The 267,381-nt window shown below is 62.5% G+C and overlaps 1 protein-coding gene and 1 non-coding gene across 5 annotated transcripts; both read right to left on the bottom strand.

Annotated features, from left to right (window-relative positions):
• Positions 1-73,686: 73,686 nt before the first annotated feature.
• On the bottom strand, positions 73,687-203,717 carry ARHGEF10L (Rho guanine nucleotide exchange factor 10 like). Of its 4 annotated transcripts, none has more exons than XM_062190519.1 (27): positions 203,656-203,717; positions 169,552-169,628; positions 163,741-163,929; positions 163,084-163,117; positions 150,631-150,722; positions 149,549-149,632; positions 142,567-142,736; positions 135,068-135,176; positions 133,466-133,572; positions 131,702-131,779; positions 129,837-130,016; positions 128,883-128,999; positions 128,063-128,155; positions 126,907-127,080; positions 122,667-122,812; positions 120,539-120,720; positions 114,897-115,012; positions 114,562-114,689; positions 113,491-113,591; positions 108,965-109,086; positions 103,561-103,647; positions 102,525-102,748; positions 101,044-101,198; positions 94,331-94,479; positions 81,496-81,670; positions 75,713-75,835; positions 73,687-74,660 (listed from the first exon to the last, which is right to left on the bottom strand). In XM_062190519.1, the coding sequence occupies exons 2-27, from the start codon at positions 169,586-169,588 to the stop codon at positions 74,140-74,142; spliced, it is 3,693 nt and encodes a 1,230-aa protein (XP_062046503.1). In that variant the 5' UTR covers positions 169,589-169,628; positions 203,656-203,717; the 3' UTR covers positions 73,687-74,139. The 4 variants fall into 4 exon arrangements, with proteins under 4 accessions (XP_062046503.1, XP_062046502.1, XP_062046504.1 ...); XM_062190518.1 differs by lacking the exon at positions 203,656-203,717 and adding an exon at positions 169,711-169,765; XM_062190520.1 differs by lacking the exons at positions 75,713-75,835; positions 203,656-203,717 and adding an exon at positions 169,711-169,765.
• A 54,859-nt stretch (positions 203,718-258,576) lies between these two features.
• LOC133761360 (small nucleolar RNA U13) lies at positions 258,577-258,678 on the bottom strand. Its single transcript, XR_009866158.1, has one exon. It is a non-coding gene; the product is annotated as a small nucleolar RNA U13 (small nucleolar RNA).
• Positions 258,679-267,381: the final 8,703 nt, after the last annotated feature.

Raw genomic sequence — 267,381 nt, 5'->3', positions numbered from 1 at the left:
GCTCGTGGCTTCAGCCTGGCCCAGCCCCAGCCGTCGCAGGCTGCTTTTCAAATATAAAATATACTTAAAAAAAAATGGGGAGAAGCCACAAGCGAGACAGATGGGGGCCGCGCCCCCCCATGGAGAAGCCTCCCCAGAGACGGCAGAGACCACAAACAAGGAAGGGAACCGGTGCCCCCCAACCCGCACAGCCTGGGTTAATCACAATTGAGAAGCCCAGACACGTGTAAGATACCAGCGTCCATAGGAGAAGCAAAGTCGGAGCCGACGGCACGTGGAAGACACCAAAGCAGCAGCAGTCAGAGGCACTCGGCCACGGCCTCGCCTCCACGTCTGCCCGGCGAGCGCTGCCCAGGGACCGACCGGCCGAGCCTGAGCGACGCCCAGGGACCGCCCGGCCGAGCCTGAGCGCAGCCCAGGGACCGCCCGGCCGAACCTGAGCGCGGCCCAGGGACCGCCCGGCCGAACCTGAGTGCTCCAGACTCGCGTGGGAGGCTGCTGTGACCTCAGCTGCAAAGCTGAACGGGGAGCACACACACACATTCACATACACACATTCACACACATACGCACACATACCCACACACACTCACACACATATACACACACACATGCTCACACATTCACACTCACACACACATGCTCACACATACACACATTCACACACCCATACACGTACACACACATATACTGACACACATTCACACTCACATTCACATACACACACACACACATTCACATACACTCACACACATACACACATTCACACACACACATACCCACACACACTCACACACATATACACACACATGCTCACACATTCACATACACTCACACACACATGCTCACACATACACACATTCACACACCCATACACGTGCACACACATACACTCACACATACACACACCCATACACACATGTGCACACACATACACTCTCACACACATGCACACACATTCACATACACTCACACACACACACACAGAACCCGGGCCCACTGCACTCAGGAACCTGGCGGCAACAATGCAGCAGGTGTCCGCTGAGCAGCCTGCAAACCCACAGAAACCACGTGGTAGAGAGGTGGCCCCCGGGGGGTGGGGCGGGGACCAAGGCAGCAGAGGCGGCCGGCTGCGCTAAGACCCCGGCTCCCATCCTCACTAAGCGTGGTCACTCCTTTAGGCCCAGGTAAGGGGGGGGCCCTGCCCTGAGGCCTAAGCCCCACCTACTCTGAAGTATAAACACACATACACACTCACACACAGGCACACAGACACTCACACACACATACACACATTTATACACACATACACATATATATACACACACTCACACACACTCATACACACATACACTCACACACACACTGACATACATACCTTCACACACGCTCACACACACTCATACACACATACACTCACACACACACTGACATACATACCTTCACACACACTCACACACACTCATACACACATACACTCACACACACACTGACATACATACCTTCACACACGCTCACACACGCTCATACACACATACACTCACACACACACTGACATACATACCTTCACACACGCTCACACACGCTCATACACACATACACTCACACACACACTGACATACATACCTTCACACACGCTCACACACACTCATACACACATACACTCACACACACACTGACATACATACCTTCACACACGCTCACACACGCTCACACACACATACACTCACACACACACTGACATACATACCTTCACACACGCTCACACACACATACACTCACACACACACTGACATACATACCTTCACACACGCTCACACACACATACACTCACACACACACTGACATACATACCTTCACACACACTCATACACACATACACATATATACACACGCTCACACACACATACACATATATACACACAAATACACTCACTCACACACATGCACACTCATACACAGACACACTCATACCCACACATACCCACACTCACACAGACACACACACATTCACACACTCACACAGTGGTCGGGACGGTGTGCTCAGGGCCAGCTCACTGTACCCCTAACCAGACGCCCCTCCCACCGGCGCCCGCTCAGGCCCTAGGAAAAGACTCTATGTCCTGGGGTGAGGATTCGAGCCTCAGGCTCCCACTGGGGACACAGGACGGCGTGACCAGCGTGTCACGTCCCCGCAGCCTGCAATTTAGAGCTGTGTGTGACTTCATGATTCATCGAACATCGCAGACTTCTCAGTAGAATAGCAAAAGGTGCGGGCATCAGCTCGGCCGTCTTCGTGTCGTTCAGACTTCTCCTTCTCGAGCTGTTTCTCAGGACAGAGCAGGCTCTACTCGACAGCGGCTCACGTGTTTATAACGTCAAATATTTCAAACCGGAGGCTGGCATTGGGACATAGCAGGTTAACCCCTCACTGTGACATCAGCCTCCCGCGTGGGAGCCAGCGGCTGGAGTCCCGGCTGCTCTGTTCTGACCAGCAGCGGTATGGAAGATTCTCTCTCTCCCTCTCTCGGTCACTCCTTTGGTCACTCTGCTTTTCCAATAAATAGATCTCCAGAGATATTTCAAATTGATGTGTGCGTCCATTATACTCTCCCCTGACCCTAAAATGCCGGAGCAGGGCCTGCCCAGCTGTGTGACCCTGGACAAGTGGATCTGCCTCTCTGTGGTGACCGCTAGTAAGCAGTGCCTCACCCCACGAGGCTGCTTAAAGGACTGAGGGTGTGACCGTGTACGACGCGGCCTGGCACCTAAGGCAGAGCAGGATTGAGCCCAAAGTGCAAAAATGATGTCATAGATTGACAAGCATTTCATCAAATGTAACATCTATTGATTCTTAAGAACTCCAGCAAGCACGTGAAGGCCACGCGGTAACACCCGCGGCAGGCGCCTGCTCAGCTGAGACTCTCAGATCTTTTTGTTCTTTTTTTCTGTTTAAAGATTTATTTATTTGAAAGGCGGAGTCGGGGAGGGGGAGACGAAGAGAGACAGAGATCCTCCATCCACCTGTTCATACCCCAAATGGCTGCAACAGCCGGGCCTGGGCCAGGCCGAAGCCAGGAGCTCTATCTGGGTCTCCCACACGGGTGCAGAGGCCCGGGGACGTGGCCATCTTCCACTGCTTGTTAGGTGCCTTTGTAGGGAGCTGGACCAGCAGCGGGGTAGCCAGGACTCAAACCAGTGCAGCAACATGGGTGCCCGCGTCCCCAGCACCGCCACGCCGGCCCCAGCCCTGTTCCTTTTATCGCCGCCACGTTCAACATCGCACGGGCAAGCACAGGAGAACCAGAAGAAATATGATATAACATAATTGGAAGGAGAGAGGGGAAAATGCACCATTGTTCACATTTAAGAAAATAATGTCATCGTTGATAGAAAAAAAAAATCCAACAGAATCTAGACACGCTCAGAAAGACCCACTTAAAAATTAATAGCATTTTCCACACTGGCAGCGAGCAACCGGAAAACATAATAGACAATGAGACACCATTCGGGTTATCAATTAAAATCATATCAACGGGTTAGAATTGGCCCAGAGGCCCAAGGTTTGTATGGAGAAAGTTTTACATCAGTCAAATGCCAAAAAAAAAAGGAAACGAAATACGTTAACACCATCCCGCAGTTAAATCCCCAGAGTTACAGCGATCTATAAAGCCAAGGGGGAGGTGGCGGGGGGCTTTTTGGCCTTGGACTAGGGTCCAAGGACTGAACATGAGCCAGGAACCACACCTACACCTACACACCGGATTCCTAAGGCACAGACGAGCGAGAGACGCAGTGGCGTCGAAGTGGTGGATCGCGGTGAGTGACCGCGGAGAAGGTACTGGCGATGCCACGCGTGCTAAGGGACTTAGAGACCACGCAGGAGAAAAGCCGGCCTGGGGGGGGGGGGGGTGGACCTGGGCTGGGCCCTGTCCGTTCGGAGACCTGCTATGCAGTGAGGGACGGAGGTGCACCCAGACTCTGATCACCCACTGGGGGCCTGAAGGAGCTCGTGGCGAGGCCGCCCCAGAGCAGTTAAGACACTGGGGAGGGCAAAATAACAAGACAAGGGAAAGAAGGAGGAGGGGGGAAGACGCTGGGGAAGGTGCCTCTCCCACATCGGAGCACCTGGGTCAGTACCCACCCCCCGGCTGCCTGCTAATGCGCCCTGGGACACAGCGGTGTTGGGTGTTGGGTCCCTGCCACCCACGGGGGAGGCCTGGAGTGAACTCCCCGCTCCTAGCTTCGGCCAGACCCAGCCCACTGTGGGCAGCTGCAGAACGAACCAGCACACGGCAGATCCCCCCCCCGCCCTGAAATGGTTTTTAAAAGTGTGCGGAAACCTGGGGTTGTGCTTGTGCCGATGCAGCCCATCCGAAGTCCACGCGTGGTTTTTCTCGTAACACATTTGCCGGGAGCTTCCCGGTCTGCCTCAGACACGTGGATTTCCAACCCGTTCTGCCCCAGACACACGCACCCTTTAGTTCCGTGTCCATGGGTGTTGTAAGCAATGAGACATCTGGAAAGTACAGGCAAGTGTGGGCGGGGGAGGACGCTCGCGGCCCTGGCAGTGGGGAGGATGGGGGGCGGGGGAGGGTGCTCCTGGCCCTGGCAGTGGGGGGGATGGGGGGCGGGGGAGGGCGCTCCTGGCCCTGGCAGTGGGGAGGATGGGGGGTGGGGAGGGTGCTCCCAGCCCTGGCAGGGGGGGATGGGGGGCAGGGGAGGACGCTCCCGGCCCTGGCAGTGGTGGGGATGGGGGTAAGGGTGCTCCCGGCCCTCGCAGTGGGGGGGATGGGGGCGGGGGAGGGTGCTCCCGGCCCTCGCAGTGGGGGGGATGGGGGCGGGGGAGGGCGCTCCCAGCCCTGGCAGGGGGGAATGGGGGGGTGAGGGCGCTCCCAGCCCTGGCAGGGGGGAATGGGGGGGTGAGGGCGCTCCCAGCCCTGGCAGGGGGAATGGGGGGTAAGGGTGCTCCCGGCCCTGGCAGTGGTGGGGATAGGGGGGTAAGGGTGCTCCCGGCCCTGGCAGTGGGGAGGATGGGGGTAAGGGTGCTCCCGGCCCTCGCAGTGGGGGGGATGGGGGGCGGGGGAGGGTGCTCCAGGCCCTGGCAGTGGGGAGAATGGGAGGGGTGAGGGTGCTCCCAGCCCTGGCAGGGGGGAATGGGGGGTAAGGGTGCTCCCGGCCCTGGCAGTGGTGGGGATAGGGGGGTAAGGGTGCTCCCGGCCCTGGCAGTGGGGAGGATGGGGGTTGAGGGTGCTCCCGGCCCTCGCAGTGGGGGGGATGGGGGGCGGGGGAGGGTGCTCCAGGCCCTGGCAGTGAGGAGGATGGGGGGGTAAGGGCGCTCCCAGCCCTGGCAGGGGGGAATGGGGGGTGAGGGTGCTCCAGGCCCTGGAAGTGGGGAGAATGGGAGGGGTAAGGGTGCTCCCGGCCCTGGCAGTGGTGGGGATAGGGGGGTAAGGGTGCTCCAGGCCCTGGCAGTGGGGAGAATGGGAGGGGTGAGGGTGCTCCCAGCCCTGGCAGGGGGGATGGGGGGTGAGGGTGCTCCCGGCCCTGGCAGTGGGGAGAATGGGAGGGGTGAGGGCGCTCCCAGCCCTGGCAGGGGGGAATGGGGGGTAAGGGTGCTCCCGGCCCTGGCAGTGGGGAGAATGGGAGGGGTGAGGGCGCTCCCAGCCCTGGCAGGGGGGAATGGGAGGTGAGGGTGCTCCCGGCCCTGGCAGTGGGGAGAATGGGAGGGGTGAGGGTGCTCCCGGCCCTGGCAGGGGGGATGGGGGGTGAGGGTGCTCCAGGCCCTGGCAGTGGGGAGAATGGGAGGTGAGGGTGCTCCCAGCCCTGGCAGGGGGGATGGGGGGTGAGGGTGCTCCCGGCCCTGGCAGTGGGGAGAATGGGAGGGGTGAGGGTGCTCCCGGCCCTGGCAGGGGGGATGGGGGGTGAGGGTGCTCCAGGCCCTGGCAGTGGGGAGAATGGGAGGTGAGGGTGCTCCCAGCCCTGGCAGGGGGGGATGGGGGGTGAGGGTGCTCCAGGCCCTGGCAGTGGGGAGAATGGGAGGGGTGAGGGTGCTCCCAGCCCTGGCAGGGGGGATGGGGGGTGAGGGTGCTCCCGGCCCTGGCAGTGGGGGGGAGGCGGGCGGGTGGGGGCGGGGAGGTGAGCCCAGCGCACCTGGCAGGCAGGTACCTGGTGAGACGCGGTAGATTCCAGGCATGTGTCCCAGTGACTTAGCAGACACCTCCGGAGAAAGCCCGGCTCCGGGCATCCGCTGTGGGGTGGGAAGCCAGGGGAGTGACCACGGTGGACATGGCTCAGGGAGAAACCGAGGCAGGCAGGCGTCCAGGGAGGGCTTGCCTGTGGGCACCCACGCGGACGTGGAGTGGAAATGGTGAGGGAGTGACAGGACACGCCCCCTGGCACGGTGCCGCAGACCGGGCTGCAACACCTCCCGGCCGTGCCAGGCACCTGTGCTCCAGGGGACCCCAGAGAGGGCCTGGACCAGCCAAGCCGTGGAATGAGGGGAACTTGCGTCACCTGGGGGACAAAGTAGATGTGAAGGGACAGCTCTGCATTTGGAAAGCGCCTTTGCTACAAACAGGAAGCAATCTCATCTCCCCGGGGGAAACAGGGCGGGGCCCAGAGGTGCTAGCTCCGGCGCCCTCCGGGGAAGTTCTAGGGCATTCCATGCCATGGCTACTGTGTCCCTCCTTGGTCACCCGCTTCCACCAGCGACGACAGAATCCTCCCCTGGGCGTGCGTCCAGACGGGTGGTCACACGTCCCTCCAAAGCCGCACCTCTGTCGCCACCACCTCCCAGGCGCTGGGCAGTGGGGTCCCTGCCCTCCCAGTCTGACCCCGGCTGCCGGATCTAATTACACATGCGCTGGCCAGGGGCTTCCCGGGTCGTCGGGGAGCCCCTGGGACACCCCAGCTCTGGGCTCGGGCACCTCGTGGGCGGGGTGAAGACACCGTGTGCGCCCCATCCCCCGCACAGTTCACGGAACCCCAGAGCCCAAGACCTCTGCCTTCCAGTGTTCGTTAGCTGGTTCTTGGAGATCCGGGCGCCCCTGCAGCCTGGAGGGGGTGGGATGGAGGAGTCAGCCAAGGTCACAACCCCGCCCCCATTCAGTCAAGAGCATTTCGGTGGCTAGTGATCCCCACCGCACCCCATCCCCCCACTTCTGCCACCCACTGCGTCCTCTGAGCCCGAGCCACCCGAGAGCCCCACGTGCATCATGTCAGTTAAGCCTACGGCCGCCCTCAAAGCTGGGGCCTCCACTCCCCTAGGACAGAGGTAGAAAGTGAGGCCTGGAGAGGCAGCACGCAGGCTTCTGGAATGTTCTCTCGAGCACACACTACCCTGCGTCCTGAAGGGAGAGGGGCGGGGAGCCCTGTGCGGGGCCGGTCTGAGACCCGCAGCGTGTGTTCCCATCACCAGGCTGGGGAGCCCAACCCCCACACGTGGTTACAGAACCCTCCTTCCAGGAGGGGTCCGGGTGCTTCAGGTACTGGAGGGGGGGGGGGCTTTAGCTCCAAGGTGATCCCAGTCTCCTGGGTGACACGGGGGGGGGGGGGGGGCCTAAAGCCACAACTGCCAGCTGCCACCTCCCCATGTGATCAGCATTGCCTCCTGGCAGGTGGCAGCTGCCCCTGCCCACAGTGGTACACACACTGAGGCTCTGAGCCGCTGGAGACCCTGCCCAGGGCCAGCAGACAGCCAGGAGAGCCCTGGGCTGGTGGGAGCCCGAGTTCCTTCTGATCTCTGATGCCGCTGATCTCAGCTATGGCCCGGGCCAGGAGCCCAACGCATGGGTGCTGGAGCAGCACGCCCCTGGGGCAGCCCAGAGCCCCGAGGTGCCCCGTGAGTGCCAAGAGTGGACTCTGCCACCCTGGGGGCCCTGGGGGCCGGGCCAGTGGCAGCCGGAGTGCCAGTCCCCCGCAGACCCTCTCATTCCGAGACTCTGGGCGTGGACGTGAGTGAGTTAACACTTTAGGCACCAGCCAGGGTTCTGACCGCTCGTCCCTGGACACACTCTGCTCATCACAGTCCAATCTGTAGCAGCAGCTAGGGAAGACTCCCGCTCGGCCAGGCTCACAGACGAGATGAAATGGCACAGGGTCGCCTCGCAAGCCAGCAGGACGCACTTGGAAGCAGGGCTCCCTGCTAACTCAGCCTCGGCTGCCCCCCGGCAGCACTAGGAATGTTCTAGACAGCGGGCGCCTTCCCCACCACGCAGTCATCCTGCCCCTTCCATCAAGTGGGGCACCCCTAGCCCCCTCCTGCTCCTCGTCTTCTCCCTGATGCTCTAGGGAACCAAACCCTACCCAGCAGGGTCGGCTCGGGAGCCAGGGCAGCTGGGGCTCCTGGGACTCAGCAGCGCTACCCCGGGGAGGCGTCACTTTCCAGGAGCTGCCAGGAGCAGGATGAGCCGCCTGCTGGGCTCCCCGACTCCTGAGGCCCCCGAGGGATGGCTGGGGGCTGAGCCCAGGCAGGAGGGGACGTCAAGGCGAGGACTCACTGCTCACTGTGCGCCCCCCGAGTCCTGGCATTGCCCAAGCTCCTCTCGCCGGCAAAAACAGCCGCACGCCCAACCCCCATCCACCTTGCCTGTGCAGCCAACGTTTGGGACTCCAAGGGCAGGGAAGGCAGCCGGCACTGTGGCAGAGCAATTAAAGCTGCACCTGCAGTGCCGGCATCCCATATGGGCGCTGGTTCGATTCCCGGCTGCTCCACTTCTGATCCAGCTCTCTGCTATGGCCTGGGAAAGCAGTGCAAGATGGCCCAAGTCCTTGGGCCCCTGTGCCCGTGTGGGAGACCCAGAGGAAGCTCCTGGCCCCTAGCTCACCTGGGGAGTGAACCAGTAGATGGAAGACCTCTGTCTCTCCTCCTCTCTCTGCAACTTTCAAATAGCTAAATAAATCATAAAAGAGGGGGGCAGGGAGGGTCCTTCTGAGGCCCCACCCCGTTTCTACACACCCCTACCCTCTGCTGGCAGACACGGAGCGCCCATCAGTGCCTCTCGAGCGGGGTCCCAGCTCCCGGGGGTGTGCGGCCCCATTCCCCCCAACAGTTCCTCTTTCTTACTGCTCCCGAGTCCTTCCCGGAGCAGCTAAAGCTTCCCTCTCCCCAGTAGTGGAGAGAAGACAAACCTAAAAATAGAAGGAAAATTGCATTTGCCAAACACCTGGTGCATTTTGCAACATTTGTATTTACTGCTCCTCGCCAGACCCCTGCGAGGCAGGCAGCGCCTCACAGCGGAGGAACCAGGCTCCCAGAAGCCACCGGGGCTCCCAGAAGCTCCCCTGGGGGCGTGGCCCTGACGCTGGTCAGGGAGGACCAAAGGGGAGGAGACCGCCGGATCTGCGCCCAGGAGGCGTCCTCCTTGGCGTCCTGCTCCGGCCGGAACGCCAACCTGATGGCATGTTCCGGCAGCCATCACGGGCCACGCGTGACTCAGGCTGGAAGCTGTTTCCCAGCGGCACTAAGGAGAAGGTGGCGAGGCTGGCCCAGGCTGCGGCGTCTCCCGCTCCGCCAGGACCGACGCACCGGGCAGCGGTGGGAACGTGAGCGTGAAATCACCAGCCTCTTATTTCCGGTTTCCAGCGTTAACCTTGACCTGGTACGGGGACCAGCTAGTACCCTCCCGCGGTGGCAGCATCGGCAGGCTGCCCGGCCACCTCTGCGTGCACAGGGTTCGGGGTTCACCCGCGCTTCCATCCTACCCCTACAAGGGGAGCGTAGAGACCTACTGATTTATTTGAAAGTCAGAGTGACAGACAGAGCTTCCGCCCGCTAGTTCACTCCCCAGATGGCCAAAGCCAGAAGCTTCTTCAGGTCTCCCACATGGCTGGCAGGGGTGTTAACACTGGGCCATCCTCTGTTGCTTTTCCCAGGCCATTAAGAGGGAGCTGGATTGGAAGTGGAGCAGCCAGGACACTGCCTGGGTGGAGCAGCCCCCGGGAGAACCCGCCCCCAACGCCAGAGGCGGCCTGTCTCGCAGGGAACAGGGCGCTGGCTGTGACGGGCAGCACAGGCAGACATGGAGGCTGCCGGGAGCAGGAGCAGGGGCAGCCAAAACCACCAGCATGGGTGGAACCAACCCAAACCCAGACGGGTGGGCCCCGCCCTCTGCACCTGCTGGGACCAACAGACAGCGAGCGGCACCTTCCCCCCTTCCCTGCCCCCAGGAGCCTGGGGAGAGGCCAAGGCCCCAGACAGACCAGGTTACATTTGATAACCAGAAATGGGCAGCGAATCGTGAACTCTGCCTGAGGTCACCGAGGCCGGCAAAACAGGGCTTGAAGGAACTGGGTCGCACGCAGCAGCAGAAGAATCCAAACCTGCCCCACTCTCCCCACAAAGCCTCGCGGTGCCTTAGCGTACCCGCTGCACGGACAAAGCCCTTTGCATGGGGCCTGTGCACACAGCAGGTGCTCCCGATGCGTCAGCTCTACATCCCCGAAGCTGTGATGGCCCTATTGGCCACTCCTAGCCCCTCCCCACAATGGGGGACCCCAAGGGGGCAGCGTCCCTCCCAGGGGAGCCACAGAATTTGACCATTTCAGGCCCCAGGCCTGGAGACACGGGCGAGGTGTGGAGCACAAGGCAGAGGAGTCCGGCCCTGTATAGGAACGGCTACCTGCACCCCTCGGCTGGCCTCCGATGCCTCTGCCGGGGCCAAAGTCCCAAGATGCCCCCAGGACACAGGGCGGGGCGGACAGAGCAGGAGGCAGTGAGTGATCAACAGCCCGGCCCCACTTCTCCCTGGGGCAAGACGCCACACAGCCCTGAGGACGCAGGCTGGGGACGCACAGGGGGAGGAGAGCCTGCCCTGGGAAGCAGGAACCCAGGCCCGACGCAGGGAGGCATCCACCCCCTGCCCCACACCACTGCCCTCCAGCGGGGTCTCCGGGACCTGCAGCCTGTGCCTGCCCTGTCTTCTCCAAGTCTCTGAAGAGAGGCCACGCTCTGGGCCGGGCAGACACTGCCCAAGCAGGAGCCCCCAGGGACTGGGCTGTCCCCAATGCCCACGTCAAGGAGGGGGCAGTGGAGACGGACAGACGGACATCCAGCGGCCTTCAGCGTTGCGGGAGCAGAGATGAACGTAGGGACAAGTCCCCGCTCCCTAGAGGCACCCGGAGGCCCCTTCCAGGTGATGGGAGGCAGAAGCACAGGCCCACAAAGTCCCAGCTGCCTTGTATTGGGTGGGGAGAGCACGCACATCTGACCAAAGCAGCCACAGGCCTGGGAACCCCCCCGAGCCTCAGTTTCCCCATTGTAGAAGAAGGGGTAAACACCCGTGGCCAGGGGCCGGTGCTGTGGCATAGAGGGTAAAGCCGCCACCTGCAGTGCCAGCATCCCAGATGGGCGCCAGTTTGAGTCCCGGCTGCTCCACTTTCAATCCAGCTCTCTGCTGTGGCCTGGGAAAGCAGTGGAGGATGGCCCAAGTGCTTGCGCCTCTGCACCCTTGTGGGGGACCCGGAAGAAGCTCCTGGCTCCTGGCTTCAGATTGGTGCAGCTCTGGCCATTGCAGCCATTTGGGGAGTGAACCAGTGGATAGGAGACCTCTCTCTCTCTCCTTCTGTAACTCTACCTCTCAAATAAATAAATAAAATATTAAAATTAAAAAAACACGCAGTCAGTGCTGTGGCTTAGCAGGACAAACAGCTGCTTGCAAGGCCGGAATCCCACGTGTGCCACTTCTGATCCAGCTCCCTGCCAGTGTGCGCCCTGGGAAGGCGGTGGATGGTGGCCCACATGCTTGGATCCCTGACACTCTCATGGGAGACCCGGATGACGCTCCTGGCTCCTGGCTTCAGCCTGGCCCAGCCTTGGCTATTGCAGCCATTTGGGGAAGAACCTGTGGATGGAAGACCTCCCCCTCCCCTCCCCCCCTCCCTCCTACTCTCTCTGCTGCTGCTCTGCCTTTCCAATAAGTACATCTTAAAAACTGTATCAATAGGGGCCAGCGCCGCGGCTCACTAGGCTAATCCTCCGCCTTGCGGCGCCGGCACACCAGGTTCTAGTCCCGGTCGGGGCACCGATCCTGTCCCGGTTGCCCCTCTTCCAGGCCAGCTCTCTGCTGTGGCCAGGGAGTGCAGTGGAGGATGGCCCAAGTGCTTGGGCCCTGCACCCCATGGGAGACCAGGAGAAGCACCTGGCTCCTGCCATCGGATCGGCGCGGTGCGCCGGCCGCAGCGGCCACGGTGGCCATTGGAGGGTGAACCAACGGCAAAAGGAAGACCTTTCTCTCTGTCTCTCTCTCACTGTCCACTCTGCCTGTCAAAAAATAAAAATAAAAAAAAAAAACCTGTATCAATAGAAACGCATCCTCTAGGAAGCTGGAGTCCAGTGACTGGGATTACATGGGTAAGACACTCGCAGGGACATCTGCCTACAGTGGCGCCTAATAAGTGCCTGCTCACCCTGCTGGGGTTTTGACAGTGGCGCCGGTCCTCACTCTGCTGAGCCACACAGCACTCTGATGCAAGGGCGGGGGTGCAGAGGCTCCAAGGGGGCAGCGGGGGACAGGCCCTGGCCCCGGCCCACCCGAGAGGCGCTGGAGAGGCTGATGAGGGCCGGGGGTCACAGCCCCGCAGAGGGCAGAGGCAGGTGCCGGAAAGGCAGGTCCGGCGCCCCTGGGAGAGATCAGGCGGGGGGCGCGCTCGGCCCTCCCCCCTCTTCCGTGTGTGATGTGTCGCTGACACTAATCAGGGATGCGTCCCCTGGGAGACAACAATAATGATTAATGGTGTTAAATATAGCCAGAGGCTGCCGGGGCAAAATTAGGCGCCATGCATAAAACATCACCCTCCTCCCCAGGCCGGCAAATCAGCCTGGCTCGGGGCCAGCGCCCACCACCAGGGGGCCCGACTCAGCCCGCTCCGCGCCGCTGCGCCTGCCCACGGGGAGGCGCCTGCTGGGGGCACTTGCCGTTCACTGTGCACCCACACGGGCCCCTGACCGACCTCAAGGCCACCCCGTGCCCTTGAACTGACCCAAGATAGAGGAGTCACGGCTGAGGGGGTGGGGAGAGACCCCAAAGACCTGGGTTCAAATCCCAGCTCCTCTGCCCCCCAGCTGGGCTGCCTTGGGCAAGCCACTTCCCATCTGTTCTATGAACTGGGTTTGGTCTTGTAGCCTAAGAGGTGGGGGCAGGGTCTAGTAAGAGCTGGGCGCTTAGTAGGTATTCAGAAAATGTTAGCTCCCTTCCTCCTACGGTCCTACCCAAAGAGCTGTGTGGCCTAGAGAAAGTCACTCAACCTCCCTGAACACGTTTGCTGCAAACAAAATGAAGATGGCGTGGGGCAGGGAGAAGACCTACTGTGTGCTCCACAGTCCCACTGTCTACACACCATGGACAGGCACCGAGGGCCAGCTCCGGGCCGCGACATTCGGTCCCCACGCTGCCTTGCAGTCCAGCAACAGGCCAAAGGCAAACAGCTAAGCCACTGCAGACTACAAGGTGCCCACGGAGGAAGGAATGGGGCTGGGAGGGGCTCATTCCCGGAGGTGACGGGCAGGAGGAGCCGGGAGGGGCTCATTCCCCGGAGGTGACAGGCAGGAGGAGCCGGCCCTCTGGGCGCGTGGAAGAAGCGGCTTCCCTCCCAGCAACCAGCTCCGCGGGCCGCCTCCACCCACAGGGCCCCTCCATTCTGCGTCAGTGGGGTTCCCCCTCTCTCATGGCCAGGGGCAGAGGGGCGGAGGGGCCCGGGGAGCGACAGCAGCCCACTCCTCTAGGAGCCACGGTCTCCAGACCCTGGTTGTGGCCGGGCCTGGCGTCTGTCTACCACTGCGAGCATGCACTGGCGTCCTGGTATTATGTGCATCACTCAGCAGACGCAAAGACACCTCTGCGCGGGAGACGAGAGCAGGAATAGAAACGCAGCTCTAACTCCGGCTCCGGGCCTCTTCTCCCACGGCCCTGGGGATGCACGGAGCCCGCTTTGGCCACCACGGACCAGGACCGGCCAGCAGCCCGGGAGACATCCCCAGGGAGGCCAGGAGGTCGCCGGCACACATGGCCATGCCCTCCCCAACCTGCACCAGCGAGGCCCAGCTCTCTCCCCTGCTGCCAACCTCTCCCAGGGTCCTGTCTGTCCTGCACTTGGAACAGGGACACTGGCCCTCACCCCTGCCCCCGTCTGTGTCGTGCTTCACTGGGCCCAGGTGGAGACGCCTCAGGTAGGACAAGCCCTCCTGCCAGCCCTCCTGCTGTGGCTTCCCCCAGGAACTTCCTGCCTCCACCCGCCTGCCTCACCTGGCCCACTCTGCCCTTGACCTTGACGCATCAGCCTAGGGCCCCCCTGCCCCTGCACAGGGAAGACAGGAAATGACACTCACGTGGCCCAGCATGTGAGGCTGCCATGGCCAGCGCTGAGCTTCCTGGTGGCTTTGGCCACGCGCCCGCCCCCCCCCCCCCCAGCCGCTCCAAGGCCCAGCAGCTCCGAGCCCATGGAGTAGCACACACACTCTGACCCCCAGGGCCCCAGCAGCCCACGCCCTGTCGTGCTGCGTGTCCAGGGGACACCAAGCTTCTTACTCTGTATCTGGGGCAGTTAGCCCCGGGCCTGGCACAGACGGTGCATTTGGCAAATGCTTGTCGGACAGAACTGGGAAGGTGAGAGTCCTTACTGACCAACACCAGAGACCCAGAAGTCACGGAAACCACACAGCAACCCAGGGCGTTTGCACGGCAAAAGGTACCAGCAACAAAGCCAGCAGCCAGCTCGGCCTCTCTGGCTGCACGACTGCTCTGGGAAGAAGGGTTAGCACCTGCGCGGTAGCCAGAGCCGGCAGGTGGGCCAGAAGCAGACGAAGGGCCCGCCACAAGAGGGCGCTAAGGAGCCCCCGGGGCAGCTCAGGCGCACGAGGGGAAGCTCCCAGGGAAAGAGCAGCTGAGCCATTCTCCAGAGCACACTGCTTTCCCTCACCCTGGGAGGACGGCGGGCCCTGCCGTCTCCCAGTCCCCCGAGGCTCAGAACGGGCGGCTGGCTTCCCCGCCAGGGCCTGGACACCCGGCCCCTCTGCACGATGAGTGGCAGGACAGGAGACCTCTCTACGGACCTGGGGGACACCGGCCGGCCCCCGACACCCCAGCTCCAGGGATTAACAGCCCCCCACACCCACTGGCCAAGACGTCCCCCTGCACCAGCCCAGGCCGACAGCTACCTCTCATTCCAAACTCCAGGCCGGTGCGGCCAAGGCAGCGGCGCCTGCTCTCAAGTGGACGAAGACCGGGGCAGCTTGTCTGCCGACGAGGCCTGGACACGTATGTGTGACGCCGCTGGGAGCTCAAGTCACGTCAGCACGGCGATGTCCGGCCCATCCTGCCTAAGGCATCCAGCCACAAGACAAAGGGCCCCGCCTGCGGTCCGGGCCCAGGTGGGGCAGGGTGGTCTTGGGTTGGCTCTGACTCGGGCCCACGCAAGTTCAAGGCAAAGTCAGAGAAGGCAAGGGAGGTCCAGGTGCAAGCAGACAGAAACGCTCAGAGCCCATCTATGTCGATCAGACGTAGAGCTGGGAGGCTGGACTCTCGCGTGGGCGTGGGCAGCTGGGGCCCAGACCTGTCGGGGAGTGTGCCTGCTCTCCTTCAAGCAAAGCAGCCTGGGGAGAGGCGGCTGCAGCAGGCACGTGGACCCCTGGCCGGGCCATCTCCGCAGCGGCCTCGCCTCGCACGGGGACTCCGGCAGCGCCCGGGAGAGCAGGCAGTAGGGCTGGGGCCGCAGCACTGTGCCCTGGACGGCCATTCCCACAGTCAGAGCACGGACTCTGAGAACTCAGGAACCCCCTCCCCCACCTTCCGTGCATAGCCAAGCAAGATGGGCCCAGAGGGGGCAGAACTTGCCCAGAGCCACACAGCAAATCCCAGGTACAGCCGTGGCCCCCGGGACGCTGGTCTTTCTCTTACTGCTCTGTTTCTGGGGGTCCCAGGACCTTTGGGGTTTTGGTATGACCAGATATTGGCCTGTTCCATCCAGATCAGCAGCCACGCCCACAATGCACCTGCAGCCCGCTGGGCCCTAGGGCCACCGTTTTCAGGCAGGGAGGGAAAGATGACCAGGGGTCTCAGGGAAGCCGCTTTGCTCGGGCCCCTTCCTGGGCTGTGGTGGAGACCCCAGGCCTGGGCTTCCACCCCACCCCACCCCCGGGGACCAGGAAGACGTCCTGGGGCCTGGCTTAGGAATCTCTTCGGCGGTGAGATGCTACCGAGGAAAGAGCAAGCCCTCTCCCCTAGCCAAGTCTCCCGCCTCATCCCAGCCCACCCAACGTGGGGGCAACAGATGCTCATCACTGGCAAGCGCATGCTCCCGAACAGACACAAGTCTCAGCAGAAAGCAGCTCCCACTGTCCCCAAAGCCAGCGGGAACGGATTCAGAGCAGCCAGCAGCCACGACGACTCAGCAACTCCGCCTTCCAGAGCCCACAGCAGGACAAAGGACACAGACAGAAAAAGCTCCGGCCCCAGATGGCCCTTTCTAGCGTTTGTGCCACATTCTCCTCCCTCGCGGCCATGGCAGACATCACTAATCAATCACCAGCCCAGCACAGCCTGGCGTCTCTGTGCACGGTGCTGGGATCCACAGTGGTCCACTTATCAGAGTCGGCACGCAAGACGAAGGCCACGTGGGAGCTGGGAAACCAGGGCTGCCTTTCCACAGCCGGGCACGCAGGGGCCTGGTGGAGGGAGGCACGGAGTCAGGACAGGCACAGAACTGGAGCTGACACGGCCCGGGGCTGACGGAGAAAGGATCTCCCACGGCACCGAGCTGAGCACAGGTCGCTGGTGGAGGGAGGTGGTGCTCCCAGGGCGTGGACGGCCAGGCAGCCCTCAGGAAAGACTAGCACGAACTTGACCTTTCAGAAAGTTCTGGAACTCCAGGCAGAGCCTGCAAGGGCTTCCTTCTACACGGCCCTAGGAATCCTATCTTAGCCCTAAGCACCCCATCTAGGGCTTCACTAGTGCTGAGCTGTGTACCCCAGCAGGCAGGGGGTGCACTGGGCACGTGCGTGTCAGGGGCGGGGAGCGAGACACCTCTAGCAGGTGCACAGGGCGAGAGAAGCAACAGGTGGAGGATGCTTGGGGAACCAGCGTCTCTAACCCCCTGATTTTAGTCTCGGGGGTCCCAGGTGACCTTGGCAGGGAACTGTAGGCCTCTGGTGCTTGCACCCCTGGCCCGGGCCTGCAATGATGTCCTTTCAGATGTCCACCTGAGCCCTCAGTGCCGACGGCACTGCCCTGGCTGCCGGGGCCTCTGTTTGCTTCCCTCCAGATCCTCTCGCTCCCCAGCCCAGGGTCTGGTTCATGAGCTTCGGGGCCCCTCCCATGCCAAGAAAAAACTCGCTCCATCTCCAGGCAGGGGTGGCCTCGGCCCCAGGAGCCGAGCCGAGCAGGGGCGGGAGGCGGCAGCAGCCTCTGCGGGCTCCTCCCAGGACCCTCGCTCCTGTCCTGCCCAGCTGGGGCCCTCCGGCTCCAGTCTTCCTGCCCGATGTCAGCCCTGGTCTCTCATTTGCTGGGGGAACTGGGCCAATCCTTGCCCTCTCTGGGCTCGGTTCCTGCCTGCACCCCCGACTCCTTGAGTCAGCCTTAGCTCTGAGGGTCTGATCAGACAAGTACCTGCCAAGGCTCGGATGGCAGTGGGCAGCAGGGTGCCCGCCCCTCCCCCAGCCCCCCGGAACTTTCACAGAGCCTCCAGACTCCTCACCTGGGGGGCAGGGCCCTGGCCTCCCGCGTGCAACTCAGGAGCCCACGTTGAGAGGGAGGTGGGGCCTGCCATGGAAGACGCGTCCATCACGCCCATCTAGGCAGGAGGGGACACCTGTCGCCAGAGACGGGACACAGATGCGGGATGCAAACCCTCGCACGGTGTGCTCCTCGGTCCCTTCCAGCCACTCCGGGACTCCAGCTGCCCGGCAGCACCGATGCCATGGCCCAGGGCGAGGCACCCAAAGCAGAGCGTGCTAGGCAGATCCCCGTCCCCTTGCCCACTGGACCCCGGCCTCCTCACTCGCCTCTGCTCCTCAGACACCCCCGCAAGCGCCCACCTCAGGACCTTTGCACCTGCTGCTCCTTCTGCCTGAACCCCTCCCCTCAGACAGCCGCACCACTTGCTCCTTTCTCTCCTGGGGTCTCTACCAGGGGACCCTTTCCAGCAGGTCTCCCCTGGCCCCTGGGGAGTCGGAATCGCAAGCCTCCCCCGACGCCTACCAACAGCACCTGCCACTTCTTTTGTCTTCCTGTTCCCCTCCTGACCGCCTGGCGCAGGTAGAGGCAGGAGTGTGTGCTGCTTACTGAGACCTGCTAGGGGCCAGGACATGAGGCTGGCCCCTGACAGAGCAGGGGACAAGACAGTGCCACCCTTGGCACTGACACCAAAGCCAGTGAAGAACCGAGGGGCCCAGCCTGGCTGGGGCACCAGAGCTGCTCGGCTGGCTGCAGACTCCCGCGGTAACCGGGGGTGGGAGGGACGGGCAGGGCTCAGATCAAAGGCGAGGAAGCGATCCGTCATCGGCACGCTAGACCCTGGTCACAGCAGCACGGCCCCCTCTGCCCCCTCGGAGCCTCAGGGACACTGGGCTTCTGGTCGCCATCTGTCACCGGCAGCGTGCACTCCACAGCGCCCCCATCTGTCAAAGCGCTGAGGAGCCGCGTGCCCACCGCCCGCTGTCCCCAGCCAAGCCCCGGTGCCAGGCACCGCAGAAGCACCGCCCACTGCACCCTCACCGCGAGCCTGCCTGGGCAGCTCCTCGCCCCGTTCACAGAGTGCGACCAGAGCACAGAGGCCCCGGCTCTCCCAGCACCCGCTCAGCTCAGGCCGGCGCCGTTCAGAGCACACCACGGGCAGTGCTCACGCAGAAGCCCCGTGAGAGGCCCTCTGATCACCCCACTTTCCAGGGAGGGAAGAGACGGGGGCCCCGAGCCACACGGCGCACGGGCGAGCAGACGTCTGAGCCCTGGCAAGGCCACCGGCACCTGCTGTGGCCAGAACGGAGCCCCTGCTTCGGGAAAACTCATTCCAGAAGCAAACGCTACCGGCACAGCACGTGTGTGCGTGTGTGTGCATGTGTGTGCGTGTATGTGCGTGTGTGCCTGTGTGCGCGTGTGTGTGCATGTGCGTATATGCGTGTGTGTCTGTGCATGTGTGTACAGGTGTGTGTGCATGTGTGTGCGTGTGTGTATGTGTGTGCCTGTGTGCGCGTGTGTGTCCAGGTGTGCGTGTGTGTGCGTGTGTGTGCATGTGTGTGCATATATGCATGTGTGTGAGCATGTGTGTGCGTGTGTGCATGTGCATGTGCATGTGTGTGCATATGTGTGAGTGTGTGCAGGTGTGCAGGTGTGCGTGTGTGTAGGTGTGTGCAGGTGTGCATGTGTGTGTGTAGGTGCGTGCACGTGTGTGCAGGTGTGCGTGTGTGTGCATATGTGCAGATGTGTGCAGGTTTGTGCGTGTGTGCAGGTGTGTGCACGTGTGTGCAGGTGCGTGTGCATGTGTATGTGCAGGTGTGTGCATGTGTACGTGTGCATGTGTGTGCGTGTGTATGTGCAGGTGCGTGCGTGTGTGCACGTGTGTGCAGGTGCGTGTGCATGTGTATGTGCAGGTGTGTGCATGTGTACGTGTGCATGTGTGTGCGTGTGTATGTGCAGGTGTGTGCGTGTGTGCAGGTGTGTGCGCGTGCGTGTGCGTGTGTGTGAAGGCTCAGCTGGCACCTACCCCTGGTTGGTTATTTGCGGAGTAGCCAGCACTTATTCACACCTGTTATAAGCCAAGAAAGTGCTTCCCCTGCCTTCTCATTTACAACCTTATTTATCTGAAAGAGAGAGAGCGAGCGAGGTTTTCTTCCACTAGTCATTCCTCCAATGCCCACCGCAGCCAGGGCGAACCAGGCTGAAGCTGGGCGCTGGGCCCCCACTCTCCCATGAGGCCACCACGGGCCTGTGGGCCCCCACCTGCTGCCTCCCACAGTGCACACGCACAGGACGCTGGAGGAGGAGGCAGACCTGAGCCCGGGACCCAGGCACGCGGACACGGGACCCCGGCATCCCACACGGCTCTGCACTCAACACCCGCCCTGCGTTCTCGCTTAGTGGACGCTACCTGTGTCCTCCCAGAGAGGTGAGGCAGCTCGCCTGGGCCCACACAGCAAGGCGTGGGGGTCGGGAGCCAGGAGCTGGGGCTGGAAGCCCAAGGCCTCACCTCCCAGCCCGGCTTCTGCTGACCGCGGAGAGGCAGGGCCGGCACTCGGCAGGAAGCTGGGAGCTTCCAGAACAAAGCAAACCTCGCTCTCCGAAACACATCAAACAAGCCTCTAATCCTCGTTATTAATGTAAATAATATTCCTGCACAGAAACAAGCCCCGAGCCTTCCCAGGCGGCTTCCGGGATTACGCGCGCAGTGTCCGGCGCAGCGAGGACAATAACCAATTGACTCTCATTAAAACTCCAATAACGCTGGCGCGATCGCGGCTTTGATAAGCTGGCTGCTGTGCGCGGGGGTCAAGCGCATTAGGAAAATGTAATTAGACTAATAAATTCTGGCGATCCTCTCTTCCCCCTCTCATCCCAAGGAGAAGCCACGCACAAGCCCTCATTTCCCACACGGAGGCCCCACTGCGGGCTCAATGCAGAAGAGAGGGGATTCTTGAGAGCGCCGGGGTCTCACCCAAGAAGGACCCTGGGTCCCAGCTGCCCCAGACCACACGGGTCTGAGCGGCAAAAGGCAGAGGCTCCGGGAGCTGGGGGCGCGGGGCCCCCACTCCCACCCAGCGCCCCACCACCACCTCCCACCACGACTCAGCCCCCTCCCTGCTCCAACAGGATTCCAAGGTCAGGAACTGCTTTGCTGAGCTGTGCGCTCAGAGCCGCGGACTCCCCTGGGTCACCGGGATACCATCATGTAGCAGGGGGCAGACTGCAGGGTCTTCAGAGCCCCCCAAGACTAGGAGCCAGGCTTGGAGGGGGCAGCCTTGAACCCCAGAGGCCATCAAGGCCCTGCCTGAGAAGCCCACCTGCCCAGGGTGGGGTGAGCCACAGGGGGAAATCCATGTTGCAAAGGCCCCTCCCACCCCCTTTTTATTTATTTATTTATTTGAGAGGTAGAGTTACAGACAGAGAGAGGGAGAGATGGAGATAGAGAGAGAGGGGGGTCTTCCATCCACTGGTTCACTCCCCAAATGGCTGCACCAGCCAGAGCTGTGCCGATCCAAAGCCAGGAGCCAGGAGCTTCCTCTCTGTCTCCCATGTGGGTGCAGGGACCCAAGGACTTGGGCCATCTTCCACTGCTTTCCCAGGCCAGAGCAGAGAGCTGGTTCGGAAGAGGAGCAGCCGGGACATGAACCAGTGCCCATATGAGATACTGGTGCCGCCTGCAGAGGCTTAGCCCACTCTGCCACAGCGCCAACCCCCTTCGCACGCCTCTTAACGCCTGATTCAAGCCACAAGGGGGTTTCCAACAGTTCATGGAGGGTTGGGATTTAAAATCTAAGTTTATTTCGGTGCAGGCTTTTTTCATAGTGCGCCTCTTCCACGAGCTTTTGGAAGCCGGCGTACAACCCCTTCTGCCACACGCCAATTTTGAAAATGCAAATCCGTTCCAATGCCATCCAGAGATTAGGACCTAATTGCAGCATTATGCAAATTCACGTTGGCTCTTGCAAGGTTTCACCCCAGGAAACCCTGGGTGACCACGGAGAGCTGAGCCTGCTCAGGAGGCACCGCCCCACAGCCAGCCAGCCACGCCCAGCCACGCCCCCCACTGCCCTGAACTCGCCCACCTCACCCCACCCCTCTGCCCTCAGTCTGTTTTGCAGCTCTTATCTCTGTTCTTGATCTCTCCCTCTTGCTCCCTCTCTGCTGGGCAGCAGGTGGAAGGAGCACACTGCTACGGCTTCCGGCCTCTTTCCAGAGAGCGCCCGGCGACTTATCTGCATAGTTTTGCACTTCTTAACCGGTTAACATGGACAGAAGCCTGCTACTGCTTTACTAGATTTCTATCATTTGTTTTAATTTTATTTATGTACGTGAAGAGGCAAAAAGACAAGAGAAAGAGAAAGGCAGGGGCACGCGCTTGCCAGCATCCCATATGGGCGCTGGTTCGAGACCCGGCTGCTCCACTTCCGATCCATCTCTCTGCTATGGCCTGGGAAAGCAGTAGAAGATGGCCCAAGTCCTTAGGCCCCTGCACCCACGTGGGAGACCCGGAAGAAGCTCCTGGCTCCTGGCTTCGGATCGGTGCAGCTCTGGCCACTGCGGCCATCTGGGGAGTGAACCAACGGATGGAAGACCTACCTCTCTCTGTGTTACTCTGACTTTCAAATAAATAAATAAATCTGAGAGAGAGAGAAAGAGAGAGAGAGAGGCAGAGACAGAAAACAGACACCACTCGCATTTGCTGATTCACTCCCCCCACCAGTGCCCGCCATGGCCAGGCTCCAGCTGGGAGCTGGGAACTCACCCCAGGTCCCACACGTGGACGGTGGGGACCCAGCCCTGAGCCATCCCCTGCTGCCTTCCAGGGTCAGCCTCAGCAGGAAGCTGGTATCAGGAGCTGGGACTTGAACCCCGGGGCTCTGATGTGGGGTTGAGCGCCCCCAGCGGTAACTTACCCACCGGACCAAACGCCCCCACCGGGTTCTGTGCGGCTCATGGCCAAGTGTTGTGATGCCGTCCCCATAAACATGCAGCTTTCACGGAGCAGTGCACACAGCACCGTGCCGACGAGGGAGGCGCGTGGCCTGTGACACGGGAGCACACAGCCCGAGAGGCCAGCGCAGCGGGACGGAGAACCAGCAAACCCCGACACGGAAGAGGGATACGGAGTCCCGAGTGAGTCAAGGCTCCCCAAAAGCCCGAGGTGCTCCTGCTGGCCCCTGGGCCTTGGAATTGTGCTTACGGCTCCCCCATTCCGCATCCAAGTCCACTCCCAGCACTTCATAGCCAAGTTCAAGGCAGGAGCGCCACACCACAGCCTCCACTGCCTGCTGTCCACTATCTCGACAGAGCAGGTCGCCCCCTACTGGCTGGGCCTGGGTGCAGCTGGACAGGGCCTCACCTCCCTGCACCCCAGCCGGGCATGATGGGGAGGGCTGGGGGTCCCGCCTCCTGACGCTCACCCCTCCCCAGATGGTGCTCACACCACCGCAGGCTCAGGAAAGAGCTCCCTAGTGGACAGGCCACGCCCCCAAAGGACTGCCCCGCCCCGCCCCTGCCAGCACAGGGGAGCAGCCCCTGGGGCGGAGGCCAGGGCAGGTGTGGACAGCGCTCCGCGTGGACACCGGCCGCCTGCCAGGCACCCAGATAGGCTTTTCACAGGCGACGGCGCATGTCATCCCCAAAATCGCTCTGCCAAGAAGGGACCCTGCCCCCACTCTACAGACGGGAAATCGGGCTCCACGGAAAATCACAAAAGCAGGAAGCAGCAGAGCTGGACCACAGCTGTGTCTCCACCCCCTGCCCAAGCCCGCAGGTCCGGCCAGGGGTCCAGTGCACCCCCACCTCCCTGCCCAAGCCCGCAGGTCCGGCCAGGGGTCCAGTGCACCCCCACCTCCCTGCCCAAGCCCGCAGGTCCGGCCAGGGGTCCAGTGCACCCCCACCTCCCTGCCCAAGCCCGCAGGTCCAGCCAGGGGTCCAGTGCACCCCCACCTCCCTGCCCAAGCCCGCAGGTCCGGCCAGGGGTCCAGTGCACCCTCCATCTCTAGGCCTCGGCTCTCCCACCTGTTAATGGGGGACACATGGCCAGTACATGTCTGAGTTATTTGAGAAGCCAGGAGGAGGGCAAGCACTTGGAGAATTAAGAAAAGCTCGCATGAGTCATAGGTGCTTAGCCCAATGGCTACGACACCCATGTCCCACATCACGGCGCCGGTTCAATCCCCACCTCGGGCTCCTGACTCCAGCTTCCTGTCATTGCTGAAGCCGATGGCTCATGTGCCTGGGTTCCCGCCAGCCACCTGGGAGCCCCAGACTGAGGTCCTGGCTCCCAGCTTGGGCCCAGCCCAGCCATTGTGAACCTTTGGGGAGTAAACCAGCAGATGGGATATTTCTCTTTCTCTAACTTATTTGTAATTTTAAAAAATGAAAGTCACAATGGAAGACAGGAATTGGCCCCTCCTGGCGCCCAAGCCCATGAGAACCAGCGTGGCCCCCTCTGCACGTCCGTGTGCCCAGCCTGCGAGCCACCCGGGGCTGCACGCCAGGGGCACTGGGGGGGGGGGGGCCTGGCCCTGACACTTCCTGTGACGGCTCACTACACCAAGGCCGCCAGCTCCAACAGCAGGCGTTCCCAGCTGCTGGAGGCCTCGGCCCACTGCCCTGTCGATTCAGGCCACAGAACCGAGGCCCCCTCTCAGGGGCGGGGTGCAGGGCGGATGCAAGACAAACCCGGCTTCCCTCCCTGGAGCCAGCATCCGGCCTCCCGCAGCCCGAGCCGTCTCCTTCTGGGCCAACTACTTGATTGTCTTCAATCTACCCTCCTCGGATGAAATGAACAGAGAGAGAGAGAGAGAGCAGATCCATGAGTAACGTTCGTTTGTTTTTCTTGTAAAGATTTGTTTATTTATGTGAACGGCAGAGAGAGAGAGAGATCCTCCATCTACTGGTTCTCTCCCCCCATGGCCACAACTGGGCCAGGCCGAAGCCAGGAGCCTAGAACTCCATCCAGGTCTCCACATGGGTGCAGGGGCCCAAGGACTTGGGCCATCCTCCACTGCCTTCCCAGGCCATAGCAGAGAGCTGGATCAGCCGGGACTCGAACCTGTGCTCATACGGGATGCTGAGGTCACAGGCAGCCGCTTAACCACAACACTGACCCCTGTGACGAACATTTAATGAGCACATGTCAGGCACGAGTCTGTATCGGGAGTCACCGAACAACGGCCCCCGGGCCAAACCCAGCTCACTGCCGGCTGCTACACAGTCCGGAGCCCAGATGGTCTTTGCATTTTTAAATAGTTTGGGGGGGCGGAGAAAAAGAGAAAAAAAGACAACTATTTTATGACACACGCAAAGTCTATGAAATTCAAATTCCAGTGCCTATAAATAAAGTTTTATTGGCACACAGCACGCCCATTCATTTACATATTGTCCACGGCTGCTTTCAAGTTACAACAGCGGAGCGGAAGAGACGCGCAGGGACCATCTGGCCCGCGAAGCCCGAGGGGGTTGTGAGCGCCCTTGACAGTGTCGGCCGCCCCCTCCTGCAGAGGGCACGGCTCCGGGCTCACCCGACAGACAAGGGGGTCCTGAGAAGCCCACAGACGCGGCCCACGGCCCACAGTGGTGGAGGCAGGATCCAGACCCAGGCACCTGACAGCGTCTACATCCAACCCACTTCCCTGTTCTTTCCGGGCGGGGCCCAAGCCTGACAGCTGTCACACACCCTCCCCAGCCACATCCACCCGGGCCTCCTGGTGCCCAGGGCCGGTGATCAGCATGGCCACTGGGCCCCCTGGATCCTCTTCCAGTCCTACTGACTTTGTAGATCTTTCCCAGTCCACGTTCTAAAGGGCCTATAAACCCACTGGACACTAAAGAAACTGAGCCGCGGGGCCGGCGCTGTGACACAGTGGGTTCAGCCTCCTCCTGCGGCGTTGGCATCCCGTCTGGGTGCTGGTTCGAGTCCTGGCTGCTCCACTTCCGATTCAGCTCCCTGCTATGGCCTGGGAAAGCAGTGGAAGATGGCCCAAGTCCTGGGGCCCCAGCATCCACATGGGAGACCTGGAAGAAGCTCCTGGCTCCTGGCTTCAGATTGGCTCAGCTCCGGCCACTGCAGCCATTTGGGGAGTGAACCAGTGGATGGAAGACCCCTCTCTCTCTGTGTGTGTGTCTTTCCCTCTCTCTTTAACTCTGCCTTTCAAATACATAAATAAAATCTTTTGAAAAAAGAAAGAAATTGACCCACATTGGCCACTGCTCTCGCTGGAGGTCCCTCAAGACCTCCGAGCGCCAGCGAACCTCACTCTCGGGCCGCCCACTGGTGTCAGATAACCCTGCCCTGCCTTGGTGTCACAGAGGTGCAGGGTGCAGGTCCCTGGGACAGCTGTCCAGGCCATGGACGACTCAGGGCCACTCTCCCTGCGATCCTGCCTCGGAATCTAGGACAGGGGGGAGGGGCAGCAGGCTCTGTCGCCATAGGAGCCAGGCTAGGTTAAGTCCGCAGCAGGACAGGTTGCAGCCGGACCGCAGACGGGACATGACCGGCGGGAGAGGCACAGGTGCACACGGAGTCCTAACCTGATGACCGCTTCTCACAGACGCCCCCGCCCCATTGTTAGCTCCGAGCTTAGACGCACGGTGTTAAGCACAGACCTCATCAATGAGTACAAATCAATAGATCCAGAAGGCAAATATTTGGATTTTCTTTGTATGCGTAGAGGAAACCCAGATAATCGAGCCCAGCCATGGCAAGCGGACGGGCCCAGTGCCTGCTGCTGAGTCTAGGGGCCGTTCTGTGGTTCCCAGCGTTTCGGATCCAGTGGCTAATAGTTCAGATTTAGAAGTGGTTTTTGTTAAAGATTTGTTTATTTGAAAGTCAGAGTTACACAAAGAGAGGAGAGGCAGAGAGAGAGAGAGAGAGAGAGAGAGAGAGAGAGAGAGAGGTCTTTCATCCGATGGTTCACACCCCAGTTGGCCACAACGGCCATAGCTGCACCGATCAAAAGCCAGGAGCCAGGAGCTTCTTCTGGGTCTCCCACGTGGGTGCTGGGGCCCAAAGTCTTAGGCCATCTTCTACTGCTTTCCCAGGCCACGGCAGAGAGCTGGATCAGAAGTGGAGCAACCAGGTCTCAAACCAGCGCCCATATGGGATGCTGGCACTTCAGGCAGGGGCGTTAACCCACTGCGCCACAGCGCCAGCCCAGATTTGGAAGGTTTTAGGGCATAATTCAGATTTCTGGCTTTCCTTGGAAATAACCCAAAGACCTGGCCGTAGCAGCCCCGCACAGCAACAACTGGCTGGCCCTGAGCAGGGCTGACCCTCTAACCAGGGCTGGACCCATGAGCGGGGCACTGCCCACCCTCCCCTCTCCAGCTCCTGGCCCGGCTCACACCTCTGCCTTTCCCAGAGGTCCCGCAAGCAAGCGAGGGCCTCCACGCCCATTTTACTGGTGGGAAAACTGAGGCCTGCACAGGAGACTCATCCTGCCTACAACACGACAGTGACTTCCTGTCAACGTCCAGGGTGGGACTGGGCTCGGAGCTCTCTCGCTGGGTTGATATCTGACAGCTACACACGTGTCTAAGGTGAAAATGAGATTTTTCTGCTGACTCCAATTTTGCCACCTTTTCTTCCAGCTCTTTGTGGGGAGGGGAGCATACCTTCAGAGCCAAGAAGATCTCCCCAGACCCTGCGCCAGCCCCGCCAGAATCTGCCCCCCCCCAACATGTGCAATGCTGTCTAAGAAATCTGCAGGAGAGCAAGGCTAAGGAGAAAGAACTGGGCCACAGCCCAGGACACATCGGCAGGCGCCCCCAGACTTCACCACCCGAGATCCAGGAAGAGCCGAGCAAAGAATGCTGGCCGGGCCAGGCCAGGGTTCCGGGCCCCCGCTCTGCTATTCGCTTGCTGCGTGACCACGGCCAAGGCGCTGGGCCTCTCTGAGCCCAAGTCTCCATCTGTGTCGACAGGGGTCCCAGCAGCGCTAACCAGACGGGGCTGTTGTGCGGAATACCCATGCCACAGCAGAGCGAGCACACAGCAGGTGCCTCCCCAGGGCGGCATGTCCTACCAGCCCTGCCCTGGGCCTCCTCTCCTCCCCAAGCCCCCAATTCAGCTGTGTCTCCTGCCTGCGGCTCCACCACCAGCCTGTCTCCACGGACCCCAGCCTCAGGACCCTGGCCCTGAGCCCCACCCCATGCTCCCATTCAAGACCACCCAGGGGGCCAGCGCCTTTTTTTTTTGTGTGTGTGTGTGTGGCATAGCGGATAAAGCCGCCGCCTGCAGTGCCAGCATCCCATATGGATGCAGGTTCAAATCCCAGCTGCTCCTCTTCCGATCCAGCTCTCTGCTGTAGCCTGGGAAAGCAGTAGAAGGTGGCCCCCAAGTGCTGGGCCCCTGCACCCACATGGGAAACCCGGAAGAAGCTCCTAGCTCCTGGCTTCAGATCAGCACAGCTATGGCTGTTGCGGCCGGTTGGGGAGTAAACCAGTGGATGGAAGACCTTTCTCTCTCTCTCTGTCTCTCCCTCTCAGTCTATAACTGTACCTCTCAAATAAATACATAAAATCTTAGAAAAAAAAAAAGCAGCCTACCCAGCCCTCAAGGCCCAACCAGACCCAGCACTTCCACAACCTTCCCCCTGTACACACAGACACACACTCACACACACACGGGAGCCCCTCTGCCCCTGCCACCAGCTCCTCCATTGGCTCCGAGAAACTTGGGGCTGTCCCTGACACTCTGGGGGACGGCCTCTGCCCCCGACACTCTGGGAGTGACGTCCTCCATCCCTGACACTCGGGGGTGACAGCCTCCATCCCCACCACTCCGGGGGTGACAGCCTCCATCCCCCACACTCTGGGGGATGCCCTCCGTCCCCGACACTCCGGGGGTGACAGCCTCCATCCCCCACACTCTGGGGGTGATGGCCTCCATCCCCCACACTCTGGGGGTGACGGTCCCCGTCCTCGGCCTGCTGCAAAGCCCAGGGGGACGTCAGCACTGGTAGCAGCCGAGCACCCCCTCTTTCTTCTTCTGGCACCCGCACACCCCACATTCCTGGGCAGGAGCGACCCTGACCCCACGACACCGGCGTGGAAGGGCCGGAGCCCACCAGCCAGCTCGCCTCTCTCCTGGGCACAGACTCCCAGTCCCAGCTGGGGCCGCCTTCCTGGTGGGACCCCCACCGGGTCCCTGCCCCTTCCAGGTTTGTCCCCAGCCACACTTCCTGCTGTGCACTCCTCTGTGCAGGTGCCCAGAGCCCCCTTCGGCTGCTTCTGAAACAACAGCCCTGACTGTCTGGACCCCACCTCACCCACTCACTCACTCACGCCTGCCCCCCAGAAGCCCACGCGTCTGGTCCCGTCGTGAGCACCACACGGGCAGGGCGGGAGGGACCCGTATGGCGCTGCTGCCTGTGGCCGCCCTAAGGCAGCTTCGCTCCTCCCACATGGGCGGGAACAGAACCCAGGCCAGCTGGGGCCCCACCAGGGGAGGGGTGCCACCAGGGGGAGGGACCCCACTGAGGGAGGGGCGCCACCAGGGGGAGGGGGCCCACCAGGGGGAGGGGGCCCACCAGGGGGAGGGACCCCACTGGGGGAGGGGGCCCACCAGGGGGAGGGGGCCCACCAGGGGGAGGGACCCCACTGGGGGAGGGGGCCCACCAGGGGGAGGGGGCCCACCAGGGGGAGGGACCCCACTGAGGGAGGGGCGCCACCAGGGGGAGGGGGCCCACCAGGGGGAGGGGGCCCACCAGGGGGAGGGGGCCCACCAGGGGAGCGGCCACGTGTTTGAAATCAATCAGTGGAGCGGTGAGAGGTGCTGAGCCCGTGACACACGACGCAGCTGTTTCTACAGATGTCACAAATTGAAATCACGGCACACGCGGGTCTCCGTCCAGTGCCCAAGAGGCCAAGCGCTCCCCGTGCACCCTGAGGGTGAGGGACACGACAGCCACCACAGAGCAGCACCCGGGAGCCGTGGACGTCAAAGGCACCAAACGCGGCCCCACGCGGGTGTGGGAAGATCTCGGCCACGATGCACCGACCCCCCACAGTCGGGGTCCTGCTACGAACTCACGGGAGCCCAGACTCAGGCCCCAGAGCCTGCACAGGACGGTGCGGGCGCCTGGGAGGGGGCAGCAGACCCCGAGGGCCTGCGGACTCGGTTCTGTTGGACTCAAGCTGGTCCATTCCTGCAAACACCGGACGGCCCTCTCCAGTCCCCGGGAGCCCCCGAGGGCCTCCAGGTCAGGGGTGTTAGTGCCACCTTGGAGGGCGAAGGTTAGGGGCTGGGCGGCCGAAGCCGCGTCCCTCCAAGACAGGAGGATCAGGGACCAGGACCCCAGGTGAGCCGCTCGGGCCCCCACAGCTTCCTGCCCCCCGCAGAGAGGAGTCCACAATGTCTACACCTGCGGCATAAGCGCCTGGTGGCGGGGGAGGGGTCCGCTGGTTCAGCATCAGAGCAAAGCAGTGTGTTGAGAACAGAGCGAGGCTGGGCCCCTGAACTCAGAAATCCTCCCCGCCCACGCTGGAGCTGTCCCATTGTACAGATGACACTCCAGAGGCCCGGTCACGTGGCGTCTGTACCAACAGCTCGGCCAGCAGTCCAGCTCAGCCCCAGGAGAAGCAGAAATGGGCATTTGGGAAGCACCTGCCGCGTGCCAGGCTTGCGCTGGGCCCTGTCCTCTCGGCTCTCGCTAAACCCCACAGTGACCCCCACCCCCGGGTTCCCGTACAGCAGCCCCCTCTCTTCCTCTCTGCAGCGAAGCCCCACCCCCACCAGCCCCGCCAGGGCCTGGCTGCCTCCAGGGAGGACGTGGACCAGTGCAACCACATTTAAATGTCACCGCTGCACCGTCACTGACCCCGCCGAGCCACCCCTCTCCTGGGCTGTACGGGCACTAACGAGGCTCGTCAATCCCTCAACAGACGGGCACTTGACCAGTCCCTGCAGGCCTGGACGGGCAGGGGCCAGGTAGAGCCCAGAACCACGGCCACCGAGGGCCCAGGCCCTGGAAAGCAGCACCAGGCCCCTCCTCACCCCGCTGGGCTCTTGGTCGGTGGACCCGAGCTGGCCGACACCAGGGAGGCCTGGGACGGGTCGCCGGGCTGCCGCCCACGGTGCGCCTGCTCCTTGCCAAGGGCTGTTCCCAGGAGCAGGCGCAGCCCTGCCACCATCCGGCAGCCGCCCAGGCGAAGGCCCATCTCACAGATCAGGAACCAGGAGACAGCCCGGTGACACGGCCGGAGGCCCTAGACGGAGCTGCCACGTTCACCCGGCTCACACCAGGCTGAGCCAGCCCCCCAAATCTGCATGGAAACCCCCCCCCCCCACGGCTGTAAGAAAACAGACCCAGGAAACACCCAGAGGAGTGCGGCACCCTCCCGACACGGCGGGAGGCAGCCCTGCAGTCTCCATCCGAGAGCTCTGAGACGGAGGCCAGAGGAGCCGTGTCCACTGTGAGGACGAGGGGCAGAGTGTTCTCACAGCCCCCGGCCGGAAGCACCCGTGCACCAGCAACCCGGGCCCACGCGCACCAGGCCGAGCAGGGACCGCACGGTCGCCCGAACAGGGCAGGTTACAGAAAGGACAATGGCTACGATGGGAGGTTGGCTATGACGCAATAAAGAGAACTTAGCCTACTGGTAAGACGCCCACATCCCACATGGGAGGGCCTGGGTTCGAGTTCTCCATCCACGTGGGAGGCCTTGATTGCCTTCCTGGCTCCCAGCTCCCAGCGTCCGCCAGGCCCAGCTGCAGGCACTTGGGGAATGAACCAGAGAACCCGAGCTCCTCTCTCTGCGACTCAAACGAATTTTTTAAAAAAACCATAAAAGGAGCAGCTGCTACCCCCAGGGCTGAGAGAGACCCCCCCCAAGGAAGGCCCCCCAGCCCCAGTGCTGAGACAGCATATCAAAGACCCCGCCCCCAGGGCTGAAGCAGGAGAAGACCCCCACTCCCGCGCTCCCAGGGGAGTCTGCCCACCTGGGCTGCCCCCAGGGCCGAGGTAGGGCACCCCCCTACCTTGGGGGCCCAAGTGCCGACCCTGGGAAGGGGGCAGGGCAGTGACCCCCCCAATTGGCCAAGAAGTTAGCTTGGGAAAAGAAATGTGGAACCAGCCCAACTTGCCGGAAGCCCGGCCTGGGGCACTCACCCCAAATCCCAGCTGCCCTGAGGCTTCTTGTCTCGTGGGGCTCCCCCTGCAGAGGGGCCAGAAAGGGGAGCTGGGGGCTGCGCCTGGCCGCTGCCGGAGCCCCTGGCCCGCACACTCTGGGAGGCGGCTCTGCGCTCCCCAGCGCCCCCTGCTGCCCCAGCCTGGTCCGCTGCCGGCGGGGGAGGGGGGAATTTAAAGGGCCCAGCTCCCTTCCCACGCAGCAGCCCAGAAGGGTGCGTGGAGGAGCGGTGGCTGGAACCAGCGCACGCCTGCCCTGTACGGCCTCAGCTGCCGTGGGAAGCCGTCCACCCGCCGCTCCTGCACAGCAACACAGCTCCAGCTCTGCCCAGGAGACGAGGACGCTCGGGGCCCACGGGCCGGCAGACCACGCTGCCCGCTGCTCGGACTGGGACTCAGCTCCACGGATGCTCTGCAACGCTGACTCAACTGCGCAGTGGCCTTGCCAACGCTTGTCTACAAAAGGCAACGGCGGCCGGTGCTGTAGCGTAGCAGGTAAAGCCACCGCCTGTGACACCAGCAGCCCACAGGGCGCCAGTTCAAGCCCCCGGTGCTCCACTTCCGATCCAGCTCCCCGCTAACGTGTCTGGGAAAGCAGCAGAAGATGGCCCAAGTACTTGGGCCCCTGCACCCACAGGGGAGACCCAGAAAAAGCTGCTGGCTTCAGCCTGGCCCAGCCCTGGCTGTTGTGGCCATCTGAGGAGTGAACCAGCGGATGGAAGATCTCTCTCTCTCTGTAACTCTGCCTTTCAAATAAATAAAAATAAATGTTTTTAAAGGCACCTGGGGAGAAGCTGGCTGGGCGCTAAGCGCAGTTGTGAGTGTGGAAGACGGTCTCGGCATGGGCGTGGACAGTCGGGTCCACGGGCACCGGCTGGGAGCAGACTCCCGCCACCAGACTGTGAGAAGTCCCCACGCTGACCCAGCGCTACAGGGCCCCCCGGGACCAGGTCAGGGCCAGCGCCTGGTCACCCCAGGACCATCTGGCCACCTCCACCACCCCCATTAAACGGGGCCCTGGGGGGCAGGAGTGGAAGGAGGTTTACTGAGATGTGGGCTCCTCCCTCCGGGGTCCCCCGCTTTCCAAGGCCTTCAGGGTCTGGGAGTGACTGTGGCATTGGAAAACAAGACGAGTGCTCACCACTCCTACCGGATGCCTGGAGCCGGGGAGGGCTGGCCCACCCAGGGCTGTCTGTGTCGCTCAGGCCCCACCCAGGGCTCACCCAGCCGTGGGTCAAATATGTTTGAGAAAGAACTGCATCTACTGAACACAGGAGGCGTCTTTCCTTGTTACTCCCGAGAGAATACAGGACGCCAGCCGTCCCCAGGGCATTCATATTGCATTGCCGACTTTTTTTCAATACCTATTTTCATTTATTTGAAAGGAAAAGCGACAGAGAAGAGAGCTTCCATCCGTGCCTTGCTTCTCAGATGTTCACAACAGCCAGGGCTGGGCCAGGCCAGAGCCTGGAGCTTCTTCCGGGTCTCCATGTAGGTTCAGGGGCCCAAGCATTTGGGCCATCTTCCACTGCTTTCCCAGGTCACAGCAGAGAGCTGGATCGGAAGTGGAGCAGCCGGGACTCAAACCGGCACCCATATGGGATGCCGGTGTCACAGGCAGCAGTTTAACCTGCTATGCCATAATGCCAGCCCCCTGAGACATAAGATTTATGTATTTGTTTATTTGAAAGGCAGTTACAGAGAGAGAGAGAGAGAGAAAGGAATCTTCTATCCACTGATTCACTCCCCAGTTGGCTGCAATGGTCCGGGCTGGGCCAGGCTAAAGCTAGAAGCCAGACTCCATCCAGGTCTCCACATGGGTGGCAGGGACCTAAGCACTTGGGCCATCCTCTGCGGCCTTCCCGGAAGCATTAGCAGGGAGCTGGCTCGGAAGTGGGGCAGCCGGGACTCGAACCGGTGCTCCTATGGGATACCCACACTGTAGGCTGCAGCTTAACCCACTGAGCCACAGCACCGTCACCCTCTACCCTCCCCCCACACACATCTACTTCTTTGTGTCCCCGTCTCTGGTCCCTCTTACAGAAGAGCTGGGTGCACACAGGCCCCCACCCCATCTCCCTCTTTCGCAACATGGTACCCCAGCACTAACTGTAGGCTAACGGCAACCCGCCAACTCAGCCACTAGAGCAAGTACGGTCAGGTGCCACGGGAGGGCGCCCCCAGCGAACCGCAGCACAACCGTGGCTGCGCGAGGTCATATCCACTGGAGCAGGACACTGAAGAGGCCCGTGTCCAGCCCGGAGTGCCTGCGTCCAGTTCCAGCTTCCCCGTGCAGACCCTGAGAGATCTGGACGGAGCTCCCAGCTCCTGGCTCTGGTCTCAGACCAGCCCCGGCCACTGCAGGCAGCCGGGCAATGAACCAGCCGCTGAGAGCGCGCGCTCTCTCTCTTCCACCTGCTCACACACTCTCACTCTCTCACCTGCTCACTTGCTCTCTCCCACCTGCTGTCTCTCTCTCTCACTCTCTCTGCCTCTCAAATACATTTTTCAAAGAGTATATTGCCTGGTGACATCACAGCATCTTAATTCGTGCAAGTATGCCCCATGGCATTCACACCAGGGTCAAGGTCACCTGAGAGCCAGTTTCCGGGAGCACAGCCCCGCCCTTACACGGCGCGTGGGTCGATGAGATGCAGCATCCCTGGCGTTAGCCCCGCCTAGCGGGTCAGTGCCCTCCCAAGGTCCAGTCCCACACATGTCCTCGGCTTCCTGCTGCCACACAGGAGCAAAGTCTCATGGTTCCTCCCGTGTTCCTCTTAGGGGCTGGCGTGCACCTGGCACCATGGAGCAGGCTGGGCTGTGAGCCTCGCTGGCAGGTGCCCACAGGGCGGGGGGGGGGGGGGGCGCAGGGCTTTATTTTTTAACATTTATTTTATTTGAAAGAAAAGAGTTAGAGAGAGGTAGAGAGAGAGAGGAGGTCCTCCATCCGCTCCCCAAATGGCCGCAACAGCAGGAGATGGGTTGATCCAAAGCCAGGAACCAGGAGCTTCTTCCAGGTCTCCCATGTGGGTGCAGGGACCCAAGCACCTGGGTCATCTTCTACTGCTTCCCAGGCCATAGCAGAGAGCTGGATTAGAAATGGAGCAACTGGGACTTGAACCCGCGTCCACAAGGGATGCGGGTGCTACAGGCCGGGGCTTTAACCCACTACGCCACAGCGCCAGCCCCACAGTGCTTTCTTACACACAGGAACTGAGTGTCCCCCAATAGCGGTGGGCTCGGGTCCCCCTGAGCTGCCTGGGCATTCCGACTCCTCCCATTCCACGTGGGCCCTGCGGACCCCACGGGGCAGGACCCCCTTTGTTCCCAACCAACGCCCCAACTTTCACATGCGAAACTCGAGATGCCACCCCGCCGACAGCAGTGCCCAGAGTGTGGTCTTCCCGGGGATCAGGCCCCGGCCTGCGGGCAGTGACAGCTCCCGGGAGGCCTCGGCTCTCACAGCCCAGGCCTGGGGTCAGAGCTAAAGGGCTGAGCTTGCTCCTTTCTCTCTCCGAGCTCCAGCGCCCGCCCCAGCCACACAGTCAAGAGCAGCGTCCCTCCAGCCCCAAGGGACGTGTCCCGGCGACAGCTCCACGCACTGGGACGCCACCATGTGCCTCCGCCACACATCCCACTGCCCACCGGCAAGGAACTCGACCCCACCTTCAGCCACAGCACCGAGCCCAAGCCCCAGACGCCACCGGCTGCAGGTGCCTCTCCAGGGGTCACTGCTGCCACCCGGCGAGAGAAGGAATCCATGCGGTGACCCTAACAGCAGTGGCACACAGAGGGCCAGCGACTGCCCGGGAGCTGACCAGGAAGGGGCAGGGAACTGGAGCTAGCAGAAACAACAGCTACTGCCCACCCGGCCCCACCCCCACCCCACCCCCCGGAGCTGACGGCTGCACTGAGGGGGAGGACCCCCCAGGGCTGGCACGGACCCCTCACTGAGGGCGCTGAGAGGCCCCAGCGCTGAGGCAGGGCCCCCCAGGGCAGCTCCAAAGAGCTCCAAGATGGAGGCAAAGTCCCCCCAGGAAGACTGCCCCCAGGACGGGGCCCCAGCCCCCCAGGAGAGCCTGAGAGGTCCCAAGAGACGCCCACCCAGGGCAGAGACCCGGTCCTCAAAACTGCCCCTCCCCCAGCTCAGGGAAACCCCAGGGCAGAGCTCCCCCACCAGGGCTGAGAGACCCCCAGACCAAACGGAGCCCACCCCCAGACCTGGGACACAGCCCCCAGGTGGGTCCTGACCCGGAGGAGGAGCCCCTCCACCCCAGAGCCCAAACACGGCCCCCAAGGGAGAGACCACCCCCAGGCTGAGCCAGCCCCCATGGAGGCACCCCCACCCCCAGGGCTGCGGCAGAGCCCTAAGGAACGGTCAGTAGGAAGGCAGGAAAAGAGGTAGCCCCCCTGAGAAGCAACCCCTCCTTGGGGCCCCAAGTCCAACCTTGGGACGGGGGCAGGGCAGTGACCCCCCCCACACACACACACACGCATGGCCAAGTTAAGTCTGGGAAAAGATTCCACACCAGCCGAACTTGCTAGAAGTCCGACCTGGGCACTTACCCCAAACCACAGCTGCTCAGGAGGGGAGGCGGCTCACGGACTGGCAGAGCTGCCCAAGGTGGAGCTGGGGGCCGGGGGCTGCTGAGCCAGCGGCTGGCGCCCTCGTGCTGGGAGGCAGGACCCCACGTGCTGGGAGGCAGGACTCCACGTGCTGGGAGGCAGGACCCCTCGTGCTGGGAGGCAGGACCCCACGTGCTGGGAGGCAGGACCCTGGTCCCCAGTGCCCCCTGCTGCCGGAGCCCGCCTGCTGCCAAGGGGGGAACTTAAAGGGCCCAGCTCCCTTTCCAGACAGCGGCTCAGAAGGGTGCGGGAGGCAGTGAACGCATAACCTGCGCTCCTGGGACAACAGCAACAAAGCGATACAGGGAGCCAGGCCCAGACCAGCACAGCCTGTACGTTTCAGAGCGGGAACAGCAGGGTAACCTGCAAGGAGGGAATTCCCACGGCAGGTGCCGGGGCGGGGGTGGGGCATTCCACTGAAAGGAGGCAGGGTGAGAACTCCTGGGGTGATGGACACGCCCTCCTAAGTCATTTTATAGTAATTTTTACTTATTTACACTTAGGGTGGTGATGGGTGCAGGTATATAAATTGGTGAAAATCCTTGTAACTGATCTCATTGTACAGAAACTACATCTCAATGCTTAGAATTTTTATTTATTAAAGAGGTTGGGGGAGGAGAGAGAGAGAGAGAGGTAGAGAGCGCGCGCTCCACCCGCTGGTCCACTCCGCAGAGGCCCACGACGAGCCCTGGCTGGGGCTGAAGGTGGCAGCTGGAGCCAGAACAGGAGGCTGGAAGCCAGGCAGCTGAGCCGTCGCCGGTGCTGCCGCGGTCTGCACCAGCAAGGAGCTGTGTGGAGCCGGAGCCCAGGCTGCCCCGGGTGGAGCCAAGAACTGGCACTGGACGGTGAGGCTGCCTGCCCACCCCCAGCCCTGTCTCCCGAATCGTTGGTTTCGAGTCCGGTACCACCGGGTACCACCTGCCCGCAGTAGGCAAACATTTTTGATTAAATGAAGGCAGACGACCTGCATACGCGTTTTGCTTCCCTCACAACAAATTTCTGAGACACCAGCAATTCAGCCAGCTGCTGGCGGGGTCTCTGGGGCGTCACAGCTTCAGGGGGGCGGAAGTCTTCTGGGACTCCCGGAGGGAGCCGTGGGCACCGAGTGCTCTGTGCTCGGCACTGTCTTTCCAAGTGCAGTTGCTTCTGTCATCCCCACTTCAGAGATGAGGAGACCGAGGTACATTTGTCTCCATGCCCGCGCTCTGCTCACGTAGCGTCTGGAGTCAGATGGTCGGAACTCCAAATCCCAGCGGTTCCACATACTGACTGTGGGTCCTGAGCACAACTGGTCGCTCTGAGCCTCGCTCTACCCATCTTCAAAATGGGCACAATAATATTCTCTACTTGTGCCGTCTTGAGATACAAATGAGCTTATCACGTACGCCTTTGAGCAGCGTCCAACAGAGCCAGCATGACGTCATCAATGCCAAGACACACCTACGTTCCTGTTTCAGCATCTCGGAAGCCCGTCTCCCTGGACACGACGGTTCTGACACACCTGTCATACCGATGCAGAGACACACCTGGCCAAACCTCTTCCTGTTGGGCCGGCCGGTGTTGTGGCAGAGCAGGTTCAGCTGCTGCCTGCGAGGCCAACTCCAGCATCGGATACGAGCGCAGGTTCAAGTCCCGGCTGCTCCACTTCTGATCCAGCTCCCTGCTAAGGGGCCTGGGGAAGCAGCGGAGGGTGGTCTAAGCACTGCGGCCCCTGCCACCCGCGTGGGAGAATGGGATGGCGTTCCAGGCGTCCGGCTGCGGCCTGGCCCAGCCCCAGCTGCTGTGGCCATTTGGGGAATGAACCAGCAGATGAAAGATCGCCCTCCATCCCTGCTCCCACTCCTCCCCCTCTCCCTCTGCAACTCTGCCTTTCAAATAAATAAATAAACCTGTTTTTTCCATTGCTGTCACTTCTATGCTTAAGTAAGTATCAGATAGCTCTTTCAATTAGAATAAAATAAAATAAAAATGGGGGGGGGTGAGGCTAAGAAGGCACGGCGCCTGCCTGTAGGTGGAAGCCGCTTGCTCTGGTAGGATGACGTAACCCTGGTGCATCTTGGAGCCGAGAGCCCACCGCAGGGTGTGAGGAGCCCCGGGCAGCCTGGTTCCTGCCCCTGCCTCCCCCGGGGGACGATCTTCCTGCCTCCCTGGGAGAGAGTGAGGCGAGGGAGCTTTACTCGGTGACTTTGCCGTGCCTTGCACCAAGGAGACAGCAATTTTCCCACCCCTGGCCCAGGAGGGCTTGGGCTGGCCAGGGAACTCGCCTGGGAGGGCGAGCACAGGACAGGGGCACCGGATCCAAGATGAAGCCGTGGGAGACAGAGCAGGTTTCTCCCACCTGAGTAAGCGCAGAGCAAGCCTGCCCGGCCCAGCCTGCAGCCCCCAGCGGAGGTGGTGAGTGAGTGGGCGCTGTGAGCACGGAGCGGGGTGGGGGGGGGTAATCACTGAGTTGTGAGGAGCTTGAGGCGGGGGGCTGTGTTAGGCAGCAGTAACAGCACAGCCACCCCCAACCCGACATCCGGGCGGGGCAGGCGGAGAGGTGCGAGGGATAAGGCGTGGCCTGGGTTCAAACCCCAGCCCCACACAGCAGAGCTGGGCCACCCTGGACAGGTCATCCCGAGTCCCTAAATCTATTCCCTGAGCTACACACGTGTGCGGGGACCTCCCAGAGTTCCTTGCAGCGGCAGGCGCTCCAGACACACACCAGTCCCCTTCCTTAGGCGACGCTAGTGATGGAATCCATGACTGAAGCCCCTGAACCCTGGAACCTTCCAGAAACACTCTTCCCATGCTCCTGGCACTTGGCAGAATGTTCTAGAAGGGAAGGGATCTCCTGGGGATAGAAGAGGTGGGACAGGGACAGGCAGGGGCCACGCTGTTCCTAGCGGCCTGCGCTCCCTTTATCACTTCTTTTATTTATTTTTTATTTTTTTATTTTTGACAGGCAGAGTGGACAGAGAGAGAGAGAGAGAGAAAGGTCTTCCTTTTGCCGTTGGTTCACCCTTCAATGGCCGCCGTGGCCGGTGCACCACGCTGATCCGAAGCCAGGAGCCAGGTGCTTCTCCTGGTCTCCCATGCAGGTGCAGGGCCCAAGCACTTGGGCCATCCTCCACTGCACTCCCGGGCCATAGCAGAGAGCTGGCCTGGAAGAGGGGCAACCGGGACAGGATCCGGCGCCCCAACCGGGACTAGAACCCGGTGTGCCAGCGCCGCAAGGTGGAGGATTAGCCTGTTGAGCCACGGCGCCGGCCCCTTTACCACTTCTAATTCCTGCCTGCCTGGCACCCAGGTGTCTGCCATGGCCCCAGACACAAAGGTGGCTGACTTTGGGCACCTCCAGAATTTTCCACCCCACTTACTCCCCATGAAAAGGCAGGGGGAGGGGTTGGCACTGTGGTGCAGTAGGTGAAGCCACCGCCTGCAATGCCAGCACCCTATATGGGCACCTTCCAATGTTGGCCGCTCCGCTTCCCATCCAGCTCTCCGCTGTGGCCTGGGGAAGCAGTAGAAGATGGCCCAAGTGCTTGGGCCCTGCACCTGCATGGGAGACCAGGAAGAAGCTCCTGGCTCCTGGCTTCAGCCTGGCCCAGCTTGGACACGTGGGGCTGCCATTGCAGCCACGTGGGGGAGTGAATCACTGGACAGAAGACTTCTCTCTCTCTCTCTCTCTCTCTTTCTCTCTCTCTCACTCTCTCTGTCTCTCCCTCTGTTACTCTGACTTTCAAATAAATAAATAAATCTTTAAAAAAGAAAAGAAGAGCAGGCAGAGGTGGGGAAACAGTGGAGGAAAGAGCTGTCCTAGGTCCCGGCTCGGGGCTGAGTGACCCCACTGCCCTGGCAGAGGACCTGCCCCCAGGGGCCCTCTGCCTAGCCCCTCCAGCCTACCCGCAGTGGCCCTGCCCCTAGAGCAGTGTGTGGAGCGAGGACCCCGATGCCAGCCCTGACTGGCGCAGCCTGCCAGCAGGTCTCCTACCCCCGCCGGGCTTCCCTTCCCTTGGCCTGCGATGCATCGTGTCCAGGAAGCCACAGACCCATCTGAGAGCCTGGAGGAAGCCGTGCGCCACCTCCCCGAGCAGGGAACTCATTTCAGCAGCCAGCTGGAGGCCCGCAGAGCCCAGTGTTTCCTGGAATGACCGGGCTGGAGGCCTGGCCACACCTCCCTCCAGAGCGCCTCTCCAAGGGGCCTCAGTGGCACCAGGCTCCTGGCCTCCTCCATGCCTGCTCTTGGACCATCCCTTGGCCGCCATGGTTTTCCCAGCCTTCTGCAGTGAACGGGCCCAGAGAGAAGCAGCGAGTTGGGCGCTGTGGCTTAGTGGGCTAAGCCTCCACCTGCAGCGCCAGCACCCCTAATGAGCACCGGTTCAAGTCCTGGCCGCTCCACTTCCAACTCCCTGTCAATGGCCTGAGAAAACGGTAGAACTGGCCTGAGTGATGGGCCCCTGCACTCATGTGGGGGAAGCTCCTGGCTCCCAGCTCTGGATCAAGAATCAGCCCAGCTCCGGCTGTCGCAGCCATTTGGGGAGTGAACCAGCAGATGGAAGACCTCTCTCTCTGTCTCTCCTTGTCTCTCCTTGTCTCTCTCTGCAACTCAGCCTCTCAAATAGATAAATACATCTTAAATAAATAAATAAAAGCAGCAGCAAGTTGGATAAACAGCCAGTCTTGGGCGGGGAGGGTCTTCAGGCCGATATCCCTGGGTGTTATTTATCTGTTGCACATTACCCCAAAATTTAGCAGGTTCAAATGACCCATATCGGTCACGGCATGCAGCTCCCAGGGGTCAGGAATCGACAGTAGCTTAGCTGGGTGGCTCTGCGTCTCCCGTGAGATTGGAGTGGCCCGCTCAGCAGGGCTGTGGGCTCACCTTAAGGCTGAAAGATGCATTGCCAAGATCATCCACGTGGTTGTTGGCAGCTCCCAGCCTCCCTTGCGTTGGCCGCCATTCCTTGCCCTGTGGGGCTCCCACGGGCTGCTGGGCAGTGGTAGGAACAGAGCCCCCGAGCGACGGATCCAAGAGGAAGAAGCCCGGCCCGAGCGGTGCTGCCTGCAGGGAGGTGGGACCGTCCCCCAGGGCCTTTCCATCGAGAGAGTTCCAAGGGAGGCCAGCGCAGCAGTGCGCGCGCGCTGTGGTTTGTGTAGCGCGTGCCCCCCGTGTCTGACGTGTCCAAGCCTCGTCCAAGCCAGCGCTCACGGCGCTCAGAGGGTGGAAGCTCCATCCAACGGCCGTGTTTCCAGGTGAGGCCGCCGGGACGTGGGCAGATGGCACTTGGCGGTTGGGGAGGCGTCACAGTGGTTGAATCCTGGTGGCTTCGTGAGAGACGGGGGACACGAGGTCCCCTCTGGCCAGGTGACTCTTCCAGCAGCTGGAGGCCAAACCAGGGGGGCTGCCCAGTCCTGAGCTGGGAACCCCCAGACCCGAGAGCCCGAATCAACCGCTTCCCATCGTAGGCAGTGTGAGTGCCGCGTGGTAGCGACCAAGAGCCGATGATGTGCATCTGAGTCTCGGGCCCCTGCCTCGCGGCTGCCCGGCCCTGGTCTGCTTCAGCCCAGCATCCCTCAAACGTGCAGGCGCGGGGAGCCTGGCTCCTGTGTGAAACCGGCCCGAACAAGTCCCGGCCTGTGCCACGGTCTCAGTTATCTCTTCTGGGGAATGGGACGAAGGGAGGACGCAGACAAGACCTGATGGCGATGGTGGTGAAAATGAAATGTGATGATGTGGTGACGGGAATATCTCCTTTAAATACTTCCGATGATGCTGCGAGCTAACATCGGACTTCAGCTTCACGGCCTCTGCCTGTCGACCTGTGGCCCCTGGGCCAGCAGTGCAGGCAACCCCTGAGCACCTGCTCGGAGGGCACTGGGCCCCTCCCCACTCCGTGCCCAGGTGTGCCCCCAAGGCCACTCACAGCCACACGGAAGGGAAGCAGGAAACGAGACTCAGAGAATTGTCCCCGTCAACCAGGGAAGAGGCCCGTCGCCGTCTGCGTGCTCACTCCAGAGCCCTCCCACCCCGCCTCCTGGGTGAGGAGAGCGTGCAGCCGGCGGGGACCCAGGACCGGGGCCTCCTCCACCAGGCGGCCTCCCGTGGTGGCTCCCTGGGCTCTCGGCGGGCAGAGGAGAGGCCAGGAGGCCCGTCTCGGGGAATGGTGACCTTGCTCCAAATTACTCCAAGGGAAGGACCCTCAGAATCAAGAGACAGCTCTCAGCACAGCGCACGCAAACACTGCTGAACGAGGCCGGAAGATTAAGTCCTTGAACTTGCATTAATCATGGCAATGCCTCCCTGGTGCTGGCCGGTGCTCCGCCAGCCGCTCTCTCCAGGTCGCTTTAACCCTCGAAGCCCTCCCTCTCGCTGGCCCCCCGTGCTGCAGGGTCTCTGCCCCAGCCAAGAGGCTCACTGGTGGTCTGAAGCACCAAGGGCACATCTTCAAAAAAAAAAAAAAAAGGAACAAGATTGATTGATTGATTGATTGATTGATTTGAAAGGCAGAGTTACAGAGCGGGGAGAGGCAGGAATCCTCCATCGGCTGGTTCACGCCCCAGATGGGCACAACAGCCCAGTTGGCACGTGCTGCCCCGACTCCTACCAGCCTTCCGTGGCCAGTGTCACTCCAAGGTGTGGGCAAACCTCGGGGCCAGCAGGGGGAGTCAGAGAGGGGGGCTGGGCTCCCGTGCAGACGAAGGCGACCGACTTGCGGTGCTTTGCCGCTGTCAAAGCTGAAAGTTTCGCGCCCAGGAGCCCCCTGACCTCCAAGCAGACCACGAAGGTTGGTTATCCTGGTCTGGGACTTTAGTGAATGGGAGAAATAATACATCCTGCCCCAGGGGGCGGCCGCCACTCAGCCTTGGACTGACGGCCAGCACACGGTGTCACAGGTGAACCGGGTCCCCCGAACTCTTCTGCCAAAGCCCTAAGTCCCAGCGGGACTGTATCTGGGGACATGGAAGTGACAAGGCCGTGGCAGGGAGAGGGCTGACACAACGTGGTGGGGTCCTCACAAGAAGGGGGCAGCACCCGGGATGGCCATGCACAGGAAAAGGCCACAGGGGGACCCAGCAGGGAGGCGGCTGCCTGCAAGCCCGGGAGAGAGGCCCGGGAGGAAGCGGCCCCGCAGCACCCTGGGCCCGGGCCTCCGGCCTGCAGATGGGTGAGGACGCCCGGGCCGTCTCATTCACACGGGAGAGGAACAACCGCAGCCAAAGCCGACACGTGGGGCGGCGCTGCGGGCTGGGCTCCACACCTGGGAAGGTCCGTGCTTGGGGCCCTCCCCCCCAAGAGCAGGATGGGGTTCCAGGGGCCTGGTTGCAGTCTGGCCCAGATCTGCCTGTCACAACCCGGTGGGGAGTGGACCAGCGGACAGAAGATCTCTCTCTCTCTCTCTCTCTCTCTCTCTCTCTCTCTCTCTCATGCTCTGCCTTTCAAATAAATAAATCTTAAAAACAAAACAAAACAAAGCCCCAGCGCTGGCACAGCCGTCACTGTGTCCCCGGCTCCAGCCCAGGGAGTGCACCTGGGTGAGCTGACTCGATGCTCACCGCGACCCCCGAGGCAGCCCCTGCTGCAGTCCCCATTTCACATACCAGGAAACTGAGGCCCGAACGCGCAGAGCTGGCGAGGGGCAGCCCGGGAGCTGAAGCCGCCAGGCAGGACCAGGGAGGCTGGGGCTCCTGGCCGCGATGCGGGGAGTGGGCCCACGCGGCCCAACCTTTCAGTGTCCCAAGGGAAGCTGGTTGGCAAGTCCTGGCTGCTGGTTAGGGAACTAGTAACGTTTCTGGGCACCCACATGCGAGCCCTGCATTGCGTCTTGGGCTCAGCTCCAGCGCATCATTCGTGCTCTTGGGCTAAGCCTCTGCCTGCAGTGCCGGCATCTCGCATGGCGCAGGTTCGAGTCCCGGCTGCTCCATTTCCAATCCAGCTCCTTGCTATGTCCTGGGAAAGCAGTGGAGGATGGCCCAAGTCCTTGGGCCCCTGCACCCACATGGGAGACCCGGAAGAAGTTCCTGGCTCCTGGCTTCGGATCGGCCATCTAGGGAGTGAACCAGCAGATGGAAGACCTCTCTCTCTCTCTCTCTCTCTCTCGCTCTCGCTCTCGCTCTCTTTGTCTATAACTCTACCTCTCAAATAAATAAAATCTTAAAAGAAAATTCCATCCACCACCACCATTCACATGAACTCGGCGAAGGTTTTCTCCTGGAGACAGCATCGGGCAGAGAGGTCGAGCCGAGACCCCGCCCCAGCCCCCCTCTCCTCCGGCCCGAGCCTGGCTCCCTGCCAGTCCCCGACCAGCAGCCTAAGGAGGCCCACTTCCCTCGCCCCACGCTCATGTCGGGATGGCTGAAGCCCATTTGGCTCCTGGGTTTAAAGAACAGGAGGTGGAATTAAAAAAACAGTAACAGCCATGAAACAGAAGTTCTGACGACCCGGAGGCCAGCACAGCCTCGCGGGATCCGGGAAGCTGCACCAGGCAGGGAGCAGGCTGTGGCCCCGCCCCCAGAGGGGACATCGAGGCTGGGAGCCACCCTCCACCCTCCACGCAGCCGGCCCTGGGACAGATCTCACTCCCTCGGTCCGTGTGATGCTGAATGTTCCATCGGATTCTGCCAGAGCGTCTTTGGTCCCCAGCGCAGTCCCTGTCCCCAGCCCTGTCCCCAGCCCCACGTCCTGCACAGACACCTCCTGCCTGCCCTGTCACCTGCCTGGGGTGGCACTGGGAGGAGTCTCAGGAAAGCTGGGCTCTCGGATCGAAGCCGGCCATTCACGTCACCGACACTGTGCCTGCGATGACTCCGCGTGCCTGTGAACTGGGTGCCCTAGGGTCCCCTTTCACAGATGGGGACACTGAGGCTGGCAGTGACGAAGCCCCTTGGCCAAAGGTAGCAGCAGGAGTGGGGTAAGCTGCGTCCGACGGTGCTGGACCCCACACTGTGCACGTCGGGGATCCGAGCGTGGATGGGCTAAAGCCCCAGACTTCATGGCGCCCACGGTCACCGCAAACCTTGAACTCCGCTGCAGGACCCAGACAGGAAGCGGCATGAGGCGGCGCGGAGGAAGACAGGCGAGGAAGAGCAGGCTGCCCTCGGCTCCATGGTGGCCCTGACCGCCACTTGCTGTGTAGCCCTGGTGACTGCTGAGCCTCTCTGAGCTCACTCTGGTTCCAATGGCATCGCTGTAAGCGTCACATTCGTCCTGCATATGGACACGCCTGGCTGCCAGGCCCCGAGCAGGCGTTAGGGTTCGACAGATCACTGGCCTTCAGTTGAGACTCTTAAGACTCAAGAGAGAGACAGAGGGAGAGAAGTTTTCTCCAAAGGCTCCAATTCAGCTGGAAATTTAGTGCATGGGGGCCGGCGCTGTGGCTTAGCGGGTAGAGCTTCCGCCTGCAGTGCCGGCATCCCATATGGGCGCCAGCTCAAGTCCCGGCTGCTCCACTTCCAATCCAGCTCTCTGCTGTGGCCTGGGAAAGCAGTGGAAGATGGTCCAAGTCCTTGGGCCCCTGCACCCGCATGGGAGACCCAGAAGAAGCTCCTGGCTCCTGGCTTCGGATCAGCGCAGCTCTGGCCGTTGCAGCCACTTGGGGAGTGAAGCAGCGGATGGAAGCCCTCTCTCTCTCTCTCTCTCTCTCTCTAACAACTCTGCTTGGGCCGGTGTACCTAATTACATCTTATCAGAGGATCACAGGAAGGAGTAAGAGCTGAGCCTTGTAGCTCTCCCTGGGGCAGGCACTCCACACAAGTCACCTCGAAGGACACCTAATAGCGTACCCATTTTACAGGTGGGGAGACTGGGGCTTTAAAACAGGGGAGAAGTTGCCTGTGGCGAGGAAGTGACAAAACTGGAGCTTGAACTCATTCCTGAATGTTCCCCAAGCCTGTTATAACCCCAAGGTGTGCCCTCCTCTCACAGGAAGTCACCGCCCACGGAGGGCCCTGCAGGGGCTGGGGGGAGGGGCTGGCTTCGGTGGGAGGCGATGCTCCCCAGGGCAGCGCACCCCTCTCTCCTCTCTTCCTGCTGCCTGGACTCGTGTTTGGCTCAAGGTGGGAGAGGAGTGGGCGGGGACAAGCAGCTCCTTCCCACCCACAGAGCACTCTTCCGGAAACGGCCTCCCCTCTCTAACGTGGACAGGAGGCCGTGTCCCAGGGCCCCAAGCCAGGACAGCTCCATCCATGCTGCCGCATCGTTTTCATGGCTGCATAGTATTCCCAGCAGGTTCCGGCATCCTGGTGGCCTGGAGGAGCCGCCCTGGCTCCTCCCCTCCCTGGGCTCCTGCGTGCACCTGCTCCCCCACCGTCAGCTCTGCACGGAGCTCTGCCCCTGCACAGGCGCCCCCCCGCCCCGGGAGACACACCCAGGACAGAAATGTCCGCTGTGTCCATTTCCTGACACCCGGGGCCTGGTTTCCCAGCAGCTGTGGGCAGATCTTCCTTTACATCAGACTCGACTTTGGGCTCAAAACACCGCAGCAGCCGCGGACAGACAGACGTGCTGTCCCAGACGGACTGGAGGAACCCTGCAGGCACTCCCCTGTGCACGGCGGGGGAGGGGAGCTTGCACCATTCGCGGCTGTGCTACTGCAGCTTTGCAACAAGCACCCCTCGCCTTGCGGAGCTGTTTCGAAGCCTGGCACGGGGCCTCCTCTGAGACACCCCCCAGGGTGGTCTCCAACGGGGTTTGCAAGCTGGGCGCCTGCAGCTCTCCCGCCCCTCCCACGTCCTCCACAGCTCCCTGGGTGTCTCTGAGGTCCGCTGGCCCCGGACCGGACCCAACCAGAACCTCTGCTGAGCCCCGGGCTGGAGAAGCAGAGTTGGTAAAGGAGATGAGCCCATGCCGGGGCCAGTGCGTGCCCAGGCCGGCGGTCAGCAACACAGGGGCTGCCTGGGCTCAGTCTCTGCTCTGACCACCACCTAGGGGGAGCAAAACCTCAACCACCTTCAGACGGGAAGTCCTTCCTTCAGTCTAACTGAAATCCAGCACTCCCTCGTCCTCCTGCCTCACGGCTCGGGCCCTGGGCCCAGGCTTGGGGCTTGCTCAATAGCCCTCCCCCGGCAAGACCTCGACCCTCAGGAGAGACGATGGCTCCGTGGGCGACTACGGGCAGCCAGCCGGCTCCATGTGCTCCCGCACTCCGGCTCTGGGCCCCAGGCCTGTGCACGGGCAGGGCCTGGCCGACGGAGTCCACCAGGCTTCCCGGGTGGCTCACGAAGCCGCTGTCACCAATTCTGCAAGAACGATGCCTTTAGCAGTGCCTAAGCACAGCGCCAGCCCTGTTGCGTGGAGGAAAATGAAGAACCAGGAGGACTGGGCTGGTTTATCTCGGCCAGAGGAGGCCAGGGAAATTCATTTCCCCTCTAAACGATCGCTCCGGCTCCTAATATTCAATAATTTCCTAGCTGCGAAGTGGATTTCCTTCCCTCTCCCGCGCGCTGTGCAAGGCAGCATTGAGGCCTTAGGGGTGCACGTCCGAGCAGGATCTGGGCACGGCCCCTAGCCCTCGCCCTGCCCAGGGATGCCCAGTAGCAAGCCAGCACCACACACCCCTTCCAAGCCGGCCCCGGGCAGCCCCACCCCGTGGCTGAGCCAGGCCTGGGCCAGGGGCCGCTGTGGCTGCCCTAGCCCAGCCCACAGCCGCGTGAGCTCCGAGTCTGTTTGCGTCTCCGTCTTGTTTTCTCCACTAGGGGGCGACTCTGAGGGCAGGCACTGTCCGGTGTAGTCCTGTGTCCCCAGGGCCTGGCTGTGAGTGTGACATACTAGACGCTCACTATGTATGGAATAAGGGACTAGGTAGATGAATGACTGAATGACAAATGGGCGGATGGCACCTTCAACATTATTCACTGGACTCCTTCGGGGATGAACTTGATTTATTCTCTCTCCCTCCGTGCCCGAAACACCACAGCCAATAATGTCCGGTGAATTAATGTTGCAGAGAATGAACCGGAGCCACCCCCAGCCAGGCTTCAACACAAGGCTCCCTGACCCAACCAAGATCAGCCCCTGCCTAGCGGGGGCCCCGACCCTGGAGTCCCAGCTGCCCCCTCCAGGCTGGGGGGTGGGGAAAGGGAGCCCCACCCCCACCCCTAGCTCCCTCACCAGAGAGAGGGCTCCGCATCCCTAGGCAGAGGGCGAGAAATGCGTCCCCAGGTTGCCCAGGGCGTCCTGGGGCCCTGGACTTGGAATAAGTTCATGGAGAGAGGGGCTGAGGCTGTGGCCAGAGCAGAGAAACCCAGCCCGAAAGAGGCTTCCCGGGAGGGGCCAGAAGACATCAGAGCGTCCTAGGGGCCCTGGGGCTCTGACGGCACAGGGGGAACACAGAGAAACGGAGTGGGGGAGGCAGGAGGACGGAGCCCAAGCTGCGACACTGAGACACCGAGAATTAACAAGACAGACACCGGGGCCGGTGCTGTGGCACAGTGGGTTAACGCGCTTGTCTGAAGCTCCAGCATTCCATATGGGTGCCGGTTCGAGACCCGGCTGCTCCACTTCCTATCCAGCTCTCTGCTATGGCCTGGGAAAGCAGTGGAAGATGGCCCAAGTCCTTGGGCCCCTGCACCCATGTGGGAGAACTGGAAGAAGCTCCTGGCTCCTGGCTTTGGATCCACGCAGTTCCGGCCGTTGCGGCCAATTGGGGAGTGAACCAGCGGATGGAAGACCTCTCTCTCTCTGTCTCTCTTTCTGTGTAACTCTGACTTTCAAATAAATAAATCTTAAAAAAAAAAAAAAAAGACACCAAACAAAACTGCAAAAGTGGAACAGCGTGAGGCACAGACCCACCGCCAAGGGACCGGCCCTGCTGTCCTTGTTGGAGACAGGGGGCTGGACTGAGTGACCCTGGGGTGTTTGTGACCTGGAAGCTGAGCGAGGCCTAGAACCTACCCAGAGGGTGGGCTCCCCATGCCCGAGCCCACCGCCTGCTCCATTATCCATGTCCCCTCTCTCCGACTGCCGTGAGCGGCCTGAAGCCAGGGCTCTGTGTGTCTCGTCCAACAGTGGCCACGGGCGGTGCCAAGGGCGTGTCTGCCGAGCACAGGGGTGGGAGAGGGAGCGGTGCCAGGCTCAGGAGAAGCGGCCTCCGGAGCCCCGAGGGACGGGGCCTGAGCCTGGGCATGGCCTTAGCTGGGAGCCGGGCCCCAGGGTCTCCCCACAAACCCCAGGGTGGGTGCCTGCCTCTGCCTCTCAGAGCCTCCTGGTGCATACAGCTGCTCCCGTCCCCCGCCCCACCAAGTGGCCGTCGCTGCTGGTGCCCGACCTCGGCACACACGGAAATCACCAGGAACATTTCAGTAACCAGCCCGAGAGTGGGCCCTGGCCTCCAGGGAGTCTTACACGCCCCACGGATGGTTCTCGGGGTATCCAGGGCTGGGGACCTATCATCTCTCTAGAGTCCAGAGCAGTGGTGTGCAGGTGGCCCCAGGACCTTGGGACCTACTACAAGTTAACCCTGTGGACCCTGCTGAATCTGATCGTCGGGGTGGGCCCAGCTGCCCTCCCCGTGGACACGGAACAGCTCAAATATGGGCGCCAAGCTCCGGCAGATCTTCCCCAAAGTCCCTCCCGGAGACACTTGCCCGCCAGGTCCTGAAATGACCTCCGAGAGGCAGACGGCTGAGGCGGGCTCGTGGGGGAGGAGGATTGGGCTGGGTCTCGGGTTGTCCTCGGCGTGCCGAGGTATGGACCAATCATCCTAAAATACCGGGGTCCCGGGTGCCTCTCACTGGGGTTTCAATCCCACACTCCCATGGGGGCGACCGGCAGGAACTGGACACAAACCTCCCAGAAGGGAGTCCCAGCGCCCCCTGCAGCATCAGGAGGGAAGGGCACCCGGCTCCCAGGAGAACTCTGCCCACTTGTCCAAGGGAGCCAGTGTCCAGGGGACTTGAGGGGACAATGAGGGTTCCATGGCCCCCCAGGGTGCTTCCTCTGTTGCCCCCTACAGTGGCTGACAGGTGATGGGCTGGAGAGACCAACGTTGGTGCAACCTTTTAAGCCTGCTCCCTCCAGGCTGTTGGGGGAGGGGTGCGAGGGGAGGGGCCAGGGAACCCCAGTTCCCCGCAGTGACTCACCGAAGCAGGGAGGGCAGAGGCAAGGGCGGGGGGACCTTCCGCCCACAGGTGCAGAGTGCGGCCACCAGGTCCCCGCAGAGGGAGGCACCTGACGTCGCCTCCTGGGAGCCGGCCCTGGCCGCGGGGACGTCTGGTGTGCTCTCCGTCCCTGGTGCTGTGTGAGTCCTGGGTGGGCTTTAGCAGGACGGGACGGGGCTGGACGGTTTCTGAGCCACTTCCAGTCTGATCCGGGGACCTGACGCAGCCCCCTGCCTGCATCCAGCGCAGCTCGCATGGGCCGAGCAGCCCCAACCCCGAAATCCAGGCTCCAAAGGCCCAGACTCTTGGAGGGTGAAGTGACACCGCGAGTGGACAATTCCACACCTGCCCTTCTGGGAAGGGTCACAGGCCAAACACAGGCGCACTAAAAGCAGTGTGCAAATCCACCTTCCGGGTGGGCGTGGTGGAACAGCGGGTTAAGCCACCACTTGGGGCATCCTGTACCAGGTTCCTGGTTCGAGACCCAGCTGCTCCACTTCCGATCCAGCTCCCTGCTATGGCCTGGGAAAGCCGTGGAAGATGGACCAAGTCCTTAGGCCACCGTGCCCATGTGGGAGACCCAGAAGAAGCTCCTGGCTCCTGGCTTCGGATCCGCACAGTTCTGACCATTGTGGCCTATCGGGGAGTGAACCAGCAGATGGAAGACCTCTCTCTCTCTCTCTCTCTCTCTCTCTCCCTCTGCCTCTCTGTAACTCAGACTTTCAAGTAAACAAATAAATCTTTTAAAAGAATAAAAAGATAAAATTATCATCAGACATGTGTATCAGGTGTGTACAAAACATCAGTAAATTCTGTGTGTAGACTTGTGGCCCATCCGCTAGATGTCCCGTTACGTAAACACAAATAGACCAAAACTGAACATTCTCCAAAATCCAAACGACCCGGTCCCGAGCCGTTCAGGCACTCAACCTGCACAACCGTCTGGAAGTGAAAATCAGAGGCTGATGACCCGGCCAGGGCCCAGGACCACGTGAGGAGTCAGGATGGGGATACCCCGAGCCATGCACCCCCAAAACAAAGCAGTGCTGCACAGGATGGTGGGGTTCAGGGATGGAGTCACAGCTCCTCCTTTACTGCTGTGTGGCCCTGGACAAGTAGCTTCCCCTCTCTGATCCTCGCTGACCTCACAGAGGTCACAGAGTTCTCGTGCAAAGATCAAATCAGACAGGGACCCGAACCCTTATCCTCACGCTCTCCGTGCTCCGTCAAGGCCCACAAGAGAGCGTTTGGGACAGGGTTCAGCTGCTTTCTGTCCCGGCAACACCAAGCCACGGCTGCTGCCCTCCATCCACAAGGAGGCGCCCGGCTGAGTGCATGACCCGGCCCGAGCCGGCACAGGGGCAGACGCTCCAGGAGCAGTGTCTCCGGCCCATCCTCTCCAGCCTGCAAGACAAGAGCCCCGGGGCCGCTTGGCAGAGAGGCCCTCTCTCTACCCCACCCCAGGAGGAGGAGGGACCACCCCGGGGGGCCAGGGCCGTTCCGTTCCCTCGTCTGAGGCCCTGCTCTGGGCCAGGCCCAAGGCGCCTGGCACAGCACATGACCCAGACAGCCCCGGCCCTTGCAGGCGGAGCTCACGGCCTGGTCATGGCCCTGGCCAGGGCTTGCACCCCACGCTAGACCAGCGCCACGGCTTTCAGTGACAGAAGAGCAGCGCCCACGTGCGACACGGAGCCAGGGCAGCACTGAGACCTTGGCCAAGCCCCGGGGGGACGGCGGTGGGGACGTCCCAGGCAGGGGGTGGGCCCTGGAAGCAGCGGCAGCAGCGCAGGGGAGACGCTGGCTGCCTCCTGTCCAGGAAGGGACACATCCGGGCTCCGGCCGCAGCCCTGATGTGAGATCTGAGCTGTGCACAGGTGCCCAGCTGGGCCGGGGCGAGGGGAACTCATTCAGCCCTCGAGCCCGTACCGTGGTCCTCATCCTTCATCGCAATCAAGCAGGCAAGAGTCGGGGTGGGGGGACACTGTTCCCAGGACGGGACCTGGGGCGAGGTGGCCACGGTGCCACAAGCAGCAAGGGTGCCGGGGGCTTCTGAGGAGTTCCGGTCCCTTAGTGGGGGCGGGGAGGGGCCGCCGGGCAGGACTCGGTCCCCCCCAAGCTAGGCGAGACCCTCCTCACGTGCACTTGGACTCCAGGGCTTCCAGTGCCAGCGCTGCCTTTCAGGGCCCGTGCGGCCCCGGGGGTTACCAGCCTCAGGTCAGCATCTGAAGGGGACTCTCAACCCCCCACTCCGCACGCCGGCCGAGGGATTGTACCGGACGCTCCTCCGAGCACCACGCGCCTGCCTGCAGCCTCCCCCGCCGCCCGGGGCCAGTGAGCCAGGATCTCATAGTTCTGACCCAAGAACCCATTGAAAGGTGCCTTTGGAAACAGCCACCTCGGCAAAACGCCCAGGGGTGGCACTGAAGGGAGGCCTGTGCCTTTAAGATAGGAATCGATCCAGCCCCGGGCAGCCGGCCTAGGAGGAGCATCCATCCCGGGCATGTTAGCGGCGATGAATGGAGGCCTGGGACCTGGAGACCGGGCCCTGACCCTCACGGGGCTGCACTCCGCAGGGGGCCTGGAGCCTGGAGACCTGTGGGACCCTTGGGGGTAGAAGCGCAGCCGGGGTCCTACTCCTCGGCTCCCAAGGAGAGCTGGGCTGGAGGCCCCCCCGGACACACGCACACTGAGCCCCGCCCGCGGACCATGGACAGGACAGCCGTCTGCAGAGCACCTGCCACGTGCCGGGCCCGGGAGCACGGACAGGAGACGTCACAGCGCTCCTGTCCCCTCTGGGAAGCAGACCAGGCGGGTGGGATTGCTGCTTGCAGTCGAGTGCCCCGAGAGGAGCAAGCCCGGGGCCTGCAGGAGCCCAGGCTAAAGGCCCGGGGGGCTTCCTGGAGGAGGTGACCACAGTGCTGCGCTCTAAGGGGAGGTGGGGCAGTGGAGGGAGAGGGAAAGACACTGGAGTCAGGGGGAAAAGCATGAGAAAGTACCAGAGGCAGGGAGGAAGAGGGCCAAGGCGAGCGGACAACCAGACGAGACTGGAGAGGAGGGCGTTGTCTGGGCTCCTGGGAGCCAGTGGGCAGCCCATCCAGGGGGCCTGGCCCTCGGCCCACAAAGCCACCCCCACAGCTGACCCTCTGGCCGTTGGCCTTGCGGTCAGAGCTGAAGGGGACTGTGGGTATGCTGCCAGCCCGGGGTTTCCTGCAGACCTCGCTCAGTTCTCTGAAGTCACTCCAGTTCCCCTCCTGGGGGAGGGGGCCGAGACGGAAGGGCACAGGCTGAGACCCCGGAAAGAGCCGCACAGGCCCCGCGCTGCTCTCTGGAACATTCCTGTGTACCAGAGCCGCCGTGTGGCCTTGGGCAGGTCCCCTGGCCCCCGGGCCTGAGTTCCCCTGCCATGAAACGCCAGGGTTCTTACTGCGAGCCTTCGCGGGCACGGTCAGGCCAACATCTGGCACGCACGTGCTGAGAGCCGCCTAGGAGTCCAGCTCCTGGCTCCTGCTTCCGGGCTGTGCGACCTCAGGCAAGACCTCAGAGAGCCCTCGGGACCCCACAGGGCCCTGCGAGCAGAAGCGGTAACTCCCCGGGGTGGGGCGGGGGGAAGGACAGTGTGCCGGGGACAGCACAGTGGGGGACACGCACCGGCCCGGGTTCCCCGCCAGGAGCTGAGCCCCTCGGGCTCCGCACCAGCCCTGGTGCCGCAGAGGCCGGGGGAGGCCCGCGGGGGGCGCCGGCTGTTGGCTCAGGCACCGAGCGAGCGGGGTCCCCCGCGCCGTGCCGGGCCACTCCGTGCGCACGGCCATTTATCACGCGGCGCTGGGTGGAATATTCCTCCTGGAGGAATTGCGCTCACAGACCCTCCTCGTGCCAGGCGGGCGGCTTTGAAACTTAGCAGCGGGGTCTTTAAAGGCCCAGAAGAGGGGCGCCGCATCCCAATGTGCACTCGGGGCGCATCCACGTTAATAGAGGTCACCGAGCCGGGGAGGGGAGCGCGGGGCCCTTCCCGGAAATAAATCAGCGGCCGCCTCTGCCGGCCAAGCCATTCGTTTCACGTAAGTTTCTTCCTCTCCATCATCTGCTGGTGCTGGGGTGGGGCGGGGGAGGGGGAGGCAGACACAGTTGCACCTGCTTTGCTGGGCCCTGGCAGGGTGCTGGTGGAGGATCCTGTCTGAAAGAGGCCCAGACGGGTCGTCTGCTATCCGATCCCTTCCGCTGCTGGCCCCGGGGCAGGCAGTGTTTACCAAGCACCAAGCACCCATCCTTACGGCTCTCTGGGAAACGGAGGCTCAGAGACGTTAGGGTCTTTGCCCAAAGCCACACAGCCACAAAGGGACTTAATCCTAGCTGCAAGCTCCCGTTTACTGTGTGCAAAGTCAGACCTAACCACCCACCAGGCTGCCTGTCCCTTGGCTTCGGGGTCAACAATGCAAGGCAATGGGGTCTCCAGCCCCACTCTGGACCCCTGCCCTGGCCACCAGCTCTCAGCCCCAACCCAGCCTGCTGGACCAGAGGCAGTGCGTCCTCAAAATTACACGCTGGGGGTTGCACCCAGACAGGCCTGGCTAAAATCTCAGCTCTGCCCCGGCCCAGCTGTGTGGGCTCCGGCAAGTGACTTGATCTCTCTGAGCCTCATGTCTACGCAGACGCTCGCTCTTGGGATGGATCCACGGCCCCTGGAGCAGCAGGAAGGGTGCTGGGGTCTGCGTGCCCGTCACCCCCACCACCCCGGCCTGCTCACACGCTGCCTGCGGGAACACACGCCCGGGGCAGCCTGCCCACCCGCCCCGCGCGGGCCCCATTTAATCCCCTGACCCAGTGCTCAGTCATGGAACATTGCCTGTGTCTGTCGTTTCTGGGTTACTGATTGTTTTATCGATAGCGCGGCTTGCGTGGGCTCCGTGATTGATCGGGTTCCGCCCTCACCGCCCCGCGTGGCCCTGGGCCAGTCATTCATCCTCCTGAATCAGAATCCTGGAGCTGCAGGCAGGAAATTCATCGATCCCGCCTTTCCTTGTATCGACAGCGACCACCCGGGAGCCTGGGCAAGCCGGCGCCCCCCACTCCCTGCGCCTCCCGTAGCCCCGCCCACACGGACCAGGCTTCAGCTCGGCCTATTGGACCTGAGCCAGCAGGGACACGCGCAAACTGCGCAGGGGCTCGCTCCTCGGGACGTTTGCACTCTGCGGAATGCTGCCAGAGACCCCTAGCTGTCGGGAAGCCTAAGGTAGGGAGACCATTGTGGAAGCCCCAGGGGAGAGCCCCACGGAGTTCACACGTACAGCCGGCACCTGCTGCCCACCGTGGGCATCGCCTTGCCCTTCCCGGGCCCGTCAGACCGACAGGGCCTGCAGCTGCACTGAGGGGTCCCCAGAACAAGGGTGCCCCAATTACCTCATTGGCCCATGACCCACAGTCTCAGGTCCCAGGAAGACCAGCCCCACCCCCACCCCGTCACCCTGCTGCCCACTGACAGAGCAGAAAACCCACCCTTAACTGACAGGATTAAGAGGAGCAAAGCCTCTAAGTGTTGGGTGCTTTGTCAAGCAGCAGGAGATGACCACAAAGGAGACCCGGAGGCCCAGGCAGCCCCGGCCCCAGCCCTTGCGGCGAGGCTATCCGCACACAGCCCCGGGAGGCTGCTTTACTCCCCAGCCAGGGCACAAGGTAAGGCTCACGCAGGCCGAGCCATCGTCCGTAGGGAACGTGGCAGAGGGGCGCTTCAAACCCCAGCTGCCTCCAGCGCTGAGCGCCCTCCCCAACCTTGTCCCCACGAAAGCCCCGGGACACAGACGGACACATCCCCAGGTGTGGTTTCTCAGTCCCCTGGTTCCGTGAGAACGCTGTGCAACCAGGCTCATGGCTTCACTCAGCGAGCGAACGCGTAGTCCCTGCGGGAGCTGGACGTGAGCTGCGCGGCTCTGGTCCCGGCTGTGTTGACCCGTGAGTGTCTGGGTTTGCATGGCTGGAGTCCCGGCTGGCTTTAGTCAGGGCAGTGGGGTGACAGCTGCCCTGGTCATCTCCTGTCCGTCAGCAGCCTGCCCAGGCGGGTCCTTGTGACAAGTGCAGCGGGGCCACAGAAAACGCACAGAAATGTGGCGGCTGCAGAACCGGCACGTCACTGCTTCCAGCACATCCTGTCGGCCAAAACACATCCCAAGGCCAGCCCTGGTGCTAGGATAGGTACCAAGATGGCTCCTGGCTGTGAGCGAGAGCGCCTGCCAGCTCCCATGGCGAGGTGTCTAGGCCCTGAAAAGACAGAACGAAGGAACTACATATGCCACCAGCTCACCACAATAGAGTCCTCACTGGGCGTCGGGCAGGTGCTGGCTCCTTCATATCGGTCACTGCGGATTTCTTGGACCGTCCTATGATGTAGGGATGGGGATGATGAGTCGCCACATCTCAGTCCGGGACGCTGAGTCATAGATGATTAAGGGGCCAGCCCAAGGTCACAGAGCAGTAAGTGGCAGAGCCAGGGCTCCACACAAGGGCCTGTTTTCCTTCAGAGTCTCTGCCCCAACCACTGAGCCCCCCGCCCCCAGACCCACCCTGACCCTGACCCTTGGGCCCTCTCAAGGCTCACAGCAGCGTCAGGATCCTGTTTCTGCCTCGGGGCCAGCGTCTCTGCTGATCTTATACAACAAAAACAAAGCCAGAGGCATCACAGTACCAGGTTTCAGGACGTACTACAGGGCGGTTATAATCAAAGCAGCCTGGTACCAGGACAAAAACAGATGGACAGACCCATGGAACAGAACAGAAACGCCAGAAGTCAGCCCATGCACCTACAACCAACTTATCTTTGATGAAGGAGCTAAAATCAATCCCCGGAGCAAGGACTGTCTCTTCAACAAATGGTGCTGGGAAAACTGGGTCTCCACATGCAGAAGTGTGAATCAGGATCCCTACCTCACACCTTACACAAAAACTCACTCCAACTCGATCAGAGACCTAAGTCTATGACTCAACACCATCAAATTATCAGAGAACATTGAGGAAACCCTGCAAGACACTGGCACAGGCAATCAGAGCCAAAATTAACAAATGGGGATGACATCAAATCGAGAAGCTTCTACACTGCAGAAGAAACACTCAGCAAAGAGAAGAGGCAGCCGACAGAATGGGAGAAAATATTCACAAACTATGCAACTGATAAAGGATTAATAACCAGAATATATAAAGAGATCAAGAAACTCCACAACAACAAAACAACCCAGTTAAGAAATGAGCTAAGGACTTAAACAGGCGTTTTTATTTATTTAAAAGGTTTTTTTTATTTATTTAAAAGTAAGAGTTAAACAGAGAGAGAAGGAGAGGCGGGGGTTGGGAGAGGTCTTCCATCCACTGGTTCACTCCCCAAACAGCCACAACAGCCAGAGCTAAGCTAATCTGAAGCCAGGAGCCAGGAACTTCTGAGTCTCCCATGTGGGTGCAGGGGCCCAAGAACTTGGACCATCTTCCACTGCTTTCTCAGACCATAGCAGAGAGCAGGATCGTAAGAGGAGCAGCCGGGACTCGAACCAGCGCCCACATGGGATGCTAGCACTGCAGGCAGCGGCTTTACCCACTACACCACAGTGTCAGCTCCAGCATTTTTCAAAAGAGGAAACCCAAATATTTGGCCAACAGATACGTGAAAAAGTGCTCAGGACCACCAGCCCTAAATCAAAACCTCATGAGGGTTCACCTCACCCCAGTTAGCACGGCTTTCATACAGAAATCTACAAATGCTGGCGAGAATGCGGGGAGAAGGGTACCCTAACCCGTCGTTGGTGGAAGTGTAAACTGTACAGCCATTGTGGAAGACAGTAAGGAGATACTTCAGAAATCTGAACACAGACCGACCACGCCTGGGAATTTACCTGAGGGAAATGAACTCAGCATATGAGAAAGTGATCTGCACCCCCATGTTTATTGCAGTTCAATTCAAATAGCTAAGACATGGAATCAACCCAAATGCCCATCAACCAAAGACTGGATAAAGAAATCATGGGATATGTACTCTATGCAATACTACACAGCGGTAAAAAAAAAAAAAAAATGAAAATGAAATCCTGTCATTTGCAGCAAAATGGATGCCACCATCCTTAGTGAGAGAAGCCAGTCCCTAGAGGACGAGCGCCGTGTGCTCTCCCTGACCTGCGACAACTCAGAGCCCCTGGGAGTCTCTACAGAACTGAAACTGACACTTTGGGACCCGATGACTTCGAACAGCCCTGGTCTCCGCTGTTGAGCAACAGTTTTTTTCCCCCATACAATTTGTTGAACTCTTAACTTAGTATAGCGTCACTCATATGTGTATAAAGCTAACTGAAAATACACGTGGGGCCAGCGCTGTGGCGCAGTAGGTTAACCCTCTGCCTGTGGCGCCGGCATCCCATATGGGCGCTGGTTCGAGTCCCCGGTGCTCCTCTTCCAATCCCCTCTGCTATGGCCTGGGAAAGCAGCAGAAGATGGCCCAAGTCCTTGGCCCCTGCACCCACGTGGGAGACCCAGATGAAGCTCCCGGCTTCGGATCGGCTCAGCTCCTTGCGGCCACTTGGGGAATGAATCAGCAGATGGAAGACCTTTCTCTCTGTCTCTCCCTCTCACTGTCTGTAACTCTACCTGTTAAATAAATAAATAAAAATCTTAAAAAAGAAAGAAAGAAAATACATCTTAGTGAAGAATGAGACTGGGAATAGGAGAGGGAGGAGGGAGGGGTGAGAGTGGGAGTGGGAGGCGGGTACGGTGGGGAGAATCACTGTATTCTGAAAGTCGTATTTATGAAAAGCATGAAGTTTGTATTCCTTAAATAAATGTTTTCTGGGGAAAAAGACAAAGAAGTCCCTGCTGACCCGATGGGAAGCCCCGCGTGCTCGGGCAGATGAAAGCCCCTCTGCCGGGGCCGAGGCAGCTCTCCGTGCAGGCGGTCCCCTGGGAGCCGAGCAGGTGGGAGCCAGGGCGGTGGCGGGGAGGAGCGGGTCCCTGGGCGCACAGGAGAGGGGCACAGGGGAGCTCACGAGCCTCGCGGGGTCAGCAGGGCCGGAGGCAGCGTGGAGCGCACAGGGCGGAAGCTGCCTGGACTGCAGGGCCCTGGGCATAACCCAGGCCAATGGCGCAGGTGGGGAAACTGAGGCCTGACGAGGCAAAGACCTGAGCGAGTCACGCAGACATCGGGGGCATCCTGGCCACAGGGTGGCCTGTGTGATCTGGCGGGGGCTGCCTCAGGGCTCCACTGAGAAATGGGGAGGTGCAGGGGTGCGGTGGGGCGGGGCTGGGGGCACTGCCACAGTCTTGCCTCTGCTGGGGAAGCCAGGCCTTGGGGCCTGGGACGGGAGAGGTGGGGGGAGCCACTGAGCTCTCTCTGTGTCTTTTCTTCAAGGAGAATCAGGAACACAGCGCTGATGGCAAACACCATTTATTACAGCGGCTCTGGGAGCTGCGTTCCCTGAGACAGATAAAGACCCTTATCTCTGCCTGGGGAGCAGGGGGGAGTGGGGCTGACAGTCCCGAGCCCCTGGCGCAGGCTCCGCATTTGCTTAGAGAGTCCCCCCACCCCGCAGCCCCCACTCCACCCCGGTGATGGAAAGGAAGCCAGGGCCACGCGCGTGGACGCTGCCCAGCCCAGGCCTTGCCTCTCCCCTGCCCTTGACTGTGAGCCCGGTGACCTTGCTGGGGCCCCTTCCAGCCTGCTCAGGGTCAGGCAGGACCAGGAGTCTTAAAAGTGCGTTCCTCGTGCCCTTGGGGTCCGCACCTCTGGAGGGAGAGGGAGAGAAAGGGACGTCTGGCCCCGACCCCAGCCGTCAGCCGCCCAGCCCGCTTTGATCTGTGTGATGTGCCCGGAGTCCACGTAAGATGTGATTTCAACAAAGGATTTCGCAACTTTAAAGGAATCCTGGACCAGACGAGCCACGCGGCCCTTCTGGGAGCTTAAGCGGGGGGAGCGAGGTGAGGCAGGAGGGCTGCGGGGGGTGGACATCAGGACCAAGGCAGGCCCCGCCCCCCGGCACAGCTTCCCACAGCCATTGGGGGTTTCTCCAGCTCCCTCCCCCTCTGTGCTTCCCTCCCAGAGCCTGCTTCCAGCTGGTGGCCCCGCGGGGAGCACAGCTGGCCCAGAGGCAGGGAGCAGCAGTGGGGCTCCTGGGGCGGCCGGACCCGACCGAGGGAAGGTGGAGGGAGCACGGGTTGGAGTCAAAGGCTCTTGGTGCAGGAGGAAAGAGGCCCCCTGCATCCACCGCCCCCTGCCCTGCTGTGTGACCTGAGACTTGTGTCTTCACCTCTCTGAGTCTCCGGAGCAGGTGCCCATCAGGAAGACAGAATCAGCCAGGCCCAGCTGGGGTCCCAGCTCAGACGATGAGAGACACTGGTTCCTGCCGCATTTTCTTTATTTATTTTTATTTTTACTTATATTTTTTGAGATTTATTTATTTATTTGAGAGGCAAAATTACAGAGAGAGGAAGAGACAGACAGAAAAGTCTTTCATCCGCTGGTTCACTCCCCAAATGGCTGCAACGGCTGGAGCTGGACTGATCTGAAGCCAGGAGCCAGGAGCTTCTTCTGGGTCTCCCTCACGGGGCCAGGGCCCAAGCACTTGGGCCATCTTCTACTGCTTTCCCAGGGCATAGCAGAGAGCTGGATCGGAAGAGGAGCAGCCGGGACTCGATCAGGTGCCCATATGGGATCCCAGTGCTGCAGGCTGTGGTTAACCTGCTGTGCCACAGCGCCAGCCCCACTGGAACACTTCACTCATTCCTTTTCTCATTAATTCAGCACCTGCCGTGTGCCAAGCCGGATGGACACGGTGGCAACCATCAGCAGAGCAGGGTACGCCCATGTGACAGGTGGGACAGGGATTGGTCACCCCATGTTCTGCAAAGCCTCTCCACCCACTGCCACCCCTCCCGGGTGACTGCAAGGGCCACGCTTCCAGCGGCTTCACACAGGGCACCTGGGACACTGAGCCTGGTCCCCTGGCCCTTCTCTGAAGCCGCAGCAGGACACACACCCACCCAGCGGGACGAGGGGGTGACACTCATGGGCGCCACCTTGGCTGGGTGGGGGCGGGGAGCCGCAGGGTGACTGCTTCTTCCTGGGTCTCCTGTGGGAGTTCAGAGATGCGTTTCCCAGGACTTCCTGGAAGGTTCCGGTGAGTTGGGTACCAGGCTCTGAGCCAAAGGCTAAGCTGGCATCAGCCATCTCCTCCCCTGTCCTATTGTCCCTGGTTCCTGGGATCCTGTCCCAGATGAACTCCCTGTCCCAAGCCTCTTGCAGGGTCTGCTTTCAGGGTGGGACATCCAACAGGGCCAGAGTACCCAGGACATCCAACAGGGCCAGAGTACCCCGGGGAAATCAGTTTCTGCAATGCTGAGCCTGTCCGGCTGCCAGGCACCAGGTGACGGCGATGGGGTGGGGCCGCAGAAAAGCTGCGCACTCAGCAAAGCCGAATGCCACTCAAACGCCTGGGCTCCGTCCTCCGAGGGCGAATTCCTGAAAGCGAAACTGCCCTGAGCCAGAGGCCCCGGAGCTGTTAACACCGTCCAGGATGGCTCTTCCGGAAAGCTCTCGCCACGCCCACTCCACCAGCCAGGAATCAGCACCCTGCCTGCTCCGCACTTCCCAGCACAGAGCGCAACATCGCCTCCTCCACCTTAGTCCATTTGATTGGCGTCTCGGGACCATTTGCGCTTGTCAGTGACGAGCGTGCGGGGCCACGTGGTGCTTGGGGGAGTCGGACGGCTCGAGGCTGTGGGAGCCTTGCTGGGCACAGTGGTCAGGTGTGAAACACCCACAGCAGCCAGCTGGGTCCTCTCTCCTGCGAGCGCTCCCTCCCCCAGCAGAGAGCACCATCCCATTGCTTGGCCACTCTGATCCTCAGTTTCGTCATCCAGTAAATGGGGGTGCAGCAACTCTCTCGTAGGAAGGAAGAAGGATTTGCTGTGTACCCTCTTGACCACTTCTTCCCATCGCCCTAAATTTCCTGGCCATGTGACAGCCTTGGGAGATGTCAGCTGGCTTGGGGCAATCCTCCTCATTGGCCCTGCACACAGGGGTTGATCCAGGAATGGACACGTGTCCCGAGGCTGCCCAACGACAACACTAGAACTTGGCTTTGAGCTATCGGGTGGCTTGGACGGTCTGGTGTAGACACAGCTGCTGTCAAGTGCCAAGCAGGGGGCGGGGCCAGCCGGGCGTGACGTCAGCACGGAGGAAGTGAGCCAAGCAGCGCAGAAGGGAAAACGCATTTGCCACGGTTCGCGTGGGCTGCAGACGGGCGGCTCCCGAGCCGTGCAGACGGTCAAGTCCCAAAGTCACAAGTTCACGTACTAAGAGGGCGGGGCGGGGAGCCCACGTGGTGTTCAAGGGGTGGGGGCCACCGGGGTCCTGCCCTTGGAAGGTGATTCTGGTGAGAGGCGTGGTTACAAAAGCCGAGGTGGGCCCAGCCGCCGAGTCCGCTACTTGGCGTGCCAGAGGCTCCTTCCTCGCCAGCACGCCATGCTTGCTCTCTCTCTCTCTCTCTCCCTGCCTCTGCCTCTCTCTAACTCTGCCTTTCCAATAAATAAATACTTTTTTAAAAAAAGACTTATTCATTTGAAAGGCAGAGTGACAGGAGAGAGAGGAGGAGGAGAAAAGACAGAGAGAGATCTTCCACCTGCTGGCTCACTCCTCAAATGGCCACAACACCCGAGACTGGGCCAGGCCAAAGCCAGGAGCCAGGAGCTTCTTCTAGGCCTCCCGTGTGGGTTCAGGGGCCCAAGCACCTGAGCCATTGTCTGCAGCTTTCATGGGCGCATTAGCAGGGAGCTGGATTGGAAGTGGAGCGACCGGCACTGCAGAGAGCCGCCTGAGCCACTGGCTGTGGCGATGGGCCCCTCCCCACCCCAGGAGTCTATAAATCGCCTGCAGAGGATGCCTGTCCCAGGCTACGCCGCAGGCTGTGTACGTAGCGGTTAGACTGTGTTGCTCTGCGAGCGATGACAAGGGAAGGCTGTGTGTGCTCAGGACTGGCTCGGTGACCTGGGCCTGGCCTGCGCCACGTGGCTGCCTCGGCTCATCCCGGAGCTCAGGTCTGGCCGCTGCAGCTGGAGAGGAAAGAGACGCACCGGGGAAGAACAGCTGGCCGGGGGTTAGTGGGAGGGGTTCGGGCAGCGGGCAGAGTGCAGATGGGAGCCAAGGCCTCTGGGGGCGGAGCACTGGGTCTCGGGCCCCTGGGAGGCCGCACATGGCAGAACTCGTGGCTCCCCGGAAGGAAGCCGTGAAGAGCCGGTAAGTGCCTCCCCCTGCCACACAGGCCGTGAACACACAGGGGGCAGTGGCTTGGGGCCTGAAAAGGCTTAGAAGGACAGAGAAGATTCCAGAAAGGATTAGAACTGAGATAGGGGGTGCCTGGCGCTATGGCACAGTGGGTTAAGACGCTACCTGTGATGCTGGCATCCCATGTGAGTCCCAGTTCGTGTCCCAGCTGCTCCACCTCCAATCCAGCTCCCTGCTAATGCACCTGGGAAAGCAGCAGAGGACAGCCAAGTGCCTGGGCCCCTGCACCCACGTGGGAGAGCCCAGTGAAGCTCCAGGCTCCTGGGCTGGGCCAGGCCGTGGATAGCATAACTGTTATAGAAGTGAACCAGGGGATGGAAGGTGTTTCTCTCTCTCTCCCTCTGCATTTCTTTTTTTTTATTATTTTATTTTTATTTATTTATTTATTTTGACAGGCAGAGTGGATAGTGAGAGAGAGAGAGAGACAGAGAGAAAGGTCTTCCTTTTTGCCGCTGGTTCACCCTCCAATGACCGCCGCGGTAGGCGCACCGCGCTGATCCAATGGCAGGAGCCAGGTGCTTCTCCTGGTCTCCCATGGGGTGCAGGGCCCAAGCACTTGGGCCATCCTCCACTGCACTCCCGGGCCACAGCAGAGAGCAGGCCTGGAAGAGGGGCAACCGGGACAGAATCCGGCGCCCCGACCGGGACTAGAACCCGGTGTGCCGGCGCTGCTAGGCGGAGGATTAGCCTGTTGAGCCACAGCGCCGGCCTCTCCCTCTGCATTTCAAATAAATAAATACATCTTTCCTGAAAAAAGGATTGGGGAGGTCCCCTCTCCCCGGGCACCAGGTCGCAGGCATGGCCACAACTTCTGGGGGCCAGACACAGAGGAAACTGGGCCCAGTGGAGGGAACAGCTGGAACCCGCAGCCTCCCTCGCAGGGTCCCCGCAGAGCCGGCAGGCTGGGACAGCTCCGCCTGCCCCCTCCTTCCCCGGCCCTACCCCACGGCCCCCGAATCGGACAGCCTTTGGCTCCCCTAACGGTCCTCACCGCCCGAGTTAGGAAATCCTGCTCTTCTCCACCCCCACAGGGCCTGGGCAGGCCTGAGAGGCTTGGGATACCCATTGAACAGAGGAGCAAACCAAGGCTGAGAGGCCCACGACACAGCCCTGTCCCCCAGGCAGCAGGTGGCATCTCGTCCCACACCGCTGGGGCAGGGGCTGGGGCTCCTCTCACGGGGTGATTTTAGGGTTTCTCTCCCCAGGAAAGGCAGCCAGACACCCAGGCACCTGAGAGCACAGCCTGTACACCCCCTCCTCACGGCGCAGTGCTGGGAGGACCCTCCCTGTACTCCTGCTGCTGGCCTCCTCCCCGCCCCTCCCAGTGCCAGAGTCAGGATGGGGGCTGCCCCCGAGCCTTGGCCCGATGCGCACCGGGGCCCAGGGCAGGGCCCACCCTGCTCTCAGAGCCCAGTGAACAATCGTTGAGTGACTGACTAACCAACAGGAAAAGTCTAGGTCCAGTGCGTCACTGCCAGGGACCCCTCCTCCAGGAAGCCTTCCCTGAGCCTCCGCTGGGCTAGGGGGTCCTCACTGGAGATGTGCTGATCCCCAGAGCCCTTATATAGCTACAAAGTAGAGTTGTGTGTGTGTGTGTTTTAAAGATTTGTTTATTTTAAAGGCAGAGTTAGAGAGCGAGGGAGAGAGAGATCTTCCATCTGCTGGTTCACTCCCCAAGGGCCGGGCTGGGCCAGGCTGAAGCCAGGAGCTTGGAACTCTGTCTGGTCTCCCACGTGGGTGCAGGGGCCCAGATACTTGGGCCACCTTCCTCTGCTTTCCCAGGCACATCAGCAGGGAGCTGGCTCGGATGTGGAGCAGCCGGGACTTGAACTGGCGTTCACAGGGAATGCTGGCATCGAAGACGGCGGCTTAACTCTCTGTGCCACGACTCCAGCTCCACAAAGTCTGTGGCCTGGGTCTCAGCTGCACCGCTCAGCTGTGTGCCTTTGGGCAAGTAGCCTGACCTCTCTGTGCCTCCATGGCCTCACTTAGAAACTGAGGGTGGCAGTAGGAGGGTCTGCCAGGTAGCGCTGCCGAGAGCTGGGCACAGGGCCACGCTCGGAGCGCTCCCAACGTGGCGTCTGTGTGAGCCATCGGGAGCCACACGGAACTGTCTGGTTGGCTGTGGGTCCTGGGCCACCTGCCGTGAAGCCATCAGGTCCTGGAGCGAGCACGCCCGGTGCTTAGCCCAGCGCCCTCTGCCTCCCTGTACAAGGCTATGGCTCTCCGGGGACTGCGGCCTCCCCTCCGGGCTGCACCTGCGACCTCCTCGGGGGCCCACCCATGAGCTGCTGCAGCGTCTGGGAGTTCACATCCGGAGGGCGGGTCATCGGCCCATGACTGACAGGTCCCCAAGTCGGGACCAACTCAGAGGTCCAGCGTCCCCAGCAGGGCCAGGCTGAGGTCACTCTCCTGGGGACTTTGGACTCACAGTCTGGCTCGGGGGCCCCAACCCCTCTCCCGAGCTGTCTCCTAGGAGAGCGGCGCGTGGCTGCTCCACGGCCAGCAGCACTCAGACGAGGGGATGCTCAGTCAGTGCTGGACTCGAATCAGATGACGTCATCGAGAACAAGGCTGGGAGCGCCAGCCCGGGGGAGAAGTCTAAGAGGGCAGAGTGGAGGCTGAGTGCCGGCAGGCGTCCCTGGCCCCGCCGCCGCAGCCCATCCATGCACGGGCCCCGTGCACCCACACACCGAGGAGCTACCTGCAGCCGGCTGGGATCCCCAGGGCAGCCACGCTGGCATCGTGGAAGGAGAGGCAGGACGCGGCCCACGACGGTAAGCCCGGGACAGAGGGGAGGGGCGGGTGGCACCAAGGGACGGTTGCCTATGTCGATTTGTTTGGTGGCTGCGTGATGGGCAATGACAGAACAGAAACAGGCACAGCTGTTGGCCCCAGCACAGCACAAGGCAGAGGTTTGCCTCTTCCAGGGAGTCCACCCTGATCTCCACAGGGCCCAACAAGGGACCATGCAAGCCCAAGTCCCTGCCCTCCGGGAACTTCTACTCCGGAAGGGATGAAAAGGAGCACACGAATCATGACCATCTGGAAGCTGCTCCGAACGATAAAAACGCGATGAGGGCTCGGCGACTTTCCGGGGGGGATCACCCATACCCAGGCCCAGGGCTCGGCAGACCCCGCAGTAGGCCTGGGCACACTCGGACACCTCCACTCCCCGCCTCGCCCAGGACCCCCGGAACCCGACCCCGGCTGCCCCGCCTCATTAAGCAGCCAGCCCAGGGCCCTGGGAAAGAGCGTAATCTGATAAAGACAATGAAGCAGAGCCGAGCTGACCGGGCTCGGAGCCACCGCCCTGGGGTTGAGTCCTGGGCACGGGGGCCAGGATGGGGTGAAGGGGCCGGGGCACAGCCCTCCCCCACCCACGTGGGCTTCTCGCTTTGCAGGCCGAGGGACCAGGGACCTGCCTCACCCTAAAGGTCTCTGAAAACACGCTGGGAGTCAACCAACCACAGTTTCGCCTCGGATCCAGACTTGGTCACCGATAGCCCAGTGGCCAGGGAGAGCCGGTGGAACTCGAGTTCACTCTGGCCGAACACGGGGGGCGGGAAGCCTCAGACTGGGGCCAGCACACCGGGGGCTCGGCGCAGCCCCGCTGTCCGCGGCACCCCCCGCCCAGCTCTACTTTTAACCCCCTTCTGTAGACTCTCATCTGAGCCACGTGGTCTTTGGTTTGGGGGGACCTGAAATGCCCCACACATGCTGCCGCCCAGCGGAGGAGCCGAGCGCGCTGGAAGTCCCGGGAGCAGCAAGCAGAGCCAGGGTCCGAGGCTCTGCAGCAGGTGCGGTGTGCAGGGGTGGGGGGAGGGGGGCAGGATCCTGGGGGGGGGGGTCCTCTGTGCACGCGCCTGGCTGACGACCGCCGCTCGGCCAGCTAAGATCACAATGGTGGTGCCAAGCATTGATTTCTCCGGCTGCACGCAGAGGGGCACCGGGTGTCCAATTAGCAAAAATATTAGATAATTGGTGTAATCTGGTACAATTCCCATCCTGCCAGCCTCCACCGGGGAGCCCCATGTCGAGCCTGAGCTGCCAGTCACGTCAGGCTGGTAATTGTAGTCCTGAAAATGAGAAATCAAATCAGAGACATCGGAGGCTTCCGTTGATTCAGGACTGAACAGTGAATGGGATTCCCTCACCTCCCCGCTCCCCGCCTGCCCCGCCTGGCTCCAAGGGCGGCGTGGCTTTTGGGAGCCACCGAGCCTCCTGCCTGCACCCTCCCTGCACAACAGGTGTGGGAGGCCGGAGGTGAGAGGTCACCAAAGGCAAAAGAGTCGCCCCAGCATCGGGGCCTTGTCCAGAGTGGGCCTCCGCCGCCTCCCTTCCCGGGGAGAACCCAGCCGCCGAGACGCAGACGGCACAGCCCACGCCGTCTCTGAGTCTGACAGGCAGAGACATGGGGCTGGCATGCAGTGGCCAAGTGACAGAAGTCAGCTCCAGCTGAGCTCTGAGCTCGTGGCGCAGGGAGCCCAGAGGGAGAGCTGGCCTGGGGACGCAGGAGACGTCGCCGCCACCTCTTCGTTCCTGTCCCGGCCATGTGGCTGGCACTGTGCCAGTGGTGCTGGGAGCAGAACGAAGGTGGCAGACAGGGCGGTGCAAACCATCCTGACCCCAGAGCACCACAGCGTGTCGAAACACCAGGGAAGGGCTCTGATTGGTCCATCTCCGGTCAAATGCCCATCTCTGGACCAAGCCTATTGCCAAGGATGAGACATTCGACCCACTCCTGTGATTGAAGGCACTGGGTTTTTTGTTGTTGGCAATTGCACCACGTGGCAAGTGGGGGAGGAACCTAAAGGACCCCTTAACTACACAGAGAGGAAGCAGCAGGTGTTTCCCAAAGCCAAGCTCCTGGACGCTTAGCATCACAGAACAGCTGCCTTCGCTGTGACCTCCATGAGTGCGCAGGCTGACTGGGCTCAGCAAGGTGGTTCTTCTGCTCAATATGACATCATCGGGCACCGACCAGGCAGCAACGCCCAAGACGGCTCACCTTAGGCAAGACGCCTGGGTGGGGCCCGTTGGGGTGGCTGGCCCTCTCTCTCCATCCTCTCCGCCTGCATAGGGCTTGCTTATATGGTCTCCCCGTCAGGGAACCTGGACGAGGCCACCCAGGGCTCCTAGGAGGGCAGAAGCTGCCGGGCCCGGAGCTGTCACGGCGTCAGCTCCTCCCTCCACTCAGGTAGCAGCGCCCAGATGCAAGGGGAAGGGAAATGAGCTCCACTTCTCAGTGACGGAAGTAACAAAGAAGCTCTGACCACTCCAGAAAGGCTGGACAAACCACGTGGCAGGTGTTCCCCATTGTCCATTCACCAGCCAGCATCCGGAGGCCCTGCCCAGAGCCAGACCTTGAGCCCGAGGCTGGGCTTCAGTCTCTTCCCTGAGCTCAGCCACCACTCCCTGCCTGGGGCAGCTTGTGACCGTGCCTGGGCTGTGTCTGTTGTCATGGAAACCTGCAGGCACCTGGAAGCACAGGCCTGACCCTGGCACAGGGATGCGGCTCAGGGGCACCCGGGGGGACACGGAGGCCTCGTCACCCGTGGCTCCCGGGGCTGTGAAAGGTCCAGGTCCTCACTGCCATTCGTCTGGAACCAAACCGGCCTGTGTGTGCATCCAAGACCCAAAGAAGAGCCGCTGTGTGGCCTCTGATGGGTCGGGGGTTGTGCTCACTCCCCGCCTCCCCTGCTCACCTCTAAATCAGCGTGGACACCAACCCAGCTTCCAAGGCTCCGAGGAGACAGCGCCAGGCACACAGTAGGCACTCGGTACCCAGGGCCTGTTAGAGCAGCTGCCACCACTGCCCGCCGTCTACACCTGTCCCACTCTGCCCTGCGCAGTCGGCCTAGTCCCTGGGGGAGCTGGCCCCACTCTCTCCCCCGCTCCAGCCAAGCCCCTGAGCGCTCACGTGCCCGCCCGCGGGATTCAGGCCGCTCAGGGGTGTGGACTCCACACGCGCCTCTCATTTTACAAACATCGAGTTTGGGCCTCTTGAACCTCACAGCTGAAGAAACATGCAGATATATGCAAATGAGCCCTGATTTATGCAAAACAGCATATAAATGCATGTCCCTGGATTTGCCCAAGAACAAGGCCTCGCCACCTAATTTAGCAGAAATAACAGGGGAAGGAGCTCGTGTGTGTCCCTCAGGGTTTAGGTTCAGGCCACAAGGAGCTCAACACCTGCTGGAACACAGCCGAGGGAGCCCTGGTGACTCTGGGCCACGGCTCCCAAATCCCCGAGACCTAGAGCCCCACAGCCCCGGGCCTGACAACCGAACCCAGCCTCACCAGGGCACTAATTCCCTGCAGCTGAGCACCTAGGTCTCCGTGCTCCAGACGGGGACCTGGAAGAGGGCGGCGCCCAGGCCCAGGCTCAGGCCACCGTGCTGAGCCCACCCTGGCACAGTCTCCCGGGTCAGTCTGTGGACTCGTCTCCCCTGCGTGGCCAAAAGCCGCCGTTTGCAAACATACGACAGGCGACGTCCCTCTCCCGCCCACGGCACCAGACGAGACCGAAGCCCGGAGCCCCTACTCCCTTGCCCTGGCCACAATCCTGCGCCAGCGTGGCGTTTGTTGTTCCCGTTGCCTAGAATGTTCTAGCCCCGATGTCTGCCCTCCCTTCGGGTTTTCTGCCCAAATGCCGGTTCCTCGGCGAGGCCCCGGACCACCCTATTCAACAGCCCCCGCCCCCTCCCCCGCACTCGCTGTCCTAGATACCCAACAGAGTCCAAGGTCACTCCTGGCGCCAGCTTCCCGCTTACCGTACTGGGGAGCAGGTGACGGCTCAAGTACTCGGGCCCCTGCCACCCACCTCGGCTGAGTTCCCCACGCTCCAGCCGCTGCAGGAAGTTGGGGTGAACCAAGCAGACAGAAGCCCTGTCTGTCTCTCTGTCCCCAGTAAAGAGGATTGTTAGGGTGACCAGATTTGAATCCCTGAGTGTGTGGCACAGCTGAGTATGCCAGTACCAACCCCACACTTTCTTGTTTTAGATTTTATTTATTTGAGAGACACAGTGAGAGAGAGGGAGAGAGAGATAATATGATAGATAAAAATATTCCATCTGCTCGTTCACTCCCCAAACGGCCACAACGGCCTGGGTTGGTTCGGGTCGAAGCCAGGAGCCAGGAGCTCCATCCGGGTATCCCCTGTGGGTGGCAGGGGCCCAAGGACTGGAGCCCTCACCCGCTGCCTCCCAGGTGCATTAGCGGGAAGTTGGACAGGACGCAAACTGGCGCTCCAACATGGGACGTCGGCACCGCAAGCCGCAGCTCGCCTGGCTGCACCACAACGCCGGCCCCACCCCAAGCTCTAAGCAAACTGGATGCTAATTCTCCCGACCCTGCACTGCCTGGGTCAACTGACTCCAGAGCACGAGCAGCGTGGCACAGGTCTGATGCGCGTAGGGCCTGCCCCCTCCTGCCCATCCACAGGGACCAGGGCAGGGGGAGGGCGCTACGCCCCTCCTGTTCTCCCCAGTCTGTTGGCGCCTACCTGAAACCAGGGCGGGCCCACGACAGCCGTCCAGTAAACACCGAACGAACGCTGCGGCTTCCGTCTCGAGGACTGTGTCACCCCTCCCCTGCTGCAGACACAGAGAGGTTAGGGTGCTTGCCTGACGTCACACAGCCCGAGAGAGGGGAAGCAGCCCCAGAGCTCTGGTTCCGAGTCTTGCTGCTGGCTCCGAGGCTGTCTCTGGCTGCGGATGGACCTGGGCTAACGTCAGGGATTCGGAGCGGCAGAGCTCTCACCGGCAGGAAGCAAACGAGGCAGCTCCCCAGACGGCGCCCGTGGGCAGGAACCCTCTCCCCAGCGCCTTCAGCCGGGCCTCCTCTGTAACGCGAGGCATCCTTGGCGGGTCCCTGCGCCGCCCAATCCCCCAGCACTGGTGCTGCCGTCAGAGGCCCGGGACAGGAGCCGCTAACCGATGCAGTAATTGCACGGAGCGGCAGTCAGTTCGGCTCTCCCGGGTCCCCTCCAGGCAAGCGATCTGCAGGCCTGGGGTCCGTGGGCCCGCGGAGCTCTCCGGTGCCAGCTCCCGCTCAGAGGGCTTCACTCACAAGGAGGGAGGCCGGGTCGGGCCGGGCCGGGCCGGGGCGCTGCGCAGACTCGGCACCGCCAGCCCTCGGCACTTCTCCGGGGCACCGTCTGCAGAGACAGAGGGACGCGTGGGGGCCATGGGGCTTCACAGAGCTGCACTCGGGTCCAGGCTTGCTCCATGTCCCAGGCAAAGTCTCGGCAGGCATCTAAGGGCTCCCAGCACCCACTGGGAGTCCCCTCGAGACAGGGCGCTCAGCTGTTAGCCCAGGCACTGTGCTCCACCTGTCCCAGAGTCTCCCCGCCCACGAGGGGGCCAGGGCAACGGCGGCCCGCTTCCTCCTCTGATGCAAAACGGGAGACTGAGGCCCAGAGAAGTCGGGCACCCCAAGCCATGCTCCTCTGGACACAGCTGCCCGTCCCCTTCCCGGGGACCCCCTTCGCGAGGACCCCCTCTCGGACGCCCTGGACCGGCTCTGGGAGCAAGGCCGCCTCTGCCACTCCGGCTGCCTCCTCCTTCCCCTTGCTCTGCAGCTCCCTCCGTCTCCCCGAGTCCTCACTCCCTGGGACGGACGGCCCCCACCCTGCCCGAGACCCCGCACTTCCGGTGGGCAGGGGCCACCATTGTCTCCTTCACCCCCACGGCCCTGGGAGGAGCTCTGCACCTGCAGGGAGCAGCAAGCACAGGGTTTGCCATGTGAGCGCGCGAGTGACCCCTGGGGGTGGGGTGGGGTGAGGGCAGCACCTGGCTGGGCGGCTTGGCCGAGGGATGCCCAGGGCACCAGGTGGAAGCCCTCGTGGGGCCCTGTGTCCTCCTTATTTCTGCCTCCCGTGGGTGTGGGGAGAGATGGGCAGACTGGACAGAGGCTGACGGGCAGGCAGGGAAACACCCCTCTGGGTGGCAGCTTTGCCTTTGGCTGTCTGCCCTATAGGCGGCGCTGGTGATCTGGGGGGGGGGGCTGTCAGAAGAGGGCCGGCCAGGGTCGCAGGCCACCCTGCCCATCAGTCCCAGCCTGCAACCGGGGCTCTGCTCCAACCACCGCCAGACCCCCACAGACCTGGGGACAGCCCCTCCACAACGCTGCCCGCCCCTCACTGGCCAGCGCCATCAGTAGCCAAGGCCATCTGCCTCCACATGAGGGCTGGCTTGGCCTTGTCTCCAAAGAACATTCCAGAGAGAAGCTCCCAAGAGCACGGTCCCGAGCAGAAGGGCACTCTCTGTGATGGTGACAGCCGCCCCTCATTCCGAGGGGTTATCTGAGCCACGCCTGACGTGAGGCTAAGGTGACGGCGGGGCTGCATCTTTGACCTGATTTAATTACAATAAACCAGCAAATGCCCTGGCTCTCTGTGGCTCTCGGCAGCCTAGGTGGGCCTGGCCCCGCAGCAGGCTCCAGCCTGGCGTCCGGCCCCAACCCTGCTGGCCGAGAGCCCTGAGCAGCCCCTGGGTGGCAGCGGCCGTTCTCCGCCTCTTCCCCCATCACCTCGCAAAAGAAAACCTGGGGCCGGCGCTGTGGCACCACAGGTTAGGCTGCTGCCAGCAACACGAGCACCCCGAATGGGTGCCGGTTCGAGTCCCGGCTGCTCCACTTCCAATGCAGCTCCCTGCGCCAGGGAAAGGAGAGGAAGTGGCCCCTGCTCCCACGTGGGAGACCCGGATGGAACTCCCGGCTTCGGCCTGGATCACCGTGGCCATCGTGGCCATTTGGGGAATGAATCAGCAGAAGGAAGATCTCCCTCCCTCCCTCTCTGCTGTTCTGCTTTTCAAATAAATACGTAGATCTAAAAAAGAAAAAAAAAAAAAAAGACGAAGACAGCCTTGACCCAGGCACTGACGCACCTTTATTCCAGCACCTCCCAGAGCTCCGATATGTACAGACAGTATTTACACACATGTAATATACACCATATGTACGTATTTATATGTATTCACACACCAGCCCACACGCTCACGCACTCACACGCACGCACCCTTCCAGGAGGGGCGCGTGGCTGCCTGGGGCCCCCGGGGCCCGACACGCGGCGCTGGGCCTGCCAGGCAGTGGTGAGGTTTTGTGTTTTTTGCTTTTTAAAAAGAAGGCCATTCTCTCCAGATCCGTCCTCCCTCTCCCCAGACGCTGGAACCCCTCCCCACAACACGCTGCGGGAAAACCTGCTTTAAAAAGGGGGGGGGGGGGGGAGGCTTCCCTGCGCTCTGCCGATGCGGCCAGTCACTGGAGACTCCAGGTGTCCCCGGAGGGCAACTCCCCAGGCGCTCCCCGTGCCCCCCGGGCAAAGCGGCTATAGCGTCAAGGGCACCTGCCAGATGAGGAGGGTGCTGTCCGTGTCCCCGCACGGGGCCGGCCGCCCGCCGCCTGGAGCGCTGCCGAAGTGGCGGTAGCCCTGGCCGCCGGAGATGATGGCCACGGAGCAGATCTCCTTGCGGTGGGCGTCGCGGGCGCAGGGCCGGCTGCGCACCCAGACGTCGGGGTCGTCGGCCATCTCGTAGATGGAACCGTCCTCCTCGCCGTGCTCCGGGGCAGCGCCGTCGGCGGGCGCTGGCTCCCGCACGGACAGCAGCGGGCCGGGCAGGTGCGCCGTGGAGCGCAGGCGGTACTGCAGCAGGATGCCCTTCTTGCGGCTCAGCTCGCGGCCCACGTGGCTGTCGGGCGCGGGCGCCGGCTCCTGGGCGGGCCCGTCGGCCTTGTCCTCCTCCGCCTCCTCCTGGTCGCTCCGCAGGATGTCGGGGGCCAAGATGCTGGTAGCCACGGCCAGGAAGGCCACAGGCCCGCAGTGACCGTTGAGCGAGACCATGCCTTTCCCTGTGGGAAACGGGTGACGGAGAGGGGGCGTGGGGCCTTAAGGGACGAGCCCCCACGGCTCCCTGGCAGAACTCCCTGGGCGGATGGTGGGGGGTGTTAACTGCCCCAGCGGAAGGCCCTGAGCGGGAGGAGCGGCCTCACCGCCCACCACGGCCCCGCCACGTGAAATGCCGAGAACTTCCCCTTAGCTCGCGGCCTTTGCCCGAGCTGTGGCCTCTGCCCCAGCTGAGCCTCTAGCTCCTCCTCAAGGCAGCTCCAGCTCTCCCCTCCCCCTCCCCGGAGCTGCTCACCCCGACTCTGCCCTGTCTCCCGTGGAGCACCTGCCCCACGGGACCCGCAGCTGTTGGAGGGAAGGGCTCTGCCCTATCTGTCCCTGTGTCCCCAGGCCCTCTGCACAGGCCCCCTGGACAAACAAGATGCCCTATGTGATAAACTGTGCAAGCAGGGTCCCTGGGGACTCGGAAGAGCAATGGGGCCCACAGTCTGGCCGCGGCCGGTGCACCCCACTCTCTGGCGGCAGCCGCAGGAGGCCCTCTGTGGTCGCCGTCAGGTGGAAGTGGAACGGAGCCAAGGCTCCAGATGCCTGGGGCCCTCCTGAGCCTGCCCTGCTCCCCCGGTCCCATGGGGCAGGTGGAGCAGACCCCCTCTCACTCAGGCACCCCATTTGCCCGGGAACCCAGAGAGGCCCAGCTCCGTCCCCAGGAGCCCTCAGTGGTTCCTATCCCTGGGGCCTGGACATTTTGAAACTGTTGGCGGGGGAAGAAGGTGGCAGCCGAGCCTCTGCCGCCGGTCAGGCATAGGCATCTGAGCCAGGTTCAGATCACCTGGACGGTGGGCACCCATTGGCCAGATGGGGAAAATGAGGCTCGGGGCAGGAGACTGTGGGGCTGGGACAATTGCACTACACTGTGCCACCATGCCGGGGTGTCACTGAGACGGGAGGAAGATGGAGAGGGGACCCCGGGACCCTCCCACCCCACCCTAAAGCAGAAGGGATCCTGACTACCCAGGCACAAGCCCCCCGGCCCAGCCCTGCTCTGCCAGGACCTCACCTGTGATCTTGGGGATGCCCTCCAGCCGAGGCACGGGCAGCAGGACGAGGACGCCCTGGTCAGTGCCCACCCAGAGCAGACCCTGGCAGATCAGGAGGCTGGTGACACACAGGTGCTTCTGGCCTGCAGGGAGAGAGGCCCGCGTGAGCAGTGCCCTCTCTGGGGGACCGCAGCGGGCGGCGTGGCAGGGGCTGGGCTGGACACTGGACGGTGCTGAGGTCAGGAGCTGGGACGTGGGAGCTGGCCTGGCTGGGAACTGGCCCCGGGACCCCCCAACTGCGTGCTCCCCCACTTAGCCTCAGTTTCCCCTTGTGTGAGGTGGGAGAGGATACAGTGAGGTGACACCGCAGGGCACAGGCCGCCTGGCCTGTGACAGTCAGCCATGGCAGCTCCCTCTGGCTTCCCTGGCTCCCGCCTTTCCCAGCCTCTCTCCTCCTGGCCCAAATCCTTCTGTGCTTCCGAGAGGGGCCCATTCTCCCCACAAAGGAAATTCGGATTGAAGCCACGATATCCACGACGCGAGGCGCAGGGCAGGGTCCTCCCTCCTGGGCTTGCATCAGCCTTAGTAAAAAGCGCTGACCTGGCCGGCGCCGCGGCTCACTAGGCTAATCCTCCGCCTTGCGGCGCCGGCACACCGGGTTCTAGTCCCGGTCGGGGCACCGATCCTGTCCCGGTTGCCCCTCTTCCAGGCCAGCTCTCTGCTGTGGCCAGGGAGTGCAGTGGAGGATGGCCCAAGTGCTTGGGCCCTGCACCCCATGGGAGACCAGGAGAAGCACCAGGCTCCTGCCATCGGATCAGCGCGGTGCGCCAGCCGCAGCGCGCTACCGCGGCGGCCATTGGAGGGTGAACCAACGGCAAAAGGAAGACCTTTCTCTCTGTCTCTCTCTCACTGTCCACTCTGCCTGTCAAAAAAAAAAAAAAAAAAAAAGCGCTGACCACGCAGACCCCACGCAGGGCACGGGCTGCGTGCTGGAAGCTCCTGGGTCACACTGAGGCTGCCTGTCTGGGGCCTGCACTCGGAGAAACGCCACCTCCGTTTCCAAAGCCTCGTTCACCTGCTCTGACCGGACACGCGCCTGGCCACAGCGGGGACGGACCCAGGACGCCAGGCTCCTCCCATTCTGCAGAGGAGAGTATGAAGGTCGTAGAGGTGGGGCAGCCATGGTCTGGGGCTTAGGGGTGCCTGACTGCAAGCCCCTCCCCCATCACTCGGCTCCCAGGAACACCCCGGGCACCTGCTGTGAACCTGGCTCCTGAGGAGCAAACACTCTAGAACCTTCCAGAACTTTCTGTGATGATGGCAGCGTTCACAGCCACGCTGCCCCCAGGTCAGTAGCCATGACCTGCCCGTGGCTGCCGAGTACCACAAGTGTGGCCGCTGAGTCTAAGGGGCTGAATCGCTCACTACTTCACAGCAGTAATGGCTATCGAACAAGACGACTCGGACCTGCAGAAGGCAAACGGGCTACAAAGGCCAAACTGGAACACAAATCCTAGGCAAAGGACGAGGGGACGGAGAGTGGGCATTAGGATCTCCCCGGGTTCCCATGCCTCACGCTGCTCCCCAGAAAGATGGGGAGGCCTCAGAGCCAGCATGTGCAAAGGCCCTGTGACAGGCACAGCCAGTCAGGGGACAGAAGCCAGCAGGCTCATGAGGACAGGAGGGCGGGGGAAGATGGACGGTCAGGGTAAGGGCAGAAGAGGGAGGCCGCCCCAGAGTAGTGGAGCGTTCTAGCCAGAGGGGGCGCTGGGGCGGGGAGAGGCTCCCGCAGCTGCCGGGCACAGATGGTGGCAGGGACTGGGCGGTGGCAGTGGATGATGGGAGCCGACAGAATGAAGGATGACACCGAGTGACAGACCTACTGAGGGACCCAGGACGAGGCCAAGGCTCCTCGCTGCTTGGGCAGCCGCTGGGCACACAGTGCTGGCCTCGACTGACATGGGGAGGGTGCAGGTTCGAGAGCTGTGGTCCAGAGCTCCCGACTGGACGTGTGGCTTGAGAGGCAGATCAGACAGCCACGGACAGCGGGACAGACACAAAAACTCAGAAAGTCACGGGCACGGCGTGGATTCCGTGCGCCGCGCAACCCATCCCGGAAGAAAGCCTGGGAAGGCTTAGGACTTGGTGGCAGGGGCTACTGCACCAACGGGGGTGGGGTCGGTGGAGCGGGGCCTGATTGGCCGCCCCGGCATCAACGCCACAGCAGCCTCGGGGCCAGAGTGGGCTTCCTGGCCTCCAACGAGCTGGCTGGCGTGTGAGGTCCAGGCCGCGAGCCGCCACCCTCACCACCTGGCTTCTCTCCTTGGCGCAGGTCAAGGTCTGTGCTCGCCTAACTGCGCCGTACTCACTGTCCGCCTTCCCAGATGCAAGCGACGGCTCACTGTGTGTCAGGATCGCGTGCACAGCTCCCAGCCAAGATGGGCGAGTGCACAGATGGACGGATGGGTGGATGGATGGATGGACGGAAGGAGGGGGGGTGGATGGGTGAGTGGACGGATGGACGGAAGGAGGGGGGGTGGATGGGTGAGTGGACGGATGGACAGAAGGAGGGGGGGTGGATGGGTGGATGAATGGATGCACAGGTGGACAGGTGGGTGGATGGATGGATGGGTGAGTGGACGGATGGATGCATGGACACAGGGGAGGGGACGGGAGCCTGGCTGCTGCCATCCCTTACTGGCCGTGTGAACTTGGCAATGTCACTTCCCCTCGTCAATCAGTGAGTATCACAAGTCTACCTTACTCGGTTTTGTGATTATTGGAATTCTCTACGGCGGGTACTTCACGGAAAACGGAATGAAAAGACAACTTGGTGCAAACCATTCCTGAAACCCACGCCCGGCTTTTCATAACGCACATTCCCCACGCGCTCCCTGCAGCGCCCACGCAGGCGCAGGAGAGCACGCCCATCCTAACACCTGCACACGGCCCGGAGCCGGAGGCCGTGGGGGAGAGGTCTACGAGGACCACGAGGACCTAGCCGACAGCTCTGCCAGGCCGCAAGCCCACGGAGACAGCAACGCCCGAGAAGCAGCGGCCCCCTCCCCACCCCCGCACCGCCCCTGGGGCCTTGAGACCGGCAGGCGACCGCCTCCCCACGGCCCTGGGTCTCCACAGCCCCAGGAACCCGACCCACGCAGGGAGGCGAGCGAGGAATCCACAGAGGCCCGGGCTCGGCGCGGGGGCCTTCCTCCCGCCCTGCCGCCTCCGGGAAGAGTGAGATACTTCACACACAGAGACCAGAGGAGAAGAAAAATCTAATGGTGGATAAATATTTTATCACAGACTTAGTGCAGCAGCGCGCGCCGCGGCGCGCCCGTCTATCTGGAGATATACAACTTTAAAAAGCTCAGGCTCTCGGAGAACATTTTATTAATGACCTGTCTAGTTAAAAGGAGGAGGGAGTTTAGGTTAAAAAATACATTAATACCAGCTGGGGACTCCAGTGGACGAGAGGGGTCGGGGGAAGGCAGCGTGATAAATTTTTAACGCGCCCTAAAAAAACCCCCACGCTTAGCAGAGGAACAAATTTATTACTAATTATACAATTATTTCATTTTGCAGCGTGGGGGGGAAATGCTTAGACGCCTTTTAAAAATATCTCCAATAAAGGATGTGAGAATCCTGCTTTGCTGTGATCCCGTGAGGGTAGGGCGAGCAGCAGGGTCTGAAGCCGCCTCCTGCCCTCGGCTCCGGCTCGGCTCGGGGCTCGGGGCACCCCCCCCCCCGGTGTGCGAGGCCCTGGGCTTCCCAGCTTCCCCGATGAGGAAAGGCCAGGCATGGCACGGGGGAGACAAGGGGCCTGCAGGAAGGGCCACACCCAGGAACCTGCTGTGTACTCCGATGTGGCTGATGCCGACCTGCAGGGCCCGCGGAGGGGGCAAGGAGCCCCCGTGGCGCCACCAAGCTGGCGCAGCTGGCGTGATGGGGCGTAGCCTGGGGCATGACGAAGATGAAGGTGAGGACGGTAACCGCCCTCTCGGGGGGTCACAGTGAGACGCCCGCCCTGCCAGGCACTGGACGGCAGGCAGCACGGCCGGGATTGCAGCGAGAGCCGGACTCAGGTGTGCTCACGCTCGGACAGCGTCCCTGGCTACTGATTGGACAGATGGGGACGAGAGGCGCGGGACGGGGCAGCAGCGCAGGCTGATCAGAGCCCACGTCCGGCCTGACCGGCCACGGAGGCCGCCCCATGGCCTCCCGGCCTCAGTTTACCCGGCTCTGAGATAATTGCCGCTGCCACCGTGACCAAGGCGCTCCCTGGCCCAAGAGCAGCCGCAGAGAAGGGAAAAGCCACAGCGAGGGGGCGGCGCCGGGGGCCGAGCTGCCCGCAGATCCGGCCCCAATCACTGCAGACGCTCAGCCCTTTCTCTCTCTCCTCTGCCCTCCCGAGATGAGACTGCGAAGCTTCAAAAGGCCCACGAGATTATCCATTTTCCTGTTGTTCCATTATCGTGAGATAATTTAGCTGTCAGCATAAAGGTGGAAATATTTTTGTGAGACAGGGAAATTTTGATTGTAGTGGAAATGGATGGAACTTGTAAAACGCCTCAAGATTGTGAAATATAAAAACCAAAGGGGCCCAAGAAAGAAAGGAGGAGGCAAGACCCCCGGCACGGGCCCCAGGGAGGACAGGGAAGGGCTGGCTCCCACCCAGCACCTGCACGCTCCGTCTCACAGCGGGACCAAGGCTCCAGCGAAGAGACCTCCCAGAGACCACACGGGGCCGGCGGGACCCAGGGACACTCTGCAGCACCTGGCACTCAGGGCGGCAGGAGGTGAGTCCAACTCGGTGGGACTCAGGGGCCTGCCTGGGGCTGACCTGCCGGGCACAGCTGTTTCTGCACCTGTAACACGGTGACAGCCCCCTCCTCACGGGGCTATGGTGAATGAGACCTTGTGCGTGGAACACGTGGCCCCTTGCTGTCACCTGGGTGACACCCACTGGCATGGGCCTGATTGTTTGGAACCACCAGAGGCACGCACACCAGGGCAGTCAGACCAGCCAGGAGGACTTGGGAGCCTGGGAGTTTCTGGGTACCCTAGTGAGAGGCAGGGACCAGGCCCTGGGGGAGGACGCGGGCCCCCATGCCTGCCCTTGGCCGGGGAAGCTCGGTCCAGCTCCACGGGTGCCCTGGGCAGGCTCCCCGCAGCTGGCACACAAATAGCTCCAGGCCGCGCCCACCACACAGGCCCTGGCGGCTGAACCCAGCCCTGCCAGGAGTGCTGGGCCAGGACCCAGCGGCTGCGTCCTCCACACCGGCAGGGGGGCCAGTCCACTGCCGGACACCAGCTGCAGCAGGGGAGCGAGGGGAGCTGGTAGCAGCCAGCTCCGGAGGTGAGAACTGACCAGAGGCAGGTGTCTGCCCTGGATCCCCACCCCCCACGCAGCTGCTGAGATTCGGGCAGCAGACGGTGAGTGGGGCAGGGGGCAGGGACTCCTGTCTGAGGCCTTCACCATAGCCCCACATGGCCCACGAGAACGGGGCTGGGAGGAAGCAGCAGCCGTAGGTGGTGCCCTCTGCCTCCAAACCAGCGACCAGCACCCCGGCGGGACGGCGCCTCTGTTGGAAAAGCCAAAGGAGGGGCCCCTCCCGGCGTCCCCACCTGCCCTGCACTGCCCTCTGCAGGGCATCGGAGGCGCAGCTGGGTTTTGGTGGAGCCACAGGACCTGGCTTGGTCTCTTTTTCTGGCAGCTCCCGACCTGGGGAGTCCCCTGGGCGCAGAGCCCACTCCCCGAGGGCCCAGCTGCCAGGCCGCAGGGCAGGCAGCGCCCCCTCACCTGGCAGCAGGAAGGTGGTCCTGGTGGCGATGTTGATTTCCTGCAGGTGCTCCAGCGTCTCGGTGTGGAAGAGGCGGATGGAGGAGCCGGAGGAGAAGGCCATCCAGACGCCGCTGCCCGCTCTCACCATGTGTGTCACGCTCACCGCCTCGTCCTGGTGCGCCTCGAAGCTTTGCTGCGGCACAGACAGGGCCGTCGGGGCTGGGCCGGGGCCTCCAGCGCAGCCCCCGCTCCCTGGTGCCAGCCGCGCTCACGCCAAGATCCCACAACGCGCGCTAACCCGGCCTCTGCCCGAACCTGAGCCGGATCTGGGCTGGCCCGGGGCGGTGCTGAGCGAGGAGCCCGGAAGGACACGCCCAGCCCCTGCGCTCATCACAGGCGGCAGGGCCAGGTGCAGGTGCCCACTGCAGGGGAGTGGACCGACCAGAGAGAGGACCGGACAGGAAGTAGCAAAGAAGACAGGCAAGGCCCCGGGGGAGGGAGGCAGGGGCGGGGCCAAAGCATCACTTTCCACGTCAGGGAGGCCACAGACGACAAACGTGGCGCCGCAGGAAGCAGTGGTGTCGATGAATCAGAGGCACGAGGAGAGTGCCGGGCGGCCCAAGACGGGGCCCTTCCCGGGCGCAGGCCAGGGCCAGGGACCGAGACAGGGCCGGGGACTGAGATGAGGAAAGGCCTTTGCGGACGAGCCACTCCGCATCGTGTTCTTCCCTCACGGGACAGGGGTGACTTCGATTTCAGCCAAACAGAAAGACTGGTTGAGGTTCGTGGGGTCAGGTTCCCCAGGTTCTGCTGCCACCCCTGCCACTCCTGCTCTCCACCCTCCAGGTCAGCCAAAGCCTGGGCCTGACCCGAGCTCGGGAGGCACCACGGAGCCACCCCCTCGCCCCGCGCCCTCGAGGTGACCTGACACAGCACGTGTCACCCACTGCTGCCCCCAACAGCTGAGGGCTCCAGGTCCACGAAGTCTCCCCAAGTACCCACGACCCAGCCACACTCTTCCCAACAGCATCGGCTGCTGTCCAGCCTGTGGACACCCACCCTGCTCTGTGGACACCCACCCTGCTCTGCGGACACCCACCCTGCTCCGTGGACACCCACCCCACTCCACAGACACCCACCCCACTCTGAGACACCCACCCTGCTCCGTGGACACCCACCCCACTCCACAGACACCCACCCCACTCTGAGACACCCACCCTGCTCCGTGGACACCCACCCCACTCTACGGACACCCACCCCACTCTGAGACACCCACCCTGCTCCGTGGACACCCACCCCACTCCACGGACACCCACCCCACTCTGAGACACCCACCCTGCTCCGTGGACACCCACCCCACTCTGAGACACCCACCCTGCTCCGTGGACACCCACCCCGCTCTGAGACACCCACCCTGCTCCGTGGACACCCACCCTGCTCTGCGGACACCCACCCTGCTCTGCGGACACCCACCCCACTCTGAGACACCCACCCTGCTCCGTGGACACCCACCCTGCTCCGTGGACACCCACCCCACTCCACGGACACCCACCCCGCTCCACGGACACCCACCCCACTCTGAGACACCCACCCCGCTCCGTGGACACCCACCCCACTCTGAGACACCCACCCTGCTCCGTGGACACCCACCGCACTCCGTGGACACCCACCCCACTCTACGGACACCCACCCCACTCTGAGACACCCACCCTGCTCCACGGACACCCACCACACTCCATGGCTCTTCTCGGCCATCTACCCCAGACTCTGAGCTTCAGGTCGTCTGGGAGCCCCCAGCATGGGCCAAAGAAGGATGGAAGGGCCACGAACTCCACCTGACACCCGTCTGTGACTCAGACAAACTCCAGCTCAGTGCACTACAGGTGGCCCCAGTGCCTGACCGTGGGGACAGGCAGGGAACTCCGCAGCATCCCGCACCCCCTCAAGGTTACGGCTGCAGACGCCGCTGGGTGAACACAGAACACGCGAGTGAAGTGCCGCAGCAGCAGGTGCAACACCCGCCCACCACCTCCAAAGCCACATCCCATATGGGAGACGCTGGGCAGGGGAGCCGAGCCCCGCGGGCCAAGGACTGCGCAGGGACGGGACCTGGCCTCGGTCCTGCCCAGGGATCTAGGATTTCTGTTTTTGCTATAAAGAATGTGTCTCAGGCGAAAGCCCAAGACTGCAGGAAGACGTGATGGACACTTCTGAAATGAGACCTGCTGCCAAGCCGCACGTACTCGGTGGCTTCACAGGCTGGGCCTCAGTTTCCCCACTGTAAGTGGAGGTTGTCATGAAGGTCATAGAGACCTGTGCTATGGTGAGGTTTTGTTTGCTTGCTTTAAGGTTTATTGCATTGAAAGGTAAAGTGTCCCAGATGGACAGAAAGGGGGAGAGAAAGGTGGAGAGAGAGGAGGGGAGAAAGGAGGGGAGAAAGAGGGGTCTTCTAGCCACTGGTTCACTCCCCAGATGGCCACAATGGCCAGGGCTGTGCCAGGCTGGGTCTCCCACATGGGTGCAGGGCCCAGGGACTGGGGCCTCCCCCACTGCTTTCCCAGGCACATTAGCAGGGAGCTGGGTCAGACACGGAGCAGCTGGGACTTGAATGGGCACTCTGGTCTGGGACTGGCAACACGGGCAGCAGCCAGACGCTGGCCTCAGGTGCGAGGTCTGAATGGGATTTGTCTCCGAGCTCACCCAGGAGCTCAGCGCCCGGGATCATGGGTTAACGAGGCTAAGATGGTGGAAACCTCAGTTAGAGACGGGACCTCTGGAGAGTGATAGGATGGGATGAGGTCATGGGGGCGGAGCCTGACAAGGAAGCAGGGAGAGACCCCAGAGACACAAACACGTGCACTCAGTCTCCCACCACGCGCCGCTCTGTGCCGCCTCGGGACTCTGCCATGAGACCGCCACCGCCACATGAGGCTCCGGGAACCGTGGGCCCGAATCAGCCTCTGGTCTGTCACTCCGGCTGCCTCGGCTGCTCCATCAGGGGACACCACCCGGGGACAGCAGGATCTCACTTGTTCAGCAGACAAACTGAGTCCCTGCCGTGTGCCTGGCAAGGGTCCACGTGACGTGGGCATACGACAGCTGCACTGGGGAGCCCGGGCGGGCCCCACCTCGACAAGGGGGAGGGGCAGCTGGCCAGACGCAGCCTCCTCGGGAGGGGACATGGAGATTCTTCCAGACAGAAAGGAGAGGAGACAGGAAACAAGGGCCATGCAGGGACCGGATCCTGAGTGTGGCTGGGGGAGGGGCCACGGAAGACACTTTGGGGAGGGTCCGGGGAGGTACCAGGGGGTCATGGCCAAGGCCAGTGCATGGGGAGGGGCCTGTGTAAGGGGGCGGCGACTACAGGACGGTTAGCAGCTGGCTAGCCTGGCGAGGCACGTGTGTGTTCCTGGTATTTTCCTTTCAGCTTTCCTGCAGTTTGGAATTTGTCAGAATAAGCAGCCGTGGGGTAAAGGGCAAAGTTACAGGAATTTTTAAAAGGTTGGTGGTGCAGGGAAGAGCCCGGGTGCGACTCGGCTCCAGCGCCTCTCTGTCAAGTGACCCTGTCTCCTGCTCCCCTGCCACGGGGTGGGGGTGGGGCTAGGAGGACTGAGCTCCCCAGGTGAGCTGGCTGCAGCCGGGCTGCTGGGAGCTGGGGGCCCCGTCCTGCCCCCACCCGGGGCACCCACCCAGCTGGAGGCTCCACGCCAGGCTTCAGGTGAGCGAGCCTGCTCCAAACAGTGCTGACACAGCCCAGCCTCCACTCGTACAATATTTATGTGCCCCCGGGTGGCGCTTCTGTGCACGGCTTCCGTAAATTCCCAGGGCAAGCAGCTCAGCACACAAAGTCACTAGAGCCGAGAGGAGGCCAAGGAGCCGGCAGCAGCGCTGGGCCAGGGTGCTGGGGGCGCTCGCAGGGCTCCGGGAGTTCCTCCCGGCACCTGCCCTGTGCCAGGCTTTCCCACGCCCCGCCGGGCACCTCACCTGCACAGAGCCTCTGGGAAAGGCGGGAACAGGCCGGGAAGGGGGACTCGAGGAGTGCAGGTGGCCCGGCTGAGCAGGGGCAGAGCGGGCGGAGCCTCAGCCGTGTGACCCGGGCTCATGTGCTCTCCTGCGGGGGTCTGGGGCCCAGCAGCCTGAGAGCGGGACGGGGCTCTTGCCCCCCACACACAGGCCCGGGGTCACCCCCGAGCTCCACCTGGCTCCTCACCAACTCCACCACCCTGCTGCCACCGAGGAAGCAGCTGGAGAGGCAGACCCCCGTCCGCAGGGCAGCACGTGGCTCAGGACTTGTCCCAGTGTGCCCGGTCCTGACCACGCGTGGCGCTGGGTCCCAAACCCCAGGACATCCCTCGGTCCTCGGTGACCGTGGCCCACTGGTCACTCCACCTGGACACCAACGCCCACACTGCCTCCGAGCCACAGACGGACAGACACCTCTCTGTGGCTCTGTGCGATGCCCCCACACGCCTGCCTTCAGAGTCTGGCCAGGTCAAGGCCAAGGGGATCGTGGCTGCGGGTCTCCCAGGCTCAGTCTGCTCCTCTGTGAAGCGGGAGTGAGGCTGCTCCTGTCTAACAGGACGCCAGGGGCTCCGAGCTCCAGGCCTCCCACATGGTGGCTGGGGCCCGAGCCAGCGCCTGCCGCCTCCCAGGGCACACGGTAGCAGGAAGCTGGGCTGGAACCAGGCCCTCCCCTAAGGGACGCGGACGACCCAAGGGGCGACTTAGTGACCACGCGCAATGCCCTTAAATGAACGCCACCAGAGCAGCTGCCGCAGGGGGAGCGGAACCCGCAAAGCCTGGAGGTGCAGCCCCTAAATTCTCCCCGCTGGTCGTCTTTAATTTCCTTTTGTTTTCTAAAGTTAGGAGAGCCGGCTAGCGTTTCCCCTCCAGCACGGACGCCCGAGCAGGGAGGGCCGGGCTGCCGGCCACCTGGGGCCACCCAGCGCCGTGACCCTGAGCCTCACTCTCGGCGGCTGCTCCAGGCTTGCGCTGCTTGAGAGCCAGGACTGAGCCAGGCTGCCTGGTGCCTGCTAACACCTGGCCGCCACGGGGGCCCAGTGAAGACCTGGAGGTTACAGAGGGGGACAGGTGTCCTCTCGCCCCGTGCCTGTCCAGCCGGTCCAGTCACCTCTCCTCTCCCTGCAGGCAGGAGGCAGGACGGAGCCCACAGCCTCTGGTCAGCCAAGCAGGCGAGGACGCGAGGCCCAGCAGGGCAGGGACCCTGCCCAGGTCCCTGGGACTCTGCTGAGTGGCGCTCCCGTGGCCCGAGATGATCACGTTTCTGTTCATTACTTGAGAGAAGCAACAAGGCCCCAGCCTGGCAGCCAGCTGTGGGTTCAGGTCCCGACCCCAGCACTTCCTGCCTCTGTTTCTTCCACCCTAAAATGGGAGAGTGACAAGGTTGTGGCAAAAATGACAGGAGTTGCTCCTTGCAAGGAAGAGCCTCCGGGGCCAGCCTCTGCCCGGCCTGTGAGGGGGGCAGGCCTGCGAGGGTGGAGGCCACTCCTGGGGCCCAGCTCTGGCCCCTGGGCTGGAGGGGCTTGGAAGGCAGAAGGGGCACAGGGCAGGCACCTGCTGAGGCAGGGACCAATTCAAGATGGACAGGGAGACAGGAGGTGAGACCCACAGGGAGAACACACACAACCCAGGCACTGGAGAGACAGACGCTCGCGACTGCTGGGAGAGATCTCCCCAAAACAGGAGAGACTGGAAGACAGTGGGCAGCCAGACTGAGGCCAAGAAAAGACCACGTGTGCAGTGTGTGAGGCAGCACACGTGTGGGGGTGTGGGGGCGCGGGGGTCACTTCTCTGAACACAGTCAGCATCCAGAAAGCAAAGCCCCCAAGCAGGGCTTCGGCTGGGCCCCAGCACCCAGCAGGAGTTTAATAAATACAGCCCAGGGGAGTGACTTCCCGTTCCCCGCCGACTGCTGGCCCGTGCTCGCCCCTCCCCTTCATCAGGTCTCAATGGCTCACAGAGCAAACCTCGCGGGGCACGGTCCACGCCACGTGGCTGCACGAAAGCTGCTCAGAGCCCGGCCCAGGAGACAGCGAGGGCTCTGGGGACCACAGGAGACACACGCAGGGATCTGGGGACCACAGGAGACACACGCAGGGCTCTGGGGACCACAGGAGACACACGCAGGGATCTGGGGGCCACAGGAGACACACGCAGGGCTCTGGGGACCACAGGAGACACACGCAGGGATCTGGGGGCCACAGGAGACACACGCAGGGAACTGGTGGGAGGTGGGGAGTCCAAGCGACCAGTAAGAGTTCACCAAATGGGAAGAGGGGCGGGGCTTCCTGCTGAGTGGGCGCTGGGGGGCGCGGCGGGTTAGGCTGACACCTGGGACTCCGGCACCCGTCCGGGCCTAGCGGTTCCTGTCTGGCTCCTCTGTTTCCAATCCAGCTCCCTGCCAATGCGCCTGGGAACGTGGTAGAGGATGGCCAAAGTCCTTGGGTCCCTGCCGCCCACATGGGAGACCCGGATGGAGTTCCAGGCTCCTGGCTTCAGCGAGCACTTACTGCCCTCACGCCAATTTGCATACCATTACCCAAGAAGCCCTGCGCCCGGATTCCGCTTTTGCAAATTCCCACCCGTTTCATGTCATAAATAAGACAGGAGACAGAAAACTAATACAGCCCTGGGATGCATTATTCATGCCGTGTCACACTGCCGTGATAGATTTACAACAGCTAATACATGCAAACTGAGTTTGTGCACTAAATGTGAAAATTAAGGGTGTGGAGGGTGGGTACGCAAGGGGGAGGGCAGGGGAAAATCGAGGGGCTGCTGGTGTCCAGAAGTTTCTTCCCTGTCACACTTAGTGACAGTCCTGTATCAGAGGCCCATGTTAGGCGCCGGCCGGAGGCGCTGGAGTCGGCCACAGGGCAGGCCCCTTGGCGCTCCATGGTTACAATCAAGCCCTCCGCTAACTGCTCTGCACGGCCCCTGCCCACCTCCCTCCTCCCACCGAGGGAAACAGCACAGCCGAGGCCCTGGCCCTGCTGCCTCAGGGGCTGCCCCGCTGGCCTGAACAACTCATTTCTGAGCACCTGCTGGGTTCACAGCCACAGACGCCATGGCACAAGGGAAGCCATCCAGCTTCAGTCTGGTTAATCCTGGTCCGTCCCATACCTGGCCCCAGGACACCAGCTCAGGGCTGTGGCGTCAACTACAGCCACACTCACAGAGGGAGACCCCATGCACGGGGAGGAGTCAAGGTGCCCCCACGCTGTCAGGCTTCTCTGAGGATGGCGGAGCCAGGGTCTAATGGAAGAGGAGCTGCCCAGGTTAGCCCCCCCCCAACAACCAGTGGCAGCCGGGGCTGCACCTTTGCCCCCAGTTCCACGGACTCCAGACAGGGCCGAGAGCCTCATCCTCGGGGCCTGTGCTTCCGCAACCTCACCAGGGCTGAGCCCTGGGGGGAAGGGTTGCCATGGAAACACAGCAAGGCCTCTTTGGGCCATCAAGAGGTAAGACTGGGCCCTCCAGTGACACAGCTATCCCTCTGTTCCCCATCCCTGCCTGATCAGACAAGAGCCATGCCTAAGCCCTTCCCACCTTCTCCTGGTGTGGCCTCCCCTCTCCGCCTCCTGGAAGGCACAGTCCTCCTAGGACGCGGCCCCAGGCGGCCCCAGAGCACCCAAGCCTCCCTCCCTCAACCCAGAGAGCACTCGCTCCCGTGCCCCATGTGCGCCCTCCAGAGGCGGCTCCTCAGGGAAGGTGGAGGGTGCCCGGCCTGGGACGAGGCGGCAGGAGGTGACGGCAGGCCAGGGCCCGCTCACACGTGTGGCCCACCAGTGGTGAGAGCGACAGCCGTCTCAGAGCACCCGGTGCTGTGATGACAACAGACAGGCTGACGCAGTGAGGGCGGGGTGATGCGGCTGAAGGGGTTAAGTGGAGGCCTTAGAGACGGACAAGGAGCCGCACGCAACGGGAACAGCATTGCTGGCACAAGCCACGGGCAGAGGCCCGGGTCTGGTGGTGGATGGAGCACGTGCCTTCCGAGATCAGCTGGGGGCCAGAACGGCTGTGGCCTGCACGTCCACCTGCTCACCCATAAAATGGGCCCAGTTGATGGCTCCTGGCTCGTGAGCATCCCGTGGCACAGCCCAGCCGGGACTCTACCGCCCCTCCCCCCCATCCTCCCAGGGACCAGGGTGCCCCCCACACCCTGAGCACCGCCGCCGGGGAGCTCGCACCCTGAGTGCAGCGGGCCTCCTGCCAGCCTGCCCCCGCCAAGTTTCTCTAAATTAAGATGCAGCCATCTCCCGCGGCGGCTTCCCCCTCGAGCGATCGGTGCAAATGAACTCCAGACGACTGGATTAGGCTTTGAAGGTGGCGATGGGGATAATGAACACGGACGATGCGGTGTTGACACAGGCCCTGGTGAGCGACATTATTATTTAACAGCCTCGCTCTGCCTCCGCAGGGATCAAGGAGCCCAACAAGCAGTTGGTGAGCGTAAAAACGCACGACAGACCAGGCGCCAGCTCCGCGGGCAATGGGACGAGCAAGGTCAGGGCGCCCGACTGGGCGGGGCCGGCTGGACAGGGGCAGCGGGGGCCAAGCGGGCCTGGGGGGGCCAAGCAGGCCTGGGGGGGGGGCCAGTGCCAGGCCGGAGCCCCTCCTCCCAGGAGGACGTGGCACGCGCACAGACTGGACTCGGCTCCTCATGCCACTTCCCCCTCCTGCCACACCCAGGCTCTTCCTCCTCCACCCCTGCCTCCAGCCGGGGCTGGCACCCCCTTCTCCTCCCCTGAGTCCCCACCACACCTGTGCCTGTCCCCTCCCGGGCCTCACCATGCTGGGCCCAGGCTGACAGCCCTGGGTGTCTCTCCAGACAGGACCCTGACCCCCCACCACAGCACCTTACACTGGGGGCCCTGGGAACAGGAACCGCCCAGCAGCCCGTCCTCCTCCCACGGCACCACGACACGTGCCCTGTGCCCGCAGTGACCAAGACACAAAGGCTGTGCAGGTGAGAAAACCAGGCTGGTAAACAAACGGGGGCTCCCCAGAACAGAAGACGGAGCCTGGGCCTCCTGCACTCAAATCCCAGCTCTGCCTCTCCCTGGCTGTGTGATCTCGGTGGGGACTTACCCTCTCTGTGCCTGTTTCCTCCCCCTCTCCTCCTCTTGCAGGGTGCCTTGGGCGAAAAACGCGTTCACCCAGGCCTCCCTCCGTGAAGCACTGGGTACAGGCAGGCTATTATGACCTCCCAGGGAGGGAGGGGTTGGAAGAGGCCCCTTGGAACGGGCACAACGCCTGGATCAACCCGGAGGTCTTCACTGTGGGACCTGGGCACACTGGCCACAGCCTCAGCCGACGGCACGCGCGCGGGCCTCCAGGCCCAGAGCAGGGACCAGCTCTAGGTCTCCCAAAGCCCCCCAGGGCGCTGTCCAAGCTAGGGGAGGCCCTGTTCCACGTGGCTGTTCACAGTGGGCATCACAGCCAAGGCCCAGCCCTCCCTGCAGGTGCAGAGCCCAGGCGCGCACACGGCTCGGTGACCTGGAGCGAGTGAGCGACGGCAGCCCCGTGGCCGGCCGGCTCCTCCAGACCCCGCAGTGAGTGGCGGGCCCGGAGCGGGCTGGGCGGTCATTGGCGGCCAGACGGAGCCACTTCCAGCGCGGCTCCATTAAACACGCACGGCGCTCAGCTCCTTAGGAAGGGGAGCCTGCTGCTCACAGAAACTTCTCAACCTCTCTGGCTGCGGCCTGGGGCGCGGGGTCCCTGGCCACCGCCTCCCCCTCCCCGCACGTCCGCAGAGCAGGTGAAAGGCCATACTGACCCTCCCTCAAGAGCTGGTCCGGAACTAATCTTCAATCCTAGGAGCTGGAGCCCGGTGGCCGCTGGGGCTGCATGGGCGTGGCTGGTGAGGGGCAACCGCGAGGGAGGGCCAGGCAGGGGCACCAGGGCCCTGTGCGTCCCTCTGCCCGCCTGTGTGCCCCGCACCCCGGAGCCTTTCTTCCAGGGAACCGGGCAGGGGCTGCGAGGCGGGAGTGATGCCCCCCGCCCCCCACCTGAGTTTCCGGAGGTGGGCTCCCGGGAGGCAGTCCTTTTCCGGAACATCCCTCTCGCGCCCCACCCCCGGGGACTCTCCAGGTACTCATAGCATCCGATCCCTCAGGTGAAGGGACAGAGGCCCAGCAGGGCTCAGTGACCTGTCCCAGGTTGCACCGAGGGGCGGGGGCAGAGCTTCGGTCACCGGAGGTGGGCGTGGCCAGGGTAAGGGTGGGGGCGCGGCTGCCTTTGCCTCCCCTTCTCCCCACCTCAGACATCTCCAGGACGCCTGCTGGGAGCTGGGTGGGCCCTACTGCTCACACTCTCCCCAAGCGTCGGCAGCCTCTGCCGGCGGGTTCCCGGCCTGCGGACCCCTCCCCTGAAGCCCCTTCCCTGGAGTCCGCCCTCCAGGGCACCCCTGCCTCCCTTGTCTCCCAGCTGCCCCCCCCCACGCGCAGCCTGAGGACATCCGGACTCCCCTTCCCATCTGCTCTGTTCCCCTTCCGCCTGTCCACCTCCCCCACGGGCGCAGAGGCTGGGGGCTCCCAAGGGCAGGGCAGGGCCGGGTCTCCCGTCCCCGCCCCACGGACGCCCTGTCCTATGACTGCGGACTGAACGCCTCTGCTCCCCCACGCTGAGACGCCCTTGGGGAGGGGACCGCGGGGGTCGACCGAGCATCACCCTTCTGGTCAAATGACCTGAGACCCAGGCAGGTTGTGTCCCTGAGGCACCTGGGAAAGTGGCTCAGCCTCCCCCGCCCCACAACCTCGGAGGCTGAGGTGAGGCCCTGGGAGGCAAATGACAGGGCAGGGCTGGGGGTTTCCAGGAAGCCCCCCAAAGTGAACCAGGGCTACCCCTCCCAGGAGAAACGGGACTCAAACATTGAGACCCTGGGGTGACTCCCTGGCCCCTCCCCACAGCCCACCCCAACCAGCCTGGCCCAGCGGCACGAAGAGGTCACAGGTCTCCGGGAAGGCTCAGTCAGCCCCTGGAGGGGCAGCTCCAAGGGACCAGCCTGCAGGACACCATGGGGCCCGGCCCTCTTCTCCCCAGAGGACAATCCTAGCTCAAACCGCAGTGCTGCCTCCCACCCCTGCTGGGAGGGGCTTCGGCAACCCCCTCCCCACTGAGCAGACACCTCGTCTCGCTCCGGGGCAGCCACGTCCCGGGCCTACCCGACTGGTCCACGACACCCAGATGTGGGTGAAGGGGACGCTGGGTGTGTCTGGACGAGACTGGCGGACTGGGGACAGCAGAGGGCCCTCGCCGTGTGCGTGGCCTCATGCAAGCCGCTGAGGGCCTTCACAGAGCAGAGCGGCGGGAAGGGTGCACCTGTTCTCTCGCCTGCCTTCCTTGGGGCTGGGACGTGAGCGCTCTCCCCCGCCCAGGAACTGGACTGGGTCACGGGCTCTCGGGCTCTCGGGCTCTCGGGCTGCCTGCTTTCCCACTGGGCGCCTGCGGTTCTCGAGCTCCGTCCTCAGAAGGGATCACACTGTCAGGTCCCCTCCCTAACCCCAACAGTGGATTCTTCAGCTGGTGTGGGGGCTCAGCCTGGGGCAGTTCCACTCGGGGGGAGTCCTCACCTGAGCCGGGAGGTATGGGAGGCCGGTGGACTCAAGCACTTGCAACTTAGGATGGCTCCCATCGCAAGCCAAGAGCGCCTGCGCACCCCTCGGCAAGCGTGCGTGCGCACACACTGGGTCCCGTCTCTGCAGAACCGACTGACATGGCGGCGGGGTCCCTTCTTCCCTCGCGGGCAGCCTGGCAGCCGGGGAGCTGAACCGCACACAGGGCAGGGCACGGCTCCAAAGACGGAGCCTCCGTGCTCCGGCCAAACCAGGACAGCAAGCTGGCAGATGGACGGCCATAGCCCCCGGCCCGCTGCAGCTGCCTGTGCCTCGGTTTCCCCACTTGTCAGGGGAAGACCGTGTCCTGGGGACCCAGCCCTGAGCAGCTGTGCCCCGACGATCGCAGGACTGCCCCGGTGCTCCCGCCGGGCTCGTGTGCAGCTGCTTCATAGCCGCGTGGGCCAGGACCAACAGGAAGCACTCCTGGGGAGCCAGCCGGTGCCGACCCACGGCTACGCGCCGACCCATGGCCACGCACCAACCCACGGCCACATGCCAGGCTGCGCTCTGCACCTCCAAATGCATGACCCAGACACAGTGGTGACGGCAAAGGCCAGCGCACTGAGGCCCAGAGCCATGCCCAAGTCTCCCGAGAGGCGGCACCAGGGGAGGGGCTGTGGGCGGGCGGGGCACAGAGAGGCGGGTGAGTGGTGCCGTCAGCCAGGGGCACTCAGGCCCAGGCAGGGAGCAGCCTGCAGCGCCAGGCCCTCGTCCCAGGGCCGAGGCACGGGCAGTGCTCGCGAGGGGCAACGCAGGGCCCCGGCGGCCTCCACCTCCGTGCATCTGAAAGAACCCAGCCTCCAAGACGCCGCGTCCACACGGGCCGCTCCCGCAGAGCAGCGGAACCGCGTGCCTCCAAGTCTAGGGTGCCAGTCCCGGGACAGAGACCCCAGCCCGCGTGGTCAGGACCCGCCCCCTCCCAGCAGTACGGTAGGTCAGAGGTCAGAGCCCGGCAGGGAGCTGGGCCCCCTCGGCTTCCCCGCTGTCTGGCTCCAAGGTCCCCTCAGAACCCCCGATGGGAGGAGGAGGCGATGCGGTCCCGGCGCAGGCCCGCGGGCCAGCAGGCTGGGCTCCTGATAAAACCACGTCCCGGTGTGGCCCCCAGCACTGAGTCATGGCAACGCAGACAGCCCATAAGCACCCGGCGTGGGGCGCACGGGCCCCCGAGACACAGCCGGGAGCCCAGGCTGAGGGCCCGCGGATGGGGTCAGTACCTGGGTCTGCAGGCTGCTAGCGTCCAGGACGGTGACCCGGGCCCCACAGCTGGCCCACACAGCGTCCCCCAGGCTCAGCAAGGTGCGGATGGGCCCAGGGCCCACGGTCAGGCACGTGGGAGGGCTCTCCAGGTCCCACAGGGCGCCTCCTGCAGGCAGAGGATGGAGGCAGGTTAGCAGGGGTCCTGCTGGGCTCCACACACCCCTTCCACGTGGTGGCCGCTCCCCTCCGCCCCCAGCACCCGGCCACACTCGCCAACTCCTCCCTCCCCTCCCCTCCCCTCCCGTTCGCTCAGCTCTGTCCACACCTACTGCGGCCCAGGGAAACAGAGACAAAGCAGACACAGGCCCGCCTTCAAGGAAATTCCACTGGCAAAACAACCCACGGGCTCATCGAGCGACCGCACAAGGCGGCCGGCACAAGCGGGCATGCGCACAGGGGATCTTGCGATCTGCTGACACGGGAGGAGCCAATGCTGCACGGGGGGAAGTCCAGGGGGGCTTCTCAGGAGAGGCGACACCCACACTGGGCCCTGCCAAGGAGGCAGCGTGACATGGCAGGGAGTGCCCTGGAGGCAGAGTCGAGAAACGTGGGCTCTGGCCCTGGTTCTGCCGCCAACCCACCAAGGACCCTGAGAGCGTCCGTCCCCTTCTCAAGGCCTCAGTTTCCCCAGCTGCAAAGTGGGAGGCGCAAAGCCAACAAGACTGCCTGGGGGGGGGGGCGGCGACACTGCCGCTCTCCAGACTGAATCTTGACCTTGAACGACCTTCCTGCGGCTCCAGGCACTTCTGTCTGTGCTAAGCTCTCACCCCCCTGAGGCTGTGACATCACACAGAAGGACCAGGCCCACCTGACACCCACCCTCCAGGCACCCAGTGTGTGTTCAGTCGTGGGGTGGGGGCTGGGGAGGAAGCTGGGGCCTGGGCTGGGGCAGCCCACGGAGGGCCAGGCCACAGGGCCTGGGGTGTGGCGGCAGAGCCCCAGAGGGAGTGGTGGAGCCAGGGCGGGGGGACAGCTGTCACCAAAGCTGGAGAGGCCACCAGGGCAGATGGCGGAAGCTGCTGCTGCCTGACCTGGGTGTGGTGGGGAGCTGGGCCAGACGTGAGCCCCCCGCCTTGTCGCCGAGAGGCCGGGGCCCAGTTTTCCTCTCCTTGTGCCCTGCCCCCCCTGTACACACCAGGTCCCCTGGTGCCCTGTTTTGTTTTTGTTTTTGTTTTTTTGACAGGCAGAGTGGACAGTGAGAGAGAGAGAGACAGAAAGGTCTTCCTTTGCCGTTGGTTCACCCTCCAATGGCCACTGCGGCCAACGCACTATGCTGATCTGAAGCCAGGAGCCAGGTGCTTCTCCTGGTCTCCCATGCGGGTGTGGGGCCCAAAGGCCTGGGCCATCCTCCACTGCCCTCCTGGGCCACAACAGAGAGCTGGCCTGGAAGAGGGGCAACCGGGACAGAATCTGGCGCCCCAACCGGGACTAGAACCCAGGGTGCCAGCGCCGCAAGGCAGAGGATTAGCCTATTGAGCTGCGGCGCCAGCGATGCCCTGTTTAAAGTAGGCAGGCTCCCAGCTCAGCCAAGACCGGACAGCTGAGGGTCCACGCCCACCACGGGGACCCCTGGCCGTGGGAAGCAGGCTGGCCCAGGGCAGCCCTGCAGTCCTTGGTTGCATGACCATGGCCAGGGGACTCTCACCTCGCTGAACCTCAGCTTGCTGGTCTGTAAAATGGGCGTGATAAGCCACCTCCAGCTCTGGGAGGCCGCAGGGCGTCCATTAAGTCCCGCAGAATGTCCAGCCTGGGGCTGAGCCCGCAGGCGGGAGCCGCGACAGCTGCGGCCACGTGCCGCCCACGCCCTGCACCAGGGACCGGCTTTTGAGAATTTTTTCCTTAAGGTGCTGTCAGCGACACTGTTTTTGCTGCTTTATGTTTTTAAAAGATCTATTTATTTGAAAGGCAGAGTTACAGAGAGAAGGTGGGGAGAGAGAGAGAGAGAGAGAGAGAGAGAGAGAGAGAGAGAGTCTTCCATCTGCTGGTTCACTCCCCAAATGGTGAGCTGGGCCAGGACAAAGCCAGGATCCTGGAACTCCATCCCTGCCCTCCTACGTGGGTGCAGGGCCCCAGCACCTGGGCCATCTTCTGCCAGGCGCATTGGCAGGGAGCTGGATTGGAGGTGGAGCAGCCGGGACTCGAACCGGTGCCCATATGGGGTGCCAGCGCCACAGGCAGTGGCTTTACTGGCTACGCCACAGCACCGGCCCCGCTCCTGTTTTATGACCCAGGTCGCGGAGACCCGGGGAGTTTCCGAGACCATCCTGAGTCACTGAGCTCTCGAGGGGTCCGTGAGCGCTGGGTCCTCACCGGCTGCTGTCACTGGTGTCCAACCGCACAGAGGCGGCAGCTGGGAGCTCAGAACCTGCATGGGGCCACGCGAAGGGCGCCAGGCCGGGCAGGACTGGAACGCCTCCCTGGAGACTGGTGCTCGCCTCCTCGCCCCTGCTGCCTCGGCAGGTTCCTGAGGGCCCTGTAGCCAGGACTGGCTTCCAGGAGCACAGGGACCCTACCAGGACCCTACCAGGACCCAACAGCCGCAGAAACGCTGGCCTCCGAGTGCCCCCCAGTGGCCGGAGGTGAGCAGTGTTCGTGGCCAGAAGCTGGAGCTGGGTCTGGGAGTCTTCCCAGGGAAGAGGCAGACAGGGAGGTGGGGAGATGGGGTCACAGAGGATCCCACGGACGGCAACCCCTCCACTGCCGCGAGCTGGGAGTCTCCGGAATCCCCCACCAAGGCCTGAGGCCGGGACAGAAGATGAACCAGGAGAAACCTGAACGACGCCGGTGCCGTGAGAGCCGCGGGACTCGGGGCAGGTGGCCTTGATGAGGTCGGGGCCCTGGCCGAGAGGCTTCCCCTGCGGCCGGTGTCACGGCGCAGTGGGCTAAGCAGCCACCTGCAGCGCCGGCATCCCACGTGGAGCACCAGCGGCAGCCCAGCGACTCCACTTCTGAGCCAGCTCTCTGCTGTGGCCTGGGAGAGCAGTGGACAATGGCCCAAGTACTTGGCCCCTGCCACCAGTGTGCGAGACCCGAATGGAGCTCCTGGCTCCTGGCTTTGGCCTGCTACAGCCCTGATGGTGGCGGCCATTTGGGAAGTGAACCAGCAGCTGGAAGATTTCTGTCCGTGTCTGTCCGTGTCTGTCTCTCTCTCTGTTGCTCTTTCAAATACATAAATCAGTATTTAAGGGGGGAGTGAGGAAGAGGCTGCCTCTTGCTGGCCCTGGGTTTCCCCATGAGCACCGTGCAGGAGCAGACGTCTGTCCATGGTTCCTGCAGGCCCTCCGCGCTGCGCCGTGGCTCCGAGACCAGAAACGCAGCCACTGTGCGTCCTGCTGGGGGCTGGGGCCTCCCTGCCCAAGTCCACCCCCCTCCTCCAGGGGCTATGGTGGGCATGAACGTGCCAGGACACAGCTCACACACACAGCCCCGCCCCCATGTGACAGCCTGCTCAGGAGGCCACCACGGGTCCCCCTCCCGGGAGGCCAGCGGCCTGCTCCCCCCCGGGTACTCCACATAGGCCAGTGGCCCACTCCTCCTGGTCCCCCTGGAGGCCGACACAGAGGGAAAGTCGTCACCGAGGCAGGTAATGAGAGGAAGCAGTCACGGTGGCACCCCAGGATCAGCACACACAACCTCCACAAAACTCTAGACATGCCCATTTCCCAGGTGAGCAAATGGAGGCTCAGAGGCCCATGGAGCCGTCCCACGACAGGGCCTCGATCCCAGCCCATCCCCTCGTCCCTGATGCCGTCTGCCTCCTCAACAGGGTGACCCTGACCCACATCCTGCCCCCACCCAGGCCCTGGCAACGCAGCAGAGGGGGCAGGGGCAGGGGCAGGGGCGGGGACAGGACAGCACCCAGGTGGGGCCGCCTGGCTCAGGCGTATTTGCTGAGTGAGTGAATGAATGGATGCAAATAAGCAGAGACTCCCGCAGGCAGCAGACAGACGCCCTCGGCCGCGTGGCCCTGGCCGCAGCTTCCCTGTGTCGGCTGCAGGCTGGACTCGACCCCTCGGGCTCTGCAGTCCCAGGCTCCCCGGGGCCGATCAATGTGGGGACCACAGGCCGACCGTCGGGCGTTCCGCACGCAGGTTCTCAGGGCAGAGCCAGCTCCCCAAGTCGGCTCCAGTTCTGCTCGCCATGGCAGGCCAGGAGCCCAGCACAGGCCAGGAAGGCGGGTCTTACCTGGGCATGGCCCCCGCCAAACCCTGCAAACCCTTGCAGCCCCCGCACTCAGGCCAGCAGGGGGCACCAGAGCCTGGAGGCGGACCAGGGTCTGTGCGGAGCAGTGGGGTGGGGCGCGGACCCAGGAGGTGTCTGAAACCTCGGCAAATCCGGGACGGCAACACTGATGCCAGCCCCCGGCGGAAGCAGCCACACAGGGCCAGGGTGAAGGGTGACCAGGAGAACCCTCCCCCTCCCCCGCCCCGATCCTGTGTGATCCTGTGTGGCCTCTGAAGGACACCATGGGGAGAGGGGAAGGGGCCCCCGGTGGGAGGCCACAGCCAATGGGACAGCCAGGGAGTGGCTCCGGCCCCAGACCTGGTCGGGGTGCTCCGTGCCCCTCTCTGGGGTCCTCACTGCCTCAACCACTCTCCTGCCCCCCCACCTGCACCTGCTGTCCCTTCTCCCAAGCAGCTCCTCGCGTGTCTGGGCCCTGCTCCCTCCAGTCTGAGCTCCACGATCTCCCTGCTGGGGAGGCCTTCGCCAGCCCCCCCAGGCTCCCACGGGCACCCAGGCCTCTGCCCAGGCCCCCCCATGCGGCAGAGAACCTGAGGCTCCTTCTATCGTCCCCCGGGGGCAGGAGCCATGTTTTGTGCACCACCGTATGCACGGCGCATAGTAGTTTTGCACACCACTGTATGGACAGCGCACAGTGGGTGCTCAGTGCATGCTAGGGGACAGGTGTTTGAAGGCCTCCCTAGGCCGGGGGGACGTCTCGCCCTCCCCTCCAAGCCTGATCGCTCCAGCTCTGCTGGGATAAGACGAGGCCCCTCCCAGCCAGATGACGAGGGTGGGGGGCTCAGGGGTCCCCAGGGGCTCTCGGGTCCTGACACCCCTTGCTGGGTGGAACTGTGTCCCCAGACCCACACGCTGGGTCCGAACCCCCCGCCTCAGACTTGGCTGCCCTGGAAACCGGCCACTGTGGGTGTCATTAGTGAGGATGACGTCACCCTGGCGACCCCAGGCCCGAGTGACCGATGCCCTTCAGGTCGGGAAGTGGGGCCCCAAACAGCACAGAGGACAGCTGGGGACGATGGGAGACACTATCAGGAGCCCAGCGGTCACTTCCCAACCCAGAGCCCAAGCCGATGAGCGGGAACCAGGAGCAAGGGCCACAGGCAACCTGGCCGGGGCTGCGGGGGCCTGGGGTGTTGGGGGCGGGGGGCCTGGGGTGCTGGGGGCAGAGGCCTGGGGTGCTGGGGGTGGGGGCCTGGGGTACTGGGGGGCGGGGGCCTGGGGTGCTGGGGGGTGGGGGGCCTGTGGTGCTGGGGGGCGGGGGGCCTGGGGTGCTGGGGGCGGGGGCCTGGGGTACTGGGGGGCGGGGGCCTGGGGTGCTGGGGGGTGGGGGGCCTGCGGTGCTGGGGGGCGGGGGGCCTGGGGTGCTGGGGGCAGGGGCCTGGGGTGCTGGGGGCGGGGGCCTGGGGTGCTGGGGGGCGGGGGGCCTGGGGTGCTGGGGGCGGGGGCCTGGGGTGCTGGGGGGTGGGGGGCCTGCGGTGCTGGGCTGGGGGCCTGGGGTGCTGGGGGGCGGGGGCCTGGCGTGCTGGGGGGCGGGAGCCTGGGGTACTGGGGGCGGGGGCCTGGGGTGCTGGGCTGGGGGCCTGGGGTACTGGGGGCGGGGGCCTGAAGCAGCCCCCGCCTCCGGCTCCCCACACCTGAGCCCGGGTTACATCCACTCGCACGTTCCGTCTGACGGAGAGAGCGGTTTTTTCCCTCCTTCTTCCCCCTTTAATTAAAAACTATAAATGCCTTATCAAGAGCTAATTAAAAATACCAACACAGTGCCGAGTGGCAAAAAAAAAAAAAAAAAGGCTCAGCACAAACATCTGTTTAAACCCCGCAACGCGCTTGCCGGGCAGGCAGGAGCCGCGCCCACCAGCTTGACCGACAGGCCCCGCTGTCCCCTGGTGGCCACACGGGCAGCTCAGGCCTCCTCCCCTGCTGGAGGCTGCGCGCACCACGAGGGCACCAGGACCACGGCACTCACGTGGCTGTGCGCGCGCCACGCCCCACCCCGGGTCTCAGCCTCAGGCCCACAAAGCGGCCTCAAAGGCCACGGCGAGAGTGAAGACGACGCGGGCTCCTTCGGCTCAGGAAAGGGACAGGGCGTGGCTGCAGGTGTCCACTGGGGACACACGATGCCAGCCTGTGCTCGCCTCCAGGAGGCTGCTGAGGCCCTGGGGCCCCGAGGGGCGGGTGCTGCTATCACGCCCATTTTACAGAAGGGAAGCCCGAGGCTCACAGACAAGAAGCTCTCGCTAAGGGACACTAAGAGGTTCCGGACAGGTCCTGCCCCCGGGGCAGGATGGGAAGGGACAGCCCCCCCCAGCCCCCCCCCCGCAGTCTCCTGGCCAGCGGCTTCAGTGCCCAAGACTCAGCTGGGACTGCTGTGCGGGTTTGCACAGAGACACCCTCCCCCGCACCTGTGCCCGCCCCCGCCCCGCCTCACCGCTGCTCCGAGGGTAGGCGGCCAGGGTCCCGTCCTGCAGGCCAGCGAGCAGGTGGCAGGGGCTGTGGCGCAGGCAGAGCACGGGCTGCAGGCCGGGGCTCTTGCAGGTCGCCAGGCACTGGGTGCCGGTGTCCACGCTGCCGTAGAGCAGGATGCTGTGGGCAGAGGCCAAGGCCACGGTGACTCCCGGAGCGCCCCCGCCGCCCCGCGCCCCTGCCGCCCAGCTGGGTGGCCCGGCCACGGCGCCACCTCACAAGAGCTCACTTTTCCGTAGACGGCACCCACCCTGGGCTCCTGTCGCGAGGACGACTCGGGCACCCCAGGAGCAGCACCAAAAGGTGCCCAGGTTGCTGTTTGCCGAGCCGCACAGACTCGAGTTCAAATCTCGCTGCTGATTGGCCCCAGGCTGCTGGGCCTCAGCTCTCGCCACGCAGTGGGGCTGCGGTGCCCGCCCAGGGCCACCAAAGGAACACAAGGACAGGGCCCAGCACACAGACGCCCACGGACCACGTGCTGCCACGCCCACGGGCCACGTGCTGCCACGCCCACGGGCCACTCCAGAGGCAGAAGGCAGGGCCGTGGCGGGAGGGGAAGGCAGTGACCACGCAATGGCTATGCGGCTTTTCTGGGGGGTAACGAGAATGTTCTGGAACCAGACAGTGGGCACTGGAAGCTACGGGATTGCACACTTTAAATGGCTGACATGGTGACTTTCATGTTACAAGAATTTTATCTGGGCGTCAAAATAAACGGTGCTCACCAGGCCCCCAAGGGCCCGGGCCGCGGCTGGGCACCCGGCTACAGGCCCGGCCCACAGGTCACAGCGCTCAGGGCGGCTCCTGCTGGTTCTGCGTGCAACGGGGCCTTCGCTCCTCCCTGGTCTCTTAGAAGGGGACAGCGGAGCGGGGCAGAAGCTGCCACCCAGGCACAGGACGCAGCGCCCAGTAGGTGCTCAGGAACCCGTTGTCTCCCTGCCCCACCTTCCCTGCCCAGGACAGGGCACAGAGCGCACCGGACCCGGCAGTGCCAGGCTGCGGACTCGCCGGGGCGGGGACTGGCGCAGGGTCTTCACGAGGTCTCCGCGGGCCCGGGAGCTGCGGCCCTGGCGCATCCTACATGAGAGGACCCCTCTGCCGGCAGGAACCTCCTGGGCGGGGAAGGCCCTGGGACCCTGCCCCCAGCCAGCAGGGATCTGGGGCCGATGGCAGCTCAGTGGACTGGACTCTCACAACAGGTGAGACACTGAGGCTCGAGAGCTAAATGGTGGCCCGAGGACATGCAGCGAGGATGTGGGGGAGCTAAGATTGAACCCAGATTAGGCTGACACCAAGGCCAGCACCTCACTCACAGAGCTGCCACCGGGCGGGGCCCGAGGCTATGGCTCCCACACTGGGGGTCTCTGGTCCCCACCTTCCCGGAGGGATGGCCCCACCCCCCAGCTCTGCCCCGCACAGAGCCCCTTCCCCTCCCCAGGCCCGCACCTGCCGTCCTGCAGCCCGAGGCAGATGGTGGGACGCACTGCAGCCGAGGGGTCGGCCGCCGGCGCCCCCTCATCCCCGCTCTCCTCCTCCTCCTCCGGCTCGGGAATGTACTCCATGCAGAGCACGGGCGCCGCCAGCGGGAAGGACTTCACGGTGCGCGGCGAGGGCCGGTTCAGGGAGAAGATCTCCACCTGCCCGCCGGCGCCCTCCTGCCCTCCTCCGACCTGGGGACAGGGACAGAGGCGGTCAGGGGGAGCCCAGCCCGCCCTCCCACTGGCCAGTGGGGCTGGACACGAGGGGCCTCCCTTCTCCTGCCCGCCCCAGCTGATGTACAGGGAGCGCCCCGTCCCTGTAAACACCCTGCTCCGTCTCCACCACTCCTCCCCATCCCTAGCACGTGGGGCCACTCCACACGTGACGGAGGGAGGGACAGACGGGAGGAAGGCGGGTGATGAAGGAGCAGGCGCAGCACGGGCCAGGTCGGGGGGACGAGTCACTCGCAGAGGGACGGTGGGGCCGAGCTCTGAGGGGAAGGTTAGAGTTCCCCTGCCCACTGGAGACGGCAATGAGCAGGACAGTCCGGGGACAGCCGAGGGGCGGACGGTGAGGCTGGAACCCCAGGGCCAGGAGGGGCCGGGGGCAGGGCAGAGGCGGGGCAGGGGCATCTCATTTGAATAAAGCCAGCCCAGTAGGATCTTGGGGAGAGGGGGCTGGTTAAAAAGTGGGGGAATCTCTGCAGGAGGTGGGCATTAGCAACCCGAACCCTGTGACCCCTGTGACCCCTGTGACCCGGGACTCCGCACTACCCACTCATGCCCCTCCCAGCACCCCGGCCACGTGCAGGAGGCACACCCTCCCACCCCCTCCCTGGCTATGCTGCCCCCATGAGGCAGTGACTTCCCACCCTGAGCCTCCCAGGGAGACCCTGCAGGATGAAACTGCCCGGGACAGGTGCCCCCCGCCCTGCTCCCGCGAGGAGGCCAGAATCCCCGGCTGGGCGTGGGCGTGGCACGGCGTGGGCGTGGGGGTCACTCACCCAGAGGTAGCCCTGTGGAAGGGAGGTGCTGACCGCGGAGAAGCCGAGCAGGGGACAGCTGACGGGACTGTGGACCAGGGCCCCGAGCTGCAGACAGAGACAGACCCGCCTGTGCGGTTAATCGTCCAGATGCCGAGACGCGAATGTTCGGCGGCTGCCCGGGCCCCATCCAGCTCCCAGGGTGAGAAGCCCTGAGGGCGGGGGCCCGGGAATCCAGCCAGCTCCCACACTCCTGTTTGATCGTCGCTCTCCGAGAACTTCCTGGCTAGAAGGAGCCTGAGCGAGGCTCTCTATCAGCCCAGCGTGTCCAAAACCAGGCTCCTCCAGGGTTGCTGCGAACACGAATGCCCACCCCCTTCCTAGACGGAGCAAACAGGGTCCACAGAGGGGGCTGCCCCGGGCCACGGAGGGGCGAGGGACAGGACCCGCCCTGCACCTGCCTCCCCCCTGCGATCCTCCGCAGCCCCGCCCCACTCAGCACAGACCCTCTCTGCACCTGAGCCCTGCAGGCCAGGGGCTGGGCAGCTGGTGAGGCCTGCACGCGGGGACCAGGGGCTCCGTCTTGTCTCTGGATGTCACCAAGAGTCAGTAGCCGCTGGCTCCTCCTCCTGCGCCTGCCGCCCCGAACCCCACACAGGGTGGCTTCTCAGAGGCCCATTTCCTCACTCCACCTGGCCTGCCTGTCCCTCTGGCCAGGGGACAGAGGGTGACAGGGCAGGAGGGTGCACGGAGCCGGCTCAAGGCCCGTTCCCAGGCATGTGCTGCCCTCTGCTGGTGCTGATGGCCTCAGCAGGCCAGGCCCTGCAGGAACGGACTAACAAAATCCCCACCACCGTGCGGGTGGGGAGGGGGCGCACGGAGATTCCCTCAGCCTCTCCTGTAGCAGTGGCCACCCCTGGGACTGGCCCAGGGCCACACAGCAAGTTAGTGGCAGAGTTGGGGCTGGAATTCGGGCTTCCTGTGCTCTGAGCAGGAGGTCTCCCCAACCCTGGTGCCTCCTGGCGGCCACCATGCCGCTCCGAGCCCGTCCCTCGGAGGAGGGAGGGGGCCGCCACGGGCAGCCCTGGCTTGGGCATTTCCATGGCAACCCCAGTGAGCCCGGATGTCAGCTGAATCAACAGAGCAGGCCAAGAGGACGCCAAGAACCCACAGGGCTCCTCGGCGGGCTCCTTCCCTGGCCCTCGAAGTCTCGCCCACGCCAGGCAGCCAGGCGGGCCGCGCAGAGCAGGGATGGGGGCAGGAGGCCGGGGGAAAGGCACAGGCCCCGGATGCAGCCCAGCTCGGCGACCGTCGGAGCGCACTAGCGCCCTGTCGACACAGCCGGGGCCCGGAACCTCCTCAGTGGGTCATGGGTACTGCAGCAGGCAGGCGGAAGCCCTTAGCATGGGGCGGGGCACCTGGTGGGGGGCAGCCCTGGAGGCAGGGGCTTCTGGGGACACCCTGTCCCTCAGAGAGGCCGCGGCCACGCTGCCGGGCGAAGGCTACACAGGCGGGACCGGCAGCAGCTCCTGCTCAGAGGCCAAGGTCAGGCCGAGGCCACCCTGGGAGCCTGGCCGCTCCCTCCCCCTGCGGAGCTGGTGCTTACCAGAGCCTCAGAGCCAGCAGCGCCCCCACCTGGTCCCCAGGCGGGCCGGGAGACCGACCTTGTCCCCGGGGTTCGGTGTGTGCCGAGCCCGCCCCTTGCCCGCCGGTGGCCCCTCCAGGACCGGCCTCCCCACCATGGGGCCGCGCATCGCAATGTCAGGCCACCAAGGAAGGCCCGCACGGACCCCTGGCCCCTTCCTGAGCTCCAATACGCTTGCTCCCAGCTCTTGAACCCGGCACGCACCCAGCGCAGCGGGCTCGGCACTGGCTCAACAGACGGCTTCATCCTCACGGTGACCCCCCTCAGAGAGGCCCTGGAGTCACCCCCCCGGAGACACAGCTGGGACACCGCCAGGCCGGAGAAGCGTTCCTGACGTCACACAGCGGGACCTGCGGGGCTGGGGTCCAGCCAAGGCAGGTGGCTCCTACTTGATGCCTCCCCCTGTGAGTCACAGGCCTGGGGTGGCCCAGAGCGGGCAGGGGCCACCATCAGCACGCAGAGAGACCTGCTCCCGCCTCCCACCCATGGCCCTCATGTTCCTTTGTTCCCTGGAGGGGCACAGCCACACACACCCTCACCCAGCGGCAAACGCACAGTTCCCACCGGGTGGGGGTGGGAGCCATCCATTCCCCAGCGAGCCCCAGCCCTCCCCAGAGAAGCAGCTGGGTTCTGGCTGCCCGGGGAGACAGCGGGGGGCTGGGGGAGGCGAGACAGCGGCCCACGCGCTCACATCTGTTCCCACAGTGATTGCACAAGGCCTTGGCTCTCCAAGACTCTCGTCATCTGACAGCTGGCACAGCGCTGATGGGGCACACCTGTCGGCTGGGGTGGGAGACAGGCGTGGGCACAGCGGGAAGGGCGACTCGGACCCCGCAAACGCAGCTGCCCAGGCTGGGGTCTGCCCCCGGGGGCTCTGCAGGCCCATTACCCACAGGGGGGCTCTCACGGTCCCCTCGCCGGCACACGGAGCTGCTCAGGAGACTGCGCGCTCCCGGACCAGACAGCTCCAAATGGGCGATGTGCGGGCCCTCATCTCCCAGGGGCGAGGGGGCCAACGGCACCACCCTGGGGGAGGGGCTCTCTCAGGGAGGCCCTGGAGGCAGCAGGCAGTCAGTGATGTCACCACCGGGGCCACCTGCCTGTGACGTCACCACTGGGGCCACCTACCTGTGACACCAGTACCCAGGGCCCACCAGCCTATGACATCACCACCTGGGGCCCACCTGCCTGTGACACCAGCACCCGGGGCCCACCTGTCTGTGATGTCATCACCTAGACCCACTTACCTGTGACATCACCACCAGGGCCACCTGTTTGTGACACTAGCACCCAGGGCCACCTGCCTATGACATCACCACCTGGGGCCACCTGTCTGTAACGCCAGCACCCAGGGCCCACCTATCAAGGCTAGGCCTAGGTCCTGTGTGCCCAGGAGACCCAAGGCTCTGGGAACACAGGGACCCCCATTCCCCACCAGAATCAGCCCGGGGTCAGCCTCCCCCCTGGGTTCCGTGAAGGCCGGGTGGACCCTAACAATCCTCTCTCCACAGACTCCGGCCTCCAGCCCAAGGCCCACGGTGACCCCATCTTGGGCACCCCGCTGTCAGCAGCTCAGCCAGCGCTGCCCCGACTCACACATCCCCCGTGTGTCCCCATCTCCCCTCCCCCACCTCCACAGGGCTGGGGCCCAGGCGAGGGGACAGGGCACTGGGCTCGCGCGGAAACATGGGTGGGCACCGGGGACCACTTGCAGGCGATTCCCCAAATCAGAGCTGATGTAGAAGCACCCATGTGAGCAGCGCCTGCCGTTTAAACAGACAGAGCCCAGCCTGCGCGCTGGCCCACGGGCCTCTCGCGCGTCCGGCCTTCTGTCCACCGGACCGAGCAGCCAAACCACGCGTTTGCCGGCTGGGCGAGGGTGTGTGTGGCTGTGCCCCTCCTGCACTCCTGCACTCTTTATTGTGATCATCAGGACCTCAGGGCTCTCATTCTGCACCAGGTGAGGCCTGGTCCTTCCCCCGGTCCCAGCCCGGGGCCTTCCCCTCACCAGGGCCCCCGTGTCCCAGCAGGACCCCCGCGTTGAGCTCTGAGCTCCAAACAGTCCCTCGGAAGCCATCCCTGCCCTGTCTGTCCAACACTCCCTCCCACGGAACAGCCAGAAGCCAAAACAAATCAGACTAGGGCTTCGCTCCACCCAGTGTGAAATCTGACCTTGACCCAGCCTGGCGCGGCGGGCCCGTCGTGGAAATTTTCCGGCCACTGCCGCAGCAGGAGGCGGTGATGGTGAGGTCACGAGGGCCCTGGCCTCCCAAACGGATGGCCACGGCTGCTGCGGGAGCGGGTCAGTTATCGCAAGAGCGGGTTCCTGGGCTCGCACACCCGCTTGCCCTTCCGCCATCTGCCACAGGAGGACGCAAGAGAGCCAGTCCAGGGTCCCCTGTCCCAGGGCAGAAGATGAGCCCCACCCACCCTTCAGCCTGTGAGCAGCAACCCCACAGGGCTTCCTGGCTGCGGCTTGGCCAGTGCTCCCCCCCCCCCACCCTCACAGGGCTGGATGCTGCCTGCCAATCAGGCTTGGGTTTCAATGTCACCTCCTCCAAGAGGCCCTCCCAGAACTCCCCAGCCTGGGGCCCTCTCCTTAGGACGCGCTGCATCACTGAGCCACTGTCTCCCTCACAGCCGCTCTCTTCTGATCCAGTCGCTACAGGAGGCTGGGGCCTCGTGTCCGGGTCGCCGCTGAATGCATGGTGAACGGAGGACGGGGCCGGCCAGGGTCACCTTTCAGCCATCAGAGCCCCCATCTCCAGCCCGAGCAGCGTGTGTCTCGGGATCTACTTACTGGGCCTGGGTCCCAAGCTGGCTCTCCCATCCCCCCAGGCTCATCCAGGATGGGAGGGACAGGTGAGCAGTGGGGGCTGGGCAGCCTGGTGGTTAAGACCCTGGGAGCTGGGCTGGCGCTGTGGCGTAGCAGGTAAAGCTGCCGCCTGCAGTGCCGGCATCCCATATGGGCACCGGTTCGAGTCCCGGCTGATCCACTTCCAATCCAGCTCTCTGCTATGACCTAGAAAAGCAGTGGAGGATGGCCCAAGTGCTTGGGCCCCTGCACCCACATGGGAGACTGGGAAGAGGCTGCTGGCTCCTGGCTTTGGTTCAGTGCAGCTCCAGCCGTTGTGGCCAACTGGGGAGTGAACCAGCGGATGCAAGACCTCTCTCTCTCGCTCACTCGCTCTCTCTCTGTCTCTCCTTCTCTTTCTGTGTAATTCTGACTTTCAAATCAATCAATCAATCTTTAAAAAAGTAAAAATAAAAGACCCCGGGAGCTGTGACCAAGCAGGGCAAGCTCCTAAGTCCGGGGCCGCCCCCTCCCGGCTGCGCTGTTGTTGGAAACCACACCTCCCGGCCAGGCCTCGGCTTCCTGATCTGAGACGGACAGGGTGCACACAAATATTCACAAAGGGCGGGGCAGGCACCGGGGCGCAGCCAGCACCCCCAGTGAGGGCGGCCCCGCGCTCAGCCGGCTCCCGCCTGGGCACCAGCAAGAATCCAGCCCACGACGCCTGGCACAGCCGCCACGCCGGCACAGGCTGGAGCCGGGCCATCAGCCGAGATCACCGCTGTTACCGCAAACTGAAGGAATTTTCCAGTCACTTGCCCCCGGGGGCCACGCACCCGTCCTGCCGGGAAACCCGACTCCTGGAGCCGCAGAGGCTCTTGAGCAACCGTGGCTGACGCCGCGCAGCTGGAGCCGGAGTGGAGGCCGGTCCTGCCGCGAGCGCCCCCCACACCCTGCTCCTCCCTCGAGCAGCGGTGCCCCCTCACCTGCAGGCTCAGGGCCCGGGAGGAGAAGGCGGGGACGCAGCAGGCCAGGATCGGGCACCAGAACGGGGCTTTGCTCTTCTTGTCCTCGTCCGGACACAGCCAGCCCGGCTGGTTCTCCTCCCCTGCGGGAGAGAGGGGGCGGAGGGAAGCTGCTCAGAGTCCCGGGCCAGCAGGGCAGCGAGCAGCCCCCCGGGCCCAGGGAGCCAGCACGGGCCAGGCCTGGCTCACCCAGCTGCTCCCACAGTCCGAGATGAAGCCCAGCTTCGTTCTGTGGACGTGGACGGGGACGAAGCGGTGGGCCCCAGCGGGAGTCGGGAGCCCCAAGGTTGGAGTTCCTGCTCACCCTGCCCCGCCCCCTGCTGGCCACCCTGTGCACAGCACCCCAACGCAGAGCCTGTTTATGACCCCCTGCGGTGGGTGTGAGAAGGGAACGTGATGATGGGCGTGAAGGGGCCTGGAGACTCAGACGCTAACGAGCCCCAGCTCCCCGTGGCCCTGAGTGAACGTTTGGAGCGGGAGGCGGACGGGGGCCCCGGGAGGCGCCGATGTGCCCGTGCTGCCTGTGATGGTGACGATGTGGGGGAGGAGGAAGAGTCGCCCCTGCCTCCTACCTGGAGCTAAAGAAGTCGCCTGCCTCCGGGACCTGTCGCGCGCGACCCAGGAGGCCACCGGCTGCAGAGCCCCTGCTAAACCTCGCTCTCCACTCCACAGCAGCTCCTGAGGTCCCAGCTCTGCTCGCAAGTCCTCCTCCGAGAAGCCCTCCCTGACCAGCCGGCTCTAAGGGGACCCCCTTTCACTTCCCCAACAGCCTTCAGCATACTTGTTTGGGGTCTGATTCCGTGTCCCTAGGTTCTAAGGTATGGTCAGCAGGGGCCTTTGTCCCCGTGAGCCTCGGCACCGGGCCTGGCGCACAGGCTGGGGGGAGGCGAGACTCGGCCTCACCCATCCCAGAGGCCCCTCCCCCCGAGGTGCCCTCCCTTGGTCACACGGGCAGCTCCAAGAGGGAAAGCCCTGGGGGGGAGTGACGCACACACCCGCAGCGGCCGCAAAGCCGGGGTCCTGACTGCTGCTAACTGGGGGCTTATTTAGCACCCGACTGGGTTTGCCAGCAGCACCCACCGGCCTTGAGGCACCCTCTGGGGTGTGGGGGACAGATCCAGGGTGGGCAGTCCCCTCCCCAGCACTCGGAACAATCCCCCCAAGCCACCCGAAGGGTCGCAGGCAAACCCCAGCTCAGCCTCCAGCTCGCTGTGCGACCCAGGGCCGGGTGCCTCACCTGAGTCCGCCTCGCCTAGAAATAGGACAGAGATGCACGAGCAGAACGCCTAGCACACGCCAGGCACTCGGCAAACAGCGCGGGCTGTGCTCACCGAGGGTGCCGGCCCACCCCGCCCGCCGCGCTGTGCTCAGCCCCAGCACCCATCTCAGCTGTCACCGCGGTCCCCGTGCTCGGTCCTGTTCTTCTCCGGCCTCCCAAACCCCAGGCCACCTCAAGCCCTGCTCCCAGCTCCCCAGCGCCATGGAGGCACTGCTGGCCACAGCCATCATGGAGGCCATGGAGGCCAGGCCCCGGGCCCCGCTCCTGGAGAGCAGAGCCGCCCACGTTCCGGCACGGGCTTGGGCAGGAAGACGCCGGCACCGACCGCGGGCCCGGCTGTGCAGGCTACAGGCGGGAGGCTGAGGATGCGCTCGGCACAGACCCTGGGCGGTCAGGAGCCGGGAGCTGGCACCGCCACCCGGGGGACACTGGGGTTACAATGGCGACCGAGGGGGGAACTTAAACCACATGGGACGCGGCAGGGGGTCCAGGTCTGGGCTGTGTGGATGCACCCCTCCCAGGAGGAAGGGAGGGGCTGGGGGTGCTGGGCTCTGAGAGCAGGAGGTGGGGGTCAGGAGGGGAGGCCAGCGAGCCCCAGCCCCACCTCCTCCTCCCTGGGCTCCGGTCTGCAGGCCTTCTCTGGAGCTCTGAAGGCCGGGACTGGAGGGGTGGGGGAGTCCTGGCCCCTGCGCACCAGCCTGTGTGTGACCTGGGGCTGCTAATCTCACACTCACACACACACACGCACACACACACACTCACACATACACACACTCACACTCAGACACACGTTCACACACACTCACACATACACACTCACAAATACACACACTCACACTCAGACACACGTTCACACACACACATACACATTCACACACACTCACACATACACTCACACACATACACACGCACTCACACCCATACTCATACACACACTCATTCACACATATACACACTCAGACACACACACACCCCTTCACACACACACATACATTCTCGCTCATACACACACGTTTACACACTCACACATGCACATTCATATACACACATACACACACCCATACACACACTCACACATACACACACACATACCCACACTCACACACACACCCTGGCCCACCACGAGGTCTGTTTTCTGATGCAAAACCCCAAGGTGCCGAGGTTAGACACTTTGCAGAGCGCTGGCCACTGAAGCTGGCAGCCCGGCCCCGCGGCGGGCGGTGCTGGAGTCGGCCCCTCACCTCCTCTCAGACCCGAGAGCCCAAACGCCACGAGATCTTGTCCAGCTGAGCTCGGGGGACGCCCAGCCCACCCCAGGACCACACGGCTTGGCAGGGGCCCTGCTCTCCCCCAGGTTTCCAGGACGCCCGGCCCTTCCGAGGGGCAGACAGACCCCCAGATACACAGCCCAGGCTCCGCACCCCACCACCCTCCTGTTCGGTCTGTAGTGAATTGTGATCCTGGCACAGTGGCCAAGGAGGGAGGAAGGCCCAGGAGAAAAAGGCGTAAGACCCTCTGTGAATGTGTCTAGCATATTCCATGTCTAACAGGTTCATAGTGTAGGGACAGGCACCGCAGATAGGGAAAAAACCCCGACAAAATAAAAGTGACAAAGTACTCGAGCCCCAGGGGACCGGGCCTTCAAACATTCAGACGACTCTGCTCCCATTAGAACTCTGGCTGCACAAACCGTGCTGAAATAAGGCGGCGGCACCCACTCCGGCCAGCTGCTCCCCTCCAGCACCAGGCCCCACCCAGCAAAGTGCCTGCGGGTCCAACAGTGCACAAACGTGGCTCCGGCCCTCGCCGGGAACAGAACCAGGCTGGCCACTGGGGAAGCTGCCTGGGCCCTTCTGAGGGTTCCAGGAACCCCCAACTTTCCAAGGGACCTCCCCTTACCCCCTAAAGGCCTCCTGGTCCCTGGGAAACCCGCAGCAGAGGCCGGGGCGACACCAGATCCCAGACGGGACACGCTGGGTAGAAACTTCTGGTCCCCGCGCCTGCTGCACACCTGCCCTCCCCCACGCCCTCCCCAACAACAGGCAGAAGGACCGACTGTGACTCTGGACTCCCGGGCTCCCCCTCGTGGCCTCCCCCAGCCCTCGAGACCCTGCACCCCAACCTCCCCCCCCCCGCCCCTGCGTTCCGCAGCTCCGGCCACGCTGGGCGTCCTCTCCCCCACCTCAGGTCCTTTGCACCTGCTGCTGCTGGGGCCTGCACGTCTGCACGGCTCCACCCGGCCCCGTCGCAGAGGCCACTCGGGCAGCCCGTGCTCGGAGACGGCCACGCCACCCGGCACGGCTCCCGTGGAGCTGCCCCCTAACAAGCAGAACTTCCTTAAGAACAGGGGTCCCCGGCTGCTGGCATTGCCCCTCTCCCGCCTAAAATCAGAGGCGCAGTAAACAGGGTTTTGGGGTGCTTTAAAAAAATAAAAAGCCAGAGCCAGAGTCCTGACTTCTTTCCAGAAATGGTTTTAAAATCTCTGTGATGCCATCACACCGGAAACCAGAGCAGAAAAGCAAACAAAACCGACAAAGGGCCTCTGTCCCGGCTCTGGCTGGCAAGGACACAGAAGTCTCCTGGGAAAAGCAAGGACAAGGGAGGCCGCCGCGAGTGTGGCCGGCGGAGTGGCTCTTGCCGCCCCCGGGAGCAGGACGCTCAGGGGCCACCCGGCACAGAAGTCCCGCGGCGGCGCCTTCCTGCTGTGTGGCCTCGGGCAGTCACTGCACCTCTCTGGGCGTTCACAGCCGGCCTCCCCCTGAGGGCTATGGGTGCCAGCTGCTCAGAGGAGGGTCTGCCACACACGAAGCGCTCGGGGAGGCTTCTGGTATTATGGGGTGCCCGGGAGGAGAAACAACCGAGGGGTCTTTGGCTGAGGGTCAGCTCGGTCAGCTCCCCAGAGGAACGATCGGGTGAGCCCCCACTCCACCCTTTAAAAGCGGCACAGCACTCCCAGGTGTGCGCCCGTCGCACCCTTGGATTTTACATCGTCATCACGTCATCACCGCCTTCGCCCACCCCAGGAACTCCAGAGCCGTGGCCCCCCGCCGCCCTCCCGCCCCCAGGGCCCCGGCAGTCGCTGCCTTCACAGATGGGGAAACCGAGGCTGAGAGAGGAAGTGACTTAGACCAGGTGGCCAAGCACTAGGCGGTCAGGACCCGGAACGCCGCGCCCCAGCCCCAGGCGCCCTCCCCGGGGCTGTACTCACGGAGCCCGATCTTGGCCAGGTGCAGCCTGTTAACCCAGGAGATCTTGCTCAGGGGGTTGGGGGTGATGAAGACCACCATGAAGCTGATGGGGCGGCCGGACCTGCAGCGAGAAAGCCCAGGGTGGCCTGAGCCCCCGGCAGCCCCCCAGCTCCTGCTCTGACCCACGTGCCTGGGAGGCACGGCCAGGCACAGCTCAGGCCCCCGCGGGGGCTGCCTCCCCCCACGCCCCAGCCAGGCCCCAGCACGCAGAGCCTCCGCAGGTTGCAGGTTGTGACCCCGGGCCGGGGCGGTTCCCACACCCGGCTCAGGCCAGCTGCTCTGTGCGCGCTTGCTGAGCCGACGTGCAGGGAAACCAAGAGACAGAGCAGCCGGCTTTAGCACGGGCACAGGGCAGCGCGAGGTGGCTGCTGTCACCACGCTGTCCCCACACCTCACTCCTCTGGGGCCGCTTCTCCCCCGTGGGCCAGCCCAGGCCCCTGGGAGACAGGCAGGGTGGCGTCCCTGACCCCCCAAGGTGCACAAGGAGAATGGGGTGCGCCAGAGGGGCCGGGGAGTGCAAGCCCGAGGCTACTGACACCCGCACCTGGACCCACGTCCTGCCTCTGACGCAGCCATCACCTGGGAACGCTTGGTCCCCACCTGCTCCATCCTAGAGGCCAGCACCTGGGCTGTGACCCCCCCCCCATGACACCCCCAGCCTCCGGGTCCGACCCCGCCAGAACCCAGCTCCTGTGGCCCCGGGGCCCGTCACGGAACCCAGAGCCTCGCCGCCCACATCTGTAAAACGCGACAACGGGACCCACCCTACGGGTACCCTCCCCTGCCCCTCCCCAGCCAAGCAGCTGGGGGCGTTGGGGGAGGGGCGCGGCTGACCCTACAGAGAGGAGACCAGGGCAGTGTGGGAGAATCCGAACCCAGCACCGGCCCACCCAGGCTCTGACTCAGGCCTTCGTCCACTGGTTCACTCGGCAAGCGCTTCCCCAACACCCACGATGCGCCAGGTGTGTCCCGGGCACGACCCGCAGGGCCCTCCCCGCCCCCCACCCTCACCCCCACCCCGCGCCTCTCACTTGTCCGGCTTCCCCGGGAGCAGCAGCCGGAGGCGGCACTTGTTGGCCGAGTGGATCTCCTCCTCCTTCACCCGCAGCAGCCTCTGCAGGGCCAGGCACCAGTCTTGAGCCACGGTCATGTTCAGGTTCTAGGATCGGGGAGGCCGGGAAGGAGGTCACCACGCCCACGCCGGCTCCCCGGAGCCCGGGCAGTCAGGGCGGCCAGGGAGAGAGGGACCGGCAGGAAATCCCGCACCCGCGAGGCGATGATCTCGCTGCACACACGGGGCCGGCTCCTCCTCCAGGGCTCCCTCTGCCCGGCAGCTCAGCGCCGCGGCGCCGCAGGGAGCGCGTACCTGGTAGGTGCCGTGCAGCGTGCTGACGAGCAGGGTGATTTGCTCCACCACGGCCAGGTCCTTCTGCAGGTCCTGCAGCTCCTGGAAGAGGCGTGGGGGGCCGAGGTACACCTTGTCTGGCGGAGAAGAGACCCAGCTCAGCCTGGGCGGCAGGGAAGGCACGCACAAGAAGCCAGCACCTCTCCCAGCAAAGACTAAGAGCCGCCGCCCTGGCGCCTACGGCTCCGGGGTCCAGAAGAGAGGTTACCAGGCTCTCGCCCTGCCAGAGCTGCCAGTGTAGCCAGGGAGACAGCTCTGTCCACAGGTAAAGTCTGACACCTGGGATCCGGCCACGGTCAGTCTGTATAAGGGTTGGAGGAGGCCGGCTGTGCCCGGCGGTGGGCACTGCCAGGAAGAGCACGTGCAAAGGCACTGTGGCTCGAGGCAGCCCACGACCAGCAAGCTGTTCCGGCACGCTGAGCACCGGCTCCGTGCCAGGTTCTACACTAGGTGTTAGAGAGGCAGCGGCAAACAAGACAGGCAGGGCCCCCAGGAGGAGAGCGAGGAAGGAATTGACCTCCGGCAGATGGCAAAGGTGCTGGGAGAAAGGTGTCAGGGCGGGGAGACAGCAGTGGCCGCGAGGAGGTCTCTGATGAAGACAGAAGCCAGGACCTGGGGACCTTGCCTGCCACACGGGAGTCTGGGCTGCGGTCCCTCCAGCAGGGGTCTTAGGGGCACAGAGTGCTGGGGCTTTCTTGAGGTGAGCACCTCAAACACACGCGCACGCCTGTCACCGGCTGCCCAGCCGGTAAAGCCGCCTTCCGCAGCGCGGTGCGACCAGGCAGGGAACAGCGCAGTGCGGGATTGGGGATGCGACGCGGCCCTTAGCCGTCTGCGGAGACCCGGATGGGGGGGCGACTGGGAGAGGCAGCCCGCTGCAGGGCATCCCGCGGCCCAGGCACGGGGGCCCCCACCCCGCTGTGAGCTGAATAGCATCGCCTGCCATGCTGCGCTAACACTGCTCCTTTGAATGTTATCCTTTGATGGCCTGAGGTTTATTCCACTTGGGATCCTGCGTTGCTTTTGTGGTTGTTCGAAGGCTGCAGGCAGAAGGCGCCGCAGATCTGCAGGTGTGGCGCGGCACAGTGTAGCCGTGTGCCAAGAACACACCCCAGCCCGCTGGGCGGCATCTCTCCCCTCCCCCAGAGTGGGCGTGCAGGGGCGGCCACTGCGAGGCCAAGGCCGGTGAGTGCCATCTGCTCCCCTCCCGCTGAGGCTCCTGGGAAAGCAGTGGAGCACGGCCCGGGGAAGTGGGGGCCTGCACCCACGCGGGAGACAGGGAGGGGGTTCGGGGCTCCTGGCTTCAGCCCGACGGCTGCAGCCATTTCCAACACTTGGGGAGGGAACTCGAGATGGGAGCAGGCTCCGCGTTTTCTCTCTCTCTCTCTGACTCCGCCTTTCAAATAAATAAATAATTTTTTTAAAATAATGTTTTTAAATTAAGGGGGCCTGGTAGCAGGGACTCCACTTCTGGGGAAGCAACAGAGACAAATCAGTGCACAGGAGGAGGTCTCGGGGCGAGGGTCTCAAGGCGAGGGTCTCAGGGCGAGGGTCCCGGGGCGAGGGTCCCAGGGTGAGCGCCCATGCGTGGGGAGGGAGAGATGGAGTCAGGTGAGGGCTGAAGGGGCCGCCCGCGGGAGCCAAGGGGCAGAGGGGCCTCCCGGCTCTGCCCGCCTCTCTGGCCTGGGGACAGAGCTGGCACCTGCAACTGGCCCAGCCCCCATGGGCGAGAGGAGCTGGTGCAATGGCTCCCTTGGGATTCCCAGCCCGTGTGGCAATCCGGGGTCCAGCAGTGGAGAGGGCAGCGGGGGGAGGGGAAGTGAAACCCCAGGGCCTTCCGCGGGCACAGCCGTGCGTTCTGCCAGCGCTGCGATTCTAGGCTTCCTGCTTGGAGGGCGCTTTCAGGGACCCCCCCCACCCCCATCCCGGCTGTGGGCGGTGCCGCGGGAAGTCCTCAGAGAGGGCTGCCCTGAGGAAGTGCCCAGGGAGCCGAGACAACCACACAGCAACGGGCACAGGCGGGCAGAGGGGCAGGGCCCCGGCAGCACCAGGGAGGCGGGAGGCAGGCAGGGTGCCCCCAGGACACGCCCGCGGCCCACATCCTGAGAGCCCTGGAGGCAAATGACACAGCTCCGGGACTGGTGGACCGCCAGGCGGCGACGGCCCGGCAGTGACAGACGGCAGGCAAGGCCACCCTGACTCGGAGGCAGCTCATTGTCCACACCCTGACACAGGGACGCTGTCCCCTCACTGTCCACCCTGACACAGGGACGCTGTCCCCTCACTGTCCACACTGACACAGGGATGCTGTCCCCTCACTGTCCACCCTGACACAGGGACGCTGTCCCCTCACTGTCCACACCCGGACACAGGGACGCTGTCCCCTCACTGTCCACACCCGGACACAGGGACGCTGTCCACTCACTGTCCACACCCTGACACAGGGGCGCTGTCCCCTCACTGTCCACACCCGGACACAGGGACGCTGTCCCCTCTCTGTCCACCCTGACACAGGGCGCTGTCCCCTCACTGTCCACACTGACACAGGGGCGCTGTCCCCTCACTGTCCACACCCTGACACAGGGACGCTGTCCACTCACTGTCCACACCCTGACACAGGGATGCTGTCCCCTCACTGTCCACACTGACGCAGGGACGCTGTCCCCTCACTGTCCACCCTGACACAGGGACGCTGTCCCCTCACTGTCCACCCTGACACAGGGGCGCTGTCCCCTCACTGTCCACACTGACGCAGGGACGCTGTCCCCTCACTGTCCACCCTGACACAGGGACGCTGTCCCCTCACTGTCCACCCTGACACAGGGGCGCTGTCCCCTCACTGTCCACCCTGACACAGGGACGCTGTCCCCTCACTGTCCACCCTGACACAGGGGCGCTGTCCCCTCACTGTCCACCCTGACACAGGGACGCTGTCCACTCACTGTCCACCCTGACACAGGGACGCTGTCCCCTCACTGTCCACACCCAGACACAGGGGCGCTGTCCCCTCACTGTCCACCCTGACACAGGGACGCTGTCCCCTCACTGTCCACCCTGACACAGGGACGCTGTCCCCTCACTGTCCACACTGACACAGGGGCGCTGTCCCCTCACTGTCCACCCTGACACAGGGGCGCTGTCCCCTCACTGTCCACACTGACACAGGGGCGCTGTCCCCTCACTGTCCACACTGACACAGGGACGCTGTCCCCTCACTGTCCACACCCTGACACAGGGGCGCTGTCCCCTCACTGTCCACCCTGACACAGGGGCGCTGTCCCCTCACTGTCCACCCTGACACAGGGGCGCTGTCCCCTCACTGTCCACCCTGATGCAGGGGCGCTGTCCCCTCACTGTCCACCCGGACACAGGGGCGCTGTCCCCTCACTGTCCACCCTGACACAGGGGCGCTGTCCCCTCACTGTCCACCCTGACACAGGGGCGCTGTCCCCTCACTGTCCACCCTGATGCAGGGGCGCTGTCCCCTCACTGTCCACCCTGACACAGGGACGCTGTCCCCTCACTGTCCACCCTGACACAGGGACGCTGTCCCCTCACTGTCCACACTGACACAGGGGCGCTGTCCCCTCACTGTCCACCCTGACACAGGGGCGCTGTCCCCTCACTGTCTACCCTGACACAGGGGCGCTGTCCACTCACTGTCCACCCTGACACAGGGACGCTGTCCCTCACTGTCCACCCTGACACAGGGGCACTGTCCCCTCACTGTCCACCCTGACACAGGGACGCTGTCCCCTCACTGTCCACACTGACACAGGGGCGCTGTCCCCTCACTGTCCACCCTGACACAGGGACGCTGTCCCCTCACTGTCCACACTGACACAGGGGCGCTGTCCCCTCACTGTCCACACTGACACAGGGGCGCTGTCCCCTCACTGTCCACCCTGACACAGGGGCGCTGTCCCCTCACTGTCTACCCTGACACAGGGGCGCTGTCCACTCACTGTCCACCCTGACACAGGGACGCTGTCCCTCACTGTCCACCCTGACACAGGGGCACTGTCCCCTCACTGTCCACCCTGACACAGGGACGCTGTCCCCTCACTGTCCACCCTGACACAGGGACGCTGTCCCCTCACTGTCCACACTGACACAGGGGCGCTGTCCCCTCACTGTCCACCCTGACACAGGGGCGCTGTCCCCTCACTGTCTACCCTGACACAGGGGCGCTGTCCCCTCTCCCTTACTGTCCACGGAGTCACAGGGACGCTGTCCCCTCACTTTCCACCCTGACACAGGGGTGCTGTCCTCTCACTGTCCACCCTGACACAGGGACGCTGTCCCTCACTGTCCACCCTGACACAGGGGCGCTGTCCCCTCACTGTCCACCCTGACACAGGGGTGCTGTCCCCTCACTGTCCACCCTGACACAGGGGCGCTGTCCCCTCACTGTCCACCCTGACACAGGGACGCTGTCCACTCACTGTCCACCCTGACACAGGGACGCTGTCCCCTCACTGTCCACCCTGACACAGGGACGCTGTCCCCTCACTGTCCACCCTGACACAGGGACGCTGTCCCCTCACTGTCCACCCTGAAGCAGGGATGCTGTCCCCTCACTGTCCACCCTGATGCAGGGGCGCTGTCCCCTCACTGTCCACCCTGACACAGGGACGCTGTCCCCTCACTGTCCACCCTGACACAGGGCGCTGTCCCCTCACTGTCCACACTGACACAGGGACGCTGTCCCCTCACTGTCCACCCTGACACAGGGACGCTGTCCCCTCACTGTCCACCCTGACACAGGGACGCTGTCCCTTCTCCCTTACTGACCACGGAGTCACAGGGGTACACGCAGGACTGGGCATGGGGCCCAGGCAGAGCCAGATGTCCCCAGGGGGTTCCCTGAGGGCTGAGGGGACAGGGTGGGAGTCTCCTGGGCCCCCACTGTGCAGGGGGGAGAACAGGGAGGAGACCCCTCCTGAGAAGGCAGACGACGGCCAGGCAGGTGCCCGAAGGCATGCTGGGTGGGCACGGGGCCCCCGTGTGCCATGTGTGTCCCAATTTGAGACAGGGACAGGTGTAGACACACAGGGAGACGAGGTGAGACAGGGCCGGCACTCACTCTGGCCTGCCCCACGGTGTGTGGGGTGGGGGAGCAGGGTTTGCACACACAGTGAGATGGGGTGGGGGCCGGGTGGGCACACAGGTGAGACGGGGGGGGGGTGGGCACTCACTCTGGGCCTGCCCCATGGTGGGGGGTGGGGGGGAAGCGGGGTTTGCACACACAGGTGAGACGGGGGGGGGGCACTCACTCTGGCCTGCCCCGTGGTGGGGGGGGGGTAAGCGGGGTTTGCACACATAGGTGAGACGGGGGCGGGGGGCGGCACTCACTCTGGCCTGCCCCGTGGTGGGGGGTGGGGGGGAAGCGGGGTGTGCACACACAGGTGAGACGGGGCGGGGGGGGGGGGCACTCACTCTGGCCTGCCCCGTGGTGGGGGGTGGGGGGGAAGCGAGGTGTGCACACACAGGTGAGACGGGGCGGGGGGGGGCACTCACTCTGGCCTGCCCCGTGGTGGGGGGTGGGGGGGAAGCGAGGTGTGCACACACAGGTGAGACGGGGCGGGGGGGGGGGCACTCACTCTGGGCCTGCCCCGCGGCGGGCGCCTTCTTGGCACCGGCGTGCTGGATGAGGACGTTGTCCTTGTCGTAGGCGCCGCCCTCCTGGCCCACCTCCACCACCTGCACCTGGGGCAGCGCCGTGTTCCACTTCACCACGTACTTGGGGCCCAGGGGCACCAGGCTGCTGATCTCCAGCTGGCCCCTAGGTGGACAGAGAGGACGAGTCCCACAGAGCCGGCCGCCCGCCCGCCGCCCAGGGCCAGCCCGGAGCGCCTGCTCCGCACGGCACGCCACACGCCAGCTCAGCCAGGCGGATCACCACAGCCCAAGCACGAGGCCTCAGGCCACACCAAGCCGGAGCCCAGCCGAGCAGAGCCCTCGCCGGGGCAGAAGCACCCACGTGCCAGGCCCGGCCCCAGAGCCAGAATCACACGGCCCGAGCCCCACAACCACCTACCTGTGATGGGCAGGCCTGGGGAAAGACAAGGAAACAAGGCTGTCATGGGGGCCCAGCCACATCCACGCGGGCTGAGGCCGCTGGGCGGGGCATCAGGGGCGCGAGGAGGGACAGCTCCAGGGGGAGCCGTGGCAACGGGCGTGGGCAGAGGGGACGGCACAGAGGAGATGGTGGGCAGAGGGGATGGCACAGAGGAGACGTCTCCTCCCCGGGCTGGGCCTGCGCCACCTCGACCTCCCCGCCGCTCTGCTAGGTGAGGACGCCGATGCCCAGCCTGCGGGGTGGCTCAGCCCCTGTCCCCCACGCTGAACTCCCCAAAACCGGGCCACGGACGCCCCACCCGGCACTGCACGCTAGCCCCTGCGCCACGTGAGGGCAGACAGGGCATCCATCACAGCCCTGGCACCTGCCCGGGCCCCAGGGTGTAGACGGGACTGAAGAATCACAGCACTTGGGGGCCAGCATCCCACGTGAACGCCGCTTCAAGTCCCAGCTGCTCGGCTTCCGACCCAGCTGCCTGCTGATGCGCCCGGGAAGGCAGCGGGGGACGGCCCACATGCTGGGGCCCCCGCCACCCATGTGGGAGACCTGGACGCAGCTCCTGGCTCCTGGCTTTGGCCTGGCCCAGCCTTAGAGCTGCGGCCATCTGAGGAGTGACCCAGCAAAGGGAAGGTCTCTCTGCCTGTCCCTCTCAATTTGCCCAATCAATCAATCAATCAAGTCTTAAAAGAACCACAGCACCTGAATGAATGAGCCAAGGAATGAGGGAGTCAGCAGCGAGCACCCCGCACCCCGTGACACGGGCTCCTGCAGAGGGGAGGGGCTGGGGACAGACGCGGTGGTGAGTGCCGAGGGCCCAGCCACTCCCCTGCTAGGATGGGGGCTCCGGAACCAGAGCGCCCCGACATCAGCAGGCCAGCACAGAGACGCAGGAGCTGACCCTGGCTGCAGAGCCCAGATGAGGCTCCACGTGCACCCCTCAGCCCCGCGGTGGGGGGGCCCGGCTGGGACTAACACTCGGGACAGTGCTCCCTCTGGGGTGGCTCCCGGGTGCTGGGCCATGGTTCCTGGGAGCAGTTTCTCCCATGGAGCCGGCTGAAAAGGTCACAGCACCGCTCGGGAAGCAGTTGGGGAGGGGTCTGGGATCCCTGGCACCTACGGGGACACTGAGGAACTGCAGGGCAGGAGGCCCAGCTCCTGGCCCTGTGGCCGCTGGGCATGTGAACCTGAACTTCGATCTATGTCTTAGCCTCTGTGCCGCCCCAGTGCACAGGCCCGAGTCCAGGCAGTGGCCCCCAGCTCTGGGGCCCCTGCTCTCCCCGGCACAGCCTGGCATCCGGGCTCTGCGCATCAGCACAACCTCCAGCCCAGAACCAGGACGCCAGGCTCTGCAGACAGAAGATGCCGGGCACCCCGGGAGGGGAGACCCAGCCCGAGTGGGAGGAGCAGGGGTCTGGAGTGGACACAGGGAGGAGCCCTTCCATTGCAGAGCAGTCAAAGGCTCGGAGGCTGCTGGGTCACCCCCTGCACAAGAGTCCTCCAGGCAATGTCCTGCTGCTGGCCCACAGCGGGAGCTGCCCTGTGACCCCTGCCCCGCGCTGGGCCCAGGGACGGAGCAGGTGGAGGGGGCAGCGAGGAAGGCGGGGCAGGGTTTGGGGGCAGGGTTCAGGGGTGGGGCGGGGCCTGCTCACTTGAAGTTGATGTTGGCACAGACCAGCATGTCATTGAGCAGGAAGACCCTGCGCTCCTTGGACTTGATCAGCTGCCCGCGGTCCCCGTACACCGTCTCCGTCAGCGTCTCGCACAGGAGCAGCTGCCGCTGGCCTGAGGTCAACAGCTGGAGGAGGAGGGAGGGCAGGTCAACAGCGGCAACGCAGCCAGGCAGGCAGCCTCACGGGCCGTGCCGAGCGGAGCCGAGGGCCCCGGCCGCTCACCCACGCACGAGCCGGGCCCTGCAGCCAGCAGCCGCACCACGGCGCTCCTGCACCAGCCCGGGAGTCACAGAGAGGACCTCTGACCCTCGACCCTTCACCTCACCCACGTCACCTACGTGAGACTTAGCTTCTGCAGGTGGTGGAGGGCAATAACCTCCGGCGCCCAGTCCCACAGGGTAGCGCACAGGGGAGTCTGGCCACCTCGTTCACAGAGCCCGGTGTGACAGGAAGACACGGGCTCCTGATGGAAAGTCAGCACAGGGCCGGGCGTCACGGCGCAGCAGGTACGCCGCCGTGTGCGACACCGGCATCTCACACAGCACTGCCTGCCCCAGTCCCGGCTGCTCTGCTTCCGGTCCAGCTCCCTGCTAACGCACCTGGGAAAGCAGCAGAGGATGGCAGAGCACTTGGGCCCTGCACCCATGTGGGAGACCCGGATGGAGCTCCTGGCTCCGGGCTTTCACCTGGCCCAGCCCTGGCTGCTTCAGGCATTTGGAGAGTGAACCAGCAGATGGAAGCTCCCTTTTTTTTTTTTTTTTTTTAAGATTTGTTTATTTATTTGAAAGGCAAAGTTACAAAAGAGAGACAGAGATCTTCCATCAATGCCCATGCCACAGGTGGCAGCTTAACCTGCTACACCACAGTGCAGGTTCCTCTTTCTCTATTATTTATTTATTCATTTGAAAGGCAGAGTTACAGAGGCAGAGAGAGAGAGAGGTCTTCCATCTGCTGGTTCACTCCCCAAAGGCTACAACAGCCAGAGCTGCACCGATCCAAAGCCAGGAGTCTGGAGCTTCATGCAGGTCTCCCATGTGGGTGCAGGGGCCCAGGTAACTGGGCCATCTTCTGTTGCTTTTCCAGGCTCATTAGCAGGGAGCTGGATCAGAAGTGGAGCAGCCAGGACTCGAACCCGCACCCAAATGTGATGCCAGCGCTGCAGGCACCAGCTTTACCTGCTGTGCCACAGCACCGGCCCCTCTCTGTCTCAGTCATTCTGCCTTTGAAATAAATAAATAAGTCTTTTTTAAAAAAAGGCTATTATACATGTCAAGATGCCACACAGAGCGTTAAGCCAGGTCCAGGGCCTGCTAAGCGCATGTCCTGGAGTGTGGCACTTAGCAGGACTCCACGGACAGCTGCTGTCCTGCGGCTGCCACCATGGCAGCCTTCACCAAGGGGTGGGCAGGGGGGGCACGGCCTCAGCAGAGGCCACCTGGCCTGGAAGTGGTCCCTGGCTGTGCCCAACCCTGCGGGGCAGCCCTGGCTCCTCCCACCTCTTGCCCGTCTCAGGATTGGCTCAGAGCAGCTCCGCCGGTCAGCCACGCCCCACTCCAGGAAGTCAGATCTGGAGCCCAAGCATCGGAGCAGACTTTTGCTGACCTCGGGCTGCCAGACCCCCGGGGAATGTCTGTGTTCCTATCAGGGAGCGGGGACTGCGCGGCAAAGTTCATTCCCACGACCGTGACCCCAACAAGGCCTATCAGACCCCCGCTTCTGCTCCCTTCTGGCCGGGGAAAGGTCAGGTCACCCCAGAGCACCCCGAGAGGATTCCATTGCTCGCCAGAGCTCTGTGCCCCTCAGGTCAATGCACAACCACGAGTCCACGTGGCACCCGGTGCCCACCGTGTGCCAGGCCCCGAGGGGCACTCAATGGTGCACCGCTCACTCGATCGATGCAGGAGTGAAGTGACCGGCCAAGGGCCACTGCCGGCTGACAGACAGGGCGGAGCCGGGTCCCCCGCACTGTGCGGCCGGCACACAATGTATTTCCGACCCCCAGGCGCACTTGGGGTCTCCCCAGGCCCCCATGGCTGCTGAAGCCAGCCCCGCACCACCACACCTCGGCCTCCGAGGACAGCAGGGCCCCACGGCAGAGCCGGGAGGAGGAAAGTCCCCGGGCCACCGGCAGCCCCTCCCGGCCTCCCAGACAGATTTCTAAGAAGCAGAAGGAAAACGCAGCCGTTGCACAAACGTCCCTGGAAGACGCCTGAGTCGGCTGTTTGGAAGAGTGGCCACGGGTTCCCTCTCGGCCACACCCAGTTTCGTTTCCGCTTCTTCCTGGGTGACGGCGGGAGGGAAACCAGTGTTCGGGTCTCCAAATGGCCGCGAGGTCCAGGGAGGGACCAGGCAGGGCAGGCGCGGTGCGCGGCCACCACACCCCTCACGCCACGTGCATCCAGCTCAACCCTCACTTGACAGCTGGGGAAACTGAGGCTCAAGCGTTCCGTCCCCTGCCGGACCTCAAAAGGGACCTCAAGCCAGGGACCAGCGCATGCGTTGCCCAGGTCCCCGCGGGGACACGCCGGAGGAGAACAGAACGGCTTTTCCCGCTGCAGCTGCACAGGCGCACGAGCCCAGGGAAGCCTTGGTGGCAGGAAGGAGCTACAGGCAGGGAGCGGAGGAGCTGCCCAAGCGCTAAGGCCAGCGTGGTGGCCGCGGGTGGCCTAGAGCCTTTTCCTCCAGAGATGGCCCCCGAAAACCCAGGCTTGCATGGAGTGGGAGGCAGGGGCTGGGGCGATGACCCCCTCCCCTCACGCCTGCCTGAGTGACCCTGGATGGGGGCAGCCCCACCAGAGAGCGCTCCATCCCTGCTGGTCTTTTCCTCCCCAGTTTTATCCTCCTGGGGCGGTGGGGCAAACCCAGATGCCCGTGGGGCCAGCAGGTCACACAGGTGCAAAGCAGCGGCCACCAGCCACGTGGGCAGTGCCGTCGGCAAGGGTGGGCAACAGCTCTTCCACCAAGAAGCCCCGCGAGTCTGATCTTAGGGGACAAAGGCTGTCCGCTTTGGCCGGCACTGTGGCTCAGAGGTTTAAAGCCCGGACCTGTGGCACCAGCATCCCAGATGGATACTGGTTCACTCCAGCTCCCTGCTAATGTGCCTGGGAGGGCAGCGGAGGATGGACCAAGTGCTTGGACCCCCGCGCCCATGCAGGAGACTGGGAAGAAGCTCCTGGCTCCTGGCTTTGACCTGGCTCAGCCCCGGCTGATGCAGCCATTTGGGGAGCAAACCAGCAGATGGAAGACCTCTCTCTGTCTCTCTCTCTCTGAGTCTCCTCTCTGCCTTTCAAATAAATAAATCTTAAAAAAAAAAAAAAAAGTCGTCAATTACTTCCCTACAAGTCAAACTTACCCAAGGCAGGACGACCACGCAGGGCCCACACACAGCCCACACCGCCGAGCGCCTGTGTCCGGACCGCTAGAGCTTCCCCCACCCCGTGCCGCCATCTTCCCTCCTGGGAGCTGCCAGCCAGCAGCCTCCATTCGGTGTTCAGGATCCCGCCGCGCCCCAGGGGCTCCTGGAGTTCCCCCAGAGGCTACGAACGCCCCCCTCCCAACCCCACACAGAAGCCCCTTCCCCAAGAACCGCCCAGCACAGTGCCTGTGGGGGGCCCTGGCCCTGACCCAGCCCCCCCTTCTCTGGGATCCGGGTTCGGCGTGGGAGGCCCCTGCCGTGTGCGCAGGTGACTCGGCGAGGGGACCTTGTGCGGACTCTCTGGCAAGGTTTCCAAGCTTTCCTGCCGGGAATGTTCCTAAGCCGCAACCCCAACGCGGGGCCCGGCCTTTCCATCTCCTCCCGTTAAGGCCTCTTGGACTACTTCGCTACTGCCTCGTCCTCGCAGCGGCCCGGGGGACGGGCGGCTCCTGAGCTCACCTCCCATCAGAGGAAGCAAATGGGGCTCAGAGAGGCTGGGCGGGTCCCTGGGGGCCACACAGCATGCGCCAGACTCTCTCCCCAGAGCCCGCGAAATTAACCACGAGGCTCCTGGTGTCTTCACTGGCAATCACACTGATGATGTACAAAACCAGCTGGGGTCCCAGAACGACCCGAGGAGCCATGAACGTGGGGGCTCCAGTCGAGAGCCTAACGCCCAGAGTGAGGTCTGGAGGCTCAGGCAGGAAAGCCAGGCCTGGGGTCCCCGGAGGGCGCCACCACCAGGCAGGCGGCCGGGCAGAGGCAGGCGCCGCCGGCAGGGCGGGCAGGGCGGCCGGCGCTCACCTTGCTGAGGCTGCTGCGGTCGCTCACGCTCTTGGTCAGCTGCTGGATCTCGGCCACCTGGTCGGCCAGCCGCTTCTGCTCGTTCAGCTTCTCAGCCAGCGTCTCCAGCTCGGTGAGGGCCAGCTGCAGCGAGAGCCGGTCGGGGTGGCCCCTGGGGGTGTTCTTCAGCATGTCCTGCCAGGGAGAGCCGGGCTGAGGACCCCTCCCTCCACAGAGCCGCCCGCTGCACACCTCCTCCTCCAGGGACCAGGACTGCAAGGGGCTCAGATGGCGCCACACGGAGGAAGACCTCATAAAACCGCCGCGTGCAGCCAGCGCTGTGGCATAGTGGGCTAAGCCTCCACCTGCAGCGCCGGCATCCCATACGGGCACTGGTTCGAGTCCTGGCTGCTCCCCTTCTGATCCAGCTCTCTGCTTATGGCCTGAGGATGGCCCAAGTTCTTGGGCCTCTACACCCACATGGGAGACCCAGAAGAAGCTCCTGGCTCCCAGCTTTAGATCGGCCCAGCTCCAGCCGTTTTGCAACCATGTAGGGAGTGAACTAATGGATGGATTACCCCTCTCTCTCTCTGCCTCTCTGTAACTCTGCCTTTCAAATAAACAAATAAAATCTTAAAAAAACAAACAAACAAAAAACACTAAATGAGGCAAACAAACATGTGGACACCACATCCCATATGGGAGTCCTGGCTGCTCCACTTCCCATCCACCACCCTGCTAATGGCCATCTGGGGAGTGAACCAGCAGATGGAATCTCTCTCTCTCTCTGTCTCCCTCCCTCACTCTCTCTCCCGCTCCCTCTAACTCTGCCTTTAAAATAATAAAAGAAATAAATCTCTTTTTGAAAACGGGTACAATGGTAACGTATCTGTAAGTGCACTGATCAATACTAACTGATCAAGGCTTAGATCGGAACCCATCCACATCTGAGGATAGAAAGAAAAATGCCACTGGGTCCCTGGGCCTGGCAGCCACCCCCCTCGCCTCCAGGGAGACGGCCCAGGGACAGGACTGGCTTCATGAGGGAGTGCAGAAGAGGCCAGAGCCCCAGGACAGCGGCCAGGCTGTGAGAGGGTCCAGGGCCGGCGCCCCTGCCTCCCCCGCCACCCCTGCCCCCGCCTGCGCTCCGCCGGCCTCCCGGATGATGGACAGGTACCTGCAGCAGGAGGATGAACTGCGGGAACCTCTGGATGGGCTTCACCATGAGCCCGTAGAGGGTGACCCGGTCCGGGCTGCACACCTGCCGCCGCTGCCGGAGACAAGGCGTGTCACTCGCTGACCCTCTGCACCCGGGGGTGCACAGGGTCCTGACCTGGGCTCCTCTCCCCAGGCTGCTGCTCAGCCCCGGACCCCGAGAGAAGAGCCCAGGGAGGGCCCCGGCTCCACAGCCAAGGATCCCCCCTCCCCGCGGATCCCACACGCCCCGACCCTCGGGAGACCAGGCAGACAGGGGTCAGACTTCCAGAAGTCAGGACCACCACTCCGTCTGCTTACTGAGCAGAGAGGCCGGGGCCCCCGTGAGCGGCAGGGGCCAGGTGGGCTTCCCACCCTGTCCCTCGCACCTGCTCGATCACTCCATGCACACACCTGCTACCCGGGCCCCACACTCGCCCCCTGCAGCCCCACGGCTTCTCCACTGGCCCCCACTTCATGTCTGCCCAGCTCAAAACTCCTCCATGGCTCCCCAATACCCCAGCCAGAGCTGGGAGGTCCAGAACTCCCCAAATGGACCCCAGCTGCCCCCTGGCTTCAGCGCCCCCTGAATCCACCCCGCCTTGCCCCCTCCTGCTTCTGACCTTTGCCCCTGTCCTTGTCCCTGGAACACCCTCCCCCCGTCTCCGCTCCAGGATCAGGACCTCATCACCACCTGCTCCCAGGGACGGGGTGGGGGTGACCCAAAGGCCAGAGGCGAGGCGCCCCGGCCCAGGCTGCAGCAGCCGAGGCGCTGGTGGGAGGCGGCCCCGGGCTGCACACACCTTGAGGAAGTCAAGGAAGGCGGGCTTGGTGAGACAGGCCTTCTTGATGATGGACATGGCGTTGGTGAAGTTGTTCACGTAGTCGCTGTACACGTCCAGCACCATGGACTTGGAGAACTGATGGAGGCAGGGAGGGGGCCAGGCTGAGCGGCCGCACCTGCCCCACCTCCCCCCACCCTCCCCACTGTGGCCACACCCTGATCCACAGACAGCCCTGCCGGAGAGTGAACTGGACACCTGGGTGTGGGCGAGGCGCCCGGCTCAGAGAGGCCACAGGGCCATCCCAAAGTCACGTGTAGGACCCGGCAGCCCCAGGAAACAAACAGCCCCTCGCCAGGGCGGTGCGTGGACTGAGCTGAGGGTGGAGACCACATCTGCAGCCCAGGAGCCGGGCTCCTCAGCAGACCCACAGGCGCTGTGGCTCCCCAAAAACCCATTTTGGCTTTCACCAGACCCAGAGGCCTCCGACAGACCAAGGCCAACTCCACTGACTTGAGCCTCCCCTGCCTGGGGGCGCCGGAGGCCACGGACCTGACACTGACAGGAGACACCCAGGGACCCCTAGCCCTGCCCAAGGCAGCCAAATGGGGCCAGACCCCATCTCCCGGGACAGCACAGGGGCTTCCCCTCAGGGCAGGATCTGCACCGCGTTTCTAACGGTGTGGTCACTCCACAAGGGAGGGAGCTCGTGACCTGCCAGGGGACCGCCCCCAGTGGCAGAGCCAGAACAAGGAGTTGGCACCAGCGGCACTCAGCCTGGCAGACACTTACAGGGACACGTGGGCACTTCCAGCTGTCACACCCACCCCTGGCTTCGGCCAAACACGCAGGCCCTGCCGCCCTCAGCCCCACCCCGCCCCAGCCTGAACACGGTCAGCAGGCAGAGGCAGGTGGCCAGGCTGGGTGACCCCCAGGGCCAACCCCAGGGGGCCGCGCAGAGAGCGGGGCACCTACCGAGGCCACGAAGAGGTCACCGATCTTCTCGGTGGAGTCCCACTCGGCCACGCGGGACGACAGGGCGATCTGGAACATGGAGTGGCAGTGCAGGATCTCCTTGACGCGGAAGAACACGGCCTGGCACTTGCGTGCGCTCAGCGCCTTGGGCTCCATCTCCATCAGGGGGTTGCGGTAGTCCTGCGGGGTGGGCGCATGAGGCCACGGCCCCTCCCTCCCGGCCCCCAGGGCCACCCAGACCGGGCGAGGCCGAGCAGAAGCGGCAGACACCAGGTGGGCCTTCCTGGTGGAGAGCCCGCGGTCCCTCACTCTGCCAGAGAGGCCGGGTAGGCCTTCCTGGTGGAGAGCCCGCGGTCCCTCACTCTGCCAGAGGCCGGGTAGGCCTTCCTGGTGGAGAGCCCGCGGTCCCTCACTCTGCCAGAGGCCGGGTAGGCCTTCCTGGTGGAGAGCCCGCGGTCCCTCACTCTGCCAGAGAGGCCGGGTAGGCCTTCCTGGTGGAGAGCCCGCGGTCCCTCACTCTGCCAGAGGCCGGGTAGGTCTTCCTGGTGGAGAGCTCACAGCCCCTCACTCTGCCAGAGGCCGGGTAGGTCTTCCTGGTGGAGAGCCCGCGGTCCCTCACTCTGCCAGAGAGGCCGGGTAGGCCTTCCTGGTGGAGAGCCCGCGGTCCCTCACTCTGCCAGAGGCCGGGTAGGCCTTCCTGGTGGAGAGCCCGCGGTCCCTCACTCTGCCAGAGGCCGGGTAGGCCTTCCTGGTGGAGAGCCCGCGGTCCCTCACTCTGCCAGAGGTTCCGGAAGGGCCTCTGCGGACACGGCTCTCTCTGCTCCCCCCACCACACACACCCCGTGTGACTTGGGTGCTTGGCAGGAACAGGCTCTCCAGCACCAGGGAACTCCGAGGAGGCTCCCCCCGCGGCTCTGCCTGTGGCTGGGCCAGACTGAGCCCTGAGGTCGCCACAAGCCCCCTCGGCCCAGGACCGAGCGCCACGCTGTCCGTCAGGCTCGGTCAGAAGCAAGGGGCATTTTCATCTGTGCCTGCCCGATGCCCGGGCTCCCTCTCTCTTCCAAGCTCGGGAGGGGAAGAGAAGGGGGCCTTGGCACCTTCCTCCCCCACAAGCCCCTCCCCAGCGGCCTCACTCCGACAGCCAGCGCTGCCCAGATGTGCCAGCCCGGGGACTCTGCCTGCGACCAGGTCGGCACACCTGGGTCACATCACGCAAGCGTCTGCAGAGCAATTCCTGGGTATCCTGGTGCGAGACCCTGAGCGGCGCCCCTGCCTTGGGAGCCCAGAGAGGACGGGGGGCTCGGCTCCGGCCCTCGGTGCCTCCAAGCACAAAGGAACCACATGCCCTCGACCCTACAGGAGAGCACACAGCCACCCCCGGGAACTCCTGGTGTCCCCAGAACGGGGGTGCTGTCCCCACAGAACAGCGCAGGCAGCGCAGGTGCTGGGCGGAGTGGCTGGGACGCCCGGGTTCCACGCCGGAGAGCCTGGCTCCACCTCCTGCTCTGGTTCCTGACCCCTTCCTGCTAACACACACCCCGGAAGGCAGCCCTTCCGTGGCAGTACCTGAGCCCCTGCCACCCACGTGGGAGACCTGCTGAGTTCCCACTCACCATGGGCCAGCCCCAGCCATCACAGGTATCTGGGGATTTGGGGGATCCCTCTCTACCTCCCCCCGCCCACCCTCCACCTCTCAAGTAAATAAATAAATAATACATTTTTTAATTAAAAATAGAAAACCAGCGCCAGCTTTTGAACGCGTCCCCCTTAAAAACGGCCCACGGCCCCCAAACACGCCTGGTCAAGTGCGCCGCCAGGGTCTTCCCTGCGCTGGCCCAGACACCCCGACAGCCCCGAGGCCACACCTGGAGTATCCGCTTCAGGGAGTCCACGTAGCTGCCTTCGCTCTGCACGATGGAGCCCAAGATGTGCCTGCGGACGACCTGGCGAGCGACAGCTCGGTCAGTGGGGCGGGGGGCGGGGCAGGAAGGGCGCCAACAACTCCAGGATGGGATGGGGCAGCGGCCAGGGGAGGGGCCGCACTGCCTTCCCTGCTGCCCACACTTCCCCAGGGCCAGCTGCGCCGGCCTCTGCTCCCCGCTCCCACTGTGTCGGCGCCCTCGGCCTTTGGACGACTCTAACAGCAAACTCTTGGGCTGAACTGAAGCCCCAGCCCCTGGCACGCGCTGCAGATGGACTCCTTGGGCCACTGTCTCCACGAGAAGGTGCCGGGGCCCCCAGCCTACCAGGGTCTCCACTTCAGTCTCTCCCCGTCCCCGTGTAGCCATCGGGGTCTCTCCTCGGCAGGAGAGACCCTCTAGGAGCAGCGCCTCTAGGGCCCATGCTGGGCCCCCAAACCCTAGCCACAGCTGACAGCACGTGTGACCTGGCGGGAGCAGGGGGTCCCAGGTTCCGCTGCACGCTGGGACCACAGTGGGTCTCTAAGATGCGCTGTCACCTGGCTCTCACCCTGGGCATCCCGATTTCCTCGGGACTGAGTGTAACCTGGGTTTCAGGATCTGTGACATCTTCCAGGTCACTGTGGGACAACGCTGGGCCAGCACACAGGGACGGTGTCCCATGTGGGAGGTGGCCAAGGCCTGCACAGAGCGGCACCCAGTGCAGAGTCCCTGTGGACATGACGTTTGGGGCTGAGCCACTTCTCGGTGGGTGCTCCCCATGCCTCTAGCTACCCTGCACCGTGAAGACCAGAAACGTCTCCGGATGCTGCCAGATGTGCCTGGAGGGCAAAAATCACCCTCGGGTGAGAGCTTTGGCCAAGGGTAACTGACAAGGCCTGACCGGGGGTGCAAAGGGCTAGAGTCCCACCGACAGCAGCAGCAGGAGCGCACACAGCTGTGGCCTGGGGGTGGCACCGGGGCAGGGTGGGGGCGCCTCCATCTCAAATGCTGTGCAGAGGCTGGGCAGACAGATGGCTAAGGGCTGGAGAAGAGCAGGCGTCCCAGGATGGGGGCGCTGCCCCTGGGCTCCGGCCACCGCCGCGGGCAGACCCGCACGCCAGAGCGGCGCCAGCTTCCTGCCCTCTGCGGGCAGCCGGTGGCAGGATGCTCTGCCAACCACACAGTGGGCAGAGCCCTTCCGCTGGGCCAGCTGCCGGACACACCTCCCTCTATCCCCACCCCTGCATGGGGCAGCGGGGATCGGCCGGCAAACCCGGACCGGGAGGGGTGCCTGAGCAAAGCCGCTGGGATCTCAGCGTGATGCTCTGGGGGCAGGCAGCCCTCATTCTGGGGCCTCAACTCCTGGCAGCAACTGTGGCCACGCCGCCATGTGAGGTCAGCGTGGGCATCTGCGCCCTGCGGTCTCCCCCAGGCCCCTACTGATCTTGACGGTCCCTCCCTCCAACAGCGCCTGAGCTAGAACAGTCCACTCTGCTTCCACAGTCGGGGTGGGGGGGAGCCCCTCAAATCCTGGCGAGCCCTGCCCCCACAAGCCAACAGCATGGAGGCCACAGGACCCTGTTTAGAAAGCCTGTGCATCCAGCTAAGACAAGCCATGAGCCTCCCACCCTGGTGAGGCCCTAATCCTCGCTTCCCCTTCATGAACCAGACCAGAGTAGGCACAGGGAGCAGGCTGGGACCCCGGGCCCCTCTCTGCAAACCCCTCACCTGCTGAGGGCTCAGGCCATCAGGCATGGGGCCCAGCTCCGGGGCCGGGGGCTTGATGTCCGTCACGGCCACCTCCAGGAGCCCCATGTCTTCCTCCTCCGAGTCACCTGGAAGGTCAGATAGGGCCGATGACACAGCGGGGTGGGAACAGCGCACATCACCCTGTGCAGGCCCCAGGAGCCAAGGGGCCACCGCAGACCAGCCCTGGATCGGGTCTCGGGGGAGGAGCAGCCCCCGGGGCCGTGCGGGACCAGAGCTGGGCCGCTGACCGGTTCAAGTGCTCACGGCTCCACCCCGGTCCTGGAAGGGCCGCCAGCAAAGCCGTACACACGTGAGCGAGAACACGCACGAGAGAGAATGGACAGGGAGGACAAGGCGCGTCCGGCGGGGCCCGGGCTCTCAGAATTCACCCGGCCAGGAGCCACTGCCCCTGCCAGCCGCCCACGGCTCCATCCCTAGCCACTAAAAATAGTTTTCTTCTGGACGCTGAAGTGGGTAAGAAAATAAGCCCCGAGAAAAATGGGGCAGTCTGGCTTTGCGATTTCAGTTTTTTATTCAAAAAAGGAGAAAAAAAAAGAATGCAAAGACCCACAAGGAGAGAAGTTCAACTGGAACGGGACAGGGACTCCCTGGCCCGAGTGGAGGCGGGACCGGCGTGGCACAGGCCAGGCCCAGGCCCGTGAGCGACGGGGAGCCAGGGGAGGCCAGGCGGCGGGCAGCCCCGCGAGACGGGCACGGGCGCAGCGAGATGCGACCCCAGCTGCTCCGCAGCAGCCGTGGGCAGCAGGAAGCGGGTGCCGCAGGGAAGCTGGGACAAAAGCAGAAGTGGCAGCCACCCCGGGGGCACCGAGGGAGCAGGGGCACCGGGGGGGGGGGCTTACCTGAGCAGGAGACGGAGGAGGAGGAGGAGGGGCAGCGAACAACAGCGTGGGGGTGGGCGTGGGCGTGGCGGGGGCCCTCCTGCCTGGCCCACATGATGCCCTGGGCATCACCGCGCACCCACCCCAGCCGCCGGGCCCGCGGCTTCCTCTTCCCCCACACACCACCGCCGGGCAGCATTCTTGGCCTGTGATTCGAGCCCGGCTGCGGCTATTAATAACGCCTCGGAGGGAGGGTCACTCCGGGAAAGGCTCCGGGTTCACGGGCGGGGTGGGGAGGGTGACCCACACGCAGTCGCCGGCCAGCTGGCCTGCCTCCTGCCTTGTCGGGAGCCAGTGCTCCCCCAAAGGCGGAGCAGCCTGGAGACTGGCCGAGCACCCCAGGCCCTGCGCCCACTCCCATGGGCGCCCCGAGAGGTGGGGTTTGACCCATTTCACAGAGGGCAGAACTGTGCAAGGTGTCTGGGAGGCCGCAGAGCTGGGCCGGACCACGTCTGCGTGATGCCGTCCTGGTCCCCAGGGTCCACTCCGCGGGGCTCCCCGCCTCGTCTCAGTGGCCCTCGCCAGCCCCAGGGCGCAGAGGCCACCAGCAGCTCCACTGTGTAGAGGAGGAAGCTGAGCACCCAGAGATCGAAAGGGGCGCAGGCTCCCGGCGCGCTCCCTGGCCCGCGCAGCCCCTCCCACAGGGCCTCCTGCGACCCGGAGAGCAGGGGTGGCGCCTCACCCAGGACGTCTTTGCGGTGCAGGAAGGAGACTTTGCGCATGACGGCCATTCGCGTCTTCTCCAGCCCATCCTTGGTCCCGCTCTTGGCGGCCTTCATGAGCTGGGTCATCTGAGAAAGGCGGAGGGGCTCCTCAGAGGGGACGTGGGCCACCCGCGGCCACCAGCCCCGCCCGCCGAGCCTGGCTGAGACGCGGGAACCACCCAGCCCGTTCCCTGCCCAGGCTGCAGGGCAGCAGAGGCTGGGAGTGCCGGGGGAGGTGAGCAGGTGCACCTGGCCCAGGGGAGCTTCCTGTGGGCAAGCAGAGGTCCTGGCCTGATTTTTCTCTTTGGGACAAACTAGGAGACCAGATGACCAAAGAAGGGAATGGTGTGATGGGGGCAGGGGTGCGGGAGGCTGCAGGCTGGGAGTCCTGGACCTGGGTTCAAATCCCAGCTCTGCCTCTCTCCGGGAAGATGACAGGTCACTAACTTCCCGGAGTCTGTTTCCCAAGCACAACTGGTCACAGCGCCAGCGCCCAGGCCCAGGCAGGCCCTCTGAGCAGCAGGCCTGGTCACTGCAGGGTCTTTGAGGGGCAGCTACGATGCGGTGAGTGCGGGCCCAGGCGGAGACCCTTCCCCTCCCCCCAAACAGCAGGTTCCTCACTGAGCCACGGCCTGGGCAGGGGGGGGATCCAGAGAGCAGGATGCAGCCTCCCCCCATGGGCGCTGGCCGAGGATGCGAGGACAGCACGCCCAAGAGGGGGACCCGGCACCCTGGGCGCGGGAAGCTGGCCACAGGATGGAGAGACAGCCGGTGCCCCCTGCGTCCTTCCCCACCCCCAGCCCGGCCTGGGGGTCTTTGTCCAACACTGCCAGCAGCCCTACCCGGGAAACTGCCGCAGGGCGGGAGGGCTCTGGATCCGCCCCGCCCAGTCAAAGTTCATTTTGGTTAATTTCCACAAACAGCCCTGTGGCGTCACAGTGCACGGCGGGGCTCCAGGAAGACGCTCTCCTCCCTGAACTCTGCTGAAGGTAGGGGCACTGATTTCGGGGGTCCTCTGGTCTCTGTTCTATCACCTCCCCGTGGGGCCCAGGCAGGCTTTCTAGACGACTGGTGGGGGAGGGAAGTGAGGCCCCAGTACCCCCCCCCACGTCTCTGTGGCGGATTCTAAGCTAGCATGGGGGGCATAGACGCCTTAGAGGAGCTAAAGGGGGCCAGGTGTCACCCCAGAAATTGCACACTGATGCCCCTACTCTTCCGGGGTGGGGGCTGGAAACCTCTGCAGCACAGACCAGTGCCCACCCTGGCATCAATGCGGCTGTCCAAGGAGCCCCCAAACTGCTCTGTGGGGGAGGGGAATCATCTGAGGCCCTTCCCTGGGTCAACTTGCCATGTCCCCGCCCCCACAGCACCCCATCCTAGGCTCCGCCCCTCACTGGCTCCCTGAGAAGCCCCACCTGCCCCACCCTGGACTGCAGGCCTCTCAGTGAGTATCGAAGGGCCTCTGTGCAAACTGTGAAATGCCTCTTCCCTCCGTAGGAGGCCTGGGTGTGGGTGTGGGAGCCCCGGGTGTTCGGTATGGCAGCCCCGGGTGTGGGAGTCCCGGGTGTGCGGTCTGGGAGCCCCGGGTGTGCGGTGTGGCAGACCCGGGTGTGGGGTGTAGGAGCCCCGGGTGTGAGGTGTGGGAGAACCAGGTGTGGGAGTCCTGGGTGTGTGGTGTGGGAGCCCCGGGTGTGCGGTGTGGGAGTCCCGGGTGTGGGGTGTAGGAGCCCCAGGTGTGGGGTGTGGGAGACCCAGGTGTGGGAGCCCCGGGTGTGGGGTGTAGGAGCCCTGGGTATGGGGTGTGGGAGACCCAGGTGTGGGAGCCCCGGGTGTGGGGTGTGGGAGCCCCGGGTGTGGTGTGTAGGAGCCCCGGGTGTGGGGTGTAGGAGGCCCGGGTGTGGGGTATAGGAGACCCAGGTGTGGGAGCCCCGGGTGTGGGGTTTGGGAGCCCCAGGTGTGGGGTTTGGGAGCCCCGGGTGTGGGGTTTGGGAGCCCCGGGTGTGGGGTTTGGGAGCCCCGGGTGTGGGGTGTGGGAGCCCCGGGTGTGCGCTGTGGGAGCCCTGGGTGGAAACCACAGCCCTGCGGCTGACGGCTGCTGTGACCGCCAGCCGGTGACTTTAGCACACACAGCCTCCCCCCAGGGTGCCTGGAGACAAGCCAGGCAGACACAGACCGAAGAGCGGCCACATCTATGGGGCTCTTAGAGTCACACTCGGATCACCCAGCCCTCACCTCCACTGTCGGGGCAGCGCCGTTAACACCCCCTATTTCGGGGCCGGCACTATGGCGCAGTGGGTTAAGCCTCCCCGGGCGAGGCTGGCATCCCATATGGGAGCACCAGTTCAACCCCTGGATGCTCTGCTTCGGATCCAGCTCCCTGCTAATGCGCCTGGGAGAAAGCAGGAGATGGCCCAAGTGCTCAGACCCCTGCACCTGCATGGGAGACCTGGATGAAGCTCCTGGCTCCTGGCTTAGGCCTGGTCCAGGGCCGGCCATTGCAGCCATTTGGTGAATGAACCAGCAGATGGAAGACCTCTGACACTCTGCCTTTCAAATAAATAAAAAATAAGTCTTAAAAAAAAAAACAACTCCCACTTCACAGAGACAGAAACCAAGGCTCTGGGCCCTGGGGACCCGCCCAGCACCAGAGTGCAGAATTGGAACCCAGGGCTGCAGGCCTCCATGGCCCTTGCTTTTAGCCTTGACACCCAGTAGGTGCTCAGTGAGCAGAGGCTCCCATGGTCCACGTCGCCAGCACCCAGCAGCCTGGGTGCAGCAGGAGGTGGCGCGGCAATTTCTCCTACAGACGCCGCCCCCGCCTTGGGCCCCTCTGAACAGCTCCAAGGGGCAGGACTATCCTCTGCCAAAACCCAAACCCACCCACCACAGCCATCAGCCACACAGATTCCCAGGCCTTGCCCCAGACCTATAGGATTGGCGTCCCTGGAGGCGGAGCTCAGGAATCTGCATATTAATGAGCCGTCCCAAAGGTGGAGCCCCCAGGGAACTCTGGGAGACAGCGGGGGTTTCCCTGGAGGGTGCGGAGAAGGCAGCAAGAGCACGGCTGTGGCACCGACACGGGACTCAGCTGGGTCCCCGTGCGTGTCCACCCTCCTGGGCCCCAGGGCAGCAGGAAAGGCCAAGGCGGCCGCACCTGCCAACGGCCCCCGGCCAGGACGTGGCGGGGACAGAGGGACAATACCTTACAATCGCACTTGTGCTTCAGCTCCTGCATGTCTCTCCCCCCAACTCTTAAAGCCAAGATGTCTCTCTTAGTCCTGGAGTATCTCTCCTTTAGCCTAGTCAGGTCTGGAGAAAGCTGGAGCCCCCAAGCGGCCAGGCAGAGGAGAGCAGGCGAGAGGAGCAGGCAGGGCGGGAAGAGACAAAACACAGACAACAGGAAAAAGGAGACTCAGGTCAAGTGGCCGACGGACGGCCGGGCGGGCGGGCCCCAAGCAGCAGTCTGGCTGGCTCCTGTGGCGAGGGTGCTCCAGTAGCCTCCAACCCAGCACGCCCGGCTGCTGGGGAGGGGGAGGAACAAGCCCAGCCCCCCAACCTGGGGGACAGGAGCAACGCTCTGAGGATAAGGACTGTGTCTTCTCCCCATCCCTGGGGTGCAGCACAGGGCCTGGAACACAGCAGGTCCTCAGCAAGTCTGAGAGGTGGGTGGATGGGTGGATGGGTGGATGGAAATAGGTGGATGGATGGACGGATGGATGGATGGACGGATGGATGGATGGATGGCAGGTGCCTGGATGGATGGATGGATGAGGGATGGAGATGGATGGATGGATATATGGAGAGATGGGTGGATGGGAGGATGGGTGGCAGGCGCCTGAATGGGCAGGACTGGGCGGGGCAAGGGGATAAACGGGCACAGAAAGCCGTGGTAGAGGGATGATGGTTGGACAGGCAACTGGATGGATAATAAACAGGTAAGTGGGCCAGTGTGCAGGCCCATGGCTGACTGGCAGGATAGAAAGGACAAGCAGACGAACAAATGATGCATTTGATGAGGTGACTACAGAGCTGGGTGGACGGACGAAGAGGCCAGATGGAGGGATAAAGGGGCGGTCGGATGGACAGACGCACGGATCGCTGGATGGACGGAGCCAGTGCTAGGCTGGCAAGCAGGGAACAGTCAGCTGTCCAGGGAAGAGCCCGGCTTTGCAGCATTGCTGGGACATCAGTGAACACGGACGTTAACGAGAAGCACACGACTGGTTCTCGAGTTCTCAACGCGCTAGCACGAGCCGGCTGTGGCACGCCAGGAAAGGACGGGTGGACGAACAGATGATGGGGGGCTGGGTGGTGGGCACACTGGTGCCTGAGGAATGGGAGAGTGACTGGCTTACGTCATCTGGGGAGATGGACGGCGGATGGGTGGATGGAGGGAGGGACGATGGAGGTGCAAACGCATGACGGTATCGGCAGCACTAACATGTAGAAGGACACACAGAGCCAGGCAAGCCTCCTCGGGACGCAGACACAGTGGATGGATCGAGCGCGTAAGCTGCGCGGGCGGCAAACCCGGGTCCCTGCTCGCTAGCTGCCGTCTGCTTACCTCTGCGCGGGCAGCTTCCTCGCCGGCAGAGCGGCCAAAGTCATAGCCGCTTCGTAGGGTTGTCGGGAAAATTAAATGGACACTACACGTAAAGTCCAGAGCCTGGTGAGCGCTCCAGAATTAAAGGCACCGTTATCCTCCTCTCGAGCGCTCAGTGCTTGCTGGACAGGTAACGGAGGGACGGACGGATGAGGCACTGTCGTCCGTACGCGACACTGAGCTGCAGCCCCACCACCCTCTGGCTGTGTGGCCGTAGCCACGTCACTTAACCTCTCTGAGCTGCGGTCACATGCGGGCCTTCCCATCAGAGACATGGGACCCTTGACGCCAACACTGGCCGCTCTCGGGTCTCAGGACGCTCAGCCCAGCTGCTGAAGCGCTCAGGACAGAGTCCTGGTGAGTAACCGCGACTCCTGACACTGGGGGCGGGGCCTCCGCCGAGCCTGACTCTCTAGAACCACCGCCTCCCTGGGCCTCAGGGTCTGAAAAACCAGGAGACGTCAGGGTCAGGGGTCAGTGGCTGAGCTGGCCGGATCAGAGCAGGGGCGTGAACAAGGCTGAGCCAGCTCCGGCACTTCTGTAATGAGCCCACGGCTTCTGCCCGGCCCCCGACCCGGCCGGATCTCAGTGACCTTGACTTTGAAGAGGTCACAGAGAGGAACCTCTTGGCACACTGGAAAGAAACCTCCCCCAGACCACAGGAAGCAGCCAGCAGGAGAGCTTGTGAGCCGAGCAGGACAACGCAGCCGCTTACGCTTGGGTCAGATGCCTCTAAGGAGGTCCCTCCACAGTCCCCTCGGCCACTTTCGTTGGCAAGAGTCCACCCACCTAGGCTGACCTCTCCAGACATCTGACCGAGGAGCTCCACTCACTCTCTTAAGCTGGGCAGGGTGCCAGGGCCAGAGCCAGACTCCAAGGACAGGACAAAACTGCCCCAGGCCCCACGGCACACACAATGTAGCCAGGCAGCGGTGGCCCCAAAACACGCAGCCGCTGTGATGCCAGCAGGCCTGGGAGCAGGTGCACCCTGGGCCTCCCAGATGGGGGAAGCCCCACAGGCAGGGCTCAGTGGGGTCCCCCTAGGCAGAAATGGGCACCAGAGGAGGGGCCCCTCTCTGGCCTCCTGTCTCCCTGCCAGCCCCCTGGCCAGGAAGCAGGCGGGCGCTGGCCCAGGGCCAAAGGAGATGTGCTCGTGGTTGGAGATTCCAAGAACTGTGCCGCGTGGCCTGTCGGCTAAGGAAGAGCCCAAGGCTGCCGGCGTGAAGGTGCAGGGGCGAGAGCCCACAGGCAGCCCCAGAGATCTGGGGGGGCGCAGCCTGCTCCTCAGCGCTCGGCAGCCCCGACAGCACTGGAGGCAGACAGCAGCCGCGAGGCAGCATTGCTGGGACCCCTGGGATCTCAACCCAGCCCCAGTGCAAGGCTGGGGACGGCCCCTTCAGCTCCCTCCCGGGCCCAGCAGGAAGGCGGAGGCCTGTGGAAGCGACCCTGGGACAGGGGAGGGGCAGCCTGCGGCCAGCAAGCAGAGTCTGGCCCAGGACTCGAGTCCACCTGGTCACAGCGGCCAGAGCAGGGCTGAGATGCGACCTTGGGGCTTGGGGCCTCTCCTCCCCTCTGGAGGGGGCGGCAGGCGCCCGCTGTTACTGGGCTTTCCCTGGGCCACTCCTCTGTCCTGGGCACCTCTGCCCCCTCCTCTGGCCTCGGAGCTCAGCCCCGACTCACCTCTCTGGACGCCGCCTCGGCTCAGTCGGGCAGGCACGTGGCCAGGCTGGCGTTCTCAAAGGCATTTCTGTCTTGGCTTTAGACAAACTGTTTCACATTCGGTATCTCCTGCTCCACCATAAAGGTTCACAGAGCTGGACCGGCTCTCCCTGTTCCCAGGCGACCCCGGCCACGGCCGAAGACACAGACTTGGCCCATGGCTGGCATCAGAGAGGCTTTGCTTTTCGGCAAGCGAGACGTACGGGCCGCTTTCCACCGCCCAGCCACAGAGGTGCCCCACCTCCACAACCGAGAAGCCCGGGGCTCAGAGCCCTGCACCTGGGGAGCCCGTCTCGGGTTGAGGGAAGACGTGTGGGTGTGGCCAGCACCCCTGTCCTGGAGGGGAGCCCTCCAACTCCTCAATGGGCCGTAGGCACCAGGAAAGACCTGGAAGGCCACGCCACCATCGCAGCCCAGCCTGGCCTCTGCTCCCACCCCGCCCTGCCTTCCTAGGACTGCCCAGGGGGCAGGGTCCTCCTGCGGTCTCCACTTTGTAGGAGGAGCCTGAGAGGGGCCTGAGGCTGCTAACACGGCCAGGCGGCCGCCTTCTGGGCGCTTCTACAGGGGACAATGTGCGAGGAGCAAGGCCGTCACAGGAAAGCAGGGGCCGGACAGTCTGTCCGCCTCGGGCTGCAGGGACTGGCAGGAACAGGCAGAGGAGCCCAGCGCCAAGCAAACGCCAGAACAGCCCCGCGCACGGCTGGGCCTCTGGCAGGCCCCAGGACGACGTCTTCCAGGCAGCCCCCAGGGCAGGGAGGGCCAGGCTGGGAGATGAAGTTGACCGGTTCAAGCGCCGACTCCAACCAGCTGGTTGGGGTACCTGGGGCACTGTGTTGAGAATGATTCTGAAGTCCAATCTGGGCCGTGAACATCACGATCCCTTGACTGGGGCTGCCACAGGCCTGGGGCGGGGGAGCACCTGTGCCAGCTACAAACCACGCCCCTCCCAGGTCCAGGGCTCTCTCTGCACAGTCAAACAACAAGGCCTGTAGGTGAGCTCCTTTCTCGGATGGCTGGGCGGCCAGTCCCTCTCTCACCACACCCTGCTGGGAACCGATGACGGCCAGACCCGAGCGGCAGGCCCGGCTCTCAGCACTCCACACGCCTCCCCCCCACCCCACCCCCACCGTGGGGTCTCAGCGCCCAGCTCCTCACCTTGGGCTGGAAGGACACGCGGTGCTTGGTGGGCTCTGCCTCCGGCCTGGCCTCCTCCCCGGAGCCCTCGCTGTAGCTCTCAAACTCACTGGAGCTCCAGCCTAGGTCCTCGGCCTCCCGGGGCACTCCGTCCCGGTGCACGTCTTCGTAGAGCAGGCCCCTGTCCACCCCTGCAGGCCAAGGGACAAGGCAGGTGAGCCGGAGCCCCGGGCCCAACTCAGGCCCAACTTCCGAGCCCAGGCGGGAGGGGCGGGGCTGGCGAGGGGGGCCCTGGCCCTGGGCCCTGAGCCCCGGCTCCCTTCCCCAGATGTGAACAGAGGCGACGCCCAGGCCTCTGCCCCTCAGGGTGCAGGAAGAAACCCAAGAAACGTGTCAGGCCCACAGCGGCTCAATAGTTCCTTCAGGGGCCGGCGCTGTGGCATCGCGGGTCCACTCCAGACTAAGCCTGGCCTGAGGCACCGGCATCCCATTTGGGCAACAGTTCGAGTCCCGGCTGTTCCACTTCCGATCCAGCTCTCTGCTATGGCCTGGGAAAGCAGTAGAAGATGGCCCAAGCGCTTGGGCCCCTGCACCAGTGTGGGAGACTTGGAAGAAGCTCCTGGCTCCTGGCTTCAGATCAGTGCAGCTCCGGCCGTTGTGGCCATCTGGGGAGTGAACCAGCGGATAGAAAATCCTTCTCTCTGTCTGTAACTCTGCCTCTCAAATAAATAAATCAATCTTTTAAAAATAGTAGTAATGATTCTCCTTAGCACCAGCCTTGCTGTCCTGCGGCCTCAGGGCTCAGCCTGGGCCCTCTCAGAAATTTGTAGAGCAAAGACGGCCTGGGTCAGGCCTGACTCGGGCCGCGGACGGCGCCCCCGGTGGGTGGGGGGTGACAATGGAGCTGGGGCAGGGTTGAGATGGCACAGAAGGGGCTCCATGCGGGCCCAGCGCGGTCCACTAGGGGGCGCGCCTGACCCGGAGTCCAGGAGCCGGCCCTTTCCTGCCAGAGCCCCCTAGGAAGTGCCTTGGACTGAGAGCCTGGGGACAAGGAGCCGGGGTCCTCTGGCCTGGACGGGCGGGGCCTGACAGGAGCAGGGTACTCAGGCCCTGAGCAACATGGCTGCGACCTGCCTGCTGGCCTGTGGGGATCCCACAGGAGGCCCAAAAACAGAGCCACAGATCACTGCTTACCTGACCAGCAAAGGAGGTGAACTGTGGAAACTCCACAGAGAAGCCTCGAGTCAGAAACCACCACTGCCCACAGAGTGAAAGCAAGAAAAATGGAGTCACTCAGGTCGAGCCAGAGCCTGATGACATCACTCAGGTCGCGCCAGAGTCTGATGACATCACTCATGCTGAGCCAGAGTCTGATGACGTCACTCAGGTCAAGCCAGAGCCTGATGACGTCACTCATGTCAAGCCAGAGTCTGATGACATCACTCAGGTCGAGCCAGAGTCTGATGACATCACTCAGGTCAAGCCAGAGTCTGATGACGTCACTCATGTCGAGCCAGAGCCTGATGACATCACTCATGTCAAGCCAGAGTCTGATGACGTCACTCATGTCAAGCCAGAGTCTGATGACATCACTCATGTCAAGCCAGAGTCTGATGACATCACTCATGCTGAGCCAGAGCCTGATGACATCACTCAGGTCGAGCCAGAGTCTGATGACATCACTCATGCTGAGCCAGAGTCTGATGACGTCACTCGTGCTGAGCCAAAGTCTGATGACGTCACTCATGTCGAGCCAGAGCCTGATGACATCACTCAGGTCAAGTCAGAGTCTGATGACATCACTCATGTCGAGCCAGTCTGATGACATCACTCATGCTGAGCCAGAGTCTGATGACATCACTCATGCTGAGCCAGAGTCTGATGACGTCACTCATGTCGAGCCAGTCTGATGACATCACTCATGCTGAGCCAGAGTCTGATGACGTCACTCATGCTGAGCCAGAGTCTGATGACGTCACTCATGTCGAGCCAGTCTGATGACATCACTCATGCTGAGCCAGAGCCTGATGACGTCACTCAGGTCAAGCCAGAGTCTGATGACGTCACTCAGGTCAAGCTCAGCGCTTGCCAGAAAGATGCTCCTCATCAGACTGGACAGACACCCCGGGCAGTCCGATGACGTGTGTGCTATGGACGATAACCTCGAGTTACCTTCCTATCGCACCCCAAGAATGAGTGGGAGACGCCCTGGCCTAGGCACTGGACTGGCGGCACCCAGGAAACTCCGAGAGCATGACTGATGGGTGACACGCGGGCCCCCATGGAGACGCCCCCCAGCGTGGCCAGGATAAAAGGAGTCTTTCCCACCGCTCTCCATCCTCTCGGGGATCATGGCCCGGTGCGTGTGAACCTCTGGATCTGCACACATCTGGAGCTGAAGAGGCAGCCCGTCACTCTGCACGGAGCAGGTAGCGGCACAAGCCGACCACGGATCAAGGGCCCCGTGCGCGTGAACCTCTGGGTCTCCTCGCACTTGGAGCTGAAGCGCCAGCTCGCTAGCCCCTTGCTATGCGACACAAGGTGACTACGGAATCAAACTCCAGCAGAGGGGCCGCCATGCTGCCTGGCCTGGACATTTCATCAGCCTGCTGCCAGAGCTGACTGCAGAGCCGGCCCAGGCCTCTCGGCAGGGGACCTCTCCAACTCCTTGCCTTGCTGTCCGCCTGGGAACTCCGAGCCCACCGCCCAGAGTGGCAGCCACCCCATGACTCCTGCCTGTAAGTGACTGCTCCGAGCCCACCGCCCAGAGTAGCAGCCACCCCATGACTCCTGCCTGTAAGTGACTGCTCCGAGCCCACCGCCCAGAGTGGCAGCCCCCCCATGACTCCTGCCTGTGACTGATCCAAGCCCACCGCCCAGAGTGGCAGCCCCCCCACGACTCCTGCCTGTAAGTGACTGCTCCGAGCCCACCGCCCAGAGTGGCAGCCCCCCCACGACTCCTGCCTGTGACTGCTCCGAGCCCACCGCCCAGAGTGGCAGCCCCCCCACGACTCCTGCCTGTAAGTGACTGATCCGAGCCCACTGCCCAGAGTGGCAGCCCCCCCACGACTCCTGCCTGTAAGTGACTGCTCCGAGCCCACTGCCCAGAGTGGCAGCCCCCCCACGACTCCTGCCTGTGACTGATCCGAGCCCACTGCCCAGAGTGGCAGCCCCCCCACGACTCCTGCCTGTGACTGCTCCGAGCCCACCGCCCAGAGTGGCAGCCCCCCCACGACTCCTGCCTGTAAGTGACTGCTCCGAGCCCACCGCCCAGAGTGGCAGCCCCCCCACGACTCCTGCCTGTGACTGATCCGAGCCCACTGCCCAGAGTGGCAGCCCCCCCACGACTCCTGCCTGTAAGTGACTGATCCGAGCCCACTGCCCAGAGTGGCAGCCCCCCCACGACTCCTGCCTGTAAGTGACTGCTCCGAGCCCACCGCCCAGAGTGGCAGCCCCCCCACGACTCCTGCCTGTGACTGATCCGAGCCCACTGCCCAGAGTGGCAGCCCCCCCACGACTCCTGCCTGTGACTGATCCGAGCCCACTGCCCAGAGTGGCAGCCCCCCCACGACTCCTGCCTGTAAGTGACTGATCCGAGCCCACTGCCCAGAGTGGCAGCCCCCCCACGACTCCTGCCTGTAAGTGACTGATCCGAGCCCACCGCCCAGAGTGGCAGCCCCCCCACGACTCCTGCCTGTAAGTGACTGCTCCGAGCCCACCGCCCAGAGTGGCAGCCCCCCCACGACTCCTGCCTGTGACTGATCCGAGCCCACTGCCCAGAGTGGCAGCCCCCCCACGACTCCTGCCTGTAAGTGACTGATCCGAGCCCACTGCCCAGAGTGGCAGCCCCCCCCCACGACTCCCTGCCTGTAAGTGACTGATCCGAGCCCACTGCCCAGAGTGGCAGCCCCCCCACGACTCCTGCCTGTGACTGATCCGAGCCCACTGCCCAGAGTGGCAGCCCCCCCACGACTCCTGCCTGTAAGTGACTGATCCGAGCCCACCGCCCAGAGTGGCAGCCCCCCCACGACTCCTGCCTGTAAGTGACTGATCCGAGCCCACCGCCCAGAGTGGCAGCCCCCCCACGACTCCTGCCTGTAAGTGACTGATCCGAGCCCACTGCCCAGAGTGGCAGCCACCCCACGACTCCTGCCTGTGACTGATCCGAGATCCGTCTCTGCCGGGACGTCGAGCTCCGGACCTTAAACACTGACTCTGCGTGGCGGCGCTACGAACCCTGAGCACGCAGCCTCTGTAAGTCACGTCAGCCATGCCAGGACTGTGCTTCAACCCTGAGACTGAACACAACGGTAGACCCCTTGCTGTCCACAGACGACTGCCCTCCAAGCTACTTTAACACTGTGGGCTGTGGGCTGTGGATTAATGAATAAGCTCAAGTAGTATTACTGATATTGATATTAATTAGCGTTAAGAGTTCGTTCCAGTAATTCTTTAGTATTGCCGTTAATGGAACAGTGTTATAACCTGGAGTTACGTTGTTAAGTGCTAGCAGTTGAGGGTTATATGAGTTAAGTATACGGTTAGTGCTAAGCACATCGATACCGAGGGGTGTGTCAACGGTGATACTGGTCAGGGTAGTGACCTTAGGGAGCACATTGGTGAGTAGTGAGATACAAGCCCTGGTGCGGGAGCAATGAAGTCTCTCACCGGGAAGGCAGTCTGTGTCCCCGTGTTCCTCTCTTCCCGTGCTCTGACACGTCGCCCTTAAGCCCTGTCCAGCTGCGTGACAGTAGGCGCTGGCGACATGGCCCAAAGCCCCAAAGCCTGTCCTGGGGTGGGCGGGAACAGAGAGCCCAGCCCCAGCTCTGTCACCTGGAGGTCGGGCGTGAGCCCGCGGGGTCAGACAGCACACAGGAAGCTGGGCATGGGCAAGGGGTGAGAGAGGAGGGGCCCGGAGACCTCCCCCTGAGGCTGCTAACCACCAGCTGACAGCCGAGCCAACAACACACGGACAGGAGACCCCGGGCAAGCCTCCAACAGGGGCAGCTGCCCGCCAGGCCTGACGGCCCCCGGGAGGGCTTGGGCACCGTCGGCCCCTGCTGCACCCCACGGGAAAGCTGGGGCGGGGGTTGGGGGGGTGGCTACTGGAGAACATGCAGGGGGCTCAGCAGGAGACTCAGGTTCCAGGACCAGGAAGGGCCATGAGGTTATTTTTAAGCAAAAATAATAGAGCCCGCTGTCCCCAGAGATGGGGCGGTTGGCGCACAGGCTATGACCATAGAAGGCCACACTGCTGTGCTTTGGCCGCGGGGGATGCCCCGTGAGCAGCAACCACAGAGCTTTCACGGGCACCCGAAAGGAGCCACGGAGCACCTGGGAGCTCTGTGCTTCCGTGGGGTGAACCACGGCTGCCCGCCTGCCTCTTCGTCACGCGCGACATCTCCCAGCAGCCCTGGGGCATGCAGGGTGCAAGGTAGCACCCCTCCTATTGGATGAGAAATGGGGCCTAGAGCAGCGACAGGGCTGGTGATGGGCGGACAGTGAGCGGGGCTGGAGCCCGTCAGGCCCCGACCGTCACGCCGCCCCAGGGGCCACCCTGGAGCTTCCTTAGAAATGCCCCCACAGCGGGAGACAGGTCACAAGATCCCCGGACCAAGTGTGAACCCCTGGGCCTCCAGGGAGCTCAAAGGGGCGCCCTGCTTCTGCTGCCGGGGGCTTCGCTGACGCCCAAGATCACCACCCCTTCCCAGGCGTTCGCTGCCGCCCGCTCGGTAGCCCACGTGGAATCCGCACCACTCCCTGAGGGCGGAGCCGTGACCAGTCCCATTTTACAGATGGCCCAACTGAGGCCCTGGGAGTGAAGGGGCTCTCTGCGCAGCCCTCCACAAAGGCCTATGCGCTCAGGACGATGTTTTAATTCGATACGAAGGAGCCAAGGCCCAGCGGCAGAGGCAGGATGTGAACCCAGGCCTGTGAGGCCGCCGGCACCTGCACCTCACACCACCTCCTCTCCGCACTCCCGCTTAGCCTGTCAGGCCTGGGCCGGCCGGTGCTGGGCCCTCGGCACTGACAGCGCTGCCTAGAGCGGCCCTGTGACTCTGGCGCCCTGAGCCCAGCTCTTCGCAGCCTGGTCTCACCTAAGCCTCCATAGCCCAGCAAGCAGGGGTCAAGGGCCTAGGGACCGTGGTCACGAATTTGCACCCCAGGCCACCTGCTCCTAACCACCTCAAGGCAGGGCTGCAGACGGGCCACGTCCTCCCAGGCCCTGAGGACACCACGTCGTGTTTCCCACGGGACAGGAGCCCCTGAAGACAGGAGGGCAGCGCGGCAGAAAAGACAGAGCTGTGGCTGCGCGACCTGGGCGGGGGCGTCACCTCTCGGTGGCAACGGGAGCCCTGCCCTGCCCTGCCAACCTCGCCAGGTCGGAGGATGCGCAGCAGGAGCCAAGCTGCTTCACCTGCCGAGAAGGCCCCCCAGAGCCCCTGGGGTGGGGGACAGAGAACGGGAGTCACAGGGAGCAGGTGCCAGCCCAGTGCTGCCAACCCATCAAACACCGCAGGAGTCGCTGGCCTCGGAGGTCGGCACACAGGGCTCTCCGGCTGCCCTGACCCACTGTCCCTGCTCCCTCCCATCGGGCGGCTGCAGCAGGACGCTCCCCCACCAACCGCTTTCTGACCCGGGGGTCCTGGGGACTGTAGGGGCTTTCTGCTTTTTCCTTCAGCCTAACAACCCAGACTTCTGCCCCATTTCCACGAGACAGGAAGCAAGGCGGGGAGGGATGAAATGATCCATGGATCCCACTCACAGCTGGAAGTCGCCCAGCCAGGCCCCCAAAGCCAGCCCAGCCTGGCCACGCCCCCGGCAGCCCCAGGCTCCTCGGCCTGGATGACCACAGTGGTTTTCAAATGCCAGACGGAAAGGCACTGGGCTGGGAGGGAGGGGAGGAACCGGAAGCAGAAGCTGGTTCCCAGTCCCTGCCCGCCGCCCCCCCCCCCGGCCCCCGTCCCCACCGCAGAGAAGCAGGGCTGGGAAGAGGCCATACCGGGCTGATGGGCATCTGGGCTCTCGCAGGGGACGTCGTCGTAGATCACATCTTCTTCCAGGGCGGGGAATGTGAACCGCTCGACTGCGAGTGGAGAGAGAGAGAGCGCTCGTGGGCTGTGGCGGCCCAGCGGGGACTGCAGCAGCTGGCGGCTGGCCGCGTCCTGGCCGCTCGGCCGCCCCGGCTCTCAGGGGATGCTGGTTCCCAGCGTCTCCCCGCCCCCAGCCTCTCCAGGCGCCTGCCAGTGACCGCAGACCCCCGCCCGCCCGCCCGCCTGCCCATCTGGCTGCCACAGCAGCTGTCCGGGCACCTGCAGGGAACACACGCAGTCCCGCACCTGCACCCTGGCCCCGGGCACCCTCAGTCACCCAGGCCTGGCTGGGTAGAGCCGGGATTTGGGAAAGCAGCCCCCACCCCTCCCCCACCCCCATGGGAGCCTGTCCTCGGGCAGGAAGAAGACAGGAGCACAACCCCTACTGAGGCTTCCCTGGGAACCTGCCACAGCCTCAAACTCCTGCCCCACAGATGCTGCCAGGGGCCCTCAGCCTCCCTCCCCTGGGGGCCCAGGACAGCCCTCCCCAGCCTGCGGTCCACCCAGCAAAGGGACCCAAAGCCAACAGGGACCGTGTCACTGGCCCTCCATGGCCCCTGGGCGTGGACCCCAGCAGCGGCCAGGTCACAGCCTCCCCTGGTCCAGTTGAGCCCCTAACACCCCCATGCCCAGACAGAGCCCCTGCTGCTTACCCAGGTGCACAGCCCACCCTCTGCCCGGGACCTCTCTCCCCAACCTGCTGCCTCTCTCAGCGCTCAGGGCTGCCCCCGGCCCTGCCCCTGCCTGCCTCTGTGTGGTTGTGTGCCCAGAGGGACCTGGTCAGGGCCACCAGCGTAGCCCCCCACCCCCAGCCCTGCTCTGTCCCCAGGCGAGGAGCACGAGGCTGGCTACCTATGTGATCTCTTCCCAGATCCCAGCTCCCCCGGGAGCAGCCACCCTCCCACAGAGGGTGCTCGCCGGCTGGGAGGACACTCTGAGATACCCTGGCCCTCCCCAGGTGGGCACACCGGCCGGTGCAGGGGGGACTTACTGCGACGGGAGCTCTTCCGCTTCCAGCTGGAGCGCCGGGCCCCTGGGAGAGCCGCGTCCACGGCCTCCCCATTGCTCAACGCAGCCGGCACCCTGCGGGCCGAGAGACGGCGCCATGAGCCATAGGGAAAGGCGTGGCAGGACCCTTGAAGCCTCGGGCAGCCCCTCACCACATGGGCAGGGCAAGGGCCAGGCGGCAGCAGGTAGAAGGCCTATGGCCGGGCTGGCGCTGGACAACACCTGTCCCATTAGGCCCGGCCTAGTATGATGAGACCACGAACATCAAACACGTTCACCGTGACAGGCACCCTGCACCCTGCACCCTGCACCAGCGGCCCGGCCTCCAGCGGCGCGGACTCGAGGGAAAGCTGCCCCTCTCCTCTCCCACGTGCACAGGACGAGTGGGCTGAGGGCCCCTGCTTCCCGCAAAGCTTCAAAAGCCCGCACACGGTGAGAGAGGGCCCCTCCCCCCCGCAAACACACCACATGTCCTTGGGGAGGGCCTGGGACACATCCAAGAAACCTGGCCACCACCGCCTGACGCCACAGACCCCTGATGCGACGTCCCCACCAGGGCACTGCACCCCTGTGCTGCTTCCGCCCAAAACCTGTGACGGTGCAGAGCGCTGCCCAGGGCTCCCCAATGCCCCCTCAAAGCCACGGAAGCCACGGAAGGACCAAGAAACAGGCGTGGGCCAGAGGCGAGAAGCAGAGAGCTGCCGCGGCCGCCACGGCCACCGCCCCATGGCACTGCTGAGCTCTCGAGAGACGCTACCACGGCGAAGACACCTGCTCTCATCTGTCATCGTCGGGCATTTCATCCTGTGCAGCCACTGGCCTCGGCCTCCGCCACTGTGGGGGAAGCTGGTCTTGGGAGCCGGCAGCACCGCCCTGGGGCAAGGCAGACGCTCATTCCGGCCTCAGGGTGAGGCTTCCCACTGATGGGTGGTGAAGGCCAAGGGGAACCCCCAGGCCTCTCCAACTGCTGCTTCCTTGAGCCAACACCTCCCCAACCGGGAGGCATGGCGACGGCGCTGAGCGCCCGGAAACACGCAGACACGGCCAAACGCTCCGGCCGTGCGTCACAAAGCCTCCCAGGGTCCGGCCTGACACCCGCTCCCGAGTCCAGCTTGCCGCTAATGAGCACCCTGGGAGGCAGCGGTGACGGCTCAAGTCCCTGGGTCCCCGCCAGCCACGCGGGAGACCTGATGGAGCTCCTGGCTCCCAGCTTTGGCCTGGTCCAGCGCCCAGCGGTAACAGGTATTTGCAGAGTGAACCAGCAGATGAGAGATTTCTCTCTTTCTCTCTTAGCTTCTCAGATAGATGAAATAAACAATCTAAATATTTGCCTCACAGACTCCTGTATCAAGGTCGCCTATTTTGCCTGTTAAGCCACTGGGGTATTTTTTTTTTTTTTCTGATAAAGAAGGTTGCTCCTTATTTATTAGTTTGAAAGTCAGAGTTATACATTTATAGAGAGATCTTCCATCCACTCATTCACTCCCTAAAGGCCACAATGTCCAGGGCTGGGCCAGACCAAAGCCAGGAACCAGGAGCTTCATCCAGGTCTCCCATGTGGCCCAGGGGCCCAAGCACTCGGACCGTCTTCCACTGCTTTCCCAGGCTACTGCATAGATCTCAAAAATAAAGCATTCCACATAGATTCCACATAGAGCCACAGACCCAAGTTCAAGGCTCTGACTGCCTGCGTCTCCCCCAGCCCCAGTGTTGCTGTCCCGATTCCCAGGGTGGCATCAGGAGGCAGGATTTTCTGGAAGTGATTGGGTCATGAGGGTGGGGCCCTCACGAATGGGGTTAGCGCCCTCCTAAACACAGCCCAGAGATCTCCCTCAGCCCTGCCACTGCACGAGGGCACAGCGAGAGGACAGATGGCCACCTAGGGACCCTCACTGGACCACCGAGTCTGCCGGCGGCGCCCTTACCCGGGACGTCCCAGCCTAAGGCACCACGAATCCCACAGTCCACGGCAGCCCAAGTGACCCCGTCCGAGAGAAGCCGCCCCAGCCGGCTCCAAGGCTGCAGTGCAGCGCGACCCAGAGAGCACCCAGAAGGCCCTGCGTGAGCTCCGGAGACAACATCGAGGCAGGGCTGGGCATTACCGGGCGAGGCCAGGCAGGTTTAGGAGGGAGCGAAACCCTGCAGGAGCGTCCGAAAGCGGGGCGGGTGGGGGGCCTACGCTCTGAGCCTCTAAGTGCAGATCCCCAGGGCACAGCGAGCAGCCAGTCCAGCTTCCGGTCTTGGCCTCCCGGGCTGGACAGCGAGCCCTGCACAGCACACCGAAGGCACCCTCTCGCCCACCCCTACGGCCCAAGTCACCAGGCAGCAAGAGGCGGGGCTGCAGTCTGAACCGAGATCTGCCCCTGCCCCTGTCTGCACAGCCTTGCTCGCCAGGCCAGCCCTGCTGCCCCCAGACTGGAGCAGGCATCGCCCAGGAGGACTGCGAGGGAAAGGAGGGAAATTGGGGCAGGAGCCCGTCAGCACACGCCCACCTTTAGGTAGGAGTGCAAGGAGCGAATCTGCTGGGGGTGCCTCTCCCCGCTCCCTGCAGCCCCTGCGCCCACCTGCTCCCAGCTAAAGCCACACAGGGCCCTGCCCAGCTGGGAAGGCTAACTCCCTCCTTCTGGGTCCTCCTCCAAGGCTCCAGATAATGAAAGAGCCATAAAACCCACTAAGAGGCCAATTATCTCAGCCTTATCTGAGCAGCCACTGCCTCAGGGAGATAACACCCAGGCCTGCAAGGTGAGGCCACCACCGCCCCGCCCTCTGGGGGGGGGACTCAATGGGGACAGGGACAGGACAAGGAGGACCAGGACAGGACGAGGAACCCGAGCACAGGGAGGCAGGCAAGTAGGCAGGGGACGGACAAGAGGACCGCTCCGACGCCTCCAACCAGTGCTCGCCGTGGGCCAGACACCGGGAGGCCGCCTGGTCTGTGTCCAGAGCTCCCGCTGCCCCCATGCACCACCTGCCCTCTCTCCAGGGGGAGAGCAGAGAGGACGCCTCGTGACAGCAGGGACCTGCTCCATCCTGGCAGCCCCGGCACACGGTCGGCGCTCAGCGATGGCGAAGGCCGTCCAGCCCACTACAAAGACCAGCAGCTCCTCCGAGGACAGCAGCGCCCCAGCCTGCACCCCGGTCTCTCAGGGGGCCTCCGTGGGCCACACACCCCACAGGGCCCCTTCCCAGAGGTTATGCAGTGTGGGTGGTCAGCAAGAAGACCCCCCAAACCAGTCTGACCTAAGTAAGGACTCCTGGCCGGCTGGGTCTACACAGCGCACTTCAGGCCAAGGCACAGAATGTGTGAAACAAAGTATCCCCCACAGGGGTAGGGAGGGGGACCAGCACCTGCCTCCGCCAGCATCCTGATGCTGAGGGGCAGGCTTCACCCTGGGCAGGGCAGCAGCACCCCCACCAGCCCAGGCCCCAAGCCAGGCGACACGAAACGCCGAGCTCGGGCCAGGCCTGCCGCCGGTTTCTTTTCAGCCCTGGCTGCTTTCTGGTACAACGTAAGGGCCTTAAAAATGCCCTGGTCTGAAGATTTGCAGCCAGCAGCTCCACCCCAGGGCCCCTCCTAGAAACTCCGCCCCCGGGTCTGGGGAGGGGCCCAAGCCGGACGGTTTTAGAGCTCCCAGAGGCTCCAACGTTCCAATGCGCAGCCACAGAACCGGGCTCATGGGCTTGAGGGGAGAAAAGACCCTTCAGAGCCCCTCGGCTGTGTGTGGGGATGAGCCGCTTAGTTCAAAGCCAGGGGAATTATCACTTCCACTTCCTGCTGTGAGGACTAAATGAGAAAACCCAGGGAAAGCACGTGGCACTGCTGTGTCTCGGTTTCCGCATCTGTTGAATGGGCACGATAACTCCCTCTTAGGGTTCTGGCTGGCAAGGCAGCAATCCCCACCTGTGCCCCTTTCCTTTGCCACCTCTCCCCCAGGTACAGGGTTCCTCGATGGCCGGCACCCTGACACCGACCCCACTGTCCCCCCAGGGAAGCCACGGCACAGGTGGATGGCAGGCACAATGCCCCTCCCTGACAGATCGGGGGCCCTGGGCTCAGCGGCCAGACTGCGAGGGGCTCTGTACTCCAGCAGTAAGTGACCGGGAGCAGAGAGCAATCCCCTTGGGGGAAAACGCTCACTAAATGCTATTAGATTAAAAAAAACTAAGTTAGCTACCACGCAGCAGCCTGGGCACTAAAACCACAGCTCCGTTAAAAACGTGGGAACGCAGGGCCGGTGCTGTGGCGCAGTGGGTAAAGCCGCCGCCTGCAGTGCCAGCATCCCATGTGGGCGCCAGTTCGAGTAGCGGCTGCTCCACTTCCAGTCCAGCTCTCTGCTGTGGCCTGGGAAAGCAGTGGAGGATGGTCTAAGTGCTTGGGCCCCAGCACCTGCATGGGAGACCTGGAGGAAGCTCCTGGATCCTGGCTTCAGTCTGGTTCAGCCCTGGTGGTTGCAACCACCTGGGGAAGGAACCAGCAGATGGTAGATCCTCTCTCTCTCTCTCTCTCTCTCTCTCGCTCTCGCTCTCTCTCTCTGCCTCTCCTTCTCTTTCTGTGTAACTCTGACTTTCAAACAAATAAATAAATCTTAAAAAACAAACATGTCTACTTGTATGTTTGCATAGCAAAGAGGCAAGACTGAGACACACAGTGGTGTCTTTTTCTGCATTTCCTGACTTTATTTATTTGAACTTTTTTTTTTTTTTTGACAGGCAGAGTGGACAGTGAGAGAGAGACAGAGAGAAAGGTCTTCCTTTTCCGTTGGTTCATCCTCCAATGGCCGCTGCGGCCAGCGTATCGGGCTGATCCGAAGCCAGGAGCCAGGTGCTTATCCTGGTCTCCCATGCAGGTGCAGGGCCCAAGCACTTGGGCCATCCTCCACTGCCTTCCCGGGCCATAGCAGAGAGCTGGCCTGGAAGAGGGGCAACCGGGATAGAATCCGGCGCCCCAACCGGGACTAGAACCCGGGGTGCCGGCGCCGCAAGGCAGAGGATTAGCCTGTTAAGCCACGGCGCCGGCCTGACTTTATTTATTTGAAAGACAGAGTTACAGAGAGAGGTAGAGACAGAGAGAGAGGTCTTCCATCCTCTGGTTCACTCCCCAGATGGCTGCAATGGCCGGAGCTGCGCCGATCAGAAACCAGGAGCCAGGAGATTCTTCCAGGTCTTCCACCCGGGTGCAGGGGCCCAAGGACTTGGGCCATCTTCTACTGCTATACCAGGCCGTAGCAGAGAGCTGGATCAGAAGTGGCGCAGCCAGGATTAGAACCAGCGCCCATATGGGATGCCGGTGCTTCAGGCCAGGGCTTTAACCCGCTGAGCCACAGCGCCGGCCCCTGCACTTCCTGATTTTTTTTTAACATGTATGACTTACACAGAAAGGCAGGCAGGAGGGAAGAAGGCAGGAGGGTACCCTAGTCCCTGGTGCCCTGCAGTCTGCCCTGCTCTGGGGACAGCGACACCAGCAGCTCACTGACCAGGCATCTGATCCTCCATATCACATTTCAGCCACCCGGGGGCTCTGTCGGCCAGGCCTCATCACCCGCTTTACAGAGAGGACCCCCAGGGTTAGGCCCGGGTCACTGGCTGCTGTGTAGCGGGCTCTGACCCACATCTATGTGGGAGCGGGCAGGGCTGGAGGAGTGGGAACACAGGGCGTGGAACCGAGCGGTTAACCCTGGCTCTGTCCCCATGCTCTCTGCGCGTGTCTGTGCCCGTGTGGAGGAGGTGAGGACGGTGCCTGCCACAGGAGAGGGTCCCGGGCACCGGTGAGACAAGGGACATCAAGCCCTCGGGACAGGGCCTGGCATGGAGTAAGCGCCCAGAGCACGCGGGCCAGACGCACAAAATACAACGCGGCCTGGGCAGAACGCCAGCCCCGTGAGAAAGACGCGCTGGCTGGAGGGAGGGAGGACAGGGACGAGGGGCAGGGGAGCTCAGGCAGGCAGTGGGCACTGCCTGGACACTCGGGGGGCACAGGATAAGGAGCCGCACCTCATGTTGGGAGCCCTCGGACAAGCGAGTCCACCCGGCAGGACCCACAGAAGGGGCCCCACGCTCACGTCCTCTAGCCAGGGCTGCTGCTGTGGACAAGTCACCAAACCCGGCGCCCAAAACACGGACTTCTCATCGTCTCAGCGGTGTCGGGGTCAAAGCCCAAAGCGAGGACCTGCGTTGCGGCACGGCGGGTTAAGCCCTGGCCCGAGATGTCCCATATGGGTGCCGGGAGACTCAAACGCTCCAGAGACGTGAACCAGCAGGTTTGACAAGCCTGGGCTCCCAAGCAAACCCAGAGGAGGTCTGCAACCTTCCAGAAAACCTGGAGAATCCCCCCCAGGAGCTGGGGGGGGGGCCACGGACTCGCTGACCCACCCCCGCCCCCCACGAGCCCCCCACTCCCCACACCCAGCAGACAGAAGCCACAAGGCCAGGGTCAGGCAGCAGGCAGAACACCCAGTGCCCGGGTTAAACCCTGCTTCACTCAGCCTGGCCTCCTCTCTGCCTGAGCCCCCCCGCTCCTGCTGTGTCCCAGGAGATGGGGTTCTGATGGTGCCAGGCCCAGGTGAGCGCCTCCAGCCAGCGGGCAGCACAGTCGTGCTGTCCAGGCCCTAGGAAGAGAGGACAGGAACCTCCAGGGAACCAATTAGAGACCCCAAGGCTGGCGCCAGGAGCCAAAACCCTGCCCTACTAGGAAACACTGACCCAGGGCCCCTGGGGACAGAGGCAAAACCAGGCAAGGACAAGCAAACGGCGGCAGAGGGGGCGGGGTCCATGGCGCTGGGGCACTCAGGTGAGGGGTGTGGGCCTGCGGCCAGGAACAACCTGGGACACCAGGGACTCATGGTGTTCAGGGTTCCTGGCTCCCGCGGGACGCCAGGGGCTGCTCCCAGCCAGGGGCTGTGAAGACCACAGGGAAGGCAAACCCCGTGGTGGCTTTGGGCGAAGCCGGACCTCATCCTGCGACCCTGGGAGACGTCAGTCAATCCTCTGAGCCCCCAGCGGCTCCTCTGCGACATCCCCATCCCCTGGGGCTCCTTGTGGTTCCCGCACCAAAGTGACGGACATGACGCACTTCGCCGCGTGCGGGTCTGCTGGCGGCCCTGACACCGTCAACAGCACTGGGGTCAGGTGATCACTCCGCCACTGCGAGCCCCGCCCCCAACCCGCCAAACTCCATTCGGGACTCACCCGGAGCCTGGCTCCACGCTAGGCAGCTGCAAGCAACAACCCCCCCCCCCAAACAGGAAGTGACCTGGGGGGGGAGACGCCCCCCCGACTCTTCACACTCACAAACCTTCCTGTGGTGGGGAGAGCTGCCTTTGTTCCAATTTCAAGGGGCTTTGCCCAGAATCACATACCTGGCAATGCAGAGGCTCCCCAGGTGTGTGGGGGGGGGGTCTGGAACATTCCGCAGCCTGCCTGGAAGCCACTATCCCAAGAGCACAGGGACCCTCCCTTAGCAGGCACAATCCCGACCCCAATCAGCACAGGCACCATGGATGGCACATACGGAGCTAGCCACACCCACCCTCCCTCCGGGAACCAAAGGACGGGTTCCGGGAGGCAGGTGGCACTGCCACTGGCCTCCAAGTCCAAGGGCCTGGGTTCTAGTCCCTGCTCTGAATGCACTGAGCCACCCCCTACTTCCTGAAGCCCCCATCTCCCCATCTATGTAACGGGCAACGACAGTGTCTACTTCCTAGAGACATGGACAGTAAGTGGCCCTGGGCATTTAGCCCTGTGCCCAGGAAACAGTGACACCACCGTCAGTGTCACGGTTACTGCTGGATGCTGTTATCTGCCCACAGGTGTGACCTTCACCCGTTAGTGGAGCTCCCAGCTCCCCTTGGGACTGCTGAAGAGAACTGCCCCAGCACACACCCAGAGACACCTGCGGTTCTGTTCACCCCCACAGCCACCTGGCTGCCTCCCCTCGGGCACCCAGCCAAGCACCGGAAGACGGGGAGGTCCACGCAGGCTCCAGGCCAGAGCGCCTTCAGCAGGTGCAGCTGCCTGCCAAGGTCGCCGCCAGCCAAGCAGCGTCAGTCACCCTCAGAACCACCTGCCGGGCCGGCCATGTCCCACAGCCAGTAGCAGGGGCTGGATGCCACCAGGCTGCCTCCCAGGCTGCAGAGCCCCCCACAACAGCCACAGCGACTGCCCTGGAGCAGCTAGCACGTGCCGGCCAGACAGACGCTCACTGAGCCTTGCAAGGCCTGCTGCCCTACTGTGCGATCAAGCCAGCGAGGCCGAGGCCAGGAAACAGCTCTGCGTGGCTCTGAGCCCCCAGGTCCCGGAAGCCCCTGGCTCCCCCAGGACTCACTCCCTGAGCTTCTGGGCCCCGGAAGCCCCTCACTCACCCAGGACTCACTCCCTGAGCCCCCAGGCCCTGGAAGCCCCTGGCTCCCCCAGGTCTCACTCCCTCACACCTGCCTGGGTGACCCCACGGCTGTGAAGCTTGGATTAGGACCCAGCCCTGCCTCCCTCCCGGCCCCGCCCCCTTTGTCCCCAGCAGAGGATCCAGTGGCCTGAAGGGAGTGAGGTCACTCTTGAGCCGAAAGCTTGGCCAACCCGGGCGGCTACTCTCACTGCCGTCAGCGGACCAGGCGGGCGGGCGGGGGGCAGAGCCGGCCCCACCTGCAAACCTCCCCGTAGGGCCGTGCAGCAAACGCAGGCTCCAGACCTTTGCCGTTTGCGTTGGCAAAGCAGTGTCTGCTGAGTGCTCCTCTCTTTGGAAATTTTTTTTTAATTAAAAGAAAAAGAAATTTCCTTTGGATAACGAGGAGGGGAGAGGGGTCTGAGACTCCGGAGCAGAACATCACCGCCAGGGAACCGGCTGGAGCTCCAGGCACAGAGAGCCGGGGGGGCTGGAGTGGCGTGGACAGCGCTGGACGGGACCTGCCCGGCCTGGGGCCAGTCCTGCCCACCACACCCCTCGCGCCAAATGAAGAGGCCTCCCGGGCTCCCCCTCCCGGTCAGCGCTCTGCAGGGGGCACCTGTCCCAGGAACCCTGTCGGGTAAGCGACAGTAAAAGCCCCATTGCCCGGTTGAGGGCACTGGAAAGTGATGCTTACTCACTACCGCCACTGGCGGGGGCCCGGCCCCCCAAGGAATCCAGGCCCAGCCCGGCACCCGGGGCTCTGGGCACAAACAGGTTCCCCCCACCCCCCACCGAGCTGGACAGGAGGAGGGGCAGGTGCTTCCCCAAGCAGCCTCTCCTACTGCTCACCTCGCTTCCAGCTGGTGTTATTCTTCCCTCCTAACGGACAGGGAAACTGAGGCACAGAGAGGTCCCTGGCCCCATGGCACACAGCTAGTGAGGGGCTGGGTGGGGATTTGCATCTTGGAGCTCGCGCCCCGCGGCCTGCAGGAGACGGTGCTCACGGGAGCCGGGGGACTAACTTCAGGCAGCGGCGGGCCCAGGGGCGGGCAGAGGGTTAAGGCGGAGGCAGCGCCGTCCCTGCCTGGAAAGCCCAGCCCACTCTGAACGATCCTAGCGGTCCCATCTCGATGACGAAAACACACCCAGCACACTCACCTCGGTGTGGCGCCAGCCCGACACGGGATCTGGCTGCAGGCTCATCAGGGAGAACCCAGGAGCCAGGTCCTCAGGACAAAGCTGGTGGCTCGGCCATGGGGCATGAAGAGAGAGGGCCGCGGGGAGGGGCCCTACTGGCGGCACTCCTGACCCCTCGCTCAGGGGAGCTGGGGTCTCCAGGGTGCACCTGCTCACTCCCTATCCAGCGCCTCTACCCAGGGGCTTCTTCCACATGGACATCCCCCCCTCCCACCTCTCCAGCATCCCCTCGGCTGAATTGCTGCTCGTGGGCCAGCCAGGACCTGCCCCAGAAGAACCTGGCTGTGGGGCGGGCGCCTAAGCCACTCTTGGGACCCTCGCATCCCATACTGGGAAGCCTGGTTCACGTCCCAGCTCCACTCCTCATCGCGGCTGCCTATGTGCACCCTGCGAGGCAGCAGGCGATGGCTCAAGGACTCTGGTCCCTGCAGACCACGTGGGAGACCCAGGTGGGCTTCCTGGCTGCTGGCTTCAGCCTGGCCCAGCCCTGGCTCTTGTAGGAATCTGGGAGTGCACCAACAGATGGAAGATCTCTATCTCTTTCTCTCTGTGTCTTCCAAATAAATAAACTAAAAACAGAAAAATAAAAGTACCTCTTAACAAAACAAAAAGAATTCCTCGACACCTCCCATCCCTGTCCCAGAGGCCTGGGGCTGCAGGGGCCACTGTGCCGTGCGCAGCTTCCTTCTGGCCACGCTGGGGGCTGGGAGATCAGAGCCTCCGCAGCTCCCCCCCCCAGGCCAGGTGCAGGAGACCCGCCTGTCCGCAGTCACTCCAGGTCCCTAAGCGGGGGAGGCTGGCCCCTAACCGTGACTGCCCGGGTCCACGCAGCCACACAGCGGAAGAGCTGGGCCTGCCGTCTGCGTCTCTGAGGCCTCCTGCCCCGTGCCACCTGCCTGAGTCAGCCACCAGCTCCTCTCACCCCGGGAAGACCCAGGGAGGCTCAGCCAGCCCTGCCCCCACCAGCACGGCCAGGACTGAAACCCACAGCCCCCTCGGCCCTGGCCATTAACTCCGCGTCTGGAGTTAGGTTCCAAGCGCCCAGGTCCTTGCCGGACACCACAGAGGAAGGGTGATAAGAAGCAATGGCCTTGCCGCGGGAATGCCTGGTTCAAGTCCAGGCTCTGCCGCTTCCAACCCTGCTTCCTGCGAACGCACACCCAGGGAGGCAGCAGGTGAGGCTCAAGTCCCTGGGCCCCTGCCGCCCACACACGAGACCCAGGAGGAGTTCGAGGACCGGCCCTGGCTACTGTGGGCATCTGGGAAGAGGACAGTGGATGGAAAACCTCTCTGTCTCTGTCTGTCTTTCACGTAAAAGTAGAATAGAATAAATAAAAAGTTCTCCTCGTTAAGGAAAATAAAAACTGCCTTGACCTGGTGTCTACCTGGAGGCTTTGCCTCTTCCCCAGTGGCCCATTTTCCAGATGAGGAAGTCAAGGTGTGGAGGGAACCTGTCGTATACAAGGCCTCACAGAGAGTGCGAAGGCTGCAGTTACAACACAAGCAGCTAGGGCCGGCGCTGTGGCGCAGCAGGTGAAGCCGCCTACCATGTCCGCATCCCATATGGGCGCCAGTTCGAGTCCTGCCTGCTCCACTTCCGATCCAGCTCTCTGCTAGGGCCTGGGAAAGCAGTGGAGGATGGCCCAAGTCCTTGGGCCCCTACACCCACGTGAGAGACCCAGAGGAAGCTCCTGGCTCCTGGCTTCAGACTGGCCCAGCTCCAGCCGTTGGTGGCCCTTTGGGGAGTGAATGAGCAGACAGAAGATCTCTCTCTCTCTCTCTTTCTGCCTTTCAAATAAGTAAATAAAATCGAAACACACACGCACACATTTCACACACATACATCTCACATACACACATGTACACACACATCTCACATGCATACACACCTCACACACATCTCACATTCTCACACACACACATACACACACATGCACACACACATCTCACATACATACACACAATCACACATACACAATCTCTCACACACACATACACACGCACACATGCACACACACCTCACATACACAATCTCACACACACACATACACATGCACACATGCACACACACCTCACATACACAATCTCACACACACATACACACACACATACACACGCACACACGCACACACACCTCACATACACAATCTCACACACACATACACACGCACACATGCACACACACATCTCACATACACAATCTCACACACACATACACACACATGCACACACACATCTCACATACATACACACAATCTCACACACACATACACACACATCTCACATACATACACACAATCTCACACACACACATACACACGCACACATGCACACACACAATCTCACACACGCACACATGCACACACACATCTCACATACATACACACAATCTCACACACACACATCTCACATACATACACACAATCTCACACACACACAATCTCACACACACACATGCACACGCACACATGCACACACACACAGCCGCCCCAGCACCCAGGCCCTCCACCTGCAGGCTCCCCTGCCTCTGACAAGCTCCTAGGGACAGCAGTCACGGGTGTGACAGTGGCCCCGGCAAAGACAACCCAGACGCCATCAGCCCGCAAGGGCAGCCCAGCCGAGGCCCCTCCCACAGGCACACGCGGACACCTGTGGGGTCTGTGTGACACGGGCGGGGCTGGGGGTCCCCTCTGCTGGCAGAAGGCAAGCCAGAAGTGCGGGTCTCAGCACTGACCTCTCCTCTGGCCCGAGGGTCTTCACGAAACGCTCCGTCCTTAGCTCAGAACCTGGCCGGGGACCTCCAGGCCCCGGCACTCCCCCTGCCCCCACCCCCGGCCCCGGCGGAGAGCGAGGTCCACTTACTCTGTCTGGGGCGGTCCAGCGGCTGGGTCCAGGTCTGTAGGAGAAGCACAGAGGAAGAGCCTGTCAGGCGGGAGGCGGCCGGGGGAATCCCCTGCCCCGCCTCCCCAGGGCCCCGCCTCCCTGCCCCCAGCTCCAGATTAAGCTCTGGTACCTGTCCTGCCTGCATGGCCCGCACCCACCCCCATGGCGCAGGTCCCAACTCCAACCAGAACCAGGGCCACGCCTGCTGTGGGGGAGGGGCCTGCAGGAAGTTCCGGCTGGTCCAGTCCCCAGGTCTCCCCAGGTGACAGCAGGGAAGAGCCCAAGAACTGCCAGCCTCCCGGGGCCCTGCTCCCCTGCAGCAGCCTGGAGGGGGCCCTGGGGGAGGGGCCCTGGAGGAGGAGGCCCTAGGGGAGGCTCTGGGAGGAGCCGGGGGCGGGATGTCCAGGAGACACAGCTCTGGGCGGCCACTGTCCCCCAGGCACAGCCAGGGCCAGTCACTTCCATTTACAACCTGCCAGAGGTCATGGGGTTCTGGGGTCCCCATTCCCCAAGGGAAGCCATGGAACGCCACTGTCTTTCCCTTCCTGTTTTCTGGGACAGCGGGAGCCACCAGGCATCCCTGGAAGCCGGTGCTCTCTCTGCGGCCACAGAACCAGGGTCCCTGAAACACCATACCAGGGATGGGGGCGGAGTCAAAGTGGATCAGCGGGGGGTCAGCGTCCTCCTTGGGAGGAAGGCTGGTGTCGCCGCCCAGGCCCGTGCTGGGGTCCTCTTCATCTTCACTGTCGTCAAACTCAAAGGCTTCTCCTGGGTCGTCGTCCGCCTCAGGGGAGGGGCCCGGGGCTCCGGGAAGCAGCTGATCTCCTGCAAGAGCCGAGGAGTGAGCCAGGCTACAGGGTCCGAGGGTGCGCCAAGGGCAGGACCGCGGGGTGGGAAGCGGGTGAGCGCTGTGCGTCTGAGGGCGGGCACCGCAGCAGGTCTCAAGGCTGATCCTAACTGGCGGCAGGCTCAGGCCAGGGGCTGACTGCACCCTTAGGGTGTGCAGGGGGAGGCGTGCGGCTGGCCTGGTGACGCAAGGGGTTCTGCCTCTGCTTGCTATGCCGTGGGAGGAGTCAGCCGGGCTACAGGTGTGGGATCTGGGAGGAGTGGGATCTGGGAAGCGTCAGCCGGGCTACAGGGATCCCACACCAGAGCGCAGGTTCCCGTCTCCGCTGCTCCGCTTCGGACCCGGCTCCCTGCTGGTGCACCTGGGAGAGCAGCGGAGGACGACCCACGTGCTGGGGCCCCTGCACCCACCTGGGGGATCCAGATGGTGGCTGTGGTCTGGCCCCGGCCGGGCTGTTGCAGCCATTTGGGACGAGAACAGCAGACAGAATCAATCTCTCTCTCTCCTCTGTCTCTCTCTCTCTCTCTTCTCTGCCACTCTGTCTTTCAAATAAATAAATAAATCTCTAAAGAAAAACAGGCGTGGGGGCCAGGGCTCTAAGCAGGGGGCAGCAGAGGAGCTCCTGTGGGAGATCCCACGTCCTGTTTCCCGGTTTTATAAGCGAGAGGGCTTCTTGAAGATCTGCTTGCTCGTTATTTATTTGAAAGGCAGCGCATCAGAGAGGGAGAGGGAGGGAGAAGGAGATCTTCCACCTGCTGGTTCCCTTCCCAAATGCCCACAACAGCCAAGCTGGGCCAGGACGAAGCCAGGAGCCGGGAACTCCATCCGGGCCTCCCACATGGGTGACAGGGGCCCAAGCACTTGAGCCACCATCTGTTGCTTTCCCAGGCACATTACCAGGGAGCTGGATCAGAGCAGAGCAGCCCGGAATGAACCGGTCCTCAGACACGGGACGCCGGCATTGCATGCTGCGGCTCAACCTGTGCCACGCGCCGGCCCCAGAGTTTTCTGAACGCATCTGCGCAGGTGCGCGTGGGCACACCCTTCACGTGTGTTTGTGCGTTTGGTGTCTGTGCAAACGGGCACAGGCAGGCGTGGCCTGCACACCGCACATCAGCTGACCCGTGCCTCGAGACGAAACGGCGGCCCTGGAAGGCAGAGGGCTCCCGGGTGCTGGCGCACCCACTGCTGGCAGAGGCAGGGGCTCTGCGGCTCGGCCTCCTCCCCTGCTGGCCAGGGTCCATCCCAGGACAGGGGCCCCCTTCCTGGCCTGTCCGTGTCCTCCTGGCCCCTCCTCCTCCCTCCCCGCTGACCCCACCCAGGGAGACTTGCTAAGTAAAGCAGGCCCTGGCCCCACTGCCGCCCTCGCCCCAGCGGCCTTGCTCACCACGCTGTGACCAGCACTGTGCACTCCCACCCCCCCGCCCTCCCCACGGCTCCCGAGCAGCCCACGGCCCGCCCGTCGGCCCCACACACTCAGGTCCTGGCCGGGCTGGGGATGGGAGCCCTGCAGCTTTTCTAAAGTAGCGAAGGAGCGAGCTCGCAGCTCCACTCCGTCCTGAAGGGCCTGACGAGCCTTCTCCTTTGGAGCCGCCCCGACGAGTGAGGGCTCCCCCGTCGGCCAGGGAGACCTCGCTCCCAGAACCACCAGAGTCCCCTCGGTGCCCGTCCGCCCGACGGCAAAGGGCGTGCAGAGCCGACCACCCCCACCGGCTGCCCCGCCCACTCCCCTCCAGGCGCGCAGCTCAGAGCCTGCACTCCGGGCCCATCTAGCCCGGCGGCGCCCCTTGCTGGCCGTGTGGCTCAGGGCAGGTCACCCCACCTGGCTGCACCTCGGTTCCCTCCTCTCCTGGAGAACAAAGACCACGCTGTCCCCACAAGGCTGATGGGACCATCGGCTGGGACGCGGGCAAGGGCTGCTCGGCCTGGGCGCCCCAGGCACTCGGGGCCCTTGTCGGAGGGGCTGCCCTGTGCATCATGGGAATGACGGGCAGCAGTCCTGGCCACTCACCGCTGGAGGGTGGGAGCACCCTCCAGCTGTGACAATCACAAAGGTCCCCAGCCACAGCCTTGAACTGAGAAGCACTAGGGGTAGGGGTCACCGTCAGGGCGGTGCTGACGGCAGGGCCACGACAGTTAACAGCTGTTCTCACTGCACCTGCACCCCGGCCTGGCACCACGGAGCCCAGGCTGCGAGCCCCACAGGTGCTCCCGATCTGCTAGACATGGATGGGAATGGGCGAGGAGGAGGAGGAAGGGATGGATGGACGCAGGGACCAGCAGACGGACAGAGCCACACATCCGATTGCAACAGTCTCTCCAATCCCTCCCCCACGGCGACCAGGAGGCTCCCAGAACAGAACATTCTAGGTGCAAATGTCAAGAACACCTTTGCTGCGCTGCCGGAGAGCAGGGAGGGGCATCGCCAACTTCCTCTGAGCTGCGAGGACCACTGAGGGTGGGGACCCAGCTCGTCCTCCTGGGAGCACTGGTCGCCCGGGGCGGACACTGGACAGTGCCTGGGCCATAGCGCCTTACCCACGGGGAGCCCGAGAAGTCCCCCTGGGGTTTCCTGCTGGGGCCTCAGCGCCCCCTCTGCTTTACCTGGTGGGGCACGGAGACTTCGAGGGGAGACGCTGCACCCGCGGCCACACAGCCAGAAGCGGGGACTAGGTTTGAACCCAGTGCCACTCGGGTCTTGCACCCTAGATGCTAAACCCGGCCACTCTGCCAGCGGCCTGAGCCCTGGGACAATCTGCCCCATGCTGACCAAGTCACAAGGGGACACGGGGGTGGAGTGGGAAGCTGGGTTTGTGGTTTCCGAATCACAGTTCTCACCCCACGCTGGCTCCCGGCAGCATTTTCCTGTTGGGGCTGCTGGTTTTGGACATGGTTATAACATTAGTAGGATCACAGGTGCTATGATAAAATAAAATACACTTGGCATTGAATTGATTATTTCAGACTTGGGTTTTGTTTGTGAGAAGCAGAGAGACAGAGAGAGCGCTTCCATCTGCTGGTTCACTCCCCAGATGCCTGCAACGGAGGGAGCTCGGCCAGCCAGGAGCCAGAGACTCCAGCCGGGTCACACACGTGGGGGGTGGGGGCCCAACCACTTAAGTCGTTCCCACAGCCTCCCGGGGCCTGCACAGCAAGACGCTGGAGTCGGGAGCCAGGGCTGGGCCTCGGACACAGGACGCAGGCATTCTACCCTGGGTCTTGACCACCAGGCCAAATGCCCAGCCCTACTCTTATATTATGATATGACCAAAATCACGTTTGGGTTAATTCTGTGACTGTATGGGCCACTGCTGCTTCTGTCGTGGGTATGCAGGGTGTGCACACGTGTGCATGTGTGCGTAGGACACGTGCACAGAGTACTCACACGTGCACATGCACACATACACACGCATGCATACAGTACACACACACACATGCGTGCACACATACATACCAAACACACGAACACCAGCTGTCACGTCTATGGCTTGTGATTTTAAAAGTTTAAGAAATACTGGAACAATTGCGCACACAGCCCCAGCCTCACTACCAGGGCCTGCCTGAGCCCGCAGCGTCCTTGCTGGGCGGGGGCTGAGGGTGAAGGTTGCCCTTTATCACGTGGGGTCAGCCCACCCGGGTGCCGCTCAGCCCCTGCTCTCCCGTGCGCTCGCTGTGCAAGTGCCGAGGGGCTGGGCCCTCTAAGGTCCCGTCACTGATCTCAGGGCTGTGGGAGGGTGGCGGGGTGGACTAACAGGCACCAACCCTGGCGTCCCACATGAGCTCCCTCGGAACTAGCTATTCAGAGGCTGTCGCGTCTGCACATCACAGCCCAGCCCTGGCCCGCGAGGGACATGGGCAGTCCGTCCCCGCTCAGGCCACCCCAAGGCTGTGTGCAGGGACCCGGCTCACTTCCACGCCACCACCCTTTCAGAGCACCAACAGAGTCAGGACCCCATCAGCAGTCACCCACACACCCTGGCCCAAGTTGAAAGGGAAGTAGGCGTGGTCCAGGGTGCCTGGGAGGTGACGGGGGCGGCAAGCCTGGGGACCCACATGCCCCAAGAGGAGCCGGGGCCACAGCTCACTGGAGCTCCAAAAGGCTCCGGGCACGGGGCTGCCCTCAGACAGAGCCTTGAAGGACGGGGAAAGGCCTGGCAGGTGCAGCTGGGGGCAGGTGGGGGCTCCAGGCTGGGCAGCAGCAAGGGCAGGGAGCCAACAGCAGGGGCCCTGGCAGGGAGGAAGGAGGTCCCTGGGCAGTGGACAAGGTGCTCCGGGGACGCCTCTCTCAGGAAGTGCGGCTTATTTCTAAGACAGTGGGAACCTCTCAAAGCATCAGAACTCGGCAAAGAGCCGGGTCTGGGTGCAGATGGGTGACCGTGGTCAGCAACATTACTTATGCCAGGTGTCCGCTGGTGGCCCTCCTGGTGAGCAGGACAGCAGGGTGCCAGGGCAACAGGGGCCCTAGGGCATGAACCAGGAGATGCCCGTGTCCCCAGCGCCTACCTCCCAGCCGGCTGCCTCCCTCCGAGCCATGGGGCATTGTTCCTTATCAGGAGGGAGAATCTGGCCTCCCAGCCCAGGATCATCGGGAACCTTTCCCAACATCTGGTCAGGTGGCGTGACCGTGACCGGAGCTGGCCACGCACTCCTTCCGCATTCCTGGGCGTGCCCAGGCCTCAGGAAAGCCGACCCACGCGGGCCCAGGGGGCAGGGACCCGGGGTGCCACCCGTCCCCATGCAGCAGGTGCAACTGTTGTGCTGGGCCCCACCCGCTGAGGAGGAGGCTGAGGCGGGGGCAGGAGGAGACGCGCCCGTCATCCAGCCCCCACCCAGGGCTGTGCACAGCGCACAGTCTCCAGCCGCCCCCTCATGGGGATGACAGCACCCTCCCTGAGAGACCAATGACCACGCGGCCGGGCCTCGCGCAGCAGGGCCCAAGGTGCCATCCCCATTCCCACACTATGGATGATGGAGCCTGGTCACCTGACCACGCCTGCAGCGCACACGGCAGGATCGGGCTCACCGGGCTGGCGACAAGGCCCTGGGCTCGTGGCCACTCTACTCTCCTGCCTAACCCCAGAGCAGGCAGGAGGGCAGGAAGCAGGGCCTGGCGGGTGAGCCGGCCTCGGGCCCAGTTCCCGGGGGGCGGGGCCTGGATCCCACCTGCTGTGTCCCAGGCCATACTGTCTGGGATTGCCAAACAAAATACAGGATGTGGGATTGAATTTCAGATAAACCACCAAGAATCTCTGTTGGGATAAGGGTGTATTGTCTTTTCCGTGTTTGTTTTGCTGTTGTCTGGTTGGTTGTTTTCTTCACCGCCCACCGATCAATGGCCTCAGTTTCCCACCCTCTACATCCAGACCCCGCTCTCCAGGGGACCCGCGGCAGGTTAAGAATTAACCCCCGCCCAGTGCCTACCCGGGAGGAGGAGAGGAGGAAATCACTTCCATTTTGTGGACACGGGCCGAGGCCGAGGCAGAGGGCACAGGCCCAGCAGCCGGCCAGGACCCACATCCGCGTCCGCCCGCTCCGACACCAGCGCCCCCTCCAGCGCCCGCGGCCCCCTGGTGAGGACGGCCGGGTGCCCGGGTGCCTACCTACGGCACGCTGTGGAGGAGGGTTCCAGGAAGCCATCAGACAGTCCAGCTCAGACCAGCGCCGTCCCGCCGCGCGCCTGCGAAAAGAAGGCCACAGTGCAATTAGCTGGGGCTCAAGGCTGCGGGCTCAGGGCCAGGGCGGGACCCCCGGCTCACAACCTGTGCGCTCTGCTCCAGCCCCAGCGGCTCCACACGCCTTCCTGCCAGCTCCAGCGCCCAGGGCAGCCTCAGAAAGGGCCCAGCCTCCACCCAGCGTAATCATTAACCCGAAGAGAGGCCAGCAGCTGTGTGGCCAAAACCGCGTCTTCCCAGAAACCTCTGCTGCCACCGAGGCCTCCTGCTCGCCCCGTCCTACGGGGCTCACGGGCAAAGCCACGGGCGCAGAGCCAGGAGAGCACCTGAACCCTCAGGGATGGGGCCAGACGCTTCCTCCTCCGGCTGCCTGGTCACTGCAGTCTCCCCGGGTCTGGCTGCCCTCCCTGGGCCGCCCCCGTGGCCCCTCTGAAGGCCACTCTCTGTCTCTCCCTGTCCAGCCCCACAGCGCTGGCCACCCGGCCTTGGCACATGAGCACAGGGAAGGAAAGAGGCCGACAGCCAGGCTCGGGGCACAATCCCACTGCTCGGGCAGCAGCGGCTTCCCCTCGGCCCCAAGGCCTGGTCACCCAAGGGGGCGCACGTGACCAGAAGGCCTAAGTGGGCCCAGAGCCCTCGGGCAGGCAGCAAGGCCACTCAGCGGGGTCTCTGCTCCGCGAGCCCTCCTGCCTGACTGGCCCTGCCACAGACGGCCCCTGGGCTGTGTCTGCCCGTGGTGGAGCCTGCCCGGCGTTCACCGGCTCCTAGGCTGAGTAGACGGCACGGTGCCGGGTACATCTGAAGCTATTCTCAGCCCATTACAGACGTTACAGGCGTGAGCATGTCATTCCAAGTCACCAGCAAGAACACCGGACCCAGAGTGGGAAAGGAACTTGCCCAGGGTCACACAGCTGGGCAGAGTCAGGGCCGGAACGGAAGCCCTGGGTCCTCAAATAACCCCGGTGCTCCAGGGCCCCCAGGCGTCAACGGGGCGGGTGCTCAGCCTGGTGGCTAAGACGTCCGTGTCCTGGGTCAGAGTACCTGGGTTCTGTTCCCAGCTCCAGCTGCCCGATGATGCACACCCAGGGGGCAGCCGTGACTGGGTCCCTGCCACCCACACCGGGGACCAGGACCGAGTCCCCGGCCCCTGGCTTCAGGCCCAGCTGGGGTCACTGCGGAACCAGCACATGGGGACCTGCTCTCTGTCACTCTCTCTGCCTCTCAAACAACACAATTGAATCAAAAAGGAAAACACAGTGAGTGTACAGCAGTGAGCGCCCCACCCCGGTCCCCTAAGCCCCTGGAAGCGACCACTGACGGTTCTCTGAGGAATCTCTCCAGAACTGAGCAGCCCGCAGGTCTCCATAAAGCAGCCCCCATCCCCCACCTGCGATCTCCCCAGCCCGGGTCCCAGAGACCCCCAGTCACCCACCATCCAGAGCTCCGGGACCGTCCTGACCCATCACAGAAGGCCAAGGGCGGCCTGACACCGTGTCACCACGCCCCGTAGCCCGGGGCCACCGCGTCCTGTCACCCTGGGGCAGGCAGAGCCAGTCGGGCAAGGCGTGCTGGGACAGGGACCACGCTGACGGCACTTCCACGGCGGGTGCTGCTACCACGGCTCCCTGATATTCCCGCCGTCCATCTCCTAAATTAAACCGCATCACGGAAGCTGGGGTTGAGCCTGCTGGTTAAGATGCCCGCGTCCCACCAGGGAGGACCTGGATTCGAGTCCCGCCTTTGCTCCCGACTCTGCTTCCTGCCAATGCAGACTCTGGACCGCGGCACCTGGGCCTCGTCTCACGCGGGAGGGAGCGCGCAGAGCCCGGGCTGCAGCTCTCGTTTTTCTAACTTAAACCTCAGTGGCGATCGCGGCTCGGCACACGGACATCAACCTCGCTGTTCCAGCGGCATCACGGTTCGTGTGGGATGTGCCTGCATTTGTCTAACTCCACCAACACTCACAGCGGGCGTCTCGCTCTTGCGGGACCCTCCGGCCCCAGGACCTCGCACAGATGCTGTGCAAGCTGACAGGACGCGCTCCTAGCCTCAGAGAGGTGCTGGGGGCAAGGAGAGAGACGGTGCCCTTGAGACCCGCACTGAAACCTCTGGGGCAGGCTCCTGCGCAGGCTTTGGGAAAGCCACGTGTAACGAGCCCGGGTCTGCAGGCTGCGGGATCCCACAACTGCACGGCCACTCCAGCAGCTCTGGGAGGGAAGGGGCGGCAAGATTGACCTCCATTTTGCAGAAGGAAAAAGGGAGGCACCAGCCTCTCATGCAAACCGCTCCTAAAAACTTGGTGATGGGGCCGGCGCTGTGGTGCAGTAGGCCAAGCCTCCGCCTGCCGTGCCGGCATCCCGTATGGACACTGGTTCTTGTCCCAGCTGCTCCTCTCCCAATCCAGCTCCCTGCTATGGCCTGGGAAAGCAGTGGAAGATGGCCCAAGTCCTTGGGCCCTGCACCCATGGGGGAGACTGGAAGAAGCTCCTGGCTCCTGGCTTCAGATCAGCCCAGCTCTGGCCGTTGTGGCCATTTGAGGAGTGAACCAGGGGGTGGAAGATCTCTCTCCTCTCTCTCTCTCTCTCTCTCTCTCTCTCTTTCTGTGTGTGTGTGTGAGTGTGTGTGTCTCCCTCTGACTGTAACTCTGCCTCTCAAATAAATAAATAAAATCTTTAATTTAAAAAAAAAAAACTCGGTGATACACAAAGAGGCTGTTACTGCACCCCGGGGCCAAAGCCCAGGCTCCACTGGAGCCGGATCCCCTCCACCCCAGCCCCGGCTTTCGGGGCGACTCCTGCCGCGGCTCCAGGCCTCCAGCTCTCCGGGGAGGGGAGAGACGCGCCGTTCACGGGGCCTGAACCTTCCTTGCGTTGCTCCACCTCTTCCCGTAACTCCCCATCTTACAGATGAAGAATAGAGGCCTGGAGAAGTGAGGCCTTGGCCCAGCCACAGACACGGGGACGAGGCCAACGCAGGGACTCGAGCCGGGGGTGCCGGCCCCAGAGGCTCGTCTCAGTCCTCCAATGACCTGGCCGGGCCAGACACTGGGGCAGGAATCTGGAGCCCTAACATCCTGGGGCAGGGGCCCAGGCCACTGTTCTCGGAGGCATGGGAGAGAAGCGGGGAGATGGCTCGGGGCACCCTGTGGCCACCCCAGCAGAGCCTCGCAGACATAACAGCAGGAGACCAGACTGCCTGGTTCCACCTGCGGGCCACGGAAGAGCCAGGAGGCCTTGGGTGAGTCTCTGCGCCTCATCTCTGGACCTCAGTTTACTCAGCTGCAAAATGGGCGCTAAAGAGTGCTCGCCTCCCAGCGGGGGCAAGAAAAGCCAGAGTAAACTCACGAGAGACTCCCAGACGCGCTCCTGGGACACCCAGGTCTACCACAATCATCAACGTTCATTCCGCCCAAGCACAGCCAGGCTGTGATGACCACAGCCCCGCCTTGGGGGTCCGCGCCCAGGCAGGGGTCCCGTGGTCGCCCTGGCAGGGGAGCCGAGTCTCAGTGTGCCCCGGGGTGGCGGTTCCCCGCGCAGGTTGGGCTCGGCCTGCCCCTCCACGTGACCGCAGGCCTCCGCGCTGTGCCTGGGCAGTCCCCGGGCTGCTGCGAGCAGGGAGCCGACGGCCAGGGACTTGGAGGAGCTGCCCTTCCTCTAGCTCTCAGGGCGGGAGCTGGGCCCAAAGAACCGCGCTGCCCTGAGACACAGGCTGTCTCTACGAGGCATCCACCACAGGGCAGCAGCCGTCAGGCAGCTGAAGGAGAGCAGGCACAAAACCACAGGTGGGGACCGGCGCTGTGGTGTTACGGGTTAGACCACTGACTGCAGTGCCGGCATCCCATGTGGGCGCCGGTTCAAGACCCAGTTCCCCCACTTCCGATCCAGCTCTCTGCTATGGCCTGGAAAAGCAGTGGAAGATGGCCCGAGTGCTTGGGCCCCTGCACCCACATGCGAGACCCGGAAATAGCTCCTGGCTCCTGGCTTCAGATCAGTGCAGCTCCGGCCATTGCAGCCATCTGGGGAGTGAACCAGCGGATGGAAGACCTCTCTCTCTCTCTCTGCCTCTCCCTCTCTCTGTGTAACTCTGACTTTCAAATAAATAAATAAATCTTTAAAACACACACACACACACATAGGTGGCCGGCGGCGCTCGGGCCACATGCGCATGGAGGAGAGGGTGGGCAGGGGACCGCGGGACAGCGACAGAGTCAGGCACCACAGCCTCCCAGTCTCCCTGCACGGACGTGGGACTGGGAGCAAAGGCGGGGCTGGGGCCAAGGCTCTGCAGAGGCTGCGCCGGGGACGGTCATGGCTGAAAGGACGGGAGCTGTGGCCACGAAGACCTGAGTCCGAATCCCAGCTCTGCTGCCAGCAACAGGGAGCCTCCCCGCTTCCCCGGCGGGCGGGTACGCGTCCTGTGCGAAGCAGACCGGGAGGAAACTGTGGGTGCTCTGGGCAAGCAGCGATCCCAGCCCTGCGGGGCTCAGGGGGGCGGGCTCACAGGAGGCTCTCTTCTCTTGAGGGGAGGGGGTCACCGTCCATCCCCGCGGGCAGTGAGCTCTCTTCCCAGCTGCACTGTGTGCACCGGCACCAGGCAGCAGAGATGCGAGGGAGGCGGCCCTGGCTCCCAGGTTGGCAGCCGGGTTCTGGACTCAGCGCCTGTCCACAGAGTCCCCACCGCTCCTCGGGCAGGGGCAGCGTGGTCCCATTTCACAGCTCAGTCAAGTCCAGGCCAGACCTACTCCACCAGAAGACCTGCGCCACCTGAGGTCACAACATCAAAATGAGGGCAGCCCCCAACCCTGAGCCCTGTCACTTAATTCCCATAGAGTGTGAAAGACGGCCCCAAGGCCACACAACCCCGGATGTGGGGGCCTGGGGCTGGGGGGGAGGAGCACCGCTCCAGGCCACCACCCCCACCCAGGGGGGTGGAGCCCTGGATCAGCCCCAGCTCCGCCCCTCGCCCACCAGGCACTGGGCCACTCAAAGACTCAAAGGGCTCCAACTTCCTTTCCCCTTCGCAAGCAAGGGGGGCTGCGCGGCTGGCCCAGGCTTGCTCAATGGCCGACCTCGGACAATGCAGGCTTTGTCCCAGGCCCACAGTAGCGCCCTCCCCACTCCTTGACCTCACAGGGCTGCAAGGGTGAGGAGTGGCCTGGCCCCCAGGGGGCCTCTGTGGGAAGGAGCTGCCCACCCTGGCCAACCAGCCAGGACCCCTGGGGCTGTTGCCTGGGAGACCAGACTCAGCCAGGAGAAGCCCCAGCCCCTCCCCCAGTCACTTTAACCCTTTGCCCACAGTGAGCCAGCCAGGAAGCAGGACTGGAGTGAGCTGTTCCCCCGGGGTTCCCCAGAGGGCTCCAGAGCTCGGCGACATCCTGGGTGGCCGGTGCGCGGCGGCCCCACGGCACACACCTGGCCGGAGACCTCCCTGGCCTGAGCCCGCGCTTCCCCACCTGTGAACGTCCCGGGACACAGAGGCGGCACAGGCAAAGCTGAGAAGTGGGACTCAGCCAAGGCTCAGACAGGCAAAGCATCTGACCCAGATCACCAAGCAGGACAGGGCGGAAGTAGTGGGGGAAGGTCCGAGTCTGACCGCTGGGCAGGTGGAGGGGAGGAGGGGGGAAGAGCGGGGGGCTGGGCGAGGGCACCTGCAGGGGTGCGGTGGGAGTGGAAAGTCAGCACAGAGTGGTCCCACCCCGCCCCGGGGAAACAAGGTCAGGGCCACATAGGAGCCAGGACCACTCCTTCCACCAGGGGCTCCATGACAGCCCGGAGCCCCCAACACCCCAGGAGCACGGCGGGTCCCTGAGTGGCCTCCATGAGACCAGGTCACACCTTGCGGGGGGAACTCTGGGACTCCAGGGGTTCAATCATTCTTTGTGCCATCAACACACGGTTCACCGTGTGGCCCATTCACCCTGTGGCCGGCCAGCTCCCATCTGGGGCTGGAGGCAAGGAAACACACCAGGAGGAGAGCAGGTGCAGCCTCCAGGGGGCACAGGCACTTGGGGCGCGGCCCCGGGACAGCCGTGCAGGGTCCAGGTCCACTGCGCTGTGTGAGAACAGTGCAGGGGCAGGGGAGGCTCAGGCACAAATGAGAACTGCGGTGAGCCTGGCCTGGCAGCCGGCAGGAAGCCTAGGAGAAGCCAGTGCCGCCACACTCACGGACAGCTGGGGGGGGGGGGCACCTGCTCTCTAGCAGGCCCCAGGCAGGAGCGCAGCTGTCTCGGCCTCTTCCCACCTGCACACCGCCCTCCGGCCCCTGCGCAGCAGCAGGCAGGGCACCCTCCCCCTGTGGGCGCCCCTCCCCGCAGCCTGGGCCTCTCGCGCAGCCCTGTGGAGCGCGTGGACTGACTCTGGGTTTGGTAAGGGCGACGGTCTCGCCCGACTGGATTTCAGAACCTGCCGCCCATCATTCACAGGCGCACCTGCAGCGGTTCCCCAGCCCGTCCCAGCGCAGGCTCCTATCTGGACCGGGCAGCTGGAGGCGCCTCCTCCCGGCTGGCTTCCTGAGGACGCCAGATGGGGCGGGCCGCGGGGTGTGGAGGGAGCGGAGGGGCGTGTCTCCCTGGGCTGGAGGCGGAGGCCGCCAGGGGACACCTCGGCTCCTCTGCCCTGGATCTTTCCCAGCAAACACAAACACTTTGCCTCGCTGCTCACCGGGAAACAGAGACACAGACGGCCCTGATGCCACGGCCCCACCCGTCGCCCCGCTCCCCTCCACAAAATTCCTGGAAGAGCTGCCCGGGGTGGGGGGCTGCCTCCAGCTCCTCGGCTCCACGTCCTCCACTGCTCTCTGCCCCCTGAGATCCCGTGGACACACTGGGGTCCCCATCTCACCCCACCCAGGCTCTCCTTCCTCCCCAGCCACTCCCACTCTGCCCCCTGCCTCCACCTCACCTCCCACACTTTCAGATGCCGGGATGCTCTGCCCACTGCCCTCCCTGGGGGATGCTCCGCCCACAGCCTTCCCCAGATGCTCCGCCCACGGCCCTCCCTGGGCAAGCTGGCCCACTTGCTGGCTCTCAGCATGGTCTGTACCTGGATGCCTCCAGCCTGACCCTGCCCTAACCCCCAGCCCCCAGCCCATCTGCCAACTTGGCACCTTACCCCAGGACCCACCAGGCACCTGACATGTCCCTCCCAGACTCCCGGTCACCTCCCTGCCTTCCTGTCTCCCGGCGGGGAGCCCCATCCTGCCCACAGCTCAGGTCAAAGCCCCCAGATGCCTCTCTCTCACCGCCACGTCCCAGCCACAGCAACCGCTGTGGGCTCCACCTTCAAAGCATGCCAGAGTGTGGCCATGTCCCGCCACCTCCACGGGGACCACCCTGGTCCTAGCCACCATCATCTCCTGCCTGGCCGACTGGAACAGCCCCGTCCTGGGCCCCGGTCTCCCCTCAGCAGCCAAGCCAGGGTTCTCACTGGGCCTCAAGGCCTCGGCTTCCTAACTATCTCCCTCACACCAGCCTATCTTACCCAGGCCATGACCTTGCAGTTCCTCCATAAACCCACACGTGCTCCTACCTCAGGGCCTTTGCACTCGCTGTTCCCACAGACAGCCCCACGGCTGGCTCCCTCACCTACGGGGCTCTGCTCCAAGGTCACAGAACCAGGCCGTCTCCTAACAGCCCACACACGTCCTCCTCAGCCTCTGCCCGACCCCTCTGGCCCTGTCCTGGCAGGACTGAACGCGTCCTGACAAAGCTGCTTCTGTCTGCTTCCTCCTGCTGGGACGTGGACGCCACAAACCCAAGGGCACACGTCACACATCACTGCACCTGCAGCCCTGCACCGGTGCCTGGCGCACAGTCGGCCCCAAGCCACGCTCACTAAACCAAGTCCCACGTCGGCATCCCCCCACCCCGACCCCTGCCCCAGGGGACCGCCTCTCCTCCAGGCTGCACCCCTCCCAGCCAAGCGGGTGCATGACACAAACACCCGCACCCAGCTGCACAGGAGGCAGCTCCCCAAAACCAGTGTGGGAAGAGGTCTGGGGCCAGGGAGTGATCAGAAGAGGGGTGGGGCAGGCTGGAGGAAGCACTGGGCTATTTTTATAAACCTCACTCCCCCAAAGACTACATTCTTCCTGGGGTGAGTCAGGAGCATGTGGCCAGGCAAGGGGGACAGGAGTCTGGGGCTCCGGGGCTGCCGTCAGGCAGGTTCGCGCATAGCCCAGCTCCCCAGGGGCCCCAGGCTAGCCACAGGGAGTGCAAGGGTCCCATCTGGCTGCAGGCTTGCCTCTGTCGGGGAGGGGAGTGGCCAGGCCACTCTGTCCCACAAGAGAACTCTGGCCATGAGAGAATTAGCCCTTGCACAACTCAGAGCTAAAAACAGCTAAAACCACCCAACCACACACAGCGAGCCGGCCGAGATGCAGCCCAGCCTGGATCAGAGCGCCGGGACACCCAGAGGCCTCCAGCCACCCGGCCCACGACGGCACTGGCTGAACCCAGAGCGCCAGAACTTCAGACTCAGCCCACTGCCCTCAGCGACGTGCTCCCAGCTGCTCTCGGCACCCCAGGAGGCGACGGGAAACCCGCGGGCGCTGGCGCTGGCCCAGGTCATGGGCTATCTCAGGGGCCTCCTCCAGTCCCCCTGCAAGCCCACCTGGGGCCTGCATCGTGGCATAGCCGGTTAGGCCATGGTTTGCAACACTGTTCAAGTCCTGGCTGCTCCACTTCCCATCCAGCTCCCTGCTCATGAGCCTGGGAAAGTGGCCAGAGACACACGTCTAGTGCTTGGGCCTTTGCCACCCACATGGGAGACCTGGATGGAGCTCCTGGCTTCGGCCTGGCCCAGGACCGGCTGTTGTAGCCATCCGGGGAATGAACCAGCAGAAGGAAGATCTCTCTCTCTCTCTCTCTCTCTCTCTCGCTCACTCGCTCTCTCTCTCTCCCCTAGTTCCAGCACAGAGCTGAGGGGTTCCACAGCCCCCATCACCACCCTCCCGAGCCTTCCCGGGACAGTCCCCCCCACCCCACTGAGTCTGCCCACACAGAACCCCCGCTGTGGGCAGGTGGTGGCCGCTGGAGTGCCGGGCCTGACCCGAGCTGAACCCCAGCAACGTCAGCTCCCCAGAGCCTCCACCAGCCTCCTGCCCCCTCCAAGTCAAGACTCCAGGGAAGGGGTCAGTCGGGACGGGGTGGATCTGACATAGGACAGCGGGCCGGCTTCCCTAACTGGAGCTAAAACACGCAACGACCAAGGTTCTGCACATGGGCCGGAGGCGCGGGCCAGCCCCCAGCACCCGTGCGGTCGGCAGAGGCGGCACACGCAGCAGCTCCCGCGGCTGCCCCCAACACAGGGGCACCCAGCAGTGCCCGGGCAGGCGGGATCGAGGGCTCCCTCCGGAGGACTGCTGACACTCAGCACAGAGGCTCAAACATGCCGCCCGGGCGAGCCTTCCCCGGGTCCAGCCGAGTCTGTCCCAGGGTCAGGTTCCCATCGCAGGACGGTGAGCCGACTCCAGGGTACAACCCGGGAAGAGAGTGACAGTGGTCACACCTGCCACACGTGCCACACAGGTCTCTGGGTGCCACCGGGCACACACGCTGCTAAAGCAGGTGGAGTCACCATGACACAATGACAACGTCTCTGCGCCTCCACCATCGGAGTCACCGTGACCGACGTCTCTGTGCCTCCACCATCAGTGTCACCGTGACCAACATCTCTGTGCCTCCACCATCAGTGTCACCGTGACCAACGTCTCTGTGCCTCCACCATCGGAGTCACCGTGACCAACATCTCTGTGCCCCCACCATCAGTGTCACCATGACCAACATCTCTGTGCCTCCACCATCAGTCACCGTGACCAACATCTCTGTGCCTCCACCATCAGAGTCATCGTGACCGACGTCTCTGTGCCTCCACCATCAGTGTCACCGTGACACAATGACAACGTCTCTGTGCCTCCACCATCAGAGTCACCGTGACCGATGTCTCTGTGCCTCCACCATCAGAGTCACCGTGACCAACATCTCTGTGCCTCCATCATCAGAGTCACCGTGACCAACATCTCTGTGCCTCTACCATCAGAGTCACCGTGACCGACGTCTCTGTGCCTCCACCATCAGAGTCACCGTGACCGATGTCTCTGTGCCTCCACCATCAGAGTCACCGTGACCAACATCTCTGTGCCTCCATCATCAGAGTCACCGTGACCAACATCTCTGTGCCTCTACCATCAGAGTCACCGTGACCGACGTCTCTGTGCCTCCACCATCAGTGTCACCGTGACCGATGTCTCTGTGCCTCCACCATCGGAGTCACCGTGACCAACATCTCTGTGCCTCCACCACTGGGCCCAGGCCTTTATAGCGGGGACCCCAGCTATGCCTCCCATGTCCTCTGCCACCAGCATTGTGGCTGGCGCCGAGCAGCTGTTTAGCAAACAACTCTGGTGAAAGAATCAATAGCCAGACTCAGCTCTGGGGCTGTGGTCTGCACCCTGCTGTGGCCCCGGCCTGCCCAGTGCATGGCTGGACCACTCCCATCCACACACAGGGCACAGGGCACAGGGCACAGAGCCAGGCCCCCGCCCTGAGGCTCAAACCTGGGCGGGGCGGGGGTGTCCAAGGCCTGGGGCGTGGCCGCTGGGCATCCCCAGTGCTCTTTAAACAAAAGTGTGGTCGGTTCATCTCCGGGACACCTGGGCATGGCACAGGGCACAGGTGTGAAGGAGACACGGAGGGCAAAGTCGGTCGCAGGGTGCTGGCGTCAGGACGTGGGCCCTTTGGGAGGCGGGGCCCCCTGGGTGGGATCAGCGCCAGAGGCCCGGGTGCCCAGGGGGACACCGCAGGGCTCCCAGCCTCCAGGAGTGCGGGAAACAAAGGCCCTGCGGCTGATATGGGGCCAAGCCCACTCCATCCTCTGCGCCTCTCCTCGGGGACCTCCCCAGCCACTCCTTCACTCACCCAGGAGAACCCAGGGCCGCCCTGCCAGCCTCTCTGGGTGGCCCCGTGACCAAGAGTGAGTCCCGGCATCATCACACCTTCCATGTCCCCTGCACATGCCCTGTGTCCCTGGGGTTGCCTTACCCCTCCTACAGGCCTCTGCGAGGGGGCCACCCACCCTCACCTGCAGATCAGGAGCCAGACACACAGAGAGGTCACGGGTCAACAGTTCAAGATCACACAGGGGCAGAGCAGGGACGAAACCCCAGCCACTGGGCCACCTGGCACATGCCTTGAGCCACTACAGTGTTTAGATCTCTCTTTTTTTAGAGTTTTTATTTAATGAATACAATTTTCACAGGTACAGCTTTAGGAATATAGTGGTTCTTCCCCCCATACCCACCCTCCTTCCTTACTCCTGTCCCATCTCCTACTCCCTCTCCCATCCTTGTTTAAAAATCATTTTTAATTAAGTTTATATACAGAAGACCAACTTTATACTAAGTAAAGATTTCAACAGTTTGCACCCTCACACACACACAACGTATAAAGTACTGTTTGAGAACAAGTTTTGCAGTTAATTCTCATATAGTACAACTCATTAAGGACAGAGGTCCTACATGGGGAGTAAGTGCACAGTGACTCCTGTTGTTGATTTAACAATTGACACTCTTATTTACGACGTCAATGATCACCGAGGCTCTTGTCATGAGCTGCCAAGGCTATGAAAGCCTCTTGAGTTCACAAACTCCAACCTTATGTAGACAAGGCCATAATCAAAGTGGAAGTTCTCTCCTCCTTCAGAGAAAGGCACCTCCTTCTTTGATGGCCACTTCTTTCCACTGGGGTCTCATTCACAGAGATCTTTCATGTAGGATATTTTTGCCACAGTGTCTTGGCTTTCCATGACTGAAATGCTCTCATGGGCTTTTTAGCCAGATCTAAATGCCTTAAAGGCTGATTCTGAGGTCAGAGTGTTACTTTAAGCGATGGATATTCTATGAGTCTGCTGTGTGGACTGCTTCCCATGTTGGGCATTCCCTCCTTTTTACTTCTGTCTGTTTACATCTTAAAACCTCGGGCACTGGGGCTGGCACTGCGGCGTACTGGGCAAAGCTGCCACCTGCGGCTCCAGAATCCCATATGGGTACCCGTCTGGCTGCTCCACTTCCGATCCGCTCCCCGCTATGGACTGGGAAAGCAGCAGAAGATGGCCCAAGTGCTTGGACCCCTGCACCTGGAAGAAGCTCCTGGATCCTGGCTTGGATCAGTGTGGCTCCAGCCATTACAACCAATTGGGGAGTGAATCAGCGGATAGAAGACCTCCCTCTCTCCCTCTCCCTCCCTCCCTCACTCCCTCCCTCCCTCTCTCTCTCTCTCTGCCTCTCCTTCTCTCTCTGTGTAACTCTGCCTTTCAAATAAATAAATAAATCTTTAAAAAAAAAAAAAAGATAAAAGAAAATGGAGGGTCTGAGAGGCAGTGAGCTGCCCAGGGCCACGCAGCAAGGGCGGGAGCCAGCCAAGCTTCGGCCCTGAGGTCCATACAGCTGCGACACCTCCACTCGGCCTCCCTGGAGCCTCCTCCCATGGGAGCAGATGCAGGAGCCGCCCGGGGTGCAGGGCACCAGCACTCCAGGCCCCAGGGGAGGAGAGGTGAGAGCCACAGGACACCGTATTAGGGAAAAGTAAAAGAAAGGAAAACAAACGGCTTCCTGGCGGGAGGCCACGTGCCCCAGAATATTCTCTTTGGATCCGGCTCCAGGGCAGGCCCAAGAGGCCAAGCCCCAGGAGCTAGCCCAGGCTGGACGTATGCAGGTCGGGTGGTCCTCAGGTGAGGGTCTGGCCTGCCACCAGTTCCCACCAATGCTGGGCAGGGCACTGGCACCGCCAGCTCTGGTGCTGCCTCCCTGTGACACAGGAAGAGGAAGTCTCTCAGAGCCACAGGGCTCCCTGCAGGCTGGGGGGGGCAGCCAAAGCCAGCATCTCCCCTGCCCCCAGCCAGGCCCCGCCCTATCCCCAGCCCCCACCCTGCAGCCCCTCCTGCCCCGTCTCCACCTTCCAGACCACAGGAGGTGCCCAGCCTAGAAGACAGCACCTGAGGGCCTGGCCAGGGGAAGCCAGCCCACCGAACACCTACTGTGTGCGAGCAGTCCACCCAGCACCTACTGTGTGCAGACAGCCTACTGAGTACCTACTGTGTGCAAGTAGCTCACCAAGCACCCACTGTGTGCAAGCAGTCCACTGTGCACCTACTGTATACAAGTAGTCCACTGTGCACCTACTGTGGGCAAGTAGTTCACCAAGCACGTACTGTGTGCAAGCAGCCCACCATGCACCTACTGTGTGCAAGCAGCCCACCATGCACCTACTGTGTGCAAGCAGCTTACCATGCACCTACTGTGTGCAAGCAGTCCACTGTGCACCTACTGTGTACAAGCAGCTTACCAAGCACCTTCTGTGTGCAAGCAGTCCACTGTGCACCTACTGTGTACAAGCAGCTTACCAAGCACCTTCTGTGTGCAAGCAGTCCACTGTGCACCTACTGTATACAAGTAGTCCACTGTGCACCTACTGTATACAAGCAGCTTACCAAGCACCTTCTGTGTGCAAGCAGTCCACTGTGAACCTACTGTGTACAAGCAGCTCACTGAGCATCTACTGTGTGCAAGCAGCTCACTGTGCACCTACTGTGTACAAGCAGCTTACCAAGCACCTACTGTGTGCAAGCAGTCCACTGTGCACCTACTGTGTACAAGCAGCTCACTGAGCATCTACTGTGTGCAAGCAGTCCACTGTGAACCTACTGTGTACAAGCAGCTCACTGAGCATCTACTGTGTGCAAGCAGCTCACTGTGCACCTACTGTGTACAAGTAGCTCACTGTGCACCCTGAAGCGGCCCCAGGTGACCCACCTTTCAGAGGGAGCCCCTGAAGCTGGGTGAGGTGAAGGCACCCACCCAGGATCGCCCAGCCAGTAAGATCCAGGATCCGAACCCAAGTCCTGGAGGCCGCGAGCCTGCATTCTCATTGTCGCTCACGGGGCAGCTCCCACGGGGCAGGGACCATGGCAGGGCACCCACACAGTCGCCCACAGATGATGCTTGCGTGGCTGTGTGGTTTCTCCCAAATTCCAGCCCAGGCCCCAGGAGAGCCCACAGCACCACACTCAGGTGCCACGTCAGAGGCCCCCAAGCAGCCGGGCCAGCTCCACAAAGGGGAATCCGTGGGCCACGCAGAGTGCAGCTGGAAAGCAATGCTCAGGCGCCCACAGAGCAGCCTGGGACAACCCGACAGGCGGCAGACGGCTGGGGGCTCCGGCAGAAGCGCAGGGCCTCCACGGGACGCGTTCCTGGATGCCAGCCACGGGCCATGCAGAACTCCTGCCCTCGCGACACCTCAGTTTCCTCCTCTGCTGTACACAGACACAGAGGACGCCCGGGGGGGCTCCACGCAGGCCGCTCCTGCTGATCCGGCCATCAGCTGGGGGCAGTGGGATGGGACTGGGGTGGGGGGGGGGACTACGGAACCCACAGCCCCCAAGCAGCCAGCCCAAACAGGTTTCCATTCGGTGCTCAATTTATGAGGTCAATATTTACTTACTTATGACCCAAATCCTGTAGCACAGCGGGCATGCCTGAATCAGCCAGCCCCGAGCACGCAAAACAGGAAGGAACGCCGAGTCAGGGTTAGGGCAGGTGGAAAGCCCAGGGCAGGTGCAGGAACCCCACGCTCTCCAGGGCACCCAGACCCAGGCTGGCTGGGGAGGACACGGCGCCCTCCCCCCACCCCTGCAGACTAAACAGCACCAGCCTAACCCTCCACCCCTGGTGCACCTGCACAGAACAGCCTGGGTCCCTGTCACCTAACGGTGTCTCTCCTACAGAAAAGCATGGGTACACGAAGGAGAAGGAGGGCGGACGGATCCCAGGGACGGATCCACAGCAGCACGGCTGCCCCCAGGGCTGCACGTTCCAGGGTGTTTGACAAGTGCTAGCTCTCTTAATTGTCCAAACCACCACATGAGGTAGGGGCTATCACCGTCCCCAGCAGAGAAACTGAACGGAAACACAGAGAGGTGGAGACACTCGCTCCACGACACACAGCCGACGAGTGGCAGAAGAATCGGAAGCAGGCAGCCGACCCCAGGCCAAGGCTCTGAGCCACCAGTGCCTCCACCACCACCACCCCATCAGCTCTGCTCCCGCACCAGAGCCAGGAGGGCCCCCGCCTTGGAAGGGCGTCTCGGAGACCGCCAGGCGCTCAGGAACCCAACGGCTCCCCGCAGGGAAGGGCGAGGACTGGGGGGTCGCCCCTGAGGCGGCTGAGGGAGCCCTGGGACGGCGCCACTACCCTGCTGCCAACTCCCCAGCGCGGCCCCCAGGTGCCCTTTCCGACTGATCACCCTGCACCTCCCCACCCACCGGCAACACTGGCCTGCAGGACCTACAGCATAGAGGGGGTGCAGGGAAAACAAACGAGGGGAACCTGAGCAACGGGGGCAGAGGGAGGCCCCTCACCCAGCCCCACCCTCCGGAGGACAAGGACCCACCCCTCGGGGCCTGGCGGCCATTCCCCCACCACCTCCCTCGGCACTTGGGGACCCAGAGGTGTCTTCCATGACAACCACTCACCGGGCACCCGACACTCCAGGCCAGAGTCTCTGCTCGGCCTTCCACTCCCCTGCTAGATGGAGTTCCTGGAGTTAGGCACAATGCCTTCCTCCCTCTCCCCCCTCCCTCGCTCCAGTACCCACAGCAGCGCTCAGAACACTGAAGAAGAGATTCAAAAAATGACGGATGGATGGGGCGGGGGGGGGGGGGGGGGGGCGACGCTGTGGTACCGAAGCTTAAGCGTCCGCCTGCAGTGCCGGCATCCCATACGGGTGCTGGTTCAACTCCCGGCTGTTCCTCTTCTGATCCAGCTCCCTGCCAATGCGCCTGGGAAAGCAGTGGAAGATGACCCAAGTGCTTGGGCCCCTGCACCCAATGGGAGACCTGGAAGAAGCTCCTGGCTCCTGGCTTCAGCCTGGTCCAGCCCTGGCTGTTGCAGCCATTTGGGGAGTAAACTAGCAGATGGAAGATATGTCTCTCTGTCTCACTATCTTTTTTTATCTCTGCCTTTCAAATAAATAACTAAATCTTAAAAAAAAAAAAAAAAAAGAAAGAAAAAAAGGGATGGACCGACAGACAGATGGGGAGAGGGAAGGGAGAGGATGGAAGGGGGGGGGAGGGAGGGAGGGAGGGAAGGAGGGAAGATGGACGGATGGATGGATGAGGAGATGGACAGATGGGAGGACAAGTGAGTAAGTGAATGAGCAAATGACAGGCGCCCAGGGGGACTCAGCCCCGCTGTGGTTTACACGGGATGCGGCTCCTCCAATCATGCAGACTTCTGGACCCCAAAGCCTTAAGGTAATGAGACAGAACCCAATGGTGCCTTTAGGAGGTGGGCCCGGTGAGGGACCCTCAGGTCACTGTGCACGCGCCCTTGGAGGGCGGTTCCTAGGAGAGAGCCGGTCACAAAGGCCTGCGTCAGCGCTGGCCCGCAGTCACCCCTCGCATGAGCCCCGCCGCTGCCGGCCTCCCGCCACCCCCGACAGCTGGGCTTCCAGCACCAGGAGCAAACACAAACCTCCTTGCTTCATACAAGGCTCCCCAGGGGCGGAAAGGTGGTGACCCGGGCCCTCCCTCAGCCTGGAGTCCACCAGGGCTCCCGTACTTAATCTGACCCAGCCCTCGTCCAGATGCAAGCTTGCCCAAGCTGGACGGGCACCCCCAGCAGTGCCGTGACCCCGACACTGTGCCTGGCCTTACGGCAGGGCCCCGAGCGCCCTACGCTGGGCCAAGGCCACACCCTCGCCAGCCCCGTGTGATATCTGTTGAGTGAGGGACCAACAGGCCAGCAGATGACCTGGGGAGCTTCGCCTGGGGCCCAGCCCAGGCTCAGGAGGCCGAAGGGTGAGGCTCGAGAATTTGCATTTTGTTCAAAGGCTCCCAGACAACGCCAGGATCCGGTCAGCTCGGGCTACACTGGCACGCGGGGAAGAGGTGTCGCCGGCTGCTCGGGCGCAGCTAGGAGCAGGGCCCCACGTGGCCCCTCCCCACCCACACGTTCCCTCCTCTGTGATGTGCAGCCCCTTCCCCGTGTGGCCCTTGAACCACTGTCTCCAGCAGCCCCGAGAAGCGGGAGAGGACTAAGCAAAATGCAGATTCTGAGGTCCTGATGCCAGCCTACAAGCATCTGTGTCCCCTGGGTGAGGCCCAAGAATCTGCATTCTTGGTGAGCCGCCCGGGTGATCCCGGCACACGCTGATTACGGCCTTCAGGGCCCCGCCCCCCAGGGCTATGACCACTCACCTGTACCCGTAGCCTCACACACACCTGACCTTCTGAGAGAGATGGGGTCCTGACGGGGGCAGGGGTCCTGGAGGACCCCGAGAAACCCAGCAAACGTGCCTACCCCTCCACGGCTCAGGGCACAGAATGCCAGCCCCAAAGGGCACTGAGCAATCGCTAAGCCCAGCCCCCACCTCACAGACAGGAACCCGAGCCCAGAGAGGGCGCCGCCCAAGGCCACGGAAGGGCGAGTGCCTGGGCCACGTTAGAAGCAGGTGCCCGGGCCCCCCACACTGCCCGGGCAGCTCTGTCCCTGCTCCGCCACCCTCCTGGCCTCCAGAGCCGCCTCCCAAGACACTGACGACAATGTCACGGTCCCACGGAGGCATGGTAACGCCGCTAACCAGCCTGACCCTCCCAACAAGGCGTCTGCTGCCTCCACCAAACCGGGAGGCGGCAGAAGACAGGCGGGGAGGCTGAGCTGGGGGGCGGGGCTGACTGGCCCGGCTCTGGGGGGCGAGGGGCGGCCCCTGAACCAGCATCATCAGCCAGTATCTGAGTTTAAAAGGTTAAACGAGGGCCAGCGCTGTGGCTCAGCAGGTTAACGCCCTGGCCTGAAGCGCCGGCATCCCATACAGACGCCAGTTCCAGTCCCAGCTGCTCCACTTCCGATCCAGCTCTCTGCTACGGCCTGGGAAAGCAGCAAACAATGGCCCAGGTCCTTGGTCCCCTGTCCCCACGTGGGAGACCTGGAGGAAGCTCCTGGCTCCTGGCTCCGGATTGGCCCAGCTCCAGGCGCTGCGGCCAACTGGGGAGTGAACCAGCAGATGGAAGACCTCTCGCTCTCTCTCGATCTCTCTCTCTGTGTTTGTGTGTGTGTGTGTGTGTAATTCTGACTTTCAAAAGGTTAGACAGGGCCAGGCATTTGGGGCAGCCAGGGCCTCAGCTTCAGGCCCAGCTCCGCTTCCGAGTCCAGCTTCCTGCTAACGTGAGGCCTGCGGGGCAGCAGGTGACGGCCCAGGTCCGCGGGTCCCTGCCACACACAGGAGCCCCAGACGCACGTCCAGGCTCCTGCCTTCCGCCTCACCAGCTTCAGCTGTTGCAGGCATTCGGGCAATGAGCCGGCAGATGGAAGATTCTGTCTCTTTGCCACTGAAATATTAAGATCTGTCACTTTAAAAAAAAAAAAAATCTTCGAAGGAAAAAAAGGTTAAACAGCCCCGCAGACCGGGTCCTGAAACACGTGAGTCGGCACTGAGGGGGAGACGGCGCAGGGGCTCGGCTCGCGGCTCCACTGAAATCCCGGCACAGGTGCAGAACCGCGGGGCGGAGGGGGTTCGCGCCTCACCCAGAGCCGTTCAGCTCGGGCAGGGCCGACCCTGGGCGTGCACGCTCGGCACTCGGCGAGCCGGCTCCCTCACCATCCTCACCACTGACCCCGGCAGGGAGGGCAGGCCCGACAGGCGCCTGGGGTGTGGTGCCCGTGAGAGTGGCCAGCCGTGGCCGGGCCTGGTGCCGTGGGCGCTGTGGCCTAGGGCAGGGCACAGCCCCTCCAGGCCTGGGGCAGGGCACAGCCCCTCCAGGCCTAGGGCAGGGCACAGCCCTACAGGCCAAGGATGTCCCACAGGCGAGGTGGAGGTCTGGGAATGGATGACCCCAGAAGCCCCTCACGCCCGTCACCCCACCCTCAGGTCCTGCACCTGCCTCCCTGGCTGCGCTCCGGCATGGCCACGGCCCTGCCCACCGGCTTCCCCGCCTCCCCGTGACTCACCAGTGTGTCCAGACCTGATGCTTGCCACCATTTCTCAAGGGTGGACAAACTGGGTGGATTTTCCCACGTGGCACTCCGGAGAACCGGTTTTACCGAGAGCTCTGCGTGGCACGGTGGGGCCGGAGTGCGGCATCAGCCCCCAGGAAGCACCCACGCCGCTCGCCTGTTAGGCTGAGCTCTCGTGTGACGGCGACTCCACGGCTTGACCCTAGGAAACCCGGCTAAGCTCCTCGTCCCTCTGTCCTCTCACCAACACGGAGCGAGCAAAACTCCCGTCCCTGGCGAGTCCACGACCAGACAGCGTCCCAGAGCCAACACCGGGCCCAGCGTGCCAGGGGCTGGGAGGGCGGCTGTGGTCCCAGCACAGGGCCCTCCGCTCAGTCTCCCTCGCCCCCGGGGCAACAGCGGCAGGAAGCAGGAAAAGCGGCACCGATCGCCTCTGCAGACACCCGGAACCCGAACTCACTCCCGGCTTCCGCGGGATTCCCGACTCGCGGGGGCTCGGTTTTCCGAGTGTCTGGCTTTCCGATGACGGCGCAGGGCCCCGTACAGCCCTTCTGCCTTTCACCCTCAATACAGTCGTCAGCTCAGCGCACGCGAACTCCAACGCTCTCGTGGGAAATCGGCTGATGCGAGGGTCTCGCCCAGCTGCAGGGCAATGAGCGCGTTCCCAGTGTGCTGAGTGGAGGCGGCCGAGCCAGGACACCAAGTGGGTTCATCGGGACACAGGCCCACGGGAAGACAAGGAACAATTAGAACAGGAGGGGAGTTCTTGCTTGCTTGACTTGACTCCTCACTGCGTCTGACTGTCTCCCGGATCGGGAGGCTGGGGAACGGGCGAGCGGCGCACTTAGCTTTCTTCGGACCCAGTCCATCCTCGTTCGGGTGGACTAAGACCCTGCACACTATGCCACAGCAACAGGCCCCTCTTTTGTTTTCGGACTAAACGGTTCAAACTCTCCTAACAAACCTGAGGTTTGTGTGTGTGATTAGTAATGTTAAGGTTGATAATTATAATCATAGCAATGCATGTAATTCCCAAGCCTTATAGTAATGCATTTTAATAAATTTATAATAATAAAAAAAAAAAACAGGAGGCGGGGCCAGCGCTGTGGCATAGCAGGCTAAGCCTCTGCCTGTGGCACCGGCATCCCACATGGGTGCTGGTTCAAGTCCCCGCTGCTCCTCTTCCTATCCAACTCTCTGCTGTGGCCTGAAAAGGCAGTAGAAGATGACCCAAGTCCTTGGGCCCCTGCAGCTGCGTGGGAGACCCGGAAGAAGCTCCTGGCTCCTGGCTGCAGATCAGCCCAGCTCCGGCCGTTGCAGCCACTTGGGGATTGAACCAGCAAACGGAAGACCCCTCTCTCTGTCTCTCCACCTCTCTGTCTGTAACTCTATCTTCCAAATAAATAAAATAAAATATTTTTAAAAAGAGCAGTAGGAAACCCAGACTGTTAATGTATCCATCTTACAAAAAGGCACCTGAGGCCTGGGGTAAAGGCTGCCCAAGCTCTCCTGCTGGTTGGAGAAGGAAGCAGGACGAGGACCAAGCCCCTGGGCCCCCTACCAACAACCCCGCTGAGGTCCTGGAGTAGCAAAAAGAGAAGGTAGCCAGGAAGCTGGGGTCTGGACTTGACCAGGCCCCGCCCCGAGTGGCTGTGATGTGATGAGCAAGGGGCGTGGCCCACTGCAGCTCCGCGGCTCTGGGATGCTGCTGAAGGGGTTGGGCCATGCTGGGGGGTCCCAAAGCAGGGAATGAGGGTGCTGGGACCCCACAGGACCTGTCCGCTAACTTGCCGGAGCAGGGACTCGTGCTCGGCCCAACCAGTTTGCCAGGGATCAACAGCAGGGCTGGGGGTGGGGGGCTCCAGGGTCAGGTTCTGCCCATCACCAGCTGTGTGACTTCAGACAAATTACTCAGCCTCTCTGTTCCTGGGCCACCTCGTCCGTAAACTGAAGACAGAAGCCACACGTATTTCCTAAGACTGCCACAAAGGACTGACACCAGGCGGTGTGTGGGGCCTTCAGCAAACACTGGCTCTGATCTCAACCCTGGGGGTCGCGTTTAATATCACCTCCACAGAAGTGGCACTCGAGACTCCAGAGAGGTGAGAGCCTGCCTGCCTGCAGGGACGGAGCTCAGAGAGGGCAGGGTTCGCCCCCCCCCCCGCCCCCCGTTCCTCGCAGCCCCGGAGCGAGGCCTCTGCTGGCATCCATAGAGACACGGCTGCCCAGGACGGGCCCTGTGGCATCAGTGGGAACACCGCTGCCTGCAACGCTGGCATCCCGTGGCTCCCGCCGAGGCACCTGGAAAGCAGCGCAAGTCCAAGTGCTTGGGCCCCTGCCACACACGAGTGTCCCAGGAGACCCGGAAGACACTCCAGGCCCTGGCCTCGGATCGGCCCAGCTCTGGCCGTGGGGGCCATCTGGGGAGTGAATCAGTGGGTGGAAGACCTCTCTCTCTCTCTGTGTCTCTCCCTCTCTAGATGTAACTCTGCCTTTCAAATAAGCGATCTTTCAAAAAACAAACAAACAAAACAACACAGCTGCCCTCCACCAGCGCCCGCCCCCCACCGGCCTCGTGGGATCCTGGTCCAGCCCCCCCCCCCCCCGGAGTTTTCCGGTCACTCGCTGGGGAGGAAGCAGAAGCCCAGGAAGACTGCTTGACAAATCACAGAGCTGCGGGAAGGTCCCACCCCCACTCCTCCCACCCAGGGCCGCCGGCAGCCCAGTGCTTCTAACCACAAGGGGGTCTGCGGGCGGCGACCCTCACCTGGGGCCCAGGAGCCCCTCCTGGGGTGATTCACCACCTCCCTCACCCCGAGACTTCGGTGGCCCCATGCAGACATCAGCCCCAGCCTGCTCACCGCTGAGGCTGTGCGACCTTGGGCAAGCTGCCTCACCTCTCTGAGTCTCAGGAGCCCTGGGGGACGGGGAGGCAGCGCTGGGCCATGGGTAGCAGGTGAGGCCACCACCTGCAGCACCTGCGGCCCATATGGGTGCCAGCTCGTGTCCTGGCTGCTCCACTTCCGATCCAGCTCCCTGCTAATGGCCTGGGAAAGCAGTGGAAGATGGCGCAAGTCCTTGGGTCCCTGCACCTGCATGAGAGACCCAGATGGAGTTCTGGGCTCCTGGCTTCTGCCAGGCCAAGCCCTGGTCATTGCGGCCATTTGGGGAGTGAACCAGCAGATGGAAGACCTCTCTGTCTCTCCCACTCCCTCTGTAATCCTGCCTTTCAAATAAATAAATATTTTTTAAAAAGAAACCTTGTTGAAGAAAATAATTGAGCAGAGTTTGGGTAGCGTCAAGGAAGCACCAGGGTTCAGAGAACGACCTGGGAATCCGAGAGCCTATGAACAGCACAGACGGAGACCCTGGCGTCTACCAGCCCTTCCAACCCCGCCTCCATCCAGGACAGAAAGTTCTGATAGAGGGGCCAGCGCCGTGGCATAGTAAATTAAGCCTCCACTTGCAGCACCGGCATCCCATGTGGGCACCAGTTCGAGTCCTGGCTGCTCCACTTCCAATCCAGCTCTCTGCTGTGGTCTGGGAAAGCAGCAGAAGATGGCCCAAGTGCTTGGGCCCCTGTACCCGCGTGGGAGACCCAGAAGAAGCTCCTGGCTCCTGGCTCCTGGCTCCTGGCTCCAGTTCAGCACAACCCTGGCCATTGCGGCCATTTGGGGAATGAACCAGCGGATGGAAGACCCCTCTCTCTCACTCTCTATAACTCTTCCTCTCAAATGAATAAATAAATCTAGAGAAAGAGAGAGAGAGAGAGATGGAGAGAGAGGGATGGAGAGGGAGGGAGAGGGGGAGAGGGAGGGGGAGGGGGAGGGGGGGGGAGGAAGGAAGGGAGTTAATTAGCTAGGTCTGATGGAGCCACTCCCAAACTTGAACCACTTGATAGCCCACCCATGGCCCTCAAGACACAATGCAGGCTCCTGGTGAAGCGCACAGAGCCTCCTGGGGCACCCCCACTGCTCCCTCCCCGGCACGGCAGCACCCTGCCACTCACTCAGCCTGTGTACCTGCCCGGAGTGCTCCCTCTCCCTGACCCAACCGTGCCTGTGTGCTGCTTGGTGTAGACAGCCCCCTTCCCTGGGCCCCTCCCATCTGTCAGTGGCCACCTCCCCCCGAGGCTGGGGAGAACCATGTGGGACTCACTCCATACCTGCAGCCCCCTGCCCGTGCCCGGAGCCCAGCAGGTGCTAGAAGGAGGGAGTGCCAGGACAGACAATGGAGAGAGAACCCCCCCGCCACACATTCCGGTGCCGCCTTGCAACACAGGGACATCCTGGGCCAGCCGACTGCTGTGTGCGTGCGGGCTGGGCTGTCAGCCCACCTCCCAGGGCCCCTCCCCTCTGATGGCAGCCCCGCATTCGCACAGACTCGGTGTGAGGGCCCCCCCCCCCGGTGGATCCTCTCAGAGGGGTTGCTCCAGGGCCTGCAGACACAGGGAGTCCTCCCACGCTGCCTCCCCCAGCCCCCAGGCCCCTCTGCGGACCCCTCCTCCCTGGCCAAGCACTCTGTCCTCTGGATGGCTCCCACCTGGCCCATCACGACGGCCATGTGTGCACCTCCACCCAGGGGTTTGCTGACCCTGACTCCTGACCGGCCTCTCCACTCGAACCTGCCCCAAACCCAATCCTGGGTGTCTCCGTAACGCCATGTTCCCCGCCCTCCTGCTCCACTTCACAACACGACCACCCACTCAGGAGCTCAGAAGATTCCAGAAGTCTCACTGTAGTCCTCCGTCCCTCTGGGAACAAGCCACCAGCGATTCCAGCAGATTCTACCCCTAACAGGGACCCCAAATCCAACACCTGCGAACCACCCTGGCCTTTCCCCCGGTCCCCAGGGGCTCCACCTGGGCCCCCACAGCCAGCCCCCTCCCCACAGGAGGAAGACCTTCTTCCAAGGTAACAGAGCACGGCACTGCCTGGCCTCTGCAGAGACCCGGAGACGGGAGGCCAGCAAACACGGCTGTCTACACCAAACACCAAACACGCACATGCGGCCCGGCCTGCACCCAGCGGAGCAGTGCCCAGGCGTCCCGGGAGCCGACTCTCCCAGGGCAAGCCCTCGCCTTACTCACCTGGGCCCCCATCCCGACCCACAGAGGCACACAGCAATTCACTTCTGGCGAAGTTACCCGGAGGTGGAACCTTGGATTGATCTCTTTAGTGACAGCATGTGAGTGAGATGGAAAAGAGACGCGGCCGCCCCAGGCAATCCCCCGCCCTCGGCTCCTCCGCTCACGCAGGTCAAGTTTACCAGCGCAGGGCCCTGCACCTGCTGCACCGCCTGCAGCCGGGGTCACTTCTCCCTTGGAAGGCTTTTCTTTTTCTTTCTTTCTTTTTTTTTTTTTTTTTTTTTTTTTTGCTTCCATTTATTTGAAAAACAAAAACAGACAGAAAGAGCTCTTCCATCCACTGGTTCACTCCCCAAATGCCCACAACTGCGAGGGCTGGGCCAGGCTGAAGCCAGAAGCCAGGAAGTCCACCTGGGGGTCTCTCGTGGGCGGCAGAAACCCAAGAGCTTGGGCCATCACCTGCTGCTTCCCGGGGTGTGCGGGCACAGGAGGCCGGCAGCGGGAGCAGAGCTGGGGCTCCTGACCCGGGATGCACAGCCCCAAGCAAGGTCTTCCTCACAGGCCCCGTTCCCCTAGACCTGTGCAGGGGCGGCCCCTCCTGGTCACTCAGGCCTCGCCCTCCTCGCCCGCCCTCACCCAGTCCTGGCCGCTCCCACATCAGGGCAGTCCCCCTGTGGCTCCCTGTCTGGCCATCTGACCTCTCCCTCGCGCGTACACTCCTGCCACTGTGATGCCACCCACAATGAGGCCTGCACCAGGGGAAACTGAGGCAGGAGCCATGCCCTGAACCTCCAGAACTGGGGGCCCCGTAAACCCCTCCTTACGCAGTCCCCAGCCTCAGGTGTCTCAATACGGTAGCAAAAGACTGACCCAGGCAGGTGCCACCATAGACAGTCCAGAGGGCAAGGCTTCCCGGATGAGAAAACGCCACCCCGGCATACATCACCCGGCACAGGTCACCCCGGCACAGGCCACCCCGGCACACGCTACCCCGGCACATGCCACCCTGGCACACACCACCCTGGCACATGCCACCCCGGCACAGGTCACCCCGGCACAGGCCACTCCGGCACACGCCACCCCGGCACACGCCACCCCAGAACACGCCACCCCGGCACAGGCCACTCCGGCACACGCCACCCCGGCACAGGCCACTCCGGCACACGCCACCCTGGCACAGATCACCCTGGCACAGGCCACCCCGGCACAGGTCACCCTGGCCAAGGACTGCGGGGAGCTGCAGGCACCTGGGATGCAGCACATGCAGGAGGAATTCTCGCCTGCCCTTTCTGCCGAAAGCAAGGCGTAAAATGTCCCTCTTAGGGCACAAACGTCCCTTCGAGGAGCCAGCGTGGGGGCACAGCGGGTTCAGCTGCCTACGATGCTGGCGCCCAGAGCAGAGTGCTGGCGTTCCAGTCCCGGCTGCTTCGCTTCCAACCCAGCTCCCTGTTGCACCTGGGAAAGCCGCAGAAGGTGGTGCGAGTGCCTGGGCCCCTGTCACTCACGTGGGGACCAGGACAGAGTCCCAGGCTCCTGGCTCTGGCCCGGCCGAGCCCCAGGAGCTGCAGCCATTCAGAGTAAAGCAGACGGAAGACGAAGCTCTCTCTCCTCCACCCCAGCCACTGTGCCAGTCACAGAAATAAATAAATCTTTTTTGTTAAAAAAAAAAAAAAATCCCTTCTGAAGGTGACATAAACTTCCACGGCAAAGGTGTCCTCTCTCCCTCCCCAGGAAGAGGAACAAACTCTGCCCACACAGCAAAAGCAAACCCCAAACAGCGCTCGTGTAGCACACACCGCCCTGGCCGCCGGAGCCCAGACCCCTTGACCTCTTTTTTTTTCTTTTTTTTTAACTTTTTTATTTGAAAGGCAGAGAGAGGGGCCGGCGCTGTGGCCCAGCGGGTTAAAGCCCTGGTCTGAAATGCCAGCATCCCATATGGGCACCAGTTCGAGTCCCAGCTGCTCCTCATTTGATCCACCTCTCTGCCACCTCTCTGCTGTGGCCTGGGAAAGCAGTTCAAGATGGCCCAAGTCCTTGGGCCCCTGCACCCGTGTGGGAGACCTGGAAGAAGCTCCTGGCTCTTGGCTTCAGATCGGTGCAGTTCCAGCCGCTACAGCCATCTGGGGAGTGAACCAGAGGATGGAAGACATCTCTGTCTCTACCTCTCTAACTCTGTCTTTCAAATAAATAAAATAAATCTTAAAAAAAAGAGAGAGAGAATCTCCCATCCCCTGGTTCACTCCCCAAATGCCTGCAAAAGCCAGGGCCAGGCCAGATTGAAGCCAGGAGCTCCATCCCAGACCCAGCCATCTGAGCCATCACCCACTGCTCCCCGGTGGCTGGACTCACACACAGGCACCCTGCTACGGGAAGCTACACCCCGAGCGGCACCTTCCCAGCCGTGCCAGTGCACACCTCATTCCTTGAACTGCTTCACAACTGATCGCCTTTGTTAAAGTGTATGTGAGAGGGGCCCAGTGCTGTGGCGTAGCCACCGCCTGCAGCACCGGCATCCCACATGGGCGCGGGTTCAAGTCCCAGCTGCTCCACTTCCGATCCAGCTCTCTGTTGTGGCCTGGGAAAGCAGAAGATGGCCCAAGTCTTTGGGTCCCTGCACCCACGTGGGAGACCTAGAAGAAGCTCCCAGCTCCTGGCTCCAGATCGGCTCAGCTCCAGATATTGCAGCCATTTGGGACGTGAACCAGCAGATGGAAGACCTCTCTGTCTCTCCCTCTCTCTGTAACTTGGCCTCTCAAAAAATGAATCTTTAAAAATAAATAAACAAAAAGGTAAATCTATTACAAACAAAATAAGCAAAACCCAAGAGCATAATGCAGCCAAAGTTAATAAAATTTTTTTTAAAAATGTATGTAACCCCCAACCCCACCCCTGCCTATGTAACCCCCCACCCCACCCCTGCCAGGCCTCTGAGTTTTCAGTCCTTTTCTGTGAAGCTCCAATGCAATAAAAAATATTAACAGCTAACAGAATGCATGGGCTTCTTCTCCTTTTTTTTTTTTAAGATTTTTTTAATTTATTTGAAAGTCAGAGTTACACAGAGATGTCTTCCATCCACAGGTTCACTCCCCAATTGGCCACATCAGGCAGAACTGTGCTGATCCAGAGCCAAGAGCTTCCTCTGGGTCTCCCACGCAGGTGCAGGGGCCCAAGCACTTGGGCCATCCTCCACTGCTTTCCCAGGCCATAGCAGAGAGCTGGATCAGAAGTGGAGCAGCTGGGACTAGAACCTGCACCCATACAGGATGCTGGCGCTTCAGGCCAGGGCGTTAACCCACTGCACCACAACGCCTGCCCCAGGCCTTTTCTCCTATCACCCTTGAGTCCTCAGTAAATACACAGACCCCAAAACAAAACCCAAAGCAGCTTCCTGCTCCACAGGACAGCCAATGTCGCTCAGCTCAGGTGATAACCTTACACTTTCTTTTTTTTTTTTTTTTTTTTTTTTTTTTTTTTTGACAGGCAAAGTGGACAGTGAGAGAGAGAGACAGAGAGAAAGGTCTTCTTTTTTGCTGTTGGTTCACCCTCCAATGGCCGCTGTGGCCAGTGCATCTCGCTGATCTGAAGCCAGGAGCCAGGTGCTTCTCCTGGTCTCCCATGGGGTGCAGGGCCCAAGCACTTGGGCCATCCTCCACTGCCTTCCCGGGCCATAGCAGAGAGCTGGCCTGGAAGAGGGGCAACCGGGATAGAATCCGGCGCCCCAACCGGGACTAGAACCCAGTGTGCCGGCGCCGCAAGGTGGAGGATTAGCCTGTTAAGCCACGGCGCCGGCCAACCTTACACTTTCTAAAAAATGTTTTATTTAGCCTCATTGTATTTGAAAGGAGAGACAGGGAGTCAGGCGCGCGCGCGCGAGAGAGAGAGAGAGAGAGAGAGAGCTTCCATCCCATGTGGTTCAGTCCCCAAATGCCCACAGCAGCCAGAGTCTGCCAAGGAGGCTGCTGGTGTTTCTCCTTGTTTTTTAACAAATTTTAGTGGCCTTTCACTAGTGCTTTTTTTTTTAAAGATTTATTTATTTATTTGAAAGTCAGAGTTACACAGAGAGGGGAGAGGCAGAGGCATAGAGAGAGAGAGAGAGATCTTCCATCCACTGGTTCACTCCCCAGATGGCCGCAATGGCCGGAGCTGTGCCGATCCGAAGCCAGGAGCCAGGAGCTTCTTCCCAGTCTTCCATGCGGATGTAGGGGCCCAAGGACTTGGGCCATCTTCCACTGCTTTCCCAGGCCATAGCAGAGAGCTGGACAGGAAGTGGAGTAGCTGGGTCTCGAACTGGCGCCCTTATGGGATGCCGGCACTTCAGGCCAGGGTGTTAACCCGCTGCGCCACAGCGCCGGCCCCAGTGTTTTTTCTTTAAGATTTTATTTACCTATTTGAGAGGTAGAATTATAGACAGAGGAAGAGACAGAGAGAGAGATCTTCCATCCACTGGTTCACTCCCCAGATGGCCACAATGGCCAGAGCTGAGCTGATCTGAAGCCAGGAGCTTCTTCCAGGTCTCCCACGTGGGTGCAGGGGCCCAAGGATTTGGGCCATCTTCCACTGCTTTCCCAGGCCACAGCAGAGAGCTGGATCGGAAGTGGAGCAGCCAGGACTCAAACCAGTGCCCGTATGAGATGCCGGCACTGCAGGAGGAGGCGTTGCCCGCTGAGCCACAGCGCCGGCCCGAAGCAGTGTTTCCAGCACCGTCCCCGTCCGTACACTTTCTCATTGAGTCCCCAGGCTCCGTGACACAGCCGCTGGGATTATTCCCAATCCACAGATGGGGAAACTGAGACACACGTGGGGCGGGGGGGCCTCTGTGCACCACCAGGCGGGCAAAGCAGTGAAGGAACAAGCGCATGACACGCACCCCCGGGCGCAGACGCCGTCTCTGGGCGGGGCGACGAAGCGGTTACCACGGCTTCTTCCTGCAGCTCCTCCCACGGCCGCACACCACATGGACAATTCGGGTAAGAGAAACCCCCGCTGGGAAAGCGATCGCAGGTCCTGGGCAACACCTGGGCCCGGGAATATTTTTCTCCCATTTCTAGAAGCTGCCCAGTCCCCTGCTTCGTGTAACCATGTTTTCCTAGGGAACTTAAATCAAGGGCCCTCAGCTCCAAAGCCCACTCCAAACAGCGAGGCCGGCTCCTGCCGGGGATGCCGGCGGCTGGGGCGCAGGGCCGCACACCCATCACAGCCCCTGGAAGGGAACCTGCACAGAGGCGAAACACTCAGGCCGGGCTCTCCAGAAGGGCAGCCGGACCCAGGGACCCAGCGAGGCAGCCTCGCCCTGGGCCCAGCATGTCGCCATGGGCAGGCGCCAACGCGGGACACCTGCACTGCCCTGCACGGAGGCGGGGCGGGGGAGCCCAGCCCAAGACCACCCCACCCCCAACAGGCCAGTAGGAAGATGAACCCCAGAGCAGGGGTCACAAACCACACACCATGCGTGGGCCAAGCAGCCAACTGCCCCTCCCTGTTTGCCACAGCACATATGCACAGCTTGGGGGAGGCCCTGGGAGGGCTGGCACTGCCCCAGGACGCAGGCTTGAGAGACCGGGCTCCGGGCACACAGACTGAGGGGCCCCTGTTGCTCCAGGACCCTGGGCTGGCGAGACCCTGCGCCCAGGGCCCGGCCTCAGTGGGGCAAATGGAGGTAACCACGCATAGCGGCTGAGTGGACACATGAGCCACTCCATTGGCTCAGCCCAGACACCAGGCCTGGGGGCCCCCTCTGGGCACCAGGGGCTCTGTCCTCAGCCCTGACCCTCTACCCAACTATGACCAGACTGGGCCTCGTCGACACCGGGTGGAAACGTGCACATTAACTCCAAACTAAGAGCAGCCAGGCGTGCGGAGTGGAGATCCCGGGCACCCGGACACCCGGCCGCTGCTCCCTGCCTCCCTCCGCAGAGGGGAAAGGAAAATGGGACGAAGGAGGGGTGCACAGGATGGCAGAAGGACCTCAGGGCCCACCTGGCCGGAACCCTGCCAAGTGCACCCACTGCGGCAACACCACTGAAACCCAGCGTCCTCGGCCGTGAGACGGGGCCAGCGCGCACCAGCCTGCAGGATGGGCATGGAAACTGAAGGGGCAGAACCAGGCCGACGCCATGGAGCAGTAGGCTGAGCCTCCGCCTATGGCGCCAGCATCCCATAAGGGCGCCAGTTCAAGTTCCAGCTGCTCCTCTTCCAATCCAGCTCTCTGCTCCTGGCCTGGGAAAGCAGAAGATGGCCCAAGTCCTTGGGCCCCTGCACCTATGTGGGAGACCCGGAAGAAGCTCTTGGCTTCGGATGGACCCAGCTCTGGCCGTTGTGGTCATTTGGGGTGTGAACCTTCAGATGGAAGAGCTCTGTCTCTCCCTCTCTCTGTAACTCTGCCTCTCAAAATAAATAAATCTTTAATAATATATAAACAAATGGATGGACCCATGGAAGTCTGGCATCTTGAGGTGCAAAGCCAGCACGAGCTCTCCTTTAAACACATAAGCTCACAGTGACCCAAGGAAGGGGAGAGGTGACGGCAGAGGTGACATTGTCCTTAGCTTTCCTGGTGCCGTTGGAGCGGGAGTGAGGCCAGGAGACCCTCCTTCCCTGTTAGGTTCGGTTGGGCCTTGTTGAAACACTCAGCTTCGAGCTGCCACCAGGCCCAGATGCAGGGGCTAGAGGAGTAAGAAGCCAGGGCCGGCACGGTGGTGCGGTGAGTGAGGCTGCTGCCCACAGCACCACCATCCCACATGGGCACCAGTTTCTGTCTCAGCTGCTCCACTTCCGATCCAGCTCCCTGTTGTGGCCTGGGAAAGTAGTAGAAGATGGCCCAAGTGCCTGGGCCCCTGCGCCCACGTGGGAGACCCAGAGGAAGCTCCCGGCTGGGGCCTGGCCTAGTACCAGCCATTGCAGCCATCTGGGGAGTGAACCAGCGGATGGAAGATCTCTCTCTCTCTCCCTCCCTGCCTCTGCCTCTCTATGCCTCCATATGCTAAGCCACAATGCCGGCCCCAATTTATTTTCATTTTTATTTGAAAAGCAGAGACAGATGGAGAGATCTTCCATCTACTGGTTCACTCCCCAAATGACCACAACAGCCAGGTCTGGGCCAACTCCAAAGCCAGGCGCCCCATCTGGGTTTCCATGCGGATGGCAGGATCCCAAGTACTCGAACCTTCACCAGCTGCCTCCCAGGGTGAGCGTTAGCAGGAAGGTGGCTCAGAAGTGGAGTAGCCAGGACTCGATCCTGAGACTGATGGAGGAAGAAGTGACAACAGCCGTGCCGGCTGCCACCCCTTTCTCTCTCTTTCAAACAAATGAACAAAATAATTTTTAAACAAGGATTTGCAGGAAGGGGTGATCCTCAGGGGGCTTTCCTGCTGGCAGCCACGTGGTGCCGCCCCCTCCGGATCAGGGAGGCTCAGTGATGCCCCGCTCCACCACAAGCCCCACGGGCGTCTGATTCACCAGACCTCTGAGCCGCTGGAACGACCGCCCCTGGGCCTTTGCACGTGCTGTGCCCGTCCTTCTCTGCACCTCACGTTCACACTATACCTGTTTATCACGGCCCTCTGTAACAACCAGCTCTTACATAAGCTGACTCCAGCCCCGAGGCCCCAGCGTGGACTGCGAGCACGGCCACTCCTGGGGACTGGGTCAGACCAGGCCCCCACAGGAAGGAACTCCCTGGGCACACGGCACAAAGCTAGAGCTAGGCTGGGCCCGAACAGCACGGGGGACGGGAGGCCGGCACACGCCGCGGTTTCCAAGGGTGACTCCTGCCCCTAGAAGGCAGGGACGGCGTCTCCATCCGCACCCGGAGCCAGGATGGGCACACGGCACAGCCGGCGAGACCCGGCCTTGACCTGGCTCCCTCCCTCACTGGCTCGTCGTCACCAAGGCATCACATGCATTTTCCTCATCTGTAGAATGGGCAGGGACCCGTCTCCCCTGCCTGGGCATTGGCATTGTCCACACAGCACATGTGCAAGCCATGGAAATCTAAATTATCGTCTCCTACCTTATACATCGCCCACTTTGTCTTTGCGAAATCCATCTCAGAAGATTCTATTCTTTCCACTGCACTTTCTCCCATGCCCGAAGCACCCAGCCCCCAGCAGCTACGAGAGGTGTGTGGGAACTGACTCCCTAGTTTGCCCATTAACAGTAGCCTTTCCTTAGACTAACCTGAACTTGAGGCCCAAGGATTTCTCCAGCTTTCCCTGACCCAGACTCCTCCAACGTTAAAACTTGCAAACGCAGAATCTAGGAAGCACCGGTCCCTGGCCACTCACGCCCTCGGCAACTGTTTGCTGCACACCTACTTCGTGCCGGGCACCATTCTAGGCTGGCGGTCAGGGCAAACAGGACCCTGCTCTCAAAAGCTTCGGGGCCAGGGCTCCAAGGCCACTGGGAGCTGACCCGGCTCGTTGGAGAGGAAGTGGCCCCGGTGAGACCCAGAAGAGGTAAGGACGCCCACTTTCCAGACAGATGACAGCCAGGGCCGTGGCTCTGTGGCCGGGGGGAGGAGGGGTCCCGGAGCAGCTGTGAGGGAGCAGTGCGAGAGGCAGAGTGGGGCACCAGGACCCGGCGCTGCACCGGGGAGCCTGGAGCTCTCCCCCCAGTCCCGGGAGCCTGGAGCTCTCCCCCCCAAGTCCCGGGGAGCCTGGAGCTCTCCCCCCCCCCCAGTTCCGGGAGCCTGGAGCTCTCCCCCCAGTCCCGGAGAGCCTGGAGCTCTCCCCCCCAAGTCCCGGGGAGCCTGGAGCTCTCACCCCCCCCCCCCAGTCCCGGGAGCCTGGAGCTCTCCCCCCCCAAGTCCCAGGAGCCTGGAGCTCTCACCCCCCCCCCAGTCCCGGGAGCCTGGAGCTCTCCCCCCCCAAGTCCCGGGAGCCTGGAGCTCTCCCCCCAGTCCAGGGAGCCTGGAACTCTCCCCACCAAGTCCCGGGAGCCTGGAGCTCTCCCCCCAGTCCTGGGAGCCTGGAGCTCTCCAAGCTGCGCCCTCCTCTCTGGTCTCTGCATCGGGATCTGGATGCCGTGGGCACACCGTGCTGGGCAGAAGGCAGGATGGACAGATGGACAGGCGGGAGCAGAATGGCCAGCCCCCGCAGGGCTGCAGGGAAGAGCTGTGCATATTAATGAGCCCGCACAACCTGCCCCCCACTCCCCAGCCTCCGGCAGCAGATGGGGCTTGGGGCAGGCGGGGCGTGGCTTCCCCTGGTGGATCCCCAAGGGAGGCAGCCACTCCATCCAAAGCCAGGCCAGTGGGAAGTGTGCCCCACCCCCACCCGGCTGGGCAGGGGTGCAGAGCCCCCAGGACCTCAGGACCACAGGAAGGCTGCAGACCCTCCCAGGGAGGAAGAGCAGCGCCCACACTCCCCCACAGCAGGCCAGGCTGGCTCTGAGGCCTCCCCCCGCCCCCCAGGCAGGCTTCAACCTCCCGAAGTCCCACCCCTGCCCCAGGGAGCACCCAGCCCTGGGCTCTCTCCTCCCACAGCCCTCCGCCAGGGCAAGGGCCCAGGGTAGGAGGGGCTGGCCCAGAGGAGAGGGGCAGGAGTGTCCCCGGGCTGGGTGCAATGCCAGGGACCCCCCCCCCAAGGTCAGCGCAGGGGGAGGTGGGGAGAGGATTCCCAAACAGTGCGGGCCGCAGCCGGCTGGAGGTCCCCGCACACAGCAGGCCAGTCCGGAGTCACCGAGGGCCACGGAGGCCGGGGGGAGGGGGCACACGCTCACACTCGTGACACAGTCGCTCGAGGGGCAGGAGCAGGGACCCACGCAGGCTCGGGGCCGCCCACGGCCGCCGCGACGCGCCCGGGGACCGCCGGGGAGGCTCCCGCCTGCAGAGGCGGCCACACAAAGATCGCGCCGCCGCGGGGACCCGCAGGGAGCCGGGACGACTCGGCCCTGGGACCCGGCGCCTCCGGGCCGCTCGGGCCCCCGGGCCGCGCTCACTCACCGGCCTGGCAGCCGCGTCCGTCGCTTCACAAAGGCGCCCGGCGGCCGCCGCGCCTCCCGCTCCCCCGGCCGCCGCGGGCGCCCATGGCCGGGCCGGCCGCCGCCGAGCCAATGGCCGCGCCGCCCGCGCGCGAGGTCGCGGCCGCCCGAGTGCGCCCGCCAGCGTCCGGGGCCGCCGCCGCTCGGCTGAGGTCACCGCTTAACCCCTGGTGGCCGGGGCCTCCGAGGCCGCCGCGCCCCTCCCCGCGAGAAGGGCGGGGCTCCCCCAAACCGCCCAAGGGGAGGGGGCTGGGCACGCCCACCAACTCCCCAGAACGCCCCGCAGGGCAGGGAGGGGTCCTCAGGTCTCCAGGGACATCCTGTGGCCTGCACTCCCTGGACTCCCCCTCCCCCCCCATCCCGCCTCCCCTTCCTCAGTTGGGAAGGTGGCCCAGGCACGCTGGCTGCCAGCAGTCTGCTGGGGCCCCCTCCAAGGGAAGCCGCACCTGTGATAACCCCCCCCCAGGCAGGGCTCACCTTAGATCCTCCAGGGTGGGTCACCGCCTTGCCCCTGGCCTCCCAGGACAGCTACCCTGGCCACCACGACCTTGAGAGCATCTCACACTGGACCAGCAGCAGCCCTGTGCCGTGGCCCCATTCTCCGGAGGAGCAAACCAAGGCTCAGCTTAACTCACTCAAGCTCACCCAGCAACCCCGTGGTGCTCCCTCCCAGCCCCGGAGCTGCCAGACGCCGGCCAGCTCCCTCCCAGAATTCCAAAGAGGGCCTCGGGATAGGATGCACTGAATTACAGTTACCAGGTCATTAATTAAGATTATGGCTGTTGTTATTAAACACTCCCCCAGCTCTGGCTCAGACTTATCAGCAATTACTCCTGGGCTGATAGGAATGAAGCCTGCAGCTGCCGAAGGGCACAGGTGCGTGGGCCGCGTGGGCCGGGTTGAAATCCTCTGCTGTCTTCACTGAGGCCATGCAGCCACTCCATCTCTGATCTCCATTCTTATGGCTCCCTGTTCACCGGCCTTAGGGGCTACCCCGGAAACAAGAAGAGAGCCGGCCCCCAGCCCTGCCCCCTCGGCTCTCCCGGGCTAGGAAGACACACACACAGGCCACTACAGTGCAGGGAGCTGGGCACGAGCCCTGTGCTCTGAAACCATCCTATTCATTGATTAGTGTGCTTGTTTATTGTCTATCTCTGCAGAAGAACATAAGTGCCATGGAGCTGGCCGGGCCGGAGTCCCCAGCGCTGTCCTGAGCCCAGGCCTGGGGAGCCCCCGTGCACGGCAAGCAAGGTGAGCGCTTGCTGTGTGCCAGACACTGTTCCAGGCACGCAGGAGGCGTCAGTGGACAAACACTGCCCTGGGGCAGCATCCACTCCAGAGGTGCATAAAACGGTGGCCCTGGCAGCGGGGGGGGGGGGGGGTCGGGGGGGGGGGGGGTCTGGAAGGCCAGCAGAGCAGCACGGACACTTCAGATGTCCGTGGCAGGAAGCCTCGGGCCAGAACCGGGACTTGTGGGTCCTGCTGTCAGTCGCAGCCAGAGTCAGGGCACATCCCCACGCCTGCATTCCCTGGCCTCCCAGAACCCACTGGAGCCGCCTGCCGCGGTCCTCCAGACCGGGTTGCCCCCTGCCCTCTGTGGGCATTGCCCCCTCCTCATATTGGCTCTGGGACGTCCTGATTTGAACCGGCTCCAGTTTGAGGGTAGCTATGAGCCCAGCTTAAGGGCAGAGGGCGTGCCCCAGACACTGGGTTGTGCCCGCTGAGCCCAGCGCAGGGAGGGGATACTCAACCCCAGAGGCTATGTGTGGAGCCCCTCAGGGGTGAGGGGTGCGGCCCACCAGCTCATAACACACATGGAGCTGGCGGAAGCACTTGGGTTTGTCCATAGCAGTTGTGTTGTTGTTGTGAATTAGTTGCCAACTTTTAATCATTGGGAAATTTCCCGTAGAAAGACAGATTGCTGGCTTCCGGGAACACATACGAAGATCTGGTAACGCCCGGCCCGTGTTCCCCCATGGCCACGCTCTGCCGCACCCCCCCCCCCGGGCACAGTGGCCCCCGAAGACACAGCCCCTCCCTCCCGGCCCTGTGTCCCTCATCCGATGTCCAGGCCCCTCCTCAGTGGTTTGCTGTTTGTTTTCATTTTCTCTCTGCTCTCTCCCATCACAAGGAAGAATCACATCACAAAACACAACCACAGGACCAAATAGGAACATTTATTCTGCACAGTGGTTGACATGGAGCTTGGGACAGCCACATGCTGCTTCTCGTTCCGGCGCCCTGCGAATGCACGCCCCAGCAGGCAGCAGGTGACGGCTCAGTTATCTGGTTCCCGGCAGCCCCACACGGGGGATCTGGCTTCAGCCTGGCCTGGGGCTCTTGAAGGCATTCAGAGAGCAAACCAGTAGGTGGACGCTCTCTCTGTATCTCTACCTCTGTCTCTCTCTCTCTCTCTCTCTCTGTCTTCCAATTAAATAAAAAATTAATTATTTTTAAAAGATTTAGCTATTTATCTGAATGGCAGAGTTACAAAGGGAGAGAGACACTGAGAGAGGACTTCCATCCTCTGATTCACTCCCCAGATGGCTGCAACAGCCAGAGCTGGGCTGATCCAAAGCCAGCAGCCAGGAGCTTCATCCGGGTCTCCCACATGGGTGAAGGGGCCCAAGGACTTAGGCCATCTTCTCCTGCTTTCCCAGGCACATTAGCAGGGAGCTGGATGGGAAGGGGAGTAGCCAGGACGCGAACCAGCTCCCATATGGGATGTTACACTGCAGATGGCGACATAACCCAGTACACCACAGCACAGGCCCCACAAAAATTAACTATTTATAAACAAGACGAATGAGCCTGCAGCCTGCAGCCCAGGTGATGTCCTCCTGCCTTCCCGTCCTCACCACCGTCTTGCTGTCCTGACACACTCCTCTCACCCGGCCCACCTCCCCGGCCTCATGGTCCAAGCTCCTCGGCCAAAGTGAACGTGCGGGTGTTCCTCTGGGCCTTTGCCCATGCTCTTCCCTGTGCCTGGAACGCCCCTGACCACCCAGCCTCCAGACACGACGGCCAAGTGCCTACCGCCAGCATAGGCAGTGGCTTCCCAAGGACCTCTGCCCTTTGTGCTCCGGCCTGGGCTGGGGGGACAGCCCCTCCCAGGCCTCCTCAGCGAGCCTGAGCTGCCAGTGTGTGTTTGCCCCAGCTGCTCCCCGGGGACAGTGAGTCCATGGAGGCTGGGCCCTGCGTCTCGCTCAGGGCGGCATCCCCAGTGCCTGTTAGAGAACCCGGCCCAGCGTAGACAACTATTCGCTGAATCAATGCACGCTTGGGTTTCAATAGGCACAAAAGGAACAAAAAGCGTCTCTGGGAATGCGTCCACGTCCCAGAACATTCAGCGAGTGGCCGGCTCGCGGAGCGTTCTGGCGCTCGCGGGACTTCCCGTGTGAGTGCAGGCCCTGTGGGTGCATGACACCCAGCGGGGATCCAGCGCTCCCTTCTCCCTGCATCCACTACTGACCTGCGAAGGAGGAGGGAGGGAGGACAGGGGCGGGGTTTCCCCTTGGCCAGAGAGGCCCAGTGACTTGCCCCAGGCCGCCCAGCAAACTGGTGGCAAAGCCCAGAAGGGAACCTGAGGCTCCTGCCTCTGCCTCCCAGTCGGACCCCCTTCTGCCAGCCCAACCCCCACAGTGGATCAAAGAGGAAGTGGGTGGTTGGGACAAGGGATGCCCCAAGCCCAGAGATCAGGGCAGCGTGAACGGGGCGCACACAGGAGCAGTCTCCCACCTTCTCCGATCCTTCTCTGGATCACCCGTCAATCAGGAGCGGCTGGTATCTGGGCCACATCTCCATCACCAGTGAGGCTGGCAGGGGCTGTCTTACCACCCCTCTCTCTGCGGTGCTCCTGTCCTGGTCAGGAGAACAGGCATTTGAAGGGGACCAGGACATACTGAGCAATGCACCAAGCCCCCCAGTTTCTTCCTAGCCCCAAGACCTGCCTTTCGGGGAAGCAAGCCGAGGTCCCAGGCCGAGGCTCCTGGGGTCCCAGGTGGGGGAGGCTTCACTTCCCTGAGCACCCACTCTAAGGGCCTTGGCGTCAGGGAGAGACCAGGCTGTACAGCCCCCCGTCTGGGGGACAGAGTGTCAGCTTCCTGAGAAGCCACCACCAGCAGGCGGGGGCTGGGTACTCAGGGCCAGTGAGACACAGGGGACACGGGGCCAGGCTGCCCTCGTGGGGCCTGGGGAACCACTCTGAACCCCATGGGTGCATGGATGTTTACATTTTATTTATTGATTTGAGAGAGAGAGAGAGAGAGAGAGAGAGGAGCTTCCATCTGCTGATTCACTCCCCCCAATGCCTGGAACAGCCAGGCCTGGACCAAGCCAAAGCCAGGACCCAAAAACGCAACCCAGGTCTCCAACGTGGGTGGCATGGCCCCAGCCTCCTGAGCCACCGTCTGCGGCCTCCTGGGGTGTGTGTGCACTAGTGGTGAGGATCTGGCGCTGCAGCCAGGCGTGAATGCAGGCGCTGGGGTCCGGGCTGGGGGGTCCCCATGTGTCTTACCCACGGGGCCAGACTCCCAGCCCTGCGCACAGGATTGCAAGAGGTCAGATGATGCCCAGTCCTCTGAGCCCCAGTCCCGTCGTCTACACAGGGAGGGAAGGTGGTTTTACCTACCTCTTAGGCTTGTTCAGAGGATTAAATGAGCTGTTGTCTGGGGACTGTTGAGCAGAGAACTCAGATCCAATATGATCTGAGATTTTTCAATGTCTCGCTGCTGAAAATGGGAAAAGCAGGCAGGGCATTCGGTGACAACCTACCCTACGCCTTGGGGCTGGGGACATCCCAGGGCAAAGGGTCCCAGGCCCCAGGTGGGGGGCAGCTGCCACCCAGTCCCAGGAGGCAGATCACTATGCTCACCATGCCTTCCTCTCCTTTCCTTTCTCAAGAGAAGCCCACGGGGCTGGCACTGTGGCGTAGAGGGCTGAGCCTTCACCTGCAGTGCCAGCATCCCACATGGGCGCCTGTTCAAGTCCCGGCTATTCCATTTCTGATCTAGCTCTCTGCTAATGCATCTATCTCTGCCTTTCTTTTCTTTTCTTTTTTAGACTTATTTTATTTATTTGAAAGACAGCATTACAGAGAGAGGTAGAGAGACAGAAAGAGAGGTCTTCCATCTGCTGGTTCACTCCCCAGATGATCGCAATGGCTGGAGCTGTGCCAATCCAAAGCCAGGAGCCAGGAACTTCTTCCGGGTCTCCCACGTGGGTGCAGGGGCCCAAGGACTTGGGCCATCTTCCACTGCTTTCGCAGGCCATAGAGAGAGCTGGATCGGAAGTGGAGCAGGCAGGACTTGAACCGGCACCCATATGGGATGCCAGCACTGCAGGCGGTAGCTTTACCTAGTTCGCCACAGCGCTGGCCCCCTCCTAATTTTAAAAATTATAACTATTTCAAGTTGTAACTGGGCCAATAATTTGTAAACCAAATAGGCTCCAAGTGCCAATGGCCGAGGTTCTGAGAGCTTGTCCCGATCCTTAGAAACGTGTGGACGTCCCTTGGGTGGACAGAACCAGCACCAGCCCCCTGTTCTCCCTGACTGTTGTCTGCCTCTCTCTGTCACTGTGCCTCTCAAATAATAAATAAATAAATTTTTAAATAAAAAAATCTGATCTTATCCAAATTCACTGTTTAAAAAAACTAAAGTGCAGGTGTGTGGCATAGCCAGTTAAGCTGCCACTCGGATGTGCACAGCCCATGTTGGCGTGCCTGGTTCGAGTCCCAGCTGCTCCACTTCCAGTCCAGCTCCCTGCTAACGCACATGTGAGGCCCGAGTGCTTGCACCTATGTAGAAGACCCGGATGGAGCTCTGGCTCCTGGCTTCAGCCTGGCCCAGCTCCAGCCGTTGTGAGAATCTGGGGAGTGACGCAGTGGGTGGAGGCTCTCTCTCCCTCTGTCTCTGTAACTCTGCCTTTCAAATAAACAAATACATAAATAAAACGTAAAAATAATAGTAATCACCGCGGCAGGCCCTTCCCTGGCACTCGCAGGCTCTGTGCAAACGCTGCCCTGTGTTAGTTCATCTCATGCCCCAGCAGCCCTGTAAAGTGGGAAGTGAGTCCCTCCTCCCCGGCTTCACAAACAAGGAAACTGAGGCCAGGGACACCCTGCCCTAGCCTCGGGTGTCCATCAGGGTGGCTCTTCTGCCCCGTCACTTGGACAGTCCTGGGGGATTTTTATTGTTGGAAAACAAAGAAGCCCATGATAAGAGGGGGCGCTGGTTTCTATTCGGGTGGTGCCCCATCCTGTCCCTGGTGAGGGGGGCTCCTGAGTGCTTTACAAGGGGACCCCCGGGGGCACCGGCCTCCCAGCATCCTGCCTTAGCTCTCCAGTACCCCTCTCCCACACAGAACAGGTGGAGGGCAGAGGTCACGCCACCCATCGGCCCGGACCTCACAGGCCCCAGGTGCCAGCCCCTCTGCCTGGGGCCCATGCTTCACCCACGCCTGGGGGGTGGGGGCGTCTCAGCCTTCTCCGTGGATGAGCGGGGACTCTCGCTGAGCCAAGGGGAGGCTGGAGTGGGCAGCTTGGGGCCCTGCCAAGCAGCCAGAAAGGACAAGGACACAAGGTCTCGGCTTCCTGGCCTCGGGTTTCTGCCCCAGCTCCGGCTCAGAGCACTGGGCCAGGTTCCCGGGCGGGCAGGCGTGACAGTTGCTGGTCAGCTGACAGCCAGCCGGGCCCGGGGCCTGCTCTAGAAGTTGCCAGAATGATGGAAGGGAGGTGGCGCTGGCAACTGGGGTGGGGGGGCGGAACAGGGAGGGAGCCTCCAGCCTGGCCAAGCAGCCAGAAAGCCTCCAAGGGGCAGGGCCTGGCCAGAGCAGAGGGAGGCACCGCGGCTGCCAGCCAGAGATGGCGGTGACACACGGGCGTGGGGGAGGGGCCTCAGCTCCCACGGCCGCCTGGGTCATGGCAGAAGGGCCTGGCGGTGGCTGCAGCCTGGCACCAGCCCCGGAAACCTTCCCTGTCCCCCAGTTTCCCCGCCCCAGGCTGGGAGGCTGCGTAAGCGCACTGGTCTCTCGGATGAAAGAATCTTTCTAAGAGTCATAAAACTGTCCCCACCCGGAACAAAGGGCCCTTATCCGGCTGTGGCCCTCCCGTGCACTCCCAGAAGCTGTGGCAGGAGTTTATAGACTGGCTGTTGGACCAGCCCCAGGGCTCATTAGCATCACTCCCGGTCCTCTGCGGGGGCTGCTCCTCCACACTGCCATCTGCAGAGGCCCACTGTGCGCCGGCGCCGGCAGCGCTGCCTGCAAGGTGGCTCTGTCCTGCTCTATGAGTGAGGCGCCTGGGGACCAGAGAGGTCAGGGACTGCCCAGGGTCACACAGGGGGACAGCTGGGATTGAGCGGAGTCCCACTCAGGCCGCAGATCGTGAGGCCTGCTCCAGGAAAGGAGACCTCGAAACCTCAGCTGAGGGGCCGGCACTGTGGTGTAGCGGGTGTGGCCGCCGCCTGCAGTGCCAGCATCCCATATGGGCACCAGTTCAAGTCTCGGCTGCTCCACTTCCAATGCAGTTCCATGCTATGGCCAGGGAAAGCAATAGAAGATGGCCCAAGTCCTTGGGCTCCTACACCCACATGGGAGACCCAGAAGAATTTCCAGGCTCCTGGCTTTGGATAGGCACAGCTCCGGCTGTTGTGGCCATTTGGGGAATGAACCAGCGGATAAACCACCCCCCCCCTCTGCCTCTGCCTCTCTGTAATTCTGTCTTTCAAATAAATAAATAATAAATCTTTAAAAAAATAAAACCTCAGCCCAGGCTCACAGCCTGGTGTCACCCCAACACTAGCACTTGATTTTCAGGGGCAGGCTTTTGGCAGCTTGGGGCACCCACATCACACATCAGAGTACCTGGTTCAAGTCCCGGCTGCTCCACTTTTTTTTTTTTCTTAAAGATTTATTCATTTATTTGAAAGTCAGAGGTACAGAGAGAGAGGGAGAGAGGGAGACAGAGATCGATCTGCTTCTTCACTCTCCAGTTGGCCACAATAGCCAGGGCTGAGCCAGCCCAAAGCTAAGAGCCCGGCGCTTCATCCCAGTCTCCCACGTGGGTGCAGGGGCCCAAGCACTTGGGCCATCTTCTGCTGCTCTCCCAGGCGCATTAGCAGGGAGCCAGATCGGAAGTGAAGCAACCAGGACTGCAACCGGCTCCCACACAGGATGTGGGCGTCACAGGCAGCGGCTTTACCCACTACACCGCAGTGCCAGCCCCAGCAGCTACTCCACTTCTAATCCAGCTCCCTGCTCATGCATCCTGGCAGGCAGCAGAACGTGGCTCCAGTGTTTGGGTCCCTGCCACCCACGCGGGAGACCCGGATGGAGCTCAGGCTCCTGGCTTCAACCAGGTCCAGCCCTGGCTGCCGGAAGCCTTTGGGGAGTGAACCAGCAGACGGAAGATCCCTCTTTCTGTCCTTTTTGCCTTTCAAAGAAAATGAAAATGAAAATGAATAAAAGTTAAAAATTAAATAACTACCAGTCACCCTCCCACGGGTTCCCTCTAAGCGCTAAAGTCCTCGCCCTGTCCTAGCTACTCACAGCCCTGAGCACTGATCTTGGAATTCCTGTTGGCAGACGAGAAAGTGGAGGTGCGGGGTGGGGTCTGACCCCCAGGGCTGGGGAGTGGGAGGTCAGGATTCGAATCCACTTCCATGTGGTTCTGGAGCCCCTGCTTCTCCTGGGCGAGCTGGCACCAGTGCTCAACCTTCCCAGCGGGGACCGGGCATGCAAGGACACTCCCCAGGTGCTCAGGGTGCGCCCAGCACTGTGCCAGGAGCCTAAAGGACGGCCGTAAACCAAAGCCAAGTGCCCCAGACTCCGTCAGCCCCATGGGGCCACCAGGGCTCCCCAGTCCTCCGTGTGTAGCAGCCCCCAGCCCCGGTCCCCCAGGGCCGCCCCCTCCTCTCAGCTTCTGGAGCCTTCCATGTGCTGGGTTTGTTGTGCACGGGCCATTGGCCCTAAAACATGTCACGATCATCTTGCAGCTGGGCCAACCAGGCAGGAAGCAGCGGGGGCACAGGCTCCCCTGGGGCAGCCCGCAGACCTGCACGGCAGCCGCGGGCAGCGTGGCCAGCACCCACGGCCCCTTTGTTGAGGTCACTTGCTCATAGGCCACCCCACCCTGAGACGCTGGCTTGAGGCCTCGCCCATGTCACCATCCCCCTGTTACCTTCTCTTGCTGCCAAAGACAGGTGGCTTGCCCAGAACAAGCATGGGCGTGCCAGGGGCTGGGTCAGGGGATCGTAGTCATCTTCATCGCCACCATCATCATCGTCACAGCTCTTGCTACACGCCGAGCACTGGAGAGCCCATGTGCCTGTATCGTCTCACCAGGTCCCAACAGTCCCACAAGGCGCCAGGTACTCGCTAGCGGTTGAATGTCTGTCCCCACCCACCCAGAAGCAGGAGTTGGGTCCCCAAGTCCAGTCTTGGTGGCGCTGAGATGGTGGGAACTGGAGACAGTGACAGTGGGAGGGGGACCCTGGGGAAGGGACTCGATCAGCAAGGCCATTCGGCGAGGCCCCACACTCTGTCAGCACACAGATGGACAGAGAGGCCCACTTCCTGTCTCTGGCCAGGTGACACTCCGTCCTGCCTCGGACCCTGCCAGCCCCAGAGGCCAAGCCAGCGGGGCTGCCCCCTCCTGGACGGTGAACCCTCAGAACTCTGGGACAAAACTCACTTCTCTTCTCCGCACCCTGAAGCTGTCTCAGCTGCCACTTTACAGCAGGACTGGGGACCGCTCCTCTGCCGGCAGCCTGTGGGCATCAGTGACCTGGGCCGAACGCAGTCACCAGCTTCAAGCCGAGCCTGCTCTAGATGGGCTGGATTTTGAGTCTTCTCGTGGTTGCCAGGCAGGGCCCGCCCACGAGATTTCACGGCCCTCATACGGCCCGCGGGCTGGGCGCTCCCAGCTCTGTGTTACAGCCACGAAAGCTCTACGTGGCACCTTGCCAAGCTTCAGAGGCGGAGACCCGCGCACGAGCGTTGCCCTTAGTGCTTGGTGAGTTGTCTGTCACCCCTGCTATTCTGTGACCCCCTGAGGACAGCATCGTGTCTGCTTTACACATGTTTTTCTAGATACGGTACCTGGCACAGAATGGGAATTCAATAAAAAGTCTATGGATGGGGGCTGGTGCTGTAGCACAGCAGGCTAATGCCCTGGCCTAAAGCACCGGCATCCCATATGGCCACTGGTTCTAGTCCCGGCTGCTCCTCTTCCGATCCAGCTCTCCGTTATGGCCTGGGAAAGCAGTAGAGGATGGCCCAAGTCCTTGGGACCCTGCACCCACACGGGAGACCTGGAAGAAGCTCCTGGCTCCTGGCTTTGGATCAGCACAGCTCCGGCCGTTGCGGCCAATTGGGGAGTCAACCATCGGATAGAAGACCTCTCTCTCTCTCTCTGCCACTCCTCTCTCTGTGTAACTCTGACTTTCAAATAAATAAATAAATCTTCTAAAAAAAATGTCTGTGGATGGATGGTGGATGGTGGGTGGGTGGAAACCCATCTGATCTGCTCCTTCCTAACCCGCATGTCTGCCCAGTGGGGAAGGGCGCGTGTGCAGCCACACACCACGCCCAGGGCAGGGAGCTCACTGCCTGCGGCTCCCGGGAAAGCCTGGGAGCAGCTGGGCCACACTCCAACCCCAACCCATCCCCTGATTGGGGAGCACACACCAGGAGCCCAGAGCTCCAGGCGGTTTGCACTCCGGTTCATTTAAGAGACTTCACGCTGCCCCCCGAGCCTCCTGCCCCGGGAGCTCTGCTGGGCGGCTTGGGCCAGCGGCCACACTCTGGGCTGAGCACAAGGTGACCCAGGCCCCCCCCCTCAACACACTGCCCCAGCACGGCCCGGGCTCCCTGTGGTGGAAGCGACACTTGGAGACAGAATAGGCCCAAGAGAGCAGGCACCCTGTGGCTCCGTTTGGACATTTCCAGAACAACTTTTAGAACAGAGAAAGGACAGGACAGGCTTTGCGGCTCAGAGGATGAACCAGCTCTCGGGAAGCCCACAGGCTGCCAGAGCACCCGCCTGTCTCAGCTTCTGATCCAGCCCCCCACTAATTCGCCGGAGAGACGGCGGATCAAGGCCCAAGTCCCAAGTGCTCCCTGCCATGCACGTGGGAGACCTGGGTGGGGTTCCTGGCTCCTGGCTTCAGCCTGACCCAGCCCCAACTGTTACAGGCATTTGGAAAGAAACCACTAGCTGGGCGATATCTCCCCCTGCCCCCACCCCCACAGTCTATCTTTCAAATGAATAAATAAAACTTTAAAACAAAGAAATGGAGGAAGGAGAAAAGACCAGAACACCGTGTCAGCCCCGCCCCACTTGGGAATGGAACTGTCTGTTGCTGCGCCCAGGACAGGAGGAGGGGGCCTGCCCTCCTGGGGTCTTGTCCGCGACCGGAAGCAGGTTAATGAGCCAGCGCGGGTGCCTGGGCAGAGGGCACTTACTGTGTACCAGAGCCCCGGGAGCCCCTCGGGGAGCTCAGCCCAAGTGACCCACCCAAGCTCACCCCATCAGAAGGGACAGAGGTGGGATTCAAACCCAGGTCTGGGTCAAAGTCTATACTTTTCCCATGGAAAAATATACACCAGGATGCCGGAGTTTGCTGACAGTTGGCAAAATGTTGGTGTCCTGGGCTTATTCCAAACATTGGCCGCCGGAAGCAGGATTGGGCTTTATGGAGCCCATTGTAGGCCTCCAGAAGCAATGCCCCGCCCCCTCCTGTTCTCCCTGAGCTTGGTGGCTGGACCCAGAGGGAGGGAGCCCAGCGGGCCATGGGGCTGTCCCCTCGTCCCCTCCAGCCACTCAGAGACTCCCAGAGCTGGAAGGGCCCTCAGGCAGGATCTGAGCCAGCCCACTCCTTCCCTGCAGGGGAAACCGAGGCCTGAAGAGGACCAGGAATCGCTCAGGGTCGCACAGGCTGTGAAGAACAGAGCTGGGAGCCAGGGCGGCCTCCTGGCTCCCGCCGGGGTCCCCTCCTCCCCAGGTCGGCTCAAACAAGCCCCGGCATTGGAACCCCACTCATCAGATAGAACAGATGATGCTTATCAGAGGGGCCTGTGGGGGAGGATGGGCGGGGCGAGGGGTGGGCAGGGCACCCCTGGCCAGGCCAGCACTGCTGTCTGGTGGCTGAGCTGGGCCAGGGTTACAGTGCGGCCAGCAGGATGCCCCAGGAACAAGGGCTGCCAGTGTTCCCGAGCCGAGGAAGATTGGGGGAAGGGCTCTCTCCCGCTCTGCCGGAGGACAAAGAGGGAAGAGGCCCCAGCAGAGGAGCCCAGGCCACCTGCGTCCCATTCAGCTGCTAAGATCAGGGGACCTGTTCCGTGAGCCTGGCCTCCTGGAACCCAACGGGGTCTGTGTCCTCAAACCTGCTCACTGCTCTGCACCTGGGAACCCTGGGAGCCCCCATGGCCTAGGGAGCTGTCTTCGTGGTGGAGGATGGGTGGCCCCTCCAGGGGATTCCCAGATGGGTTCAGGTCCCTGCTCTCCTCCTCCTGGACCTGAGACCTCCAGGGCGTGAGTTCACATCCCCCAGTCAGCTTCCTCCGGGTGGGGCCCTGCTCTGGCTCCTGCACCTCGAGGTCCCTGTGAGGGTTCAGGGCAGGGCTGTCGCCGCCGTCACAGAAGGAACTGGAGACGCAGCTCGGGTAATACCTCTCTCCATCCCCATCCCCATGGCCCCACACATCTCTGTGCAATCACAGGGAAGGGAGGATCCGCTCCTGCACCCGCTCGCTCGGGGCGGCCCTGCCCAGATCCTGCAGTGTTCCCAGGCAGAGAGAGGAGCAGCTCAGCCCCTCTCGGCACCCAGTGGGAGGAGCATGAAGCCAGCAACCAGCCAATGAGGGCCCAGAATCTCCGAACCACGAACGCAGCGTTTGCCTCTGGAGGTAACCTTGGGTGATGTGACCTTCCTGTTCTTTTTTTGGTTTTTAAAGATTTATTTTATTTGAAAAGAAGAATGATAGAGAGAAGGGGAGAAAGAAAGAGAGATCTTCCATCTGCTGCTTCCCTCCCCAGTGCCCACACAGTCAGGGCTGGGCCGGGCTGGGCTGAATCCAGGAGCCGGACACCCCACCCAGGTCTCCCGCCACTCTGAGCCACTGTGCTGCCTCCAGGAAGCTGAAATCGGGAACAGAGCTGGGGCTGGGACCCGGGCACCCCCACTCCCATACAGAATGTGGCTTCTACGGTGGTTCTTAACTGGGAAGCCAAGCACTGACTCTTTTTTTTTTTTTTAAAGATTTATTTTACTTATTTGAAACACAAAGTTACAGCAGGGGGTGGGGGAGTGGGGCGGCATTGTGGTATAGTGGGTAAGGCCGGCGCTGGTTCACATCCCGGCTGCTCCAATTCTGATGCAGCTCCCTGCTAATGGGCCTGGGAAAGCAGCAGAGGATGGTCCAGGTCCTTGGGCCTCTGCCACACACTTGGAAGACCCGGAAGAAGCTCTTGGCTTCAGCCTGGCCCAGAGCCAGCCACGGTGGCCATGTGGGGAGTGAACCAGCAGATGGATGATCTCTCTCTGTCTCTACCTCCCTCTCTGTAACTTTCAAATAAATAAATCTTTTTAAAAAAAATAGAAGAAGAAGAAGGAAGAAGGGGAGAAAGAGAGAGAGAGAGAGAGAAGCTGAAGCCAGGAGCTTCACCTGGGTCTCCCACGTGGGTGCAGGGGCCCAAGGACCTGGTCCATCTTCCACTGCTCTCCCAGGCACATTAGCAGGGAGCTGGTTCAGAAATGGAGCAGCCGGGACTTGAACCAGCACCCGGGTAGGATGCCAGCATTGCAGGCGGTGACTGAACTCCCTACACCGCAAAGCCGCTGCCCCACCCCCATCAACGTTCTGACGGATGGTTCCCGTACCGCTGATGCTGTGCGACTCTGGGCAGGTGGTTCACCTCTCTGAGCCTCAGCCTCCTGTCAGGAGGACTAAAGGAGCCGGGGCGTGCAGGATGCCTGAGCTTGGCCCAATAAATAGAGAGGCCGCAAGGTGGGACCAGCAGGCGCCCTCACGGGAGAGGGAACCTCAGGAACCCCTTGCCCACACGACTCTCCTAGGAGGTTCTGGAAGGTGACATCAAGGACTCTCACCTCCCGGTGATAAGGCAGAGAGTGGGACCAGACCAGTCACCCCCAAGGCCCCCAACATCCCACTAACTGAGGCGATCCAGCCAGCAGGTCCACTGTCATCACCCTCAGAGGGACAGGGGGACAGGTGAGAGGCGGTGGCCCCAGCTGAGTCTCAGCGGCCCCGACGCTTCCGCCTCAGCTGCTGGAGGACTCTCCGGAGGAAGCGGCCAGACTGGAGGACCTGCCTGTGCACCTCCCTTAGCTGTGTGAGCCCAGGCAGGTCCTCTGCCCTCTCTGAGCCTCCGGCCCTCGCTGTAGGGACAGTCACTGTGGGAATGGCAGCTCCCGCCCCGCCCAGCTCCCCAGGCTGCTGGGAGCACCCTTGGCAACAATGGCCGAGCACTTGCTCTGTACACCGTCGCGGAGGAGGCACTGGCCTTGTTGAGCACCGAGATCCCCCGAACAGCCGGGCAAGGCGAGGTGGAGCCGAGGAGAGAGGGACACGGGCTGTGCACCCAGGCCCCTCCTGGCCCTCGCCCTGCGCACCCACGCCTCCTGCCTGCTTGGCCCAGAGGACGCCATAGAAACCCCGGTGTTTAGATCCGGAGCCAGCTGCTTCTAAGCCTCCTGTGCCCCCCGGGAGCCGCTGGCCGCACGTCCTGGCTCTGGCCCTGGGGGTTGCTGAGGCAGAGAATGGCGTGCCACGGACATGACGCAGAAGGCACAGGAGCTTTGACGGTGACATTTACAGTGGCCCAGGGCCCTGGCAAGCCAGAAGGTCACACGGTCACCTACACGTCCCCCTGACACCGACCGCAGGCTCGCCGTGCCCAGCAGGACGCCCTGCCGGGGAGCCTCCTCCTCACAGGGCAGCAGCGAGGTGGGGGCGCCGACAGCACCTCCGGCCGCAGACCCAGGTTGCCGGGGTTCAGATCTCAGCTCCCCCTCTCCAAGCCGTGAAATCCTTTGCCCCTCTCTGCCTGACTTCTCAGCTCAAAACACAAGCGTGTCCGCGTCCCACGTGTGAGCACCAGGGCTCCCGGCTCCAGCGTCCTGCCAATTATGTAGGCAGTGAGCTCCCCGTCACAGGAGGTATTCAAGCTGGGGCTAAACCACCACCTGTCCGGGATCCACAGTCAAACCTGACCTTTCAGATGCCTTGCAAGAGTGGGTCTGTGTATCCCTGCCTGTGCAGTCACACGGGCTGCTCTTCCCCGTGGACATGGCCGGGCTGCGCCGGGCTGGGAGAGAGGAGCAGGCACAGGGCGGCAAGGCGAGAGCGCCCGGCATCCTGGCTCCCAGCCCTGCCCCTGTGCCGCTGGCGTTCACTGTGTGACCTTGAATTACTCTGGGAGCCTCGGCTTTCCCAGCTGAAGGACGCCGTGGTTAATGAAGCGCTCTGCGGCCGCATCACGCGGCAACGCTCCAACTCCGTGACCCCGAGAAGGGAGTGGGGCAAACTCCCCCACGCACACTCTTGCAGGCTCCCTGCGTTCCTCGTCCCACGCTGCCCCGACCTGCCCAGGGCCACAGCGTCAGGGTCACGGCCCTGGAGGTTCCCGGCATCTCCACGCCCATCCCCAGCCATCCCCAAGCCCCAGCGCCGACACAGAGGGAGCAGGTGTCCCTGGGCCTGGGCAGCAAGGGGTCGGACGATGGCAGAGACACCCGCACCACCATCACTCAGTCCACGACATCCTAAGCTCCCTCCTCCCCCTCGGTGAAAGACCGCGATGATTAAACGGGAAAGGCACTGACCTGGGCTCTGCGCTCCTCAGGGCAAGAAGTCCAAGAGATGGGGCAGCTCCCACCGGCTGGAAGGTGCCGTCCGGAGCAGCAGCTGGCAGAGCCGGCGGCAGGAGCGCAGGGGTCGGTGCACCCGCCTTCCCAGCCAGGTGTGCAGGCGGCCCAGGTGCGTGACTCACTCACCTGCCAGACCTGCCAGGCAGGCGGGCAGAGGGCGGGAGGACAGGAGGCGGCCCGGCAAGCCCACAAGGAAGGGCTCCACTGAGTCAGGCCCGGCGGGGCTGGGCCATCCATCGGCCCAGCCTGCGAGGCCCAGGAAGTTGGCTGGGGCGAGGGAGGCGGGAGGAGCATGGTGGAAGGTGGGGCCTCCCGGGGAGGTGCTCAGCGGCAGGAGGCGCTCCCAGTGCTGCCCAGGAAACGGGCACCGGGCAGAGCTGGAGGCTCCCTGGGGCCGGAGCCCTTTGAACTGGAGAGGTAGATGGGCGCACGCGTACAATGACTCGGGTTAGAATCCCTGTGCAGGGCTAAGCCTCTGCCTGCAGCGCCGGCCTCCCGTATGGGTGCTGGTTCGAGCCCCGACTGTTCCACTTCCGATCCAGCTCTCTGCTATGGCTTGGGAAAGCAGTGGAAGTCCTTGGGCCCCTGCACCTGTGTGGGAAACCTGGAGGAAGGTCCTGGCTCCTGGCTTCGGATCGGCGCAGCTCCTGCCATTGCAGCAAATTCAAAAAAAAGAAAGGAATCCCTGCACTTGCCGGCAGTGTGGCCCTGCCTCGCGGAGCCTCCCTTTCCTTCTTGGTGCGCTGCAGTAGTGACGAGGGCCCCCGCCCCATGGCCTCCTCAGGGGAGGGGGACGAGCGCTGCGCAGGGAGCGCCCCAGCAGAGGCTCCAGTTCGGCAGGACCTGCGCTCCCAGGAGCCCCCCTGTCCGAATCCTTGCCGTCGAGGCTCTTGGTCCCCAGATCGCAGCCAGCGTCTTCCGAGCCGATTCCAACACAAGGATCTGGACGGCAGGGAAATGTCAGTTAACCCCAGACACTAACTCCGCCCGGCCCGGGACGCGATCAGAGGCGGGTGGACCCCTGCCGTCAGCGACGCCCAGGCATGCCCTGCACGAGGATGCTTGAATTGCACACCAAACCTGGGCCCCACTTGCTGCCACGAAACCAGCCACGGAGCCTCAGCGCCCCAGCACAGGCGTCACCCAGCTGCGGCTCGCTGGCCACTCCGCCCATCACGGGCTGCTATAAATAAAGTTTTCAGGAAGGATCCTTGAGCCCCATTGCTAATCGATTCTGCATGGCTGCCCTGCAGATAGAGCAGAGCTGGGCGATGACAGAGGGCACAGGGCTCACTGAGCAAAATATTTACCCTCTGGGGCCAGCGTTGTGGTGCGGGGGCTTAAACCGTCGTCTGCAGCGCCAGCATCCTGTATGCGCACCAGTTCGAGTCCCGGCTGCTCCACTTTTTTTTTTTTTTTGACAGGCAGAGTGGACAGTGAGAGAGACAGAGAGAAAGGTCTTCCTTTGCCGTTGGTTCACCCTCCAATGGCCGCCACGGTTGGAGCGCTGCGGCCAGCGCACCATGCTGATCCGATGGCAGGAGCCAGGTACTTATCCTGGTCTCCCATGGGGTGCAGGACCCAAGCACTTGGGCCATCCTCCACTGCACTCCTTGGCCACAGCAGAGAGCTGGCCTGGAAGAGGGGCAACCGGGACAGAATCCGGTGCCCCGACCGGGACTAGAACCCGGTGTGCCAGCGCCGCAAGGCAGAGGATTAGCCTCTTGAGCCGCAGCGCCGGCCCACTTTGAATCCAGCTCCCTGCTCATGGGCCTGGGGAAGCAGCAGAAGATGGCCCAGGTGCTTGGGCCCCTGCATCCACATGGGAGACCTGGATGAAGTTCCCAACTCCTGGCTTCAGTCTGGCCCAGCCCCGGCCATTGTGTCCACTTGGGGAGTGAACCAGCAGATGGAAGACTTCTCTCTCTCTCTGCCTCTGTCTCTCCCTCTCCCTCTCTGTAACTCTGCCTCTCAAATAAATAAATATTTTTTATTATTCTTATTTACTCTCTGAGCCTTTACAGAGAAAGCTCACTGACTCCTGCCTTCTTTCAATTCAATAATGATAACCCCGGCTACCGGCTCTTACATGCTTTATACACTAAAATATTCTCCATACACGGCTTCTTTTTCTTTTAAGATTTATTTATTTATTTATTTATTTATTTATTTATTATTTGAAAGGCAGAGCAACAGAGAGGGCCAGGGCTGGGCCAGGCTGAATCCAGGAGCCTGGAACTCCATCCGGGCCTCCCGCAGAAGCCCAAGGACCTGGGCCATCGTCTGCTGCCTTCCGGGCTCATCAGCAGGGAGCTGGATGGGAAGTGGAGCAGCCTGGACTTGAACCTGCTCATACAAGAGGCCAGCACCACAACCTGTGACTTAACCCACTGCATGCGTGCACAGCTCCACGCATCGTTTCATATGAGCCTCACGACACGGTTTGCAGGGAGGGAAACTGAGGCAGCTGAGAGCCGCAGCCACTCCGGGCATGCGCAGTGGACGGACATTCCCAGTGCAGACCTGTCCAAACCCAGAGCTGCGGGCTCCACCCATGACCCAGGCGAGCACGTCCCCACGGGACACCAAGTGCTCAGCGCGGCGTGGAGACACAGCTCCCTCACGGAGTGCCCCAGCAGGCTGCCAGCCTCCAGCCAGAGGCTGCCACCCAGCTCTGGCTGCGGCACGGGAGCCCCAGTGGGGAGAGCACCTGTGTCTGGTGCCCTCGGTCAGGGAGCCTCTGTCGCTGGTGCAGTGGGTGCACAGGGCGAGGAAGCCGTCAATGCGTCCCCCCACAGCCCTGGGGAGGGGGTGTCTTCCTCCTGTAGCCCCGCCTCTCCCTGCCCCACCCAGAGCCCCAGGGGTGGGGGAGGGGCTGATTATTAGTTGAGAAAGAGCGATGAGTTCAGAAAATTTGAAAAGTAGTAAATCCACCTCCACTTCCTGTTCTGACAGGGGCCAGGGGAGAGGGGACAGCCGCCCTCCCATGTGTGTAGCAATGTCCTTCCGTGGGGGGACAGCTCCACAGAACCTTCTGGAAGCACATAGCCACGTGCACCCACAGACACTGACCCCCAAGATGGAGCCCAAAAGACCCCTCCCCCAACTCACCACGCCTTGGCCTGCGCAGGCTGCTTGGCCGGCGGTGCCTGCGCTAAGCGGGGCCGCGCCAGGCTTCCCTCAAACAGGGGCTCAGCCTGGATTCAGAGAGTGTGAGTGCCCACCGGGGGCCAGACCCTCTGGGCCCCGCCCACTCTGGAGGAGGGGCCAGGTCCTTGCCCCGCCCCCATATCCTTGCCACACCCCCACCCCTCCCAGCACCAAAAGATGTTCACCAAGCTCGCGCTGCAGGAATGCATCTTCCAGGCTGCTCTGGTCCAGCCGTCCCCCTCAGCAGTGGGGACCCACTGGGCCAGGCGACGCCACCTGATGGCCGTTCCAGGCGTTGTAGAGCTGTTTCCGTTTTTTTTTTTTTTTAATTTATTTTATTGTAGCTGTTATTACGGTGCAGCAGATTAAGCCACTACCTGTGACGCCAGCATCCCATACAAGCACCAGTTCGAGTCCCGGCTGCTCCACTTCAGGTCCAGCTCCCCGCTGATGCACCTGGGAAAGCAGCGGAGGATGCCCCAAGTGCTTGGGCCCCTGCACCCACGTGGGAGACCCACATGGAGCTCCAGGCTCCTGCCTTCCGCCTGGCCCAGCCCTGGCCATTGTGGAGTGAACCGGTGGATGGAAGATGTCTCTCTCTCTGTCTCTGTCTCTGTCTGTCTCTGTCTCTGTCTCTCTGTCTCTCTCTCTCTCTCTGTCACTCTGCCTTTCAAATAATATAAATAAATCTAAAAAAAAAGCAGGCCAGAGACAGAGGTGCGGGGAGGGTGACAGTGCGCGTGTGCCTCCCTGGGCCCCCCTGGACTCTCCAGGCGGTTTGATCCGGTGGAAATGTCTCCATGGGGGCCGTCTCGCTCCCGTGGCCGGTTGAGAAGGAGCTGCCAACCCCAGTGACCCTCCCCATTCCGAGACCCATTCCCGCCCCGAGGACAGATCCCCCCCACAGCCATCTGCTCCCACGTGACCCATCCCGGGCCCGCACGCACATTCCCTGTCTGGGAGATCGGCACCAGGGTTCTGCTGGCGGCCATAACTGAGCACTTGCTGCCTAAAACCTGCAGGGTGGCCGCCTTCTGCCACGCACGTGCCCAGGGAAGCAGAGAGCCCCAGACTGGAGGCAGGGAGAAGCAGAGCCGCGTGGTGCGAGTGGCCCTGACTCGGAACAGCCGCGGGGGAAGCAGCTCCGGCGGCCGGCGAACGGAGAAGCAAACATGGTGCTGGCCCCAAAGACGGAGGCCGTTCAGCCCTACGAGGGAGGAAACGCGGTTCTACGTGCAACAGGGAGGATCCTTAGAAACGCTACACGAAGCCAAGACAGCCAGACACAAAGCCACCTGTCACGCACCTGTAACAGCAAGTTGACAGAGGCAGAGGGGACGGCGGCTGCTGGGGCCGGGGGAGGGGAGCCGGGGCTTGGCGCTGCACGGGTGCAGGTGCGGAGTCCCTGCTCCGTAGGAGGAAGAAGCTCTGGAAGCGGGTGGTGGCGAGGGCTCCTCAGCACGGAGCACGTGCGTGACGCCCAGACCTGCGCACTTCCTGCAGAGACCGGCACAGGCCTTTGGCCGCTCTCTTAACACCGCACATCGCAGAGTGCCTGGGTTCAATAGATGGCGCCGCTCTGGGCTCCGGTTTCCAGCCAGTACGCACCCCGAGAAGCCACGGTGACGGCTAGGGTTCAGGGGTCTCTGCCACCCGTGTGAGAGATCTGGATGGGAAGAATCCTAGCAGACGGGACCTCTCTGTCTCTTCTCTCTCTCTTTCTCTCTCTCTTTCTCTCTCTCTCTCTCTCTGACTCTGCCTCTCAATTAAATAGTTAAAAACAGTTGCAATAATAACCGAAGATGTGCATATCTTACTGCAACTTCAAAGGGGTGCGCGAGAGGCAGGCACTGCCCAGCTCCCAGCCCTGGTCCTGCTCAGGAGCTGCCCACCCCCCAGGCCAGGCCGAGCTCTGGGTTCCCAAGACAGCCCTGGGTCCTGCAAGCACACCCCGCACCTGCCCTGCCCTCCCGAATGGAAGCGCCTCCCTCACATGACATCCAGGAACCAGCTTCTGCACCTCACCATCCGCCCGGCGCCTCCAGACTGCACGTCTGCCTTCCGAGCCCAGGAGACCCTCCCTCCACACACACAGCAGCTCCCGGCCCCCTGCAGACGAGAACCTGTCCCCTCCACCCCGCCTGCACCTGTCGGTGTCCCCCAGCTCGAACCCCAAATCACCTTGCCAATTCCACACATGGGATCCACCCCCCAGGAGGAAGCCGCCCCCCACTGGGCGCCGCCGAAGCCTTGCCGCGGGCTCGGGTGACACTTCTAGGAGCCAGGGTCCCAGAGGTGTCGCTGCCCGGACGTGGCCCCGGAGGAGCCTCCCAGCAGGACGTCACACCCTGCTGCACAGGCACCAGCGCCCCAGCTCCTGGCAGGCTGGAATTTGTCTTTACGGCCACTGACCGACACCGTGGGACTCTCCAGGAAGTGGGCAGCCTGCGTGCAGATCTCCTGCCCCTTGGGAGTGGGAGGAAGCCGAGACCCGGAGCGGTTCTGTGCCCACAACAGGTGGCAGAGCTGGTGTTTGAGTCCAGCCCCTTGGGTCCCAGGGCCAGGCTCTTCTGAACAGGCTCCAGGCTGCGCAGGGTAGGAGGCACCCGGAGCAGGGAGCCTGGATCCTGGGCTGGGGGTCCTCTGAGCGGCCCCCACCACCCACCCCAGCCTTGAGAGGGTAAAAGTCACAGCCAGGAGATGGGTCGGGCCCTGTGTGGATGCAGAAGGGACCCCCATCCCATCATCCTCACCCAGCGCACTAAAAATAAAAAAAAAAAAATGTGTTTACTTGAAAGCCAGAATGACAGAGAGGGAGAGACAGAGAGAGAGCTTCCAGCCGCTAGTTCACTCCTGTCAGGCCAAATCCAGAAGCTCAAAACTCCATATGACTCTCCTACGTGGGTTACAGGGGCCCAAGCACGCGGGCCATCTTCCGCTGCCTTCCCAGGCACATTAGCAGGGAGCTGGATCAGAAGAGGGGCAGCCGGGACTCGAACCGGCGCCACATCGTGGCAGGCAGCTTAACCCACTGGGCATCAGCCCCCCCATCCAGCTGTTGCACCGAGGCTGGGACCAGAGGCCCCCGTGCAGGTCGGCCTGCAGGGTATTTTGGAAACAGACGCCACCTGCCCCCGTTTGCTGTGCCGCCGGCTGCTGGGCTCCAGCCTCACCAGACCCCCAGGTGAACTCCAGCTGCTGCCTCCTGCCCGCCAGCCAAGTGGCTTCCAGAACTTTCCGCCCAGAATGGAAGCCTAACCACACACCCCGCGTGCAGCAAGGGCCCACAGACAAGGTCTGTAATTACAACAGGGACGATCAAAGAAACCCGAGCTCCCATCCGGCTTCCCTAATAAGCCAGGGGCCCTCGGGCGAGCCCCTGACCCCCTGACCTCTGCGTGCTCATCTGTGAAATGGGAATGGAGACTCGGCTCTGAAGGCTGCTGTGGGGAGCCATGAGCTCATTCGTGCCCAACGCTCAGTACCAGTGCAACCTTCGCAGGCCGCTTAGGATGTGGGGATGCAGAGGGTGGTTATTCCATTGTGTTCCAGTTTGTTCTAGAATTCTCAGGGGGCAGTAGTACTGCGGTATATTGGGTTAAGCCGCCAGCTGCACTCCTGGCATCCCATCTAGGCACTGACTGGAGTCCCGGTTGCTCCATGTCCCATCCAGTGCCCTGCTAATGCACCTGGGAAAGCAGGTGGTGGTGGCCCAAGTGCTCAGGTCCCTGCCACTCATGTGGGGGACCCGAATGGAATTCCAGGCTCCCGGCTTCGGCCTGGCCCAGCCCCACTCATTTCGGCTATCTGGGGAAGAGAATCAGCAGATGGAAGATCTCTCTGTCTCTCCTCTCTCTCTCTCTCTCTCTCTCTCTCTCTCTCTCTCTCTCTCCCTCTGCCTTTCAAATAAATAAATACATCTTTAAAAAACAAAAAGAGGGGTTGGCGCTGTGGCGTAGCAGGTAAAGCTGCCGCCTGCAGTGCCGGCATCCCATATGGGCGCCAGTTCAAGTCCCGGCTGCTCCACTTCCAATCCAGCTCTCTGCTATGGCCTGGGAAAGCAGTGAAAGATGGCCCAAGTACTTGGGCCCCTGCACCCACGTGGGAGACCTGGAAGAAGCTCCTGGCTCCAGATTGGCCCAGCTCTGGCTGTTGCAGCCAATTAGGGAGTGAACCAGTGGATGGAAGACTCTCCTCTCTCTCTCTCTCTCTCTCTCTCTCTCTCTGCCTCTCCTTCTCTCTGTGTGTAACTCTTTCAAATGAATAAATAAATCTTTCAAAAAAATAAAGAGGACTCCCAGATTTCGTTGGGTAGGGTGAAACTTGGCACCGGCTTACTTAGTAAGCAACTTGGTTCTTTTGCTCGCGCGTGCTCGCCGCGGTGTGCTATTAGGAGGACGTCGGCTTCACCGGTGCCCTCCGCTGGGCGAGAAACTCCTGAAGGCAGGAGCCAGCCGCTCTGCTGGGCTGACCCAGCGCTGGGGGTGGAGCAGGCTAACGAGCACCTGCTGAACAAAGGAATAAATGAGGAAATTGGAGAAGGCAAAGCAGGGCTGGGCACCCGGGCCGGGCCGTGTTGGAGGCCGGTGCTGTGGTGCAACCCATGGGGCTGCCGCCTGCAGTGCTGGCCTCCCCTGTGGACACTGGTTCAAGTCCCAGCCGCTCCACTTCCAATCCAGCTCTCTGCTATGGCCTGGGAAAGCAGTAGAAGATGGCCCAAGTCCTTGGGCCCCTGCACCCACGTGGGAGACCCGGAAGAAGCTCCTGGCTCCTGGCTTTGGATCAGCCTAGCTCCGGCAGTTGCGGCCAACTGGGGAGTGAAGCAGCGGATGGAAGACCTCTCTCTCTCTCTCCCTCTACCTCTCTCTGTAAATCTGACATTCAAATAAATAAAAATAGATAAATAAATAAACAAATAAATAAAAACTTTAAACATAAAGTAAGCAAAGTGAACGGCATGGAGGCAGCCACCGGCAGCCGCTGGCCTCACCTGCCAGCCACACAGAACCACGCAGGCCCTGTCGGCCACACTGCTTCAGCAGCTGCTCTGCCTACACTGGGCTGTCACGCGTGGAGGGGAACAGGAAGCAGGGCCTTCACGAGACGGGGGGTGGGGGGTGGGGGAGCCTTCCCTTACAGAACGGTGCTGGGCATAGTAGGCTAAGCCACTGCCTGCGACGCCGGCGTCCCACTGCAGCGCCGGTTCAAGTCCCGGCTGCTCCACTTCTAATCCAGATCCTGGCTGGCGCGCTTGGGGAAGCGGTGGAAGACGGCCCGAGTCCTTGGGCCCCTCTAGCCGCGAGGGAGACCAAGACGGAGCTCCTGGCTCCTGGCTTCAGCCTGGCCCCGTCCCGGCTGTTGCAGCCATTGTGGGAATGAACCAGCGGATGGAAGATCTCTTCTGTCTGTGCCCCTCTCTCTGTCCCTCTGCCTTTCAAATAAATAAATAAGTCTTAAAGAAGCAGCGGCAGCAGCAGCAGCGTGCTCTGTCCGACAGAGAGAATTTGGCGCCTGGCATTCCCTGGGGCCTGCCCCAGCCCCATCACCTGCCGCCACATTCACCCCCGGACCTCTATTATAGGTTTATTATTGTACCCATTATGCATATGAGAACACTGAGGTCGAGGGCGGTTTGAAGTCCTGCCCACAACCATACAGAAAGAAGCCGAGCTGAGACTCGAAAGTTCTCTGTTTTTAGTTTGGACTTGATTTGAGCAAATGTCAGGGCATGTGCGGGTTGGGGGTCTCATCAGCACCATGTAGGCAGGGGCACCGCTCAGTGGCAGGGACCGATGGCACTACAGTTGGGGGCCCCACCCCTCCAGCTTCCTGGGCCCTCCCACTGCAAGAGATGGGTGACAGATCAGGGCTCAGCCCAGGGAACCCAAGCCCAGTGCTCAGGTGCATGGCAGACAAGGCAAGGGGGTCGTGGAAGGTCCTCCCTCCCCCACACTGGTAAGCAGAGGCTGCTCACCCATGTAGGCCAGACCAGCACTGGCCATCTCGGGTGACACAGCTGCCACACAACCCGCGAGGGGTCATCACAGCCTGAGGATCCGGCAGTCACACCATGCCCAGCTCCTGGGAGTCCACAAGAGGTGCCCCAACACCAGGCGCCGCAGCAGTTCCAAACGTGGGGCTCCCCCAAGGGCTGGAAGGCTGACTCAGCAGAAATGGCCCCCTCCAGAGGCCCCTGGGCCCTGGGGACAGGCCCGCCCCTCCCCCAGCTCTGGCGTCCCCTGGGCCGGACGGCTGGGAAGCCCTGGGCTCAGCCCTGGGCAGGGTCGGAGGAAAGCAAAGATGCAATCAGTTTGCCAGACAGGATTTTCAGAAACCTCACCCCACTTTGTAGCCCCAGGAGACCCCCCAAGGACGGCACCCAGGAGTTGTGACAGGCGGCACTCACCACCCTCACACTCCCCAGGGGAACCCTCCAGACGTGTGACCAGGAGCTGGCCTCCACGGGCTCGGGCAGCACCTCGGGAAGCCAGACGCCGCTGTGCCAGCCTGCGAGTGCCAGGTGTTTGCATAACCATCCCCGAGGTGGATGTCACCGACATCCCCATTTTCCAGATGGGGACACTGAGGCCCAGAGCCAGGAAGACGCAGTCTGGGGCAGACATGGTGGCGCAGCAGGTGAAGCTGCCACCTGTGATGCTGACATCCCGTATCAGAGTGCCGGTTCCAGTCCCGGCTGCTCCACTTCCAATCCAGCTCTCTGCTGTGGCCTGGGAAAGCAGTGGAAGATGGCCCACGTCCCTGGGTCCCCACAACCACGCGGGAGACCAGGAAGAACCTCCTGGCTCCTCACTTCGGATCAGCACAACTACAGCCATCGCAGCCATTGGGGGAGTGAACCAGTAGATGGAAGACCCCCCCCCCTGCCGCCTCTCCTCTCTCTGTGTAACGCTGACTTTCAAGTAAATAAATATTCTTTGGAAAAAAAAAAAAAAAAAAAAACAAAGAAAGAAGAGGAAGAAGGTGTGGTCTGCCCTAGGGTTGTCATCTGCCTGGGGACGAGGCTTCACCCATAAAGGAATTTGAGTTACAGGAATATTCTGGAAACTGCAGGACCCTGCAGTCCAACCCCTCACTTTGCACGTGGGGGATTCCAAGTTCAGATCAGGGCAGTGGTTTGCCCAAGGTCACAGCTCGCCTGGCTGCAAGGCCAGCACCGGACCCCTGTCTACGACGTTCTCCCAGCTGGGAAAGCCGGAAGAGCGGGTGATGGTATTTGTGGGGAGGGGGTTGACACAGCGGATGCAGCAGGAGCCTCCCTGGGGCCTGTGCTGGGCAGTGGTGGGCGATGATGGCCCCAGAGGCCCGCAGTGTCCTCCTCCCTCACCCCCTCCACACCTGTGGGCCCAGGTATGGGGCGCCCCCTGCTGGCCGCCAGGAGACGGCATCTCGGATGAGGACAGGAAGTCCATAGAAGCACGGGAACCCAAGATGCCCGGAGTTTTCCCAAGAGACAGGGCTGGGACGGTGACGCTGAGCCGCTGACGTATCCCGCTGGGGTCCCACCCTCTCTGTCCCGGCGTCTCGCGGCCCCTGGGCAGGGCAGGGGTGGACGGCAGGTACCTGCGGCAGTTTTTGTACAGGTCCACAAGTTCTGTGACTCTCTCATGGAGAGATAGGATCTGTGCCTGAAGACGGGCAGGCTGGGGCCAGGTGTGTGACCAACAGAATGTAGCCACCTGACCGCAGCTGGGACACTCGCCTCGGGGCTGCCAGGGAGGGACTGACCACCCCGAGGCCCCAGAGAAGTGGGGTGGGCAAGCTACCCCAGCAGGCCCCAGACACAGGCGGGAGAAAGTTCTGAGCCACTCCAGCGCCAGCTGTGGAGTCGCCCCGGCCTGTGAGTCTTCCCAGCTGTGGCCCCAGACGTCACGGAACGCGATGGCCCTGGTCCACATGCCCGCGGCTGTAGCGCAGGAACGGGGTCTGTTCTGGGCTGGGGGCTGTGTCGTCGGCTTGGGGGCCCCCGGCTGTGTCCGAGAGCCTGGGTTTCAGTCCCGCTCTGCTTCCACTCCAGCTTCCTGCTAAAGTGAATCCTGGGAGGCAGTGGTGAGGGCTCCAGTGCTTGGGCCCCTGCCACTCACGTGGGAGACCCAGATGGAGCTCCTGGCTCCGGCTTCAGCCTGGCCCGGCCCTGGCTGTTGCAGGCCTTTGGGGAATGAGATGGAAGGTCTGGGGTCGGCCCTGTGGCACAGCAGGTTAAAGCCCAGGCCTGCAACACCAGCACCCCATATGGGCACTGGTTCGAGTCCCAGCTGCTCCATTTCCAATCCAGCTCTCTGCTATGGCCTGGGAAAGCAATAGAGGATGGCCCAAGTCCTTGGCCCCCACCACCCGCGTAGGAGACCTGAGGGAGGCTCCTGGCTCCTGGCTTCAGGTCAGCTCAGCTCAAGCCATTGCGGCCAACTGGGGAGTGAAGCAGTGGATGGAAGACCTCTCTCTCTCTCTCTCTCTTCTGGCTCTACCTCTCTCTGTAACTCTTTCAAATAAATAAAATAAATCTTGAGAGAGAGAGAGAGAGAGAGAGAGAGAGAGATGGAAGGTCTCTCTCTGTGTGTCTTTCAAATAAAGAAAAATACATAAGTAAATTTTTACTCTAAAGTGGAGACGTGGGGCGGGGCTGCCTCACTCCATTGCAGGCCCCCACCCCCAGCTGTGTGACCCTGCTGGGACCTGGGCCTTTCTGTGCCTCCGCTCGCACTTGCAGACCGAGTAGATAGTAAGATAGGGCTATGGAGAGGCTTCAAGAAAGTGCTCATTGGCCGGCGCCACAGCTCACTTGGCTAATTCTCCGCCTTGCAGCGCCGGCACACCGGGTTCTAGTCCCGGTCGGGGCGCCAGATTCTGTCCCGGTTGCCCCTCTTCCAGGCCAGCTCTCTGCTGTGGCCTGGGAAGGCAGTGGAGGATGGCCCAAGTGCTTGGGCCCCTGCACCCACATGGGAGACCAGGAGGAAGCACCTGACTCCTGGCTTCGGATCGGCGCAGCGCCAGCCATAGCAGCCATTTGGGGGGTGAACCAATGGAAGGAAGACCTTTCTCTCTGTCTCTCTCTCTCACTGTCTAACTCTGCTTGTCAAAAAAAAAAAAAAAAAAAAAAAGTGCTCATGGGAGCCGGCGCTGCGGCATAGCAGCTGAAGCCATCTGGGGAGTGAACCAGCGGATGGAAGACCTCTCTCTCTGCCTCTGCCTCTCTGTAACTCTGCCTTTCAAGTAAATAAAATTAATTAATTAAAGATTTATTTATTTGAAAGGCAGTTACAGAGAGGCAGAGGGAGAGACGCAAAGAGAGCTCTTCCATTCACTGGTTCACTCCCACAAAGGCTGGGATGGCTGGAGTTGAGCCAGGCTGAAGCCAGGAGCCAGGAGCTTCTTCTGGGTTCCCCACGTGTGCAGGGGCCCAGGCACAAGCACCAGCACTTGGGCCATCCTCTGCTGCTTTCCCAGGTGCATTAGCAGGGAGCTGGATCGGAAGTGGAGCAGCCGGGTCTCGAACCGGCACCCATATGGGATGCCGGCACTGCAGGCAGCGGCTTTACCCGCTACACCACAGCACCGGCCCCCAGATACATAGATCTTAAAAAAATAAAAATAAAAAAACCTACAGAAGTGCTTGTGAAGCCCTCAGCCTGGTGCGGGAGGACGGGGAGAGCTCAGGGGACCAGGGCCGCCGTCACCACGGCTGAGCGGCGGCGGCTCCCTCTCCCAAAGTGGTGCAGGCCTCTAGACCCCAAAGTCTTCACGTGGGTGAGTGGGCCTGGCGGGCCGCAGGGAGCGGGGGTCCCAGGAGGGCAGGTTATAAAGGCAGAGTGGGTCCAGGCTGGCCCTCTCTCTGTGTCCTGGCTCCCGAGGGTCCCCATTGCCGTCCACCCAAGACCCGACCCCAGGGCCACCCCAGCCTGGACTTGAACTCCCGCACTGTCCTCCGAAACAAGCCTCTCCCCCGGAGCAGCCGGCTGCCTCCCACATTTCACGGCAGGGGAGAACCTGGCCAAGGCCAAGGCGCCTGAGCCCTGTGCTCCCGGCTGGTCCAGGCCACCCTGGAGCTTCCCAGAGGAACCATCACCACAGCCCTGCGCCGACTCCTGAGGACAGCAGACAGGAGTCCGGTCAGCCGGCTCTGGCTCCTGAGAACCCCAGGTCAGCCCCCGTGACAAGACCGAGCTTTGCGCCCAGGCTTGGTCCCCCAGTTCCCTGAGCCTCAGCCTCTGTTCAGCGAGGGAAATGAGATTCCTCGAGGACGCCAGGGCGTGGACAGAGGCACAGCAGGTGCTCGGCGCTGTTGCCGCCAGGGCTCCTGGGGGCGGTTCTGCTTCCTCCCTGCCGGAAACCTCCGCTACGGGAGGGTGTGAGGGCCTCAGCAGGTGCAACGCGTGGCCTCTCGGTGCAGTCAAGAAACACAACGAGCCAGAGCCGTGGCGCCGTGGGTTAAGCTGCGGCCTGAGACGCCGGCATCCCATTTGAACACTGGTTCGAGTCCCTGCTGCTCTGCTTCCGATCCAGCTCCCTGCTAATGCACCTGGGAAAGCAGCAGACAATGGCCCGAGCGCTTGGGCCGCTGCAGGGGGGCCACTGTCACAGAGAGAGTGTGGAATCCTGTAGCGTGCGGGCCTGTGGCACGAGCCTCCCGGCAGGGCTGAGCCCACACATCACGCTCCTGTCTGCGAGCGGTGGTGAAGTCGCCACCCTCGGAGGAGAGGGAAGCTGTGGGGTCACCTGCGAGGCACCAGCCCATCACACTCGCCGCCTCGCCGGTTCCTCCTGGCACCGTGGAGGTGGCCTGGTCACCCCAAGTCACACAGACAGGGACACGCAGGCCCCAAGGTGTCCACACCTGCGAGACCAAATGGCCCAGGGGCTGCCTGGGGGCAGAGGATGGGGCCCGGGGGGCGGTGGGCTTAGGACGAGCCCTGCGGCCCTGGCAGGCCTCCACTCCGGAGCCGCCACGTGCGCGCAGCCCCTGGGGCTGTCCCTCCACGCACGGCCTTGCCCAGGCGGCCAGCTGCCAGCTTCCAGGAAGTCAGCTCTGAGAGGGACAGCAGGGCGACTGGTGGTGACACCGTGGGTCCCCTCCAGGCCACAGGCTCCGAGCCCCCTCCTGCTCGCGCGCCGAGTCCCGGCCGTGGGTGCTGGGAGTCTGATGCCCGGTGGCCCCTAGCTTGGAAGAGGAACGATGGGAATCTGCTGAGATCAGGTGGCCGGCCAAGCAGGTGTGCGAGCGGGCGCTGCACCTCGGCCGCTCATCCTTGGGCTTTGCTGTGGGCACCCGGGAGAGAGCAGGTGATGGGTCCCTGCCTCCCAATAGGAGAGCTGGTTTGCGTTTCCGGTTCCTGGCTTTGCCGCAGCCCAGCCCTGGGCAGTGCAGGTATTTGGGGGAGTAAACCAGCAAACGGGAGCTCTGTTCTGTCTGTCTGTCTGTCCGTCTCCGGCTCTCTGTAAATGTTGCAGTGTGGACGAGGTCCCAGGTGCGGCTGCCCGGACATGTCCTCTCTGAGCCAGGCGGCAGGGTTCCAAGGTGGGAGAGAGGGCGACTGTGTCCCCTCCTGTGACCTGCTCCTGACACAGGGAAGGCAGATCCAGGGCCTAGGGGAGCCTGCTCAGCTCACACCTGCTCTGCCACCCTCGGGGCATCGTTCTCTGAGCCCCAACATAGCCTCGCTGTCCCCCAGGAGCCCCACGAGGAACCGGCTTCCGGGAGTTTACTTCACGTCCACCCTCCCCTGGCTGGCAGGAAGCAGAGTCAGGACACAAGGTCCAGCTGTGGCTCCAACAGGTCAGCTTTGCCTCCAGCTCGGAACTCCACTGGACGGAGCCTGCCCCAAGAGGGAGCGAGGAAACAGTCTTATGGTGCCGGTGGAGTGGGTGGAAAATGAGAGAGGCTGTCCACTTGGCCCCCCAGCCCGGCCCCTCCCCACCTGCAGGCCAAACCTTCAGAGAGCAGGTGGGGTGGCCCTGGAGACACCCTGGACTCCCACATCCGCCCACAGGCTGCAGCCAAGCCCAGAGACGCCACCAGGTGGCGCTGTGTGGAGCCTCCGCCAGGTTTCCCAAGGACAAGTGGACTCGCCCCTTCCCCACAGCACCCCCACCGGGAGTCCCCCTTGCCCCCCAGAAGCAATAGCTCTGGGGGAGCCTAGGAACTAAAGGCGGAGCAGCCGGGACTCTGGACCTGAAATTAGCTACAATGTAATGGGGAAACCATTGCTTGGTCGTTACCATTACCACCACCACCAAATAAGAATATTGGGGGGGGGGGGTGGCAGAGTGGTTTTGGCACAGCTGGAACGCCCGCATCCCACAGAATGCCTGGTTCCAGGCCCGGCTCCACTCCATATTCCTGCAAGTGTGCACCCGGGAGGCAGCAGGTGATGGTTCAAGAATCAGTCCTCGTCACCCACGTGGAAGACCTGGATGGAGCTCTGGGCTCCAGCTGCAGCCCTGGCTGTTGCAGGCGTTGGGGGAGGGGGGGGGCGAATCAGCAGACAGAAGCCATCTCCCTGAGTCTTGTAAATAAATCAATTTTAAAATAAAAATAATAAAGGAGATGATAGCCCAACGTGGCCCACGTGCTCGGCACCATTCTCCAGGTTTTATGCAGTCACTCATCTCATGCTCCCACCAGCCCTAGGTAGTTACAGTCTTGTAACTTTACCCCTGGGCCACCGGCTAGCAAAGACGAGGGAGGCCTCCCCCCTCTGACAGAAAGGCTGCCAGTCCCCCCCACCACCACCACCACCAAGGCTGCCCGCACAGGGGCAGAATCCTGGTGCCGAGGCGCCCTCTGCTGGCAGAAGTGAGAAGTCCACAGGAGGACTGGGCTCGTTGGCTTCCAGCCTAGAACTTCACCTTGGTACTGGGGATGCTGGGAGGGAGGAGTTAAACCTAGGCAGGCTGGGGAGGGTGGTGGAGGGAGGGCGGCGGGGCCGGTCCAGGCCAAGCCACAGCTTCCCAGAAGCGGGAGCACGCAGAGGAGGCAGGAGATGGAACGCAGGCGCTCACCTTTGAGCCCTTCTGGTCGAAGCCGAACTGGGGACGCTGCTGTCTCATTCAGAACCCAGCTCCCTGCTCACCGGCTCGTCTCCTCCAGAACCAGGTGAGCTCCCGGCAGCACCAGCGGTGGCTTTGAGAGGCTGAGAGGCCACGCGGCTTCCTGGGTTCCTAAGAACCAGGGCCCAGTGGTGGTGCTGTGTCGCGTGGTGGGCCGTTCACCTGCTCTCTCATGGAACCCCCACTCGGGCCCCGGCATTCCCATTCCACAGACGAGAAGAGTGAGGCTCAGTGAGTCACGCGGCAAGAGTGGAGCCCAGCCCAGGTTTCAGGACCCAGGCCTCGCCCCCAGGCCCACCCCCCCAGCCTGTGCTTGGCCACTGGCTGGCTGACTTTGACTTCTCTTCCCTGTCCTGTTCTTGGTTTTTCCTGTCCTTAAAATCCTGGGAAAGCAAAAGGATCTTTTTTCTAAGATTTATTATTCATTTTATGTGAAAGGCAGAGTTATAGAGAGAGAAGGAAAGACAGAGAGGGGTCTTCCACCTGCTGGTTCCCTCCCCAGATGGCCTCAACTGCCAGGGCTGGGCCAGATGGAAGCCAGGAGCCAGGAGCTTCTTGTGGGTCTCCCACGCGGGTGCAGGGGCCCAAGGACCTGGGCCATCATCTGCTGCTTTCCCAGGCCACAGCAGAGAGCTGGATCGGAAGAGCAGCAGCCAGGACTAGAACCTGGCACCCATATGGGATGCCGGTGCCACAGGCGAAGGATTAACCAAGTGGGCCATGGCGCCGGCCCCCCAACAAAGAGATCTTAACCCCACTTCTGGCTCTAAACATAAGACAGCCATGCTGCCGAGGCCCAGCGAGCGGTCAGTTCTTCCAGTCAACAGTACCTGCGGTGGGGAAAGGGACAGGTGGCCCGGCTCACGGGAACACGCCAGGGCCTGGTGGCAATGCCACAAGGACAAACAGGCCGGGCCGGGCGGCAGGTGGCAGAAACCAGGGCTCCAGGGGAAGGACATCTGGGCAGAAGGACGGAAAAGGAACGTCTCCGAGGCCCGGATTAGCCCAACTCAGGACGGCATGGAGCCCGGTGTGCCCGGGATGGAGCGAGCGAGGGGGCAGGGGGATTGGGACAGACTGGGAAATTCTGCAGGCATCCCAGAGTGCCCACAGGGACACCGGGAACCCGTGAGAGGGAGAAGACCCACAGCAAAGCCGGCGAGTCTCACATAGAAAGGCCAGTGCTGTCCCCGGGCAGGGCAGGGCGCCTCTGCGTTCCCCAGGGACCCCCGCCTGCAGGCTGGGGGCAGACGCCGGGGCGCCGGCCGATTCCCATCTCCACTCCCAGAACTATCCGGAACATGCAGGTCAGCCTTGGGGGGGAAGGGGGGAGGGCTCCCCAGGATCCAGCCGGAACCCCGACTGCTGGCCATCTCTCCGGCTGCTAGTCCTCCCTCACCGTGGCACGGCTGGGCCCGGTGGCCTCCAGGTGGCCTCGGTGCCTGGTGAGGAATCAGAGCTCGGGGAAGACTGGAGTAGGGAGGGAGACGGGAGTAGGGAGAGGAGTTTGTGGAAATGTGTTCCTCCTGGTCTGGGGCTTCGATCCTGAGGCTTGAAGGCGCTGATTGGTGCCATGGGCAGGGATACTCCATGATGGACACTTGTGATTGACACCTGGGCGGGGCATCCCCTTGGGCGGTCCCAGCAGAGAGCCGCGTCCCGGGTCTCACAAGGGGCTGCGTGTGCCCTGTGCTGGGAGCCTGCTTGCTGTCACCCAAGATTTCTCTGGAAAGGCAGAGGGAGAGAGGCAGCGCCCGAGAGCGAGCTTCATCCCCCGGGTCACGACTCTGTCCTAGTCCATGGGCGTCACCTGGCCCTCGGGCCCCACCTGCTGCCTCCCAGGCGCGTTCCCAGGAAGCTGCACCAGAAGCAAACGTAGCTGGGATGCGGCTTAACCCCGCCCCCGAGCCACAACACCTGCCCCTAGCCTTCGGCTTAACCCCGCCCCCGAGCCACAACACCTGCCCCTAGCCTTCGGCTTAACCCCGCCCCCGAGCCACAACACCTGCCCCTAGCCTTCTTTCTTAAAAAAAACCACAGTATGTGCGCATGTACGTATGTGTGTGTATATGCACATGTGTGTACATGTATGTGTGTGTGTTTAAGACTTATTTATTTATTTGAAAGACAGAGTTAGAGAGAGAGGTAGAGACACAGAGAGAGGTCTTCCATCCACTGGTTCACTCCCCAATTGGCCGCAACAGCTGGAGCTGTGCCAATCTGAAGCCAGGAGCCAGGAACTTCTTCCAGGTCTCCCACGCAGGTGCAGGGGCCCAAGGATTGGGCCATCATCTACTGCTTTCCCAGGCCATAGCAGAGAACTGGATCGGAAGTGGAGCAGCCGGGACTAGAACCAGTGCCCATATGGGATGCCGGCGCTTCAGGTGGTGTCTCACCACCTACATCCGCCTACATACCAGTCCTACATCCGCCGCCTGGTTCCCTGCCTGGATCAGAGCTTCCCCTTCGACCCACGCATCACTCACGCGCTGTCACTTCTCACCTGCAGCCGTGCCCAGAACCCTGCCCGACGCCAGCACGGTGTGTAACAGGGACAAGGAAGCTGGAGCCCGTGTGGACATGCACGCGGGGCTGCACCATCTGCGGTCTGCTCCACGCTACAGTCAGCCTGGCAAGCGGGCAGGCTTGGGTGCAGGGTCAGGACCCCAGCGTCCCACACCAGACGACGTGGCTTAGATTCCCGGCTCCAGCTTCCTGCCTAGGGAGCAGCAGTGACGGCTCAAGGACTTGGGTCCCTGCTACCGTGTGGGAGACCTGGATGGAGTTCCCGGCTCCTGGCGGCTACAGCCTGGTCCAGCCCTGGATGCTACAGACATCTGGGGAGTGAACCAGTGAATGGGAGCTTCTCTCACTCCCTGCCTCAAAAATGTAAGTTTCAGCGCCGGCATTGTGTCACAACATTGCCGCCTTCAGTGCTTGCATCCCATATGGGTGCTGGTTCAAGTCCCAGCTGCTCCACTTCCAATCCAGCTCCCTGCTAATGCACCTGGGAAAGCAGTGGAGGATGGCCCAAGTGCTTGGTCCTTTGCACCCACATGGGAGACCCAGATGAAGCTCCTGGGTCCTGGCTTCAGCCTGACCCAGCCCTAGCTGTGGTGGCCATTTGGGGAGTGAACCAGCAGGTGGAAGATCTCTCTCTCTCTCTATTTATTTGAAGAATACTGAGAAAGAGAGAGAAATCTCTCATCTGCTGGTTCACTCCCAAAGTGCCACGACAGCCAGGGCTGGGTCAGACAGGAGCCAGGAGCTCAGCAAGGCTCTTCACATGGGTGGCAGGGACCAAGTCCTTGAGCCAACCTCGGGGCACGCACTGGTAGGAAGCCGGGACTCCGCCCAGCCGCTCCGACGGGGACACAGATGTCCCAGACGGCACCTTCACGGCCGAGCCAAATGCCTGCCCCTACTTGCCACCTTTTAGAAAGATTGATTGATTGTAAGTCACTATAACAGAGAGAGAGAGAGAGAGAGAGAGAGAGAGAGAGAGAGAGAAGAGAGAGAGAGATCTATTCGCTGGTTCACTCCCAAGTGGCTGCAATGGCCATAGAAGAGCCAGGCTGAAGCCAGGAGCCAGGAGCCCCATCTGGGTCTCTCATGCGGGTGCAGGGGCCCAAGCACTTGGGCCATCTTCCGCTGCTTTCCCAGGCGCATTAGCAGGGAGCGGGATCAGAAACGGAGCAGCCGGGACATGAACCAGCACCCATATGGGATGCCAGAGTCGCAGGCAGCGGCTTTGCCTGCTACACCACGGCTCTGCCCCCGCCCCACCCCACCCCCGTCATGTCCAGTGCAGTGTCTTCCCTATAGTAGTGTGGAGTCTCATAGCCAAGTTCACACACACGTACACACACACTCCTGAATCAACCAGACTCCGGCCCTCTACTGGGCTGGTTTTGAGTGCCACGCCTGCCTGTGTCACTACCCGTGTCCCCGCGGAGGGCGGTCACCTGTCCTCACCTGCCTGCCACTTGGTGGGAAACTCCGTGAGGCCGCAGGCTGCTGGGCTCCGCCCTGGGGCCAGGCGGGGACAGCTGAGCTGTCTGTCCAGTGGCTCCGGTCTGGTCAGGTCGGGATTCCTCAGATGCCAGTGTGAGCAGGACGGGAAGGCACCCAGGGAAGTTTCTGGATCTCCGTGAGGGCGTGGCTTACGTACCTGTACAGATCTGTCGGGCCTAACAGCCATGTCTTGCCCTGCGTGTAAACACTAGGGGGCGGCATGGGACACAGCAGGTTACCCCGCTGCCTGGGACGCCTCATCCCGTATCTGAGTGCCTGGGACCCAGTCCTGCTGATGCACCTGGGGGGCAGCAGGTGAGGGCTTGAGTACTCAGGTCCCTGCCCCTGCGTGGGGGACACAGGTGGGGCTCCTGGCTCCTGGCTTTGACTTGGCCAAGTGCTGGCTACTGCAGGATCTGGGCAGGGAACCAGCGGATGGAATCTCCGTCTCTCTGGCTCTCTCTCTCTCCTCTCCCTGTCACTCTGCTTTTCAATTAATTAAAAATAAATTGGGACTGGCGCTGTGGCGTAGCAGGTAAAGCCACCGCCTACAGTGCCGGCATCCATTGGGTGCCAGTTCACGTCCCGGCTGCTCCACTTCCAGTCCAGCTCTCTGCTATGGACTGGGAAAGCAGTGGAAGATGGCCCGAGTGCTTGGGTCCCTGCACCCACGTGGGAGACCAGGAAGAAGCCCCTGGCTCCTGGCTTTGGCTTGACCCAGTCCTGGCCATTGTGGCCATCTGGGGAGTGAACCAGCGGATGGAAGACCTCTCTCTGTCTCTCCCTCTCTCTGTCTGTAACTCTACCTCTCAAATAAAGAAAGAAATCTTTTTTAAAAAAGAATCAACAAAGGGAGTAAACAGAAGCCAGAGAAAGTTCACCGTGGAAAGGAGCGGGGTGGGCGACCAAAGGGTTAACTCTGCCAGCGCCTGCAGGAGCAGGGAGGGGGGAGAGCTCTCTCCAAGGGGAATGTAAAAGCCTGGTAATGAGGGAACAGACAGAAAATGCACATATGGGGACCAGTTTTTCCGAAGTCCTTACAGAGCATGTGGCCAAACTTGCAAGTACTTGTGAATGGCTCGCACTCAGGCACAGCTGAGGCTCCCCACCCCCCACCCCCACCCCACCCCCACCCCCGTGGCAGAGGGTCCCCATGCCGGTCTCCTTAGAGGCTGGGGGGCTGCCAGGGTGGAGGAGGGGTCCCCAAGTTCCCCCTGTCCTGGCTGCTGCTGGCATCACAGGGGCATGGTTTCAAAACCCAGATCCCCCTGGGCCCGGACCTATTGAAATCGCCAATGTATCTGTGTCCGTGGACTTGAGAAGTGAGGCTCAGAGGTCAAGGGTCAGGGGTCAGGGGGAGCAGCCCTGTGATGAGGAGGTGCTTGGGGAGGGGACCTGCCCTCCCTGTTACTCCACGTCGCCATCTGTGGGTGGGGGTGATGGCGGTGTCACAGTGCCACAAGGAGTCATCAGGATAAATCCGCGGTGCACACAGAGCTCGGCTAGGCCCCGCCAAGTGCTCAGTACCTTCTACGCAGGGGCCGGCATCGTGGCGCAGCCGGTAAAGCCGCCCCTGCAACACCTGCATGGCCCAGCAGGGCACTGGTTCGAGTCCCAGCTGCTCCACTTCCCATCCAGCTCCCTGCGAGTGCGCCTGGAAAGCAGCAGAGGACGGCCCAGCTACTGGAGCCCCTGCACCCACGAAGGAGACCCAGGTGGAGCCTGGGCGTGTGCCTTCGGCCCGGCCCAGATCTGGCTGTGGGGGCCCTCTGTGGGGTGAACGGCGGGTGGAGGATGGCTTTCTCTCCGCTTCTCCCTCTCTCTCTATCACTCTGCCTTCCAGATAAGTAAAAACTTCAGTAAATAAACATTCTACCTATAACGATAATATAGCTATTGCCATTATCCAGGCCAAAGCTAAGCAGTCGCCTCTCAGCCTCCCTCTCCCGGAGGTGACAGGGCCCACCTCCCAGCAGCGTGTTAAATACCCAGAACTCGCTAGGTTGTGATGAGCTCTCCAAACGCAGGGCCTCGGAGGGGCCTGTGTTTAGCGATTCCCTGAGGGCAGAGACCACACGGCTGCATTCCAAGGGCCCAGACCCCAGGCTGGGAGTCAGCAGGTGCACCTCCCTGCTCACTGCACCAGGGCCCAGACCCCAGGCTGGGAGTCAGCAGGTGCACCTCCCCGCTCACTGCACCAGGGCAGGACCAGCCCTGATGGAATCTGGTTGGGGTTAGGTTGTAGCAGATTAAGGCCACCTGAGGGAACACGTTACCCAGCTGGTTCTACTGGCCGGTCAGGCGAGGGAGCAGCACCTGACACGGTGTGCGCCCCCGGCGGAGGTGGGTGCGGGGCTGGTCAGGTCTTGGGTGAGTCTGGGTCCCGGCCACTCCAAGCTCCCCAGAGGCCACGGCAGTTGAATTTGGCTCTGACGGCTCCTGGAAGGGCTGCTAGGATGGAGACAAGCACTGTACAGAGCCGGGGGCCCTGGTGGCGCCCGACACACAGCAGGGGCTGCCCAGAACCCAGGTCACGGACTTTGCTTCAAGAAAGAATTCAGGAGCGAGTCGGAGGCTAGGGAACAGTGAGCAGCAAGCGCCCTCCCGAGAAAAGGAAGATGTCCACTCCACGAGGCACGGGTCCGATAATGGAGGGGGAGGAGCATTCTCCTTGGGGGCGGAGCATTCTAATGAAGGAGGGACCCCTCCCCCAGTTCTTCTGGAAGTAGGTGGAGAGCTCCCCGGTGGTGGCATTTCCCGAGCTAATGTACTCCAGTGTGGATGAGCTGCCGGCCAGCCTAGGTCAGTCTCAGCCCCTAAACTGGGGTGGGCCGGGTCCGGGCGAGGGGGTGGGGCGGGGCGGGGGTGGTCTGGTACCTTCAGAGGTTAGGGGCACTGCCCCCCACCCCGCCCCGCCCCAGGTGACTTTTCCTCCCCGGTTCTCTACTTTTCCATCAAGGAACCTCTGTTTTGTTTCCTATTTTTACAGTTAATTACCTACCTCTCATTTCATTCAAAAGGTAGAGAGCCAGAAAAAGAGAGGCGCCAGAGTTCCGCCGGGCTGAAGCCAGGAGCCGCATCCGGGTCTCCCGGGTGCTCGGCAGGGCCCACGTCCTCGAGCCATCGCCTGCAGGCGCGCAGCGAGCCATCGGCGGGGAGCTGGAACCAGAAACAGAGCCGGGACTGAGCCCCAGCGCTCGGACGAAAGCTGGGGGTGACCTCAGCAGAGCGGTAACCGTGCCCCAAACGCCCACCGCTCTTCTGTTTTCATTTTTCCAGGAGACTTCGAGACACATCGCGAGAAAGGTGGGACTTGGGTCATAGCTGTGCAGAAGACGGCGCACGGCCGGCCGCTGTCAAACTGGACCAAGAGCTGAGAGCCACAGCTTCAGCCCCTGAGCCACGGGCAGCCTGAGCCGGGGGCCCCATGGTGGGGGTCTCGCGGGGCACGCTCCTACCTGCAGAGGTGCAAAAGCTGTCACCAATACCTTGGGCTCTCAAGGGACACAAGTAGGATGCAACCCTGACTCAAAAAACTCCCAGACACTCAGAATAACTCGGGATCTACTCTAAAACTGGACCCTGCAACTTAACAATCTCTTCTCTCTCCCGGGCAGTGTTGGGCTGGCACAGCGCTGATAGGAATCCCGTCGAAGCTAAGGAAGAACATCGCGATGAACCCGACCGTGAACTCCGGTCGGGGTTGTCATCGTGGGGCTGTGTCACAGCGGAGCAGGTGAGGCCGCTGCTCGGGACACCCCATCCCGTACTGGGGTGCCGGGGGCTGAGCCCCACGCCCGCCCCAGACTCAGCTTCCTGCCAATGTTCTGCCGCCCATCATGGGAGCTGCACGTGGAGCCTCCGGCTCCTGGCTTAGGCCTGGCCCAACCCCTGGCTAGTCTAGCCATTTGCGGAGTGAACCAGTGGTTGGAAGAGTTTCTCTCTCTCTCCCTCCCTCTCTCTCTCCTTCTCTCTCTCCCACTCCCCCCCACCCCGTCACTCTGCCTTTCAAAGCAATCAATTAAAAAAAAAAAAACTTAAAAAAGACATTTTATCTGAGTGTTAGCACTTGAAGCCCTGCGCCACCTTTAAAAGGTGACCCGCAGTCATGGGGGCAGGTGCTGTGGTGGTGCGGAGTGAGCCACCCTCGGGGACCTCGCATCCCACGTCAGAGCAGGTTTGCGTCTCAGCTGCTGCAGTTCTGATCCAGCTCCCTGCGGTGCCCCTGGGAAGCAGCCGGTGTGGGCTCAAGTACCTCCACCATGTGGGAGAACCGGAGGGAGCTCCTGGCTCCTGGCTTTGGCCTGGCCCAGCCCTGGCTTTTGTGGCCATTTGGGGAGTGACCCAGCACAGATCTCTCCTTCTCTGTAACCTTTCTTTCCTTCTTTCTTTTTAAAGATTTATTTATTTATTTGAAAGGCAGAGTTATGGAGAGGCAGAGAGAGAGAGAACCTTCCACCCGCTGGTTTATTCCCCAAATGGCCACAGAAACCAGAGCTGGGCCAGGCCAAAGCCAGGAGCCAGGAGCTTCTTCCGGGTCTCCTACATGTGTGGCAGGGGACCAAGGACTTGGGCCAGCTTCTACTGCTTTCCCAGGCCACAGCAGAGAGCTGGATTGGAAGTGGAGCAGCTGGGACCTGAACCGGCGCCCATATGGGATGCCAGCACTGAAGGCAGAGGCTTAGCCCACTATCCTAGAGCGCTGGCCTCCAAAATATTTTTTGAGAGAAACAGATAGACAGCTAGAGCTTCTATCCACTGATCATGCCCTCCCCCACCCCACCTGTGCCCCCAGTAGCCAGGACAGGACCGGGTCTGAAGCCAGGACCTGGAATTCAATGCAGGGCTCCCCTGTTGCGGCGGGTGGGGAGGTCCACACTGGCAGGAAGCTGGGGTCAAGCAGCCAGAAAGCTAAGTCAGGAGCTCCAATGTGGAGCATGAGCCCCTGGCCTGCTGAGCCTCTACCTCTCCATAACAGCGTTGACAAAGAACGAAGGGGGAGAAAGTACCCTGCCAGATCCCAACACGTGATACCACGTGCGGTAATCCAGAGTGGCAGAGAGACAGAGACGCGGAAGTGTGCACGCAAGTCATGCATACGGAAATAGGTGTGATGGAGGCGTCAATGCAATTGAATAGGAAAGTTATCCTGGGAGCCCGGGTTGGCCCGAGAAAGAGAACCAGCGGGCAATGAGTGCTTGCCGGTCGCAAGGGGTTGCCTTGCGGGGAGACAAGTCCTAGGGGGTGCAGTCTGCGAGTGGAGACGGAGCAGAGCCAGCGGTGCGAGCGTGGTGCAGGAGGGGTGTGTGGGCTGAAGTCTGAAGTCAGGGACGAGCCACGCTTCAGCCCAGGGGTGGTCAGGCGGGGCGGGTGGGGGGTCCCCTCTTGCTCAGCCTTTGTGTTCTGATCAGGCCCTCACCTGACCAAGGCGGCCCAGCAGGTGCGGGGAAAGGACCACTTCTCCTGCTCGTCTCGGCTTTCCAGCTGCAGCCTCGCAGGTCAGACTCACAGAAGACGGGTGGATAAGCGAGAAGCAAGCCCGGGTCTCTCTATTAAAAATGTGCTAGAGAGAGAGCGAGCGAGCCGGGAACGGGGACCTCAGTCTGGGTCTCCTGCCTGGGTGGGGGAACTCGGTCACTGGAGCTGTCACTGCTGCCTCCCGGAGTCCCCGCGAACAGGAGGCTGGAGTCGGGAGCCGGAGCCCGGAACCAAGTCCAAACACTTCTAAGTGGGAGGTGGAGTCCTGACCGGCATCTTGACCTCTGGCCACCCCCACCCCACCCCCACCCCTGGTTTTATTTCTAAAAGACAGACACTCTCATCTGATTTCGTTCCAAATCTCTGCACCGGCTGGGAGGGGCTGGGGAGCCGGGAAACTTAGTTCAGGTCTTCTAAGCAGGTGGCAGGAACCACTGGTGCCCTCGCCGGCCGCTGCAGTCAGGAGGCGGAGCTGGGACTTGAACCCTGAGCCTGTGATGCGGACACTGACGTCTTAGCTGCCGAAACAACTGCCTGCTCCCTGGGGACTACATAACTCGCACAGGCCCAGGTCGGTGGGAGGGGCTTACAGGAGCCGTGGGCCCCCCAGCATCCCACAGAAGAACAAGAGACCTGCAGGAAGTGGAGGAGGCGGGGCTCAGGCTTTGATGAGTGGCGGACTGTGGGAAGGCAAACTTATCAGGAAACCCACAGAAGACAAGGGCTGCCTTAGCAGGTTATTTTTTTTTAATGTATTTATTTAAAAAGCAGAATTGCTAAGAGGCAGAGAGGAAGAGAGAGAGGTCTTCTGTCCACTGGTTCACTCCCCAGATGGCTGCAATGATCCGAAGCCAGGAGCCAGGAGCTTCTTCCAGGTCTCCCACGCGGGTGCAGGGGCCCAAGGACGTGCGCCATCCTCCACTGCTTTCCCAGGCCACAGCAGAGAGCTGGATCGGAAGTGGAGCAGCCGGGACTAGAACCGGCACCATTTGGGATGCTGGCACTGCAGATGGAAGCTTAGCCCATTAGGCCACAGCACCGGCCCCAGCAGGTTCTTCATGTAGGTCCTCTGCAGCCCTCGCTAGTCCAGTAGGGGTCTGGAGGCGTTGCTGGTGACTGAGATAGAAAACCTTCTGTTTGCTGGAGAAATCGCTTTTTCTCCGCGGCCTTCGGCTCAGGACAGTCCTTAGGATAGCACGGCTCGCTCCGGGGTGGCCACTCTGAGTGCCTCCATGGTGTAGTCTGGCAACCCTCAGACTCGCCCAGAAAATGCCGGACCACACGCACCCAGCGGCCGCCACAGGTGTAGCTCCGTGCACCAGAGGATGCCAGGACAACCACGTGGGGATGAGACAAACCCTGGCTCCTTTCTCACAGTTTACAGAAGGAAAAAACAAAAAAACAAAGGACGTGGAAATGCACCATTGATCCAAGGATAAAAGAACAAAAGCTGGGTCAGGCTGTGGCACAGCAGGTTAACGCCCTGGCCTGCAGTGCCAGCATCCCAAATGGGCGCGGTTCGAGTCCCGGCTGCTCCTCTTCTGATCCAGCTCTCTGCTGTGGCCTGGGAAAGCAGTGGAAGATGGTCCAGGTCCTTGGGTCCCTGTACCCACATGGGAGGCCTGGAAGAGGCTCAGGCTCCTGGCTTTGGATCATCTCAGCTCTGACTACTACAGACATTTGGGGCGTGAACCAGTGGATGGAAGACTTTTCTCTCTCTTCCTCTTTCTCTCTGTAACTCTGCCTTTCAAATAAATAAAAATTTAAAAAAAAGAATTTTTGTAGCTCTACAACAAGAAGAAAATAAAAAACCGCTTAGATCCTTCACCAACACGTGCAGATGCGCAATATCGACGATAGTCAGCAAGGAAAGGCAAATTGAATCACAATGATTGAAATAAAATCACAATCCCTGGAACTCAGTCCAGGTCTCCCAGGTGGGTGGCAGGAACCCGGCTGCTGGAGCCGCCCTGCCGCCTCCCGAGGGCTGCGTGGACAGGAAGCTGGAGCCGGGAGCCGGAGCTGGGACTGAACCCAGGCGCTCGGGAATGGGAGGCAGGCATCTTAACCAGCGTCTCAGCTGCTGCCCCTGCCAATTTCTTATAAAATTCAACATCTGTTTGCTGCAGAACTCAGCCATCTCACTCCTAGATATGAGCAGAATTGAGGGCATGGGCTATGCATGCGTTTGAGATGGATTTATACGGCAGGTGTTGGCATAGTAGTTCCAAACTGGGCGCTCATGGTTTTCCAAATGTCCATCACGAGAGGAACAGACAAACTGGCAAATCCGGACCTAGCAGAAAACACCTCAGATCTGAATGCGCTACTCACCGCTCCAAAATGCCCGGAGGCGTAAGTGGCTGCTCCACTTCTGGTCCAGCTCCCTGCTAACGTGCCTGGGAGGGCAGTGGAGGATGGCCCAAGTATGTGGGCCCCTGCACCCACGTGGGAGACCCCCATGGAGTTCCCAACGGCGGGCTTCAGTCTGGCCCAGTCCTGGCCATTGCAGCCATCTGGGGAGTGAACCAGCAGATGGATGGAAGAACTTTCTCTCCCTGTGTCTGTAAGTCTGCCTTTCAAATAAATGAAATAAATCTAAGGAGGATATTGGAGTGCCTGGGTTCACACCCCAGCTCCTGCCGCCACCGGGCACCCTGGGAGCCTCCTGGCCTCGGCCTGGCCCCACCCAGGTGCTGACTGCATTTGCGGAGTGAACCAGCCGAGAGAAGATCTCTCTCGCTGTCTCTCTCTTTCCCTGCCTTTCAAATAATAATAATAATAATAATAATAATAATAATAAGTGATTAAAAACAGCAAACAAGAAGAAATGGGGCAGGCCTTCAGCCCTGTGGTTTACAAGCCGGTTAAGATCCCCATATCCCACGTGAATGTCTCTGGGTTCGACACCTGGCTCCAGCTCCTGGGAGGCAGCTGCGATGGCTCGGTGACAGCTCCTGCCGCTGGATGGAGTCCCAGCTCCTGGTTTCGACCTTGGCCTTGGCCATTGAGAACATTTGGAAAGTCAACCCTGGGGCGCAGCTCTCTCTCTCTCTCTCCCTCTCCCCAACCCCGTCTTCCAAATAAAAAATATTTATTTTTTTAAATTTTTTGACAGGCAGAGTGGACAGTGAGAGAGAGAGAGACAGAGAGAAAGGTCTTCCTTTGCCGTTGGTTCACCCTCCAATGGCCGCCGTGGCCAGCGCGCTACAGCCGGCACACCACGCTGATCCGAAGGCAGGAGCCAGGTGCTTCTCCTGGTCTCCCATGGGGTGCAGGGCCCAAGCACTTGGGCCATCCTCCACTGCCTTCCCGGGCCATAGCAGAGAGCTGGCCTGGAAGAGGGGCAACCGGGATAGAATCCGGCGCCCCAACCGGGACTAGAACCTGGTGTGCTGGCGCCACAAGGCAGAGGATTAGCCTGTTGAGCCCTGGCGCCGGCCTAAAAAATACTTTCTAAAAAAGGAAAGCTCTGCGTGTGTGTGTGCGCATGTGTGTGTGTGTGCACATGTGTATGTGTGTATGTGTGTGTGTATGCGTGCACCCTAGCAGCACTTGTGAGCCGGCGCTGTCCGGGGTGATCACTGCTCTGCCCGGCCAGTGTCCCCGGCCCACTCTCCCGCGGGGTGGGTGAGCTGGGCGTGAAATTCACACACGGAGAAAGGTAGGAGAGGCTGCGGGGCGAGTGCGTGACACAGAGGCTCCTGTCCTGTGCCTGACGTCTTATCTCAGTTAATGTCTCGGGTTGGGAATTCATTATGGCGTCCTACAGGCGAGGGGGCGAGGCACACAGGAGTTCCACAGCTCAGGGCTGGCCTTACGGTGCAGTGGGTTAAGCCGCTGCCTACGATGCCAGGACTCTGGTTCGTGTCCTGGCGGTTCCACTTCAGATCCAGCTCCCTGCTGGTGCGCCTGGGAAAGCAGTGGAAGGTGCTCCAAGTGCTAGGGCCCCATGCACCCATGTGGGAGACCTGGGTGAAGTTTCTGGCTCTTGGTTTTGGTCTGTTGCGGCCATTTTGGTGTGAACCAGTGGATGGAAGATCTCCCTCTCTTTCTCTGTAACGGCCTTTCAAATAAAGTTTAAAAGAAAGAATAAGAAGGGGCCGGTGCTGTGGCATAGTGGGTTAAGCATCCGCCTGCAGCACCGGCACCCATATGGGCGCTGGTGAGTTCTGGTTGCTCCACTCTCTGCTATGGCCTGGGAAAGCAGCGGAGCTCGGCCCAAGTCCTTGGGCCCCTGCACCCACCTGGGAGACCCACAAGGCTCCTGGCTTCGGATCAGCCCAGCTCCAGCCGTTGTAACCATCTGGGGAGTGACCCAGCGGATGGAAGACCTCTCTCTCTCAGTCTCTCCCTCTCTCTGTCTATAACTCTGCTTCTCAAGTAAATAAATAGATCTTTAGAAAAAAGAGAGAAGGGGAAGGGGAAGTGGGGCGGGGGGGGGGGGAGAGAAGGAGTTTGGAAGCTCAGAGTGGCTGGGAAATGGGGAACTGAGCAGTGAGCCGCCAAGGACGCCCCTGAGTTTGCGATCTTCTGGGGGAAACGGAGTCCCCAGGGCCCGGGAGTCGAGGAGGCCGGGAGGAAGTAGTTCCAGGAGCAGGTGCGCCACAGACGGCTTTCTCATCAGCCCACGCCCACAGCTGCTTCACTACTGCATGGGAGAGGCCGGGGGGGGGGGGGGGGCTGGGAGGAAGTTTCCACCGAGGCCGCGGAAGGGATCCTGGGACGCGCAGGCCTCCCCGACCCTGTCTCTACCCTGAGCAACGCCCCGGCCCGGCCGATCCCACCACCCCGTTCCTCCCAGCTTCACGGGCAGGCGGCAGGGTGTGCCCCCCTCCACCGCTGCGCCTGAGGCAGGTGTGGGCACAGCTCCCGCCCCTCCAGGATGCAAGCCCCAATGCAAGGAGGGCAGTGAATTCCCCGGGAACCGCTCAGCCCAGCAGAGGGCCTCAGAGGACCCCGCAGGGCGGCCGTTCCTAAGCGCCCCTGAATCCACCTGCTGTCCCTTCCCGACACGGAGGATCGATCCTTGTGCTGGGTCCCGGACAAGCCCAGGGTATAACCAGGATGGCCCCTGGCGGGCTCCGGCGGAGCTGTGGGCGGCACACGGGAGAACACGCCAGGTTCTCCTCGAGCTTGCCTTTGTAGGTCTGGTTTCCCAGGCCCGCCCATGCACTGAGCCGGGCACACCTCACACCCCCTCTCCGCCCAGCCCCATGGCTCTGAGCTCTCCCCAGGGTCAGAGCACCCCAGCCGGGGCCTTTCCTCCTCTGTGCAGTGGGGGTTTTCAAGGGCGCCCATGCGAGACCAGCGCTGTGGCCTAGTGGGATAAGTCTCCACCTGCGGCGCCAGCATCCCATAGGGGCACCAGTTCAAATCCCAGCTGCTCCTCTTCCCATCCAGCTCCCTGCTATGGCCTGGGAAAGCAGTAGAAGATGGCCCAAGTGCTGGGGCCCCTGCACCCATGTGGGAGACCCAGAAGAAGCTCCTGACTCCTGGCTTCATCCTGACCGGCTGTTTTAGCCATTTCGGGGGGGAGGTGAACCAGCAGATGGAAGAATGGAACATCTCTCTGTCTCTCCCTCTCTTTGTCTCTCTGTAACTCCGCTTTTCAAATAAATAAATCTTAAAAAAAAAAAAAAAAGTCTTTCGTGCATGCGTGACACGGTTTGGAAGCCGTGGTGCCGTCACAGCCCGGTGAGCGAGGCTGTTTCGGGTCCAGGTTTGCGTTTGAATGTGGTCCCAGGGACTGGGGGTTTCCAGGCCTCAATGCAGAGGCTTCCCTCGGGAGCTCCGTCCCCACCCGGCCATGCCTGTCACCTGCCACGGGCAGGGCCGCAAGGCCGGCCCTGCCTGCCGAGGTCCTGCCCAGCACCGCACGGCCGGGCTGGAGGTGCAGGCGCCCGCTGAGGTCACGCCAGGCGAAGCAGGTTTGAACTTGGTAGAGCTTCAAAGGCCCTTCCCCGCCTCTCTCACGCCACTGCCCACGCAGCCCTCGGGTGCCAGGGCCCCGCGTGCCCTGCAGAGCTGAGCGGGGGCGGGGCCGCCCCGGGAACCCCCTGCCTGGAGGGAGAGCGCTCCAGGGAGGGAACCGCAGGGAGCAGGAGCGGAGCTGGCACTGCCCCCCCACCCCGGGCGAGCTGTGCGGCCCCAAGGGAACACGAGGCTCTGCCCCCCCCCCCCCGGCCTGGCTTGAGTCTCCCTCTGCCACTTTCTTTTTAAAAATGATTAAGTAATTGGAAAGGTGGGGGTCGGGAGACAGCCACAGAGGGTCTTCCATCGCTGGTTCACTCCCCAGGTGGCTGCACCAGCTGGAGCTCGGCCAGGCCAAAGCCAGGGCCAGGAAGCGCACGCGGGTCTCCCCCATGGGTGGCTGTGGGCAGCTCCGGCCCCCTGCCCGGGTGCATTCGCAGGGAGCTGGATGGGAAAGCTGGGACAGAGGCCTAACCCGCTGTGCCTCTGCCGCTGTCTCCGCGTGTGACCTCTGACCTCTGAGCGCTCAGGCTGCCATGGAAATGACATGACAGGTAACGTGTGAGGCACCTGGGAGGGGGCACACGCACCTGAACACAGACGACGGGTGGGAAAAGTCTTAGGCGGGGGGTGGGGGGGATGCAGGGACCGGTGCTGTGGTGCAGCGGGTTAACGCGCCGGCATCCCATATGGGCCTGGTTCGAGACCTGGCTGCTCCACTTCCCATCCAGCTCTCTGCTGTGGCCTGGGAAAGCAGTAGAAGATGGCCCAAGTGCTTGGGCCCTGCACCTGTGTGGGAGACCCGGAAGAAGCTCCTGGCTCCTGGCTTTGGATCAGCGCAGCTCCAGCCGTTGCAGCCAGTTGGGGAGTGAACCAGCAGATGGAAGACCTCTCTCTCTCTCTGCCTCTCCTTCTCTCTGTGTAACTCTGACTTGCAAATAAGTAAATGAACCTAAAAAAAAAAAAAAAAAAAAGGAAAGTCGGGCGGAACGCAGTGGAGTGTGTGGTTGTGCTTGCTGTAACCCATCGGGTCTGTGTTCAAATCCAGCGTCTCTTGCTGTTCCACCTCGGACTAACTGCTCCACTTCTCTGGGCTCCAGTTTCCCCTTCCGTGAACTGAGTTTGGTGACAACAGTCGCTAGTAGTAAGGGCTGCAGTGAGCACCAAATGCAAGAATGCACGAAAATCATCGTCCTTTGGGAAGCCCAGGAAAGGGCTTTGAAGGGTGAATAGGAGTTTGATGGATGGTGGGCATAGGTTCTAGACACAAAAGCTTGCTGTGGGTGGGGTTTTGAGTGTGTATCTGGGACAGGGAACATTAACATTGATAGATCACTGTGTGTTTTGTTTTTTTTTTTTTTTTGGTTAGGCCAAGAGTAGGGGGATCTGGCCTCCCGGTGAGTCTGGGGTCTGTGGACCCCTTCAGATGCAGGTAGAATGGCGGTCACAAGCAAATGGCCAGCTGTGGCCGGAAAGCCTGTCTCCCCCACTGACAGCTTCCTGTGCTGCCTGTGTGACCGCGCGGCCCTAAATCACACCTTCAAGTTAATCGCAATCTCCCACCCAGCACTAGCAGAAGAGGGGGTGCCGAGCCCCTATGGAGACAGTCTCCAGGCGACCCCCGCTCTCTCCATGAGCCCCAAGCCAATCAACTTACGTATGCGAAACCTCCTGTCCCGTGGGCACCCCCAGTAGGATGACCCAATGAACAGAGAGTAACGCCCTCAAACCCCGGGACACTTCCTCGAAGTCCGTGTCCGTCCATGTCCGGCTCGGGCGCCCCCACCCCTCCCCGGCCTCCTCTCTGACCAGACGCTTTCTCTGTTGCTTGCCAATCAAATCGAAGTTTCTGCCCCCTTGCGAATTGTTTCCCGGCTTCTTATTTCTGCACTAAGCCGAGGAAAAGAACCCACGAGACTCTCACCGGCAACCGCCCTCCCCTCCGGGACCGGTAACAGGCCCCTTCTGTTGGGTCACTCCCCACGAGCCTGTGACGGCCTGGGCCGGGCAGAGACCAGATGGGGAGCCTGGAACTCTATCCGGGGCGCCCCTGTGGGTGGCAGCAGCCCAGCCCCTGCCTGCCAGGACCCCCATCGGGCAGACACTCCATGTGGGTGTGGGCGTCTCACCCAGGGCTTCACCCGAGGCCACACCCACCCAGCCACTCCTCTGTCTGAGGACTCGGCCATTCATCACAGGTTCCCTCTTCCGTGTCTTAGTCCAAGGGGCCTCCAGCCAAGCCTGCGGGCTCGGGGGCTTTGTCACCCCGGACGCTTCTGCCCTCACCAACGTGTATTCACGGAGCAGCCACTGCCTCCTGGGCGCCGCGCTGAGACCTGGCCACGCGGCCGTCCGCCAGGCCAGCCGGAGCCCTCCCTCCCAAAGCCTCCGGGACAGGAGGGGGCCCGGCCTCTCTGTGCCCTGGTTCCCCTCCGTGTGAGCTGCGACCTGCCCAGAGCCCACGGAGCCCCAGAGGGATGGCAGAGGGCCTTGCGAGCTCCAGGCTTCCTGCCGACCTGAGCTGGGACCTGCGTGTGCGTGGATTTCAGTCTGAAACGCTGGAGTTGGAGCAACGACCTGGGGACAGCGGGAGGAGACGTCGCCAAGGAGCAATGGAGACACCCGGGCCCTCGCTGGCGCGAAGATTCCTCCCCGGTGCCCCGGGAGTCATCGAAGCGTCTTCACCGCCACCCACGGTGGTGCCAGAGCCGGCGGTGGGGGCGGGGTGCAGGCAGCTGGGGAGATGCACCTTCCGAAGCCCCCAGGCTTCTCAGGCCTCAAGGTTGCCTTCCTCTTGCCCTTGATCTCTGCCCCCCCACTTGGCGGGCTCCTAACTGCTCTGCGCACAGAGGCTGCCTGCTTTGCCCAGGCCCGTGGCCCCCTCAGGGATGTGTTTGGTCCCACGCCTGAGCCTCACATCACAGGACCCCTCCTTCTGCCAGGGAGGCTCCCCTGGGGAGGAGGCCGGGGTAGGGGAGGGGAGCTGACACCCGCCCCTCCCCTGGGGATTCCTGGCCAAGACAAGGGGGCTGGGCTCCTGCTCCAGGTGGGCAGGGGTCTAGAAAGGCTGGGAGGAGCAGCTGCATCTCCCACGGGCCCCCTGGCTTTCACACTGTTTCAGCAGGGGGAGGCTTCTTCCCTGTGAAACCCAGTGGGGGAGGGGCAGCCGGCCTCAGGGCTAAGCCTCAATTCCACCGGTTCGAGTCTCGGCCGCTCCATTTCTGATCCCGCTCCTTGCCAGGGCCTCTGGGGAAGACGCAGAAGGTGGCCCTGGGGCTCCGGCCCTACCACCTATGGGGAGACCAGGGTGGGGTCTCAGCTCCTGGCTTCTGACCACTGTGGACATTTGGGGAGTGAGCCAGGATATGCAAGAGTGCGCTCTCTCTCTCTCTCTCTCTCTCTCTCTCTCTCGCTTGCTCTACTTTGTGACCCAGCAGTCACACCCCCTGAGTAATTATCCCAGAGCAAAAAAACGTAAATTCACAAAAAACTTTCTTTTTAAAAATATTTTATTTATTTATTTGAAAGGCAGAGTTACAGAGAGGCAGAGGCAGAGAGAGAGAGTTCTTCCATCCACTGGTTCACTCCCCAGATGGCCACAGTGGCCGGAGCTGCCCCGATCCAAAGCCAGGAGCCAGGAGCTTCCTCCAGGTCTCCCACGTGGGTGCAGGGGCCCAAGGACTTGGGCCGTCTTCTACTGCTTTCCCAGGCCATAGCAGAGAGCTGGATTGTAAGTGGAGGAGCTGGGACCAGAACCGGTGCCCAAATGGGATGCCAGCACTTCAGGCCAGGGCGTTAACCTGCTGTACCACAGCGCCGGCCCCCCATAAATATTTTTTTAAGTAAAAAATCAAAATAAAATCCCTAGGTCAGAGATCACCCCGGGTGAAGTTCAGATCCCAGCCCCACCGTTAGGGCGCTGTGTGGCCTCCAGCACTGCCTCACCTCTCTACACTTCATCTCCCTCCGTACACAGAGCGACCTCTGGGGTTTGTAAGGTTGGCTGGGATCAGGTGCGCTTGCCGGGAAAGCGCCTGGCACCTGGGAGAGTCCTGGCAGATGTTCACCATTTCTTGAAGGAGCACACTCTGACCGGGCCGCGTGGCTGGGGGGGGGGGGGGGGGGGGGCGGGCATGGAGCGGACAGGGCAGCTCCCTGAGAGGCCAGGAAAGGGGCCCTGCTCCACTCTGCACCTCCACAGCCGGGTCCATTTGTCCAGAGCCGTGCAGCGCCTGGTGCCCCGGGAGACTCAAACTCAGGTTTCCTGGTCCTCTCTGCTCCCCTCTCCAAGGCCCCCCACACCCTGACGGTGCACCCGAGCGTGCCCTGTTGAGGCCAACTTCACTAACAGAAGTCGCTCGCTCTCCAGTGCTCGGTCTGTGCTAGGTGCTGGGTTCGAGTCCTTGTCTCCTCCTAGCAGTCCCACCAGGTGAGCCCCGTGATCTGTCGGCCTGACTTCACTCACAAGATAAGAAGCTGGGAGCCAGGAACTCCGTCCGGGCCTCCCATGTGGTGGCAGGGACCCGAGTCCTCGGGGGTCACCTGCTGCCTGCCAGGGGGTGTGTCAGCAGGGAGCTGGAATCAGCAGAGCTGGGACGGGAACTTGGCCGCGGCTCCATGGTAGAGTGCACTGTCACCAGGAGAGCGAGGCTCAGAAAAGCTGTTTAACTTGCCCAAGGTCACACAGCAATCAGCGAGGTGGAATGTGACCCTCAGGGCTTCCAGAGTGTGGGTTCTCGGGGTCCCTAGCAGGCTGCCTCTCGCCCAGGGCACCCACGCTTTGCAGCTCCACAGAAGGGGCCCGCATGGGGTCTCAGGGTCGTCACCTGTGCTCACCCCTGCTCATGGATTCTTCTGGAAGCCTGACCTGGCATCCCCACTCCCTGTTTGGGACACAAAGCTCCAGGCAGCGTGGAAGGAGTGCTCTGTGCCAAATTCCTTCCTGGCCCCCGAGGCAGGGGAGGGGGACCGGCCTGGCCCAAGGCTTGGGCCATTGTACTAGGCTTGGTAATAAAGGTGCTCTTTTTGCAAAATGTGTGCATAATAACTTATTTAAACTACCCTGAAGATAGAATAACGAGTGGCTTAGAGGCAGTGCGGCTCCCGCAGAGTGGGGGGACCCAGCCCCGGCCCAGAGCGAGTCCACCTCCCGGGCCGGGCCGTAGTCCTGTTCCCCAAAGCAGGGCACCGAATTCCAGCCAGAACATGATGCCTTGCAGGGCAGGCCCGCGGCCGCAGAGGCGACCGCCTGCTTTGCCCTCTGCGTCCACGAGGGCGGCGTCCGACGTCTCTTTGCTCCTCATTTCCTTAAGCGAGGCGGTGTACCAGGCGGTCCCAGCGTTGCCGGCCCATCAGGCGTGACTGTGATGCAGGGGTGCTCACCGAGGGCCTGGGAGGTTCCACACGAATGTGTTGCGCCATCTTTACAAGGGCCTTGGTGCCCGTGGGTATGGTGCCTGCGAGGGGCCCTGATACTGGCAGACCACGCGTGGACACCACTCACCGGGTATGCATGGGTATACACGAGTGAGCGGCAGCCCCTGTGCAGGCGCCATGAGTGTCAGCTGGGCTCGCACTCTCCCCCACCCCGGCGAGGGTCTTCCTTCGGGCCAGCCCCTGCCTATGGCCCCCTAGTCCCCCTGAACTCCCGGTCACACAGCCACAGCCAGGAGGCTGTGCAGCGACCAGGTCCGGATCTGCACGGTTCGGCGTGTCCCATGAAGCCTGCTCGCTTGGCTCCTGCCCGCCTCCCCTGCACCACGGCCTCTTCTAGATGGCCAGAGGTCTCGGCGCCTCCTAGACCAGGGGGTATCAGAGCCCTGTCCCGAAAGCCAGCGCTCCATGAATCACGTTCCCGGCAGCCGCAGCGTCTACCCAGCACCTGACGGAATCTCTCGCTTTACTTTTAGCAAGCGCTTGTTTTAAACTTAAATGAACCCCTTTAACAAAGGGAACTGTATCATTATTAATCATGGATTGGATTGCTGATTTTTCATATAGACATGCATGTCTAACCTGCACCGGAATGAACACATGTGTAACAATTGGAATGGTTAAAGTCTTCACTGTGCGCCAGCCAACATCACTTCCAAATGCACAGCCCGCAGTGCAGGTCCTGGGAGCAAGTTCATGGTGCCCGGCCACGGAAGACATCCAAGGAGCACGTCTATTACCCACATCCGTGTGCATTTGTGGCGCGTGCCAAAGCGGTGTGGCTGGAGTGCACACGCACAGTGCCTCCGTGAAGCCTCTGAGTGGCGTGTGTCCGTGGAGCAGGTGCCCGGGCAGGTGCGCAGATCACCTCCGGGCTGTGGGCATCACGCAGGCCCACGGGGGCACGTGCATTCCCTTCATCTTGCAGTGAGGGTCCCGGGATCCGAGAGGGTTGCTCACAGAGAAGCTTGACATTGCTGCACACGGGCAAACACTGTGTGGGTTTCAGATTCAGGGAGCCCCACTCGTCACCTTGGAACGTAGGCGTGGAGCAGCGTGGAGCCTCAGAACCCCCGAGTCTTACTTTGCTCTCCCCTTGGCCTGCCTGTTCGGAAGGCGACAGCTATTCCCACCCAGAGCACATCTCACAGGCCGGCTTGGGGTCGTTCTCCTCCTGCTCCCTCATTCTGCCCCTCCCCCACCCCCTCCTCAGGGCCTTTGCACGGCTGACTGGCTCTTCCCCCAGATCTCTGCCTGGTGCAGTGCCGGCAAGCAAGGGCTCGTAAGTATCAGTTAAAAAAAAAAATCAATGAATAAACCAGTCGCAGCAACAGACAGAACTCGGATCTCCTGCCCTCTGCTCTGTTGCTAATTTTAGTTTTTAATATTTATTTGTTTCTTTGAAAGGCAGAGTTACAGAGATGAGAAAGAGGGAGAGACACAGAGAGAGATTTTCCATCCACGGGTTCACTCCCCAAATGGCCAGCAAAAACCAGGGCTGGGCCAGGCCAAAGCCAGGAGCCAGGAGCTCCATCCAGGTCTCCTACATGTGTGGCAGGGACCCAAGCACTTGGGCCCTCTCGCACGGCTCTCCCAGGTGCATTAGCAGGGAGTTGAGCAGCCAGGACTTGAATCAGTGCCCACATAGGGTGCCAGCATTGCAGGCAGGGCCCAGCCCACTGTGCCACAGCACTGGTCCCTCTGTTGCTAGTTCTGCTGTTCTGGCATTGAGCAAATACAGCGTACGCTACCTCTCATTGCTGTCGCTGTCTTTATAATGATAACTAAATGGGAGGGAATTAGAAAAATCGCCACAAACTGGCAGACATTTTATTACGTGCATGGGTTTTGGAAGCTGATGGTTCCTTTTCCCTCTACGTTCTCATCAGACAGGTGATGTGCCAATGTCTACCAGGATTGGAGGGGGCACATCTCACACAGTGGGGTACAAAGCCAATCATCACACTTACATACATAAAGAGGAGTATGGGGGCCGGTGCTGTGGTGTAGCGACTAAAGCCGCCGCCTTCAGTGCTGGCATCCCATATGGGCGCTGGTTCAAGTCCCAGCTGCTCCACTTCCGATCCAGCTCTCTGCTATGGCCTGGGAAAGCAGTACAAGATGGCCCAAGTCCTTGGGTCCTCGCACCTGCACAGGAGACCTGGAAGAAGCTCCCGGCTCCTGGCTTCAGATTGGCACAGCTCTGGCCATGGCGGCCACCTGAGGAGTGAACCTGCAGATGGAAGATTTCTCTTTCTATGTCTCTTTGCAACTCTGCCTTTCAATTAAAAGATCTTAAAGAAATTAAAAATACAAGAAAAGAATAGTTCAACATCTAAAATCTGAAGTCTTTAAATAAAAAAAGGAGTTGGAAGCTGGTGCGCATTTGCTGTTGTTTTATTTACTTATTTGAAAGAGCATCAGAGAGGGAAAAAGAGCTCTTCCCTCCACTGGTTCACTTCCCCAAATGCCTGCAACAGCTGGCGCTGGGCCAGGCTGCAGCCAGGATCCGGGGACTCCAGCCAGGTCTCCGGGTCTCCCACGTGGGTGGCAGAGTGAAAGCACTTGGACCATCGGCTGCCACTTTCCCAGGTGCCCTGGCAGGGAGCTGGATCGGAAGTGGAGCAGCGGGACGAGAACTGGCGTCCACGTGGGACACCACGGCTTTACAACATGGACCCCTCACTTTTTTTAATTTTTAGAAAGATTTATTTATATGAAAGACAGAGTTACAGAGACAGGGGTGGAGGGGGCAGAGAGAGAGAGAGAGAGAGAGATCTTGAATCTGCTACTTCACTCCCCGGATAGCTATGACAGCCAAGCTGGGCCAAAGTCAGGAGCCAGGCTCTCCATCCAGGTCTCCCATGTGCGTGTGGGGTCCCAAGCACTTGGGCCATCTTCCACTGCCTTCCCAGGTCATAGCAGAGAGCCGGATTGGAAGTGGAGCAGTCGGGTCTTGAACCGGCGCCCATATGGGATGCTGGCACTACAGGCAGCGGCTTTACCTGCTGCGCCACAACACCGGCCCCTACCATAGAGTTTAACAACCACGTCTGTGGCATTTACATGGTATTAGGTACTAAAATCTAGAAATGATTTTTGAAACTCTGAGTGTTTTTATTATTATTATTATTATTTTATTTCATTTTGTTTGAAAGGCAGAGACGAAGAGAGAGACAGAGAGCTCCCACCCCATGGATCACTCCCCAGAGGCTCACAACCGCTCAGACTGGGCCAGGCTGAAGCCAGGAGCTGGGACCCAACCACCTACACCAGCACCTGCTGCTGCTTAGCGTGGGCATCCGCAGGGAGCCAGCAGCGGAGCTGGGCACCGCACCCAGGCTCTTGGATGTGGGACGCTGCTCGGCCAAACGCCTGCCCTTAAATTCCCTCTCCCCGTGCCCCTCGGCCTGTGGTCCTTTGTTACAGAAGCCCCAGGAAACAGAGACCCAACAAGACCCACGGCAGGGACGCCACGGTGAAGAAGCGGGCTTTTCCGAGGTCCACTTGGGCCCAGCCTGGCACGCTGGGCGCCGAGTGCTCAGGTCTCTTTAAGGACTCCTGCTCCCTCTGGCTGGCTCATGCCCCTGGGTGACCGTGGAAACCACAGCCCAGGGACCTGACACCACAGGGACTCCCCGCGGGATCTATGTCTTCAGTTTTGCAGGACAGGGGGTGGCCCGAGGTGTGGCGGCTCCCAGCCGCCAGGGCCACTGGATTCCTTACACGGGCTGTTCTCTTTCTCGCCTTGTCACTAAGCTTCCAGGCCGGTGACGCAGTTCTGCAGCTGGGCCGGAGCTGTGGCTTCCCTCGTCCACCCCAGTTCCCATGGTCCTCCTCCTCCTCTTCACCCCCCTCCTCCTTCCCCCTCCCCCCCTCCCTTCCCCCTCCTTCCCCCTCCCCCTCCTCCCTTCCCCTTCCTCCTCCTCTTCCCCTCCTCCCCTCCTTCCTCCTCCCCCTCCTTCCTCCTCCCCTCCTCCTCCTTTCCCCTCCTCCTCCTTTCCCCTCCTCCTTCTCCTTCCCCTCCTCCTTGTCCTCCCCTCCTGCTTCTTCTAAGGTTTCATTTGTTTGAGAGGTAGAGTTACAGACAGAGAGAGACAGAGAGAGAGGTCTTCCATCCACTGGTTCAATTCCCAAACGGCCACAACAGCCAGAGCTGGGCTGATCTGAAGCCAGGAGTCAGGAGCTTCCTTCGGGTCTCCCACGTGGAGAGGACTTGGGCCGTCTTCTCCTGCTTTCCCAGGTGCATTAGCAGGGAGCTGGATCAGAAGAGGAGCAGCTGGGACTTGAACTAGGGCACACATGGGACGCGATGTCATAGGTGGAGGTTTAGCCCACTTCACCATGGCACCAGCGCCTTCTCGTGGCTCTTGACCTCACCAGAACGTCACCGGGCTGCTTGACTGAACGCACACGCTTGTGTCTCTGTCTCCGGTCTCCAAACCACACACCCACACCACCCTCTGCCAGGGAGAAGCCACCTGCCTGCAGGACACGGCTTTTACCTGCGAGCTCCCGTCGGGGAGATGACTCAGAACACGAGCAGTTACCGATCACAGACCAGCGCGACACACTGTGGTTCTCTCGTAAGCCGGAGGCACAATGTGGACGCAAGCACTAGTGTAGAAGTGGGGGTGCCTGCCGGCCGCAAACGTGTGGCCATTGATGACATTGATTTCCATCCTGCTTTCCTTGGGTCTGAACAATTAGATTCGATTCCCAAATGTGCCGGTTTTCATTCAGCTTCCTTCTGGTCTCTCCTGTGTTAAACGGGGAGGACTGGAAGTGGCTGGGGACAGACCATGAAGTGCTGTGCACTCCTTGTATACACCCCAGCATGTGCGCCCGCTGCCCCAGCCCCACATACACCCCAGCATGTGCGCCCACTGCCCCCAGCCCCACATACACCCCAGCATGTGCGCCCGCTGCCCCCAGCCCCACATACACCCCAGCATGTGCGCCCGCTGCCCCCAGCCCCACATACACCCCAGCATGTGCGCCCGCTGCCCCCAGCCCCACATACACCCCAGCATGTGCGCCCGCTGCCCCCAGCCCCACATACACCCCAGCATGTGCGCCCGCTGCCCCCAGCCCCACATACACCCCAGCATGTGCGCCCACTGCCCCCGCCCCACATACACCCCAGCATGTGCGCCCGCTGCCCCCAGCCCCACATACACCCCAGCATGTGCGCCCACTGCCCCCAGCCCCACATACACCCCAGCATGTGCCAGCCCCACATACACCCCAGCATGTGTGCCGCTGCCCCCAGCCCCAGCCCCAGCCCCTGCGTGTGAGCGGTGCCAGGTTACCAAGCACAGGGCAGGGGCTCAGTAAATGTTAGGTCTTCTTAGATTTTTTTTTTTTTAAACAGGCAGAGTGGATAGTGAGAGAGAGAGACAGAGAGAAAGGTCTTCCTTTTTGCCGTTGGCCGCGGCCGGCGCACCACGCAGATCCGAAGCCAGGAGTCAGGTGCCTCCTCCTGGTCTCCCATGGGGTGCAGGGCCCAAGCACTTGGGCCATCCTCCACTGCCCTCCCGGGCCATAGCAGAGAGCTGGCCTGGAAGAGGGGCAACCAGGACATAATCCGGTGCCCCGACCGGGACTAGAACCCGGGGTGCCGGCGCTGCAGGCGGAGGGTTAGCCTGTTGAGCCGTGGCGCTGGCCCTTCTTAGATCTTACTTCTCTTCTTGGCAGGTGAGGCTGCATTTCTTCAGTGATGCATGTGGGAACCAACAGCGGGGGTCTCCTTGAGAAAAGAGGGGGGACTTCAAGCAGCTCCTCACCCTTTCAGGTCCCTAAAAACCACCCGAGAGATCTTGGAAAAAACACGCAAAACAATGCATTTGGTACAGTGGGTCAGACATCTCTTCCATCCTACACCACAGGGCCTGGGTTCAAATCCTGACTATAGTCCTCACTCCAGCTTCCCGGCAATGCACACCCTCCCCCCACCCCCACCCCGCTGGGAGGCAGCAGATGATGGCTTGAGTACTCTGGTCCCTGCCACTCCTGTGGGAGACCCGGGTTTAGTTCTGGGCTCTTGGTTTGGGCCTGGCCTATCCCCAGCTATTGTGGGCGTTTGGGTAACGGGCCAGCAGGTGGGATATTTCCCTCTCTCTCTCTCTGGCATTCAAATAAATACAAATGAAGAGTTAATTTTTTTAAATAATAAAAAAAAAAGTGCTACAAAAAGTAGTCTCTGATTGAGTAAGCAGGGGGCTCAGGCCCAAGAGTGTGCATTCCTAACTCCCCAGGGATGTACCTGCTGCTGGCCCCAACCACAGCAAGTGCTGGTCTGGGGGCCGGGGGCTTCCTGGCTCTCCCACCAGCCCACTGTGTGTCACCAGCAGCCTCAGAGCCTCTCTGGGCTACACTGCTTCCTCTGGGTATTAGTCAGGTCGGCACAGACACACACACACACACCGCAGTAACCAGAGAGGAGTAAACCACAAACCAGGCCCAGCACCACGCACGCTCTCCAGGCTGGGGTGCTACAGGTCCTACTGCAATATTCAAGGGCCCTTTGGTTCTAAAATTTCATGTCTCACTGGCAGAAACGGGACTTCCGTTCAACAGGATGCACCTCGCAAACACCGTGGCAGGGAATCCTCCACCAACTACCGGTCTCAGATTCAGGGCGTATGAAATCCAGAAGCACATTTTTTTAACAGACCTATTTATTTATTTTAAAGCAGTTATTCCAGTAATCTTCTCTTTATGTATTTATTTTTAAGATTTATTTTATTTATTTGAAAGACAGAGTTACAGAGAGAGGTAGAGACAGAAAGGTCTTCCATTTGCTGGTTCACTACCCAGATGGCTGCAATGGCCGGAGCTGCGCTGATCCAAAGCCAGGAGCCAGGAGCTTCTTCCTGGTCTCCCATGCGGGTGCAGGGGCCCAAGGACTTGGGTCATCTACTGCCCTCCTAGGCCACAGCAGAGAGCTGGATCGGAAGAGGAGCAGCTGGGACTCAAACCTGTACCTACATGGGACACTGGCACTGCAGGTGGTCATTTTACCTGCTACGCCACAGCGCCGGCCTCCTTTTATTTTTTATTTACCTGAACGGCAGAGTTACACAGAGAGAGGGAGATCTTCCATCTGCTGGCTCATTCCCCAAATGACCGAAATGGCCGGGGCTGCGCCTGGCTGAAGCCAGGAACCAGGAGCTGGGAGCCAGGAGCTTCTTCTGGGTCTCTCACGTGGGTGCAGGGGCTAAGGACTTGGGTCATTTTCCACTGTTTCCCCAGGTACATTAGCAAGGAGCTGGGTCGGAAGTGGAGTAACCAGGACTCGAACCTGCGCCCACATGGGATGCTGGCGTCACAGGCAGCACCTTCATGACACAACCCCTCTGCCGCAGATGTGTTTTACACTTGGAGCACACCTCGAGTTGCACCAGTCCTGTTTTTAAAAATTAATTAATGTAATTTGAAAGAGTTGGGGGTGGGGAGGGAGAGGGGAGAGAGAGAGAGAAAGAGAGGGAGAGAGAGGTCTTCCATCCATTGGTTCACTCCCCAAATGCCCGAAACAGCCAGACCTGAGCCGATCTGAAGCCAGGAGCCAGGAGCTTCTTCCAGGTCTCCCACATGGGTGCAGGGGCCCAAGGACTTGGGCCATCTTCTACCGCTTTCCCAGACCAGAGCAGAGAGCTGGATCGGAAGTGGAGCAGCCGGACCTCAAACCAGCGCCAATATGGGATGCCGGCACTGCAGGCCGGGGCTCTGACCTGCTAGTCCTGTTTTCAGGTGCTCAGTAGCCACAGGTGGTTACCCCGCTGGACATCCGGACGGAAGGGGTACCATCCTCGCCAAACTAAGCCGGACCTGCAGACTTCGGAATCCAGCGCCCACTGGTCAGCAGCATCATCCCAGGACGAGTGGTTTCATTTTCATGTACGCGGGGTCAGAAAATTCATCTTGTACGAGAGCCCTAGCTTGCCACGGCCCAGTTAGCTAGGAGTACGCCAACGACCAGAGAGGCCCTCCAGCAGGTGTTTGGAGCCCGCATTTCCTCGGGTCCGTGTTTGCAAACAGCCAACACGGAGCCCGGCGCGGGGGGGCCTCTCCATTCCCCTGGCAGGACCACTCCGCCTCCGGAAGTTGCCCCAGAGTCAGGCTAGCACATTTCGGTGGAGGAAGTGCGGCTTCCAGCTCGCCCGCTCGGTGCACCTGGCCGGGTAGCATTTGTTACATAAGTGGCAGTGCGCCACGCCTAACTGATGGATGCCTGCTGCGCACCCATTTCAGCTGGGAGTCACCCGGCGGTGTCCCCGGGGGGGGGGGGGGGGGGGGAGAGCAGCGCGCACATTAAAAAAAAAAAAAAAAATTCCTTTTGTCACCGGGCGGGCGAGTGGGGCCGGTTCGGGGGTGGGCGGGCGTTGTACCCGAGCTGCTTCTCCCAACCTCGTCAGAACCAGTTTTCGGGGGCGCCACACCTAGGATCAGATGATGCAATGTGATATTAGCGTCTCATTGCATCAGTGTCTCTGACGCACGTGTCTTTTACGCGGGCAAGGAAGCACGGTAATGGGGCAGGGGGGGAGACGGAGGAGGGCGGGCGGGCGGGCGGGCACCTGAAGGCACCGCACCAGGCGGCTGCGCTCCTAATGGGCCACACAGGGTGCCGGGCCCGGAACCGCGCCGGGCCGACAAGCAGCGGCAAGCCGCTTCCTGAAGGGGCCGGGATGCCCGATCTGGGCGGGATCCTTGGGTGGGGGTGGGGAAGGGGGTGGGGGCGGGGGGGCTGGCTCTCCCTAACTTTCCACCGGCGAGCACCGGGGCTCAGCGCCCCCGGCCTCTCCTTCCCGGCAGTCTCGGAGGAGTGCCCGTTTGCTTCCCAAAGTTCCTCTCCGCGCGCGCCCTGGGCGGATCGGTCGCCCCCGAGCCCCCGCCGGTCTTCCTCTCCCAGCCCGGCTTCCGGATTCGGTGGCTGACTGCGCGCAGTCCTCGCACCCGTCTTAGGCTCTGTCTTCCCCCAAAAAGGCACCTTCTCCGGCGGGGGCCGGGAAGGAGGCCGGGTGGGGCCCCAGGGGAGGTGGGGGCGGCCGCGCAGCTGGGAGTCTCTCTTCTCCGGGGGGGTCCAGCGAGTCCCCACCCGGACCCGGCGCACACGCGGCTCCCCGGCCTAGCTGGGGGCGCTGGCGCGCGCCCGCGCCTCTCCTCCCCAGGCAGGACCCCACCGGGCCGGCATTCCGCGCTCACCCGTGGCCGGTGAGCCCTGCTCGTCCCGCGAGCGGACCCCCGTCCTGGTCCCGCGCTCACAGCCCGGGACCTCCGCGCGGCGCGGCTCGCAGGTCCCGCGAACTCGGTTAAAAACCCGCCCCCACCCATGACGAGTGTCCACCAAACCGGCTTCCAGGGCGCCCGTGCGTGTCACCCCACGGCGTCGCAGCACCTGGCGGGACCACGCGCACGGGCGCACGGGACGCAGCCTCGCTGGGCGCGGGAGGCAATCGCCCCAAGGGCTCTCCTCCTGCGCTCCGAGCGCCCAGCCAGGGCGCGTCCCTCGCCGGCCGCGGCGAGCCGGCGGCTGTCCCGAGGTGACCCGCGCGGGGGGCGCGGGGCCGGGGCCGGCGCGCGGTCCGCCGGCCGGCAGGGGGCGCGCGCGCCCCGCGCCGCCCGCCCCGCCGCGCGCTCGCTTGCGGCGGCCGCACATGTGTTTCTGTTTTGTGTTGTAGCGTTTGTCCTGGAAGCTCGTATTTACATCCCAGTCCGTGCGGCGAGGGGCGCGGGCTGCCTCCGGGCCTGACCCGCTCGCCGCCGCCGCTCGTCCTCGCGTCCGCAGCAGGTAGGCGCCGCGGGCCCGCGCCGATCAGTTTGCGGGGTCTGGGAAAGTTTTTTTTTTTTTTTCCGGATTTTTTTTTTTTAAGAGAAAAGGTAAAAAAAAAAAAAAGGCAACCTGGGGGAGGGGGAGTGGGGGTGAATGAATAAAAAGGGGAAGCCAGCGGGCCCACGTGGTCTGACGGAGACAGACAGAGATCCCATTGTTCAAAATCGATAAAAAAAAAAAAAAAAAAAAAGGCCGCGAGGGCGAGCGCGCGGGGGCCGGGCCGGGGGCCGCGCGAGTGGTCGCCCCCGTCCGCGCGAGCAGGTGCCTGGGCCCGCGGCCGCCGCGCGCGCCCTCGGGGTCTGGGGGGCGGGCTTGGGGAGGGGGCCGGGGCACAAAAGCAGCAGGTGGGGCGGCGGGAGCGCCCGCGGCGCCTCGGACCCGAGCCCGGGGTCGCCTTGTGGGCCCGCGCCGAACTCGAGGACGGGCCGGGGGTCCCGGGGCCTCCCCTCGGCCGCCAGGCTGGGGGCGGGGGTCCCGTGCCCTCCCCTCGGCCTCCGGGCTGGGGGCGGGGGTCCCGGGGCCTTCCCTCGGTCTCCGGGCTGGGGCGGGGGTCCCGGGGGCGCCGCGGCCTCTCCTCCACCTCCGGGCTGGGGCGGGGGTCCCGGGCCCTCCCGTCGGCCTCCGGGCTGGGGGCGGGGGTCCCGGGGCCTCCCCACGGTCTCCGGGCCGGGCTGGGGGCGGGGGTCCCGGGGCCTCCCCTCGGTCTCCGGGCCGGGCTGGGGGCGGGGGTCCCGGGGCCTCCCCACGGTCTCCGGGCCGGGCTGGGGGCGGGGGTCCCGGGGCCTCCCCTCGGTCTCCGGGCTGGGGCGGGGGTCCCGGGGGCGCCGCGGCCTCTCCTCCACCTCCGAGCTGG

This window comes from Lepus europaeus, chromosome 5, assembly GCF_033115175.1.
Source record: "Lepus europaeus isolate LE1 chromosome 5, mLepTim1.pri, whole genome shotgun sequence".
NCBI classification, from domain to species: domain Eukaryota; kingdom Metazoa; phylum Chordata; class Mammalia; order Lagomorpha; family Leporidae; genus Lepus; species Lepus europaeus.
This window is presented reverse-complemented; position numbering and strand designations above follow the sequence as displayed.

Excerpts from the sequence above, each read along its gene's own strand:
- ARHGEF10L (XM_062190519.1), bottom strand. The coding sequence starts at position 169,588 with ATGGCTTCCTGGAACCCTCCTCCACAGCGTGCCGTAG. Across the intron at positions 114,690-114,896 it reads CGCTGCACGGCACCTACCAG|AACCTGAACATGACCGTGGC; the intron begins GTACGCGCTCCC and ends CCCCGATCCTAG. Across the intron at positions 81,671-94,330 it reads CTAGCAGCCTGCAGACCCAG|CAAAGCTTCGAGGCGCACCA; the intron begins GTACTGACCCCA and ends TCTGTGCCGCAG.